The sequence below is a fragment of the Pezoporus occidentalis genome, unplaced genomic scaffold, assembly GCF_034315485.1.
Source record: "Pezoporus occidentalis ecotype Australia unplaced genomic scaffold, CSIRO_AGI_Poc_V1 ctg61, whole genome shotgun sequence".
NCBI lineage: Eukaryota > Metazoa > Chordata > Aves > Psittaciformes > Psittacidae > Pezoporus > Pezoporus occidentalis.
This window is the reverse complement of record NW_026915955.1, coordinates 1,656,952-1,943,513: the sequence shown is the minus strand read 5'-3', so window position 1 is coordinate 1,943,513 and position 286,562 is coordinate 1,656,952. Positions and strand designations below refer to the sequence as shown.

General features: G+C 39.6%; 2 protein-coding genes and 2 long non-coding RNA genes across 19 annotated transcripts; 2 read left to right on the top strand and 2 right to left on the bottom strand.

Moving 5' to 3' along the window:
- Nucleotides 1-9,367: 9,367 nt before the first annotated feature.
- Nucleotides 9,368-12,126, bottom strand: TCF21 (transcription factor 21). Its single transcript, XM_062639595.1, has 2 exons — nt 11,415-12,126; nt 9,368-9,896 (listed from the first exon to the last, which is right to left on the bottom strand). The coding sequence occupies exons 1-2, from the start codon at nt 11,862-11,864 to the stop codon at nt 9,807-9,809; spliced, it is 540 nt and encodes a 179-aa protein (XP_062495579.1). The 5' UTR covers nt 11,865-12,126; the 3' UTR covers nt 9,368-9,806.
- Nucleotides 12,127-37,607: 25,481 nt separating this feature from the next.
- Nucleotides 37,608-38,845, top strand: LOC134174562 (uncharacterized). The gene is made up of 2 exons (XR_009968692.1): nt 37,608-37,698; nt 38,415-38,845. It is a non-coding gene; the product is annotated as an uncharacterized LOC134174562 (long non-coding RNA).
- Nucleotides 38,846-59,073: 20,228 nt separating this feature from the next.
- Nucleotides 59,074-69,549, top strand: LOC134174575 (uncharacterized). Its single transcript, XR_009968698.1, has 3 exons — nt 59,074-59,430; nt 67,443-67,539; nt 69,422-69,549. It is a non-coding gene; the product is annotated as an uncharacterized LOC134174575 (long non-coding RNA).
- Nucleotides 69,550-134,240: 64,691 nt separating this feature from the next.
- Nucleotides 134,241-284,987, bottom strand: EYA4 (EYA transcriptional coactivator and phosphatase 4). 16 transcript variants are annotated; one of them, XM_062639580.1, is made up of 20 exons: nt 284,526-284,987; nt 266,592-266,694; nt 210,288-210,337; nt 185,745-185,869; nt 184,463-184,546; nt 179,417-179,509; nt 174,152-174,218; nt 172,090-172,232; nt 171,804-171,947; nt 170,753-170,832; nt 170,189-170,372; nt 162,740-162,876; nt 161,160-161,243; nt 151,959-152,048; nt 146,074-146,132; nt 145,811-145,971; nt 143,215-143,329; nt 142,239-142,360; nt 139,823-139,923; nt 134,241-138,173 (listed from the first exon to the last, which is right to left on the bottom strand). In XM_062639580.1, the coding sequence occupies exons 2-20, from the start codon at nt 266,622-266,624 to the stop codon at nt 138,093-138,095; spliced, it is 1,953 nt and encodes a 650-aa protein (XP_062495564.1). In that variant the 5' UTR covers nt 266,625-266,694; nt 284,526-284,987; the 3' UTR covers nt 134,241-138,092. The 16 variants fall into 16 exon arrangements, 14 of the variants coding, with proteins under 14 accessions (XP_062495564.1, XP_062495569.1, XP_062495563.1 ...); XM_062639585.1 differs by lacking the exon at nt 284,526-284,987 and adding an exon at nt 282,697-283,229 and having other exon boundaries at nt 171,804-171,926; XM_062639579.1 differs by lacking the exons at nt 139,823-139,923; nt 284,526-284,987 and adding exons at nt 139,963-140,063; nt 282,697-283,228.
- Nucleotides 284,988-286,562: the final 1,575 nt, after the last annotated feature.

The window sequence follows — 286,562 nt, the reverse complement described above, 5'->3', positions numbered from 1 at the left end:
GCGGGCCGCCCTGGGGAGCCCCTGCCCACACGGCTGTTGCCAGTGAGTCCGTGGTACGCGGCTGCTGGCCCACTGATAGTGCTTGGTCACAGCCACATTGCCTGAGGTAGCATCTTTGCCAGCAAACAGGCGGGAGATCAGATCCATTTGGCAGATTGGATGGTATGAGCGTTCATGGCACATAGCTTGCGTTGCTGGGACGGTACTTGCTCACAGACCTCTTCAGCTTCCTACACATACCTCGATCGCTGGCTTGGCTTTCCATGTGTGCTTGCTTACCAAACTAAGTGGTCAGTGCTGGGTCTGGCACAGCAGTCCTTAAGATTCACAGCAACAGCATGTTGCTGCTGTTGCTACTACAGCAGTATTCTGGTCACTGACTCTTATCTTAAAAATGCTTTAAAGATATTTTTCTTATTTATTTGAAGCAATCTTGTTTGGTACTGAAGGGATAGTCGACACCAGTAAACTGTGGGACCTTGGTGTGTGAGCAGACTACTGACCCCAAGTGAAACAGAGATAGGAAACATACAGAACGGTTTGCCCAGAGAAGCTGTACCTGCCGCATCCCTGGCAGTGTTCAAGGCCAGGCTGGATGGGGCTTGGAGCAACCTGGTCTAATGGCAGGTGTCCCTGCCCATGGCAGGGGGTTGGAACTTTTCTTTAAAGTCCCTTCCAAACCAAACCAGTCTGTGATTCTATGAGCAAGTGACTGTGTGTGGCACACTGAGGAGGGCTGAAATGGGGCAGTAGGACACAGTGGTTGTGTTTGGAATGGTACTGGTTCTCTGTGCAGGACAGTCCTCCAAATTTGGCACTGTCCCACCTATGCTGTCTGTAGGGAGCAGAGCCTGTGCTGAACTGCCTTTCCACTACTCTTGTATTTTCTCTTGGAAGATCCGTTTGTTGTGCTTCACTCGGGAAATAAAGTTGGGTTGACTTTAGGATTATGAAGACACATCAATTTTTAGTGAAAAGTATATATTTGTATATTTATATGTATGTAGTGCAGAGTATTCATTGTATTGAAAATTTTCTGAAATCAAGGTTCTGTAATTATGTACTTCTGTGCGTGAAGTGATAGCAGAATAGCTTTCATTAGAGGAAACAATATGAAATAGAAATATGGAAGTCTTCATAGTTGGGATGTTTTCCTCTCCCAGATTCAGTTTAATCCTTGAAATTACTAGGTTCACTTGTCAAAAATGTGTTTCAGATTTTCCAAATCGTCTCCAAGTGTACCAGTGACAGTGTTGCTTGTTAATGCCGCTTGTTAATGCTTTCCCGTTAGGAGGAGGGACCAGTGCGCGGCAGCGCTGCCACCCCGCGGCCTGTTACGGGAACGGATCCGCCACCTTCAGGTGGAGATAGTCAAAAGATGCGAGCCGCTAAAGACGGGGATTCTGAGTTTAGAGCAACTGTTAGCGCAGTTCTGTAACTTTGCACGGGATCTCCAGCATTTCTATGGAGTGCCTTAAGGCTGTTTTAATTCTTTATGGGCTTCAGCCTAAAAGCTCTGAGTCATTATAATTAACACTGTCATTGTGAGATAGATCGTTGCAGTGTCTTCTTCTCCCTGACAGTTCTTTCAAGGTTCTGTATAGCTGTGTCACTACAGATGCTGATTTGGTTTTGGTTTTGTTTTTTTTTTTTTGGGGGGGGGGGGGGGGGGGGGGTGGGTTTTTTGTTTTGCTTTTTTTTTTCTGAATAGCTGATTGCATAAGCAAGTTATGAAGAAAAGCTTTATAAACTCTGATTTTGCTTGAATTCTAAGCTTCTATTTTTTTTAGCACACTCATAAAGATCTGCATGAATTGAACACAAAATACCTTCTAGCGAATACACATCTATTTTCTGTCTCCACATGCTTGCCATTTCAGGATATAACTTTTTTCTAGCAGGTGTTCCACAGGAATGTGCAGTCATCACTGGACATTAAGAATCATGGTGGGCTTTTTTACTGATGTAGGGATGAACCCATACATACAGTTTCAAAGTTTTGGCTGCTTTTCAGCCTGAGCTTTTTCCTGTTTAGACTAGGACATGTACTGAAGATTGCATCTTTAAATATATATTTAGAAAACGTGCACATGCATGCAAGTCATTGTGATCACATTAACATGGAATGCAAATAAGGTGATTGAGCACCTGCCTCATTTGACATGTAAGAATATCAGCTGTGCCTCCAATTTTATTCTACACCCATATAGTTGCAAAACTGACTATCCTGTCCTTATGTTGTCCCCCTCCTGGTCTCCGTTCCTCCGTACAACCCTAATGTACCCCCATGGCTTCCTTCAGTAGTATGACCAAGATGCTAAGGATTTCCCATGTGCAGGAACTCTGTCTTCATCTTCCTCTTGCTATTCCTTGTTTTAACTTACCAGATGCTGTACTGACATCAAACAAGGAAGGCACAGAGACCATTTCTGACACTGCCACTTCCTTATTATGTGATTTCATTTTCCTGTGCCTCTGGTTCTCAATCCTTTGTTTAGGAAATGAAGAGGAGATGGAGATTTGGGAGGGCAGTTTCCTGTGCGGGACATTCTGCAGTATGGAATTGTGTGCTGCTTGGGACCATCAGTATCAGAATACTAGCAAAGTAAAAATAAGGATCACTGAACTTTAGGACACTGCACATATTTTTGTTCTGTAATTACATCAGTGAGAGTGAGCAAAGACGCAATTTCATTATGTTGTTATTCAGCTGTAACTGCAGATTTCTGTAAAAAGAAAAATAAAAATCATGCATGAAACTAAAGCAAATGCTTGGTTATCTGAATTTTTCTATTTTTACAGAATTAATTTTTTCAGTCAGATAACACCCAGTGTAAGGTAGGCTATGGGAAAGTGTAAGGGGGAGAGAAAAAAGCTGGATGGCCCCTTGAAGCAGACCATGGGGAAGGCTAGGAGAGAGTTTAATACAGCTGCATTTTAAATCCTGCAGGCTCTGTGCAGAAGACTATATTGAAGTATTTGTGTTTGGCAAGGAGGTACCCCAGAGCAACCTGTATCTCACACGTTCCATAGAAGTGACACCGGGGAATGGTCGTCAGCTGTGCACATATGATACTGCAGGCTAATTACAAGACATCTCCCAAGCTGGCAGCCAGCAGCAAATGAGCTTAAACCTTTGGCAGGAGATCAGTCAGGGAGGGAATCCTTTGCTGTAGGGCTTAGTTTATCAGCTGAAAGTGTAAACTCAACTGTGCCTTCTCACACTTCTCTGATGATGTGCAGCATGGTAACTCATGCTAGCACCGTTAAAACTGTTACCTCCCTGCCACAAATGGTACTTAAGCCAGCTCCATGATACTCAGACATTCTGTATAATTTTATATATTATTTTATATATTTTTGTATAAAAATTAAAATAGTTATCATATAGTAAATATGCCATATTTTATATAGTGTAGATATATTATGTAGTGCTTGTATGTATATACTGTGTAATGCATGTAGTAAGATATATTATTTAATATAATAAAAGCATATGAAGAAAATGGCAGCAAAGTACCCCAGAATAAAGTCAAATGATCAGGATGAGGCATTTTTTTAGTAAAATTTACAATAATTTAACACATGTCTGTAGTTTCGGCCCCTGCAACTGAATGGTATTTACAGACTATGTGTGCTGAGCTTTGTTGGCAGTAATTGAGAGCCACAGCCAGACCCTGGCCACAGCACTGGCTGTCGGAGCCAGAGAATGGTCCATAGATTGTTTTATCAACACTAGCAAGTACAGATATAGATAGAGATGTACAGCCTGAGAGGATCCTTCCCTACACCCTTCTCATTCCTATCTCTGTCCTGAATAAAAGAGCATAGATCCCTGATGATTTCACCATACCTAGGAAATGAGTTTGTAAGTTTGTAAACCAGAAGAGCCGGTGTCCTAAGCCCATACCAAGCTCATGCGTGAACCTTCAGCCGGTCACTTATCAGCTCTGTACCTCTTTTTCTTCCCATCAGAATGACAGCAACCTCCTATGGGAAAACATTTGGCCACGAGGTGATTGCAAATGTGCCAGGGTAACTGCCATTTTCTGTTTAATTTGTGCATTGACTTAGAGGTGCCAGCTGTATGAAGTCTTACATACATCAGAGCAAAACAACATGTTACTGCTGAGGAAGAACTGTTCCCATTCTGGTCAGCTCGGCCATCAAAAAGCATCACAGGATGCCGAAGCAAGAGGCCACGCTAACACTTGGTTTGCTTGTTGCATTCAGTGGTCTTTACCTCGTCCCTGACGGGGGAGGGACGTGCTGCTGCAGCAGTCTGGGAAGCCATCCAGCAGGACAGTTATCTGTGAGTGCATCCCTGGGAATGCTCGCTGCCTGTGCCTGCTCCTCCTCCCCTGCTGCTGCTGTGCAGGATTTCGCAGATGTTCCTCTCAGAGGAGGCAGCTGCAGCTCTCAACCTCCCAGTTTCCAACTCTGCCGTGGCCTGGCTCTACCAATCTCTGATGGAGCTGCTGATAGTTGCTTCCTTCCCCGGTGGGTCCCTTCACAAGCACTAAGCAGTAGTAGTCAGAGGAAGAGGAGTTATTCTATGCCTTTTCCCCCCTTGTCTCCAGGCTGTGTAGCTGCACCCTTCCCTTTTTTCCTTAGTGTGTGTGATCCCCGTTTCTTAAAGAGCATGTAAACAAGAGAGAAGACTTGTGTGTGTAGATAATCCATATTTACAATTGGATATGGTCTTCTAGTTTACACAGCAGCCTGAGATGTAAATAAGGGCTGGTTTTTTTTTTTTCTTACTTAAGGAAAACAGGCTCTAAGAATTTAAAGTGAAGAAAGGATTTGCATTGATTTTTATTCTCCTATTTTTGTTACGATCTTTTATTTTTTGCCTTACAAGAATGTTTTGATCTTTCCACTCCCCATGCAAGGATGGTGTAGCTGTGTGCACGCATGCGCACTGGCTTGAAAACACATCTCATCTGTTTACAAGTTTCAGTTAAGGGCAAAACCCTAAGGCAAGAAAATGCGTCATCTCAGAACTGTTGTGACCCTGGGGTATGTCCATGCCGTGTCTGGGAAATGCAATGACTGCATGCCTAGGCCTACTCAAAGTTGTTTTTATACAGCTAACTCAGATAGATACACCAGCATCTGAAGTGAACTGAAGAAAAATCAGTTACTTGAAGAACTTTGCTGAGTTTGGAATCTGCCAGCAGCAGTCCTACCAAATGTAACACTTTTTTTCCCCATCCACCCTGGAGCATAAGTTTTAGGTCAGACCTATGACAATTCAAACCAGCTTCTCTGCAGAGGGAACCATACAGATTTTCTGTCTCTTAATTTTTGACATGAGCTGGGAATTTTGATGTTGGAGGCACTTAAAGAATAAGCTATTAGCGTATGTTCTTGTGCACCTTGCAGCTCGGAAGCATGACCTTCCCTGTGGCCTCAGGGTTGCAGAAATTCACCAAGCCATAACACACCAGTAGCTTTACTGGTGCACTATTATTACTGGTTGTGCCACTTCCCATCCATAAAGCACGCTGGGCTAAGGAGCACGAAGCAGTGTGCAGCAAAATAGCGAGCACAAAGTTATATTTACCCTGTGGGCCTGCATTTGGCAGCACAGCCTTAATACGGGAATAGTCAGTGCAACATGGACCAGCAGTGAACATGGGACAATTTGAATTGCTGCCTGTTGGGAGAGCCTCTGTATGGAGGTTTTTCTAGGTGTGTACATACATGGAAATTACAAAATGCTCTTTTGTTTGCTGCCACAAATTTCAGTTTCATTGAAACTGAATTTCATTTCAAGGTCATTGAAATTTCTTTTGAAAAACTGTCCTTTTAGGGAGACCATGAGGGAAAATCTACAGTCAGATATCCAGACAGAAATTAGAAATATCATGCAGTTTTATTAGATTATACCCTCCATTTGTACAACTGATGTATCTGAGGGTTTTTTTCATTTTTCACACATCTTATTTCCTGCAATTAGCTAAGGTCTTTTGCTTTGTTTTTTTTTTGTTTGTTTTTTTTTTTTTTTTTGTGTTTTGTTTTTCTTTACTACATATAATAATGAACAGCAGTGACAATGGGGTGCCAGGAAAGATTACCTTTTGAAAAACATATGTGGTTCATTTTCCAGAGAAGCATGTTTTTCTGGGCAGACACGACTGTGGGGTTACCTGTACAAATGCTTCAAACAAACCTGTGCTTGTGATCTGGTAATTATATCCAGAATTCAAACCAGCTTCCCTGCAGAGGGAACCACACAGATTTTCTCTCTCTTAATTTTTGACATAAGCTGAGAATGTTGATATTGGAGGCACTTAAAGAATAAGCTATTAGTGTATGTTCTTGTGCACCTTGCAGCTTGGGAGCTTGACCTTCCCTGTGGCCTCACTGCCTCAGGCAGCACCCAGGACAGGAAGGCATTGTGCAGGTGTCTGCGAAGTGACATTTTTGCTCTGCTAATACTTCAGGTTGGCAGATTTCCATCCCAGTGAAAGGATAAGATAAGCCTAAAATCTTCTGTAAGGGATGGAAAAACGCTTGCTCCTAAACACCTTATGGACTGTGAAAACTTCTAAGCAATACAAGAGGAGCACCAAACCCAGGAGCCCAAACACTGAGTGTAGCTCTGCAAATAAAGTGTTTTTCCTGTCTAGCTGACCTGAAAAGTGGTTGAGAAGTAGCTGGGTGGAACTGGGTTTCCTTCCAGAAAAAGAAAAAAAAAATTAAAATCAGATGGGACTGAGCTATTTTTACAGAGTTCTTATCTTAAAAACACAGGTCCATAAGCTGGTTTTCTATGAACTTGTGAACTGGCACTGAAACAGCGTTTGAAGCTTCATCTACAGCTGGCACCCTGCTCTGTATGCTCTGGTGTCTGATAAGGGCTGAGTTCATGTTGAAACCTTCCCTTTAGTTGCAGAATTTAAAGATTTTTTTTATTACTATTTTCTCTACTCAGCTCACCAAAAAAAAAAAAAAAGGGTCGATTTAGTTATCTTTGAGACCTTTGTCAAGTTCAGTTGAAATCAGGCAATGAATTCAAACATTATTAGGAGGGAATGTATACAGACACTCATGCAGCTGCATCTACATTCACGTAGATACAGAAAGATAAGTCAGTTTTGTTTCCACATGAAGAAGGAATAGAGGTATATTTTGGTAAATACTGAAATGCATCACTTTGTACAGAAAGGCAAGAAAACAAACAACATATTTTCTTTAAAATAATTGATATTTAAACTGTTTTCCCTTAGCACATTTCCTTTCAAAATCATCATTTGCTTCAGGCAGACTAAACACACATTTTCTGTTTGCAAATATTTTTCTCTAAAATTGCACGTAGCAGCAGGAATGAATGATTTCACTCATTGTTCTCCTGAGATACGTGGCAGGGCTCTTGATTCATCTAAGAAACTTGGCCATTGAAGCCAACTGCCGATACCATCAGTGCTGCGCCCGTACACAAGGAGTCAGTGGACCAAGAGTTCCCAGCCACACAAACACCTCTGGAAAATACATTGGTTGTTTTCAAAATGGAGATAAAGCCGCTGATCGTTTTATCATCAGACTAAAGCCATTATATTTACCTTTCTGTGTACTGCTGGTTGCTTTTGTTTATTGCTTGTTGCTTTTTGCCTTTTTATTTGTTGCTGAGCCATTGCTCAGAAGCAAGGACTGAGGAAAGTGGAGGATGCTTGAGGAATAGTTTAGTCCCCAAGAAGCTTGCAAGCTAGACTGCTAGATAAAGTGAAGAGTGGCACAAGGAATAATGGTGTACAGCCTCCTCTTACAGTTCCGCTTACATGGCAGCTTTTGGCATGCGGTTGCAGCTGTATTCCTCACATTTCGTGGGGGACTATTGCATTTCTTCCTTCTCTTTCTCCATGCTGGGTTTCAGGTGGCAAATGAGCATTGACTGTGGCTAACTCAAAAGGGTGGGAAGGATGCTGAGTGCAGTTAGTAAGCATCACAAAGCAGGGTGGCAAAAGAAGCACCTGTGAGAATATTAGTTTAACTCTGAATTTTATGCATATCTCAGATTCCCATCAGCTTCTAGAAAGGAAACAGCACCTTGCTGTGAGTCTCAAGCAAGCATTAGTTAGTATGGATTTAAGTCGACATTTTTAGTGGTTAAATCCAACAGTCAATTTAATTTCAGTGGTTTAAATGATATTTGTGCATGTGATGAATCTTTCATTTGCACTTAGCTTAAGGTCAGAGGGCTCTATTTTAAGAGAACAGCGATTCCCACTGAATTTCCCAATGCCTGTGGTGAAAAGATCAGCCCTTTCAGCTGTGCTTACCGGAGTTGCTTATCTCTTCAGCCAGAGCCGTGGCTGTTCAGGGTTATGTTTTTGGCAGTAAAGTAGCCAAACTGCGTGTCTCACCTGGCACACCCCACTCACAGCAGTGGAGATGCCTGTGGCCAGCCCAGGCGAGGAGGTCCGCTTTTAGTTATGTGGGTGATATAAGGCTGCGAAACAGTGAAATTAAACGTCTCTCCCCCTCAAAACCGTTAGGACGATACAGCAGGCCCTTGCCCTTTCTGTAACGAGGGCCGAAGTGCTTGCACATCCCTCTCCTCACGCTGAACTGCTTTAATTAAGCCTAGCCCACGCGTGAACCCGGTTGGTGAATTCGGGTTGCCTGAAGAACGCTCTGCTTCACCCGGTTATCTCAGGGGGTAAAGCGGATGGGAGAATAAACATAACCGAGCCCTCGCCCGCCGGCTGGGTTCCCGGGGGGCGGCAGCTCCCGGGAGGGTCCGAGCCCCCTTCCAACTCCTGCTGCCCCCCGGCAGCGCGCTGCCCCTCTCCCGATTTCGGCCAAAAGAGACCCAGGTATCAAACGGAACCGAGGGACGGTATTGAGAGAGCAAGTGAAGCGGAAATTTAAAGCCCCTCTGCTAATAGTAACAGTATAAATAACCGAAGACGTCTTGTAAACAGTGCGGTCATAACCCTGAAACATTAAACAGCGCGGTGGGATCTGGCGCATCAGCTGCCGGCGGCCGCTGCCGGTGCAGGGGGAGCGCCCCGCTCTCCTGTTTATCTCGGCCTCATCTCCCACGGGCGCGCTGATCGATAGCTAGGAGGATGTTTAAGACTTCCCAGCGCCCAGGACAGACTGTACTTCATCCATAGATAGCTGCACCCGTCCCCGCGGAGCGGCGCGGAGTGGCGGGGGGCCTGTCGGGCTCCGGGGCTCTGCCGGGCTCCCGAGGCGAGGACGGGCTGCGGGCCCATCTACCCCAGGGATTTGCTCCAAATCTTTAGCCCCAGCGCAGCAGCCCGGCCGGGTCCCGGTGCGGAGAGGCGGGCTCCCTGCAGCGCGGTCCTTCCCCGCCGAGGACGAGAGTCAGAAACGAGCATTACACTGCTCTGTGTTCAGTGAAAAAGAAGGTTTATTCACAGAAATAGAGCAGAACCTGCTTGAAGAAAATATATCTATATATCTTTAGGGTGAATTACTCCATAGAGATGACTGTCAAAGTCAGTTTTTCTAGGCATCCACGTATCTCAGAGGTCTCAGACTAAAGATACACGAGTGGTAGGTTTTGTTTGAACTATGTCTTTAGTAGCGCTTGAACCAGCAAGGCTGTTGGTGCAGGACACGCGACTGTACACGCATTTAATAAAGTTAAATAGAGTCGGCATATCTCGGGTTGGAGTCTTTGTACATTCGGTCTCGTCTGCGCCGGGGAGCGGCGCTCCCCGTCGTCCTGCGCGGGACCCGGGACAGCGGCGGGGCCACGGCCTGTTCCCGCCCGCCCCGCCGCCCGTTCCGCGGCCGCGCCGGGTCTCTTCTGGCCCGGCCGCCGGGGCTCAGGATGCCGTCGGACCGCACAAGCGGTTTGTGTTCACCACTTCTTTCAGGTCACTCTCGGGTTTGCCAGCTACCATAAAAGGCCAAGTCTGTAGCCAGGAAAAGAGACGGGTGGGAAGGAGGTTACACGCGGAAAAATGCACATTGTAACGCCTGTGTCCAGCCCTGGAGCGCCCCGGGGAACCGAGCCCGGCATCCACCGCTTGGGCCCGCATCTGGCAGCGCTCTGCGGGGCTAGGGCCGGGGCACTCGCCGCCGGCTTCGGGGAGAACCCGTCCACCTTTCGCCGGCGGCTGCTGCCGTTTCGCCTCCCGGCCCCGGCGGGCTCCCCGCAGGCATCCTCGGAGCGGCGGAGCACGTCTGATCCGCGGCCGAAGGGCGGAAGGAGCCGCGGCGTCTGCGTCCGGCAGGTCCGCGTCCCCTCGGCTGCCGCGCCTTTCCCGGCACTTGGTGGTGACCGGTGTGGGGGGCTCTTCCCCGCGGGAGCCGCCATGCATCCCCCGGCAGCCCTCCCCGGCCTCCCGCCCCTCGGGGAGCTTGCTTTGGTGTGCCTCTGTGCAGGGGTGCCTGTGTGTGTGTTATATGTGAACTGGGTGTTGGTTTTGTTTTACTTTATTTTTTTCCCGGTGGTGGTGTGCTGAGGATTTTTTTTTTTTTAAATAGCTTTCAGGCCCTTATCAGATGACACAGCGGGTAATGTACTTTCCCCTAGAGTCCAGAGCTCAAAAGGCAGAGCTGGACCCCAGTGAAACATCCCCAGGTTCTCTCTGTGATCCCTTTATCTGGGAGGGTCCACATGTGTGGGCAATGTAAAGGCTTTATGTCTAAAAAGAACCGAGGCAGATCTTGCCCACTCCCGGTTTGCATAATTTACCTGTATTTTTAGAGCTGGAAACTGGATGTTTCTGGTGGCTGGGTATGGTGGGGAGACCCCGGGCTGTTCGGGAAAACTCTCTGTGGGTGGTGGGAGCAGCAGGAGGGACACTGCACAGCCCAGGGAGGTTTTGCAGAGTCCAGGCCAGACACCCCCTCTTGGTCTTTATTTCTCCTTCGCCAGTTTACATGGTAGGAGAAACATCCTGGACCCAGCAAATCTGAGCGGCTGAGTGCAGAGCCCCAAAAACTGAGTGTTTAAAAAGCTAGGGCTTGGGAGAACTGTTACGGGAGGAAATGCTAGGGTAGAAAGAAGGGATAAGAATAAATGTAGGTCCTTGGCTTGGGTGCTTCCTAAAACATGCCTTTCTCTAGCCAAATTCCTGCATCAGCCCACTTGCAGGTAGAAAGCTGTCATCAATCTGCTGAGGTTTTTCAGGCATTTCTGGGATAGTAAAGCTTGTCCCTGCCTTAGCTGTGGCCAGAGTGGCCCCTGCTTGCCTCTGGAGCGGATTGCTAGAGCAGCAGATGGGGCCGGAGCGGTTCAACTCTCAGGGCACAGGGTGTGAGGGCAGCTGTTAAGCCTGTCCCCTTGCACAGTACCCCTTGCCACCCCACTGGCACCAGACTTTCTGTGAGAAGGCCAGGGAAGGTTTCTCTCCGCACATGCCCCATCCCTCTTCCTAGGCACACACATGCATAAGAGTGCCCGTTCCCGGCAGGCTGTGACTTACCAGGTTGACTGGGTGGATGTAGCCATTTTCGTACTTGTCATTGGCCAGGATCTGCCTCAGGTGAGCAATGTAGCTGGAGGCCAACCTCAAGGTGTCCAGTTTGGAAAGCTTGGTGTCTGGGGGCACCCAGGGCAGAGTGGTCTTAAGCCTGGAAAAGGCTTTGCTAAGGACCCTCATCCTTGCCCTCTCTCTGGCGTTGGCAGCATTTCTCTGGACCTGCTTTCCCTCTTGGCTCACTCCATTTAAAGGGCTCTTCTTGGGGGGAGCTTTCTTCCTCTTTCCCGAGGCCCCTCTCCCTTTCTGAGGGGAGCCATTCTCGCCATTGGATCCCTCCTCGTTGCTCTCGGTGGACGCCCCGAACTCTTTGTTAGTATCCATTTTCAGGCCATTGCACTCCAGCATCTCCACCTCCTGCAGATCTTCCACATCACTGAGGGACCCAGTGGACATGGTCTGGAAGATGCCAAAGGACCAGTGGGATGGGGGGAAGGGGTGGGGGGAGGAAGAGCAGCTCCTCAAATCTACTTCAAGGCGGTGGAGGAGAGAAGGGGCGCCAGTATTTTCCTCCTCTTCCCGCCCCCCCCCCCCCTCCCCAGCACTAAGGCACGATACCGCCCCCCAGTCCCGCTTTGCCTGTGTTTGAGGGAGGGAGTGAGCGTGTGTGAGAGAGGGGGAGAGAGAGCGAGAAAGCCGAGGAATTTAGTGAGGACACTAGTAATTTATCTAGGGGATGAGAGGCGGATCCAGCCCAGGGGAGGGGCCCTGCCCGCCGAGCACACCACCTCCCCAATCACAGACCTTTGCACAGGACAGGGGATGAGGTATCCCAGCAAGCCTTTGCAGAGAGCTCAGAACTGGGATTCAAATCTTCACAACTAAAGCAAAGCAACTCACTGTGTTCCCCCGCTCTTTCTATCCTCCCCTTTCCTCCTCCTCCTCCTCCTCCTCCTCTTCTCCTTCCCCACCTCCCTTTCCAGCCCAGGGTTGCTCTCCCCCTCCCAGCCTCCTAGATGACCCAGGCAGCTGGTGGCATGATTCTTGATGAAAGCCAAAATGGGTCATGAGCAGAGAGAGCAGCAGATCCACCAGCCATGCCTTCCAGGGAGCTTTGTAATGTGTGCCGTCAAAACGCTGTCCTGTAACCTAATCTGGGGGAGATTTGTGGATGATTTGCAAATGCATCCTGTCCAGCTACTAGTGTATTCCAGGAAGAGAGCGCTCCACCAGCTGGCCAGCAGCGTGGACCTTGGCATCACAGCCCAAGGGCTGGAGGCAGGAGGATCTGGCTTCTTCCAGCCTTCCTGGGTGATGTTCGGCAAGTTCCGGACCCCTCTCACTCTTTGAGTCCTCCCAGCTGTAAGCATCCTGGATGTTGCCCATTCCGCAGGTGTGCCAGGTGGCCGAGATCCCGGCAGTCAGTGGAGCCCCACCGAGCCAAGAGAGAACACTGTGGCTGGAGAGGGTCTGTGTGGGAGTGACAGGGACAGCAAGGGATTATGCTGAAACGAAGGAAAAGGGGGCGTTTATTGGATATCAGAGATTGTGCAGAAAAATCCCCATTTCTCAGTGTGTTGTTGCAGAGCAGACGTCAGTGGTTCATTCTGCTGTACCTGTGGAGCGTTTTGTCTGCTGATTCATGCATGTTCCTTGACTCCAAGTCAGGGAGTTTGGGCTGAATCAAGAGGCAAGATAAGGACCTTTCTGTGGGAGTGGTGGGAATGAGGGCATTAGGCCGTACTGCGCAACCACTGGAGCCAAACGTTCCCAATCGTTTTACCACTAGTGCCAAGGAGTGGGTTGCTGTGTAGTCTGAATGAGTAGATGTATGCTGCAGTTACGATCTTTATGCAGATGTATATTCAGTCTCTGCAGAGCAGGCTTTTAAAAGCAGTTGAGCTTGGCTTGGCTCTTCTTCTCAGTGTAAAATCTTCTCCTAAGTCTCCATGTGGAGGCTAAAGAGGCCACTAAAGCATGACTTTGCTCCTGTAGCTCCTTCCTTCCTCACATTTTTCCTGAAACCTCACAAATCCCCGAGCATCCTGGGCTTTGAACACAGGGGACTAAAGAACTGGGCGTGATTTGCACATGAGGCCTTTCTGGATACAGTGACTGATCTGATTGCAGTATTGACCCCACTTATTCAGCTGCTTACCTGAGGATTCACATAGCTCTGGACAAAAATATACAGCTGAGGTGTACATTTTTGTCCATGGCAGGCCTTTGGAGTTAGTCCAAGGTCACTGGAGCCACAGGACAGTCTCTCACTGATCTGTGTGAGCATCATATCAGCTTTTCTGCATGCACTAAACAAAACCCAGTCAAGTAAACAAAAATCGTGGAGGGCAAAACTGGTGTGTCTGACAAGCGCTGTGAGCTGCCTGCAGAGTAAAGTTTCAGTAGAAGGCAGTGTCGTTTCTGATAGCTAGCAAGGAAGCTATCTCTTGATCCATCTTGGTTCTTTGACTCATGTAAGTCAGAAGAAAAAGGGCAGATCTAAACTTTAAGACACCTATTTAGCATTTGGCTGGAAGATAACACCTTCCTACTCACAATAGGATAAGTACATTAAGATATCGTATCTCTAAGCCTAGGCTCTTGGGAATTCATGAACTTCTAATGTCATGTTACGTTAAATGTGCCCTGTTTGTGTTTTCTCTGTGTAGAAAGTAAACAGATTGTCAGCATATCATCAGTCCTAATTAATGGGTTAGCTTTGTTTTGTTGTGGGTTTTTTTTTTGTTTCTTTTTGTCTTTATAACATCCTCATTGCAGATCCAAAATATTACTAATTACCAGCGCAGAGATTTATGAGCCTCCTTGTTTTCTAGGCCTGATTGCTGTTTGTGCAGGTGGAGATTTAAATGGCCGTATCCATTGCAGAGATTTATAGTCCAAGTGATTGATGTTAGAAATGAGCTACAGGACTCTTCCTTGAGGAAGGATGACAGAAAACCAAGTTGAAGTTGCTCATGTCTCTAGGCGTGAATGACCATGGAGCACAAAATCCCATCCAAATTTCAGCATCAGAAGCTCCCAGCAGAGCGAAACAACAGAATAGGTATATACTCACATCCTTTCTATTTCTTATTTTTACTTCACTTCAGTAATTTCTAAATTTAGGGTAAAAAGCAGAAGGAATGAAAATGCCCTTAGTATGGTGCTACATGTGCATTCTGAAAATCAAGGAATGTATACATGTGTGTTATGAGCCTTTGCTATTGCCACACATTTGTAGCACTTACTGACTTACATATATTTTCAGTCCTCAGAAACAGTAAAATTGATATAATACAGACGACGCAATTTGGTGGAGACACAGGACACATTTTGTATTCATTTTGTGGAGATTATTTTGTGTGTACAGTGTATACACATGTATACGCATACATGTAACATAATGTACTTTGAGTCCTTTATGCGTACAGACTATTAGACGTTCTTTTAACAACATAATTGTCCCTTTTTCCCTCTCCAAAGGGTCCAGCATGGGCAGACCTAAAAAGAATGCATCATTTCATCTCCAAGTATCTCTTGGTTCCTCATTTGTTTGTTATACAGGTTGAACCTCTCCTTTTCTGACCTTCCTGCTCCTTATGTCCCTAGTGGCAAGCCCAGGGCCTATACCCCTAATCTGGCTCCTGGTTTTAGTCCTTCTCCCCTCACCTCTGTTGCCTTACTGAGTCCTTCTGGCTCTCATTCTGAGTTGTAACCCTGGTTTGGGGTAGAGACCAACGAGGTGCGGACCAGCCCAGTGCTGTGGGAAGGGTAAAGCTAGGATGGCTGCAGTCACCATGGTGATGGCCACTTACTTCTCCAATTAAATGACTGGGACCACAGATCAGAGAATGGGTCAATAACCGGCTGGGAAAGACAGATGGAGCTAAAGTCCTTTTGGCCTTTCCAGTACATTCACTTCTTCATTCATGTTTTAAACAGGAAGTTGAAATAGTGGCATGGGGAACGTCAATACAAATCTGGATTTCCCTGTAGTTGTCTTAGTCATCTACATGGCTCTGGCTACATAGGAAAGTGCATCTCGCTTTTACTTCTAACTGAGACCCACTAAGCCATAAGGTTGTCTAGGACATCCCAGGCATGCTGGGGTCAGAGATTCAGGATCCCTGGTCTGAAGGGTGTCAGATGGGTGACATGTCACACATAAGCTTATGCTGGTCTGTGGCAGGCTACAGATTTTCCCCTGGAAAAAAAAAAGCCCCACTTTTTATGTCTCTGACCTTCTCTCCCCTGGGCTGGAATAACACAGTAGTTTGAGAAAAGCTTTGGAACTTCAGGCCAAGATTTCCGCAAGTGTCTCATGGCACCTCCTGTGTGGCATGGATTGCTTTTGTTTTGTTTTTAATGTTCTGTGTCATTTTTCAAGGTACCACTTTCACGGCAGCAGTTGTCACCCAAGAAAAACCTCAGTTCACTCATAGCTGAGGAAAACACAATTAGTAACTGGTTTTAAAACTCTTCACCCACGTATAATACAGGTGTTTTCCTGTGTTTGAAGAGTAACCAAGGAAGTCACCCACAGGCAGACAGCTGATCATGAGTCGTGTTCCGTCAGGTTCAAGAATAATCAGGAATAAAAGCATAGCCAGATTAGTGTTTTCAAATTGCAATTAAAAAAAAAATAAATCTGATTGTGCTGAGATTTCTCCTGTTCACTCTTTGTATCACCTGGAAGCTAAGTAAAATAGTGGAGGGACTTCAGAAGCATATTGTACAAACCTGAAATAAAATAATAACTAGTAATATACTACTATATACAAGTAATACTAATGATATAACAACTAATATAATAATCCGGTGATATTTTTGTGATACGATTCTGACTTGTATATTCTAGAGGATGAACAGTGCTGGGGAAATAGGTCGAAGTTTGTAAGAGTGGGATGGCTTTTCTGACGGGCCAGGGCACTGAAACCCTCCCACGGTTCCTTTCCATTGCTGTGTGTCTGTTTCTGGTCACAGTTATGGTTTGAAAAGTAAAAGACATTGTGATAAATAACAAAAAGCACAAAGAGAAAACATAATGCCGTTGCCAAGATAATAAAAAGACTGTTCTGGAGAACTGGCCTGAGAGGCCTATGTTCTCCAGAACAGGTATGTGATACCAGCATTATTACCCTTCCCCAAGAAATCCCAATGTCTTGCTTCAAAGCCCTGAGAAATCAGAGGTTTTTCAGAATCTGTTCTCTAGAATGTGGCAAAAAAAAACCCAGCAATATTTCCTTCTATTCTCATTTAGAAATATATGATGGTTTTGCTGATACCGAGGATGGAAAATATTCAGTATTGCTGATTACAAATTTGAAAATTTAAAAGGAAATAAACTGCAGTTTCAAAAAATTTATGTATAAAGTTATACTGCACCCATAATTCTATTTCATGTGACTTTTTAAACCCTGAAATATCACAAACCCCAAAACATAGAAACTCTGGAAATGGAGTTCCAAAAAAAAATTATTCGAAAACATATTTTATGAAAATAAAACTATTTAATCCCAGATTTTAATGTTTTAACCCTTTTATCACATTGATGACAAAATCTGTGACACATATAATTAGTGCTCTTGTCTATCTCAGGGAGCACCTATACGTGTAATAACTAGATGTCTTCTACCACCCTGAGTTATGCCATCTGATACCTTTTCCTTTGCATAGCTTCACAAAAATCAGGAGGGCTGTCCACAGAGTAAACCAGACTGTATGAATAAGAATGGCAAAAGCTGCCTCTGCAGAAACAAAGTCATGATTAAGTATCCTAACAGCTAAGAGAGATACCGACAAAGCGGTCAGTGTCCTAATCATGAAGGTTGCATCAAACCCTAGTGTGACTCACTTCTGCCTCCTATACCAGATCTCAGGTGAGGGTTTCTGGTACTGCTGCTGTGTTAAGCAATGTCTTGTGAAGGATATGTCAGCTACAAGCTGAGTACACCAGAAACATGAAGCACGTAAGCTGTAGAAGTTATCAAAGCAGAAACAAGAGAGCTCATCCTCAACATGAGCACTGAGCCCAAGCTTTCAGTTAACTTTTCAAAGAAATGTAAGGGGATCTTCTTTTCCTGGATGCTTGTAGGAAGTGAACCTAAGTGGCTGAGTCATGTTTGTTTTATAATGCACATTTATTCCTATACAAAAGGAGACTCAAAGACAGTGAGGAGAGATACCCTCCTCCTCTCTCATGCGGGCACTATTGCTATCCACTGCTTCCAGGATGCATCTCTGAACTATTGCTAAACAGTTGACACTGTAAACTGCAGACTCTTTTATGAAGTGGTCAAAAGAGAAATATGCAAAAAACCTAATATAGCTTATGCAAAATTATCACTGAAGGATTCAAGTGCAGACATAACTGTTTTATTTTGAATATCTCTTTCTGTGCTGTTCCTTTGTTGGCTAATCCTTTGCATTTTTGTGGCTTTAAGACATGATGAAATTTGTCGATAAGAAATAAGTTCTCTTTTGCCTTCCAATAATGAGCACATTAAATAAAGTTTTGGAAAAGAAAAGATTTTTTGCTTCAGAGGGAAATTTGGAAAAGAACACCACTTTGTAGGAGAGTGGCAGGAAGAATGTCAACCATTCTGGTGAGCTTTTATTGCTTCTATGGTTTATGGCATGATATGCGTGCATGTAGACACAGATTTTCTGAGATTCCTATTCACTTGAAGTGCTCACAGCTTCTGAAAGTGGGGTTCCCACAGCATCCATCACTCTTTGTGGGCTGCTTTATGCTATTAGAGATTGAACTGGCCTCAGTTTGTGCCATTGGACTCCCTGCACTGCCATTTGTCATGGGGCTTTTGCATTTTACCTGCTCTGATAGGTGGCCCCATTAAACCTTTAAATACACATGCCTAACTGCAGTGACATCAAAAGGAGGGGCTGTACATAGATAATATTTGGTCTGAAAATACTAGTGAAATACTGGTAAAATAAAAACTGGTAAAATAAAACAGCAAACTGGTAATATTCAGCCATATGTGAGTGCAGTTGTACATAGGGATTCACCTAACATGGTAGCTGGCTGAAGATAGTATATGTTGTGGATGAGTCTTAAATGGAAACTTTAGCTGGCAAGTCAATGGAGAAAGCCGATTACACATCCTACTCAGGCGACATAGAAAGACCACAGCCATTGTGTACTTCTTTTGACTCTGACAGGCCTTATACGTGCTTCCCAAACTGTGACTCTCGGAGCTTCTGGAACATCCCCAAAGTGGGGTCATGGCATTTTGCCACAGTGCAGTCCTCTGGTTTTATGGTGCGTATCATAGTTCAGACTACATATAGAAAATGGTGTTGTTTTAGAAAGTGGTATGGCAAAGGCATGTAATAAAAGTCTATTTAAGTAATTTGGAGAAAATAAACAGCTTTAAAAATGAACCAGGGGATGACATATAAAGACCATAAATGCAGGTTGAAGTACAGTCCCATGAGATTGAGAAAGGACCAAAGAACTGTATGTACAGAGGAGAGGGGAGAAAAAGCCCCAGGCACAGACTGTGAAGGCAGTCTTGTTCTCTTTCCCTCCCCTGCTCCTCTCTTTTCCTTTGTGTGTAGAGATCCAGGGTGATGCCTTACTACCTAGTATTTCGTTCTTAACTGGGGGTGTAGCTAACCCAGAAGGAAAGCTTGCTAAAGGAGGTAAACAGAGAGATGAGCCATTAGAACTTCTACCAGCCAGGACTAGCAGGCCTTTCATGCTTGTGCAGTTCAGTGAAGGGAAATAGAAAACAGCGCCTAATAGCTGTTCTGAGTCCATCCAAAGCAGAAAGGCCAAGTTTTTAAGAACTGCTGGCGAGATCTCTGTTGCAAGATACCAGCCCAATATAGCATCCTGTTTCTTAGAAAGAATGGTGTGGGACTCAGATATGTATCTGCTTGTTTTAAGATTAGATGGGATGATGGCTGAGCATGGTGTGAAGAGAAATATGTTACCTAGAACCTCCTGATTTAAAACAGTAAGGAAAAATTTTATGTCTAGCTGAAGGATTTTCATTTTGATGAGCCATGTTCTGTCCTGAAGAACAAGCAATTCCAGGGAAAGCCTGCGTGAACTACCTGATGCAGCACCCATAGCAATGCACTGAGTCATCTTTCTTTTTCTCCTCCCCATCCCTCGCTCACTGTAATCTTTCACCTGTCATTTGCAGTATGTTGCCAGAGCCCTTTTTAGGGTGCAAACCTTGGGTTGTTCCTATGTTTCTAAGTGTCAGTGGAATTAGTCCTTTAGCTAATGGCTCAAGAGATATGTTTAACACAGCCTTGCTTCTACAATTTATGGTGCAAATTAATGAAGTGCAAACCAGGTTAATTTAAAAGAATCATGCTTTTCTTTTCTTAAGCTAACTTAATACCTGGGGTATATGAGTTAATTTTCTGCTATGCTACACGTAGAAAATCTGCTCTGATTTTTTAGGTAACCAGAAAAGGGGGATCCTTTCTTCTTCAGTTCCTCAGTGATAAAAAAGGGATAAGAACTCTTCTCTGCACTACAGAAATGTTATGAGGGGCTTAGGCACTATGGTAATGGATACCAAGGGTAGCTAAGATAAATAACCTGATAGCTAGTTGCAAGAAAGTGATTGATGTTAGAATTCTACAAATATGTTGAAAGCCTAAAATACCTTTGTGATGTCTCCCCATTTCTTGAAATGCCAATTAACATTTTTCACTCAGATACCTGATGTTTACGTTGGCACATTTTTATGCTCGCATGTCTTCCAAAATGGATACTTGCCTGACTGATTTTAGATGAAAGCGCTCATCCCTCAACCTTGTAGTAATTCTGAAAGATAGAAAAGTTGCTTTTATAGGAAGAAAAAAAATGAGGTTTGATCCTGTTAGTGGTGAGTGACAAGCCTAAAGTTTAATAAACAGACCATGAGTACCATCATTGGTAACACTATAGCACAAGTAGCAAATCACCATTGACTAAATTACTCCAAAGTCCCCAAGCTCTCTGTGAAGAAAAATAAAGTGTTACTTTGGTTTCCTGTAATCCTTCCTCAGTAAAAACACAGGATTCCCTTAGGAGAGTTAAAATCCATTACTAGGCTTCTTTATGCCTTTTTGTAACTAATTGTCTCTTCCATGAAGGGTTTTACTTCCTTGAATCACAAGCTAATGCAGACTCTCAGGGTGCAATGGGGCTGCAGAAAACTCAGCTTTTAGATCCACCTCCTCTCAGTGTCCTCTTTTTGAGTTCCCACGCTCCACCTCACTGTTTTTTAAGACTCCATTGGTACTTACCTCTGTGGTAGTCATGTGCAGGATGGTGTGTTCTGAAGCATCTCTTCTTAGAGCTGTGGGAAGTAGCCAGGCAGGCTCAGCACCTGCAGCAGTGTATTTTGTACAACAAGCAGCATGAAGCTGGATTTGTTAAAGGAGGAATACAGCTTCATTCACTTCCCTGGTAGCGCTCAGCTCATCAGAGCAAGACTAGCTGTTTCTTCTCCCCTGAGGTCCTGCTTTTCCTGTCACCATATATATCCCGGCTGCTTTTGTTTCCCATCTTTGTATGCCACCCTTCCCCCTTTCAATCTGTTTGTCTCACAGGAGATTTATAATTTTTGAAGCATGTTACATTTGCTGCTGTTTCTCAACAATATAAATAGCCAATTCAACTCAAGCTGCTGAAATCCTCAAATAGTGTCTGCTTTCCACAGCTAAATGGTAAAAGCACACAGTTGTAAGTCCATAAACTACATCTGAGCTGAGTTTGGGTTCCTCAATGCAAAAAAATGAATGCAAATTTTTATTAATAGGTAAATGTATTTATGAGCACAATTGTAGAGGCAGAGCTAAAAAAGGAGGTCCTTTAATACTAAACTTTAACGTAAGTGGTACGTGGTGGTACAAGTGTTGAATATAGCAACTATATCAATAGCGAAGTAATTTCTTTATTGTTCCTTCCAATTCTGAACTATTTTTATTACAGGAAAGTTGTAAAATACGTATCTTGCTACTTGAATATTTTGTTTTATTTTTAAGAAATGTACGAGGAAAGCTAAACAGCTCCAGGATGTACAACCCTATACAAGGTGTTGGGAGGGGGGAGGGTGGCTCAGTGATGAATGACCAGTCGTTCAATTGTTTTCTTTCTTGCAGAAATCAGAGACAGAGTACAGTTTATCTTACCCTGACTTTTAGCAAGACAGATTGCCAGGCAAAACCCCCAGGTTGAAGTCATCCAACCACCAAGTAGAGTAAAGAGACCATTGCTGTTGCCTTTCCAGGACTCACCCCCAGCCCCAGTGCCTTTTAAAAGTCTCTGGTGTTTCTTTCTGAGATTGTAATATGAACTTTAGCTACTTTCACACTGGTTTTATGCTGAACACAAGCTGTAATGATCCATTCAGGCCCCGAATCCTCCACTTTTAGACAGGCTGAGAACAAATAGTTCATACATGTGCATCCCTTGCAAACAACAGCCACTGCTGCAGAATTGCCTCTCACGCTGTGTTTAATTCTCCCCTATACTTTCTTTCAGCTGCCACAGAACTTAGGTTCCTCTAAGTGGAAAAATTCAGGCCTGTGATACTATACTGACATCAACCAAACCTCTCCATCACCTCATAGGTGTGAATGGGGAGGAGAGCTCTTTGCCAAGAGATAAAAATCCCTAAGTAATGGCAAGCTAACTCCAAGGCAGGCTGCCATTCTTCCAGATTTTTCTTGCAGTTCCATTTCTTTTTTAGTTGCCTTTTATTTATCACCTCTGTTCCAGTCATCCGGAGCAACATTTCTGGCCATAGCATCCTGAATTTATTCCACCTGCATCTGAGAAGCAATGTAGATTATAAGAGGCCTTAGTCATACCCTGAAGGTGCTTATTCCACTGTGACAACTATGAATGGATCAGTAGCTTAAGTCAGCTCTGAAGAAACTGGGCCAAAGTGCCCATTATTGAACTGCTTGATAAAATTCAGAAGAGCACAAAAGGCAGGACAGACAGAAAGAAAGAGTTAAAGGGAAAGATGGATGCAGTTGCAGTATCTATTACTTGCAAGTGACTGTAATGTGTTTATACAACTCTCAGCCAGGCTAGCGGATAATTAAAGGAAAGAACTGACACTAGACACTACACCACCTTATACACTATAGCACAGGGAAAGTCACACAAGTGGGATCATAAGAAAACAGCAGCAGATTACCTCCTCCTCTTTTTGCCATGCTAAATCTCTTCTCTCTTGCAGTTAGAAGGATGCCTGACTAAACTGGGAGTTAAAATATACTGATAGGGTCCAAATTGATCTTACAGCATTACAGTCAAATATTTTATTAATTCAGACTGCAGGAGGAAAAACAACTTTACCAGGCTCCAGTTCAGCAGGGCGTACTCTCATCACTATAAATCCGTCCCATGAGCTCTTCATTACCTGCATATTGCTATAGCTATAGACTACACTTTCATCTCAGACTTGCCTTTCAGTGAGATCAAACACAGATTTGAGTCCCTGTCTAAGGAACAGATGACCACCTTCTGGGTGGGTAGAGAAGTCTTGGCAACAATGTGATTTCTCTGCATGTTTGTGATCAGGGGAGTGATTACCTGTTCTCTGGCCATGAGGGGTCAGAGAAGACCATCCTCCCTCTGGACTGCCCAGACCACTCGGCCAATTTGTCAAGAATCCCATAGGATAAATAGCTGCCTCCAGAGACCTTTATAGTGACAAATCCAAATAAATCAGAGCCACTTTTACTGAGCACTTCAGCAGGCAGCTCAGATTTAATGAATTGGCCTTCAGACCCCCAAAGAAGATTTTCTTTCCGAGGCCGAAGGGAACAAGTAAGTGCCAAAATTTGTTTCCAGAGTAAAACTCTATCAATGCAGCCTGTGATATTTCCTAATTTCAGTTTCCAATACCGCTAATAGTGTTTTAAAAAGCTCTGGAGATGCAGCAAAGAGCTTTTGGGATCAGCTGTATGATCAGTGTGTCCAGTGCAGAGAAAAGGAGGTTGCTATGGATAAGATGATTTTTCACATGAGTGATCTGGGGCAGACTTTGCATCCTTTACCAGTGCACTTCTGCACTTTTTGGCTGGAACTCCCCACCAACAGACAAAAAGGAAAAAATATTAAGAAAAATAAAAAATAAAGAAATCAACCTTAACATCCCTCCCCCAAAGTCACCACACTGATAAAACCTTGCAGGTTAGTCACTGTGGGTCATTCAAACAGTTATAAGGCTTAACATCTTGATCCCCTCTAAAAACTTCCATCTCCATTTCCTTCCCCCCTTTGGGATCCATCTAGATGCCTACTCAAATACCTGCTGGCGCCAGAGGAAATTCTCCTGTAATGGATACCCTGCGATGTAAAACCAATATTTTGTTTCCAGGGTCATCCCTTTCACACCCCCACAGATCCTCTTGCTTGACTAACCTGCCTCTTGGCCAAGCCAAAACACGAAAAATTGTGAATCTGAAGGGTGGGATTTCAGAGCACTTCAATAGGCTTGGTGATTGCTAACCCACACATTTCCTCAGCCTCCTCATCCCGTCGTGGTAGCCTCACCCAATAATTTATGTCAGGTTAACAGGCTGCTGGTCAGACATCTATGCTCACAGTTCAGCAAAGAGAGAAAGAGAGTAATTTAACCCAAACCAAAGTGTTCATGATGGCCAGATTGGTGACACCTTTCCAGATAGGCTAATACTTAATACAAAGACCTAATAAAGTTAAGAAGCATCTTTCGGTAGTAGGGTGTGAGTGCATCAGGATCCAGTCCTAGGCAAACCAGTTAATTAAAAAGCAGGTTTCAGTTTCATGTGCAAATATAAAATCTGAAACGTTTCATTTGTGATGGTTCCTCATCACTTGTTTAGGGAATCATGTTAGCAATAAGAAGTGGAGCAGTGCTTGGAATTTAGTCAGGAACTTCTTGGTTTGACATTTTATCCTTTTCTACTTTTGTTTTTTATTGTTTTATATTAATGTATTGCAATATAATGTACTTGCTAATGAGCTGTGTTAATGATCATATAGGATACATGCAAAGGAGTTCTTCAAAAAGGACTGAAAATAGGCACTCTGTTAGTGACATTTTACATGCTCATTTCCTCGTTTAGTTTTGCGATACATAATATAGGCAGTACCCTCAGGATGATAATTGAAGAAAACAGTAAAGATTATTTACTTATCTAAACCAGATAATCCTACCTTTTAGGTAAGTTTAATGAAACTAAGTGCAAGGATAAAATAACAAGGATTCATTTCAGGTCCCTATAACTGGATTGCAACTGAATTTTGTTTAAGAAACTTTGTCTTAATTTTTTCTCATGAAGGAAACAAATAGAATAGGTGACTTTTTCCTCCTTTCAATCTTTTAAATCGAAAGTAATATACTGAGAATATCAGGAAACAAATTTTTTTCTTTTTTTTTTTTTTGTCTACGACTGTAAAAAAGAACCCATAAAATACATTTTTACAAAATGGCTGCATGTGAGGCTTTGCTATAGATTGGGCAATTTATTGCACTAGAAATTTGTCATCCAAAATCCTGCAGAATATGCCAGAATGCTTGTTCACTTCTTAAAAAAGTCTCTTCCATACCAAGATAATATATTGCAGAAAGTGCAGAAGAACAAGAGTAAAAATGTGTTTTTTTAATGATTAAGGACTGATCTTGTTCCAGTTGAGTTAATGGCAAAACTCCATGGAATTGAGCTGAATATATGGGTATAGATAAGATGTTGTTTACTGTGCTCTTGCATTTTCTTAGAGCAAAATGTAAATGAAATATATTCCTTTCACAAATTAGATTATCCCAAGTCATCTGCAGGCTCCTCCTTAAAACAGAGCACAGGGATTTTCATGTTCTTCAGGAGCTGCAAGCCCTCATGGACCTAAGCCCCATGCAGCCTTAAGGACACTCTTGCCACTGTGTGAATTGGTGCTTTCACCAGAGAAGGAATTAACACTATTATGCAACAAGAGTTCAGGAGATTTTGCTTGTATGTATGTCTATAAATGAGGGTAACATTAATAAATTCTCCTAGCCAGGCCCTCTTTCAGATGCAGTTCCATTTGTTTTTTTAAACTATCTGTATCTTTGTGCAGAATCCTGCCCGGTTTTAGCACAGCCATGAACAGGAAGAGAGTCTGGTTTTCCTATATGTGCCATGTTTGAATTAGGAGATGAGCAGAGGGTGCACAAGCTGCATCATTTGTGCTGCAGCTCACCCCTCAACAACTAGGTAGGCACTGGCTGAAAAAGAGAAGTAAATAGCCTGGAATTAGGTTCTGCCAGCATCAGGCAGGTAATGCATGTGGTAGAGATGGATGGAGATTGTGCCAGTGGTAGAAAGTATTCCTTCCAAAGAAGAAAACAGGAGAAGAGAAAGCACCATGTCTCTGCAAGTTCTTGATTTTCCCAAAACACCTCTTTGGGAGGTAAAACTACCACTTGGCACATCTTAGAGTTGAGACTCAACTGGTCCCTTGTAAGATGAGAAGAATTTGCCAAGAGAGCTTTCATTTTTGTTAACAAAACCTTTGGAAGACAAACAAGCAATCTGACAAACTCCCCCTAATTTCTTCAGTGGCAAAAAACATTAATCAGCTTGTATAAGACCTTACTCACAGTGAGAGAGCTGCCTGAAAAAAATGTTACGTCTGAAAAAGGAGGTAGGTAGGGAACAGTGCTGCAGCTGATGTAGAGCAATGTTATTAGGAAGTGTGAAGGAGTGGAAGGGAGTTATTTACGATAAACTGACCAACTGATTCCTAAGTTGTTGGTTGTACAATTCATTAGCCCGTCAGGTAAAAAGTGCAAGGCAAAGTGAATCAACATAGTTGCCCCCTTCCCTGTCTGGCTCATCCTGGCGGGTGATAGAGCATAACGGTGTTGGTTTTGACATTATTAGGTTATCCTGAAAATAAATCACTTTTGAAAAGGTGAATAATTGGACAGAGCTTAGTGCTGACAGGCAAATGGTTGGAGGCAGGGTGGTGGTGGTGAAGGGGAGTGGGAAGGGGGGCTGTGGTGTTGGACACACAAGCCCATTCCAGGAGGCCACAAGCATGTGAGGAGCTGTAAGTTTCATTCTGGTTTGTGCTTTGGCAAATGAGAGCAGTTTTTGGTCTGATAAGTATCAATTTGACTTTATGGTTTCTAAAATTATTTTTGATCCAGCTGAGAAATGAGACATACCTTTCCGTGTAATCTGAACTGTGAGAGGTATACCCCTGCCCAATAAAATTAAAAAGTAGTAAATTTTGTCCCTATAAAAAGAAATCCTCACTTTTCCCAACATTTAGCTAATCTGTGGAGTTCTCTGCCATATGTGGTTATCAAGATAATATATTGTATCTGGACTCTTAGAAGAACTAGATGATTTTATGACCATCAGCAACATCTGTAACCATGCAAAAGAAGATCATGATAATGGTAATCCAACTTCATATTTTACAGCATAGAATAAACCCCCTTTGGGACACAGGAAAGACTGAATAATTGACTAGTTGTCTGATAGGTGATTTTAATCCTTCTTCTGGCACCTAAAAGAAAGGGCACCATTAGACACAGTGTACAAAACTATATGCTTGTGTTTACTCCCATCAAAGACTGTGGCAATACTTCAAGTGTTTGATGTGAACTCAAACTTCAAGTCTGAAGGTTTGGTGCCAATAGTAGGTGGTAATTAGTCATTTTTGCATTGAAAATGTAATGAGCTCAATCTACCCTTCCTGGAAAGTTTTATATTAGTGCTATTATTTTATATTAGTTCTGGCACTATGTTGGCATTTAAGGAATACAGATTCACATCCTAATTCCCAAACATTTGCAATGTGATCATGAGTAAATGATGTATAGCTTGTGTTACACATTAGTTTATCCTCTCAAAGTGAGTGTAAGAATAGGGTTTTTTTCATCCTGTGTCTTTCTGTCCCATCTATTCCATATTAGCTTGTCTAGATGAGAACTCTTATAGTAATTTTATACAGTATCTAACAGAAAGACACAGCTTACAACCTGAATTTCTTTGGGGTTTACTCATGCAAAACTCTCTGTTGTAATAAATTGATTTTATTTTGATCTCTACCAGACCTTTAGAGGTATGCCCATCCTGTTTGTAGCACCAATCTACTAAATGTCCTCACTGCTTAAGGAACACATTATGTTTGGGTTGAAATAGTGAAAAGGATCCTGAAAATGCAATTCCAGGTAGTGTAAAATTCCATTTCCTTCTTCCTTCTGGTCTTCTAGCAGTAATTAAGAGGCATTCAGAAAAATCCAAGGATTCCCCTCTCAACCATCCCCATAAATGTCGTGTTCTTCACTGCATGCTGGTGGTGTGAAGATGGGAACAGAAGAGGCAGAATAACAGGGATTGTTGGGGAGCTGGGTAAAACATCCATGCCTTCTCCTGACCTTTTTAACATTTGTGAGCAAGTCCTTCTCATTCAGAAAATGCATGATGGGAAATTTATGACAAGAAAACACCAATAAATGAAACAGGCCATGAGCCATCAGCTTTTAAGGCTCCACAAGAATCTAAGATGAGCCCTTCTCTAAGAGAATACTTATAACACAGTGCATCTTGCAACCCCAGACATGGCTCTTCCACATGCCAAACCCTGTGGTGGCAGACCCACTTAAAGAGATCCTCCCACCCTCTTTGCCTTCTCTTCTCCTTCCCATCCTCCACCCTGCAGTGCTGGAGTTCACGTACTGCTCTGCTGTGATGAGTCAACTATTTGGGTGGCTGTGCTCCCAACCAGATTTGTCATAGCTCCTGCTTTCAAAACAACAGAGAAAGATGTCTCTTTTCTTGCTTTTAAAAAAAAAAATCTGACTGTTGCCTAGGTCTGGTTTGGAGTTCAGCCATCAAACTGGAATGACAAAGGAGGTAACTCTATCAAGCAAAGAAGGAATCTCTTAACACTTCTCTGCTTTTAAAGAATTTGTGCTCTGGAAAAACACCCTCCTGTTAGATAAGGGACAACCCAGAAAAGCCACCATCCATGAGAAGGGGGTATTTCAGGCCATACTGCCCTTCTAATAGAGCTATTGAAATTCATTATCACTGCATGATACAATCACTTCTATATAATTATCAGGATTTGGGCTGTTTTCTTTTTCTGCCATATAGGCCAAAGTAAACCAGATCACTGATAAGACAGACCCCTGGGAAGATCTTCTGCCACACTTGATGCATGGATAGGGTTTTCTGTTCATCACTCAGATGATTTTGTCTTGCACCATCTGTTTATTTTCCCTCTTCTTTCGTTGCCTAAGTTTGAAAGCAGCCTGAAATAGAATAGGATTTATGCTGCGATTTGTAAACCCTGAACTTTTTATTTAGGAGACTCAAAGATTATAAGGCCGAGAAAGGCCTTTGGTATCCTCTTGTCTGACCTTTGCTACAACCCAGGCCATTAGCTTTCTCTGACTTAATTCTTGTTTGGTCTATCTAGTGGAAAAACATCCAGTCCTGAATTAGGAATTGCAAGTGGTGGGGAGAATTCATCACAACTCTCCACAAACTGTTCTTATGGTCAGTTACCCCATCTGTTTGTTAGAAAATTTCCATCGTACTTTAGTTTAGATTTGATAAGCTTCAATTCCCAGCCACTGGCTCTTGTCCTTGCTGCACCTTTGTAACCCCAGTTTTCCATCAGGGGTCAGGTCAGAGAAAGGGCCAGTAGTTATGCACATATATATCACTTTTAGAGATATTTCCAGTCAGCTTGCCTCCTGAGCAGAAATGTGTTCTGAACAGAGTTAAAGGTTTTCTGATTTATATCAGATTATAATTTCTTATCATTCCAAAAGCAAGTGTTTTTGTTAGCTCCATTTGAATTAAGGGCATATAATTTTCTATACCTGTGGAAACGTAACTCCCACTGGATGTTTCTAAGGATCACTGGGTAAATTTTTAAATGAGAAATGGCCTGATACCCTGAACTGCAGAAGACCCACATTTGCCATTGTTGTCAACTGTATTAAACCAAAATATTTTATTTGCAAAGAGAAATCAGTATGTATGAGAGGCCAAAGAGAATTTGTGTTATCATACTTTCTGGTGTTGCAAACTTATGAATTACAATTGATAAATGGATTTGAGGTCTGTTTCCAAAAGATACTGTCATGATATTACAAGATATTTCTCTGATGTGATGGCCAGTTTCTTGAGGATGCTCTGTTAAACAATGTCTAGACCCAGAGAAGCTCAAAAAAATGGCAAATAGTTTGGAATGACAAAGGGCAGCCTAGTATCCACAATTTGCTTTATCAATTGTTCTCCCTGGAGTTATTATATAACTTTTCCTTTTGCAGGAGAACATCCATTGGCACTGAAGCACATTTACTTCAGATGATGCTTTCTGATCTGATTACATGTAATATTTTTTATCTTCTGGTTGCATATAATATTTTCATTACTTAAATATTGTTATGCTCCCCGGCATCTGCCCCTCAGCTATGGATTTGGCTACTGCCAGCATCTTGTACACCAGTAACTTCTCCCCTGAGCCTTATCCAATTTGATAGTATTGACAAATTTGATAATATTTGACAAATATTCTGCCTTTTTTTTTCCTCTAATCTGACAAATCTGTGATTTATCTAGCTCTCCACTGCCTGAAGACTAAGCTGGCTAATTTCCTCTGTGGGAAGGCTCCTTTCCTTCCGTCCTCAGATAACATGGATGCAAGACCAGAGAGTTTTGAGCCTGCATTGTGCCGTTCTTGTAACAGAAACTGAATTGAGAAGTTTCCTGAGTAGTTCTTGAGACTTAATTCTTTAAGAGTCTTTGGATGGGAAGATCTTGACAAATCTGAAAAAAAGAATCGAAGATCGAAGACCAGGAGAAAGAACAAAGCATGTGTGCTTGATCCCTAAACTGTTTTCTGCTACAAGCACTGGTGCACCTTCCAGTGGGAGAGGTGGGTCTGTAAATTGAAGGCAGGTTTTCAAAAGATTGGGTGAGAAGCAATAGTGAGAGTATTTAAATGGTGAAACATAGCTATATAACTATTATGGCAATACTTTTTCTCCTGCTCTATTTTCCTAATAAAAACCCCAGTCTTGACAGGGACAGAGTGGGGACAAAAGGACTGTCAGGGATCAGTTGCCTTGCCCTGGTTGCTAGACCTCTGGGGAGCTAGTGTGCAAGGTAGATAGGATTCGCAACAGATGCAGAAGTAGGCATTCAGACCTCTTTCTCCCATGCATAGCTGTCCCCAGGAAGGAAGAGATGCTTAAAAACATAGAACTGAATTCTTGCTGCATTGCTCTCTTGTGTTGCTTAGTCCTGTTAAACACGCTCATGAGGCCAGGACAAACTGTGAGTTGGATCAGGAAAGTTTTCCCCAGTGGTTTATGCCACAAGCCAGTGAAGAATTGGCAAGGCATAAGAAAACACCCTGTGCTCTCCCACACAGAGCAAGGAGAGTAGCTGGCTTAAGAGGGAGCTGTGTTGGGTTGATGCCAACTGGGAGTTTTCCTTTGTGGATGATGAATTCTCGGTAGCTATTCAAGATCAGCCCAGATGTGGGGTGGTAAGGGGAGAACCTGGCCCATAGGTGGATCATGCTGACACTTCCATGAAGATAAACTGGCTACACAGGAGCCAATCCATCAGATAGACTAGTGAAAAGAATTAAATGAACAGTCAGCTGAAGACAGCAATAAAAAGTCTACTGTCACCTTTGGGGATCAAGTCCCACCACTGTAATCACTAGCACAGATTTTTCCTTTCAGTGCCACTTGACAACAGGTTGCTGCTGGGGCTGGAGGGCGTTTAAATAACAAGCAAATTTAAGTTTAGCTAATTTGCAATGAAACACTCTAGATGTTCTAACTAATGATGCTAGATTATTCATTGAGAAGTGTTCTGTTGCTACCCATGTAATGGGGATGCAAGGACAACTTCCATTTTGAAGTTACAATAGGATGATTTGGTTTTTTTTTGTCAGTCATGTTCATGCAGTAGGAATTAATACTACATGTGAATGAACAAAATAATTACTATGCTCTGCAGTTAGAAGTTCCAGTGTTTTTTGTTTATTTAATAATTTTCTGGACTCGCTCACAGACATTGGCTCCTGTTGTCCAAATATTTCATTTATATTCAACTTTTTGGCTGTCCTGAAATGTAACTGGTCATCTGGCCGAAACCAGAAGGCAGCCAATTAAATTCACAGGAAAACATTAATCTGAGCAGAAGAATTCACAGCACATGTGTGCAATCATTCCTCCTTTTACGTATGCTTTCTGTTCTTTGCCTGCTCCCCCAGCTCCCGCCCCCTGCTTCTTGTTTCACCAGTCGAAGAAGAATGTGCCAACTCTAACAGCACTGTCTGAGGGAACGGAAAATTAACACCAGCTTTGCTTTTGTGCATTCAGGACCCGGTCCAGGAAGGCCAGTAGAGTGACTGTGAATTTTACTCCTGCTTTTACCAGGCCTAGGATCTGGCCTGAGCGTTGTACTGCTAACACATAACAGTGCAGGGTGTGAGGATGGAGGAGGCAGGAGCCAGGGTGTGGGTGGCAATGAGTGAGCCATGGGCTGGAACAGAGGAATGGAATGAAGAGGGAGGGCTTGCAGGAACTGGAAGGAGGAGAGGGGATGGTGGGCATGCTGGGAACAGAGGTCTGGGACCACGAAGACGTACTCTCTCTTGGGCTAAGAGCTCAGGCTGGTTTCCTTAGTCCCCTGCTGTCAGTAAACATCTGTGAACAACCGCTGGAGATGTGTGTTTCTTGTCTCCTTCTCCCTTCCGTTTCATTCTGCAAAAAGTTTCCCGTCTCTGCTGTGAACTTCAGCCTCGAAGAAGGGTGCTGTGGCTGTAAGGAGGTCATGCTCTTCCAGCGAGCCAAGCTGGGGTCACCTCCTGGCATCTCAGGACAAAAAGGGAGGGGATGTTTTTCCAAGGAAGGGATTACATCAAAAAACAAACAGGCTTATGTCAAAAAGGCATTCAGGTGACAAAGTTAAGCACTTACCAGCTGGGTAATAATGGAAAGGATTGTACTTGCACTCTCACGCTGAATGATAGCTGTGCAGTGCAGAAGGAAGTAATCTCCAGGACTACTGCTTTAGGTGTAGCAGAAGGTGGCAAATGGGTGAAAAATAATGTGGAATATGAGGGTTAAAGTGCCTACTTAATGTTCATGGCAAGAATAATTCCACCCATTGCCTGTGCCACAGTGCTCCTAAATAATGCTGAGTCCTACATTTAAAAAATCAAGAACCTAGCAGTTAAATAGATAATTGTGTAGTCCCCCATTTTCTGGGATGCCACACATGGTTCTTAGGCTGGACTTCCATAAGTGAGCAGTGCACAGGTCTTAGCGTCTTGGCATGATCTGAATTTAAAAGGCATTATAAAAATGCTTCATGTACTGGGGAATCAGATCCTGGCTATTGTGAGGCTCATCTCTCTGGGCATTCAGTTTCTCATCTTTGACTGTGAATAGTTAAATAGTTGCTAACTTGTGGATGATAAGTTTCACAATATGGCTTTTGGTGTTTCTCAAAGTTAGAAGTGGTCTGTACATGCATTGAAAGCTGAGTGTAATAAAGTGCATAAAGTGCACACATATATATATGTGTGTGTGTGTATATATCCATATGTCATATATAGTATTCATGAACGCTGGTTGAGAGGTAATAGAAAAGCTATACTATCCCATCAGTAAGGGTCTATGTGAAATAAGGAATTCTGCCATAATAACACCATGATTAGTTCTGGCACTTCTTAACACCGTTATTGATGGACACAAAGAAATAAGGGGGAAATACATTACCTTCTCAACACCAGGGGGAGCCCATCTGGGATATCATCCACTTGCTGGCAAAGGGCGCATGCTGTGTGCTGAGCACAGTCCTTCAAGTATTTTTTTCCTCTCTGCACACACACACTGAGGTTATATCAATCACCACAGATCCACATCACTTACACGCATGTGTATATAACCAAAGTTGTATGATATAGTGTGCTTTATGCTTTTTGTTTTGATTTGGTTATTTAATTCATAATTCAGTTGAGATCTGATACAAATGCTAAGTAGTTTTTTGGCTTGATGTCATACAAAGTTTTAATACAATGCTTTTGCTTATGGCCTCCAGCCAGTGTGTATGCCTTGCACGTCATTTGTGGATGCTCTCAGAAAAGAATGTGCAGAATTGCATTTATTTTTTGGCATTATGAGTTGTATGAAAGCTACTTTAATGCTTATTCTAGGCCAGATATTCAAAAAAATGTAATACTACTTAAATTTTATAAACAAGAGTTTAAACAGGACTGGTTTATGTTATTATTACATTTTTCAATGAAGAGGCAACATAACTGACCATCAGCAGTCAAACTCCTCTTTTGCTTCCTAACAGATGTGTTAGGTACAGATACGTTGAAAGCTTTTCTTAGTGTTGAGCCCAGTTGTTTCTGACAGAAAGCACACAACAGGTTACAAACAGTATGCAGCTTAGCTAGAAGTTTTAGTGTTGGTTTCAAAGGATGCAGAAGGAAATACAAATGTGAGGGACCGTTCTTAGGGTAAAATCTACCTAGAGTGTAATAGGCATTTTGTAAGCATGTGTTCCCTTTTCTTTCTACAGATGTGAAATGCCTGTCAGTAAAAGCTTTCTGACTGGTCCTGTCTGCAGTGTCACATGAAAATAAGGTTTTAGCAACTGCTCTTTCTTCATACAAAACTGAATGTCCCAGCAGTTCAAAAGAGAGATGGCTGGAGGCGTAAATGCCTTGGCTGCCTGGAGTGTAAACAAAATTGATCCATGTTCAACACCTGACAACTAGTGTTTAGGATCTGAGATGTGGACCTCAGTCTGGACATACCTTTTCCATTTCAGAAGCTTTCCCCAGACTGCATGGCAGCTGCTGACTTGTTACCACAGTCCTAGTTCCTGTCACAATTGGTGGCACCACGAGTGCAATAATTTCTGAGAAATGCCATAGCAGATGCTAGAAACAGAGGGACTTTCAGGTTGAAAAGTGTAAATTTTTGATCATTCAGACCTCACAGTTTTGCCCTGGCAATTGCTTGTCTAGAAAGAAGGGAGAAAAAAAATTGCTCAGGATCTCTGGGTTAAAGCTGTGTGATGCCTCTCTTCACAACCCAAAGTGAGCAGCATCTTTAGGTTTTGACTTGCTCATCGCCTTTGGGTTTTGACTTGCTCAAAGGAGCATTGGCTGTAAAATGTAGCACAGAGGCTGCTCTAATTTGCAGCTGTCTGCAGGCTTCTTAGCAACCAGCAGTCAGGACTGCTAGCTTTCCCATATGTGTTTCTTCCTCCTTCCAATCCAGCCCTTGGCAGAAATTAAGGTTTAAAGGAAAGAAAGGGAATGTCTTGAGGTGATCCTATTCAGAGTCAGTTTGTCGTCTTGCAACACCCCCCCCGCCCGCCCAGCAGCATAGAGATCCCACAGCAGACAGAAAATCTAATAAAGTATCAATCTTAATCTGGTGACATCAGTATGATAAATAGCTGCAAAATGACAATAAATATTGAGAGACCAGAAATACAGTGGGTGATGCTGTGAAATGAGGAGTCCTTCAGACACAGAAAGTGATGAAAAGCACTGGAGCAGTGTGCACCATTTGGTCTGGAGAGGAACAGATCATGCACTAAAATATCTATTAAACATAAGCTCCACCAAAAGCTTTAAAATGTCATCTATTCAACGGATTTTAATTAGTTCTGTAAGAAGAGATATTGAGGTACAGCTTTCAATGATTATGGGGCTGAATAGCTGTGCTAACTCAAGGTTATTGATTTGGAAACAAATGCTGACTTCAGATTTTCCTGGGAACAGATGAAAATACCAGCTAGAATAATGTCATATATACATTAAGTCAGAGCACAACATGTTTAGCTATACCAGTTGAAAAAATGATTAGAATATTTTTGCATAGTGTGAAAATGACCAAGAATTAATTTTTACTTTAAAATATACCTGAATTCAGGAAATTTAGTTTGCATTACTTCAGGTGAAATATTTTTTATTATAATTGAATGTGAAAATTGCTAAAATAAATCTTATGGGAATGCTTGTTATTGTCTGATCACCTAAGTACTTTTAATCAAAGAGGTCAAATGAACAGCTAGACATTTGAGTGCTTCCTCTGGATTTCCAGGCTAGATATGCCTGACATTTTGTAGAACACTATCAACTTGATTTTTCAATGTTTGATGAGTTTAGAGTTTCCTGGCTTCTTGTCCTCCAGATTTCTTCTCTGAACAGCTATTGCTGCTGTCTACCTCCGCATTAGCTTCTTGGAGCAAACAGCTTAAAGTCTCTCTATTGAATGCAGTGCTAGCCACTTTGCAATCTATTTCAAGAAAAGGAGAGAATTCTGTCAAAAGAACACTGGGCTATCCTCATCACTGATGGTTTTTAGGGCCTTGTTGAACGAGTGTCTGGAATGAAACAGATTGAACGGAGTATGTACTTAGGGGAGTGTTGCAGAAGATCTCTGGAGAACCCTTTATTCTTGAAACACTTCCTCTATTATTCTAAAAGATAAATAAAGAATTAACTAAGTCAGATATTTATTTTTATTTTAAGTATCATAATGTCTAGACTTTGGTAGCACAGCTAAGTGTTTGGAGTGGTATCATGCTGCTACATTGCAATTTTTTCTTTTTTTTTTTTTAATGTCTGCTGAAGAAAATTTTTCACTTGATGTTCCTGTATAATGATGCTGTTGCCACGTTCATTAAATCCTCTGGCACTTTGCCAAAGGGTTAACCTTTGCTAATCAAACACAAAACAGCAGAGGTCTTGCTCTCACTCGGGCTTTACTACTCCTTACCGGCTGCTTGCAAAATGAGCAGCATGGCAGCGCAGCCAGAGAAGATCTGAAAGGCCCCCAGTTCTGGATACCAAAGCTGTGCTAAACCACAGCTTCAGAGGTCTTCATACACCATTGTAGCAATCAAGCATATAAACAGATTTGAAGACTATTTGCGTGAGTGTTCAAGTCATATCAAATCAGAGAAGGCCAGTGAGAGAGGATGCAGCGGCTGTTAGCAAAAGGGAGTTAACAAGTGATGAGGTCAGGAATGTGCTGATGTCTTTAAGCTGAATGAGGGGGATAAAGTGTGGGGAGTCACAGCTTTTTAGAGGTGAAGCCACTGTTGGGTTAATTAATTGGGGTGGGATGCCTGCACATTGAGGGGAGGAAAGGAGCTTCATTTGGTACATGTATATTTTTTGATCAGAAGTTACAAAGGACTTTGGAGCTAGGGGAAGGACAGAAGTGTTGGGTACAGCTCACTGTCAGGGAGCAAAAGAAACTTGTCAGATATTTTTGAAAATAGGCTGCCGCTCCTAGTGCTAGGAGTGCTTCACTGCAAGTAGCACAAAGGGCCTGGGTGAGACTCCTCACGGTCCCTACAATTTCTGACAAGGCTTTGTCTGCCATAGGTCGGATTTCACATGTAGGAACTGATTTTGATAGCATGAAATGCCACACAGCAGGCTTCCCACAGCATAGTATTTCCCCCTGTCCTGACAATGTCAGGGACTTGGTGAGATTTCTCTGCCGGACAAACCCTATGTGAATGTTCCTCCGTTCTTGGAGAATGTCTTTTCTCCCTGATCTTTTGCTTTACACCAACATCCAAGTAAGCTCTTCCCAGTTAATGGCAAAGGAGTTAATTTCACCATAAGCTATGTGCCCTGATATCAAGGAGCTGAGAAGGCTGGTTTGTTTGACCAAGAAGCAGTGGCCATTGATCTTACACTCTAGCAATTTTAAAAAGCTTGGTTGCTTGTTTTTCTTTCAGTGCCATACTCTTTCTCCTCCCTCCTCTTCCCTTTTTCCTTCATAAAACATTGTAAACTTTACACTGATAAACTTCATCCCAGAGCTTAATTTTCCTGCCAAGTTTGGGGAGGGGGAAAGAGAGTATTTTCAAAAAATATTTCTCTGACTGCCTAAGTACAGATTTCAAAATTAACCAGTCCACAGGATTGCTCAGCTTAACCATCCTAAATATATTACACCCTATCCACCTCCAGAAAGTATAATCTGATGTCTTGGGGAAAAGGATAATTTTGGGAGATAAGTAAAAAAGTCAGCAAATTGTAATTTTGGGGGGTTTTGTGTTCAGCTTTCATAATAATATCTGGAAAGCAAAAGACTTACAGAAGGCATGACTTTGACTTTTAACAATTTTATATTGTAATAGTATTGATTAAAACTACTGATGTCCAATCTTTTATAATTTCAGGTGCTTTAAGATGAAAATAGTATTCTGGGGAAGTTCCAGCGTGCTGGCATGGCCTCAGGTAAGCACCGCAAAGCACAAGTTTTATCCTTTCTTCTCTCAGAAATGCCTGTTGCTTTTCAAAGGAAGAAGAAAAGTAAAGGAAGAGAGATCGGTTGCTTTGGTTGTTGTTTTACCCCCTAGTTTAGTCCAAAATGTTAAGGTAAAGCAGCATCAAGGCTTATAGAAACTTAGCATCTGTATGCAACATTCATATTGTGCAAGACTGGAGACAGCAGGCATTCACTATGGATGGCCATGCCCATTCTAAGGATTTCCATCTCTCAGTTGCCCCTGTGAACAATTTTATAGCTACTTATCCTATTGGTGAAAGAACAAAGTGTGCTGAAGGTAAAGAAAAAGATCCCTTTTTCTTGTTTTAAAATACAAAGCAAGCACAAAATAAATCAAAGGGATAGTTGCATTTCACTGTTAATCAGTGCTCACATATTTCAGCTATTTATGAACATTTTCTAATATTCTAAATATAAGCCAGGATCTTTACAGACTGTGGAGATGAATCCTGGCACTGAGGCCTCAGATGCGATGCATCATGTTATCTGATTTACACCACCTGAAGGTCCCTGGGTTTGGATGAGGTTCAGATGTTTCACCTCAACCCTGTGTCTGGCCCTAAGAGCTACTTTGTACATTTATAAGCTTATCTAAGTGTGACTAATAACTTTTCCACATGCCCATCATTGAACATGTTCCTTCTCTCTTTCAAACCTCCTGAAGGTGGAGGAGGGGAAAATCCAGGAGAAGGTCTGCCTGCCTTTTTTTTGTCTAGCTGACAAGGGGCACAGTCAGGAAAATGTGGCTGGAGCTCCTCCGCCCAACTTCAAAATGGAAAATAAAGAAGGGTCTGGTCGCAGAAGCATAAGAAGATGAAAAACTTGTTTGGTTGCTTGCTTGCTTGAACTGAAGGACTGATGTTTTTGTCTCCATTTTTTCCTCCACTCCATCATGCAAAGAGTTATTCCAAAATCACTTGGCAGCTGCAAGAAAGCTATTTCCTAACCCTCAAAATAACTTTTGTTTTGAATAGTTCCCAACTCCTTAAAAATGCATCCACATGTATGTATGTTTTGCATGGGAAAGAAAACTTAGGGTAGAAAGAAATACTCATGGTTAATGACAATTAAAAGTCTGTTACAACCATTATTAAATTCAGACTCAGTTCTGTGTTTAGAGTTCTGGGCATTAATGAATATATATTTATGATATTAACTGTGCAAGCACTAAGGTAATGGGCCGTCCTAATCCCAAACTTCTGCCATCTAAACAGAAAGGGTGAGTCTGCTTAGACCCACAAGTTCAATAAAGGAAGGGAATATTTTAACTTGCTACAGTCTGAAAAGGCTTTTAAAACACTTTTGGCTGGCAGCCACATAAACAGAAATACCAAGGCTGACCTGCACAATACAAAATAAAATGATGGGAGTGCAGTTTGCCCAGCTTTGCTTGACAGCCTTGCTTCACTAGCTAGCTGAGGGTCAATGTATGTTGTTGAATACTTCTGGTACCTTTCATCTGCCTGTGGACTGCCTGAGCACAGCCCTGCTGGGAGATTTCATCCTAGCAGTGGCCAATAGTGAGCTCAGGAAGTTAATTACACTACATTTGTACCTGTTCCCTGCTACTTTCATGACAGTGGAGACAACTTGGTATTCATCTCTGAGAGCTCAGCAGGGGCAGTACAGCAGAAGAAAAGATAGCAGGAAAGCAGACTTTGGAAAATAAAAGACATGGATACTTGGTAAAAAACAGGCATTAGCAAATAAGGCTGGATTTTTTTTAATTTATTCTATATATAGCACTTTCTGTCTTTTCCAAAGAACAAAAATTGTGAATAACCCTACTAGCATTTCCATAGCACAAAATGTCTCCCCCTCTTCAGGGCAGTAAGGGGACAGATTCATTGCTAAAGAATGATGGCATGATAAAAACATCCGGAAATTGCATATTTCTCAACCAGTTATTGTCTACTTCTTCTTAACCTAACTCTTTCTACTTGAAGAGAGCCTGGGGATTTCCAGCCTTCCCTCCCTTTCAAACCGGAGCTGTGAAAAGCTGTTGTTGCTCTTCTTCAGCTGGCCTTGTTACTGTGTGAGTCCTACCACCCTCCTCCCCTCTGTGAATGCTGAAGGATTTGCAAAACTCCACACTGCTTGTCAAAAGAGAGGCTTCCACACATTTTAGGGTTCCCTTCAGAGACGCATCTAAAAAAATTAGTCCTATTGCTCTATTTCAGCAGATCTCAAGCCTACAGATTTATTATTTTTAATGAGCTGCTTCCAATTCACTGATAAATAAAATGTATCCCTGTTATGCAAATAATAATGACTCGCAAAAGCCACTTCAAATTAAAAGTGAGAGAAGGCAGAGTTAACTAAGAAAACAAAAAGCCAAGAAAAGAAGTAAGTGATAAGCAGGTATTTGACTGTGATGCGTCACTGGACAGGAAAAGTTGAACCATTTGACCTCTGGAAGTCTGTTCCAACTGAATTATCCCATGATCCTAAAAATATTCAGCCTTCTCATCCTGCAGGATTGTCTCCAAAATAAAATGCCCATTTAATATCTTCTTTTTACTGTAGTTCTCAGAAGCCAGCACCTCTGCTTGCTCCTTTCTTGTCATACTTTCCAGCACTGCAAGTACAGCAGTAAAACCATTCCTTTCTCTGCACATAACTTGGGCAAGGATTGGATACTTAAGGAAGATAACAGATTTGATGAAGAAATTCAGAAACACAAAACTGACAAATAAAATAAACAAGTTTATCGTGTTTCCTGCATGAAAGCATAAAAGGAAAGTTTCAAAGGAAACAACTTTAAAGCAACAGAACATGTAAGAACATGTGATTTAAAAGAGTTTACGAACTAAGATTTAAATATAGGCTTTTAAGTTGGCTGGATGATAGCTACTCAGTTCTTTAAAGGTTCTGGATTGTTTTGTTCAATGACAGAAATGATTTAACTTTATTAATAACTTTATTATGTTAGTTAAACAAACTGAAACATAACAAAATAGATAAAAAGAACGAAAAGAAAACCCCAACAACTTAAATCCATCAACACCCTGCAAAGAAGCCCCAGACTATCAAGCAGTTTGAGCTATTAAAACTAACATCAAAATAAATTAGGAATTAAGCAATGCAGCTATCAAATCAAGACTAGGCCAATTATCAGCCTCCCTTTTTTGAACTCTGTTCTGGTTATGAGGATTTTGCCTCCTGGAACCGCATCAAGCAGTGGTATTACACAACAGACACCAGGAGAGCACTCCTGATGAGCAGAATGGGGTATCTTTTCTTTCCCAAAAGCTGTCTTTCCATGGACTGTTAACACAAACCATAAACCAGGTCCTATTTCAGTCTTTCTTGTGAAGTATATCTTACAGATAGAGGACCAAGAATCCCAAGAGCATCATTCTGAGGCATGAGAAGGTAACAGCATGTTTTGAGTGAGGGGCAGGCTGAGCTACCCCTGCCTCTAGTGAATGCTTAAGATTGTTTCAAAACACAGACACAATTCAGTCACGGACATAGGTCCTTGCCAATTCCAGATATGTTGAAGGAGGTGGGATCTGCCCTTGCTGTCCCACAGCTGCTCATTACTATTCTTCTGTTAGATGGTATGATTCTTTCAGGTCTTCTGGTGACCCATTTTGTGTGGGTACTTCCCATGAAATGGACTAAGTTAGCAATGACGTATATGTGAAACTACCAGTTTATTTTGCCCATCCTAGGTAGTTCTGGGTGAGAAGAGGTCACTGGACAGTCTGCCACCTTCTGTGTAGGACTGAGCACTGCTAGCAGTGGGGTGATGGTGAAGAATTAGGACTGGGTTGGAACTGTCATCTCTGTAGGGAGCAGCTGAAGTTGTTCAGAGTCTGACAGAGGAGTGTCTGCAGTATTATCTGTTGTGATGGGGACTTTGACTGACCCTCATACAGACCTGCAGCAATTCCACAACAAAAATTTAAGTATTTAGAAAGACTGGGAGATTTCCCAGCTAGGGATGAATCAACAGCTGAAAAGAAATCCAGAAGACAAAACAAAAAGGAAGGAAAAATATGCAGTTCATGAACTCTAGCTTTCATAACAGCTGACATTCTCTTAGAATGTATCTTGGAGCTCTGTTCAAAAAAGACACAATGCTGGCAAGTTCCTTCTACTACATGAATGAAGAAAGACTGGGCAGCTGTTGGTACAGTTTCTTTAGTGACATCTTGAACTTCTTTTTCCCAGAAGGCCCATGGAGAGATTGAGTGACAGATGTGTTCCTCAGCTAAGGGGCTTCTTGGCCTTTCCCTGGTTTCTTACAAATAACCTCTCAGTGTGCTTAGTCAGATCTTCCTCCGACCTATGGACAAATCAGTTCCAATGGGACAGTGTGGGAGATATGCAAATTTATCTAATTGAGTTCAAATATGAGTTCCTCAGTTATCATAGAATCATAGAATAGTTAGGGTTGGAAAGAACCTTATGATCATCAGTTCCAACCCCCCTGCCCTGGGCAGGGACACCTCACACTAAACCATGCCACCCAAGGCTCTGTACAACCTGGCCTTGAACACTGCCAGGGATGGAGCATTCACAACTTCCCTGGGCAACCCATTCCAGTGCCTCACCACCCTAACAATAAAGAACTTCCCTTCTAATATCCAGTCTAAACTTCCCCTGTTTAAGTTTTAACCTATTCTGGGCAAATTTCTACTGAAACAAAACCTTAGAATATTTTATCTCTTTATATCATAGCATATATGCCTGTGATCTTCCCCTCCAAATAGCAAAAATGTAGGCACTGAACACCCACATTCCAGAGGAAGCCAAGATGGTTTTATCTAAGTGACAAGGTCCAGGGATGATAGTACATTGCCGGGTTATGTAAGGTCCAGTTCACATATCCAATTAAAAAGAGAGTTTTTGTCAACAACTGACCACTTAATGTTCATTTATCAGCAAAGATAAAAGTTAGTGAACCAGAGAGCTGACAATCATCGTTCCATTTAGAAGGCAGCATTGCATTGGGCAGCTGATCTTCTGGCATCTCTCTCAGTACAGAAACGCTACTTCAAAATTTCTAAGATGAAGTGCAGTTAAGTAAATTTATCTCGCCCTGGTGTATTACTGTTCTCACCATGTGTAATGTTCATTTCCTCTGCTGGAATCCTGATGCGCTGCAGCAGGTTACACAGCCCTGGCTTCTGTGAACCCATTGGCTTCACTTAGGATACACGTCTTCATTTTCAACAATGTTGTCATGTTTCTTCCTAATCCAGGCCACTGTGTCTGCTTATTAACTAATAGGAGGTATTTCCTCAGGACAGTTCTTGTCTTCATTAGTATGTTTGCTGGTTTATTTCAGACCTGCCAAAATAAAGAATGCATAATAAGTTTCAGAATAAAAGCCCTGGACTTTTTAAAACTTCATTTGTATAATGAAGTAATGCCTAGGTTCTTGACCTCTTATGTTCTCTTTTGGAGGCACAGTTTGAGCATGCCAAGAACTGAAACCAAAACAGTCATTAACTCATTAAGATTTAGTAACTTCAGACCATGAATGAGCTTAAAATATTACATGCCTTTTTGCCACTCTTCTGTCTTTCCCTCCAGGTGCCATGCTTCTTTTGTGAGCCCAGCAACTGAATAGGTCAGGCCAAAATTTAGCCCTTAGTGATCTCAATAAAGGGTCCAGTGCAAAGACTCTTGTGGATAACACAATAGACAGTACTCAATCTTTCGAACTCTAAAGCTGGTACAGTTATACCATGTAAGAAAAGAGTGCTGCTTAGATAAACTAAAAACTGTCAGCGGGAAAACTGATAGTAACTGGGACATAGGGGTTTTGAGGATAAAACTAAAATAAGCTGTGACAGCTCAGTCCTGTAGTCCTTTTTGAAAAGCCACTCATCTCATAGCCAGTGGAAATGTTACCTGATGAAGGCCCGCGCACTCCAGACATCAGCAGTGTTCTTCATATTTATAGTCCTGTAAATTATGGATATGCAGCCATTTATCTTTCCTGGACCAGATTCAAACCTGGAGTAAGCTCGCTAGGCTTGCAGCTGGGTAGACTTGGCCCTTTTTCCTCTTATGCAGATCTTGCTCCAGAAAAGCACTTAACTTTTAAGGATGAGGATAATCTGATTACTTTTTGCTGGAACCTGTGCATTTGACTTTAGGCATGTATTAGAATTAAAGTGCCCACAACAGGGATGTGATCATTCAGTTTACTCTTACTGATAAATAAAAATATTCCTAGTTACATCTGAAACTGGCAGCTTTGGATGCAACCATTTTCTTTCTGCTTCACACTGATACTAGCACACAAAAGCAGCTAGATGTCTCACTAGAACAAACTCTGAAAAACTTTTCCTTTCCCAACTAAGATCCCTCAACTCACAGCTTTAAGTTTCAGAACATAAAAAAAAAAACAAAAGGTCACAGAGCACAGAGAGAGCTTCTTGGATAGGGTCAAAAATAAGTGGTGCTGCTCCACTTCAGTGTAGATTGTTCTGAAAAAAAAATACATAGGGAAAATCACCTATTGTCATTTGGATTGTTTGACTGTTTCAGTCCATTTTGTAACACATGGAACACAAGCATGTAATACAAGGAAGTGAAAATCTCTGAAAAAAAGAGCAGTTACTATTTTATGTATGTCCAGCTGAATGCACTTATGGTTGTTCTTAGAATATCTTCACTGAAAGAGAACTTTTTTATCATATTCCATCTTTCTATTGACTGCAATCACTATTGCATCAGGTTTTAAACAATGGGTGCAATTATGTAACTTATTTCCAAGCCAGCTAGCTTGCTTTTATTGACCCTTAAGAAATAAATATATGTCATTAAACAACTGAACAACCTTGAGAAGTGGTTTCACCCCTGGGAAGTAACTCTGTAGGATGGGTAATGAATAAAAAGCTTATCAGAATCTTTGCAACATATTAGAAACATTCTCCAGAATACCTATAAAATTCATTACAGACTAATAACCTGCACTGAAGCCTGATAAGACAGAAGCTCAGGAAAGGGTTGAAAAAAACCACAATCTGTTACAGTAATGAAAATCAAGTGTTTGGAGTAGAATAGTACTAAGTACATAGATAGGGAGCATTTCTATTTGGAAAAAAACAGTAAAAGAAAAAAAATGGTTTTCTCACAAGCTACAGAAAAAAAAAATCTTAGCTCTTAATGCTGCAAATATCCGAGCTTCAGCACTGAGTTGTGCAGTCTGTAGGCTGTATCTATGTCGCTAAGTAAAAGAGGGTCAGGAATCCAGACTTGTGTCTGCCCTACTTAGGGCTCACTCACTCTGGAGTGGACTGACAGCATAACAGTCCTGTGGGTCCCCTATGGCCAAAAAATACAAATGTCCTTTTGTATATGCTTTTCAATTTCAGATGTCCTAAGTATTGTGATGGCCACCTAACTGGTGCTTCAGAGCAACGAGGGGAAGGCAGGCAGGGTATATCCTGAAGCATTTAGGCATGATCCCTGGAATGAAGAGTTGACACAACTGCACCAGGGCACAGCCCAGGAGAAAGCTTGCTGAAGCAGTCTAAAACAAAAATTAGAGATGATCAGGGGCCTGCCCTGACCTCATGTCCCTGCCATTGATTAGTTCATAGCATAGTCATTCTTTCAGAGACCTCTCATAGCTAAGTGGCCTGCAACCCTTTTTGCACACACTTTAACTGTGGATCCAAATGTTAGGCATAGGGTCAAGGCAGAAGGAGAGACCACATAACTAATAATCTTTCCCTTCCTTATGGGAACAGAGGTGGTTCATAGGTCTTGGGATGGCCCTCTTTAAAGGAATTCGCTAGCTCTCCATGGTGTCAGTGGAAGAAGGAAGATTTATTAGCATTGGTAATAGGAGTGTATGTCTGGAAGCAGACAGAAATGCCAGAAAGGAAACCTTATAATTGTAAAAAGTGTGAAAATATAGAAACTGCAAAAAGATCATTAAAAGCATAAAGCAGTATTTATAGTATTTATATATAACTGTACAGTATTATTATTAGTATTATTAGTAGTAGCATATATAGTATTATATATAACTGTATAGTATTATTATTATTTATATATAACTGTATAGTTTATAGTATTTATATATAACTGTAAAATAAACACTAAAATGCTTAATTAATAGGATTTAAGAGGGTAAATTGCAAAATGATGAGTAATCTTTCTACCCCACTTTTAAATTAGGAAGAAAATCCAGCTTGAAATCATTAGCAACTATTTGACTTTGTATTTTGCAGAGAGTTATTGGCTGTGATAACTAGATGCCATTGTCTTATATGCTTTGAAATCTCTGAGCCTCAAAGATACATTTGGCTTAAAAACAATTCTTTGCCACTGTAAGAATCATTTTGGTTAACATTACTGAAAGCTGTTCTTATTGCAAGCTATCTCTAGAACTGAGGTTTTGATATCAGTGCCAAACTTCACAATACAGATTGTGAAACCACAAGGTTGGCACCATTAAGAAGCGATGAAATTACACAAAACTGAGATCCAGGTGCAATTTTAAAGCCAAGTGTGGGTCATGGTTTTGGAAAACAGAAACTAAACAAACCCTCAACTGATCAAGGTTTTAAGTACACCCAGTTCCCACTGCTGTTTCCTATGTTTCTATCAGTGGTGCTGACTAGACACAGAAATGCAGTGACTTCCCTTTGACATCCATGTCCATCAGCAGTGTTGCCACTATCAGCCCAAATGATCACTTTTTATTTCTCAGTTTCCCACTTTCCTGGCAAAGAGTAACTCCTTTAGGCACTAATAAATTTATTAATTTATAGAGATATTTCTTTTACCCTAAGTAGAACCTTTTCCACAGAAAATGCCAATTTTAAGAAGCAGGCATCCACTCCTGAAATAGGAGGGATCATTACAAGCATATGCAGCAAATGAGAGTACCCTTCAAGCACATCAAGATATTTCAAGCTCTAGCTGCAGGTACACTGAGCCAAAATAAGCTAGAACTACCACAGAAGCCAGCAGTCCTGTGCTGCCCTGCTCCTGCTGCTGTTTGAAAAAAAACCCACAACCAAAACAAAACCAAAAAAAACCCCAAATTAAAAAGTTTTATTTTTGTTTATATTTCTGTTGCATCTTTGGTTCAAAAATTGAAGATGTTCTTGGTGCATGAAGAAGTAGAACAAGATTGTTTTATTTTCAGCTCATCAGCTGGTGTTGGCTCAAAATGTTAAAGTGAATATAAAACAAAGGCTTCAGTATAGGTTTTAGGCTGCTCTATTAGAAACCAAATCCATAATATGCCTGATTATAATGGGAATTAAAAACATTCACTTGTGCTGGTTGGGCTCTTTTTTTTACCCTTCCTTTCTTTTTCCTGTGACAAATACATTTACTTATTGAAAGAGCACACTCATACTGCCAGTTTTCACAGTTATGGTTAAGTCTTCACACAGCCTCCAGTGGACCTGTTTCTGAAGTAAACAGTGTTTTCCCCTGTGTGTTGCAAAGGTAAGTGGCTAATGTGTCAAAGCAATGATTTTAGGGATTGGATTAATTCTGACTTTCTTCTCCACAAACAGATATCTGTAATACAGTATAGGCACTGCCAGTAATTGCAGAGGTGCCTTTGATGAGATCTATGATGCAGTGCTCTTTTTTTTAAGGGAAAAGTAAGATGTGAGTAGGAGGAGCTCTGGACAACCAGCATTTGAACAGGTGATCAATTCTTGTGCAGTAAAGTTCTCTACTATGTCACATGCTATTTCATTTATCAGCTTGAGAAAAGCTATTTGGCTAAATTCATGCCTCATGCCTCTAACAGCTATGACATCAGGATAGATATTGGCTCATTGATTTTATATTCCTTAGGCTGCTCAGGATTTGGTTTGGAAATATGAATAGTATGAAATATGTTTTCTGATGTTGAAAGAAATAAAATGCAGAAATTTTGGTTCCTAACTGTCTGATTCTTGTTCTGGCATAAACAATACTAAGAAAAAGAGTACACACTGGTCAAGCCATGTGACTGATTTTCTTAAGTTGAAATAAGCTCCTTGTGTGAATCCCTATCTACTAACACAAATGGTAATAATCTTTTGACTAGAAGAGAGCCAAAATTTATTCCTGACAGTTTTAGATGACTATTGCTATAAATAGATGAAATGTGACCTTTTTCATGTGTTAATTATCAGGATATTGAAACTACAGTTTTTGAATCTGCTTAGTGTCCAGATGCCTGGAACAGTCTGAATCCCGCTAAAACTTCCTGGCCCTGCGCATGTAGATAGCAAAAGGCCAGGACCCAATCCCTGGGTTCAATTTGTGTAGCAGCTTATCCCACACGCAGCTGCATTGTCACCAGCAGTAAGGGTTGCAGAACCTTATCCAAATGAGATTTCTAGATATTTTATGGGTATTAATTAATTCCATCCTCCAGTTTCTTTCATTGTTTTCGGTTTTCAATAATTACTATTGGGCTTATTTCACTCCCAAAATCTGTGTTGTGGGAATTCTGTTTATATTTGAAGTCTTTTAAAAACCTGCCAGAACCTTAAACTTTAACTTCTCCCATGCCACAGCTGGGTACAGTGACTTTATAGTGATACAGCCTGTTTCTAGGCTGAGGGTGTAATGACAAAACACATTTTGCTAGAAGATAACCTCTCTTTCCCTGGTACCTTTGTTATTAATTCAAGAAGACACAGAGGTGCAAACCAGCTTCAAACACATTTTATTCTCAGTTACTGGAGCATGTGTGCAAACCTCAGGATTTGCACAGATGATCTGTGAGTATGACTTTATTGAGTATATCTGAGGTCCAAAACCACTGGGAGAATCAACCACACGCTTTTAGCACATTGCTGAAGATTACTGAGTACTTTTCAGGACACCTTTAAACCAAGTGCTGAAGATCCTCTAGCTGCCTACAAAAGAACTGTTACATGACCTAGAGCAGTACAACTACCTATTATCACACTAGGTGAGGTCCCTGGAGAGTATGTTTGCCAAGATGGCATGACCTATTTAATTGAGCTTTGAAAAATTTGTCTGTACAGCTTGCCATTCTGGAATTAGTACAGTCACCTCTAGAACATCTCTGTATTGTCTGCATGAGTGGGATAGCTCCTTAGCTTTGTTTTTTGATTAAACGTAAAGAAATTATAAACAGTAAAGAGACACTGAAATACCTTCATAAGTGAGAAAATCAGCAGTCTCAAGAGTAGAGTAGATGTAGAATCACCAAGTCCTGATATGTACATGCATCATAACCTGCAACCTACAGCCCCTGCAGCATGACTGCTTGGTCCAGCCTATCACAAGTATATGCTTAAGACTGAGAAAGGGCAAAGGCTGGATTGTGTACTGTTCTGGTACTTGTTGCAGGAGATGCAAGCTAATGATTTAATAGAATAACTCTGGCTATTCTTTTGTGGTCTCTAAAAAGGGTTTTCCTAGCCCCTGATCCTTGAAGAGCACAACCTTACCTGAGCCTAATGTCATGCATGTTCTGTCATGTGAGAATTACCAATTTATTGGTAAGCCCAGCACAAAAGGCAGACAAAAAGTATTACCCTTTTTGAGAAATCTATTCATATCTTTTCTAGTAAGTGAGGGTAATTGCAAGCATGAGATTGGCATCAGAAGTTTGACTGAGGTCCCAGACACATGTAAAGGTTTCTGGCAGTTCTTTCCAATAGGTCATGAACTATCATCTTCTTTTGTTACATAAATTTATTCATTTGGGTACAGCGCAGGCCTGTATACCTACCAATGCAAGTAATTTAAAATTAAGACTCCCAGTCTTTTCTGGCTCTATAGCATAAGTTCCAATGCAAAATGTACAGAACACCCACGTAACCCATGGCTTTTAGATCTCAAAGTAAATGTTTTCACATAATCATGGATTGCATCCAAGCAAATGTCTGTAAGATGACATTTCTGGAAGCTTTTGCATCTTTACATTATATTTAGTTTACACAATATACTGTACAACTGGAAAAAATGGCCATATGAGCCAGACCAACATTTGACCTCTTGTAGAGTGCCTTTGAGAACAGGCTATTTCTCTGCCCTCCTCTACGCTAACACCTTTTACATCAGACAATTTCCAAATCAGGAATTTCTTTGAAGTTTCTAGTCTTTCTTTCATAGTTTACTTTTCAAAACATCACAAGGCCAGTGGAATTCTTGTATTCATGTGCTGGGGCCCCCCATGCAAACGAGCCAGGATCTGAATTTCCCTCTCTTCTTGTCGTGGTTTACACTTCTTTATATCCACCTTATTTTCCTCTCTCCCTGAGGCAGTCCTGTTCCAGTCTGAGTCACTGAGGGTCCCCAGAGTTTCTGTGTGGGGTTGAAATTTGGACCTCCTGGCCCTACCATCATGCAGCCTTTGTCCCAGAGGCATCATCCACCTTGTTTCTCAGCAGAACTCAGCACAGCCAAAGTGCTGGAGCACCTTTGGTGTTAAGGGAGTGGGGCTACCTGTCTCTGTAAAGGCCCTCAAATCTACATGAAATTGATCCAAAACCATTTAGAGTAAGGGAACTAACACATTTGTACTGGAAATGTATCAAAAGGCAAAATCCAGCGCCTTCTATCATCTGGCTTTCTAATACTATGCATGCTGTTTCCAGGGCTTCTGTCAAAACAGGCAGTGAGCTGTTCTCTTTGTGGGAACTGCTGTGAGGAGGGCATGATGGGGAAATAATTTCCTTTTGAGTGCTTTGGAGTATCCTATGGAGCCTGATCCAAAACCCACTGCAGGCATTGAAAGTTGTGCCAGAGGGACTGTAATGCTCTTTGTATTAGGCTTCAGCCTATTCACACATCAGCAAATTATTATTATTTTTCTGTCACTAGTTTTACAGAAACTGCTGCAGTGCCATGCAGAAGCAGGGAGAAGAAATATCTCCATTTCCTGGGCATAGGTGAAAAATTTTTTCTTGTTTGTTTTAAGATGCTGTGAAGTCCAAATTTGCAAGAAGAGCCAGTTGTCTCTGCTCAGATATCTGATAACACAGCTAGTTTTTAACTTCTATTTTCCGTTTTTCCTATATTTCTCAAATACATTTTTTAGTGAGAAAAATCAGAGGGATGGGTCAGAGATCTCTGTCATTTTCAGCTTTTTATCTTTTTTTTGCTCTACAGTACACCCTAGCTTGCAGAAGACGATGTCTTTCTGATGGAAATTGTGACTTGTTTTGGTCAAAGGAAGAAAAGAAAGAAGTAGAAAAGCTGGATGAGACAACAGGTAGAAGATATGAGAAGCTGAGTGACAAGTAATGAAGTTAGCTTTCTAAGAAATAAATTGCCTGTGGTGCTCCTCAGAGGAGAACGGCAAGTGCTGAATATAAAATATGGGCTTTTTTACTTGGTTTATTTTGTTCGCGCCTGCAAATTGATACTTCTTGAAACGAATGTTCCCTTCCAGTTTCAGTCATTATTTTGTCCTCTGTCTGTTCATCACTACACTCGGCTACTCCTTACAGAGTGGCTCTTGGAACAAGGTCTCAGGAAGTGAGGTGTCAGTTGTCCACCTCCCCACCTGATCAGCTGATCCTGATGCATAATCCTGAGCATATGTTCAAGTATTTCATGCGTCAGAACAAGGGATGGCTTGGTGAAGATCTGCTTCTTGCACAGTGCAGAAACATAGTCTGGATGCTAACACCACCCAGGCCTAGACTGTTCTAATGCCACAGCATGGGCGTAGATATCTGTGACCCACTTGTGCACTTAAGTAGACTGGTACCGATGTAGTAAATAGTACTGCAATACACCTTTTTTTTTCTCCAGCAGCATAAACCAGAAGGGAAGTCTTGTGCTGCTTCTTTACACTCTTCAGCTGTGCAGACAGAGAAGCTCCAGGAGCAGCTGAGAGGAAGATTTGTGGATTTGTGCTGTGAAGTGGGTTCTTCAGTGTCCCATGAAAGACAAGGTCATTTATCAGCCTTCTCCTCAGGACCAGCACAATACAACTTTTCTCTACCTAATCGACAATTTCCATGGAACTTGAATGATTTTTATTTATTTCTTTGTTTATCTGTGAGGCTGCTGCTGCTTAGTCTATTTTTGCTAAAATTGATCAAAAGGTTGAACAGCTAAGGGCTTGTGCAGAGGAACGCTTGCATGCCTACACACGTACATGCAAAAGCAATATGTGGTGCTGTAAACCTTTTTGTCTTGAAAGACTGGCAAAAAATGGACTTTCTTTCCACAGCTAGAGATTTAACGTTGCTCACAGCAAGTAAGTTCACCTTAGCAAGGAAGCCAGAGTAAAACATTAATTATGCTATGTATCCCCAACACAATTAAAAAATTGTTAGAAACTTTTGAAAAAACAAAACCAGCAAGTCTTTAAAAGGGAACACCACTGAGATACAATGTTAGTGAAACCAGTTGTAGTCAAGACAGAGCTTTTAAGAAAATGGAGTACTTATAAACTGCCCTATAAACTGATAAGGCTGTATGATTTTATGCACCGTAATCGCTCTTTGCTACATCCCAGGACCAGCGAGAGGAACGTGAAGCTTCCCATCAAGCTATTTGTCAGTGTAAGAGAATGTTTAACAGGAAAATAAAATAGTTAACAACCTTTAAAATAGGCTTAAAAACTTTAAAGTAATGGGTGTCTTTAAAAAGTTCAGGAGTGGGTTCTTTATGGGAAACTCAGAATTTAAAAACATGTTTGGAGTAGAGTCAAAATATTATGAGCAGTGCTCTGCAGTAATGACACATATCAGCAGTATTTGTAACCAGAAGAACAATGTGATAAATTTTAATCGCAAGGGACCAGGCTTTGTGGGAAGTGCCTAATACACAGACATCCTTTATAGGTTTCCAGTTATGACCTATGTCTAAAAGACATTTTAATGATAACTAAGGAAAGTAGATGGATTGTCTTCCCAGAGTGTTGAAGGTCCTGTTTGCTGTCATCCGCAGCTTCTATAAAGACCAGAGATTTTCAAAGGTACTCTTCTGTCCTGCTATCAGCACGCAATACCGCAAGGATGGGACTATCTAAGATAAAACATGCCAGACACATGTACTCCTCAGGATTTCCTGTGGGAGTCTGACCAAGAGAAGGCAATATTAATAAATATAAATTCTGGAACATTATTATCACCAGAACTGTGTCGTGTAGTTTACCCTTGAATTCTTATAACCCCTCTAGTTTTCTCAGGCAGTTCAAGCATTTAACTGCAACTGGTCAGAATGTTAGACCTCCCCACTGGGACAATTGTTTTCAGTTACATGAAAGGCTCAAAGACTTTGATAGACATGCCAAAGCAAGGAGTTTAGCTTGCTGAATGCTTTAACTCTTTGAACTAATGTGGGATCTGGGAGTCCCCCTACTCTTGGACCTTGAAAATACTTAAAAAATAGATGTAATCTGGAAGCAGATTAGTGCCAAAAATATGTAATAGTCCTCCCTTTGAGGATGCTGTTGCCCTTTTTTTTTAATTTATTTTCACTTTCTTGGAAGTGGTAGAGGGAGTATAACAAACACGTTGTTTTTCTAGAGGATGATGAATTAGGCCAGCAAATGAAGTACCAGTAACCACAGCCTTCATTAAAAAGTGAATTCACTTACTTTTTTAGATCTTCAGAGCTATCTTTTTTTTTCTAAGGCCCTCATCAGGGGCTTTTCTTGGTTGCAAAGTGAAAATACCAATGCTTGGTGGTTGACTTACTGCTCCTAGAAGGAGAAAGAAACAAGAACTAAGGAAAAATCCTTAAAATAAGCTGATCCTGTGGGATTTTTTGGCCAAAGCCTGGTACACTATGCAGCGTAGCATATAATGTCATTGGGCTTACACGAATCTCCAGGACACCTTCTCTTCAAGGTGTATTTTTCAGAAATTGCTCTAAGTTGTTCACATTACACAGCAGTTTGGATACTCTCTGCTTTTACAGGCAGATGGTTGTTTCAGAAACTTAATCAAACATTAGGTCTGTAACAGTTTTCCTTATAGTGAGTTCGTATTAACATACAGGCAGTGGTGGTACTGCATGAGTGCTTCAGGATAGTTTCCACTGACTCCTGCTATCCCCACTTTCTTTCTAATGCAAGACAAATCACAAAAGGCAAATAACAAAAGGTAGTCCACTTCATGTCATGCTAACTCAGTGGAACAGTAGCTTCTAGACAGGAAACAGTTTAAGAGACAGCTGTGAGTGGGTAGATCACACTCTATATTGTATCATCACAGCTTTGTTGAGAATATCTTTCTTCATAATTTGCTAAGAGAGCTGATTAAATCTCTGCACAAATATAATTTGCAAAAGACTTTGTCCTACTCATTCCAAACAGAAAACTAGAGTCTGCTTTTCAGACAACATGATATTTTTGCTGTTCAAATCAGAACATGCTATACTCTGATGAAAAGAACAGCAGAAAGCAACTAAAAGCTTAGCTCTAAATATAACACACGTAAATGCTTTCAAAAAGGAGCTTTCATGATTTTTGCTTTCACAAAGATCCTATGAACTCTATAAAACATAAACAATACCTCATAATGAAACACTGTTATTTCAAAGTTGACATCACATCTGACTCAAAGCGTGACTTTTTGATTGGGATTAAATTCAGTTTATTTAAAGATTTTAGTATAACTCCTTAGTTATCTAGAACACAAGATAAACATAACAAACATAACATTTATCTTACAACTAAAAATGCTGATAATTTAGATAGCTAAGACATATATTTCTTTCTTAAATTCTTTTATTATACATTTGAGAGCATTTTGTATATAGAAAGGTCACCATTATACATGTTAAGATGGTCAGCACTCTCTTGTTTATATGGGGGTTTGTACAGTTCAGAGGGAAAAACGATGTAAAAAAAAAAATCACACCCAGATGCCTAAAAATCAGCAAGTCAGGACCTATACATGAAAAACACATCTTTGCACTGACTTGCTTTCAGAATAACTTGAGAATGTTCAACTTAGATTACTGAGAACATTGCTGAAGTCTCATGAAAATAAAGCCTGGCTTCAAGTACTCTGATGGTTAAAAATATGCAAATCTCCAAACAGCAGTTTTTAGTTAAAGCTCAGTCCAGCCGGTAGCTCTGGCTATCTTCTGCTTATATTTATACCTGGATTTACCCTGCATGTTAGGAAAACTGTTGTGGTGGGCAAAAATGACCTTTCATAACCCACATATTAAGCAAATGAATGAATCTTTACAGAATAAGAAGCAAAAGCTGATACCCTCAGGGCCAGGATTGTATTTCCCTGTGGGCAGGGACACCTCACACTAAACCATATCACCCAAGGCCTCATCCAACCTGGCCTTGAACACTGCCAGGGATGGAGCATTCACAACCTCCCTGGGCAACCCATTCCTCACCACCCTAACAGGAAAGAATTCCCTTCTTATATCCAACCTAAACTTCCCCTGTTTAAGTTTTAACCCGTTACCCCTATCACTATAGTTCCTAATGAAGAGTCCCTCTCCAGCATGTTTGTAGGCACCCTTCAGATACTGGAAGGCTGCTATGAGGTCTCCACGCAGCCTTCTCTTCTCCAGGCTGAACAGCCCCAACTTTCTCAGCCTGTCTTCATACGGGAGGTGCTCCAGTCCCCTGATCATCCTCGTGGCCCTCCTCTGGACTTGTTCCAACAGTTCCATGTCCTTTTTATGTTGAGGACACCAGAACTGCACACAATACTCCAAGTGAGGTCTCACAAGAGCAGAGTAGAGGGGCAGGATCACCTCCTTCTACCTGCTGGTCACACTTCTTTTGATGCAGCCCAGGATACGGTTGGCTTTCTGGGCTGCAAGCGCACACTGAAGCTGGCTCATGTTCATTTTCTCATCAACCAACACCCCCAAGTCCTTCTCTGCAGGGCTGCTCTGAATCTCTTCTCTGCCCAACCTGTAGCTGTGCCTGGGATTGCTCCAACCCAGGTGTAGGACCTTGCACTTGGCATGGTTAAACCTCATGAGGTTGGCATCAGCCCACCTCACAAGCGTGTCAAAGTCCCTCTGGATGGCATTCCTTCCCTCCAGCGTATCAACCGAACCACACAGCTTGGTGTCATGGGCAAACTTTCTGAGGGCTCACTCAATCCCACTGTCCATGTCAGTAACGAAGATGTTGAACAAGACCGGTCCCAACACCGATCCCTGAGGGACACCACTCGTTACTGGTCTCCAGCCAGACATTGAGCCATTGACCACAACTCTTTGTGTGCGGCCATCCAGCCAGTTCTTTATCCACTGAGTGGTCCATCCATCAAATTGATGTCTCTCCAATTTAGAGACAAGGATGTCGTGTGGGACAGTGTCAAATGCTTTACACGGGTCCAGGTAGATGACATCAACTGCTCTACCCCTGTCTATCAGTTCTGTAGCCCCATCATAGAAGCCCATCAGATTGGTCAGGCAGGATTTCCCCTTAGTGAAGCCATGCTGGCTGTCACCAAGCACCTTGTTGATTTTCATGTGCCTTAGCATGCTTTCCAGGAGAATCTGCTCCAAGATTATGCCAGGCACAGAGGTGAGACTGACTGGTCTGTAATTCCCCGGGTCATCCATTTTCCCCTTCTTGAAAATGGGGGTTATATTTCCCTTTTTCCAGTTGTCAGGAACTTCACCTGACTGCCATGATTTCTCAAATATGATGGCCAGCTGCTTCACAACTTCATTTGCCGGCTCCTTCAGGACTTGTGGGTGGATTTCATCAGGACCCATGGACTTGTGCGCGTTCAGATTTTTAAGATGGTCTCAAACCAGTTCCTCTCCTACAGTCATTCAGAACCTCAGCCTTCTCCAAATCCCATGTAACCAGTTCTCCCGAGAGCTTCCTGAGGGGGCCTACATTCTCCCTAGTCTGTTTTTTATTTGCTATGTACCTGTAGGATCCCTTCCTGTTATCTTTAATACCTCTAGCTAAGTTTAATTCTAACTGGGCCTTAGCTTTCCCAACCTGGTCCCTAGCTTCCCGGGCAACATCCCTGTACTCTTCCCATGCCACCTGTCCTTGCTTCCACTTATTATAAGCCTCTTTTTTCAATTGAATTTTCCTCAGCAGCTCCTTATCCATCCAAGGAGGTCTCCTGGCCCTCCTGCTGCACTTCCTTCTGGTTGGGATGCAACACTCCTGAGCTTGCAGCAGGTGATCCCTGAATATCAACCAACAGTCTTGGGCCCCTCTGCCCTCTAGGGCTGTATCCCATGGAACCTTCCGAAGCAGGTTCCTGAAGAGGCCAAAGTCTGCTCTCTTGCAGTCCAGGGCAGTGAGCTTGCTGCACGCTCTTCTCACTGTCCTGAGGATCTCAAATTCGAGCATCTCATGATCGCTGTATCCAAGGCTGCCCTGGAGAGTCACATTTCCAACGAGCCCTTCCCTGTTGGTGAGCACAAGGTCAAGCATGGCACCACTCCTTGTCAGCTCCTCTATTACTTGCAGAAGGAAGTTGTCTTCTACACAACCGAGGAACCTCCTGGATTGCTTGTGCCGGGCCGTACCGTCCTTCCAACAGATGTCAGGGTGGTTGAAGTCAGCCATGAGAACAAGGGCCTGCGAGCGTGAGGCTTTTCCTATCTGTCTATGGAGTGCTTTATCCGCAGGTTCTCCTTGATCAGGCGGTCTGTAACAGATCCCCATAGTAATGTCCCCCAAAGCTATTTTCCCTTTAACCCTGACAGAGTTCCATACTCTCCAGCCTATCCTTAACATAAAGGGCAACTCCCCCTCCCCGCCTGCCAGGCCTGTCTTTTCTAAAGAGCCTGTAACCTTCCATTCCAACACTCCAGTCATAGGAGCCATCCCACCATGTTTCTGTGATGCCTATTATATCATGCCCCCATAGACGTGCACACATCTCTAATTCCTCTTGTTTGTTCCCCATGCTATGGGCATTTGTATAGAGGCATCTGAGCTGAGCTCCAAATGAAGCTGGCTCACTGGCTGGAGCGGCTGGGATATCTCTACATTGCTCCAAGCATTTATTATAGGTTCTGGCAACTGACTGGGTGTGTTGCAATGGAATGATGCCCCCCTTCCCCAGCACATCTAGTTTAAAGCCTCCTTGACCAGTCTGGCAAGCCTCCTACCAAAACTGCTCTTTCCCTTCTTTGTCAGACCAGCTCCACCAGCCCCCACTAGACCTGGCCTACAAACCTGGGTCCTGTGTTCAAGACACCCAAACCCCTGACTATGACACCACCCTTTTAACCAGTTATTAACCTGGCTAATCCTCCTAGGTTTTTTTAGGTCCTCCCCTGTACCCTGGAGAATTGATGAAAAGACTGTCTGAGCTCCAGAGCCCCTACATCCTAGCATTGTCAAAATACAAACAGAGAGAGACAGCGTGACATAATACTAAACCCCAGAAAATTAATACTGCACCCAAGAATGAATCACTGTCAGGTGTGGAGTGACTTGGTGTTGAAAATTTCCAAGTTACATAACTACCCGAGACTTCCCTTAAGAGTCTGGGGTCAGTTTTAAAATACTCATATCCCATGGACAAAACCTCACATCTCACCTCATCTAATTACTCAATTGTTAGGTTAATCAAATAACAAGTATCTAATGCATTTGCTATAGTATCTCTTGCTGAATTACTAATAAAATCCTTACAATAAAGTGAAAATGATATGAGAAGTCAATGCTTTACAGCAATATGTGAAATGTTTACTTCCCTGCTAGTGTGAACAGACTACAGTACAATTAAAATACAGGGCTACTTCAAACAACCACTTACATGGTTCCTCCCAGGAAAGAGCCTATCTGGACCTAAATTTTCTAGAGAATTCTCAACACATAAGAAAAGCTCTGAAATCCATTGTCCAAGTATATTCTAATAACTGGTTATGATTATCTTCTACTTGTTAAATCTGTAACATAAGCAAAGAAAGGAAGAATTTTGTAAGTAAATAACACATTGAGACTAACAAACTGAATTCCTTATAACCTCAAGCAGCCAAATCTGTGATTAAGTTACCCTGTTTTTGAAGGCATCACCAGCTTGTGAGTAAGCATTGGCTAGCTTGGCACTCAGATCTTATGCTCATAGTTCAGATCTAAGGTTATTTACTATCTATCCAAAAACACTGTTGAAGTTTTTTTGTTTATTCTCTTCTTATAAGTACTAAAAAAATGAGAGAAAATTGTCTGTATTTCAGGGTATTTTTTAAAAACGGTAATTCAGATAAGACTACCCATAACAAACCATAGGTCTTTGCTTCTGTCCTCTTCTATACATAAACAAGTATAAAGCCAGACAATAAGGGGTTAAGTAGTAGTGATAAAGATGCAGCTGGGCAATGTTACACTAAAGAGACCAGCTGATGGGCATAAAAGAGGATTAGAAAAAGGAAAAGGAAACAGATGAAGCTGGATTGAGTGCTGGCAGGGAGAGTCTGGATTTTTGTTTAGGAGGATTCCTGTTTAGGCTTTTGTAGGGAGCTCAGCTAATAGAGTGAGTTTGGATTTGTTTGTTGGTTACTTCCTGTGCTATTTTTTAAATTGTTTTTAAATTTCAGAAATCTAGAAAACCTGAAGTTGTGAATGTGCATTGGCAAATATATACTGAAGTGTGCAACTATGAAGATAAATCTTAATAAGTAGGGTTTTCTAGGTCATAGGTGGGAGTGATAGTGGGCTAGTCTGATACTGAAGGATTGGAATAATATGAGGCTGATGTATCCTTCACCAGAAAAATGGTGGGGAAGTAAAATGGAAGATGTAAGACCACGGAGAACCTGGCAGGAATTTTAGCAGCATTCAGGTAACCATCTGTCTCTTCAGATGCCTGTCTGCTCCTGAAATTTTAGCGGGGATAACTTAGTGAGTAGCTCAATTAAAGAGTTCCTGGGTCACCTTCTTCTTTTCCATGGGAAGGAAGAAACTTGCTGGGAATACTGTGCCATGTATTTTTTTGTTAGTTTAGTTTTACTTTGGGTGGGGAGCAGAAATGGGGAGAAATCTAATGCTTGCATAAATACGTTGTCCGGGTTCTGCTAATCCCAAGTGTAGCTATACTCATTCTTCCAAGTATTAACTGATTTGATGAAACCCAGAGCTTTTGAAGCATATCAGTATGATATTGACCTAATTTCATTCAGGCCTTGCTAGCTGCTCACAAGAGAACCAGTCACAGCTTCTGTATATGCATTTCTTCTCAAGTGGGTTTTGCAGCTTAAACCAATCTTTACACTGTTGAAGTTATTTTTTAGATCAGAGTCTCTGTGCTAGGCTGAAAGTAACAGAATGCGCTACCTTGCCTGAGCAGCAGGCTTCTCTTAACCTGATTCTAGGTTTGTGGATCTAAATAGAGTTGGTGGCTGGAGGGAGCTAGACTTGTTCATCACCTAGAGGTAGTACAGTGGTGGTACTAGGGTATTGTGTTCTTGCCATCCTGCTATCCGTCAACTTTAAAGTAATGCTGTGTGGCTGCATTTTTTTAGACAGTCCTATATCAGAGTTACTAATATGAAAGATTTGCAGGTCATCCAGAATACTTAAAAACCCCAAACAAATAAAAAACTAACCCAAAACTCCAAAGGCCCAATCTCCAGAACCGGTGGAATTTTTTGCTCTTGCCCTATGTTTCTCATCACAGGGAGGCAGAATAATCCCTCTATACGTGTAGAGGTTAATCTTGCCTTCAGACCAGAATTCATAATGCCTTATCCCCCAGAGAGTCTCTAACTGTGCCTGCACAGGTAGACTACAAGTGTGAAAACCCCTCCTTGGCAATGGGGCCAACAGGGGTCACTGAGATGTCTGAACCCCAAGCCTCTCAGGGTGGCTGTGGGTGCTCTCTGACATGCTGTTTTTTAGGTAATGTCCAAGATGAAAGGAAAGAGGTAGCTTTAGCTGGATCAGGCCACTGTAAATGGCCAGGAACAGCTCTAACAGCTTGGCTGATTGGACTTGTGTCTGCATGAACAGTCCTTGCACTGATATACTAGCATAGATACTGCCACATAATTGCAGGCTCAGACTTTGGAGTCCTCATGAACTTTGTCTACGTAGTTCTGGTATTTCCTAACACTGCATAGGTGTAATCTAGGGCGAGCAAATTCGGTGTAAATGAGGCTGACTTGCTTTTAGCCTCTCCCTCACAGCAGAAGCAGTGTCTGCTATTGCATTATGCTTTTCAATTCTGGAGTTGTGGATGCTGTCTTTGGCAAGGCCACTGAGATTCAAGAGACTGAGACAGAGCAAACTTCTGCTGGCAGCTATCTGCTTGTGGCATGCTAACATGAAAAGCTACAGCTGACTGATGTCCTGGACTCGTGCATTGGCTTATTACACAGTTTGTGAGAGGTGAAAGTAATGAGCTTGTGCTTTAAATCCACGTGGAGTTTATATCCAAATTCCCCCTTACTCTGATAACTCAGTATTTATTACAGTCGTAATAGACCTCCTGTTCTGTGGCTTCTTCCTGAAAGACCATGAGACTACATAATGGTGCTGCAAGGGGAATATTCTCCTCTACCTTTTTTTACTCTTAGCCCTTTTCAGCTAACTCTTCGAGACTGCACTTACCATTTTCCCACAGGACAGCATTTAATTGCTCTTTGACTGACCTTCTGCCTTGTCCCAACAACTTTGCCCCTGAGGTCATTTCACCAATTCATTATTCTTGGTGAAGGAGAAAAAAGCCCTTCTTAATGTCTGAGCTTCTCTCCCTGTTATTGTAGAGCTGATTAAGGGAGAATGATTTAGAGTTATTTACCGCCACCTTTTAAATATCAGGTAGCAAAGTGTTCCCTGAAAAGAACCGTTTGAAAACCCCTCCACCACTCTGTGCTTAGAAATTCTATCTTTCATATCCAGAAATAGGTTAAATGTGATTTTTTTGGCAGAGACCTAAATATCGTGCTGGATTATTCAGCATTGTTGTCCTTCTCATGCCATCATTTGCTTTAGAAGCAAAAAGGCAGTAAAGCCCATTCAAATACATGTCCTTTACAGAAAAAAATAACACTGCTTTAGAAGGCAATGCATTTTTATTGGTTTAAAAAGCCTACTAGTTGATCATACAGATTATTGATGCTTATAGCAGTCTGCTGAAATTGGGTGATGCTGGTCCATGCCTTAAGAATGATTATTAAGGAAAAAAATAAGTAGGCCTCTGCATAGGAATAATCATTTCCACATAAGTGCTTCGTTTTCACAGTAAAGCTTCCTTTTCATACACTCCCGTTCTGTTCAGTAGCTTTGGGTTCATAAGATACTTTTAAAATAAGCATGGAACATGACCAGAGCAAACCACTTGCAATGTTAATGTGTTTTATGTGCAGTCTGTTTTGTCCAGTGCTGGTGTTCATTTGTCTGGTGGGATGGCATTGGCTTTTTTCTTTAAGGGAATTTTCTTTCTAACTTTGCCCCTTTGGGCAGCTTTCCTTTTATAAATACATCACTCATCAGAAGTTTCAAGGCAGTATTTGTAAAAGGTCTTCAAAATAATGATGAATGACTAAAATGAGCATTAAAAATATATAAATTTGATAACTATTCATCAAGATTACAAACTAGAAGTGTATTTCCTCCAGCTAATATGTGGAGCACTTTACGCTGGCATAGATAAATCATGAATCAGCCAAGGGGTTACTTAGGGCTTCCAATTTCTATTAGGTCAGCTTACTAAAGGCTGGCTTTCTGAAGAAATGCAGGTGTAGGGGCAATTTCTTTTTTAAATGATAATAATTAACTCTGCGGATGAACATAGTAGCAGGAAAAAACCCTATTTTTCCTTGTATCTCAGTGAAACAAGATCTGAACCTGTTCCTACGGTGTTCTCTCTTGTTGTGAGGAAAAAAAGAAGACCCAGAAAAAGTAAAGAAGGAAGATTTCTCTCAAGTGCAGGGCTGAGATCTGTAAGAAAAACCCTTCCTGTGAGCAAGTGAAGGGGGTGGAGATTTACGCTAAAATAAACAACTATGTAAGATCTAGTGTTGAATGTACAGACAAGGCTGTGGGCACTGGCTTTAAAACGTTTCATCCCAAGTATCCAGTGTCTCCCAGAAGGACGTGCAGTAGGAGGAAGTGTGAGGTTAAGAATTCGGGGAGATTGGACAGATAGTCAAAAGGCTTGGGTAGACAGTCTGAAATTCATTACGAGAGTGTATCCCGAGGGTCACCACAAACATCCTATAAACACCAGTGAACTTTTCTGCAGTCCAGGGCTGCAAGAGTGAATGTGGTGTGTCATGAGACGTCTCCTCCTCTGCACACACGTACCAAGGGGAAGAAAGAGGGAGATAATGATGGGTACTCTCTGAAGTGGTTAGAAACACAGCTTCCTAATCTACTTTTAAATGTCTCCAAACTGATTAGCAAATATGATCTGACTTCCCAAATGTCACAAACGTTCTTTAAATCATGCTTCCATTTAAGTCAGGGTCATGAATACCTCTCAAGTTGAATAATCAAAACTCCTCAAACTTCTGTCTCAGTAATCTAGCAGGAACATGCATTTGCGCACATGTACACTGATACCATTTCAGTGATTAGGAGTGAAAGAAAACACAAAAATACAAAAAAAAGAGGAAACTGGGGGTGAAACAAAGGTCATAGGTGGATGATACAAAATTCAAAGCAAGATTATTTTGTATTTTAGTAAATTCTTTGATTACTGTGTCCTATCCTTTTCAGAAGGGTTTGCCAAGTGACTCGGTGAAAAAGAAATTAGGTGCCTTAAAATCTCACAGTGAGGTAACCCAGCAGCATAAGCAGGTCATCCCAACGAAGTTTATGTGCAAATCCTGGCTTGAGCATATGTGATGTCTTTGATTCTGAACACCTGCCTCAGCTTCCTTTCAAAGAGTTTTGGATGTTTCAACTTCCTCCTACCCTTGTTTGTAATACTTTTAAGTTGCATAAGTGTGTTACAAGTTAAAAAAGCAGTTATGCCTCATGCTGAAATGGCATGGGAAATATCAATGGAAGAAATGTATTCTAAAAAATGAAATGACTGTTCTGTAGTCCATGTTGCCTATAAGCTTCAAATCACCTGAGCTTTAATCTTGAGGGCACTTGGCACAAAGTTATGCTGCTGAGTGCAGTGGGACATCTTTATCTCTGAATATAGTGTAAAATGTGCATGAGTGCTTGTAGGACTTGGGTCTAATATCAGAAAGCTCTTTTGCAGCCACAAACCTGAAAAAAATGTAATGGAAAATAAGTTCATATCACATTTGATTAGGTCTGAGTTGCATGCCACGAAGATTGCTCCTCTTGAGACTGTCTGCTGATTTGTTGTCATCTTGTACAGACTTTTCATCTGAAAGTTCAGTTTTGCAAGTACAAGATGTGGGAGCTAAGATGATATATTGAGGCATATAAGTAATCAGGAAAAAATGCAGTTCAGCCCATGTATTCTTTGGAAATATGTATAAATATTTACAAATTATAGAGTTAAATCCAACTCATTTTGTAAATGAAGGGATATTCTGCCTTTTTTTATGGGAAACATCAAAATCCAGGAAGCATGGGAGAATAAGACATGAAATCTTTTCCAAGGGGCATTCATAAACTCTCATAAAATCAAGCATCATGCAGACTTCAACCTTTCTCCTACTTTCATCGTGTGCACGCCTACGCATCCATGTGTTTGTGGCAGCAACTCTTGTACCAGAATGTTTTGGGTTATTTTTTCCCTTTTTTGCATTTACCAATTACTTTGTAAACAACTTGAAGAGATTGGTGAGGGACTGCTCTGTAGAAATGATAGCACATCTGCAGCACAGGCTGTTAAAGTCAACAATTAATTAATTGTTAAGGGCTCTGTTCATCCAAACGTTTGGCTCTGTATTTACTGCATGATTCATGGCTTGTGATCCCTGGTTTCCAGACAGCTCAAAGTCTGGTCCTCCATTTCAGTCCTTTCCCTGTTGCCCATTTTACCCTTCACTGCCTGCACCCCTCTGTAGAGAGGTGAAACCATATTCCTCATAGTGTAGTGGTGCTCCATGGCCAACAGCCCATCCATACAGTGTGCAGACCCACTGAGCATGTTCAGTAAACACTGGCAATATTCTGCTGAATCCTTGCCTGGTGTCAGCAATTCACCAATAGGACAATAAACAAACAAGACAGAGGGAAGCACATGCAACCATCTTTTGTGTAGCTGGGTTTCGGTAGGTTAGACTTTAAGACTTTGGTGTAAAACACTGGCTGTCAGTTGTAAAAAAAATAGATTATATCAACCTGTATGAAGTTGCACAGCACTGTGGTCAAGGGAGGCTGTGGCAGTCTGGGAGGCACTTCATGTCCCAGTTTGATTCTTAGCCTCCAGATAAGAAATGTCATAGTGATTTGCTCCAGTCACCTCCCAGGGAAAGATCTACTATCTTCCAGAGTATATGGGTTAAAGAGAGATCATTACATTTACAGTGAACCAAAATCATTAGGTCTTAAGTAAATTCTTAAGGGAAGCTCCCTTTTAAAGAAGGAGTGCCAAAAAAAAAAATAATTGCTGCAACAGTAGCTAGAGCTAAAACATTATTTACTCATTAATATTTTTGTTATTACCAACTTGAAAAGCTCCCTTGGTATATAGCAGTAGAATATTAAAAGTGTCTAGCAAAATAAGAAGTGCCTACACTGAATAATTAAAGTTGTCACTGAAGAAACAAAATGTAAAACCATAAACAAACCTTGAACAAACAAGAAATAATGAATCTGTGATGATAAAGAACCAAAACATCTGGTATCTCTGCCAGAAAGCTTCTACAGATGTGTTCTGATGTATGATAAGAAGAAATAACATTTTGAAGTCACAGGCCCTCAGTGAGGTTCCTGCCTTCCACTGTGGTTAAGTCACAGGGAGGTGCAGCCAGCTTTGCTCCTGTTGTTGGTCTTAACAGCCCTCCTGGTGAATTGCACAGATTTTTGAGGGCAAAAAAAGTGACAGAGAGAAAGCTGTGTTAGTTGTTGTTTCCTTGAGGCATTCCATTTCCAGATCCAGGCTGCTTCTAAAAGCAGCTGTAAAACAGAACCCAAACTTTGCCTGAGTAATCCAGTTCAGATGACACCAATGGGGAGAGACTAATTGGCTTGGTATATCTTTTTAATCTTGAATTTCTGTGTCTGGGGGGGGCAAAGATTCTAGTGAAAAGAGTATTTAATGTCATAGCGCATAGAAAAGTTCTTCTCCCTCTTTCTTCGAATACATTCTTTCCAGCTCAGCTTCTAATTTACACCTAGTTTCCAGATGACAAATGTCAGTAAGCTGCATATCCACAGGTAATGGCCAGCTGTCATTAGTCCAGGCATTCTACTGGAGGTTTCCATGAGTTAATAACAGTAACTTCATAAGGCGTTTTCTAAATTCAAAACCCAATTGCTTCAGAATCAGGTGACAGGTTCGTATATGAAGATTCATTGCAATGGTATTTAAAAACAAAACCAGAAAAAATGTAAGTCATCTTGTTTGATTCATAAGACATTAATAGGGCTGGAAGTGGATGCTCTACCTTTTCCCCCGTATCTGCACAGTTTTTCTTATGGCAGGACACACAAGAAGTCACTTTAAAATAAAAAAAAAAAATACCTGGCTGGCTGCTGCAAAGATCATTTATCAAGAGAAGAATTCTGTGGAGGGAAATTCTGACCTCTAAACCTGCAACAACAACAAAAGCCAGTGTTTTAAAGAGTTATTTTGAAGCCTAAATAAACCTTGACAGACTCCCCTTAAACTTCTTTTACAGCGATTAATTTTCAACTAGGGAAATATTGACTCTGAGAGAAAATGAAAATATTTCCATCTTCTTTCTCTCTAACACTGCATTATAAGATCATTTGACCTACTAGATAGAGTGGAAAATCAGTCTTAATGTTATTTGGTGGATCAGGTTTCACATCTCTCTCCCTCTGTTTTCCTTTGCTTCCCCTGTTTCAGCGTGTCATCTTCCTGGCTCTCTCCCCTTCAGTCTGGCTGGAGGATGCAGAGCCCTTGGTGCTTGGGCTGCCTGGAAGGGCAGGGTGGCTGCCTTTTCTGTGGGATAGTTGCAAGGATATAGGGGGCAGTCTCATGGAAGGCCATGAGACAAAAATCCACCTTGTCCAAGATATTAAACCATGGTTATGGTTGCTCAACTTCACACTGGTTGTATTCCATCTCTGTGGTAAGGAGTTGTCTATTTCAAGAACCACAGAATGTTAAGTCCCACTGAAAGTCTTCCTTATGAGGGAACCACACAATATTTCCTAGAGAGGCTACAGCCCTTTCTCCAAAATCATTTTCAGCCCGTGTGTGTATCCTATTTGTTTGACTTCATATACAAGGGGGACAGAGAATCTTCTAAAGCAAATATATATTTCATCCTTGCAGTTTCCAGCTGATTAGCCAATTCAAACAAGGTGAAGAGCAATTAAGAAAAAAGTAAAATCTAACTCAGATCTCTGTATCAAGAAAGATCTAGAGAAAACATCACTCAACCCCACAGAATATTCTCCAAACTCTCCTTGGAAGGATATGAAATGTAAGTTGTCTATAGTTCATTGCTTTGGTAAAAGTGGTTGTAAAACTACTGTTTGTCACTGCCCTGAGGATTTGCCTCACCGTGCTTCCTTCCTGCAGAAAATCTCTGAAGGAAAGAATTATTTGGTTTTGTATGAATCAGGAGAAAAATGGAAGTTAAGGATTTGTGTAAAGGCAGAAGGTACCAGTTATCAATAGATCCTAACTGAATAATATATTTAACCCTCCACAGCACATGTAATTGCCATCCAACTGAATTCATTTGTAGGTAAGTACATAGAAAAATAAATATTCTTCTCTTACAGAATCCTTCCAGAGGGTGAGGTTTTGAGTTCTTTTCATGGCTAGCAACCAAAGCAAGGCTTCCTGATGTTCTTTTCTTCCCGGATTCAGTTCATTACGGTAGGACAAGATTTATGGAATCTTTCCTTTGGAGGATTTTATTATTAGGCTTCAGAGGAACAGTCTGTTCTTAGGCACTTTCATCCAATGTAGATGTGTTGTAATTGCATGTTTCTGACTCTCTTAAAATATTTCCTATAATTTCCTATAGATTATAATGGCACATTTATTGTATTTCTGTTTTTCATGACTTATGACTTAGCTGAAGTGACATTCTTAGCAATTCGAAGAATAAAAGAAAGTTTGATGGGTTTTACTGTGCAGTTGCCACAGTAAGCATCAGGAATTTAAAATGGTAACTGCACCGGTGAAATGCAAACAGCCTAAGTGTGCATTACTGAGAACTTCTTAGCTTAAGTCCGTTCATTGCAGTGCTGGTGTGCCAACTTAAAGATCAAAGTCCAAAGTTGCCAAATCTGTTAAATAAAAGCTGGATGAAATGAAAGTTTACACTTTCCTGACATATAGAAATATACATTAAAAATGAACTCTGATGATTTGGCTGAACACTGTGTGAGAATACATATATGAAGAGTTAATGGACTTGATAAGACTGAGTAAATATTTGTTTAGGATTGCCAGCAGGCCCCAAGCCAAGTTCTTTTAGGCCTATTAGCCAGACTAAACCACTGTGCTCACTCCTTTCACTTTGTTTTCCCCAAAGGTTGTTTCAGAAGAAGATTCTCTTCTCTTTTGACTACTTGTAGGTTGCAGGGTAGCAACTTCTATCATTTCCCTTTAATGGCAGAGGTAGCCAGCCCTCAAAGAAAGCCATGCTGGCACTAGGATCTGAGCTAACCTTCGTAAGCATCAGTAGACACAATCCCTTCTGCTGCCAGCTGTCCCTCCACTGCATTTCAGTGTTTAAAACCTTCAACAAATATGACCTTCTAGTACCTTTCATGACCAGACACTGCAAGAGTCTTTCAGCTCTCATCTTGATTTACTTTAAAGCTTCCCTATTCACACTTACAAGACTAAATAGTTGTTTTTTTTTTCCTAGTGAGTTTTCCCTTTTTTTCTAGAAGGAGACAGAGCCTTCTACAGGAGAATAGGCTAGTGGCCACTGCTCTGTAATGGACCCCCTCAGTGTATCTCAGTTTTGCCGTGACATGGATTATCCAAGGGGAGAAATATTTTATCCAAAACCAATTACCACAGAGTCTTATATTTTCTTGGATAAGGTTTCCCCATAATGTACAAAATTGTCTGGCAATACTGTGCCTTAGTGGGAGTTTCAAGGTGAGACAGAGATGAATGAGGGTGGTCCTGCCAGATTGTACAGGGAATCTGAAAGGAAAAGGAGTTTCCTTTGAGATAAGAAAACCAGGGCATGCCTACTACAACTTTTCACTCTGCCTAGTTAGAGAGGGGAGCAAGGACTGGTCAAACCAGGAGAAACAATGAGGAAATACTCAGAGCCGGATACTGAGCTGGCAGAAACCAGCATAGGCCCTCTGGAGGAAACTAGTTGATTTACATCAGGCCTGGATGCAGAATTAGGATAGAATACTTAGAACTGAGATTTACTATTGAAAATTGACAGTTTTGTGGGGGCAGAAGAACAAGTCCTGCCAAATAATTCACAGAAAAAGATCGGGATAACTTGTGCTCTGAGCAGAGCCAAGCTACACACATGTTCTACAGTTTCAGATGCGCCAAATTCTGGAGCTCTACATCTCCCATTTGCAAATGTCAAAACACTGCAATGATGCTCTTTCTTAATTAGCTACTTACATGCTGAAAGCATTTGACAACTGATTTATCCTCAGAGTGGCTGATGGATTCATTATCTTTCTACCTCAAAACCTGATGTTTTTGTAAAAGAGTGAATTACCTGATAGGTCCACACAGCAAGAAAGATATTCTTGTTTTGCAACAGGATGCTGCTGCTTCTGGGCTGAATATACCAGACCATTTCCTTAGTGAAGATGTCACATTCATGCACAAGCCCAGCTATGTTCATGAATTGTTAATGCATCCGTAGCACCTGCTGTAAGCACCTGATGTGGAAAAGTAAGTATAGCCATCTCTCATGTATGAGTATTGCCCTTGTATGTTTATTGAAATAATCTTTGTTGCTCTTTTTAAAAATTAAGCACCTTTTATTGGGATAAGTAATAAGTATTTTTTCATTAGATTGTTAGAAAAGGAGCTCCTACAGCCAGAGAAAAGAGAAAAAACTTTCAAACACAGAAGCTCTTCTTCAGCTGTGCTGAAGATGTATACCTGAGACAGACACAGCAGTCTCCAATTTATGTACAGGAAGTTAATTCCCTGTCTTCTGAAAGTTAAAACTTGCTGCCCACTTTCCCTTTTTATGCCATATCTCTCTTCCAGTCAGTTCTGCTCCTGTCTTTGCTTCTTCTCCAGTACCTATACTTCGCAGCCAACTGGCCTTCCTTGTCCACCTTTGTTTCATATGCATAGAACACACAATGAAAAAAGTGCAATTTCCCCTCAAGGTACCTAAAAGCCATACTCCAATGTTTGCAGTCTACAGGATGATTACTATCTGAGAGTAGAGCATAGTTTCTGTTCCTGCCTCTTTCATAAGCAGGTTGGCTTTCAGACAGACATCTTGTTGCATCTTCAGATCTGCATCTGTAGAAGCAGTTGAAACTCAGAGGATGCTGTTCCTTTTGCCAGCCAGTTTGTCACAAATCCCTTGCAAGGACTTGTGCAATCTGTGTGCTGGGTTTTTTTTGGAAAACTGCTCTATGACTTACTGCATTATTGCTGCTATTGTCACTATTACAGGGATTATACAGTGCAACCAAGGGCTCCAAACAGAAATAAGGGTGTTTTGTCTTTTCTTTCAGTAGACGTTGCATAGATAAAAATGGAGATGAAAAATACTGTAATTCCTTCATCTACTGAATAACAAGAGGAATAGCATGAAGCAGTAACAAAGCAAATGCCATTTTCATAAATTATAATAATTGCCCTTCTTTTCTGATCACTTCTGTTGGGATATGTAAGCATTCTGGAATGAATGAGAGAGAGTGAAGAAGAATTTAATGAAGAAAACCTCAAGCTGTTAAAAGAGATACTGGGTATATAACAAGGGAGATGGGGAACAGTGCCGTCCAGTTTACCTGTCTATGGTGCTACTAAAGTTGCTTAGAGAGACTGTGTTGGCAAAAATAAGTTGAGAGGGGTGGGGGTGGGGGTGGTGGGGTATAAGGAAACAAATCTTTATTTTATCCTATTTTCTTGTAATTTAAAATGAAACCTAATAGTGACGGAAAGGTTGAGGCCCAGCCGAACTGTGACATGTTCTTTCAAGGGCACATCTCCAGTCTCAAGCTGAGGATGTTCTGTGTCACAGCAACAGGTCCTTCCAGGCAAGGCAACAAAAAGATTGAATAATAAGACAAAATGAGAGAAGAATGGGCAGCATTGAGATGTCTACTGACCATCCCCTCTGCTTAGGAGAGGAGGATGCATGAGAAGGGGAAAGACAAGGGAAGGCGAAGTAGAGAAGAGAACAATTGGTTTCTCCTCCTCCTCCTAGTAGGGGTAGTGTGGGGGGAAACAGAATAAGCATGCATAGAAAAGGAAGACTAAAAAGCCAGGGGGTGTCACACAGGAGGGTTAAAGTTAAACATGAGACAGTTGTAAAACCAAAAAAAAGAAAACCTGGGCCCTTGAAGTCAACAAGACTTAAGATGACCATTACTCTGGCAGTGCTGTACTGCCCAAGAGGGTGAGCCCACAGTTGTCAGTGTGTTCTTCTCCTACAAAGCAATTCCTCCAGCAAAGCCTTTATTTACTACTCTCTTAAACCATAAAGAACCTGAACTATGTCATTTCTACTTGCTATTTAACCACACTAAGTTCACAGAAAGCATTTTGTATGAGGGACATGACCTGGCTTGTTAGCTCCACATGTTGTAAGATACAGAAAAGGATCTTTCATACTTCAGAAGTCTTATTTCTCAATTGCCGGTCTTTTACTTTTTAACTTCTTTGCCGTTTTGAATGGATTTCAAAACAAATCAACAGACACATAGAGTCTTTGGTTATTTTTGGCCAGAGCTGGATAAATGAATAGTTCAGAAAGTTTCTGACATTGTGCCAAATGTCTATGTGCCTAAAGTTTAAGAGTCATGTTTTCCAGGAAACCTTGAAGTTTGCCGAGATTTATGCTTTTGATATTGTCATCCATTACTGTATTCAAAGGAGTTGTCTGCATAAAGGTTGATAGAGGGCAGTCAAACCTTTTGCACTGAACAAATTATATCATTAGGTGTCTGCCTGTGGGTCAACTTGTTCTCAAGCCCCAAAAACTAAACACAGCTGAGATCTAAATCCCCTGACAAATGAAGGCTGTGAGCAAGGATCATGAATAACATATGGCAAATGGAATTTTCAAACACTGCACTGCCATACAATATACACCTGATAAATGGTTGTCTACAGTGATGCTGTTGAAAAAGGCACTTGATGCAAGCCTCATGCATGGCAGAGAAATATTAATAGAATTTTACAAGACATTTCAAAACTGGCAAGGCATTTATCCAAATGCGTTGTCTAGTCCTCCCTTCCCTGAGTAAGGCCAGCATCCTTGTTTTCCTGTACATGGGAACAAAAAGAGGTAGTAATTAGACTTGTCATGCTAGAAGCCTGTGGGGTAAGAAGTGATAAAAAAAGTATAAAAGACAGAATTGTGGTAGGGACAAGAAAGGAAGGAGAATAAAAGAACAACAAAATATTACTCAAGATCAACATTTAGGTGTGCTTGGAACCAGAAAAAATTAAAGATTACATAGCATTGTCCTAGAAAAACAGCAAACAATTTCATCCAGTTAAATAAAATGTGAACACAAGAACCAATTTCCCTGGCCATCTAAAATGTAGCACACTCTGGGTCAAACCTGAAATGCACAGCACATAAAACAACCAGGTTTTGACAAAAAAAAAGAGTGGGCTGCAGCATCTAGCCCCATCCAGGCAGCATCACAACCTCAAAATCAAAATGTGCCGCAAGGAAAAGCACTCAGAAAGTGAAAAGGAAGTCTTTTGACCAGAGGCAGATTCATATCTCAGTTAAAATGAATTGTATGTTGTTTTTGTTGTTGGTTTTTTGTTGCTTTTTTTTTTTTGTTTTGTTTTGGTAGTGGTTTCTAGAGTTGTTAATAACCTTGATATCCTTTGGAAATTTATTCCTCTGACCAGTGAGAGCTTCTCCTCAGCAGAACCTGCTGAGCAATCTCCAGCCAAACTCTCTCTATATATGCATTTGTAACAACAACCAATAAAGCTAGCCAAATAGGTTCTTTTCAGAAAAGGTGTCAAGAAAAATTAGTATTTTTTCATTTAATTAAAGTAATTTTTTTAGTTAAGAAAAAAAAAACCTGTGGGATGATATTCCATTTTCAGAATTCTGTCTTCTCTGCACTTTGTTTGGAAACAGTTTCATTTTAAACATGAACTAAATATAATATTTAGAAAGTGACTAAATAATGCCAGGAAGCGAAAGCAACCTGTACACCTACTGATGTTATTTCTTTTTTAAATGCAAAAATTTTTCAACTTTTCATACAGTCATAAAAGCAGAAAATAGGAATTCCTTCCATATTTATTCCAAATTATCATTGTTTTCTGAATGTATCAATGCCCCCTGAAGAAGGTTTCTCACTTCTTTAATAGAACAGGAAAATAGTTGGATTTACTTCTAAGGTTCATCCCTATTTTTCATAACCCTGTAACTGTTGCATAAGCACAAAGAGAAAGTGACAGAAAGCAGAAGAGGTGGGGAAGGGTAAAGGAATAGCTTTTCCTTAAGCCAAAATCACCACCAAGAATTCAGGAAAAAGAACTGTATATCCATGGGTCACCTATGACAACTAGAACGGGCCACTTAACTAAGGTTAATGGCTTAGAACAGCAGTCATATAGCAAGAATCATCATCGCTGTGAGACCCAAGTTACAAGTCTGACTGTTAGGTGTCAAGTTCAACTCTCACAGATTGTCCAGCATGGTCTGAGAGCCAAATGTTCATCCGCACACAGAATAATGCACATGTCACTCAGGGTCTGTGCTTGCTCAGACAACACCTCCATTAAGGCTTCAGGAGAGAGATTTTCCTGCCTGGAGGTCATGTGGAGTCTATAGTCAGACTGGTGTGTAGTTCGGGGGACGGTGAAGCACAGCACCATTCACAAAAGGAGATGTGTTAAGAAGGTAACAGTTTAAGATTCACTAATCATGAACCTAAGTCTGATAATTATTGCTGCTGCTAACTTTTACAGTTTGAATTAGAGTGCATGGATGTGCAAGTCAGAATTGCTTGGGGAAATCCTACAGTCTACATTATGCAGGAAATCAGATCAGATGATTGTAACACTTCCTTCATGATAGAAAAATTCATGACACTGTTAGATGTTTTGTTAAATTAGAGTCCAAGTGATAGAATAAAATTAATAGATTTCTGTATGTCTCTGGGTGGTCCATCCATCATATGGGAACATTTTTGTTTCTTTGCTCTGATCTGCTTATACATGCAATATGTATGTGTGTGCATGGATAAAAACCTAGCTTTATTCTCAGGCTGATTGCTTTAAAGTTCCATAGAAGATTGAGGGAATACACTTTACTTACTCATTTTGTACCTGAAAGTAATTCTTAATCAAATTAGCCATTCTAGAGAGGAAAAAAAAAAGCAGCTCTTTGCATTTCAGCAGGGCAGCTCACATGAGCAAACCTTTACAAAACTGGTCTCTAAATGTTGCTTAGAGTTGCAAAGAAGCTTAAGTGCTGAACACTTTTTCTGTGCATGTTTCTTTTTAGCCTGTTCCTGGCTCTATACCATCACGTTTTCTTCGCAGGAAACATCTATGCTAAACATCACTGTCAATTCCAAGACAAGAGACACATTCAAAAGCACATGGAAGCTTTTCTGTTGCCATAAGTTGCCCGCAGAGGGTCCATTCATTCTGTTTGCTTGTTCCACTGTGTAATAGCTCAACTCAAGTATCAACAAGATAAGCTTTTAAAAGCGGAATATTCCCAGCTGTTGCGGTCAGGCAGCAGCAGCAGGTTCCTATCTGAGGACAGCAGAACAATCCAGTGCACTCGCAGTGATGGCAGTGTCGAGGGGAAGCATGTGTTCTCTGTACACAGTAGCGAAGGGTCCAATAGACAGCAATTAGCACCAGCAGAATGAAGATGAACGGTCATATACATAACCTTAATAAAAATGTCACAGAAGAGAAATCTCACACCATATGGATCCATGCTGAACTTTTCCCCCCCCCCCTTTTTTTTAAGGAAGAAGACAGCTTGATTTCTTTATCATCTGTTGCATTAATTTCTCTCCCTAGTTTTTTGCAGGTTTTTTGCTCCATAATAAACATGGGGCTGCTTTTTCATGTGATAACAAAGGAAAGCTACATTTTCATTTCTGTATTTTTATATACACACCCCATCTCAGATTTCTATCAAAAGTATCTTCCTCAGCCTCGGCAACCTAAGTAGATTACTTGGATGCCATTAGATTCCATTTCTGTTCACTTTTTAAAAGAGCTCCACTAGAATTTGCAGATGTTGTTTCTGTCAGATTAGTGTAACATGGAAGTGGGTATTGCATGTTCTCAGGTCTGGTATTTGTGTTTTGGACATGGCAGAGATTATAAATTTCATCATTATAAACATCATTGTTAAAAATAATAGTTTTTAAACTATTTTGGCAAAAAGGGTTTGAAGCAAGAAGCTGCTTTAATGTTATCTTGGTGATGTCATTTCTATTTTTCCACCTTGAGATAAAATCCAAAGATTAAGAGGAAAATGATGAAAGGATGCAGGAACATGAATAAAATCTTTCCCTGAAAGGGTGATATTACAGTTTTGTGCTATTTTTTCAAGTTATTTCTTCATCTTTCACTATTCAAAAGAGAACATTATCAATGCTTTACAAGCTCCATTTGACATCCAAAAACAATGTCTTGAGCCTTTTTGCCTTTTTTCTACTCTCAGTAATGAACGTCCTGACCTTAGAAGGTAGCTGTGAATTTTGTTGATTGCTTTAACAGAAGATAGGGCTGGAGAGGACCTCACAAGGCCTTCTACCGCTACACAGGTTTGGCTATTCAGAGTTGGAGATGTTTTTCCGAAGGCCTTCAGTGTAAAAGATTCCACTACCTCCATCCTTCTCCTGGCATAAAATCTGACTGTTGTCCTACTTCTGAAACTAGAAAGCTATTAAAATATTAAGGGACATTATCAGTCTCCCATTGTGCAAGTGAGGCTCATCTCTTTTTGTTATATGGACATGGTGAACAGATTAAGTCTATCCTCTTTGTGAGAGCTCCTTACATAATTGCAGACTGTTGTCATGTATCTCTCTGTCTTCTCTAGATTAAGCAAAATCCTTTCATGCTACCTCCACATGCTCTGCATTCATGGTGATGTCTGCTAGACTTCTGATGATTTTACTTGCTCAATTCTGGACTCTCTATTGACTGGATTTGTAGCCTTCTTGAAGTATGATGCCCATAACTGGACCACAGTACTCCAGCTGAGACTATAGTGCTGAGGTAGGATAGGAGATTATTTCACATGTCTTGCAGACTACATTTCTGCAAAAGATGCATCACACCTTTTTGCAATAAACAAGAACCAACTTGCTGTCTCCTGGCTCTATTAGTTCTCCAAGGAAAAGCTTGACATGCCAATGACAACCCATGACTTGAAAACACAGAGAGGACAGAGATGTGGAAAACACAACCATTTTACACAGTATTCTGTCCTTTCAAAACTTGAGTTATGTGAACTGTTTTACCAATGGGAGCATCCCTACTGAAGTCAGTGATCATGCTCATGTGTGCAAAATTTTGTTGCATAATTAATGATTGAAGGATTGGGGCCAACCTAGTTCAGAGAAAACACAATACAAAAACCCAAATGGGAGTCTGGAATTCTCCTGCTTCTTTGCCACCCTTTCCTGTTAATCTGATGTAGTATTTCTAAGGACAGGAACATGAGTGCACAGGGAGGCCCTGATCCAGTCCCTGGAAGATTTCTTGAAAGAATGCAAATCTAGAAAATCTTTATCTTGAGAATAAAACCATCATTATCTCAGAGAGCAAAGCAGAGCATGGAAATACCTGCAGAAACACAAGCATGGACAAATGCTAGTATGAAATCTCATCTTTCTCCTTGTATCCTTAGTTTAGCTTTAGTGATGACAGCAATCCACTTACAGCATGCACAAAGCCATGCCTATCTTCTTTTAACTCTGCTCACTTGTAGTCATACTGCCATATACCTCTCTAAACAGAGAGGAAACGGATACATGCTTAGAAAAATTGTCTTTGATAATTTTAAATAGAGTGAATAATGAATTGATTCAGGCTCAAAATCCATAGAAGTCTCTCCCTTCCTTCCCCAACCCCCTGCTACACACTCCCTCTGTGATCTGAACATTAGCTCTCAGGGACTATTGACTTAACATGATTCAGGGGTGGCTGGTTTGCATCAATATTTCTAAAATCCGTCTTATTATCTTGCATATGTCAGTTTGATAAGAAGGAAAAAGGATGAAGCTATTTATAATTCAGAATGACTGATACCAAAAGGTATTTAAAACCAAATCACAGTAAGTCAGTTTACTTTTAAATCAACTTAAACAAAAGACACAGTTTGAAAACAATTAGTAAATCTGGCAAAATTAACTTTGACCTTACAATCTTATAAATGCCAACATAGCTTTTCTTCCAGTGTCAGTATACATGTGTCTGTGTATGTAATTTCAGCAGTGCAGTATTTTCACAGCAAAAAAACATACTGAGATTTAACTCTCAGGGAAGAATTATGCTTCACTGCTCAGGAGCTCCCCTTAGGGAATGTGCTACTCATTGCTTAACGCTGGAAATCCATCCGTACAGACCAGTCAGATTAGTGTTTCATTATTCTCATTATTTCTATTAAGCAGACATCATCTCCCAGCCCAGGCTTTCAGTCATCCTTACCACTCAGCTCACAGAGGAGGATCTTTTTAGGTTTCTTCCTAATTTCACTTAGTCTTCCTCAAGAAAAGGCGAGGTGAAAAATATAAACTCTCTACCTTCCACCCAGCCCGGGAGAGGAGATTGTAATGCTTTGGTAAACACACAAAATATGTGCTGGTGAACATTTCAATCTGCTAATCAGGGGGCAATTCCCTTTTCCCCTGAATTTACCAGTCCATCCATTGGCATATCCTTGCCAGTTGATGTCTGGGCTTTTGTTTTCTTGTCCAGACCATCCACATCTGTCCCTGGTGACAGCAGTTTGCATGTCCTCCCTCTAGGAGACAGTCTTTTCTGCAGTCTGAGCAGACCCAGAAGCCTAGTCTGCATCTCATCTGAGACAGCTTTTATCAGCAGGTGGGACCAGAGCGTTTCTTGAGATCCCCTTCCTTTCTAAGTGATCTCATGGTATCCCCATGCCAGCCCCTGCCACTGAGCTGCCATTAGGCTGCAGGAGCTGAGGAAAGAGCGGTAAGGTCTCCTTTGAGCATCGTGGTCTTGGGATCTTCCTAGCCATCTTCCTCAACAGATTGACTTGGCAGTGTCCTGAGCAGGCACATGCTGATCTCTCTATTGGGATATCCCTTTCGATCCAATGTTTCAGTCCTTCAGTTCTCACCACTGGCTTAGCCTGATAGAGGCTGAATATGTAATGTTCATCTTTGGCTTGCTAGGTGAAGATCTATAAACATGGTCCATCGTACTTTTCTCTCATTCAGTTATTTTGTTGTTCAGCCGTCAAAGTGGAATAACTTGCTGGCATTTCAGGGTCTCAGTTATTTGGGGTCTGGACTACTAGGTGACACACATTTATGCTTTCTGCAGTTCTGTGCAGCTATTTGTATGTTATTTGGTCAGTTTTAAGTTCAAGGACTGAGTCCATTCCCTGACAGTTTGTTTCACAGTTGGGATGGCAAGGCCTGGGCAAGATCAGCCCTGTTCTTGCAGCCTCCCATCTGAATGCCAGTTTTTCACAGTAAGGAGACATAGGATGAGAAGCCAGAGGGGCACCAAAGTGAACTTCTCAGTGCAGGAGCTGGGGCCCAGATTTCTTGTCCAGCAGTGGCACATTCCAGCACACAGGGCTTGAAAAAACCCAGAAGCTATAGATGAAGTATCTAGGCTTGCTCTTCTTGCTGCTGTAGACAGCTGCTCCTGCTGAGCTTCTGCTACATATACACAACTTGCTCCATTTCGCCTTCTCATCATGACCCTTTCCTGCAAGCTCCCAGCAAGACTCAGTCAACCCTTTTTTTCACAGGCCTTTTCAATGTCCAAATGCTCAATGGAGCATCATAACCCCCCCATGGTGCTCTTTCAGACAGAACTAAAAGACATGGCATGTTCTCACAGTAATTTTTTGCTGAGGTGACACAGACTTAAATTCACTTTTTCTTATAAAGATGAATCCACCACCCACCTTCCTAGACTATTACACATATTCCCTCTTTCCACCCAGAAGGGTACCAGGCATCTGCCAGCTGAGCCATCTGCCATCTGTTCCCAGCCATCTTCTTCAGCCTGCTCGTAACATTTTGAAGTGTAATCCTTGATCATAATTCCTCCCTGGATGTACTGGTGAGATTACAGCAGGTGTCTGGACCTAGTTTGTACATTGCTGGCAAGAAAAAGTTAAACATCCCAACTCCATTGGTCTGAGAACTTGATTTTTGAATATGGCACGAAATTCGTATCATCCATAAGAACAAATTGACAACTTCAATTTGCAATTGCTTCAAAACCTGCCTTTTTATAAATGTTGCTTCAATCCTGCTGGCTGGATACTGATCTCATTAGGTAGAAAATGAACTTTCATATAAGTTTTATAAAAATCCAATGTACAGGCTGGTTTTGAAGTATATTAATCAATTTAAAGATTAAGCTATTAATTTTAAATGAATTATACTTTGCTTTCAGCCCAAAACTGCATTTATCCATGTAGTGACGGTCACTTACTAATGCTTTTGTTGAAAAGTACTATCCCTCTTGGCTCTATTTATTTTCAGAAGACAGCTCCAGAATTTGGGCTTTCATTAAAAAAAAATTAAAATGTCACCCTCTATGGCACTAAAAATGATTTTGAGAACCTGAACCAAAGTACGATGACTTGCTTTCGATAGCCTGGAGACAGTGTAAAGCTATAGCCGTGCTGTGTGAACCACTTCATTCATCTCTGCCTTCTCTTTGACTTGCTCATTTGTTATTTATTTACACGCTATAGGACAGACTCTCTTCTGTGCCAGAGCTCCACTCTGGCACAGAGTGCAGTTTGGAGATGGTTCATAAGGAAGTCATTACAGCTCTCCCCAGTTTCAGGAGTGCTTTGGCCTCTGCATGATTTCTCCTGGTTACCAGGCAGTCCTATGTTAGAACTCAAGTGAGGCTTTTAATGGTGCATTAGCTGCAATGTGACTTACGGATATGCCAAAACTGCCAAGTGCTTCTTTTCCTGGCACATACAATTATTACTAAAAGTGTCCTGATTTTGTGAAGATCCACACAGCTAAATTTTCTGAGCTTTCATGGCATTTGATATAGTATAATTTAGGCCATTTTTGTTAAAGATGCTTAATCCAAGTATAGATTCAAAATTACATGCAGCTATCTGTGATGGAAAATAATTTGCAACTCTGTTTGATGCTTGCTGCGACCAAGCTGGAGGCTTTCAGGAGTTTCTGTAATATAAATATCATTTGTGAAGAAATGGTATTGGAAGATTCTTCCCAAGAGAAGAGGTTAAAAGTTATGGCAGGATGGTTACCACTGCTGGAAACCGGTTTTGTCTCCCTCTTGCTTGGTAGTGAGCACCACTGCCCAGGCTTTTCCCCTGCAACTGTGGAATGTTAGAAGAGGCAGGAGGGCAGCCACTGCATCCTGAGCTCATCTTACCCACTTCAGGCACTCCAGAGAAGTGCCTGGTCAACACAGGCTCTTTCTCTAGTTGGAGGAGAAGCATACCTCCAGACTGGCTACTTGAGATCATCACCTACTTTAAAGGGAGCTGAAAACAACTTGTATCACAACACATGGGTTGCTGTGAAGTGTCTAAGGTTAAGCGGTCATCTTATTTTTCTCCACATCTAAATACACTGAATGCACTTAAGAAAGATAACGATGACTTTTTCCCTCTTTCTTTATTAATTAGCTTAAATGTTTATTTTGATTGCTTATTGCCCCACAAATACTAAATTACTGTAACACTCCAGTGACAGGACCTAAGGGACAGATAGCGAACTGAGACTCCAGGGGATGAAACGCAAGAGTTTCCACGCATCTTCATGGCCTGGTGTAAAATACCCAAGTCCTAATTTTTCTGCTTATTTTTTTATCACACCAGACACAGAGCAGCATTGCTGGGCAAGTTCCTGGTATTACTGGGCAGAGTGCATGAGGCAGCTGGTCTGTATGTGAACATTTTGGTGTAAAGAGGTCAAGAATACATAGTGAGAATGGATTCCTGAGAAAATTTTAGCTGCTGAAATCAATGTCTCTGTTCAGTACACTTAGTCTTATTTTTCAAAGCAATAGAATCCAGTCAGAATTTGAGTAGAAACAGAAAATGGTGCACACCTGATAGGCACAAAGGACCCCCCTTCCCTACCAAGTCTGAATTGCCTTCTAGAAAGTTAGGGGTGTTTGGAGAAGAGGTTGCCAACATTAAAAAACAAGCAGAAAGAAAGAATGAAACAACACATTTGCCTCCCAGCCCCAGTGCCTGCCTCAGAAATGGCTGGAGTATTTTGCTCCATTAAACAAAGACCAGCCTGAGGCATGGAATGTAGAAGTACAGTCAGTTAAAGTCTGACAGATTTATAAGCAGTCAGAGGCAGAGTTGATACTTCAGGAACTTTATCAGGAGATGCACAGCTTCACCTCTGATTACAGTAACACCCCTCTTAAGGCCAGCAAAGAGGTGTGCTGTCCCCACAGGGGACTGCATTTTCCAGGTGTGTCTCAGTGTAGGTATTTGCTTGCTGCTACGTGGTGACAAGGGACATGGTGTCAGTGTGCCAGCTCACAGCCATTGGGAATCAGTTGGGCCATTCCACATGGAGTGGGGCCAGACCATCTGGGGCCAGACTTCTCTCTTCCCTAGGCTTCCTCCCATAGAAGACTTGAGAAAAAGTTATTAGGAGCAGAAGTTGAGAAAGAAGCAACTGCACACACATGGTGTGGCTCAGAAGAACATCAGGTCCAAGAAGTTCTAAGCATCCTCACCACTTTAAGATTTCTGAATCATAAGTCCAATTAGAAAAGTGCATTTCATCCTGGGACGAAACTGGGAACCACGTCAGGGGCTATGTCCCTGTCCACACTACCTCAGGACTTCATATTAGGTCAGTAGTGCAGAACCTGTGCTCAGGTGCTTCTACCTTATTTTAGCCATCTCACCCATATGCTTATTTCTGTAGCCAAAGAAGAGCATCTTGGGCAATCAAACAAGCTCATCCTTCAGCCCAGCACAGGCAGTCCTGACCCACAGAGACCTGAAACAGATACCTTTCTTTTTATAGTAACACTTATCTTGGAAACTTCAGTACAGAGAACCAAATGCCGAAGTTTTTCTCAGGCTTACTCTCTCTGAAGGAGGCATATGTACCTAGCAGAGCTCCTACCTTAGAAGGTGTACCACTCTCCACTAGCATTGTACCATTGTTCATACCAGTCCCATCTGGCTGGGTGATCCTGCCAGGCTGACCATTAATATTTTGGAGAACTGGTTCCTTAGGTGGGAGAGAAACACATCTGTTGCCTGGGGTGGCTTTTAGATTGTAAATCATATAGTAAGCCCAAGCAAATGCGTTATAGAGCTTTAAATGAACTGTATCCCATAGGTGAAAGCCAACAGCAATATTAGAAATGGTGTTTATTTTATAGACTAGAAACTACATTTTAAATGGTAGTCTGGGTTTATATGACAGTTCTATTAAATATAAAATAGACCCATTACAAAGAAAGCCCTTTACATCTGCTTTTATCTGTGTTTAAATGGCATGCCCAACTCTGCAATTCCTCAAATGAGACATTTTTAGAACTTTATTTATGTTACAGCCATAACAAACTTGCAACCAGAAAACTATAATGGGCACAAACGGCTAATAAAAATGAGATTGTTGAAAAATACTTCTTAATAGCAATTTACAAAAGATCATGATAAAACAGAACCAAGGTTGCATTTCCCTGGAAGTTTGCCACTGTTGTAATCACAGCCATTTGGCAACAGGTACTCCCCCTCTTCCATCTTCTGTGACCACTTCCCTCTGAGTGTGCTGAAAGCCAAGTACCCGGAGGTTATTCCCCTGCCCTGCCATTAGTCAGTTGGTGCCTGCAGATCCAGAGACACCCGCAGGGAGTCCCATCCCCCCCCCCCCCCACTGCACCAGATGACCTGAAGGAGGAAGCATCTCAAGGGCTTTGTAACTTGCTCAGCCAGGAACAGGGCAGCAAGGCAGAATCTGTCTGTCCCAGTCGTGCAGGGGGTGCCCTGTTTCATACTTGAAACCTGCATCACTTCTCTGATGAGCTGATCTGTTTGCACAAGCCAGCAGGTCAAACTTTTTGTTTATACATTGAAAATATTTTGCCCCAAGCTCAGTAACGGCTCCCCAGGCAAAAGATTGAAGGTTGAACTCATTCCTTCTGCAGTACAAGCTCTGTGGGATTTTGACAATGTCCATGTGGCCATTTGTGTGATGTCAGGGGGAAACTTCCTACCACCTAAAGAAAAGAGTCTTTCTTCTAGATGTGCATTTGTCTGCCGAAAACCTACTCAATAGCCAAGGCTGAATGTACAAGGGCAAGGCTGAGTATTCAAGTAAAGGTCAAAGTTCTTGGTCTGATCTAATTGTAGGTAGTGATGAATACCTCTGAATATAAATTTATGTCTTAGCCAGTTCAGCACTGTATCTACCTAAGGAGGAAAAGTTCCTGCTGATGAGTTTTTACAACATGTTGAAAACACCCAAGCTTTAGAAAAAAATCAAAACTTTTTAATAAAGAATCAGCAGAAGCTGAAAATTTTGTGCAGTGCACTGGAAAAAAAGATGATGATACTGAGGGGAAAAAATTACATCAGTGTCACTTAAGACAAGCACTGGAAGTTGGGTGTCCTTGGTGCTACCTTACACTCCTAGAGTGAGTGCTAGCCCAAGATTTAAAACAATGTGGGAGCACAAAGGGGCTCACAGAAGCGCTAGAAACAGCACCCATGTGCCAGGAATCTCACCCAGCCCCCTTCCTCACAGTTTTCTGCAGTCTTACACTCTAACTCATCCATCATGCCTGTTCCTAGTTTACTTTGCAGTGAAGGCTATACATTATGTCCTTGCACATTCATTTTTTACCTCAAAGATTCAGCATTATAGCCAGAACTATCAGAGACTGATGTTACGTGTGAAACAGAGAACGCAGAAATAGAAAAAGAGCTTTGATAATACAGACACACATACAGATTCAGGTATAAAAGCAAATGATAGTTATTCAAGGCACTGTGAGGTTGTATCATTGCAAAAGCTCAAATTATTGCACCTTTGTGGCTGTCAGCATAGTTAGCCTTCAGGTAGGCCACCGTTGGCTTTTGCACTGAAAACGAAAAATTTGGCCAAAGAATAAACAAAAGAAAAAAAAATAATCTATTAAACTACAAACAAAATTATGGCAGCAAGTGGCAGGAACTGCAGAGGTAGCATCTGTTTGAGCTGGGCTAATCACGGCACACAGATCAGCCTGGCCCATGGATAGCATGTCTGTAAATGCAGTGTGTCTGTAAATGCAGACATACATTTCTTGTTTTCTTGGTTTTGTTCTGAGAGAACCAAGGGAAATAACACAAGTGTTTCTTCTGAAAAATTTTAGATAACATAAACATTAGTAAAGTTTCACCGCCTGTTAACTGACCCAGTAACATAGGACCCTAGTTTATTTGAACTGATCCTGAGGGAATTGGCAAAACAGAAAGAGTAAGCAAAATTTTGGTTGCTTTATTATCAGGGGTAGTCAATAAGAATACTTGTGTGAGCAATACAAGCAAGATCTGACCCAAAGAAAACAGAGTTGGCAAATTCATGTAAACCGGAAATTCAGTAGCAGCTATTGAGAAATCATAGTCATATTTTCAAGTTGTCTTGCTGAGGATTGCCTTTTACCACATCTCCCCTCCCCTTTCTCTCTCTCCCTTCTCCCAGACTTTTGTCCCAAGTACTTAATTGTGAGTAAAATATTTTTACTGGGAAGACATCAAAGGCATTGATTTTAGAAATTCTATTTTATATAATGCAAGACCCCTGAACTTTAGAGAAAGTTCATTTCATCAACTATCACTAATCATCTGTGAGTCTGGTGCTTTACCAACTTAAACATAGTATTATGAATAATGGATTTTCCTCACATAAGATGTGTAAGAATAATTACAAATCTGAATACAAGCAATGATAATACTTTGTGTGATTTTATTTTATGATTTGGCAACAAAGTGCAGAAGTAAACTGATACTTTTGCTTTAAAAATGGGTAGTCTGGAAAGCCCAAAAGTGTAAAAGAATTGCTCAGTGAGGCATAGTCTTTTTGCACATCTGTGCTAGTTGTTATTTCTTTGAATCTTCCTTCTCCACTGCTCTTCATTTTTGAAGTCTTGCTCAAATTATGACATTAGAAAGTGCCGAGTACCTGCTAGCCGAGAAGTAACACCTTGCACTCTTACCTCTCTGGAAGTGAGAATGTTGAAGCTTTAGGGAATGAACCTTTGCTGTGTTTTCAACATTTTCATGTTTAGGTGAAGCAGTGTGATTAGAGGATGGGAGGTTGACCCTGAGCTGGGATCCACTGCATCCTTGCTGCCTCCAGGGATGCAGATCAGCCACTTGCTGACAGGGAAAGGAGATGCATTTGGAAACCTTCATCCCTGTCAGAGAAGACCTTTCCTCCTTTTCCAGCAGAAGAAACAGTTAATATCACTTTTTGCAAATGCCATGCATACATACGAAGTATAATCTTTCACTGGTTGATAAAATTGCATTTAGGACAAGAGTAGCCAGGGCCAACACCTTTCAAAATAGATAGAATGGGGAAAAACAGAAGCAATGTAAAATTAATAGGGCCATACACTTTATTTAATGAAAGGGCAGTTATACAAGACTTCTGAAAAAGGAGCATCATTGATTTTAAATACAATTTTGATTTGATGCTGGAGTTATATTTTCTATATGTAATGAGTAATGTCTTTCTTGGATGGCAGAAGTAAGAAAAATCAGTAGTGCAAGAAGGAAAATGAGTCAGTCTGCAGAAGGGAGCATATTGCTCAGTTCTCCTCTGTGACAAGCTGGTTTGCAAATGGAAACTGAATGACAGCTGCTCCCAGAGAAGTGAAGCCATAATTCACCATAAAACCAAAGGAACATTCATGTATCTCCTGGAGATAGCCCATGCACAGCAGAAGTAAATGGCAAAATTAGGTACTTGCCATTCCATGTGATAAAGGCAAACCCGTTCCTGCAAGAACTGGCATTTTATTGGTCACCAGTTGCATTGATTCTGTCATATACAGTTGCTGATCCCTCTAATTGTATAAATCAGTGTTTTGTCATTAACATCAACCAGAATTCATCTCCCAAGAATGAGAATCTACAGAAAGAATATTGTACTCTACATTCATATCCCAAGGCAGAACTGTCTTGATATTGTTTTCCTAATCAGCTCCAGAGTGCATGCTTGGTTATCTTCTACAAATTCAGACATCTATATTATAAAATCACAGTTCAAAGTAAGATACAAGTGAGACATTCTCGATGAACATTTGTGGGTTTTGTTTTGTAATGCTTTTCCATTCTGAAAGTATGCATGTAGCATATGTATCAATATTTTCAATATTTTCCAGTTTGTGAACCCCTGAAAGTTTTCCCATGGAAATATGGATACCTGTACAGACAGCTTAAACTATTGCTATTTGGCTATAAGACTGGTTTTCATACCTACCTTTTGCAGATCCCACAGTAAAACATTCTTCACTGTGGATCTTGAAAAGGTTTGGCACCTCATGTTAAAACTCAGGTCTTACAGTGGTCATAAACAAACCTCAAAATATTTAGGTTGCATTTATTTAATCACCATGAGACTGAACATATACCAGAACTTTTTGTGCCTGAAGTTTTGAGGAAAGAATTGGTTGTCTCTTTTTAATTGGTTAACAAACATTAAGGAAAATTTTATCAGTCTTTTTTTTTTCTTTACTACAAGATACATTAAAAAATGCTTCTCTGTCACATGCAGATCATGGAAGGTTGCACAGATTGTTATCCTATCTTGTACTTCAGAATGGCTTCCAGTCATATTTATTTTTAGAAACTAGAATAAGATGAATATTATCATATGTATATGCCAATTTAGAAAAACTCTCCTCCCCTTAAGCTTAAGCTTTTCATAAAGATTTAGACATGTAGATCTTAGGTTAAGCATTAAGAGCATTAAGGATTAATCCAGGCTGTTCTCAGATCACTTTTCAAAAAAAAAAAAAAAAAGAACAGATTGGAGAGAATTTCATTCTAAACACTTAAAGAGGATGCCGGTTGTAACCAGTGCAAGTGATACAGAATGAAAAAGTCAGTAAGTAACAAGGTAGCTCTAAGTCCTTCCTTCTTCAGCAACTGCACTTACATTGAAAATGCATAAACATATATTGTGTTTATACAGTCAACTAACTTCTCTCCTTGGAGATCATGGCTTATTTAAGGTCAGGAAAAAGTATTAGGGAAAGGAAAAAAGAAAAGCAGCCTAGCAAGAGCAAACCTCTTGACCTGTTAGCATGTTTATGCAGCTGAAACTAGATTTCAGCTCTTATGATTCAAAGCACTGTTTCTTAACTTCTAGGTTGTACCAAATGGGTTCATTAGTCATCTTGAGGCATCATAATGTGATGAAATCACAAAAGCTGTCCTGCAAGGATGGCCCTACAGTACACGTGGCTGCGTGGTTGACTCCTAAAAACAACTTGCTTCAAAGATCTGGCTCTTTCACGGGCCCACAAATAAACTTTCTTACAGGTGTCTGGTAGCAGTCTTCCTTTTCTGGATGTACAGATGATATTTTTGTTTGCCTGGATATGATTTGAGGACCAACAGAGTGCTTGTTGGCTCTTGCTTCCACATGCTTTACCTCTGTCAAACCTCTCACAACCTTTTGTTTTTTACACAACCCAAGGCTGTCTCTGCAAGGTAACTGTGTCACTGACTGGGGCTCACATCTCCTTTGCACCACTCTAGTCTTTCACTAACGGTTAAAAAATAAAAGGAAAAAAGAAAAAGATTTTGTAACTATCTGGGGAAGCTAATAAAGATCTGAACTGTTACCTCTCCTCCCCAAAAATGCAAACTAAACCACCCATTGATCTGGGAGGAATACATTAGAAAGCCAAAACCAAGCGCAACAAATCATGAAAAACATCTGCAAGTGACTTCAGTTAGAACACATGATGGGAGTGTTTTCTGTGTCCCAATTAGCCCTAAGTTCAACTTTCACCAAAAGCAACGATTGCTTCTGAGTGAAGACCACCGCCTCTGCTTAAATGACTTGTAGCGTCAGCGGTTCAGGGCTCATGCATTAAGGTGTCATTCTCAGTGCATGCAAACAAACCCTGCTATCCTCTAGATCACCTAGGAATATTCTCTCAATAGCAACCGGCTGCTTTCTGTAAGAGTACTTTTAAATTTGCAGAAAGAAATGTTGAAGGTAAGATGGCTGCGCACAGAGAAAGATTATATTCCAATAATCACTTCAAAGAGAATGGGGGGGGAAGGCATGTTTCTAATTTCTATACAAAAACAAAGGAAGTAATTTCTTTCAAGGTTTTTTATTTGTTTTTCAAATTGTACAGTGCTCAACTTTTAAAATAATAATCATTCTTGACAGCCATTTAATAATTGTTAGTGATCTATAGCTTTATTATAAAGTACTCATCTAATGATGTATTTCCTTTACCCTAAGGGCCAAGTACAAAGCAGAGAAATTATCTCGGTGATACTTTTAATAACTTCCTGTGGGATTGCAAACTCTGGCTGAAGCTGTCTCTGCAAAAGAGTTAATCATGTAATTTCACAGATTAGACAACAGAGGGTTACTAATGAGAAACTTCAGTTCAGTGATAAACTCTTTTTTTTCCAAGAATATTTTGAGAGGCCTGTAACCTTTGGCTGACACCCAACGAGGCTATTAGTTTAACCATGGGATGCACTACCAAATGTACAAGAGTCAGCAGAACATTTCCTTCTGAAAATTGCTTGTAACCCTCTGTGAAGAAGCTTTCAAAAACCCAGAAGGGATAGATTGAAGGGAAAAATCAGGCAAAAAGGGGCTGACTTATTGGCTTCCGATAATTGACATAGCTTCAGCTTCCAGTTTCTTTTCAACAACGTCCGCTCACTATAGCAACCCCGGATCCCATTTAAATGTCATGCTGCCCTCTGTTCTATAAACATGTATCATCCATCACTAAATATTTAGATCTGAATTGTTGGAGCTGAGTTCTGTGCCAGGGGTAAGGGGATTAATTCCTTTCAAGGCCCTCACATGATGGATTTTTCACTGAAGTAAACATCCGAGAAGAGCTCACACTACGGCCATAAAATATATAAATAAAGTTTAAAGTTTAATTAAGTCAACATTATTTAAAGTGGTTGTCATATTTTATGGTGAACTCTTCATGTTTATTTTGTATGACTCCTCATAAATAGTCTCTCCCCTTCAGACAAAAGGCACGGCTGGGTTAAAGTTAAGGGTCCCATGTGTGGTACGGGAAGGAGATCTACTGGGCTTGGGGGATCCAAAATGTGCTGTATCGGACCTTCTGCTATCTTGTGTCTTCTTAATGAGCTGAGATGTTGTGCAGACGCAGGAAAAGCATGGTGGAGTTTACAACAGACGTGACAAGGGGAAGTCCTTCAAGTGGCTATCAGGGCTCAGTGGAGGGAGGGCCTCATCCTGCCCAGTCCAAGAGCTGCTGATCCTGGGTGGGTGGGCAGCAGGGAAGGAGATGAGGCTCAGAGGAGGCAGGTAGATCAAGAGAGGCGTTCCCCCTGCCTCCACCAGCAAGGGGATTGCTCTGAGTGCTGGGAGAGAGACGGCATTGCAATTGTGCTTCTCCCACCCTTCCTGGTCCCTGAACAAGTCTCTCAACCCAGCAAGGTGTTCTTTCAAGAGGAAAATTATATGATGTCGTTATGTGGCCTATCCCTTAGAACAGCAAGAGTAATTTTAAAAGTGAAACAAAATAAGTGGAGAAATTCATCAATGTGATTGCTAATAAGATGCTCTCCAGTAGGGAGGCCTTGTAATGCCCTGATAAGGACATGTGGGTAGCTAAGTGCCCAAGTGAGAAAGGGTGAATCAAATGACAGAATTCCAGGTCAGACCTGGGGAAAACTTGCATTCAACTTCTGCACTCCCTCAACTTCCATGGGCAGCTCCTGCTCACAGTCTCTGCCTCTGAGCTCCCCATCTGTACATCAGCAGTGGGTTACATCTTAGTTAAGGGACTTGTTATTAGGGCAAATACAAAACTGTTGTGTGATGCTCATATTCTCAAGGGACTTGTCCTGTGTAAGACTGAGGCCTCTTTTTTTCTCTCTTTCTCAGTATTTTCAGTATCTGTGAAAGTGGACTGGAAATGTTGCCAAGACAGTAGAGCTCAAAGACAAGACTAGTAGCAGAGGTATTAGCTGTGATAGGAGTTTGTCACTGATCTCCTACATGATGAGAACAAAACATTATGTATTTCTGTTTCTTACCATTAAAACTAGAGTAACAGCATTTTATAATGTTTAGCCTACTTCAGCTGTGCAGGAGAAGAGCATATTCCCCCTTTAGGTTCCAGTTGTTCCTCTCTGAACAGCTTTTTCTGCAAACACGTTCATGCGTTTTCCTGTCTGTATGTACACACATGCACACACTTTACTGATTCACAAATATCTGTGTTTAATCTATGAGCATAGACATGTTCATTCAAATTCAGAAGCACAGGTTGTGCAATCAGTTTGTGAGGGGAAATGCAAGGTATGCTTCTTTCAGACAAAGCACATGCAGAAACACAGACTAGACTTAACAGAATTTACCAGACAGTAAATTATCTTTCTAGCAAATGAAGTCACAAAGAGCTGTATGATGAAAGATCCCTCTGCTTTCATTCTGTATCAGTACTGATTATGTGACCCTAAAATCTTTAGCATTAGGTAACATGATTATGCTGAAAATAGTATAAAATTTAATGAGGTCTTAATCTACATGACAGGTTAAAAGCTATGAGAGTTTCTAAGGCTCTATGTGGTATAAATGGAGTGTAAGTTAATATTATTTGATAAGATAGGAAGAGGCCCAGCTCAAAGGAAAAGCATTTCCCTACAGGCTCTGGAGTTTGATTAGAAGCGGAGGCAAGGCAAGGCAAGGCAAAGGCAAGGCAAGGCAAAGGGAAAAAGAAAAAAAAGGAAAAAAGAGGGGAAGGAAAAGGGAAGTGGAAAGGGAAAGGGGGAAGAAAGAGGAAGGAAAAGGGGAAAGAAAGTAAGGGGAAGGGAAAGGGAAGTGGAAAAGGAAAGGGAAGTGGAAAGGGAAAGGGGAAAGAAAGAAAGAGGAAGGAAAAGGGGAAGAAAATAAGAGGGAGAGAAAGGGAAAAGGAAGTGGAAAGGGGAAGGGGAAAGGGGAATTGGAAGGTGAAAGGGGAAGTGGAAGGCAAAAGGGGAAGGGAGGGGAAGTGGAAGGCCAAAGGGGAAGGGAAGGGAAGGGAAGGGAAGGGAAGGGAAGGGAAGGGAAGGGAAGGGAAGGGAAGGGAAGGGAAGGGAAGGGAAGGGAAGGGAAGGGGAAGGAAAGGAAAGGAAAGGAAAGGAAAGGAAAGGAAAGGAAAGGAAAGGAAAGGAAAGGAAAGGAAAGGAAAGGAAAGGAAAGGAAAGGAAAGGAAAGGAAAGGAAAGGAAAGGAAAGGAAAGGAAAGGAAAGGAAAGGAAAGGAAAGGAAAGGAAAGGAAAGGAAAGGAAAGGAAAGGAAAGGAAAGGAAAGTTCAAAATAAAAAAAACGGGCAGCTCCATCACTCCAAAGCAAGACAGCAATTCTGAGAAAAATGAGGGGGGGAAATGTTTGATTTGAACTTCATTTACAAGCAGTAGAGATTTGTCAGAAAATGAGTTAAGGATTGACTGGTAAAGGGGTTAATGATAGTCAAAAGTCACCAGTGCTACTTTTAATGGCATGGAGTGAAATTCAGCCTGTGCAAACAACTAGCACTAAGCTTGTTCATCTTTTAAGCCCTGTCCCCACTGTTTGCCATCCAGCACAGCCTGCTCACAGGGCTGCCAGAACTGGGAAATGGGAAGCATGTTTGATTGCACCAGCATTTCTCATGTCAAAGAAGTATTGCTACATGCAATGATATTCATGTCTCATATCTACCTCTGCTGAACTTCCCTTAAGGGGGTTCCCACTTGCGGGGGCATGAAATCACCACCCTAGGGCTCACATGCTGGAAAAATCCCTACAGCAAGGACTGGCATGTAAGCATTGTTTTAGCCTCACTCCCTGACATGGGGATGGATTTATATCTCAGCATATTGGCTGCTTAGAGTCATAGAATCAATTAGGTTAGAAAAGACCTTTAACATCATCAAGTCCAACTGTTAACTTCTGACAAGTTGTGTTTTATTCTAACATGCTGCTTTCCATAGGCCAGCCAGGTAATTCATCCATAATATGCACTATTAGTGTTAAATTCTTCTCTTCTCAGCTTGTGCCTCCACCTAAATTGTCAGCTGCTTTAGAAAACAGGACAGCAGAAGCATGGTGTCTCTCCTGCTGTTGGACTTACATGTATGCACATAAAAGGTTTGTTGCTTAATTTGCATGCCTACGTACCTTGAAAGCTGAGTGCTTAATTAAGTATCAATTCTGCTTCTGGAATACTAGACGTGGAAGCAAATATATCAAAAGTTATTGATATAGGCAAAAATAAGCATTTTCATAGTAAAACCAAAACCAATGAGTATTTCACTATTATTTTTATGGGGGGTGAGTAGAATTTCCAGGAAAACAAATAATCTCATGATCATTTCTGATGGCTCAAAAGTTTTCACATTGGATAAGCCAATGCCTTTTTCAATAAAAGAACAAAGGTGACTGTTGAGAGGACAATTTCCTAGAAGGGCAAAGAGGTTCAAGTAGTTGCTGTTCCTGACAGTAACACAAAGCTACCAGATGCGGAAGTGATGATTAGGTAGTCTCTTTGCTGATTTAATATTGAATTTATAGAACTGTGTAAAATAGTCCCAATGAAAGGGACTGGTGATGACTTATCCTGGTTAAGGGATTCATACTGGACCAGGAGAGAAAGGAGTATGTATGGATAAACATAAATACGAACACCATCCTTCCTTTTGGCCTAAGTAAGTACTTGTATGTACTGTGGACATTAGCTTTCTCTTTTTCCTTCACCAGAAATGCAACCATTGTCAAGTACACTATATATATTTGTGCAGAAATGTTTAGTTTTGACAAATCAACACTCTTTGACAAGAAAATAAAACATAAAAGCATTTTCACTGTCAAATTCTTCAGCAGCACTATCAGGCAGTGCTCCCAGAATTGCCTTTAAACCGCCAAATCATTCCCACAAATATGAAAATGCAGTTCCAACTACTTTAATGGAATTTGCATTTGTATATCAAGGGACACGATTTAGCTCTTGGTCTAAAACACATTGAGCACTTTTTAAAGAGAAACTCATTTAGCAGTGATGTAAGTCTCTGCAGTTTCCCTGTTTTGTCTATGCTAGCTTCCAGTTTTAAAAAATGGCATGAATACATGAAATGTATTTATATTTGGATTTTATAGCAGTATGCAACTGTCTAGAAGCTGGTTGAGAACATCTCAGTTAATTAATATTTACCAAAACAGTTATCCCTAATTTGCAATCCCTTTATTCCAGTAAAAATTATTACAATTCTCTGCATTCCGATTTTTTTTCTGATTTCATTTCTTTCATGACATTGATTTCAGTAAAGCTACTGTGGCATACAAAGGATGCAGGGATGTAGTAAATCAGAATCTGTGGAAGAAATCCTAGTCCATGAAACTCAATGGGAGTTTTGTCATTGTTTTCAAGGGAGTAACTTTTTCACTGTAGCTCTACAAAATAATAACTTTTCTTTGTGTAGGTGTGAAACAAAGTTAGTCTCAGTTACAGTGATCAGATATGCACAATATGATTACAGCTTCATTTCTTCATATACAGAAACAACAGAGAACTTTTTATCTTGATTTTTGTTATAATTCTCATGGGCAAATATACTTTGGGCTACAAATACTTCTGGAGAAATCATTCAAAAAGGTATAAATAAGGTAGCTTAAGCATGAGCCTTATCCAAGGCACCCTGAAATCAAAGTCTGGTGTAGCTGACCTAGATATTTCTTCAAGAGGAGTGTGAAAATAAACAGTGACATGAAGTGTTTGGGTTTTACTTGTTTTTTTGGCAAACAACCTGGCCTTGATTCACCTCTCACTTAATAGTATAAGTGCTGTAAGTGATAAAGTCAGGTCTCATCATCTGGAAATAATAGAAGAATGAAAACAAAATACTGTGTAAATTGTGATGGGGTCTTGACCATGAGAATGCAAGCTTGCAGTTTATCGGTTGAAGTGTTTCTCATATGGACTGGCCTTCTTCAAGGTAGTGGCAGGACATCATCTGGTGTACTTTGAACCCAACCTTTTTGACTATCTGTGACCCAACTCACAAGCAGGAGATAAGAGCAAAGAAGACCTCATGGTATGATAAGAGCTCATTGATCAGGCCTACCAAACAGCCCACTGGCAATCCTGTCGTAGAAAAAGAGAGCAGAAGAGCATGGCGTGGTTCAGCAATACAATGAGACTTGAGGGAGGAAAAGGTTACTTGGCACAGATACACTAAGGACAAAGATAGGAAGAAAAACTAGGAAGAGAAGAAGTTTAAGCAGATGAGAAAAATTGTCACAAGTTAAAATGGTTATAAACATTTAGGCTTCAAGGCAGAAGATGGTTTCTGGGTCAGGTTTCCATGAAGTCAGAAGATAAAACCAGAAAAGTGTAAGGTGAAGTCTGATAAGTGTATGCTCTGACTTTAGGAGAGGGGACTTGTGAGAACGGGGAGTTACTCTGTGGCACAAGACTATCCTTTTAGTCTCAAATTCCTCTGCTCTAAATCAGGAGTAGTCCTGCTAAAGACCCTGTTTCACAAAGCTGGCAATAAGGAAAAGCATATCACCTTTTCCCCTATGAAAAATCACTTTAGTGTCTTTGCTCTGATACTCTCACAGCTTCTGAAAGCCTGTGTGCCACCAGAAGGGTGAGCAGTTCCTCAGGAAACAGGTATGTCCCACCCACATGCATGCTCCACTCTCTGTATCTGGGATGCCTCATATAGAAAGTGTTGACAGCTCCAGTAGGGATTTTACAAGAGTTTGCCATTCATATTCCGCAAGGACCGAAAGATCCACATGGGAATATTTAATATAAACAGTAACAGTTTCCCACATCTTTGTTTAGAGAATAGCCTGAGGATTTCTAAACTTTAGGATCATATTCATTCCAGAAGAATGGTTTCACTTATAGCCGTATAAATCTTTCTTTTATTTAAATGATGCTTTTTCTCTTGTATCTGAGTATTTAAATACAATATTCAGGTAATCAGACTGCCATGGGTAGTACAGGTAACTCTCAGTTCATCTAGTTTTACTTTACAGCGAAAGACCTGACCTGATCTTCAGGGATGTTAGCTATCTACTATTATGGTGTGAGACCTGCCAGACTTCCAGGAAACTTAGTGGAGTTTTTTATTTAAAACAAACTAGGAAAAGATTACCCTGAGATTCCAAGATTGGCCTTGCGAAGGAATCCAGGACTGAAAAATTAAGTCCAGCTTCCAGCTGCGCTGGGCTCCCAGTCGCAGTAATCAAGTTGTGGAGCTTAGTACTCTTGAAAGCCCAGTCTTGCCCTTAAGTGTCTAAGCAGGAGCTGTTAGATACTGAACTGTTTGGACTGTCTGCTCTGAGGCATCCAAAAGGCCATTTCTCTTAGCTTGCCTTTGGAATATTTTAAATGCCTTTTTGGCATTCTTAGCCCTTTTAAACATTCCTAACTTCCTTAATAAAGGCTACTGCTATATCACACTTGTCACTACTAGCCACAATCTGATACAGCACATGCAACCTCCCTTGGAATTACCGAATGTAGGGGAGGAAAAGATATCTTTTGCTAAGAGATAATGATACTGTATTTCTGGCTTCTAGTATTCATGCATCAGGTTCACAGATGACGATGAGACCGTAACACCTTTATTTCCCTCTGTTTTCCTGATGATTTCTGAGTTTAATGCTCACATATGTCAGCTCTTCTCTGCAGCCATGTGGCCTTGAGTGCACTAGAAATGAACAGTTACTGGATAGTGGAGTGCTGCATATTAGCTATTCACGAACCATTTCCCCACTCACACATATCTGTATTTCTGTTTTCATATCTATGTACTCTGAATAAGTTTAAGCAATGCTGATGCTCTCTCCTGGCACACTGGTTGAACACTTGTGTCCTGTTGTGTTCCAGGAAATAAAATAGGTGGATGAAAAATAGAGGTCACAAGCCATTGCAAAAAGCAGTGCCTATTCTTTCAGTTATAGTTAATCTATCCTCAGAAAATAACAGATACCTGGAGTTAACAGTGGGAAATTTTGCTAAAATTTGTAGCCCATGAATACTGAAGAGTGTATGAACACAGGGAAAATTTCAAACAAAATTGAAACATCATAATTTTAACAGCTGTATGTGCCCTGGCAGGTTTTCTTAGCACATCGCGTTCCTCTCATTCATTAATCATTGTTTCAGGAAATTAATAATGACATAGATTGTACTATAACCAATTCTTTGAAGTGGGAAGTGTGCATGGTATCATCCAGTTTACTGAAAGTCGGAATCAGGAGAAGAGCCACACACTCTTCTATTTGTACCTCATGAGACCATGACAAAAATAAAGGGGGATCACTTTTTTGGAGGACTGACAGAGAAGGCTCTTTTACATGCTTGTTGACTGCTACATCTTCTTTCTAGGAGTTAATAGAAATACACTACAATCAGACTCAAGGCTTTGATGTCAGGGAGGAAGCAAGCAGAGGTGTTAGGAGATAAAGAGCCTCTTCCACTTGTCAGGTAAACTACAGAAGCTTCCTTTTTATACGAATTATATGTTATGTTCCCTTTGGGTAGACACATAAAGGGAAAGCAGCTCAGTATGACCAGTGTCTTTCCTTACCAGTGCAGTCATTAAAGAAAACTAAATTTAAGTAGATTACCTCTACTTAACATTAAACAGTAGTTAATTTTTACAAACAAGATATTGTTTATTGTAAAAAGGATGTTTTACATGAAGAGGACCAGAAATTCTTTCTTGAGCTTTCATATAAAGGATACATTGATCTGATTTATCCATGTCCAGGAATTCATGAAAGACAGAATAACATGGCTTTGTGATATTTTGTAAGAACTAAAAAAGATCAACAAGCAATTTAAGTCTATCCAATTAGATGTTTAGACTCATTGCATAATGTCAGAGTTAGGGAAAAAGAGATAACTTCCAATTCATTAATATTCACTTTTTCAGTGAATAATCAAGTGTGTTATTTGTGCCCAAGGCAAAAAGCCAAAATATAAGAAAACATTCGCCAGAGTAGCTACTTTCTGAAGCTTTGTCAGTGTTGAAAATAACTGGTGTCAAACTTCCTATGTGAAGGGAATCAAAGCAAATATATTGTTTTATTTGTTTCATCATCTGAAATTGTGATTTAATTGTGCTTTGCAATGAGTAAAGTATCTGTGTACTGAAGAGTTATTTCTCTTGATCATGTGCTTGATAAAAGTTTTCATAACTGGGCTTAGTTAGTTTCTTTGATTTTATGTTTCCCTTCTGCAGCCACTGCTCTCTGGACTCTAAACAGCTTTTACTCCAAGCACACCAATATTTATGGTGTGCCCTAAAGGACAGTGCCCCTTAAAACATATTCATAAAAGTTATTACAGTCCTCAAGTACAATGAGATCAAAAGAAAAACAGTCTCGAAATGAGCTTTGAGATGAATGTTTTAGAGTCATTATCTGAGGTACACTGGCAGTCTCTAATGAGACATTTGTAATTTAATTGTGTCATGGAGAGACTATAAATTTCCCCCCAAGCCAACATCCAAGTTGTTTTTATAATGAAGATAAAGTAACACACATACCAAAAATCTTTTGAATACACTATAACTTCTTCTAAAAAGATAAAGAGGGCCTATATCCTATCTATGTCACTACACTTGGTTGCATAACAGAGCTTACAACAAGTAGGATAGAGGGCAAGAGTCAGTCTATAATAATTTAATACTGTATAATTCTTTACATTTCTGTTTTAATCACATGATATTTTAAAAGGGGGGACCAGTTCATATCAGTACTAGAGAAAAAGAAGAAATAGCAGGATTTCAAAAGGACATTCTACAGAATCTCTAAATGGCATTATATTGTGTTTGATGCTTCCTCCAGGGAAGAAAATGTTCTAATACTGCATGACTAAGCTGCTTCTGTGTCAGATTCCTATGACTTTGGATAGACAATTCTAAAGATTTTTACGCCTCAATCAATACCAAAATGCTGCGAATTCCAGGCTCCTAAACGGATTAGGACAAGCATGTATTTCAGATAGAGAAATAGATTGTGCAATACACTGGGTATGATAATAATATTTATCAGTATGATATTAATATTTATCATGTAATTATTTAATTTTCTTTTCCAGAAAGTACTTACACATTGCAGCAAAATACTACTGAAGCCCGAAATAAGAAATAATTAAATCATTATGCATAGAATCATAGAGTCACAGAATCGTTTTAGTTGGAAAAGACCTTTAAGATCATCATATCCAGCCATTAGCCTAGCACTGCCAAGTCCACCACTAAACCATGTCTAAGCAGCACATCTTTTAAATACCCCCAGGGATGGTGACTCAACCACTTCCCTGGGCATCCTGTTCCAATGCTTAACAACCGTTTTAGGGAAGAGATTTTCCATAATATTCAATCTAAACCTCCACTGATACAACATGAGATTATTTACTTTTGTCCTATCACTTGTTACCTGGGAGAAGAGACTGACCCCCACCTCAGTCCATCCTCCTTTCAAGCAGTTGTAGAGAGTGATAAGGTTCTCCCTGAGCCTTCTCTTCCCCAGACTAAACAACCCCCGTTCCCTCTGTCACTCCTCATAAGTCTTGTGCTCCAGAACCTTCACTAGTTTCACTGCCCTTCTCTGGACCTGCTCCAGCACCTCAATGTCTCTTCTTTAGTGAGGGACCCAGAACTGAACATGGTATTTGAGGTGCAGCCTCACCAGTGCCCAGTGCTGGGATACATCCATCCAGATCACTGCCCTGCCACTGCTGGCCAAGCTATTGCTGCTACCAGCTAGGATGCTGTTGGCCTTCTTGCCTGCCTTGGCACAAGTGGCTCATCTTCATCAGATTGTTGACCAGCACCCCTAAGTCCTTTTCCACTGGGCGTTTTTCCAGCCACTCTTCCCTAAGCCTGTAGCATAGCATGGAGCTGTTGTGACCCCACAGCAATATATGAAAACTGATCAGGAAAGATTGCAGCTATTTGACCATTTTGGTCTGATTCTTCCTTGCCTAATACCTTGTATTATTTTTAATACATGCCTTACAGGAATGTAAAGGCAATAAGAAACTGAGGAATGCAATCATGACCATTGTATTTCATACCCACTTTAAGTAAAAATAGAAGAATACACACTCTAGTCAGGGCAATGTATTAGGCTTCTCATTTCAGTAGCTAAATGAACTTTTATGGCCTTAATTTTACAGGGAGTTGGGCTAGACGCTGTAATTTCTTCTTCAGACCTCAAAAATCTAGGAACTATTGAGTAAAAGCCTTCATTGGGTTCAAGTCAATGGAGACTGAAGTTCTACTGCAGCTGGAAGGGATAGGAATTTGCAGGAAATACAGTACAGTATACACCAGAAAAGGAATGGGTTGTTTCAAATAAAAAGTTGTGTGACTTGTTGCTAATTCCAGAGAAAGAGGTTACAGCTTGCAGATGAGGCACGGGCTGTAAACTATTCAGGGTGACTTTCATTGCTCAGAAGGTATAATTAAAAGGATGAAGCAAACTGCCAAAATCTACAATAGAAATGAACAGTGTACACCAGGTCAAAAGGGTTCTGGATTCATTTCTGGAAGAAGAGACAGTGCACAGCTGTTAGCTGGAATTTTTAAGGGTGAAGATGATCAGTTACTATATGAATTGATTGGTATTTCCTGGCCATGTTCTGTTAGGATTTAAAGACTTCTCCTGGACCTTCATGTGTCATTGTTTCTATCTGGCAGCTGCATCCATCCAGTAGCAAATGCCTTCCATTGACTGGAAATGTATGCTGCAGATTAAAATTTCTCTAGTTATCATAAAAAATACCTTGGTGTGATAAAAAATACCTTGGTGTGAGGGAATTTTCTTGGTTTTGCTGTGATGCAATTCAGATCAGGCAAAAAGGAATGGGTAGCTAGCTCCACCATTGGGAGCCTTGTCTCCCCTTTAATCTTCATGACAGTGCCTAGATCTGGGAGTATGGATATAACTAACTGCACACACACATCCATGCAAATAGTATCACAGATTCATAGAATGGTTTGGGTTGGAAGGGACCTTAAAGATCATCCAGTTCCAACCCCCTGCCATGGGCAGGGACACCTTGTACTAGATCAGGTTTGTCAAAGCCCCATCCAATCTGGCCTTGAACATTGTCAGGGGTGGGGCTGCCGCAGCTTCTCTGGGCATATCCAAACACTTGCATATACTTTTTGAATCCGACTGACTCTACGGCTTCTGCAGTGTAACGTACCATGTAAAAAGAACAAGGGACAAGCAGACAGGACTGAGGATAATCTGATCTGATGACACTGCAACTGTCATTGAAACCCACCACAGCAGCTCAACCTGCCAAGCTTAAAAGCACGCTACCATCTGAAATGAGTAGAGGCAGGCATAGGTGAAACTGAAGAGCTTTAGAAAATCTAAGGCTCACAAACTTCTTGGATGCTGTAATCCTCCCAATTGTACACTACCATTTAGACACCTCATCATCTGTAAGAGGGGGATTACCACTTCAGAGACAATTGTGAAATCACTAGAACAACTGATGTGACTTTAAGGAGTGTATTTCCACACTGCTGGCGCAGAAGATATGCTCTAAAGGGGGAGGTATTAGGGTGAGAAAAGATTGCAACCATTTGGATTTATTGGAATAATTCTTGGAGCCCTTTGTAGTAGGCTGAAAAGCTGAGGGTTAAGGAGCCCTGCCTGCTCCCTAGCATGTCTTGAGCTCCCATTTATTTGGGGCTGCAAATGCTGCACCACTTCAGCAAGGCTCTCTTTGTGCAACATATGCAGCAGGCATGGAGGAGTTGGCCAGGCATGATTGTAATTACTCTTTACACCCCCTGTGACATGGAGCAGCCACCCACTTTCACAGGTCCAAACCAGGGAGGCTGAGTGTGAAGGCTGAAGGGTTTTTTGTATCCTGGACAAGTTACCTGGGATACTAACTGCATGAAATCTGCTTACACCAGAGCAGCAGCACAAAGAAAGTCCAAGGCTTTCTCTGCTCTCAGTAGCACTGTGGATCCAGTGCAAAGAGCTAATAGCTACTTCTGGCTTGGCTCCAAATCTACAGGGTCCTGGGAAAATAAAAGCAGTATATGGAGGCAGCTCCTGTGGCTAATCCTAGTGCCATGAAGCAACTCTATTTGATACCTCTTTACTCAGAGGAGTTAGTAAAATTTAGTTCATATTAGTATCCTACCTATATATGGAAAAGACCATGGATAACCAGTTTTGCTCCTAGGCTTTTTTTCAGCATAGTCTGAGTCACCCTCATTAGATGTAGGAGCTACAGAAATAGAAACTGAAATTCTCACTGAAATAGACCCAGAGAAGTCCTCATAGACTCAGTCTTCTCTCGACTACCCCCCAAGTTTTCCTGGGCACTGCATAAATACAGCAGGAGATTCTCCATACTTCAGAGGGGTTTTAATCTAAATATTAGCAGAGATTTAATAGCAGTTCAAAATTTTCCAGCTTCGCATACCACATGCGTTGCTAGTGGTGCAGCTCACTCTAGAACAACTTGTATTGCACAGGTAAAGGATCCTACGGGACTATGAGCCTCTGAATGCTCCTGGGGACTGATTTTTAATGGACTTCCTGCACTGTGTTTCTGACCCTATTTTTAACATCTGCCCACTAGCTCTTTGAATATACTGCTCCTGACTGAAAGAAGCTGTCTCAAAGGGGTAAACTGCACAAATTACAAATTGTGTTGTCAAGTGTCAGGTGGGTGGCTGACTTGTGACTGTTACCACTGATACACCTCTGCTGGCTTATGGTGAACATAGTTGGCTTGAATCAATCAGCCTTCCTATCCTTACCCTATTTTCCAGAATGACATACATAAACACCAAACAGTGCATAGGTATCCCTGATTTTCATCTGTCATTCCTCGTCTTTCATAGTTCAGGACTAACACCTCATGAAACAGATGAAATCTAGATTGCCCTGGAAATGTCTGGCAAACTTTCCACTAACATGAATGGAGTTGGGATCAGTGTTCCACCACTGGGATTTTGACAGCGATATTTGTTTCTATATTATTTATGTTCAATATTTCCTGTCCATAGCATACCTATGGAACATGGTAGTAGAAAATAATGCTTTGGCATGAATGTTTCAATAAGCTTTGACTCTTTTTTCAAGATACTGCTCCTTGTTTTGAGGAAGGTGTTCAATGGAAATTGCACAAGCCTTTCTTCTGCACTGAATTTGCTGAATCAAAGAACAAAGAACCAAAAAACCTGTAAAAGGAACACTAAAATCCTGAGAACAGATTGAATATTTCACTGGTCTTGCTCCCATTTCAGCTAAAGAACTTTGGCAAATCTTGTATCTTAAACACCTGGCCCATTGCCTTGGCTGAAGAGAGATGTTTTTCTGTGTCAGGCCTCCAGGTTTAAAAATATGTTTGTGTCAGCACCAGCTGGTTTCAGTGGTTCATTGATCATGCATAGGAAAAGATCCTACCAAGTCCTACAATACTTTAGAAAAAATTGCAGTGAAAGATTTGTCCAGATGTGGTTAATGCTCCTAAATGATCATAGGGAACATCAGAACTATTTTGTGGAGCTAGTATTATGTGATAGTAGAGCTACACTTACAAAGACTAAATCTATACTAAGTGCTCAATTCTGGTACTCCAATATGTAAGTTTGTAGTTCCTTCAAAGCAGGATTTTAGTGGGTTTATTTTTATTTTCCTACAGATCTTCCTTGGTTATTTTGTCCCATAGTACTAGTGTATGGACAGCACAAAGAAGTGAAATAATTCTGAAAAAGCTGCCCTGGGACCATAGTCCAACTGGACAAGGCATTGAGATTGGAAGATCCACAGGAATACTCTCAGCTACCTTTGCTTCTGAAAGGCTGATGCCACTACTTTTTCAAATTTATCTTTACTTATCCATTTTAGCTGTAATCAGGGCTTCTGTATTCCTACCTGGGATTTCCTGGCCTAGGAACCATGTACAGAAGAAAATGCTTCTCTTAGGAGATGTCTGATCTGCAGGTAGATTGTACACGTGCACTAAATCTGAGGCTCTCAAAGTATACCAGACTTTGTGCTTGAGTATTAATGAGATGTATAGCACAGGTGCAATTAAATCAATACTGCTGAGAGCTGTTGGAGCCACAGGGAAGTCTGGTGCAGCTGATCTGCTCTTGCACTGACAGAAAGGCTCAGGGCTCTGAAGCTGTTAGGTAGGAGGGAGTTACAAATCTGCTTCCCTTGGCCTGCCAGATGCCCAGGAATCCTGAACAAGTCTAAAATCCCCTACAGTTCTTCCTAGAGAACACTTCTGAGTGGCAAGACAATTTTCATAGTGACCTTGCTCAGAACCTCCTTGCTGGACTGATGTTTTTGGGGAGCTGTGGGGCTGCGCCTGGGCTCCTCACCTCCTCTAGTGTAAGTGGGACTCACAGATTTCTGTGGGACAAAGCCAGAAGCTCATAGCAGCTTTCCAGTCACTTTTCTGGGGTTGGGATTAGGCTGGTTGCCGTTGGCATGGGAGTTTGTCAAGAGCGCAGGAGGGCTGCAGGAAGAAGACAGTGGAGCTAATGTGCATTAGCTCTTTTTTTTCTGTTTCTTCCACATGATTGCTGGCAGATGTGACCCATGACAAATCCTTGAAATATGGCTGTGCTAACAGAGATGGGATAGATCCAAGGGTAAAAAGCCTGTGCTTGGGATATGCTGTCCTGTGACAGATTGCATGAGTTCAGATGTATCTCTCCCATCTCCATGTTTGCTATTGCTTACTTAGAGGAAAGCAGAACTGTCAAGGAGGACGGCTGGGTAGGGCTCACTTCTTTATTCCCAAAACCTATGGAGTGGGGAAACATATGCTAGTCCAAACACTGACGGTCTCCTAACAATATGGATCATTTGAGACTGAGGAGTGGAGCTGAAATGACAAAGAGAGTTTGTGCCAGAAGTGCATTTTTTGTAAATGCTGAAATCCTGACATTCCTGGCTAGCCCAGTATAAATATGGCCACCCAAGTGCTGTGGCATTATTTGAGTTCATCTGCTGGATAGCTGTTATGTGGTTTCTTTGGCAGCCCAGTGATTCCCTGAACTGACAGCAAACCATGGCCTTGCTCTCTGGCTGCTGCGTGGGGGCCAGTGTTACAAAAAAACCCAAACACTCTGTGACCATGCAAAAGCACATGGGCCTGTGCATCCCTGTTGGCATGCATCTTGCTAACGGCGTTTGAAAGCAAGTGTGTGCGCACACCCCACACCAGATCTGTCCTCTCTCCTCCTCACCTGCATAGCTCTAGTGAGGCTCAACCTGGGAACAGATTTCCCTGTCCTCCCTCTTAAAACACAAACAATTTCTCAGAACTGTAACTGGAGGAAGAGGCAGCACATTTCTATTAAGCTTGAGCTTGGCTGGGTGTGTTTATGCTTTGTTTCTGAGAACTGGTCTGGGAATATTAGTAGTGCGGGACAAAGTTCGGTTTGTACAATGCAAAGAGGGCTGTGGGGGAAGATGACCTGGAGGTCGGTACCGAGGCTCCTGCTTGGGATTTTTTTCTTTTAATATTTGTAGTTTGTTGTAATCTGGTCCCTCCTAAGGGAAATAATTTGCTCTGTTCAAGGCATTTCATAAGCTCCAAAGAGAATCTCTTGCTGTGCTGGAACAACAGAGACGAAGAACCACAATATCCCACAATAGCGGAGAAAACGTCATAACTTTCCATTCAGATACAAGGCATGACTTTTCAAGAAGGGAAAGAGGAAGACTCTTTCTAGCAAGCTAGGGAAAGGTGAACTATCAACACCCTTTGAACTGAAAATTAAAAATCAGCAGAAATGCAGTGGAGGCTGAATACAGGGCCCTACCCCTCCTTCAGATGCTCACGCAAGGTTTTTGTACCACTCAGGAGCTATTTAGTCTCTCCAGCCATAACACAGGAGTAAAATATCAGCCCACACTGTTTTTATGGTCAGTGGATTGCACTACTGTACTGTCAAACTCCAGTGTTTTCTGAAACCTAAAGCAGTGTCGAAACACTGGAGTGAAGGAAATAGGGAGTCCCATTGTCTCAATGAGCCGGCAAAATTTCAAAACTATCAGAATGATTTAGAAATGTAAACCCCATTTATATAGGGTCAAGTCAATTAAACTGAAAGTATCAGTGTGTCCTTGCGACTAAACCACTATGGGGATCCAAAAATTATAGTTGAACTCTAGTTTAGGTGTTAGCACTGCAGCACTCCTTTCAGAGGCTTCCACCTTTGCAAATAGGGTTTACACTTCAAATCCGCTTGGTCAGAACTTAAGTCTGTTACTCAGACAGCGTTTAACTGTGATGGGGATAGATAATGTTGCATGTTAAAGCTTCCACAGGCAAGAAGGGATGCTATTAGGCAGCCAGTGCAGCACTTGTGCTCATTCTCACAGCTGCCCTGGCTGAAGCAGGGCCAGCCTTTCTAACCTCTCATTACCTTGCTCAATCCAATCCGACAGTACTTTCTTTGTTTAACGCTGTCCAGCAGCCTTGAGATAATGGGGATGTTGCTTGAGAAAATGGGGCCAGCTCAGGGCTGGCCTCACAGCTCTCCAGAGCCAAACAAATCATTGCCCAGGGGTACTTCAAACACTCTGGATCCCCAAATGGCCCATAATGTCCAGTGCCATCAGGTCAGAACTCAACTGCAGGTTGCATTTAGAGCTCTGAGGTGCCTGTTTGTCACCTAGCCATTGGCAAAATCTGGCTTACTTCAATAATCTTGGGCTGTGCTGGCTGATGAAATTCCTGTCAGTGTCGAAAATGCTCCTCAGCTCAGAAGAAATTAAAATAATGTCAAAAATATCATACGTATGCATGTATCCATGCACATATGTAAAGCCATGTATAAACTTTCCCTTTGAGAGCTGTGTTGGGCATGGAAAGGTTTACAGGCCCTGCAATGGAGCAGTGCTGTCAGGCGAGAGGAAAAGAGGAAAGTGCAGCAGCTGCAAATCCTCATACAACATCTCACTTAAAATGTCATGTGTGCTACTTGGTTTAAATTGTCACCCCTCCAGCAACCACAAACAATGCAGAAACAGCAGATGTGTTTTCTATTTAGAATTAAACAGTTTATCTCAACCACTGTCATTGTTACAGAGGAAAAATAAATAAATATCCATGTTAATGTAAACTTCAAAAGGTACTTTCTGGCATGAATGGCTATTGTGAATCCAGATTTCACTGGGAAAACTAGGATTTGACCACAGATTTTTTTTTTTTTTTTTTTCATGATAGTGATGCTGGCAGCTCAGCATGTAGTAAAACTTAGACTGGTGAAAAAGATTTTTTGGCAAGATATAGCATCCAATAACTCATGTCATTTAGACTTAACGGTCCAGAAAATTTAAGTAAACATCATAAATGTCTTTTGTTATTAAACTTTTCATTCAAACATTTTGTTTAACTCTTTCTTAATGGAGACTGAAGATGACATTTTGGGCATATATTCTCCTGTGTAATAATCCTAGAGTCACCTCATTGTGATTTAAAGATTTGCCACAGTCTTAGCCTAGGCAAGCACTCAGCAATTCAAACAATAGTTGGTGTGAGCATGTTCTCCAGAGAAGTTAAGCTAATGACAAATTTGACCTTTAGAAATCAAGGTCAATTTATTGTATAACTCTTAGTTTTAACAGTCTATTGCTTTCTAATTTGTAGGGCAAGCAGGTTCCTAAGCAAGAGCAACCATCCAAATATATTGGATCCTATCTTATTTTTATGAGAAGACACTATTTGTAAAGTGTGTTGTTGAGTGATGTGGTTGGAATAGGCCTTAGGAAAATATAGCCTTTTTGTACAAAAAATGTACAGCTTCATTTAGTAATCAATGCCCTTTTGCATCGATGCTTACATATAATATATAAAACCAAGCAGAACTCTGTCTAGTTGTGAAGATATTTTGACTAAATGAAGCTTGATTTGTTTCCATAGCCCAAGAAAAGTTCCAAAGCTGAATATCACTGTGTTCCTCTTTGTGTGTGACATGGCCTTCACCAATACCTTTCTTGTGTTTGATTTCCAGCCAGTATTTTAAGATCTCACCAGCCAGCTTGTTTCCAGATTTTATATTTTTACAAAGAGTTTTTTGTCTTTACAGAAGCAAACACACAAATGTTCCTGTTACTCTTCCTGCCTGAAATGGGCAGAAAGGTACATGTGACCAGCAATAAGCTGTAAAGCCTTAACTGCCAGTAGTCACTTCATGGTCTTATAATACATTCAACTCAATGCTTGTTCCTTCACAGTCATCAGAGTCCTGCAACTCTGCAGTACTTCTTAATAGTTAACTAGATGTCTGCAAGCAATGCAGTCACCAGGACAGGCACACAATCAGTGTTAGCATTTTGAACGAGCTGAAGAAGACACTGTAACCCATCATCGTCTGGGTTCCCTGCAAGAAAAGGAGCATTTTGAGAACTGCATAGTTTCTCAGTGGTTAAGGCCAGAAGGAACCATTAATTCATCTAGTCTGGGGGTTGACCACAGGCACACGATTGAGATTCATCAGCATGAAATCTCAGCAGCTCTTGTCACACCACAGAGAGCTGATCTAATTCAGCTGTCCTGTCCTAGGACATGATCTGTCTCCAGTGTCTGGGGGGAAGGATTAGGAAGCCCTCCCTCTGAGCAAGATGGGACACTTGTTGAGTGTTGCAATGGGATTCCCTCCTCATCTCTAAGCAATTGCCTGTAAACATCAAATTAAATTGGAACACTTGATTAATATAGAACCAAAATCATAGAATAGTTAGGGTTAGAAGGGACCTTAGGAGATCATATAGTTCCAACTCCCCTGCCACAGGCAGGGACACCTTCCACTAGATAAGGTTGCTCAAAACCCCATCCAAGCTAGCGTTGAACGCTTCATCCACAACTTCCCTGGGAAACCTGTAGCAGTGTTTCACCACCCTCATAGTGAAAAATTTCTTCCTAATATCTAATTTGAATCTACCCTCTGTCAGCTTAAAGCCATTCCCTCATGTTTTGTCACTACATCCCCTTGTAAAAAGTCCCCCTCCAGATTTCTTGTAGGCTCTCTTTAGTTATTGGAAGAATGTTACAAGGTCTCCCCAGAGCCTTATCTTCTCCAGGATGAACAAACCCCAGCTCTCTCCACCTGTCTTCATGGGAGAAGCACTCTAGTCCTCTGATTATCTTCATGGCCCTTCTCTAGACTCACTTGAGCAGGTTCATGTTCCTCTTATGTTGGGGTTCCCAGAGCCGAGCACAGTACTCCAGGTGGGGACTTACAGGAGTGAAATAGAGGGGGTGAATCACCTCCCTTGACATTCTTCCTGGTCATGCTCCTTCTAATGCAGCCCAGGATATGGTTGGCTTTCTGGGTTGCAAGCGCACGCGGCCAGGTCATGCTGAGCTTCTCCTCAGCCAACATCCCCAAGTCCTTCTCCTCAGGGTTGCTCTCAATCCATTCTCTATCCAGCCTGTGTTTGGGATTGCCCCGACCCAGGTGCAGGACCTTTAACTTTGTTTTGTTGAACTTCAAGAGGTTGGCATTGGCCCACCTCTCAAGCATGTCAAGGTCCCTCTGGATGGCATCCCTTACTTTCAGCATATCATCCGAACCACATGATGAACTTAGTGTCATCAGCAACTTGCTGAGAGCACACTCAATCCCACTGTCAAGTAACAGTAGTCAACATAATTTCTGTGTGTGAGGTACAAGCGCTTTACATTCTCATCAGCCTCTGCTAGCTATCCTGTGGATAGGTAACATGTGAGAAGGTGAGAGCAGAGTTGTTTTCAATGCATCATAGTTCTGATCTCATCACTGGTACACGGTCGCTGCAGTAAATCCACAAAAATGAGTGAAATGGTTTGGAATTAAAGAATCAAGGCTTGGCTGAGCTTTGGGCAGCCTTCAGTAATTTTCTGTCAGCCTCTAACAATATGCACATCACAGTTTTTTTGGCTGTCTTGACTCCTCTTCTGGTTTATGTGATTTGAATATAGATCAGAAGGACTTTTCCAAACACGGTATTGCATCTGAGCTTCTTTTTGCAAAACAGCAATTCTGGATCAACATTCCTGAATAATCCCATGAGTGGACCATTTTAATGAGTAATAACAATATCTACATGTGGAATTACACAGAAATAGTTACACAGTTTAGTTTTCCGCCTGCATTTGTGCCAAGCTAATTTACAAGTGTAAATGATCCTTAAGAGGTTACATATTTACCCAGAACAGGAAATTCATTCCTTTATCGTAAGACTGAATTTGTACAATTGAAGGAACATGAAATACAAATGGAATGGACAGAAATCTATTACTGAATGGGAACTGAAGGGCTTAACTAAGTGCATCACTGAATAATTAAGGCCTTTAGTTCTTACTCTTGGCTTGAGTGTTCATACCCATAAGCATCTATAAATTCTCTAAACAACTGAATTGTATAGTCACATATATATCCTCTTCCTCTGCGTTATAGCTTGGAAATACTTTTTTTTTCTGATGTATATTAACATATATCAGAAAAGGAAGGGGAGTCTTTAGTTACTTACCAAAGTATGAGTGAAAGCAGACTGTGAAAATTACAACTAAAGAGGTAATTTCTTTATTTTTTTTAAATGCTTCTGCAAGATTTAAAATTGATTTGCAGTAACTTGGACATTTGAGTAGATTAATTTGAAGCCAGTATAATTTTCTTATTGCTTGCTTTTATTTTCAGAGAGCCTTATTTGAAATTATTTTAGGCCATCACTCTTCAGGGATCCTGAAGTCAGACCAAGAAACCTTCCAAAGAAACAAGAATTTCATAATAAAACAATGCTATCAGATAGGAAACATAAATGCTAATGCTATCTACTTGTCAGAGAGCATGGACAAGTTCTTACAGCATTACTCTGGCAAAACAGATTTACTTCGTTACTGCGGAAATCATACCATTGCTATTAGTCTCAACAGAAAAAAAACCAACAAAACAGTTTCTGTTTAATAAGGAAAAAAAAACCTTATAAGAGCAAGAGAATAAGTAACAGCAAATCACGATTTGGTTCTTTTCCTTTTTGTGAGCTGCCTAGAAAAACCAATTTATTTTGCTGAAGCTATTTTATTTTGTTAGCTTTTTTACGACATTTAGTTATACAATCATTTATGCCTCACACACAGTTTCTTCAAGGTATTTAAGCAGTGCTGGTAACATTAATTCTCACAGAGATCATGACAAAGTTTCAGTGTCTTGATTCAACAAATAACTCTTAGACTCCTGTTTCCACGTTAGACACAATCAAACATGCAGTGTACTTGATTATTCTCTGGTATCAAATAAAACATCTAATATCGCCTTTACATCTTTTTCTCTGTGAACATGGATGGTAGCAAATTTATTCAACAGAAAAAATAATGACCATAAAGTTAGCCAAACTCAGTCTCAAATTAATTCAGATTTATCTAAGTGTCTGCACAAACAAAATAATTGGTAGTAAGTCTGTAGCTCCAGGAAGTACTCCCTCTGCCTCAACACAGGGCATATGCCTCTATGCAGGGCAATCATATTTTGTTGAAATCATGCCAAATAGACAAAGGTATCTGTGATGCAAACTGTAGGATTAAGGCTATGTTATTAAATTTAATCCTTTATTAATTTTGTTTTTAATAAATTTGCCTATATTTAAAACACAGAAGTATTAGGATTCCCAAAATGCCATCTCCAAATCTTTTCTTTCCAACGACTGACTCTCAGGGCAAGAACTGCTTTCACCACTGTGATGTTATTTCTCAGGAATCACAAGGTGAAACGTTTGCTTTTCACCTGGGAAGAGAAGCTCTGCTTCACATCAACAATGAAATAACTGCTTAAGATTCTGGTTTCTTCTGAATCCTGACTCGTAGCTTCATGCCCAGTTTCAGTCCTCAGTACCCCCCCTTTTAGGGACTCCAAGCATCTCTCGCTGATGGGGCTGACAACAGCTGTCACGCTCCTCACTAGCTTCTCATACCCACAGAGTTTTGCTCAGGAAAAGAAATTTTTCTTCCATTGAAATGGCTGCCCAGCCAAACCAAAGAGAGTGGAACCCTGTGCACCTCTGAGCAGTGGGAGTAAGGCAGGATAGCGGGTGTTCAGAAGCGGCAGTCACGACTTAAGAGCATTCTGGGTATCTCCTCCCTACTGCCTCCCAAAAAACAGAACATAATTTGGTTCTGATTTCCTATCACAGACAATACTAAATAAATTAAGTCAGATATCTTCAGAACTCTTTTCCTCAGATGATGATGGGAAGCAAAAGGGCCATGCCCATCTTTGTCTAATGACTTGCCCTTATCACAGTAAAATTACTGGGTTTGCAATGGAGGAAAATGTTCTTTTTGGGAAAAGGGAATACAAAAGAACATGGGTAAAATGAAAGTAGTGAAGAGGAGAAGAGAAGGAAAGACTTTGAAGATTAACAGTGAAAAGATGTTCATTGTAAGAGGTGAACACAAGAGATGATGCTTATGATGATGTTACTTGCCATCCTAAAAATTATGTGTGGTTATCAAATTATCAAACTGGTCATCAAATGATGAAATTAATTAAACTCCAGTGTGGCACAGTGATACTGCTGAGATGGTTTTCTTTTGTGACTTTGGTAGCTCAGGGTCATTAAGAAACCCAATATAACATCTACATTTTCCTGAAAGTTCTTTCACTGAGGAGCAAACTCTATTTTGACTGCTTAGATTGAAAATAAAATAATTGTAATCAAGACTAAAATATCACATCTCTCAGAATGAAGGTAAGCTTTGCTTCAATTTCTTTCAAAATATGTATGGAAAGGGAAAAAAAGCTCTAGTTGTGAACAGTGAAAAAAAGGGATCTGCTTCAGATCTCATTCAAGAAAGGGAAGAGTTGCCTTCTCCATCTTGGTTTTCCAGTGGCTGCTGCAGGTGAGTGGGGCTGCTGTTACCAACCATCCGATCCAGGTATGGCCATGATCCGGGATGTATTTCTGATTGGCAAATTGTGCAACAGACCATGGGGTGCCCAGGTATCTATGAACCAAAGGCCAAGTCAAAGTATGGATCCTTGCAGTGACTTCTCTGGGACATTCTCCTAGTCTGAAAAATGGTCTCTGTTCCTGTTATGTTCTTATTAGAGCCAGTAAAATCTTGGAAGAGTAAAATAAGTGTTAATTCCCGTCTTGATTACCTCTTCAGCTTTAAGCTGGAGCACTCCAGCTGGGAGTGAAAGCCCTGTTCAGTGTCCTGTCATCAGAGCTTACTGGAACCTGTTCAGTTTTTGAAAAGCTCAGGGAAAAATACTGTTTCATTGCAAATTAGAGCCTTGAGGGGCACAAAAAAAATGATAAGATGAACTTCTGACTTTGACTGAACTTGGAATACTTACCTCCCACACTTCAATTAATTTCCATATGTTATTAATTTTAGTATTCCTTTATATACATGACACTGAACACTAAGGAGCATCATTAATTAAAAGCCAATGAAACCAATGACATTTCATATTCTGCATAAAGTTATCTGAGTAAGAATGACTTGTTGTTTCTCTGTGTGTATGAAATATAAATCATCTTTCCATCTGGGTGAAGCAGTCATGGTCTCAACAGTACAGTTCTCTTTGAATTGGCATGGAAAATGAAAAGGAAGGGGAGACGAGCCAGAGGAAGTAGTCCGGTGTTGTTTAGTCACAGCAGCAGCAGCCATCCCACAGGAAGTATCTCTGGCCAAAAGGATGAGGGGTGGTCTCCCTTCCATTGCTCTGACCCTTGCAGTGTTGCAGACCTGTCTGTAGGGTGTTAGAGCCAAGGAGTATGCTGCTCGAGAAAGCCTGGGACATTGGAGCAAAGTAGCGAATCACAAACCATGACCACATTTGCACTGGGCAGGAATCCTGCAGGCTGGGTGCTGTCTTTGAGGGGACTGACACAATGCAGATGGGCAGCAAGAAAACAGCTTTCAAAACCCTGATCGCAGCCAGCGCTGCAAACATCACTGCTCCTTTAGTTCACCACGATTTCTTCATTGCAGACTCCTTTCTGGTTCAATCAGATACCGTATGCTAATCAAGCAAAGAATTTCTGCTTATCACTTACTAATACGTCCAATGTTAGACACAACAGTTGGCCAGATACAGACGGATGCTTTGCCCCACACTTAGAAGAAGGAAGATTCTTCAGTAACGTAGCAGGGCTAAACTAAGTCTGTGTTTGGTTTTTAAAAGGAAAGCAAAATTATGCAGATGTAGAATTTTGGAAGGCCAGATGGATTTTATCTGGAAGTGTTTATAATCTTTAATATTTTGAAGCCAGATGTTGATGCACAGATATTGCTGGTTGCAGCCATAGGAAGCTGTGTTAGAAGGACACTCTCTAACCTTTGTTAAAAAATTACAATGTTTTGATTCAGTTAGCATCAACTATTAGTACAGAACTGGCCAACCACTGCTATAAGCCGTTAAAAAAATAGGAAACAGATGCTCAACAGAAAGAAAGCTATCAGCCAGGGCATTCCTGATCTTTTTATAAAATGTAAACTTAAATACTTTATGTGTCCTTTAATGAACTGCTATGGAACAACTATAGTAGTCAAAACATCTCACAAGATTACACAAATGCAATTTGTCATTTATTAATTTTTCCACAGAAGTGGTGTCCCTTTGAAAAAGAGCACAGAGGTGGCACATGCCAGGTGATAAATGTAAAGCGTTTCTGTGACAAGGACTCAACTCAGATCTGATACTTGTAAGACTGATGGCATTTTGATTGTGAGAAAGCAACAGCTTTTATCCTTCAAATAGACTGTGGCTGTGGGGGAAGTAACAGCCATATCTACATTATGTGGCGGCATCTATAAATGTTAACAAGTATATGATAATTGATCATATTTGCAGGAAGAACAACCACAGCAATGCTCAGAAACTGAGAACGGAGTAGAGATTTTGCTACTGAAGCCTGCTCTGTTGTTACATTGAAGGATTAACTCTGCTTTTGGGTTTTTTTTTCTCTGTCTTGCAAAGCTGAGCGATCTGGTCCTGCCCTGTTTTCCTAGCTGAGAACAGTGATGAGTGGCAGGCACATGAGAGTGCAGCACCTGCCACCCTCCTCAGAGCTGTGACTTCTGCCTCAGAGAAAAGAATGGAGCTGGACCAAGACCCTGGAGTAAGTAAATTTCCTGAGTTCCCCATGTCTTCCTTTCTTTCTGTAAAATGGGGACAATAATGTTTCCTATCTCCTCCTTCTTCCTCATTTTAATATAGACCAATAATGGCAAGCACTGCCAAATTGCTTTGAATTACAATGGAGCCAAACCAACAACCTTTCATTCAAACCACATTATACAGATTGACTTGCTACTTCAAGCAAATTTGACAGCTGGATCCTGCCCTCATGGGGAAAACAGTAAAACAAACAAACAAACAAAAAAGCAAGTTAAAAATGGAAAGATATATTGAAGGTAGGTCTAATGTGCTGTGGAAACCAAGGCAGAATGGTCCTTCCTTACTGCAGGGCTCTTCCGCAAAACACTTCTGGAGAAACACCCGCATTTATGCTTCTCCTGTCCACTCTGTACTCTGCCCGTACTCTTTCAAGTTGGGGAATACAAGCAGGTGATGGGACAGATGAGACAATTTGATCTACGTGGTCCTTCTGGGTTTTTTTCATTGTCTAAATGACCTGGGGGAAACGTAAACTCAGCAGTCAGAGGTATGACTGAACACAGTATAAAGTGATTTGAGATAGAACTCCCAGTAGAAGGGAGTTCAGAATAAGACTATTTGTTTTCCTTCTTGGCCACATAGGCTGGGCTCAGTTACCATAGTCCTTGGCCATCTGTACCTTAGGTAACAAGTTCCAAGGTAACTCAGGCTCTCCATCCTGCAGCGTAATCAGGGGATGAAATGACCACGAATGTGCCCTATACCTAACAGAGGGGATCTCAGAGCTGCACTCGTCTCATGAATCATTCCAGTTGATTCACATTTTAAAAATGCAGTTTCTCAAGCAGAGCAGCAGTAGTTTGTTAAAACATTGGACGCAATTGCTGCACAACCGAAATAACACTCCCCAAGCTCTCCTCCCCAGTTAGCACAGCCTCCAATGTTTATCATATGAAATCAGCACAACCACAAACTGGATTACTTTTTTTTTGTTTGTCTTTCCCCCAGATTAGATGCAGTTTGCACATGGGGCAAAGAGCGGGCTACCTCCTTTGAGTGCATTTTAGCAACCAAGTAGTTTAGGTCTTTTGTTCACAAACAAGCTGCTACTTCTCTCTGTCCCTGTTTTTGGAGGCAATCCCACATTTCAGCTCATGCTAACCAGAGCTATATTACATCTGGCACTGTCCCTGTGATTGCTCAGGCAGCTGGAACAAGTTAGATTGCATTGTTTCCTGTGACTTCCCCTTGTATATCAGTTGCCATTACTCCACCTCTGCTGGAGGACTTTTCCATCTATGTTCTCTCCTTCTGTTCTCTGCAAACTGCCAGAAATTTTCACCGTTTCTTCATTTCCACTGTGAAGTACATAGAAGGCCAAATATCCAAAAGCAGATGCTAAGGAAAATATAGTATAGCTTTTGGACCAAAGCAATACAGATTACAATAAATGCTTCTGTACTACTGCATTCAGGACTGTCCTTATTAAATACGGGCACTTCTCTTTCCTGAGGGAGGACAATGTGAGGTGTTTTTCAATCATTCTTGTTGTAGTTTACAAATCTGAACATTTCCAGACAGCAGCCTAAACCCCAGGTCCACTGCGTGTAAGGCAGCAGTGATGTTAGTAGAAACATCACCTACATTTGGCAGGTGATAACTTTGTCAGAGGAAGCTCCTAAGATCTCTTTCCTTATATGAGAGTGCTGATGCAAAGCTATATCCCTGTAAATCCAGCCTGGGTATGCCACCTTCTCTGCCCTTTCTGAGAGCTGGGAATTGAAGACAATTGTTTCCGTGGTGAGACACAGCCACTAGCTCATATTTCCCTTGTGCCACCATATGCAGCTTGCTCCTTCCCTGCTAGGTGTACCTAGCCAAAAGCTGGGCCCCGGCATCAGTGGGCTTTGCAGTAGGTGCTGCCATAGTTCAAGTTATCATTGCCCTGCGGCGCTTGTCTGAAAGCCACTTCATCACCCCAGTTCATACCTCTGGATTATGGCTGGAGCTACCATGATAGATGGTGCTTTTCCCTACAAACCTGTGAGCTGTGGACTAGAGGCTGTATTTTCTCATTGCAAACATTTATTGTCACAATAGAAAGAAGGCATTACATTTGATGTAACATAGGTAAGGTGAAAGATGCATACATTTTTTATAAAGTACAGATACACTTTACCCATTAATTTCTGGTCCAGATTTGGATTACTATTGTTTATTTCTTAAGTGCCAACAATGTGCTCAGAGCTGTGGAAGACTCGAAATGAAGACAATCCTGGCCCTCAAGAACTTGGATCTGAAATTCTCCAAAAGTCAGAAGAGGGTTTAGATCAGGTGTTCAGGCTCATCTCCATTATGAAGTGGTACTGAAAAAATCCAGATGGTTAATAAATAATAGCTGCATTTTCTTGTAAAAATGTAACATTTATTGTAAATGACTAATTTTTCTAATGAATACTTTGGAAGTGACGTCCATGTGGAGAAACTATAAACTGCAATAAATTGCTCAGGGGTTGCCTGATGTTTCTGGGGGCTGAAGAGAATAGAAACTTTTGGCCAAGACGATGAAAAACTTCCAGACAAGCCAGGGAGTGAGTGCCGACATGGTGTAATCTTAGGCATCCATTAAAGGATTCAGGCTACATTATCTGTGTAAGTGCTGGACAGACATGGACTGAGGCACCAGAGCCTATTACAACAAATAAATGTTAGGGCTGTGAGAACAGCAAAACTCATGTGTTGATATACATTGGGAACTGAGGATCTCTCTCTCTTTCCAGCCATTTGACCTGGGGGATAAAATAAGAGATGCACAAGAAGAGTGATCTACACTTTCCTGGTGAAGTACAGAGGAAGGAAGAGGTTAACTTTCTGGTGGGTATGGTTGGGCTTTAGCACTCAGTTCTTTGCCCAAAGCACATCAATCCTGTGTACTGCATTGCTCATGTATGAGATGATATTCGCAGACATAGAAAAGGAGCACACAATGTGTGTGTACAGCTTTTTCCTTCCCCTAAACTTGCACCTATGTTCCTTTGGGATTCTGGGCCTCAAACACCTTGCACTTGATGTGGAAAACACTCATGGTAGTTGACAGGAGGTGCACATTTATTAGATGTGTAATCTGCTTTAACAGGAAGCAAAGCCCTAGGTATTTGAGCCTCAAACAAGCTATTCCTCATTACTACTCCTGTGACAAATAAAACCAGCTGACACATGTGGCATGATCCAAAGCCCAGGGAAAGTTCCCATTGATTTCCATGCCTTCTAGACCAAAGCATTACCAGCTAGGGAATTACTTAAATTTAGAAGAATTATTATTAAAAAAAAAATAAAATAAAATCCATCACTGTTTTGTACATGTTGGGGAGAAAGCAAACACCTGTTCCTGGTAATTTTATTCCAAGTTTGTGCGAACATTTTGTTCAGCTTATTTTTCCTCCCATATCCCCTTCTCTCCCCATCTCCCCAAACTGGTCCTCTCTGACGTTGCATTAACATAACTAATCTCTGGGTGGAAAAATTACATTCCATTGTGGATGTCTCTAGCCTGGAGCAGGGTGAATGACACACCTGTGTATGAGACCTACTGCGTTGTTTAGCATGGATAATAAATGAGTGGATGTGATTTGTTCAAGGAATGTGTACAATTACAGGCAAATACTGTAAACCACTCAAAAGCTTTTCCACCGGGACAGATCCTCCTGTCTTTACTCAGACGAAATTCCCACCACTTTCCTGTCTAAACACAACCTTATTTGCAGTTCAGGTTTATTGTAGGCAGTCGGAAGGAAGAGGAGAAAGGGAGAGGTGCTGCTAGTGCTGTTGCGCTGAGAATCTCCTTTTAGGTGGAGCTAAAGTAGTGGAATGACCCCTGGTGTTCTGGCCGGGAATTACTGGCCTTAGGCTTAGTACCGAACTGCACTTCCACCGGCGTCCCGCAGACGGCCCTATATGTTGTAGCAGCGACAGGCACAGAGGCTGAACGCACAGGCAAATCAAATGTTCTTTCATAGAATCGGAGAATCGTTTAGGTTGGAAAAGTCCCTTAAGATCATCGAGCAGAACCATTAACCTAGCGCTGTCAAGTCCACCACTAAAACATGGCCCTAAGCTCCACATCTACACGTCTTTTAAATACCTCCGGGGATGGTGACTCCACCGCTTCCCTGGGCAGCCTGTTCCAGTGCCTGACAACACTTTCGGTAAAGAAATTTTTCATATCTTTACCTCCCAAGTTTTGGTTTCCTTGATTGGTAATGGTATTTTTAACAGCTAAATGTAAAGGTGCATGAATTTATGCTGATTTCTAGCACATGTTAGGGTCGTTTTGGAGGAGCAAATTACAGCATTGCCTCCTTTAAATGCCCTCCTTCAGAAAAGTGGTCCAGGTGTGTGGTTAAGAGGGTTTGAGCAGAAAGAGGCGCAGGTAATTTACTGATTCCTGTTTCCCTGCTGTTACTGGTGCCACCTACAGCCAGTTCCACCTGCTGAATTTGGGCTTGTTTCCCTGTATCATCTCTGTCTCACTGTGCTAACTTCTACATCAGACCGTGACGCCTCGGCAGCTGGGAGCGTGACCTCCCACCAGTGGCTGGTAGGCTGCCTGTAGCCAGCTCTCCAAAACTCCTCTACATCCAAAACGTGAACCAGCTTTGGGGCTCCAGGCACTCACCTCCCGCTGCTTTCCCTGCAGTATCTTCAGGAGGCGCTGGTACAGAGCCTCCATCCGCTTGGAGCTCAGCGTCGGGAGGTGGCAGTGTCTCCCCACCAACGGCTGCCCCGCAGCCTCAAACAGCAGCCAGAGCAGGAAGGTCTTGAGCGCAACCAAAGCCACAGCAAGCATTTGTCTTGCTCTCTCTCCTGAAGCATGCTCAGCTGTGCTTTTGTACAACCCGTGCGTGATAGTCTGGCACTGGAGGAGAAACTTGGTGGCTGGATGCTTGGGAGCAGCAGCAGCAGCCCTTAGGCTACCTGCCCACCCTGCCTGCGAGATAGAGGTGAGGGCTGGTTGCTTGAGCACAGGCACCCTCTGCTCCCTGCTCCTTACACTTACCAGCCAGCTGGGTCAGCGCTTAAGCAGGCACTAAAACAGGCTAAAATGACTGCTTCTGAGCTCTGTGTTCATGACACTGGTCTCCCTGAGGTATAGATCATTGGACCAATGCAGACAGGTTTCTAAATTCTGTTCAGCTGGTGAGCTGAAGACAGCAATTGCTGCTGCACGGGGTACAGAGAAATGAGAAGTTAGTTCAAGGCAGGTGGGCACACAAGCAGTACTTCCCGTGTTTTGCAGCAGGCAAAATACAACCAATTGTATGTACTGTATACAACCAGATAGATGCTTGAGCAGCAAAAGTTTCACATCCCCATCCAAACCTTCCCATAGCTAAGGTATTGAGAATCACAGTTTCTGCAATCACAGCAAAATCTACTTGAGATCAGCCTATATGAAAAAAAGAGGAAATGTGTACAAATAGTGTTCTGTAAATATTCCAGGGCTTCACTGTTCTAGGCACAAACCATCACACAGCTGTTCACCTGCAATGGTTTATCTGCTACCAGAGCGATAGCTACCAGAGTGCTGAGTGACAGGAAAAATACCTGATTTGTTTTTCTGGGAGGGCTCAATGTGAGGCAGAAAGGGAAGTTGCATTCTCCATCTCAACACCAGCCTATGGCTAGAGAAGAAAACTGCTTTCCAGTAGCAGAGCAGTTCAGGACCAGCTCATACCCTGAGTGCTGCTGCAATAACAGCTTTACAGATTTCAAGCCCTGATCCATACCAGCAGCCTCCAGCCCTGCTCCAGCTCCTGTCTGTACTTCTTCCTCCAGTTTCACCTCCAGAGCTATTTGTGCACCTGGATCTATTCAGCAGTGTGGAGGGGCCAATTTTCCCAACTTCTTTTTCTCTCCTGCCTTAGTCAGTCCCATGTCACATCTCTTTCCCTGCGCTGACCCAGTCCCAAAAACTCCCAAGATAGAGGTGGTGGGGTCCTTGAGACCCTCTAGTTTCTCTTTTATTTAACAAAACCAACACAAAAAAATGGTTTCTGTAAAGGTCTTTCTTTGCATCCTGGAATTATTTTCAAACGTAGGAAATTTATCTCTGGATTTGTCTTTTTTATCAGTCCCTTTTCTCCCTCCTGACTTTTCAAGACTCTTCCACAGATAGTTCACATCACCTATGAGAAAGACAACTGGCATTTTCTGACAAACATTAACAACATGTGTCTGCCTGACACTACTAGTTGTCATGGTTTAAACCCAGTCAGGTAACTCGTTCACTCACTCCCCCCCTTCTTTCCCTCCCCCTTCTCCCAGAGGGACAGAGAGGAGAATCAAAAAGAATGCAACTCCCAGGGGTTGAGATAAGAACAGTTTAGTAACTAAGGTATAACACAAATCACTACTGCTACCACCAATGATAATAATGATAAAGGAAATAACAAGGGAAGAGAATACAACACCTCGCCACCAGCCAACTGATAACTTGCCCCCCCCCCCAGTCCAACCAAGCACCGACCGATACCTCCTCTAACCCTGCAGTCTCCCAGCCCTTCCGGCTAACTCCCACTTACCTCCTGGACATGACGTGCTGTGGTATGGAATACCTCTTTGGTCAGTTTGGGTCAGGTGTCCTGTCTCTGCTTCCTCCTGGCTTCCCCTCCTCCCTGGCAGAGCATGAGGCTCACAAAGTCCTTGGCCAAACCAAAACATCCTTGTTATCAGCTCTGTTCCCGAGCTGAAAGTCAAAACACAGCACTGCACCAGCTACCAAGGAGGAGAAAAATGACTGCTACTGCTGAAGCCAGGACACTAGTCTGCCCAGAAAGTGAATGAGTACATCAGTCAGTGCTACCATTAATGTTTTTTTGGTGTCTGAGGTGATGAAGCATTTCACAAAATCCTCTGCCAGAGCATCGTGTTATTAAGATTCGTTCTACTTCCAAAATGAAAAGCTGTAATCTGCTTGCCATTTGTGTCAACCTGTTTCTGTCAGGCACTGAATAGCAGTGAGGCCAAAGGATCCAGGGACCCATAAAACATTTGTCCGAAATATGTATGGATGTCTTCCATTGAGGCAGCTGTTGAAAAGTTTGTTGTATCCTACAAATTCTGTCCTATGTTTCATAACGTTTATATTTCTGCTATTACCAGTAAGTTTCAGTCTGGTCCCAAAATAAAACGGGCAATGGAAAAACATGGCAACAGCTAGGAATGTTTTAAAGGAACCCTGTAAGGATTGCCATGGCAACACTGTAGTCCACATTTGTTTGCTGTTAATTCCACCAGTTTTACCAAAATACTGAGTAGCAGAAAAGACTTCAAGAAGTCTCTATAGCTAGAAATTTTAAGAGAGGTATTCAGTAGTACCCTATTTTTCAGGAAACATCTAGCCTCCCATCTCTCTTCAGCCCAACAGATGCACTCAGTCAATTGAATTGAGGTATGCTGAAAGATGTAATGGCACTGGCAAAGCCTTTTGGAGACCGTCAACTACTGTGAATAATGCTATGACTAAGTCTACTATTTAAATGGCTGAGGTCCAAGGAATTTTCGGGTATCAGATGCCTATGAGATTGGCCCACCAGCTCCATTTCACTTACTACTCCTAGAATGAATCAATACACAGAAAATTTGTGACCTCAAACAGGCATCTAAAAGAGAGCAGGGCCACAGCTTTCTTAAGGTTGCTGACAATTTGTTTTGCACAAAGCCTCTCTAGGAATAAGAGCATGGGAATACTGGTTCTTTTTTTTTTATGCCTGGGAGAATGCAGAAACGTTTTGCAGATAGCTGAATTACCCACTCTCAGTATGCTATGACCTCAGTAGAAAGGAAACTCATTCAGTGAAAATACTGTGCTTTTCTCCTAGCTTCTTTGAAAATCAAGTTCTGGCTCCAGAGATCTTATGGAATGTCTCCTGGGAACATCTCTGTGGCCAACTCGTTGCCTTGTTAAGCACAGGGTGATAAAGTTACAGAGATCCCAATCTGCCCATTTATCTCCGCCTGTTCTTACACACTGAGAGCTGGAAAAGCCCCACACACTGCAGTGCAAACTCTTTGGACCACATTCCTGTCATCTCCAAAGGCTCTTTCTGTTGCTTTTGTAGGCAACAATAGGTCTGGTCTGTTTTTCTGATAAATTATGCGATTTGTCTGAGACATAAATTTGGCTCACAGCAGAAGCATTTGCCTGGCTGAAAGGCATACTGTAACAACAAATGTACTTATTGGATTGTCTGCCATCACTGAAGTCATCGTCTTCCGGCCAAGGCCAAATGTTACAGTGCACGTGTCTCCCCTCATCTCTCAAGCAAGTCACAAGACTGCTTACACAACTCCGAGACAACTTCACTACAGATAGCATGCTATGGAGCTGACACTTCAGTAATGTTACAGGTGTGTGTTCTCAGTTTATTGGATGCCTGTCAGCTTCAGAGATAGCAATTTCAGGAAGTTTTCTCAAGTAACTCTCAGACACTCACTACCTCTCATTAAATGGGCCGTGCAGCATGATCTTCTCTTCAAATGGCCTCCAAAAAATTATTGCCACATCCTAGAGAGATGTCCAACTAGTCCCGTAGGTGGACTAATTCTGAGGCAAATGGAATTTTAATCCCTCAATGCCCAAACTTGCTCAACCATTGTGAAAAGGTTATTCCTTGGTGCCCCTCTAACTTAGATGTAAGGGCCATTGTCACACAGCTGGAATTCTGTTTAAATCCCTGGACGCACTGTTCTCTATTGAATGAAAGCAGCTAGTACACAGGCCAATAGACAGTAATGGTTAGCACTGTTTTTAAAACTGTAATTCTGGATTAATGCAAGTGCTTGACTAAAATTAAGTAGGAGAAAGATAATTTTTAATGCACGATAGTTACAAAACAGACTAGAAAGCACATCAGGGATTAGCAGCAAAATAAATTGTAAAATTTAAAAATACTGTATGAACAGAGATACTCCATCAGCAAGGGGCAAAAAAGAGTGAAATACCCAAATATTGTTTCAACTATCTCAGGCATCTTTGCTGAATTCACAGCTATGCACTACTGAGCATACAGATAATTGACCTCATAAAAGGTGGGAGTAGGAAGAAGGGGTCAGGAAAAATACAGTGCCATTGCCAAGTACTACTACCCTTTTCTGACATGCCCTGTCCATTTGATAGAAGTAGACTGTAATTATTGTTATTTTGCTTTCCCTATATTCCACAATTCTTCCTTCCCCATAATATCGTGCAGGCAATACCAAATAAAATCGGGAGAACAAATACAGAACAGAGAGATGTGTTTTCAAAACAGTTGTAACTGACCTGTAATTTTGACTGCCAAATACAGTTTTGAGGGAAAGAGCATGGTAAGTTTCAGAAAAGACTACAGTTTTAGATGATGAATAATAATATCATCAATCCCCTCATTGCTGGTAGTTGTACAAGTTGCTTTCTTAAACCAGTAGCTGCAGAAAGACTGGAATAAACTTGTTCAACATGGGGAGCAGCCTCTTCATCTGTCCTGAAAGTTTTTCCTTTTGCCTTGAAATAACCTGGTGCTGGTCCCTGTTAGAAACAGGCTAGATGTGATGGATAGCTGGTCTAATCAGATCTGATATGTCTTCGTAAAATGCATAGCATCTGCCTATGTTCTGAATAACTTTGAAAGACTAAAACGACTTCCACTTGTGAAAGCACCCAGAGAGCCTTGAAGCAGAAAATCCCCCAAGCTGGGACAAGCTTTGGACATCTGAGACACAGCATGCTGTAAGGAGCTGGCAAGGGATTGCAGCTCTCAGTATTGCTGGTCCTAAGTTTTAGCTATCAAAGCAGCCTTTTACTTATTGCTGGGCTTTGTCCCTCATTAGAGATGCTTTTTTCAATGGACAATTGATGTAATGATTTCTGTGGTTTTAGTAGCAGTAACAGAAATAGTCTTTTGCAGAGCAGGTCAATTTATCTGAAGAAATAGCTGCAAGTAGGCAAGTGGAGAACAGCCATTCCCACGGCTACAGGTTTGGGACTGCTGATGGTGAGCAGTCTTCTTTTCTTTGGTCAGCTTTACTACACTGAAGAAGCCAAACACACATGATTGAATGTGGCTTTTCCAAACCAGACATTAATGCTACTTAGCAGTAGGCTGCTGTGAAAGGAGAAAGAAAAGGTAAAAGAAAAAGAGAAAGGTAAGCTGTATCATGAGAAAATCTCTGCATTGGGAAGTAATCTACACACTGAAAACCAATGAGGAACTCGGGATTAAGTACAAAGGTGGGGAAACTGGAAAGAAGCATGTTAGCCAGGATCACATTACAGAGTCTGCGTGCTCTGTTATTCAGTTTGCTGTTTTTAACGAAGCAAATGTCAACACACTTGTTTTGTTCCTGACTGTTCTAATAAATCCCAACAGTGAGACAAGGGGTTTGGCTTCTTCTATTTGTTATGTTATCCTGAAATCCACAGTGATAAAAGCTCTGGAAGCATTGCCTCTCTATATAAAAAAGTGTCAGAAAGACCGATTGTCAATTTACTACTGTGAAAGTCAAGAAAGTTTAATGGCAAAAGACTTAAAGTTACAAGGCTCGGAGTACAATGTGATGATTTATCATGACAAAATGTTTCTCATAATGCATCTCAATATTGACATCAGCGGTTACCAGAGATAAAGAGGTTTCCCCTTTTTTAATTCAGAAATATGCCAAAACAATGTCATCCACTTCTCTACATACCTTATCCTCTTAAAGCCATTTAAAAGGAGACATATTGTTGCAGGGTCCAGTGGTTCTTTTCTGTACACAGAAAGGTGTTCTGTATATTGCAGCACCACAGAGATATGTGTTATCACATTTGGTGCTACAGTATCACCACAGGTACCACAATCGTAGAGTCTGCATAGTAGAGACAAGGTTTCTTTATTAACCCCAGAAGCCTGTGTGTGAAGTGTCTGTAGCTTTGTATATCTGAGTGCAGGAGTTGCTGTCTCTGAGATCTACAGGTGCAAATAAAGATACTCAAGCTCAGCACTGGAGTTACAAGGAAGACTGAAATTTGGCAAGGACAGCCAGCTGAAGGAAGCAAGGGAACACATGCTCTCCAGATGTTTTCTAGCATAAAACCACAGAGTAGAGTCTGATGGTGGTTCAGCAGGAGTGGGGACAAGAGATAGCTACCAGTTAAAGATATATATTCTACACACCTCTATGAAAGTAGTCGAATTACTAGATAGAAATTCAGTATCTCTTTCATTAATTCCTCTTAAAATCAGAATCCTTTTATTATAGACCTATGCCAGTCTCTGCACATAACGCAGAATATAAAAGTTCAAGGATAAACAAGTCACATGGGGCCTTGGCCAGAGAAGAATAGATACTGGATTTTGCAACAGGCAAGTGCAGAGAGTTGACCTTAGCCTGGGACTTGTGATTCATACCCTGCCATGCTGGGCCACCATAAATCACTTAGTGCCTCAGTTACCTATGTGTTAGAACAAAATAACAGTGCCCTTCCACTCAGCAGGGAAGAAGCAAACTGTGTCTCTCTGAAAGCTCTCTCCCTAGGTTTGCTCACCAGTAGAGCACCACATCTCTTGGTGGGGAGTCCCATGAAGGGCTTCAGCCTGTTGGACAAACTAAAGGATTTATTTTTTTTAGGGTAATTTAATAGGAAGGGAAAGGAAAGAAAAGAAAGGAAGATCTTTGTTTCTTAAAATCCAGCCGTTAAGATTCTACCTGCCTACTCTGACTGTTCTTTTCTCCAGGATTTGTGAGAATAACCATGCTGGGACCCAAAAGTAAGTAGATGTGCCAGCGAAGGCTAAACTTGCCCATGCCATTAACACCTCCGAGCAGACCTCTGTGAATAGGGTGATGGGTGATGGTGTATTTCAGACTGGGGGAACAAGTGACATGTAAGAGGTAGACAAGGTATTTCTTTTGCAGAACTACATCCAGAGCACAGCGTGTTCAGCCCAGGTGCGGTGAGGTAGGAGCTGGCTAGGGAAACTACATATAAAACATAGCCTGGCAAATATTACTTGCCAAAGGGACTCTGCTGTTATCCACTTTAATAGAAATGACTGAATCCTCCTAATTTTTTGCTGAGAGCTGCACACCTGACCACTGAATCTACAAACTAGATCAGGAGATTAAAAATCTTTCTTCTCATAAAACTAGAAGTTCCCATCACCTGCATCACTGCCCAGGATGGGCCAGGTTTCTATCCTTTAAAGGGAGGATTTCAAGCAGCGTGGAACTTTCACTTGAGGCAATACTGTTTAGCACCATGGACTCACGCAGCAAAATGGCTGGAAGTGCACATGGAGCTGGGAACAGCATGGCTGAATGCCAAAATATATGTTACAGTCCACTGGTGCGCACTGCCCCTGCTTCCATGGTAGCACTTGAGGATGGCCTTCAAAATGAAGAGGCATCAGCAGCTGTGACCTAGGAGCCCTGCGAGAGTCCAGGCTCTCTGCTTCCAGCTCTCTGCAGTAGGACCAGCAGCGTGAAAGGGACCAGCAGCACTTGTGTGTTGGAACCAGTAGCAAGAATGGGATTTGCGTGAGCAGCACAAGGGGGCTGTAGCAGTGGTACCCACCTGGTTTTCTTTGCTCCCTCCTCATTGCCATGTGCCTGGGGATCGACTCTTTCCCCAGGTGTGCCCCACTGCTGCGGCTGCCATCAGCAAGGGGGGAGGCTGCTGCAATACATTATTTATGGTGAATTTGGGCTTATTATTGCATGGCATTCCAGCACACAGGCTCCACAGCAACTTGTGGGGAGATTTCTGTGTGATGAATAGACTGAGAAAGGCCAGGCAAATGGTATTATTATAACACTACATAAATATGGATTTTTTTCATTTAACATTAATACACCTGATTCCCTTTAACATTGTAAACATGCCACTTTATTAGGTTTGGGAGAGATGATAAATTTAAAGTCATTTTCAGCAAACAAGTGGCAGTCTTTCTTCATTTTAAATGGAGGTGAAGGAAATAAACCTTTACCATGAAAACATATGGAGGAATAAAAGGGACAGGAGAAAGCTGTCACTCACTCTGAAGTTTCCTATAGGGAGGGGAAGAGCCACCCAGGTGACGATATCGGTGGAAAACAGTTAGAAAATGGGGAGAATATAGGATATAACCTCCTTGAAACTGTTGGCACAGTCTCTGTGTTTTGTAGCTAATAAATTTAGTTTTCAGGAGGAAATTCAAATAAGCTGCATTTACTAGTTTTTAAGAAAGAAAATGAACGCATTAATTATGTACAATGTTACCATCTGCTAAATAAGGCAATTTTGGCCAGGGCTTGGCAATTTCTTCCCGCACATGAAGTATGAAACCAGGTCTTTTCAACCATAAAATTACTGCCCTGTAAAAGGACAGATAAATGTCTAAGCAAGCGCCTCATTACTGTCAGAGGAATGATTTGTTGTTTCATTTTACTGTTGTGTTTTCCTGGTTATTAGAGTGAAGGTTGAGTCAGCCTTTCCATTATAAAGAAACTGCTTTTAAGGAACTGCAGTTTAACCAGAAGAAAACTCACTGCGAGCATTTGGGTAAAGTGAAAAAATAAAGACACTAGCAGTACTTGGGTACCCTTTAGGCTGAGTGGTTTTTGACTTCTTGAGCCCCCAAAGTTGTTTTTCCTCTGTGAATAGGTTCCTCCCAGCTAAGATCCTTGTTCCACTGAGAACCAATTTAGGCTAAGGAGGGTGTGAAAATGACTCAGAGATAACCACTAAAGCACTGGAGCTGCACTCCTTGTGATGCTGCCTGGGCCATTGCCTTCTTCCCACTGGGATAGTGGCAAGCAAGGTTGTGAGGGGTGAGTGGGGTGGGTGCCCACCTGGAGAAGGGACCTGGGCTCTTTCCCCTCAACTGGCCGCAGGGGCCAGCTGGCTACGCAGCCTCTGTTGTGGTCAGCAGGAGTTCAAGTGTTGAACATGGTCTTCATCAAAACTACCCAGTGTTTGTGATAAAACCTGCATTTTAGCTCCGAGTGAGTAACAGGAGAAGCTGGGGTTTGCTAATTACCTTACCTCCATCAGATGCCATGTGTCAGTGGCCTGTGGTGATCGTTGAGAATAGGATTGCATTTCATAAATCATTGTGCATATGCTGCTTGAGGAGAGCAGCCCCACACACTTGGCTCCATTCTTCTCCCTCCCCCATTTTTTTTCTCCTTGTTTTGTTTTGCTTTAAGTATGGGTGATCCTGAGGCACAGTTGTCATTAAGAGTTTCTGGTAAATACCCCTTTGCATGGGCTCCTATACTATAGTACTATGAGCTATATATCACATGGCTTGTACCATAAAACTGAATCAAACTTCAAGATTTCCATGAGAGAAAGATAGCATCTGAAGCTGATGCACTCTTGTAAAGATAGCATTATAGGCTGCTCATAGAACCAAACCTCCCCAGCATGGAACCTTGGAGCCTTGCTCTGGCGGAAGAGCTGCTCCTGGGCATGCTGGTGAGGGAGGTAGGGATAGCCTGTGAAGACCTTGCCCTCCCTGAATAAAGGGGATGGGATCAGGCACCGGTAGGGATAAGCTAAGCTACATTAGCAGCTCCCATATGGTGCAGCTAAAACAGGAACAAGAAAGCATTTAATTGTTTCTATTTTGTTTCCTGCTAACAGGAATTACTTGTGTATGGAGGGACTAAACTGGAATATTGAGCAGCACCACCAGTCAAGTCCAGAACCTTTCATATTCAAAGTGCAGCCTGAGGGTGACAGGTCAGGACTGCATGAAGAAGGTGGCAGTCATGCAGGGCCAGGAGAGATCCCTCCTCCAAGAAACAACAGCTTTTATCCTGAAGCAAGTTTCACAGAGCAATATGCACTTTCTTGTCAGCCCTCTTTATGGGTGAAAGATAATATTCGTACGTTGCTAAAACCACACTCAGAAGATATCCATTTCAGTCCTTATTCACTACTGTCCGTTCCCACCAATTAAACTGTTTATTCCAGGAGAAAAATAATATATGTGTATATACACACAGATAAATAAATTAAACCATCCTTTTAGCCCATTAGCTTGTTGTAATGGCAGTGGATTAAATCAACTGCAGCTGACTCTTACTCAGGTTTCACCATAACAGCTAACTATTTCCTAGAAAATGAATTTATTTGTCTGCATGTGGCAGACATCATGAGGCTGTAAGTTGCCATGCTTTCATGGGTTGCTAGGAGCAAACAGCCCAGCTGCCAAATGGCTGGGATGGCTCTTATGCACTTGGGTGGCACTTTTCAAATGGCCTGCTGGCTTCTTTGCTAAACGGGTCCTAACAACCGGAGGTGGTGCAGGGCATGAGGATCATTTTGGGCACAAGGATCATGTGCATGTGGGAATTTCAATGGGACCTGCCTGGTGGCTTTAAGCACACGAGTTGTTCCTCTGCAAGCTGGCTACTCAGGGGCTGGGAGTGGGGCTGGGGCTGGAGATGGAGATGGGATGTGGCAAGTGGGCAGGATGTGAAAAGGTAAGTCCCTGCCTGTCTCATCCAGACATGAGGAGTTAGACCTGCTGAGACCTCATCTGGCAGCTCTCCAGCATCAGGTTTAAGGTGTGCTGGGGCCTCTTCATGGGCTCTGGGTAACCTGGGCGGCAGAAAAAAACCCTGTGTCTCCCTTCTGTTCTTCTGCTTGTCGTTAGGTCTGTATGTCTCCTCCTGCTCAGACTTGTCTTGTCCTCTTCCACTGGGCTTCCACCATTCATGAAAACCATGCAGAATGAGAGATTTGATATTGCATGGGTTTTTTTGAGACACACCTTCCTTTCAACCCCGTTTGGGTGCAGGTACCCAGGAGCTGGAGGGTGGTGAGGGTGGTGGTGGTCAGGACTGCCCCATGCTGGACATGGCCCATCCCAGCCAGCTCCCACTGACCCACCACAGGACATGGCAGAGCCTTGAAGCCACGATGACAGCACCTCCGGGAAAGCGTGTGCAAGAAAGGCTGGAAATCACCCCATAAGCAGAGGAGGAGGGAACAAAGAGTGAGAAGGAGCAGAGAGTGCCAAGGCCAGATGATGATGACGATGATGAGCCCCATGGTGGAGCAGATATCCATCCACACTGCAGCTTGTGGAGGACCGCATGACACTCCCTGAAGGAACTGCAGCCTGTGGAAAGGAGACGACACTGGAGCCGGGGAGGAGCATGAGGAGGAAGGAGCAGTGGAGATGGACCACTGTGTACTCACTGACTATAGCCACCTTATTCACCCATCCTGCCTTACCTGTCCAGGGGACGTAGAGGAGTTGGCAGTGAAGGAGTGAAGCTGGGCAGAGGAACAGGGGGAGGAAAGGTGCTGGTTTAGTGTTTGCCTCTTTGTTTCCCACTACCAAATGCAGTGATTAGATATTTATTTTAATCAGCAATAAAGTAATTTTCTCCAGGTGGAGTCTCTTTTCCCCATGGCAATAACTGCTAAGCAGTCTGCTTGTCTTCATTGTCACCCACAAGCTTTCTCATTAATGTTCTTCCTACTTTCTCCATCCCACAGAGGGGAGGAGTGAGGTGGATGGGAGTTTGCTTGCCAGCCAAGGCTAACCCATTATACCCAAAAATCCTTTCAAAGAAGTCCTGCTGCTTAGTGCCATTTTGCTTGCTATTGGGGCTCAAATACTAGACATGATCTTACACTAACCCTGCAAACTGTACTCAATACCTCACTCTCAGCTCCACAAAGGGAGACACATCCATTCTGAGTGCTTGTTCCACAAATCCCTTCATTGCATTCAAAGGCTCAAGCCTTTCCTGCCAGTTTTCTGTATCTGCTGGCTGTGAACAGTGGCAGAGGAAGGTATTTCCAGCCCTACCTACCAAAGGGAGATGAGGATGGCTGGTAGGGCCGCTGCATAAGGCTGGTCCTGTGTGTGCATCTCATTTTCCTACAAGCCCATTATCCCGTTCAGGCATGGAGGCAGAGCTGTGGGGACTTGCTTGCCTCTGTGGCCTCTGTAGCTTAACATTGCTGGAGCCGTCTTTCTATTTCCAGCAAAAGCTGGAATGGGTACACTTGAAAGGCTACTTGGGATTCCAGCAAATTCACAGACAGTGAAGGGCTACAGCTATACTGAAGGAAGAAAAAGGTGTAAAACCAGAGAGAAACAAGAAAGCAAAGAGACCAGCCTGCAAAAACCCATGGACCAGCGTTGGTGGGACAGGTGAAGAGGGTACCTGTGTTGGGTAGGAGTTTAGAGCACGATGAAGTGTGCTGTGAAACAAGGAGAGATACACACACGCCACCCAGGCAAAATGCTCTTCCTGGTTGCTGGGCTTTTCGATTGTCTTCTCTGTCCTGCCTCACTCTGCAACCAACTGACCAGCTAACCACAGCTTCTCAGTTGCTAAACCCTTTCTGGGAACATTTCTTTTTCCAGAATCCTTCACGATGGGCATAGTGATTTTAGCACTGGGTAAGGAGGGATTTGGGATTTAGGTTTGTTTTTTAAGTTTCTTCTTCCCTTTCACTTTTTTTTTTAAATTTCAGAAACATCCCTCCTTACTATTGGACCAAACTAGGATCTTTTTGAGTCAGAAAGCTAGAAACCAAGAATCCTAACCAGGTAAGCTGAAAGCAAAGAACAGGGGCTTGATATGCCAGCTGAGGCCCATAGTCACCGGACTCCTGCAATGGCTCAGACTTTTTTTCTGGCTGATTCACTTTCTCTAAAGAGGACTAGAAATGTTCCATGCATTGCACTGCTTTGCATAGTCCCAAAACACATTCAGTTTCACAGTTTCTAATATTTTCCAAATAGCTCCAAAAATAGTTGTTTTCATGTAAAAAAAGTGTGTGCTTCCTGATGACGGGCAGAGTAAGCTGTGTAGTAGCCTAGGAAACGTGAACCACTTTCCATTTGCCGCTCCTCTGCAACACTTAATTCTCCCAGACACTGAAAGCACAGCAGAATCAAGTCTAATTAACCTCCACTCTCAGCCTGACTCCTTGATGTGATATAGTTCATTTAAATCTTGTCCTTCATGCTCCTCTGCTCTCCTGCTTCATCCTTACTGAAGTGCATATGTGGATTTCTAATAACCCATGTTTAGATGGATGATTGGTAACTAATTCATATGACAAATTAGAGAAATGATGCTTTGTGCAACAAAGGGTTTTCTTTGCTTGTCCACTTGAAAATCAATTTATGAAACTTTTTCTTTCTTTTCTTCCCAACCAGAAGAAAAATAATTCCTTCTTCATCTTTTATTAGTAGTTTCAAGTTAGAAAGTCTTGGAAAATCAAGCCTTGAAATTTGTAGGGAAACTAGCATGAAAAAACTATTGAGATGTTTTGACTTTCTCAGCATTCCTCCTACTTCCTGGGCTTTTGGAAACGGAAACAATTCCCCCAAATTTATAAACATTTGCTAAATGTTTCTGAATCCATTATTTGTTTGGAAAAAAGAAAATGGATCAAACAAGTCAACCCTAATTGTGCATCCCCTAGAGATAATAACACTTTGGCAAACAACAGAAGAGACACATAAATAATCCCATTTTGGATTTCTGCTTTGTTTTCCTTGGGGATTCTCTGCAGGCAATGGATAATGAGGAAGAGGTATTTTTGCACCCAAATGAGGTAGAGTTATTTCTCCATCCATAAATGCTTTCAGCAGCGTATTTTTTTTTCAGTTCAGTTCAGCACTGTGAACTGTCATGTACAGGACATACTGACATTTAGAGCATTGAGTTTCTCAGAAATTTCTCAGAGTTACCTTCCCAGGAATGAAGGTAATAATGCTGTGCTATAATCCAGACAAAAGCTTTTAAATACCCTCCCCCCCCCCAATATCTCATTTTTCATTCTGATATGAAAAGGGAAAAGTTCTGTGATCTCCTACAGTTTTAATGGGGAGTAAAACCATTTTCTGACTGCCTTTGACCCCCCTCTCCTGAAATGGCACTAAATGTTTCCTCTTCTTTAGAGCCACACGCAAACCCCTCTGGGAGACAGTGTTAAAACTACTTTTTATTATGGTCTGTCTGCTCAGTGGGCCTTCTTTATATTTTTGATGTATCTTCCTTTTTGTTCCTAAAATTGGAATAGAAGGCAGATGTACATACAGAACAGTTATATTTGTAACAGACATGCTTTCAACTAACTCTTCTGGAAAATTACGCTATTGACAAGCTGTCTCTTGTGGCTGAAGCACTGTGGTTACCAAGGCTTTGCCACTTGCTGTGTTCTCTAGACGATAAGGTCACATCTAAGAATGCTGATAGTCCTGTGGTCCCACTTTTGCCTTAAAGCCTTCACAATCAGACTCTGGGGGGAACTGCTTCCCTGAAACCAAGTCAGCACCTCACTAGGACGTGAAGCACTGCTCCCAAAGACACTTACAAAGTTTGGTGAGTCTGAGCTTCAAATGGAATGGCTGCTTGCCCTTCAGTAGCCCAGTCTATTTCCTCAAAAACTCATGCCAGTAAGAAGGATATTAGCATAACATTAGTAAGTGAATGGTAAGGGAATTTAAATTAATATACTAGATGTCTAGACTACTGAATAGGTTTGGTTTGTATTTCGGCCCAAGGACACGGAAACAAAGGTGTCAGTTGCCCCTCACCTGGCATCTGGAGGAAGGTTACCTACTGTTCTTGGTGAGGAAACCTTGTTGCAGAGCAGAGGGACATTCCCTCCAGTGGCTGCACCCGGCAAACAGTATGCGGGTGAGCCAATCTCTACCAAACCACATGGGCACAGGGCTGCTTCAGGCATGAACCACAAAGGCAGCGCAGACTTACTTAAAAAGAGTCCAAGGTCACACTCAGCTCCTTTAAGAGACATTGTGAACGGATGGTTTTGGCTACAAACCAAGCATCTTACAACATCATATAGTGCAGAAAATGACATTTCCAAGTGTATTTATTGAGAAATAGTAAAGTTGTACATAATTTTACAAGCTTTTTAATTTACATTTTCTTAAATTATGTAGGCCCTAATAAACTATAATCTGCTAATACAAGACAGAGACCCTTGGTTTCAATTATACCTCCAAAATGCTGCTATTGCTGGGATTTTGGCTCGTGTCAGTTCAGCTCCTCTTCAGAGATACTAAATACCATACTCATTTAGAGCATATGCCTGGTGTCAATCCTGTAAAGCAGAGACGATTTTTGAACCTAAACCCTATATCTGGATACAACCTCACAGCTAAAATCTAGTCTTTGTATCATGGGCCAAGTCCATATTCTCCATAAACTCTGCAGTTCTGTTTGGCTGCAGGACTTCATCTGCCCTGAGATGAAGTATACTTGTATACAGGATTTTGATTTGGCCTCATCTCCCTTGTCAGTGCTTGCACTGGAACATACTCCACAACTGCTTTAGATGCAAACACTACTTCTCACACTGGGTTCTAATGGACACAGATCTGGGAGCTAATTGCTGCCTGTATCTTTGTGCACAATCTCAACAGGCATCTAAAAATAAGCAAAACTTTTAGCTTTTCCTGCCCTTTTACTGTTATACTGAACTGCGCAGAGTGATATCAACTTAAGGTACTATTTTGTGACTGCTATCACACAGTATTTGTATTCTGCAAGCTGACTACTCAAATGCCTAATGAGTGGTCAAGTTCTGTAACTGACTGAGAACTGCTAGAGTATCAGCAAAAGGCATTATATTTTATACTTCATTTGCCCAAAATACTTGGAAACATGACATTGTGTTCAGACTTCATTGTTGAGAGACGCTGAAAGGACGTCAGTCTCTGACTAATATGCTGTTGAATTAAAATGCACTCAATGTCAAAATGACCAGCCTTCCATTTAATCCACTTAGGCCTATCTGGAACAGTCTGGCGTGACTATGTCTCTGCCTTGGTTATTTTCTCCTCTGTATTGTTCATGCAGGAAAATGTATCAATCAGAGCAATTTCTCTGTAAAAGGAAGGAGTGTACACCATTTGCTTAGCGGGAAATTACTTGTACTCTGAAATTTTCTTTTATAATTCTAGTATTGTGAAGAAGGCTTTTGAGCTAAATCCTTGAATTTTCTTTGGATGTAAGTTTTTGTCAATTATTTTTATAGTTAACTTCTGCTATCGTGGCAGAACTTTGTCATGCTCTGCAAAACTTCCCCCGCTTTTGCCTCCCTCTCCTCCCTAGGAGTCCAGTAGATTAACTGAGCCACAGAGATCTAAGCACAACTCCAACAAACGCACTGCAAACCTTTTATGAGAACTGACAGTGGTTGCTGGGCTATTTTTTGTTCTTACATATAATTAGGAAAAGAATACTGAAAGCTGAACAAGCTGAACAAATTAAATTTAGAGAAACAAAATTGCTTCATGCATTTAAATAACACTATGACTTGTCAAAAAGGAAAAAAAAAGAGAAAGATTCTCATGCAGTGTTACGATGCTGGAAGTTGAGAAGGGCTTTGTTTGAACTTTTTTCTTATTCCAGTAGCAACACTTTTTTCCCACTTGAAAAACTACAACATACTGGTACTACAGCTTTTTATGAAAAATGAACTTCCAGAACAAACTTGACTAGATGGGCACTGTAAATACAAAGAAGGTATGCCTCATGTTTACCTTTTAGATATGCAAATCCTTCACCCAAATAGTTAATAGGTAACGATTTCATACATGGCAAGTGTCATGTGATGGCTTTAAACTGCCCCATGATAATTAATTATAATCAGTTTGTTGTGTGGTGACTTGCATATCCAATTCCAGTACATCAAAGAAATCCCATTTTTATGAATTTATTTTTGCCTTGTACTTTTAGTGGCTCCAGGCTTTCACCTACCAACTAACTTTCATATAACCTACAAGTTTAATGAAGTTACTACCTGGTAACTAGACATATGGTGGCTTCACAGCACAGAGAGGGAAGATCTTCACCTCAGTGCTGACTACTGTGCTTGTGTAGGCATCCTGGAGTTTACATCTAACATCTTCTCTTGCACACACCTCTTCACACGGTCAGAGAAAAGGCAACCTCAGGTGTCTCCATGTACAAAAAGCAGTTTCCATTTTCTGCCATGAGAGACAAACAACTTGCTGTTGTTTCAGAGTGCTCAAGCTGCACACGGAGCCCCTGTGTGCAATATAGACCTTGCTCATTTTCCAAAGTTGGAAGGTAGCACATTCAAAAGTCGCAAGGTAATTATCATGGTATGGACTGTAATTTTTAATAGAAATTATGAAAATTTAGTTACTATATTTCCCAGTATTTCTTCATAAAAATCTCTACCTTACCATCTGCTCAGCTGCCTGACATGCTATTGTAATATCTGATTCAAAAAACATTTAGGGTTGTTCCTGTGTAATCCTGTCGTGCAATCAAAAATGGGTGAGGAAAATCCCATTGACCCCAAATGGAAGACACATAAATGTGAAACAGAATGGAAAAGTTACCGAAATGCTGCTGTATTTACCAAAGTGGACTGCGCTCCTGAAATGGCTGGTGTTATTATGCCAGCAATTTCAGCAACTTGTGTTGATCATGAATATGCTAAGTGTAGTATCATTTGTTCATCTGACTGCTGAGGGAATCTTTAGTAATTTTTTATTCCTCACAAACTTGTGTTTTATTCCCTATTTGGGCTTAACTCCACATTTTCACCTTCCAGTAATACGACCTGAAAACTCTGCTGGGTGTAAATTTGTTCTGTTTTGCACAGCTGGTGTACTCACTATATGGCTTTCAGTGGAATAACTTGTTCATGAATATGGCTCTTAGTTCTCTTGTCAGACTATCAAGAAATGATGTTGAAGGTGTTGAACAGGTTTTTTTAGCTTTCAAGGTAGCGGTCCCCAGTATCAACCTCCAAACACTCTTAACTTTCCTCAAACAATCAGTGGAATTATTCAGAATCCAAATAAAAACACAAACTTTGCTTTATTATTTTTACTTACTGCAACAAATACTTAAATGCCAAAGCATTTAAGTGCAGCCCTGCTCTTCGTTTTCTCTGAATTTCAAATTTGGTCATGTCAAAAATTATCACAAAGGTTGGGTTTTTTTTCGTTTATCTACATAGTTTTTAACCAAAATTACATTACAACACACAAACACAGTCTTCTCTTTAAGGCACAACACATCATTATGCACATTCTGTTTGCCAAACTTATAAAAGAGACAATATTATATAACCCTCTCCCTCCCCCGCCCCCCAAAAAGAAAGAAAAATTGCATCCACTTCCAAAATCAGCTGCTAATAAAGTCACAGTAAATTATTTTCATCAATAATTTACACAAATTACAGGTCTAGACGGATTGTCATTATACAGTCTGAGTGCATTCCAATTCAGATTTTCTGGGTTAGGTAGGCTAAAGTCTGGTTCAAACCTCAGTGCTGAGAATATATCCCATTTTGAGGAATGTTGTTGAACACCACCTTGTTGGCTGGAAGATGGGTGTTGGTGCTTTGCCAGTTCGAGTCCTTTGTTCACTCCTGTCAGGGCTCACTTGGTGTGTATCAGCAACCTCCACAGTTTCAATTCATTTAAAAACGTTGCATATATAAGACCATAGAGCTTCCTTATGTAGCACTAATTTTTAACTCCATTCAGCAATCTGAATTCTTCAATTTGGAATTTTTAATTCCAAATATTTCTTCCCTTAAGACAATTCATATGTGTAAAGCCAGAGGCATTGAATCACACATAAAAATTCAGTGTACTTGAAATATATATATATAAAAAAAAAGGATCGCCAACTTTAGAACACAGTTACAAATACTCTAGTTCCAGTGCTTGATGGAGAGCCAAGAGGTCCGAATGACTGGATATCCTCCAGAAAGGCATGTTGTGCTGTGTTTGTTAGAGGGGAGAAAAGGTCAGGAAGGATGAGCACTGTGACACAGGGTGATATGTGACACATGAGGCTAGTCAGATTACCACCACATATTTTACACCACTGCATTTCTGGATTGATTTTTGCTAGTAAAGTACTGACAAAAATCAGACCAAAATAGATCTGAGCTTTACAGTTCAACTGAAGTTAAAATAATTATATAGTCTTTCTTAACAGTTTTTTTGGAAAGAGCCTCTTGCTTAATAAGGACAATTTGCTTACTGTTAGCATGCAAACCCATACCAAGGAGCATTAATAGGAAAGCCCATTCTGCTCCATTTATTAGACTTTGCAAAATAGCAAACCATCATTTAAAGGTCCGTGATACTTTCATTAAAAGAGCTTCACGCACAACCCTTTGAAACAGAGTTGGATTACTTTTTACTCAGGGCAGGGGGAGGAGGAGGGGGGAAGGAATTTCTTTGGATAAAAGATTTCTGGGTCAGAAAAAGAAACCTTTCTGATTTAGAAAATGATAATTTGTGTTACAGAAAGCAACACTGTCTATGAGAGATGCATATATATGCACTATTCTCCTTCATCAAATCATCAGAATAGAAAAAAAAGCATTCTTTCATGTTGTGTTCAGATCTATTTGTAGTGTGCTATATTCATCCATCTCTTTGAATTCTGTATCTATCCATGCAATATAGCCAATATTAAGAAAAAAGCATGCTAAACTGGAAAGTACACAATCCAACCACCTTTGTTTAGCACAAACTATAAAAGACCCATCACCAGGACTGCACCTATAATAAGGAACCATTTGGAATAAGCATTTTGGTTTATTTTAATTTTGTTTCTATTCTAGCTACAACACTAAAAAAGGAACTTTATTTTGCTACTCCTAGCACAGCAATATTTACATCACTTGTCCTGCACAGACATTGTGAGACAAAATTTTCAGTGTCTACACACTTCCAGGGGTTAAACAGGGAAGCATGGTGCAAGTTACCCATTTGATCTGTTTCTGAATATTGAAAACTTATCTGGTGAAATTTTGACGTATATTATTATCATGAAAAAATTGAATATTTCTAAGGAAACAGTTCTTTTTTTTTGCAACACAGGTTTGGTGCACAATCTCTATATTGTGTTACTTTTGCAGATATGTCTTTCTTGGATCAAATTACATGTTCATCATATTTGGTCCAGCAAACTACAGATTTTCATCTATGTCAGCAAAAAAAATTGCACAGTCCTTCAGATGCTTTTCCACATTCTCCATAACTTTGTTCTTAAAACCTCTATGATTTCACCATTTAAAGAAAAAACACCACCCAATTATAATAAAATAGCCCTTTCTGTCTCTTCTGTTTATCTTTAATTTGCTTAAGTGTCAGACATTTTAGCTGCAATAATTTTTCATTTATTTTTACAATAATTTTGCTTTTTTTTTTCTTTCCAAACTGAAGTGAAGCAAATGCTGAATACAAATGGTTCATTAGATTACACTAAGTTTTGATCTCATCATGCTCTTGTTGCCCTGCATCTGTGGGCTGAAAATATTTGTCATTCTGCAATTGTGCAACACTGACAGAAATGCAAACAGAAAGGCTTGCATTAGTAGCTAGGTATCACACCAACATTTCAGAAGACAGGTTACCTTTTTTGCTGCCTGCTCTTCTTCTACACCATCCCCAATTACAACATATACTACTTTTCTGCCAAACCTTTGCATTATTCGTTCAAAGCAACTTTCTTTCCCTGGAAGATAAATGAGATAAGAGTTCAGAGTGAAGTTACCTGATTAGCTGCATGTTCCTCATCTCGTCCATCTCCAATCACAACATAAGTTATGTTAGTGCCAAATCTGGACACTATACGCTCAAAACAGCTCTCTTTGCCTGAAAAACAATGCACTACTTATTCAAGCTATCAAGTGAGTTATGGTGAAGCCTTACAAAGGATTAGTGCAGTGGTAAGACATTGTTACTACTGCTTTTTTGAAGTATCCAGCCTTGGGATTTAGAGCCAAAACTAGTAAGAAGCAGTGAATCTCTTTAGTGACATTAGGCTGTTCCAGGTAAAACTAAATCACTTTCTTAATGGTTACAGGAAAGCCACTAAGATAAAGGAATCAGCAGCACTGCAAAAAGTAATAGCTCAGTAAATGAAGAATAGAATTTAAATATTTCCCTATTATTGCAGTAGTATTTTTTCAAGGAAAGAGAAGTTTTAAGTCTAATTTATCTGCAACAGTGGGTGATGTAGCAATGGAGAAACTGTTCAAAGCACAACAGACAAGCAAAATAAAATTGAACAACACAGTCCTGGGAGAACTTCATAAACCATTTGACTCTTTTGAAGAAATGTGGAAGCAAGCAGGCTAAACCCATAACAACAAAAAACAGGACTGAAACGGACCAAGCAAAGTCATCTACCAACCTTTTAATTGTATACAGGCTCAGTTTTATAAACAAATGACTGTGCTATCGATCCTCAAACTGTCCTAATGGTTTCACTATTTCCACATGTGATCTCCATATTTAATTAACCTTTTTCCATTAGGAGGTTTCTCTTTGACATGCGACCTACACATGCGCTATTGCAAAGAAATCATCACCTGTTGTGAGACCTTCCATCAATGTAAAGAAACATTATTTCTTTCCCCTCTGCAAGAGCTTTTTACCTTGTTTGTTACTATGTCTATCCCCACCCCAGGTTTTTAATCTTTTCTTACAAGCTCATGATTTCTAGATCTCCCATTCTTACTGCTCTCCTCTTGCTTTTTAAAAGTTGGCCCACAAAAAAGGGCTTATGATTAGGAAAAGCATCGTGAGTATTAACTGTTGAGTGAGGACAAGATTTCAGTGTGTGCAAGCAAGAGCTGCAATTACAGTCCTGTGCTCAACACAGTGCAGAGATCACTGAGATGAAAGACAGAGAGAGATCTTGTACCCCAGAGTTTGCTGTGCTCCCGACAGGGGTGTAACAGCGGCCACACTGTTCCCAGAAGGAATTCCTGGTGCAGAATTACTTCGACAGCGCCTCCAGAGACTGTGCTTCACTTCACCACCCCCTTCTGCGCTGTTGGCACTATTTGTTAATGCTCGTTCCTTTGGTCCAAGTGCAATCTCAGTGACTGAATCCAACAAGTACAGGCTGTATGACAGATGACATTCATTCCAGAGGCTGCACAGTACCATGTGGCATTTGGGATACTTTGTGCCTTAAGTTTTCAAAGCATTTGAGACTTTCTGTCTAGAGGACAGCTATAGCTAAAGAATCGCTGAGTGATAGTTTTTCCTGACACCCGTTAGAATATGCAGTTTTTTCACTTATTAAAATAATTTAGGAAATATACTGTAATGTATATTGTAATGCTTTTGTCAATGAAGTGTCACAGTATATGTTATATAGGTACAGAAATTAAGCATTCCTGAAGTAATAACTGGTAAATCATGAAATCTGCCAAAATTATCCGTCATTGTAGGCTGAGTCACATTTCACAGGAATGGTAACTTTTCTTGGTTTACAAGAAAATTTTGGATGCAATTTCCAGTAGCCATAAATTTCCAAACTGTACCACACAAGACGTACACAGTTATCAACAGAATAGGGAAATGCCCTTGTGACATCCATCAACACAGCTTCTGTTGGCAGCAGTTGTCACGACCATCACTGATGTACTATGCTTCCAGAAAAACCTTGTGAAGCAGAGGCCTAGCTTACATAGAGCTCAAGGTCAGAGCAGAGGCCATTTTAAAGAAGTTCTGCTTATATTTGAATTCACAAAACACTTTTCTTCATTCTTTTCTGCACACTTTTTGTTTTCTGCACCATGTTTAGGAGTTTCTGAGGCTTTAAATCAATTTGGAGACCTTTATTCCTTCAGGTATTATTGAAAATAAGATGAATTTGGAATTCATCGACATAAACACATCCGAACATATGCAATTCCTAAATCCTATAATTAACACTGTAAGTGTCAGAGAAGTGTCTTGGAATTCATCCACTGCTGGCAAAAATATGTAGGTAATGCAGTGTAGTCAGAATGGGTGAAAGAATAATTTTCTTACCTATTTTGGTTGCACTGTAAATATTTTCAATAGGAAAAGCTCCTCCTAAACTGTATAGTAGAACTTTTGCAAGTGCTGGGATAAGCTGGGTTGTTGTTACCAACACATTTACACAGTTACTCCTAAAATGAGAAAACAGTTTAAGTTTAAATAGTGTAAAACTGTTACCCAAGTGCTGAGGAGGTAAACCAGTTGTGAAGAGCATATTCAGGAATCCTCAACATTTACTTTCACTCAGCACTATCACTTCCAGAAAATTTTGGCGAATCCTTTAAAAGAATATGCAGACCTGATTTATAGGAAATATTCCATAGTGGTTTACAAAACTAAAAAAAAAAAAAAACAAAACCAAACAACAGGCCCTAAAATAGAGACAATTAAGATCACTCAATACCTCTGAAAATAGGCACTCCAGTGCTTTGATAGCATAATTTTCATGCTAGCAATTAATTGGCAGTAGCTGCCAGTGAAATAAAAGGATTAGGAGAATGCAAAACCATAATTTGTTCATCCTGTCTAGAGAGGAAATACACAACCAATACACATTTCAGTACAATGACATCACTTGCTTCATGTTTCAAGAGTAGAGGAAGAGATAAGAATAATTATGTTAATAAGCTAGCATTGAATGCTGAAGATGAAAACCTGAATAGCCAAGTTATGCTAGCAGTTACACAACAGAAAACTGAGAGTCTTGCTACTGTACGCACTGACAGGCTGGAATGTGAGCATGACCATGGTGTGAATATGGAGCTCAGAGCAAATAGCTGTGAATTCATAGAATCATAGAAAGGTTTGGGTCATCTAATTCCAACACCCCTCCCTGCCATGCTCAGGGACACCTTCCACTAGATGAGGTTGCTCAAAGCCCCATCCAACCTGGCCTTGAACACTTACAGGGATGGGGCAGCCACAGCTTTTCAGGGCAACCTGTTCCAAAACTAGAAACTTTTTTACAGTAGACTCAAATACATACCTTGTGCTGATAATTGATAATGATTTAAGTGCATTTGTTAGCCAGGAGTCTGTCAGAGCTTCAATCTCTGCTCTTAATTGCAACCATGCATCTCTTTTAGCGGGCCCCAGGAGTCCTTTTATGTAAAAAAGGAAGAAAAGAAAAAAAATTTAAATTCTGTATTAGTTGGAATGTATAGATTTTAAGGTTGCTGTTTATATTTTGAACTCCATTAGAACTTGAAAACACCAAGAGAAAATCTCTTTTTCAAGGCTTAGTAAATTGCCCTCTTTTTATTTGCACTTTGCTGTATCAAGGATTGCAGACAATATTGCAGATACTAATAATCAGTTATCTGAATTGTTTCTTTGTCTATTCAGGCTATTTTACTACATTTTGAAGTATACCTTTCAGAAACATGTATTTTTAAAACCTATTCTTCACATACATCTTACTATCAGTGTCACAGTTTAAACCGCAGCCAGCAACTAAATACCGTGTAGCCACTTGCTCTCTGCATCCCCTGGTGTAATGTGAAGGAAAAGGAAAAAGGTAAAACTGAAAGGAAGATCTATGCCATTGGGAGCACAGGCAGAGACAAAAGAAGACATTAGAATCCACTTGCCTTTGCAGTATCTGCATATGTTTAAAACTGCCCTTCTTGTGACTGTGTATAGGTGAAACTCAGGTTAATACATCTGGAAATACATTTGTTTGCTGATGACTTGATCCTCATATCCTGTTGTAGTTACCAGTGATAGCTCCTTTGACAGCACTTACAGCCCTGAAATGGCTGCACATTTTATGTTCTCGTATCTCAGTCAGTCCTTAAAATCACCTTAAAATCTCTTGTTGGGTATGAACAATCAGATTTAAAAAAAAATACCCAACCTATAAATGCTGAGACATTAATTTTTTGGAACCAAGGTATTTTAGAATACCTTGAAGAGCAGGGAAGCAGGCTTCCTGAGCTTTCGTGTCCCTCTTCTCTTTCACACCCTATGTTGACAAGAAGTGGTGATGACTGCCTTAAAAAAATCTGAAATGAAGCAACCTAAAAATACCTAGTTAGGTCTAGCCTTCTGTTGCCTTCTAACAGCTATTTTGAGATACATAGATACATGTGTTATAAAAAAGATTATTAAAAAGCTAAGTAGAGGATGAATGAATAAACATACCCACTAAGGATGAAATATATTTCAGAAGTAGGATTTGTGGATGAGGATAAAAACCTTGAGACAATGAACCGTATTTGCACTCTGGCTTTGCAATGATTGTTTCTCTTAGTGTGTTTCCTTTTGCTATGCTCTTGGACTTGTGCTCTTACTAGTGTTAAAAGTTTTATGAAATCCAAAAACTTCAGAATCTTAGATGCATCAGGAGATACACTAAAACACTATGACATTTTCACTAATACTGTTTCCAGAGGTATTAATATATAAAAACTCTATTCATGATACCAAAGAAGGGCAAGGCAGGGCAAGAGAAAGCCAACCACTTGCTATCACTCTTTGGTCCTATTGCTCCTTCCTTCATCAAGTAAAGACTCTGAACTACTCAGAGTGAAAACGTATATTGCAGATTTACATAACTTAAGTAAGGACTAAGTCATTGCCCATTTTAGTTGTATGGTTTTGCCATTTCTGAGAGACTGCAGGAAGTGCTAAACCCCCACCAAATTGACTGCTTTTACTGAAGGTGAGCTTTACTTTGAGTTTTAAGTTCCTCTGAAAAAAAATTCAGATGAGTTGAAAAAGCCCACGTTACAGAATAGGAGAATGTTCACTTGGACTCTTTCCTGGCTGGGCTGGGCTCAGCTTATCCTCAACTGTAGCTTTAGCCTGAAGTTGCCTGAAGACTTGTAAGTATTCCCTGTTCTCAGAGTCTCTCCTTGAGGGATTCAGTTGACATACTGCCCTTCTTGGAAGAAGGATGGCTGTCCCTGCAAGTCACATTGGATTCTTCAGGACAGATTCTTTCAGTTCTGCTGTTTGATTTCCTACGCACCTGAGGTCATGGACATCAGTGAGTCCACAAATGCAGGAAAACTCTTGGCCCAAATGAGATTAGTATTTCTTGCTAACACAATTAACTGTGTAAGCTACAGAGTCAACAAAAGGTGCCAGTGGCATGGGAATGCCAGAATTTATTTCATCCACTGATAAAAACAGACAAGAAGGTACCCAGATGAGAATTTAGCAGAATATTGTGTTGTTACCAAGCAGATCATGAAATTATAGGATGTAAAAGGCCAGCCACAAGTAATTTGTACTGCAGAAGCGACACAGCCTCTTTCCTAGAATAACTGCATGTCTGAGGTAGAAAAAGTGGCTCAAGCACTCAGTAATGTGAATATATCCAAGCTGGGTCTGAAGGAGAAAAATGAGCTTTGTGAAAGCCATATGAAGGTCTGCTCAGTTTTCCCATCTCTGGTTCTCCTCCACAACAGCACAATGTTGGCTCTGCCATTAGTCAGTAGCTTTCAACAGCCCGAGGTCCAGTCGCATCACTTTCCATTCACTCTGTGGCTTCCAAGGCACATTCCCTCTGTGGGAGCTCGCTGCCATACAGTTTAACCTAATCAGCATTCTGAATTAGTTTTGACACTTAAACTCACCTCCTATGTTGTTCTTGTAAGTATTATACAACTCTTTTACTCTTCTGTAACGGAAAGCCAGCTTCCTCATCCAGTCAACCCCTCCTCTTACACCTGTTGGCAGACAAAGGTTTGCACTACTTGCAGCTGCATGGAAGCCATCAGTTGCAAAACTGTAGGTACTGCAAACACCCAAAATACAGTAAAAATAAATACAATGTATTCCTGTAAATGCTCAATTTATTTAATCTTTGAAGAAAAAAACAAAAACAAATGCTGCTTACCTTAGGTCTTGTCCATTATCATCAGAAGAAACATCATCTATATGAACTTGATCACACTCCTGTTGGAAAAAAATCCAAATTATAAACTATAAGAGAGTATGCTCACTATACGCTTCGTGCACATGTTGATGATCGGTGCAAGTCGCTAAGTACACCAGAAGATGGCAGCATATGTACACCTACAGCTTCCTATCACCGTCAATTTCTTAAAAACAATACAACCTTCAACTCCTACACTTTGTAAATTATTAGCTAAAATAGGCCTTTAGAAAGGCAATATGTAATTCTAGTGTGAGTTTTAGGTTAAAATTATTTTAATTGAAAAATACCAACAATTGCAAATCTCATTTATAGTTTCTCTGGCATACCAATACCACAAAGTTAGCTAAACCTTATTTCCACACTTCCTAAAAGCTAGCGATGATGAACCTCAACCAGCATACAACTTCTGTTAAGTCTCCAGGAGTTTGGATGCTTATCAGATTCTTTTAGTGATTTATCCAATTGCCTTGGGCTGGAAAATCACAGATAATCAAGCAGTCCTGGAGAACTTCATGATGATTTCCTGGTTTCAGAAGAGATGGAAGTACCTCTGGGGAACTGAGGTACATTGGAAAACCGAACTCCCCCCATTTTATAATTGGATAGCTAACAAATATCCTTTTCTGCAGTGTGGTTATGGCACAAAGATAGGAAAATGCGTGGGAAGCACAAATAAATAAGTCAAGCTACCACACAATGGTAAATATAAACAGGCATCATATGACTGTTTTTTGTAGCTGCTAGAATAAACATCTTAACCCAAAAATGCACCTGAAATTCAGTGTTCAGAGATTTTATTTTGCTGTATATAATTTTATTATTTAAAATAACTGTTTTTAACATAATCGTATTTATGAAAAAGTTCAAGGACACATTTAAAAATTACTACCCAGCAAATGTTTTCCAATAATTTAATCTCTTCACTAGGACAAAATGAGGCTGAGCTTTCAAAATGCCCAGTTCTGTGCCTCAAATAAAGAGTCATCTGAGTTGTCTACGTCAAACAAAGTTGCTGACAAGCAGCGCTTAACTCAGACTCTCTGTGACATGTTGGAGCCTGCAGTTCTGAGTTTCCAATCTTGGTCTCACACCAATGTTAAGTTGTCCAGATAAAGGACGAATCTGAACAAAGAAGTGATTTCCAAATGCATATGCCACAAGTTTTCAGAGTTTAAATTTTGGGAATTAACATTTCTTCTTTCTGTTTTGTTTGTTTTGCAATTGAATGAAAACGTAACAGACTTCTGCCCACATGAAATTGTTAAAAAAATTAATTAGCAATTTTTGTATAAAATTAATACATATAATTACAGTTTCAAAGACATAATTTCATTACATTGTACAAGTAATTAGAATTAAAAATTTTGTGCCAAGACTAAAATAATAAGTGGCCAAACTGCTCATCTGGCTTAATCTGTTAAGACAGGCATGAAAGATCTGTGTTTGAGGAACAGAAATGAAGCATACTTCTCCCTACTGGAGAAATAAAATTTGTTGGCTTGTCTGAGGAGATTATTTTGAGCTGTAGGAAATTTTTAAAAAGCTGCTTTTGGATGTGTATAGCAGATGAAAAGAGAAAGAAAAGGGCAAGTGGCAGCTGAAATAAAAGATTAATTTCTTTATCCTTATTTATTATTTGCACTTCAAGGAAAAAAAGATGCAACTATACTCCACCCAGTGTAGGGCAGGATCTCAAGAATCAGACAAAAAGGCCCACCAGGACAAATTCTAACTCTACATTTTGTGGTATCTGAGCAGTATCTGGCTTGCAGACCACCTTCACACATTTCCCTGGAAATGGTCAAAGCATACAATAACTTGAAAAGTTTAAAAATCAGTGCTGTGGATTTGAAGGTGTACTAATTAAATGGAGGGCACACAGAAGCCCTGATGGATAAAGGAGTGTCTGCTGCTGTTTGAGCTTTGTTAAGCCTTTCAGCTACATTGTTCCAGCATTGAAAATTCCACATAACTTTCTGCTGATAGTTTCATTATTAAGTTAAATATGAGTGGGTGGCAAAGGCTTAGCTGTTTACTTTTATTTATCTGACAGTTTGTGCATTGACTCTAGGAACAGGAGATGAGGGGAACACACAGTTTTCTGATTACTTTCCTCTTGTCCCTGCAAGAAGGTTAAGTTTAGAAGAGGATCAAACCTGATAGCAGCTTTCTCCTTTTCCCCCTTCCTCTCCTCTTGGATCTATGGCTCACCTCAACATATACTTGCAATACACATTTGCCAACCAACAACAAACTCGTGCTCTTCACTCTTTGTTTCACTTTGCTTTACTTTGTTTTCTTTTTTACTTATGTACTTCAACTAAAATGTTTACATTTTACAAAATCAGGAACTTTCAGGAAAAAAAGAAAAAGCAAATTGTTTGAGCAGATTTGAGATACTTCGCTACTTTTCTCCAAAGAAACAGGAAATTGGTGGCACAACACTACATTGGACTTTGCTTGTAAAAGATACCAAACAGTTGTGGGGAGGAAGGAAAGCAAGCAACCTCTCCGTCACTTTAAATGTTAAGGTAAAATACTTTTAACATCAGCTACACACTGGTTACATGCAGGTCACAGAGGCTCACTGTCAGTACAAGGTCAAAACTAAGAAAGATAAAATATATTTCCTGAGAGTTCAGGAATCTAGGTATAACAACTGTCTTTTGCTTGAAGCAATATTAATTTAAATTATATCTGAGTGCAGGCAATTCTTTGCAGCAATTTTTAGAGCCTGGAAATTGGAGAGTACAGAATCAACAAATCATCCATAAAAATTATCCTCCTGGAAAGGGCAGTAATTTCATTATCCAGTAAAAACACTGACTCACCACACTGAACACAAAAATGTTATTACTGAGGGTATATTCAGCACTATGCTTTCTCAGGCTATACACTTCTTTTAACGTATGTGTTTCAGTCTCTGTTAAAACTAGTTTACCTGACTCACAAATTCTGAGACTTATCCAAATCCTATTTTTTATTTCTCATTTTTATTTCTAATGAGAAAAAACAAAGGATGATAAAATCTTATTTGAAATAGGGTAGAATTATTATAAAAATAGACATGGGATTCAGTTTGTTTGAATACTCTTTTCATCATTGTCCCTGAAAATGGAGGGGTATAATGGAAGACTCATGTCCAAATTCCTGCTTGCAATTTGTAGAAATTAGGGTTTTTTTTTGCATGCACAGTATTCCCTACCAACATTTCTGAAAGCTGTCTTAAAATTAATACTCAGGGTGAAAAGCTTCATTTCATCCCTTACCTGATTAAGCAGAGAATTCATTAGTCTGGATATTATAACAGAACTGAGTCCCATCTCTAAGCACTGTTTAGGCACATGAACTTTCTAGAGCACCAGACTCCTATTTTCATGGCAAAATACCAACTGCCCTCCCAAGCAATACTTCTCAAGCTAACTAAAATTTATACACTGAGAATGAAATAGCTGGAGAACAGCCTAGCCTGAAATAAAAGTGCAGCTTGGCTGATTAGAACATGGGTTACTGGGTCAGCAGGGAACGTCTCAGCAGACTGGAATTTCTGCATCAGCAGTCATTGTAGTGAGACAGATTTGCATAGAGGAAGGAAAACTTTATTTTTATATGTGATAACTTCAATAACTTGGTTATTATTACTAGACCCTGGTATGCAGTGTTTCCAACCAAGAAAGAGAGGGGGAAAAGACTGCTTAGAGGATGTAGTGACTGGAGTCCATATTACAGGAATATAGCTTCATCAGTACCTTACACTTGTCATGTCCAGAGCCACAGGGTTTACTGTGGGATGAAGGTGAAAGCAAGACAGGAGGAATGGGACCTGATGGCTCAGCATTTAAAAAGTGAGATGATGAAAAGACATGTAATCTGTCTAGTGAATAAAAGTCTGTCTCACTTCCTCAGTAACAACTGAAGGTCTTGTGTCTTGATGGCCATGACCATCAGCAACTCAGCATTCATCTCCTGGGGAAGGATGGTCAGAGGAATGGACAGACAGGGAGAGGGAGAGAGGGAGAGAGATGAGAGAGACACCCAAGTTGGAATTGGGGAATACTCAGAATTGATTAGATCGTCATTGTGCAGATGCACTGTAATATTCAGTAATGGCCATGTGCTCTGCAAACGCAATTAAACAGACAGATTTATCCATTTGCATATTAGAAGATGCCTCTGTGTACTTCGGCACAGGATGCCATGCAATTATGTCCTGTTTTCTAAGATGACAGAAAATCGTTGGTCTTGCATATGCCAGAATGTGTGCATACAGCTCATTTCAGAACAAGAAGTTCAGAATTTTAGTAATCTTGTAAGAAAGTTGGTTAAGAAACAAAGATGAGTTCTGGGCTAGAAAATACCTAATTGCATATAGAAATTGGTTTTCATCAAATCCAATTGATTGGGTTATAAGATTCTCCAAGAGAGTCCTGAAGTAGTATTTTTTGATTTATTTGAAACTGAAAACTGTTTGGATACTGTTCAAGCTCTGGAATGAGCTGGAGTATGATTTTTTGGACAGGATATTAAAACCACCCTATGAAGAATATAAAAAATGTGATGATCCACCTATGACAGCTAAACCTGAGATCTACAAAGAAAATAAATACTGAGAGAAAGGAATGAAGCTTCAATGGCCATTAGCAAGGATAAAAATGTATGGAAAGAGGGCAAAGCTCCATTTTGCTGAACTCTTCCACATGAACTCAGCACAAGATTGAAGATCTCTGGGCATGTGCTACCAAATGGCTTAAACTTCATTGGGTGCCACGTGAAATCTGAATACACAAGGGCAAAGGTATGCTAAAAAGAAATTTAAACAATGCTTTGAAAAATTGATTTGGACTCTATCTCTGGTACAGGGCACCAGAAAGAGAACATTCACTGAACGCACTTGCATTGTCAAGTGATGACTCACTAGGGCTGCAATAAAACACTGACTGGTAGAGGCATGTCCAGGACTTTGCTTTCTTATGTTTTTGCTGCTGGAAGGAGGAAATGCAGCTCAGGTATAGGGTGAAGTAGATCCCAGTTTCTTAACTTAAAGAAAGCTAAGAATAAATGAGGTGTGCAAAGGATGACAAAGACAACTGCAGCCTGATAATTCTGCTTTTCTTATTGCCTACAGTTGATAAAGGAACAAAAGAAGTGCATACATTCCCAGTGAATGGAAAAATCTCACTTACCCTTATTTTTTCTATTCACTCACAAGAAACCTTTTTCTGGCATTTTAAACCAAACCTCAAAGTCTTCCAACTCCCATTAGTGGCAAAATATCCCGTCCCCAGAAGGAACTCTGGGATCCAGTAAAAAACAACTGATTTAGATCAGGGGATGGCCTGAAAACCCCAGATTCTCTGATGCTGCAGTCTTTGAGGCAAATGAAGAGTAGTTTACATTTGAGCAAGAAAAGGGGGGATGGGAGGGGGAAGGGCACCTGTGGCCAAAAGGCTACTCAGGTATGCGGAGAGAACAGACTCTCTTTCGGTCAAATAATGACACCCACTGAAGGCAAATTTAGAGAACTTCAAGAGAAAGAATGTGAGGCACGTATGTTCCTCTCCTGGAAATGACAGTACACAGCTCTAAATCAATGAAAATGGAAAAGATAGCCATAGGACAAAGAGAGGAAAAGGTAGTTTGCAGATTCCCTCTCTCACACAGTTTAATGGAAGGACTCTGGTGCAATAGAAGTCACTGCCACCTAGCTAACCTCTCTGATTAAAGTATGACAATCCCAAAATCTAGATAGGCAGAAGATGTCACATACAACAAACAGTAATGCCAGAAAAACTAGTATGTTAAAAACTCAGGAGTAACAGTGTTCATGCTCCTTTGATTCTTACCTCTAAATCATTAAAAAATAAATGTGTGTCAGCAAGATTAAAAATCATTTCTTCCATTCGCAGTCCAAGAGTCACTGCCATTGGTGGATCCTTAAAAAACAGAAAGCACAGTTAACTTCTTAAATACCTTCTATTAGAATTACTTTAAAAACTGCTCTATAGAAAGTGCTTTGAAAAATTAACACCGCAAGAAATTTCTTCAAAAATCCTTTCAGTATTAAGCTGTATTAATATAATGCTACAAGAAGAGACCACTGAACATGTGTGAGAACATTTAGGGTAGCTGGGGATGTTGAAACATCAAGTTTTTTGACAGTCAAGGCATTTGTAACTGGGCTAAACTGACATAGGCAAACCTGGTGGCCGTAAACCTGCATAAAGAAGTTTGTAAACGGGGAAGGAACTTCATACAAAAGACGTATGTAAGAAAACCAGCATTTATTATTGTAACAGTACACCGAAATTTTCACCCCTGAGCCTTTTATATAAATATGTAAATATCTTGTCTGTCAATTTCTGGGCAGACAAAAGCTGAATCATGGAGCAATAAACTAATTTTTCTGACCCAATCCACAGAGTCAGCAGCAGAGGCAGAAACAAAGTTACTTCATGTGACAGTCTGCAGCACAATTCCTTTGATCACTGGGCTTTTCTTCCCAATTTTTGGACACATGGAAGTCCTCACCAAGGTTATGCTAAATTGGACTAGGAAAGGTAGTAATCTACCGATTACTTTGTGAGCAATTATCCTAAACTGTGATATGAAGGTGTGATTTAAGAGGCCTTTTCAATTTCTGATGTCTCTGCTTTATAAAAATACAAATGGTACTCTGAACCTATGCCCATTTCCCCAAATTGAGTTTCACTCTGGATAAATCATCACTGTGTTGCCTATGTTTAGGCCTACATCACTTCATTCCCACACTTCCTGCCACTCTAGTATGTCTCTTCAAACCCTGCACTTAGTCCTTCTCTGTCTCAACATTGACCTTTCATGCAGGGCTCTTCTTTATGATTTTATTGCAAGTATCAATTCAAAAAAGTGCCTGTAAGTGTTTTTCTTAGTATTCTTCTGTGTACTTGCAATCTATGCCACAATTCTTTAGGTGGTCCCCAGGAATGAGAAAGGATACGTAAGTTTGTTTGCTACAGATCATCCTTTCATTTGTGGTGGAATACAGGATTCTTGTCCCTGGATGAAAGTAATTTAAACTGTTGCATTTGTTCATAGGTCAGCTTCCACATTATCAGATCACCTTGGCAAGACAGCACAAATCTATGGATCTGCAATAACAGTTTATATGAGACCATTTAGTGTACAGTAAATGTGAGAAAATTAATTTAAACTTGCAAAGCTTGCTGGGAAAGAGGTTAAGCCAATCTGTATTACCTCACATTTGTTCTAGAACAACGGAGCACATGGGCAGCTCCTGATGCTTAGCTAACATCTAGTGAAACTAGTATTACCATTACCTTAATCATCTGCCTGAGCTTGTGGAGCTCAGCTAACATTTTATGCTTAACATACTGCAATAGACTTTCAAAATAGGATCACAGCATGCTTTGGGTTTGAAGGTATCTTAAAGCTCATCCAGTTCCAACCCCCCTGCCATTGGCACGAACGCCTTCCACTAGCCCAAGCTGCTCAAAGCTCCATCCAACCTGGCCTTGAACACTGCCAGGGATGGGGCAGCCACAACTTCTCTGGGAAACTTGGTTTAGTGTCTCACCACCCTCACAGTAAAGATCTTCTTCCTAATATCTAATCTAAATATCTCCTCTTTCAGTTTACAGCCATTACCCCTTGCCCTTTGACTACAGGCCCTTGTAAAATGTCCCTCTCCACCTTTCTTGTAGGCCACCCCTAGGTACTAGATGTGATCCTCTTCTCATGAAAATGAAAAAAAAAATAAAAAATCTGTATTTCATCATTCAAACTCTGATTGACAATAGCAAGCTTTCCGAAATCCCTTCTTAAATACCCTGAAATTAAAACCCTAAAAGTTTACCAGCATCTGGCAACAAAATCACACAAAACCTCAAATGCTCATTTGTTAGTATTAGGATCAAAGGCTTCCCAATCAGGATCAGACTTCCCCTACTCCAGGGCTTTGCAATGACAGAATAAAAGATGGTTTCTACGCTTGAGCACTTAAATACTAATGGTAAAATCTGAGACACAGACATATTTTGACCCTTGCTCATAAAAAAGTCAGACTTGAAGGGAGAATAGTGTACAAGAAATGGTAATGATCCAAAGTTAGACCCACTATCTGGCAATGAAAGGAAATATTTTTATGTTGACCCTCGAACTGGTCTTGACTACCTTTCAGAAGTAAAAACCAAAGCAGTGCCTAATAACACAATTTCATCCCCTATCTTCTGCAGTCGTGTTCATGGGATCTGAAAGTCATGTGGCTGAAGGCAGCAGCAAGTGCAAAGGTCACTTTTCCAAGGGGATGATTAAGGAAGATATGTTAATAGATTTGCAAAAATCGTGTAAGAAATCAGAATACAAATCATCAAAATACTCTGGACTCATAAGATTCTTCATCAAGCCATAATGCTTTTATCAAAGTGTCATCACATACAAACATGTGTTTCTCTCTCGTTTCTCGTGGTTTTTTTTCTGTGCACAGTAAATCATTTTTTTTTCTTTCTAGACACAATATAATAAAGAGTATTTGCAATATGCTTCTTTACCTCAATCCTATGAACACAAAGGCATGTGAATAACTTTGTGCACAGGTGGTAACTCATTATTATTTATGTGAGTTAAGTTATTCACTGGAGTGTTTCCAGCACTGGCATCTCAGACTTTTGATTCTCAGCCTCTTTTGTCCCCTTCCTGGGTAGAAGCAGACTTAAATGCGGAAATTTGCTATAACATATTCCATTATAATCCAATTTATTTTTACAGAAACTACCAACTATGTATCACAATTTCCTGCCTTGCCTAGTATAGTTGGAAGACATAAATGTGACAAAAGTTTTATGATTTTCTTATTAGCAGTATTTTTGTAACCAACTATGCCTGACTTTATTACTGTTAAAATGAGATTTCCTATGCTCCTGTTTTGAAAAAGGCATGTGTAGGATATTGCTAGGTACTATATGTAAAATCAAATAGAACAAAGAGAATTCATTTCAGCTTAGTGTGGAATCAGTCTGTGATCTCACACAACAACTTTTGCTAAGAATAGTTATTGGAATTGGATTTTCAAAACATTTTCAATGTTTTGTCCATTTTCAATGGACAATTCTTCCTTTAATAAATTGGTCAAAACTTGCACTGCAACTGTTTAACAAGAATTAAACATCACGTTCCAGATTTTTCCATGTTAAGTTCATTCCTTCACATACAAAAATAGACATAGAAAGCAGATTTGTCAGGGTCTCGTGGTTTTATAATGTTTGCACAGTGTGGAGGAACACCCCAACCAGCGTTTTACCGTCTTTCAAGTTGAAGCAGAAGTTTCAGACTAACTGAAGTGGCACAAAGCACAGAGTGTTGAAAAGAAAGCAAGAAATATGTGCAGCTGATACAGATTTGAGCACAGCAAATTGAGAGACTGAATAAGAGGCAGACTGAACTTCTGCCAAAATGTATTTTGTGCTACTCTGCACAAGAATATACAAAAGAGAAAACAATAATAAAAAAATAAACCTGGAAGTGTTCCTCAGATAATCTGCAGAATAAAGAACAACGCTTTGGCCCTCAGAGGAATCATTTTAACCAGATATCATCAGTGTGCAACAACCAGCTACAGCACTTCTGTATACCAAAATACAAATTACTTTAGTTACTTCAGTATGAAGGCACTAAACTGGAGCCAGACTGTCTGTCTGTGGACTTCTGTACTAGACTGGTCCATCCACTGGAATGCCTCCTGGGAGACCAGATAAAAATACCCTAGGAGGACCAATATTTAAATGTTTTGTCCAGCAGGAAAGTGACTTGGAACAAAACCCCAAAAGTTCAATGTCCATTAGAGGAAGAAACCTATTTAATACTGTCTTGGAAGGTCAGGTTTCAACACAAGATGTTCAAAATAATTTAATTTCTTGGAAGAAAAAATGCAAACACACCAAACTGTTTTTTATAAAACCTCAGAAAACAAAAAATAGATTGCCAGGTAAATTCATTGTAACAGGAATTTGTACACCTGAAACCTTAAAAAGAAGCAAGAAAACAAACAAAATATATAAATAATATTGTAAGAATAAATATTCAATGTGTGGCTGTCCTGAACAGATTTACAACAAAACTGACCTCTGGAAAAGCGAAAGACGCTTACGTACCAATATTTTTAGCTTAAAAATACTTCCTTCCATTATAGGAATCTCAGATTTATATTCAGCTCTCACTCTTTTATAGGAACAAGTGTTTCCATATTCATGGGAACAATGGAGGAAGAGAATACATCTCTTCTTGATAACTATATCTAGCTGCTGTTGAAGGACAAAATTTCTATTCCACAGGGAGTTTCTGTTCCACTCTCTCTAGAAAGTGGTAGGAAAATGGACTCAGAGGTCTCAGACAATGAGGGACTGGATTGAGAGGACAACTGGAGGTCATGAGAGATAACTCCATTAATACAGGCAGACAAAAGCATTTTTATGAGTGAATTTGGGAATGTCATTATAGGTGATAATGGTGACAAAGTTTTTCTGTTTAATGACTGGACAAGCAGAGAGTTAGCAATAAAAAGCTACTAAGCCCTTTCCAGACAAGTGTACGAGGTTAATGTCCCTTCCCCAACAGCTTACTGTCATTAACAATGCTATCAAAATTTCCAACTGTGATCATCAGGTATGGATTTGTTTTGATTTTTGCACTTGGAAATCACATTCGCCCCCTTCAGAGGTTACAAGGGACTTTTTTATCCAGTTTCACCTTGAATCACAGCATTTATCTGGACATACTTGCCCTTTGGATCGACCTGGGAGAAATGAATGGAATATAAAATTGCTTGGAGGTAGACGAAACTCCAGCTTAATCAGCCTTAAATCAGCAAGGATAACAGGAATGCAATGGAACAAAGAATACACACTGTTCACAGGGAATAAGAATGTACCTCATAAACTCTTAACAGATGATGACATCTCCTAACACATGTCCTGTCACATCAACAAATCCTCACTTAAGAGCTCAGCATTGTAGAAAACCGTATCTGCCAACTGGTGCTCAGCTGCAAAAACCATCATCAGCCACACAAGTCATAAACTTAACAGCTCAAATGCCAATGATCATAATTTGCCACTGCAGTAAATAATTAAAAATAGAAACATACTGGTTTTATGATGTACAGCGCAGATGAGCAAATGAGCTGAACAACTCTGAGATGTGCTCTAAACTGCTGGGAGGCAGCATGGCTTCCTTGAAATCTAACACAGGTGTAGTGTAGTTTTTATTCTCTTTTTATGATAGTTCTGACCAGCCCAATAAAATAACCACTACACCAAAAGTCAGACAGAAACACCCACAGGTAGAAAACAGCAAGCCACAGAATATTCCTCTGGGTAAGTTTTATATTTTAAATATCAAAGTGATGCATTGACCAACCTCTGCCAAATCTCTTAACTTCAGTGGAGTTCAAAGCTATAGTCTTCTGCTGCCCAGGCAAGCAGCAATTTGCCCTGTGTTTTAAATGAGATGCTTACAGCTGCATCCAACAAGTTAAATCCTTCAACAAATCAACAGTTTTGTTTTTAACATGGTTATTGTAACAGCCCTATATGATTCTGAAATCAAATAATCATCACACCATGAAAAATGCTGGACAAGTATAAACCAAGGAGAGTGTCCATTCTCAACTTCAGAAACCCTCAGGCATAAGTCAGAAATCTGTTTTCTCTTGCAAATATATGAACTAAAATTTGCCTATTGCATACAGACCTTCCACTAATCTCTGCCAACAAATGCCCTCATTGCCTATGGGGATGTTGGTTTGTCTTTCTTGTTTCTCTTTTACTCCACTGTAGGAATCTTCTGAAAGAGAAACTGTTTGTCTTGTGGTATCAATGCAGCTCTCAAGTGTCCCCACACTCATACATTTGTGCTGCCACTTGGCCATAACAACGTGATGGCCACCTCCCCTCCCTGCATTCCCTCTGCAGCCTGAATTGCAGCAAAGCAGGGAGATTAAAAGGCTAATTTGTTTTCACCCAGTTACTGCAAGATACAGGGTGAAGTGCTAGTGGAAAAATGGAATTAATGTTTTCATGTCAAGCAGTAGATGGGGAAGAACTGAAGGTGAATATCCTTGCCTGTCTGTATATTCATATTAGCTCTAAATCCAGCATCACACTCCTTGAAAATACAAAGTGAGCACACTTAGCCAAAGAAGATGCATTCCCTTAAACCAATGTTCACATTAAAGACTCACTAATCTCATTTAGTCACTTTTCCTGCGACTTTTGTGTGTGTGTGTGTGTGTGTGTGTGTGTGTGTGTGATTTCTATTTTGGGAGTAACCTGATAATGTTATACAAAATGGGCTCACAAAATACATATGGAAGAACACAGTATGCACAGCTGAGCATCTGTGTGACATTATACACCCTTATTTTTATTTTTTAAAAGTGGAGAGCAAATCACTGCAATTATTTGGTATCATTATTTTCTTGTTTTTCATTGTGAAGTAACCATTTTGTGACACTTTTCCATGATAAACAATTCTCTTGACACTTTTGCAAGACCTATGTGCTCACAAGACTTCCACTGAGAACCTCACAATTCATGGACTATTTACTGTCATAGCAATCTAATTTTTGTAATAATCCAAATTCCAGTCTGGGTTAAGACCTTGTTTACAGATGGAAATCACATGCAGAAAAGATAAGGGCCACATCTGCTATAGAGGTCATACAACAGAGACTGACTGAGATCCATCTGTGATATCTTTTCCTTCCCCCACGTGTAACCTCTTAGGCACTTTAGCTTAGACACATCTCACCTTAAGTTTAGGCAACACTTCAGTGACATGCAAAAGTTAAAGTCCACCCATGATAAGCTCTCCTTGTGCTCCCTGCCTCCCTGCAGTCAGCGATATATGAGATTCACTGATAATTACTCATTACCTTCCTAACAAGTTCTCTATAGATATGGCAAAGGTAGTCACTGTAGGAAAGAAAAGTCTACTACTCTTATTTTACAGTGTCTGCAAATGAACACATTTCCTGACTTGTGTAGATGTCACCTATCAGTATAAAATAAATAAATAAATAAATAAAAAAGATGGATTATACTTAGGAATTCCTCTGCTTTTGCTCATAGTTGTTCATGTCATTTGTTTACTGATGCTGATCTCAGCGGTATAATTATATGAATTTCACTTGCCCTTAGACATACTCTTGGTTTATACAATCCAACTTTATCTGCTGTCAGTACTACTGGCTGTTAATATGCCATTACTGGATTCTGAATGGACAGTCAATTTTAGCAGCATGTGGTCTTAAGAACAGTGGCTGCTGGTTATTTTTCCCCAAAATATTTTTGCTTGTAAAAAAAAGGGGGAAAAAAGAGGAATTACATGTCTCTAAGACAGTTTTCAAAGTTATCCATAGACGTTTGTGAGCTACAAAATGTGCTCTGATTTCTAAAACTTTGTATTAAATTTGACTTTGAATTTAATTATTTATTATCTGAGATGGAGCATAAGATGTAAACATCCCAAGGGCACAATCAAAAAATGATTAATGAAATGGCTTCATCACTGAGGCAATTCAGCAAGTTCTGTGGCAGTCTATAGGCTACACTCACAGTGATATAAAAATTCCTGTTTGGCTAGGTTTCCCTTGTTTTAGTAACTATAAGATAGAAATGGTTTTGAAAAAGTCACAGTTTGAAAAAGTGTTTGGAAAACAGCAGAAGAGGAGTTTTTGACAGTGTACTGAAATATGCACTGTGGAGCTGCCAAACAAGCAAGGCTGTTTTTTACAAGATATGAATAACATCCCTTATCTTAGCATTCCAGAAATTTAGCTTTTTGTCTGGGGCCTTTGAGTTTTCCTATTAAGTTTCTCTTTTAATAAATAAAAAATAAAAACTTGGAGGACTGTCCCATCCATGTTTATAATTCACAGTTTCTGGCTTTGGACATTTCTAGCCTGCTAGCTGGGGAGGTGGGTGTGGAAAACATTTCTTTAATGTACTGTCTCTCATATCCTTTTCTCAAGCATCTGATTCTGCTGTGATAAATGGCAGAAAACATGCTAAATAAGCCCTTTATCTGACACAGTAAGGAAATGGTTATGTACTTAAATATCGTCTAATTAGTTTCACTTGAATGGTACAACACCTAGAAAACCACATATGTACATATCAACACTCCCCTTATCTATTTTTTTCCTTCCATATATTTGCCCTAGTTTTTCATTTTACCCAGGCCTTTAGCTCTAACCCTCCCAGCAGCCTGTTCCTGTTGCTATGCCCTGGTCTTCCCATCAGTCTCTTCTCCCCTTGCCTGAGCAGCCATTCCCTGGGCTCCCATCACCAGCCCCGTGGGGCTGGCTGCTGACTCAGCAGAGGACCTCAGTCCTGCTCCTGTAGGCTGCAATAGCTTCTCTCTGCCTCCCCCGCTCTTCCTTCAGCTCTCCTGCTCCCTGCTCTGTGACCTGACTCCTTGCGGGTCTCACCAAAGGGGAGACAATGTGTACAACTGTCTGCTTGGGAGAGGATTCACTCCCCAGCATTACTCACCCCCAAGCCAGCCAGGGGAACCAAAGATTCAACAAAAAAGCTGGGGTGTTAAAAGAGTAACATCTGCAGCTGGCACTGAAACAGGTCAGTCTCTTTTGTGCCCTGATTCCTCAATTTCCACATGAATTCATCTATTTTTCCATTTATTTCTTAATTCTTGCTCTACACATCCAGATACTGTCAGTTATTTCCATTTGCCATTGTATCTATTACCTCCCTGCAATCTCTTCCAATGTTCCTCAGGACCCTCATCCTTGTTCCTCTGTAAACTCTTCCCTATTTGCAGCATCTGCTTCATCCTTACCTCATATATCGTGCTGAGGGTCAGAGTCTCATTTCATCCTTGACTTTCACATTAACCCTCTGAAAACAGTTTACTGTACACTTTCCTTCTAACTTCACCCAAGCCATGATTAACACAGAAGGTGAAACACACATACATGTGCAGACTAGGTACTCTGATACAATGAATCAACACAGAATTCATGGCTGACATACCTTGCCATACTTCTGTGCATAGGATCCTGTTAGCAGCGAATGAAAGACTATGATTGTTTCATCCAAATCCCAAACAAATACACGCTGAAAACAGAAATGGGGATAATATTATTAAACAAATAACATCAAAGTCCCACCACCATCCCACCCAGGAGGCTAAAAACCAACCACTTAACCAAGCAAGTTGTCTCTGAAAATCAGCAAAAACAGTAACATGGTAAACATGGTAAAAAGTCAGAAGGAGGGTAACTTTTGAAGTTTTCAACCATTTCTTATTTGTCCTCTAAAAAGCTTTTCAAAAAAGTTGTATAAACATGGATTTCAGAAATGTGATGGGGGTCAAACATAATTGTTAACTTAAGGATAAACAGTACTCTCAGATACTTCTCCATGTCTTATTGATTCAAGGTCTTTATTTCTACTGTATAGCTAAAATAAAATCTTGGGTAAAAGTGTTATATGTCACATATAACGTCATACAGAATTTAAATAATATTGTAGGATAAAATGGATTATGCTAACTTAAAAAAATATAGGAAAGAAAACTCCTTATATTTATAAGGGGTTCATTTTCATTGGTAAACTATAAAATAAGACAGTAAAACTGAAATGTAAGAAGATTTTTTTCACCGGAAAAGTTAAATCCTTTGAAAAGCACAAAATGTTTCAGTTTCTGTACAAAAGTCATGGCATTTACATTCAGTGACTAGCATGGCAGCCCACCCTGCCACTCCAGAATCAGCTGCATGGTCAGCCAAGTCCCAGCAACAGTCTTGTCTTCTGCTGCACCCAGCACTGGTCAAAGGCAGAGCAGTGGGGCTGGCCAGGCAGCAGGGGACACCCGTGCAGCATGCTTCCCTAGTGCCAGACCTGGAGTGTTTCATACATACACAGGCACTCTTGTTTCCTCCTCCTGCTCCTGTCACTGTAAGGCAGCTCACTGCTAGCACAGGAGTAATATGACTGTAATTACTCTGTTGCTAAGAGGTCACCTGTGTTTGAAATCATCTGTATTAGGCGGATACATTTCTTCATGAAGGCACTGATCTTGCACATGCTTAATGACAGTTATAACTTTACTGATGTAAGGTGCCTCACTGAAATTTACTGACATTACTTGCAAGCACAAGGACAAACTTGTACCTAAGTATTTGAAAGGCTATGGCCAGATGTTCCTGCACATTTGTGCTGCATTCATAAACACATGTAATTAAGCTGAGCGATATACGAAGGATTTCCTTTTTTAAAAAAAATGAAAATGTGACAACTTTGCATACAGAAGTCTCAAAATTTTGTGGTTCTACTTCATGAGAAAATGAAAGACAAACAATCTTAGAGCTAAAAAGTGGAAGGCTGAATCACATTTGCTTTTCTGCATAAATTTGTCATACAGAACAGTAATGTCTCACTATACATGTATGTTAAACCAGCAACTAATATCTGTCATAGTCAGTTAGAGAGACTAAGTCCATGATGTTTTCTAAAATGCTTTAAGCTATTTCCACAGCTGTAGTTTTCAGAATTTACTTTTCATCAGAAGAAACCTCCACATTACCATTCATCAATTACTGTAGGCATACCTCCAAGTCACTGTCCGGAGGGGGTGATGGATTATTCTTCCGCCCTCTACCCCGAGACTTTGACCCAGAACTTCTACATGTTCTCTCATCAAGATCTTTGATTGGCGTGGAAGGGCTCTGCACTGTGTCAAACTCCCCTGTGAAGTCAACCATTCATGGCAAAATTAGTGCTGCGTTTTAAATACTAAACCTTTTTTCTCAAAGCCAGACATGTCTATATGCAAACTCAACCACAAGATGCACCAAAAAGAGTTGTATAAAATGAGTAATAATGCGGTTTGTCTTATGTAGATGGAATCTGCAGATGCCACATACACTTTTCTCTTTACCTAGGAAACACTGTAAACTGTAGCAGAATATGAGAAAGTTTAAAATGACACATATGCATGTGCAGATCTATATACAAATACACATAAGCCCATGCAAAATATTGATGTATCCAAAGTAGATATATTTTAGAAGTTACACTAATGACTTCTCAAAACATAAAATGCCTTTTGAAGTAGTTCATTTCCCATGTTTGGAGTTCAGCTATACTTTTTCCAAGACCTGTGTTACTTTTACCAGAACACCCTTTGGCACTATTCCACACACTAGAACAGCCCTTCAGCTTCCTGCTTCATCTCCTCCTCCCATTTCACCTGCTCTTAAGTAGAGCTCACTTTTTTTTTTTTTAGCCCTTACCTCTGCCCATAAATTGTCAGAGAAAAGTCATAATATTAAATGCATATTCCAGTTGCTACCAGAAAGAGGGTGAAGTCATACAAGTATGACTGATCATCTTTCTCTAAGCATTAGCTATTGTCTGCTGCCAGAGAAATGATGTGCTGAAAGGACCTTTGATCTGGAATGGCACAGCTGCTCTTAACACTTGGGCCAATCCCTGACTTACCTATTTAATCTACTTTGCCTTTGCTGGTAACAGTGTGCTTTAGAGGTGATCAGAACCAGTAGCTATGTAAGTCAGATAAAATGAAGAAGGTATCTCCTGAAGGATGACATGGAACTTGTCTTTACAAATTACTTTTATGCCACAACTCAGTAAATGGAAAATAACCTTTTATTCACAACACAGTACCTTCAGTGTTCCTTTAAAACTGCTAGACATAAATGCAGTTTGGCTAGGTTCCCAAATGCTACATGACATAAATCTTCCTTCATCACTGATCCTATTAATGATTTGATTTTTCTCCATTAAAGAAGGAAAGGCTACAGCTTGATCTGACATCTACTACAGAGTTTGATTCAAGGGAGTCCTTGTGCTGCATGTAATTGTGCACTTCTGGGCCACTTTGGTAATATTTGTTAAAAGTGTTCATGATGGCACATCTACAGAATAAATTAACACTTGGTACAAACACTTCCCAAGAATCATCTATAATGCATTTGATTTTGAACTGGAATCTGAATATTTTTTATTTTTACTAAAGAATGTCACTAAGCGTCCAGCAGATCAAAGAGGAGGTTTTTTCTGCTCTGTTCTGAACTTGCAAGACCACATCTGGAGAAATGTGTAGTTTTGGGTCTCCAAGTAGAAGGAAGATATTGACGAACTGGAGTTAGTTCAGGTGAGGGCAGGTAAGAGGCTGAGCATGCAGGAAGAAAGGCTGAGTGACTCTTCAGAAAGGTATGCAGAGAAAAGGACAGAAGATGCAACAGACAGAAATCACAGCAAGGGATATTCCTGTTAGACCCAAGATAAAAACTCCCTCACTGTAAGAGTGGTCAGGCCCTGGGACAGATGCCCAGAGATGCTGTGCATTCTCCATCCTTGGAGATACTCAAAACTCCACTGAACACAGCCCTGAGCAACATGATCTAAGTTGGCTTGTCCATGAGCAGGTTAGATCAAAAGACCCACAGAGGTCCCTTCCAGCATTGAATGTTTCTGTGATCCTCCCTGAGTCATTCACCTCGTTCTCCCTCAACAACACAATAAAAAACAATTCTGGTCTAGCAGGCTCTAAGAAGAGAAAATAGACTGCAGTCTCAGTTAAGATTCTGCGCGCAATGTAACACAATAGTTAAATTCTTAATCTATTCCATCATTTATTTATACCTCACAGTGATCCACATACAGAAGATTATTAAAATAAATACACCAGGAGATATATTTATATATCTTGACTGGAAAAATACTGCTGTATTTCTTGGAAGAATAAAATTTAAGACTGTAATGTCACATTCCTGAATGGGAGCTCTAGACATTGTGAGGAAAGAATTCAAGATTCAAGGAAAGGGGAGAATAAAAAGAAAGCTAGTTCCTGAGTGTACTGGTTAGGACATTTACCTGGAGAAGGACATAGCTAGACTGCACTGCTGTCTCCAGGGTACCCTTGTTTATTTGACTGAATGATTAATATGTATGAAGTATAAAGATGTATTTTCATGGCCCAGAATCCACATCCCTATATCTCTTGAGTGGAAGGCGATGAATCCTCCACGAAGCAGGAGGAAATCAAAACTGTCTTGCTCACTTCCTGGGAAAGTATTAGTTCTGCTATGGCCTGGAAGAAGATACTATGACTTTTTTCCCAAACCAGGTGATGGCTACTTCTATGTTGCGAACCCAATGTGCTTCTCTGCTCAAGCAGAACAGAGCCACACTTTCGGGCAGCAGCTAAGAAGAGTTTTTCAAACCCATAGTTTGAGAATTTATTCCAGATACCATTTTAGATAGGTCTGCTCTGAACTAGATAAGGATCATATGCATTCAATTGTAGTTTCTCTTCCAGTTGAAACTCTTATTGAAACCCTTATTGATGGGAAAATTAAGTCGCAATAATATCTAATGAAGAATGTTCCTCTCATATTTTCTCTTGTCCGTAAAGCAGAGAGAGAGCAGAGTTCTTGTTGACTAATCATTTCTATTCCCAGCACAGTGCTGAAGTCAGTAAGGACACTGCAGGCAGTGGAGCAATCAATAAGGTCACATTAACTTAGCTCCTTCCCCATAAGATGAACAGTAAAATATACTTCAGTAAATGAACTAATGTACAAAAAGATGATTCATAACTAGAGTCCTTGTGCAGTACAAGGCTACACTGGTTTCAAAAGAAGCTCTGAGTGTGCGAGAGTTCTGTATGAAAACGTAATTTCCTAAATTTTTCTGACAGAGTGGAAAAAATGTCCCAAACCAAAACCCCAGAAATGAAAAGGCAAAAATTAAATAAGATGAATGTTTACATTCTTACCACAAAGGTCTTCATATTTATAACATTTCAACATTTTACAACAAAATCAAAGCTCATTTCTACAGTAATGTATTAAAACATCTGTTCTCAATGACTGTGTTTACTCTAATCTACCAAAAATAAAATATATATAAAAAAAGCCCTATTCTCAATCTTCTCTGAAAGTATCCAAGTAGTGAATTTTCATTTAGCATTAGCCATTACCAGTTGCCTAGGGCTTCTGCTTGGGTCAGTGCTGTACATGATTGCATAATTATCTATTAATCAGTACTGTAACTAATCACCATACCTTGTAAGTTCTAGATATTTAAAGCCAACTTTATTTCATTACACTAATCTCTAAATCAGAATGAGCAGCTGTCTCTTACTTGAATGCAAGGTATGCACCTATTTTAGAACTGCAGAATTCAGTAGTGCATGTTTTTTTGAACAAGTGTAGGTTTAATTGCTTGATTTGCTTTTTACCAACAGCAGGCTAAAGGAGCAACTGCATTTTCTTAACCTCTGTTTGCTTTATAAATAAGGTCAATGCTGATAAAAGGAAAATGTATTAAAAATCCAACCATGTAACATTAAAGAATACGAGACATTCTAGTACCAGAGTACTGAAAACATTACCCTCATGAAGAGCTCTTTCTGCAGCTCATATTAGAAATTTTTATTGCACTGTTTGAAATTTTTTAGCTTTTCCAGTATTCAACACTTGCCTAATAAATATCCTTCATAGCCTCCTCCCACTGGAACTATCAGCAGCATCAGAGATCCAATAGAGCAAGAGGAAAATGTTAAAACCAGAACATGGAATAACCACTTTATCACAGATATTTGTACACTAGTTCAGGTCTAGCATGAAGCATTCCATGCCATGGAGACTCTACACCTAGCTCCAGCTAGAGGGCAAGGAGTTACACCACCACCACTACAAAGCTAGGTGGTCTTTCATATAAAGAAGGTTGTTTCTCACCTCTAGATTCATGTGAACATCCCCTCCTCCCTGTTAAAACGCAGTTGTACAGGAGAAAAGAGGTGTGGGCAAAGTCTGCATATAGAAGAATATCTCCTGGAGAAGCTGCAGAGTGTGACTTCATTGTGGGTACCAAATTAAGAGAGACCAAACTCTCCTGCATCCCAGTAACCAAATTGAAGCTAATAACCCATGAGTGATTCACCTTGCCTAACTCTGGACATACAAAAGTGAGGTGCCTAAATATGAAGCTTTTACTGAGGCCTCTTTCCTCCTGTAGAATTTTGTCTGCCCTAGGTTAAATGTAATCATGTACTCATCAAATGTACTCATCTCCTGAGACCTCATCTCAGGATTCATCTGACATTCAATTTGTGATGAACTGCCCTTGGAGATACCTATTTGTCTCACAAATACTCTTTGGTAATAAGTGCACTTTCAAAAATCTTAATATAAGACAGGCACAATACAAGCTGTGGCAAGGCTAAGAAGGTTGTGGGATGGATGAACTTCTGAGCCCCTTCATACACTCCTTATGCATTGACTTTTGTTACATAACCTTATCAGACAGAGCAGCCAGAAGACAGCTTAAACATTACAAGCATTTTTTTCCTGGCTTGTAATGAATTATTGCTTGCTATAAGTAAGAGGAAGGTAAAGTCTATTTCAATTTTCATCTCATTTTTTTTTACTTGGTCAAGAAATAAATTTGTAACTGATATTAACTCTTGAGCTTATGAGGCTTTATTAGGAAAACAAGAAACCCTGTATGTGTGGAAAATACTACAGGCTTTAATTAGTTATCTGAACAGCTAGCAGAGATGGCAAAAAAGTGCCTTGCTGTGTTTAATCTTAGATTTTAGTTGGAAAAAGTCTCAAGGGTAAAGCAATAAAGACCTGTTAGACAGCAAGGGAACACAGCAAGTGCTGAAACTCTGCAGTTATTATCTACTGTATCTGAAGTGATCTCCAAGACACTGCACCCCACGGTTGGAGATTTATTTTTACAGTGACACGGAAGGGTGTAGGCATGTCATATATTCACAAAGTGGGTGTTTCACTTAGCAGAGGGTCGCATGATCAGTGCAACACTTCACAGAAATAAGGAGTGTGTGGGCAGATTAGTAAGCTCAGAGGCACAACCTACTTAACAGGGAAAGAGTTCATGTGCTTAAGCAATCCACAAACAAGAAAAATCCTTTCTGTTTCACAGATGTGAAGCCTTCAGCAAATTTTCAACCTGTTCTAACTAAGCAAGATTCCTTTTCTTTGCCAATGCTATTCAGTACTAAGGGAGTTTTGTAATACATGATAAATTTATACAGCATTTCTAGGAAACACAGATACACAAGGGAGAGACAATATAATTTCCTGATTTTCTCAAATAAGAATATGGAGGAATAACAAAAGAGCAAGGAAAAGTACATAGGACATGCACAGTTATCAAAACATCACTTCTGAGTACTTCACCCTCTTTTAAAAATACTTTGCATACAATCTGTGTCTGTTGCAGATGTTCTGCAACTGTTGAAATTTCACTGGATTTCAAGTTACCTCTTGGCATTTTCTTCCTCAGTTTGCATTCTGAGACTACTGAATAATGTTTTACACTTCCATCAAGAAACAAGGGAATGTGTATCCCCTATAACCATTCCATACCATACCACAAACATGGACATGGGTGTACACACACATGCACAAACACACACACACTTTAAATATCAACCTGAGGAAAACAGTTGACGAAAAGATTTCAACTCACACAACTAAAATTCCAATGTTTTTAGTGACTATAAACAGCGTATATGAAAGACGAGGCCTTGCTTATACTTTTCTACACAGTATTACCCTTCCTTTGTACAAATTCGTTATTACAATACGTAAGTTTTTCTACTCCGCTTCTCAGTGAGATGGTACAGTTATCTGGATGATAATTAGGACTCACTGAAAATTGACTCATTGAAAATTGACTCATGTCATGAGTCAATTTTGTAATTAATGCACATATTCCCCCTCTATTCAGAGCCTAATCCAAAGCCCATTTTTTAAAGTTTTTTAGAAAAGCTCACAGTCTGTGGGAAAGGCAGACAAGTAACTATGCTGCACCAGCAGAGTCTGTGTCCCTGCAAGAGACTGCTCTAAAAGCACTGAGCCAGGCAGCTGGCAATTGATAACCTCTTCTATCGATGCTACGCACAGCCTTAGTAGGCTACTTAAGTTCTCACTATGGGACATAATACTGAGCTAGATCTTTAAGAACTTCCTCTATATTTGAAACAATATGGGAAAATAAGCGTGAAAAAAACAGGCTCTGTTCACCCAGTAAGGATACCACACTCATTTGACTGTTGCTGTGAATTTCTAAACTAGCCTAACAAGATCTTCATAGCTCTGCACGATACTATGCATAATTTAAAATGTATAATTCTACTTTCCCTTTCCTTTACTCCCATTCATATTAAACACAGAAAAACTGGTGAGATGTTCAGCAACTCAGAATTCCATCATGAAACAACAAAAAAAAATAAAATTAAGAAATCCACATTAACATTTATGTTTGCAGAACACAGAAAATGGAGCAGGTAAATGAACGTGAACTGGGTTATATCAATAATAAGAAAAAAAGAAATGCTGCCACTACCCAGCAGTGGAGCCTTCGGAACACTGTGTAACACGCTGTGCTGTAGTGGATGTCCACAAGGGGGCACAGTTGGGCAGGCAAATTTGAGTCTCCCGATGTCTCCTGACAACCTGGTTTCTTTCAACTTCAATTATTCCCTCTTTTTTTTTTAAGTGACTCACGGTAGTAACCGATTACTCTAGCTTTAGTTACCTAAATTAGTGAATTACCAAGCATGGCTAATATACATGTGAATAAAGCCCAGGTATTGTTGCTAGCACGACTGGGACATAATTAAATAAAAAAAAGTATCTTGTTTTAAATTCTTTACAGCAATACTTCAGAACATGCAGGTGGATACAGGAATGTATAATTACTTTCAGTAATAGAAGAGCTTGATGATTTTTTCTTTCAAAATTTGCTAAATGTTTGTTGCCATACAGTTGTTTTTGGTACTAACAGATCCTTACCAGACTGTTGTAACTTTCTTCAGGCCTACTCCTTCCACAACCATCTCAGTCTGCAAAAAGGTTTTTTTAACTAACAAACAAACTAGACAAGTTTCCTAACTAAACAAACAGACAACTTATTTTGGCTGGCATTCAAACAAGATGGACATGGAAATCTTGTCTTTTTAAAAGCACAGAATAAAATACAAAAATTGTTTTCACCTGAATGTAGATCTGTACCTGGTTGACTAGTCAGGCCAGAGAGAGAGTCCTGTAACTGGTAGGTTGATGATGATGAAGAAGTGCCATCAGCCGTGTTGTTTGAGGTCATATATGCACCATATGTTGATGCTGAGTAATACTGTGCATATTGATTTTGGCCAAAAGCTGTGTATGATGGATAATCCTGAAATAGCAAATGAAGCAGAGTTCTTAATTAGTTATAGTAAGGAGTGATTTTTTTCCATTAAGTATTTCTAAGTGTGCAATCATATGACTTTTGCAAGAGTTTTTGGGGGCTAGTTTAGATTTTGTTTTTTTTTTTAAACTTAAAGATATTGAAGATTTTTTAATTTAAGGATATTGACCAAAAGACTACAGGGAGGCTGCTGAGTATTTAAGTGGCAAAAGATGCAACTAGGCTTCCATTGTGATCACTCGTAGAAAACAGCACTGTACCACAGTGAGTCTAGTTCAACATAACAGAACAAAATTAAAATAACATGCTATCATATGAGTTATATAAATCCTGTTGTAATCAACAAACCACAATGGTAATATTCATACCTGTTGTGAACTACTGAAGTTTGTAGAATTTGAAACAGAATTGTTTGCATAAATAGTGGATGATGGTGTAAAACTAGAACCTAAAAAATACAATTAACTGTAAGAACTTGCTTGTGAATCAAAATAAAATTCTAACACAATATTCCATGTTAAGATAAAGGCAAATCAGAAGAACAAACAACTTGCATTTAAATGCTAAAATATTTTAATGAAACTGTAACAGAAATTAAATACTACTTCCACGCATACAGACATACATTCCTCTTCACATCATGCAGGGAAGGTATTGGCAGTGAGTCATTAAACCAATCAAGAAAGCATTTTTCAATTTATTGCAGTGTCTCATGTCTCCTTGAATATTGCCTTAATTTCTAAGGCCTAACACTTCAGTGTATGTCCATTTATGAAACAAAAAAACTTTTAAAAGAATATTGTAATGATCCATGTGTTTTTAATCAATCTGTAATGAGGCATGTCCTTGTTTCCAACATAAGTCAGATGAGTCATAATTCAATTTGTAATATTTAAAAGATCAACCACTGTATAAGAAGCTTAAAAATGATCCAAATAGGTTATCAATGATCAAAGGGTAATAAATGAATCAATAATTGAATAATAAATGAAATAATAAATCTGAATTAAGGAGAAATTCTAAAAAATTATGTTAATCCAAAGCGAAACAAGTATCAAATAAGAGCATGCTCAGAAACACGGAAACAAGGAAAAGTGACTTGTGTACGCTATTCAGTACAGCAAATGCTTCTAGTCCTGACATGGGATTTCACCCCCTAAAATAATGAAGATGCAAGTAGGGACTGCATTGCATGGTCAGATCTAAATTAACAGATGACCAAAATGAATACACATATGCTTATTAGTACTGGAAAAAAAATACTTGGCTTTAAATTTTAGAGGTAAAAGGAGCTGCCAACGATAAGCATACTTGCTGGAGCTCACAAAAATGAATGGAAAATATATTGTAACTATGAGGAAAGAGAGAGCCGTTTGCAGCAGCAGGATGGGATGAGCCCTGACAGTGGTGGCTACTCACCTGGCATCTGGTAAGAGTAGGGTGTTTGGCCTGGCTGTGGGGTGGAAAACCCTGGGCTGTAACTGAGGCACCCGCTCTGCAGTGGTGATTGGGTCTGCGAGAGCCCGCTTTCCGTCTTGATGCCTGGCAACATTACACCCAAATCTGTATAAGAAATTAATTTTCAACTGATTCTTTCAAATCTTTTGTTATGGTTGGGAAAATAAAATAAAAAAGAAAGCAAAAACCATTCATGTTGGCATTGCTCTTACTTCTATATAAAGTGAAGTAATAAGAGGTCAAATACCGTAAGTGGGTAAGCTGTACGGCTGTCCTGTCTGTGAGTACGCTGTATAGACCGCTGGCTGCTGCATTCCTGAATACTGGGTTTGTCCAGCATAGGCAGACATTGTTTGAGCTGCTGGTGTAGAAAGAATGTGTGGATAGGGCCTAAATATCAGGAAAAATAGCATTACTGTGGCAACAAATACTCTGTATGTTGATTCAAGCAATAAAGTAAAGAAAAAAGTTTAAAGATGTCCAAAGGCAGTTCATTATTCTGCCAACTGTTCCTCTTCTGGGATTTATTCCATCCCCCACTGAAATAATCTGAAAACCATTCCAGATCACATTCCCCAGGGCATGGTAAGCATTTTATGCTGTCCCATCACTACAACTTAATTCTCTAGCTGCTCAGCTCTAGGTAGACTGCGCCACTGCTGTGTACGGCTTTTTATGTATCTGACCCCTTTCAGCCAAGATCAGCACGCCTAAATCAGGAAAGCCCCCACGCTTTCATAATCCAGAAGAGGGAAACGTGGACTGGAAGAATAAAGGAAATACAGACGTGAACATTAAAGCTACTACATTGTGTCCTCTGTGTCCAGGTCTGTTTCAACAGACATCTAGCCTATGGCTTCAATAGAAGATGGATCGTGCCCATTGAGAGTGGTATGAAAAATATTGCTGGCAACACTCTGGTAACCAGATGGGCTTTAAAAGTTTGGAAAGTATGGTGTAGAGAAAGAAAGTGGAAATAAAAATGGTCTTTTCTTTATGAATACTGGGGTTTTATAGAGAGATTGAATAAAATAAAAAAAATTGCCCTGCAGAGTTGCAAAAACATACAGAGAAACATTTGTCTTGGATTGTTTTGTAAGTTAAATAAAGACTCTATGGACCAAGAGTTGAATAAACACATTCTGCAGAATTACGCTAAACTGAAACCTGGTTATTAAAAGCCATGACTGAATTTGATTCTAAATTTTTTTTATTGTTTTTTCGTTCTAATTAGCTCAGTACAGTTGGCAGCAGTTATTACCAGAAAAGGATTACTCATTAATTTAGATGCCAATAAATTAGAACAGTAGATTAAAAATTCTATTAAACTTTGTAATGTATTTGGACCAAAGTATCTCATAGTTTGCCAAAACCTGTTTTAAGAGGAATGAGGGCTGTTCTTAGCTCAGGCACCTACTTTCTGTATCAATAAATATTGGCTACCACGTTATGAATGCAAACTTGCTTAAAGAAACTTGAAAAAGCCCAATTTTTGGCAACATTTTTGATATTTTCTCTGTATCAAAATCACACAGGTAGCTGTATCACATACATAGAAACAAATAGATGGCACACTGAAATCAAGGACCCTTGTGCACAACACTGACTGTAGGACAAGCAAACTAATAAACTGCCAACTGCAGCAGCTTCATATAAGATCTTCAGTGCTTTTTCCTAACGGATTCATGTGATTGCCCAAGACTCTGGTTTCCTCAAAAAAGTGAAATAAATTTTCTAGTCCTAACAACACCCATTGGCTTAAAAATGAAAAAGAAAAAAAGAAAAAGAAAAAAAGATTAAAAACTAATCCAATTTATTTGCTTTTTGATTTGCTTATGATATTAGAGAAGGAGGAGGAAATCATGGTTCATGACTGTGGAATGTTTGGAAGCCTTTGGCAGCACTGGCACTGGGAGGGTCTGTGAGAGGGTCACCCCTCAGTATGCATCTTGCACATGCAATTGTGATTTCTACACATACACTGTCTTCTTCAAAATAAGTCTGTAATACATTGCCAAAGCTGTAAAGGTGCTGATGTCTGAAAACATAATACTCTGATTTTTTCCTTCTGTGTGTGCAGTTATCCAAGGGTATTTCTTATGCAGCAACACTGCATACAGCAGGGTCTCACTCTGTAGCCACGTGAGGGAAAAAACTTTGGAGAGGAGCTAGTACTGGAGTCAGTACTGAGGCTTAAGTATTTTCCTTTTTCCCTGTTTCTTCTGCTGAGGAGCACTTGTTTGCAACAAACCACAGAACTGCCTACAGCCAATTTCCTATAAAAGACTAGAAGAGGTGCAGACACTAACTTGGAGGGATATATCTGTGGAGAGTATTGGTGCGCTGATCTTGGGCTGTAGCCACTACTTGTTATTACTGCAAAACAGAAAACAAGAGTACAGCAGTTAGAAACATCATGAGACCAATACAGCCAGTCTGCATATCAATGCGGCAACATTAGCAGAGAAGCTTATTGAAATGGACAACTTTTCAATAGAGTAGATGTTACCTGAACTACAACATCTTAACACAAAAATTAAAACCCCACCAAACCATTCATTGCTGTACCGAACTCTTTAGCTGGGATGGGTGTGTTGTGCTTTTTCAGCTTGACTTGATATGTTTCTGAATATACTGCAGAGGCACACATTTCATGCATCATCTGCTATGCACACACCACAGGTCTTTCAAATTTGCAAGGTTTTATTAAAACTGGTAGTTAAAAAAGAATCTTGTGATTTAACATATGGTATTGCACAGGATTGAGATAACATATATATACTTTTAAAGTGTCACATTAACAAGTTGGATTTTAATACTGGATAGGAAAAATAAGTTTTATATGGATGTGGTTAATTTTAGTCAGCTTGGGTGATGGAAGATACCAGAAAATGAATGACTACTAGAAAACAAATAGCATTCATTATCAACAGGCAATTAGAACATGTCCACTAATAATAATTTTATTTCAAAAGTAACCATGAAACAGTACTGTTCAGTAGCCATCAAAATCATGTGTCTATACTATTCACAGCTGCATTCTTCCAAGAAAGCTAAGAGAACAATAGTCATCTCCCAGTAAAATTTCATTCAGAAGCGGTGCTCACGCTGGATTAGTTCCAAGTGTTTGGAAGTTTCCTTTAGCCATCTGTCTTGACTAAGACAGATGTACTCCAAATATATGTACTCTGAAGTGTTGAACCAATCCCTTCAGAGCAAATCCATACTGGGAAAACATAGAGAGTGTCGCTATTAGGCCATCTGCTGTTCATTCACTTTTCAAAAGATTAAAGTAGTACACAAAGAAGCACTGGAATTTCTTTAGTCTAATCAATCATACTTGTACTTCAAAGTGTACCCTCTTCCTGAGTTGTTCATAATGGTAGTAGAAATGAACTTTCAGAATTATATAAGTGACAAATAGGTTTAGGTCCCTAACTATTTTATGAAACATGATATATTTCTACCTCCAGGCCTAATTAACGTCTTTGAGATCTATTGCTTTGAACATATGCAGAACTTCATATTTTTAAAGCTAGTTTAAATGCATTTAAATCACGTAGGACTTAAAAGGAAAATACAGTAGAAGAAAAAACCACCTTTTTAAAATGTGTAGCTGAGCATGGCTTGAAAATAAATAAGAATTAGGTAATAATTTTTGGAACACGTGCCACCAGATTTAATGAAAGGGTTCCTGATTAAAAAGATGTGGAGAGTTTCTCTGTGCTGGAAATATCCTGAATTTATTTTGTGTGATTATTCTTTTTCTTTTTTTTTTTTTTTTTTTTTTTTGAGAATGCCTTTCTCAAAAGGCATTCTCAAATACGCCTACTCCCAGACTTAGACAAACCTATAGCTGTATCTAGCAACATAATCAGTCCATAGAACTCTAAAGGGTGCTCTTAGATATTTAAGGCTTGAAGAATAATTAGTCTTCCCTGTTGTATACCTATGACCTTTCTAAAGACAAGCAATAGCTAGCAGAGTGACCTTGGTGATTCTCAGGGCAAGGAATTTTTGTGATGCATTACTGGCTTATCGGTTCCTTTTTGCCCATACTGCTCCATTTTTTGCCTGATCATTTGCTGGATGACAGCCCACTTGATTAATCAGTTTGGTTAAAGCACATTTACCTTTCCACCACACCTGATGTAAACTACAAAAAATAAATTCTGTTCATTCAAATCACTTCTGTTATCAAAACCTAGTGTTTTTTTCAGCAAAAACTGCCCTGCTTGCTTTCTTATTCTTTCTGCATATACCTTATTTTATAAATTCAGACAAGAAAATAAAATAGTTGTCTGGTTTTGAATTTCCCTTTTTTCTTTCATTTTCCCTACAGTTGTAGGGAAGGGAGAGAAAAATATGTAAATGCTTCCAAAGTAAACTGTACTTTTCTAACTAAAACTTTTGTTCCTTTCACTTTCTCTGGTAGCTTGTCCCATCAATCTGTGTGCTAGATTTTAGGCTGTGAGATGTTAGACCTACTATAAGAGAACATGATGATTGAGCGGACCCTGTACCTCCTAGATCAGATTGTTAAATCTAAGAGTTATCAGACTTAAACAACTTTCACTGTCAGACAGCATCTATTTCAGAGGACCATTGGAGATGGAGGAAATGGTGGAGGCAGACAGTTTTTGTAACTGTGCCACTTTATATTGCCATTTATACGAATGGGGCTAAACACTGGTTTATGTTGCTTATATTGAAAGCAAAGTCAAAGCTGTTCCTTCTCCAAAAAACTCCAATATTTCTAATACTTCACTAACTGAATTTACCAGGGGAATGCTCTTCAGGGCAGGTTTAAGACCCTTGATTTCTTAAGTCTCATTATGGCACCGAGGGCATATTCTAGTCCCCACTAATGCTGATTCACAGAATGGACAAGAAGCTGACAGCCTGCTTTTGCCAGTTACTCTGTTAGCTCAACTGGTCCAAGGTGGCTGTGGAGAATTTAAGTGACCATAAACTGTTCTGAAGGCATATGTAGAGTTCAGTATATTAACACAGGCTGGAGGTTTGTATTTTTTGTTATGCATCTGGAAAATTCTTTGCAAAGAGGTTAGGTTAAAAGGATCGCATTTAAATAACAAAGTAAAATGTCTACACACAAGGGGATCACACATAGGTTACACAGCAGTGGTGTTTCCTAACTATGCCTTTATAGCCTTCAGAAATTGTTTTTCATATCCTTTTTGTGGGTACTAAATACTAAGTAAAAAGGATGATGAGAACTTCAAATGTCTCTCTGTGCTCCATTAAAATGATAAACAGTTCTCAAATTAATACACTATTGAAAGCAATATAAACACAAGAATGCATGCACTCACAGTACAGCAGCTGCAGCAAATTCACAGAGTATGAAAATGCTGAGCTCAAGGCTGTCCAGCTCTCCACATCCTGTATATACCCACCCCAACTGGGGGCTGCTGCAGGACCACAAAGATTCAAATCGAACATGCCAATATTAATTACCAACTGTCATTCTTTGAAGTAAAAGGAGGAGGAAGAAGGGTGTGCAATGTGACTCTCCACCTGGCTAACCTTTGTTAAGAGGCACAGTTTCTCCCAGAGGCAGCTCTGCAGGACAAAGGAACGGGAGCCCTGACTGTGAGCTACAACACGTGAGCTCCAAACCTGAAGAGGAGCTTTCCCAGTGAGCTGAGCAAGGCCACTGTGGCAACTGTCACTCTAAATGCAAGAGATCAATGTGCTTTAGTGCTTCATTTTTCAATCAAAATTGGGATTTATCACAAGTTACCTGTGAAGCCTAATCTCTCTCTCCTGCCCTACACCTCACACAGTCTGTTTGACCATCACTTTCTGTGTGTTAAAGCTGGTCACTAGGGACAGAGCTGGCTACTTAAACCCCACAGGGCATGTTCAACCTCCTGCTCAGCTCTAGGACATATCATGGGTTTTGACTGCCCTTGGAGCATGGAAATCAGTTTCAATGGGTAGGAGATATGAAGGAGAGAATTTTTATGTGGTAGACTCTCAAATGCATCTCAGCACCAGCAGAGAGATACAAAGACCAGTCACAAGTGGTGCTCCTCAGAGGTCCGTATTGGGACCAATCCTGTTCAGCATCTTTTTTGGTGATAGTGGGATTGGGGCGCCCTCAGCAAGTTTGTCAGCACTAAGCTGTGCGGTGTCGTCAACATGCTGGAGAGAAGGGATGCCATCCAGAGAGGCTTTGACATGCTTGAGAGGTGGGCCTGTATAGAGATCTCCTCAACACTAATTTTTGAGTCAGTGGAAGCTAATGGGTGAGTGGCACCTGGGGAAATTAAGCTGTTACTCGGCTACCTAAACCTGAACTGAAGGCTGCAATTTTTGGTACCCTTTCATGAAAATGTTTTAGCTCTGTTCTGTACATGGAACCTGACTCACATGTCTTCAATAGTGGTAGAAACTGATAAAATTTCACCAACAACAAAAAAAACATATATATGGTTGGACAATTTATAATCTGTAATTATTACTAATAAAATTTTAGGATAGAGTAACAACAGAGTACAAAAGAAAATAAAAGTTTTAGCCAAGACTATTAATTCTTTTCTGGAACTCGTTAGACTTAAAGCTGATGGGAGTCCTTTCAGTATAATAATGAGGAAAATGTTTTCAGTTCTTCTAACCAGAAATTGTATACTCTGGCTTTACATGTCACAAAAGACCTTTTCTTCAGGCACTAAATTTGTTATAAGTACTTCTATGAATAACCAACTTCAGAGTATATCTGCATTTATTGATGCCTAAAAAACAATTCCAGAAACATACCCTCGATTTTAATTGCACAGAAACATTGTAATTTCCAAAATATTTTAAATAGTACATGACTACCTAAGTCTACCACAGTAATAACAGTATCAGTGTGGAGTGGCAATTCCTCACTCCAGTGTCATTTCAGTCGGGCCATCACTGAACTAGTATTTTCAGATGCAAAATTTATTCTTGTCCTTCTCCTTGTTAATATTATTGTTAGCAGGACTCAGCTTAATGATTAGAATGCAGATTATTTGTACTTTTTCACAGGTCATCACCATTTAATAATTTATAGGAATCTAATTAAAAATTGCTGTTTATTTGATTTTTTTAAAGAATTAACTGAACCTTATGATTATTTAAAATAAGATAAAGACTTTATGGGAAGAAAGTAGCTCCTGGCAATCTGGTCGGTATTTAACTGCTCATAGCAATAAAAAGATTAGCACTGAAATAAGATTTTAAATTTTACAAATTAGAATGGCTATTACAGATACAATCAATTTTTTTGCTTCCTAAGACTGTACAGGACTAACACTGAGAAAAAATCTGAAGTACAAGAACATTGTTATTATGAGATTTTTGCATAATCATTTTATGCATCATTAAAGCTCCTTTAAGATCACAGCTCATGAAAATTATAATTTTCAATTACAAAAATGAAAAAAAAATTATTATGTATTAAAATGTTACTTTATTACAGTTTTTTAAAGGTTACTTCCATGCAGTGAAATGTTCATTAGTGAGAGTTATTAAATGCTATATTAATGTGCATCCAACAATACGTGATCTTATTATGGCTTTACCTGACCCAGTAAAAGTGTCAAGCGATCCATCTCCAGTTGTTGTTGTTGTTTCACTGCTGTTCATGGGTTCTGTTTTGACTGCAAGAAGAGACACTACATAGAAGAATAAGCAGACATGAGATTTTAGTTCTATATTTATACTGGAATCTTCATGCCAGTCTCACTAGCAGCAGTCCAGCTAGAACAAGCATGCAGTACAACAGCTTCAATCTTCACTCTACCACCATATTGAGACAATCTACACTTGCTCTGTCTGGAATGGTCATGCATTTACATAGCTTTTCATTTGTGCATTCATCTATCGGTTTTTGCAACTGGAATATCTTCTGGGGAGATTTCAACCTAAATCTAATTGATTCTAACAATTCCCTAAGAGTAGCAGAACGGAAGGAAACATTAGCTGTCAAGGGATGTAGCACATAACAAAAATAGTTCTGCCTGACAAGTGAAACATGCTCATATAGAAGCAAATTGCTTTAACAGTGCCAGCATTCTGCCTTCCCCCTTCCCCTTTTACGGAGTCTGTGGGGGGCTTTTTTAGGTAGGTCACCAGCAAGCAGTTTTCCATACATGAAAAGGGAAGTTTAAAAGAAAAAAAAAATACTCAAGTAGGGCACAAACAACTATGACAAGTCAGCTTCTAACTCAGAGGTTACCAAGCATTTGGGTCCACTCTGAACTCAAACTATTCCTTTCAGATGATTATACACTCTAACCATTCAAGTTAGCACTGAAAGCACCACGAAGGCAATCTGGTTTTTATAGTTTAATATGTTACCTGAACAGACCATCTGTCTGGCATGTACTTTTGCAATAGCGTTTGGGAACCACCCTTCTAACTGATGTAGTAAGAAACAGCGGTACAGAATACACCACAGCTTTTATGAGATGTTTGACTGGCAAATTACCATGATTGCTTTGTGAGTTAGGAGTATGTGTGAGGCTTTAGCACATACATATCAGCAACTTGCTTATAGATACCACAGGACAGGTCACTGCCCTGGGGCATACTGAAGAGGTAAAGAGGACCTGAGAGGGCCACCACCAAGGTTGTATGCCAGGTATCAAAATTCCAAGGACACAGCCTGGGATCTGTGGAGAAGCCTTTGCTGTGACAGCCAGGCTGGCAGAGCCCCCCATTAGGTCTAATATAAGCCAAGCAAAGGCATTTTCTGCCAGGTAGTTACATGATGCCTCTGTGGGACATCAGCTAAGCTGACTAAAGCTCTCATCTGTCAACATCACTGCATCCACGTTTGACTTCACTGGAAATAGTAAGGGAAGAGGGTGATTTTCATGTTCTGAGCTGGCAATGTATTTAAAAACTATGGCTCAGAATCAAGTCACCTAATTTAGCCATATAAATGGTGTGTACTAATCTTGTTTTACGTTCAGTCAAGAAAGAAAGGTACTTCTAGAAGGCAATCAAGTACAAGTACAGCCCAAGCTGCCCACAGTTCACCCTCCCTCTTGCAGTCTGTAGAAGAACAGGTAAGTGGATGAGCCAAATAAGGGATTTTACTGTCTAATGGGAGAAACGTCCAGAACACCTACACAACCATTCTGCTATTCTCCCATGTCACAGAGCTCACTAGGCATTGCACAGCTACCAATATAGCCACCTATTGTTGTAACTCAGGCCTTGCATGAGTTACCTCTCCTACAACATCACACCCAATTTCCAGCCACACCGCTTAAGCACATCAGTACGTCATGTGGGATGCTGCAGATGTCTGCAATTGCACAAGTGACCTATGCTGAATTCAAAGGGGTGCCTGCTTAGATTAAGTAGGGAATATATGAGAAATTGGGATGCATTTATCACTGTGACAGGGAGAGTGCCCTGAAGTGATAATCAAACCAAGTAACACCTCCTTACACAAGTTATACAATTGTATCTTTCCATTACTGTACGATGTTAAAAAAATCTGAATGTGTCTTTCAAATGTAAACTTTTTTCCATTACTGTTTCTCTTAATAAAACTGACACACCCATATATTCTCCCTGCAAGCAGCAGGATGTTAGTACAACATGAAATCATCAGGGAAGAATTTTAGCCACATTTTTCCAAGCTGTTGTGCACTCCTTGTCATTTTGTTATTACCTTCTCATTAAAAAAAAAAAAAAAGAAAGCTGTGACAAAACTTACATAAAATGAGCAGTCATTCATCAATGAAATTTACATAAACAAAAAGCTTAACGAAGTGAGTGCCCCCACTGAACCTCAGGCCCCTCAGCCGTGTGGAATATGTGTTGTTGCCTGAAGCATGAACAGTAATTAAATTGTTTTCTGATTCCTATATACAGATGTCTGCACATACTTCAGCAGGAGAATGAAAGAAAAAATCATACTAAGTTGGGAAGCTCTGTATTTTTCCGTCTGAAGATCTTTGGTAATATTTTCCTTTCTAAGATGCATGTCTCTTTTCTCCGTAGAGTGGAGATTTACCTACCTGAAAAAAATTTTAGTACCTTTATCTCTCTCTATTCAAGAAGAGATTCCACTATTGCCCACTCCAAGCTACAAACCTGTGTTCAGTACTGCATCCAGACACTGCAGTATGAGCCTAACTGTTATATTTAACAAAAACTTCAGTAATTAATTGAAATGTTTACTTTAGAGTTGTGTCTAGCTCTGGTTAATGCCAGCTGCACTGCACCTCCATTAGCACCAACAGTCACCATCTTTTTCTCTTCCTGTCAAACAGAAAAGGATCAAAACCATAGGAAACTCTCTCATGTACTCCCTCATGTACTTAACTTGAGGAAAGCCATCATACTGGCATTGTTCTTTGTTGAAAAATACACATACAAAGTATTTATCTGTTCTTGACTTTAAACAGTTCTACTTTATTACATTCAGATTTTATCACATTAATGAATTCATCAAGGTCTTTCCTCAGTGTAGCCAGAGATTTGGACTATTACCTTTCTTTCTTTATGCTGCATGTCATTAAACCAAAAGGAGAAAAATCACACACAGAATCATCCTTATGTTTCACAAACGCATGGTTCTGATACTACTATTGCAACTGCTCTAGACATAATGCAAATACTAAGAGTTTGCATCAGCATTTTTAAAGACTATACGTTTAATATTCTATTTTCTGAAGTGTGAATTAGTTTGTTTGGTTTTTTATATATTCTGAAACAGTAAAATTAAATGAAAAGCAGTCTCAAGCTGGAAATACATTCGAGTGTTGCTACCAGTGAAGACTGCACATGTCAACAGAGTAAAGCTACCATGACTGTCAGGGGCTGGGACATATGACTACAAGGACAGGCAGAAAAAGACTGTTCTGTCCTAGGAAGAAAAGGCTGAGGGAGAGTTAATTACTGCCTGCAGCTATCTAAAGGGACAGACCAAAGATGACAAAGAACAAAAGCACAGTCTTCTTAAAAGATGCCCTTTGAGATGTCAGAAGGCAACAGACACAAGCTACAGCAAGGGAAAAATCCAATGAGAGGAAAATTTTTCTCCATGTGAGCAGTCAGGCCTTGGGACAAGTGCTATGACACCTCCACCTTGGAGATATTCGACACTCAGCTAGAGACTCTCTTGAGTATCATAACCTAACAGCAAAACTGGCCCTGCTCAGAGCAGGGGTTGGCCCAGCTGACCTCCAGGAATTCCTTCCAAACGTCATTATTCTAAGATGAACTCAGAATACAGCTCCCACCCAGGCAACAGCTTCTACAATACATATTCTTTACTTAATGAAAGGACTTAACAGCTCAACTTGACTTCTACTTTACCAACCGTTTTTTTTACCTAAAGAACCTCTGTATGTTAAATACTGAAAATGAACGAAGACTTTTAGGGGCAAGAGATGCTACTACTATGCATGAAGCATGACAAGCAAATGGAATAGCTACTAGAGCACCAAGTGTTACTGAAAGCTAACATAAATCACTAAACCAAAGCTTGTCATAGGAATGATTTTCCTCTTTCTTTTAGAGAGCCTTAAGGGTTTTCCTAGGTACACACTCAACCAGAAGCACACCTATGGAAAATTAGATTTAATGCAAGTAATGCAAGGACTTTCTCATTAGATGTCCCTACAACTGATAATTAGTACTTAAATTACTACCTTCCACATTATGTGAACGTGCTGAACACTTAACTCTGGTAACAGACTAAGTTAGCTCAGTCCTTCCTTAAACTCTCATAACTGAGCAGAAGCATTCACAAGAAATTGATTACTCTAATGCAAACTACCTTTTGTGTTCAAGTCTGAACTTTTTTTGGGCGTAAATTCTCTCTGTATATGTGGCTTACAAGTGGCAAGCTAATTCGGAGGGAAAGTGTTTGAGATCTTTCTAACTTTAGTCTAACCTGCACAAGTTTAAGCACCTGTGTAACAGCCTGTAGAGGGTCATAATGATGAATGGTTCCATCTATAGCTAATCCTGTATGTACTGCAACAGTGACATGTATATAATGATTAATCATTATAACTGATAAAAATTAATAATACATGACCAGAACCTCACGAATGAAAACAACAGCTTGGAAAATTTGGCCAGATGTTTGTAAAGTGGCAAGTTACATATAGTAGCACACTAGACATAAGCAATAATTAATCATGAAAGAGGAGGAGTAGTAACAATAATGTCAACCTTCATTTGTGCTCAAGTAATCAACCAATGTTTTACCTAAAAATTAAAGAAAAAAACCTGGGCATTCTGTGGAAAACCCATTGGTCTGACTTCCAGCAATGCTGACTGCTGGCAGTTCCCAGCAATGTTGATCACCATGGGGCTCTTCCAGTTTCTCAGAGCATGTAGATAGTTAAGCTAATTTTAAGTGGGTTAAATTGTCCTTTGTCACCAAATGACTTTCAAAGTATGGTAAGATAACCATTTATTGCAACTTCCTACCAGTTTTCTGGCTGTGGGAAATGCCTCTGAGAAGGGGTGGAAAAAAAGGGGGGAGAAAAGAACGCTATGAAAATATTCAAACCACATAACAAACGAACAGAGCAAACCAAGAGAGATGTTACACAGCAGTCACGAAGGCACACCAGCACACGCATGCACTGTACCAGAGTCTCCCATACTTGTTGCAGAAGAGGGAGTACTGCAACTCAGCAACCAGTCTGCAGTATTTAACACAGTCATGTTGTCTCCTGAGAACAGGAATGGTATAACAGCAGTTCATTCTCCCAACGTCTGTTCAGTTGTATGTGAGTAGTCTTCAAGGCAAGTTAAGTTGGTTTTGCAATTTGAGCTAAGTCTTTTAACTGCATTGTATGGTTTTATGAGTATTATTTTAACTGGTTTATTTATGCAAGTATAATATAGAGGCATCTAGTTATTGGTGTTCGTTAATGATACGCCTGAAGTTTTCCCTTCCTTTTATGCCAGAATAAGGATTGTATTTAAAAATACAAAAACGTTGAACCTTAATGGTTCAGCCCTTCCCTCAGAGCTCTCTTATTCCCACACTCAAAGGCACTTTTTAGTGACATTGACTTTTCTTTTTTTTAATAGGAATAAGAAAAAAAAAAAAATATTAAAGCTTTACATTGTGGACAGAAAGAGCAAGCTAAAAACAGAATTTCTTGGTGCCAACTGTTAAAATAGACAGAAACATACGCAACCCAAAAAAAGAGGTCTGAAACTTTAGCTTGACTTGTATCCATGGTCTCTCTCTCATGGATACAAACAGGAACAGGACTCCATCTCAGAATCTGGTACCCAGTCTCCCACTGATTCAATTCACTTAAGGCAGAATCTGTTATCTGAAAGCACTGGAACATCTCTGTTGTAGCTGTGTGGTAGTGCTGTTCATACAGTAACAGATACAGCAGTAATGATCAGTTACTTTTGTGAAAACCTAAAAATCTCTTTACAATAAACTTTCATTATTTGCAAAGAAATGGAATTAGCATGTTCATCACATAAAAATATTACCTAAGCCTGATTTTGATGTACTTCTTTTGACAGAGATTGTAAATTAACCTAAATGTGTGTAGCTCAGGGTATAAGAGTAAATTATTACCCAGCACTGAAGTATTATGTAGAAAATTGTATGTTTCAAGTTACTAGCAGGTTTAACCAAACTTTTAATACTTTGTTTGAATCAACCATTTCAAGATTTTAATTGTTTCACTTTTGCACAGTTCTGCCTCTTGCTTCAACTGGTGTCAGACAAAAAAGTGCTGCTGGAATTAGTAGATTTACACTGGTATGGCTGCCAGTTTATCATAATTCCTGTTGTGCTTACACTGTCTTTACGTTCATCCTTGAATTTCTGCTTAAAAATGTGTTGTGACTGAAAACTAGCCCAAAACTTTCAATGTGCCAGTAGTGTTTTATACTTACCTCCTGTTCCATTTGTTGTAACTGATGTGCTACTGAGATTAGGTTTATCCAGTTTGGAACTACCCGGTGCATCACTGCTTCCAACAAGATTATGAGGACTGGCTAGATCTTGCATTTCCATAGACCTGTTAAAGAAGATGGGAACAGTATTTAAATGCATTGTGATTCTATCTGTAATCATCTGCTTTTTTTGACGACACTTTTTTTTACTTGGAGAATTTAATGCAGCCAGATTAACAAGTCAATACAAGTTCCTTAAAAGTCATCTTTGCCCTTTACCAAACCAAGAAAACTAGCTAATAATTTGATGTGAACAGCAACAACACCCATATATTTCACTTTCCTTTTAGATATTATGAAGTAAATGACAGAGGCTCATGAAACTGCTCAAAAAGCTTGTAAAAGATGTGCATGAGGGAGAGTGTATAAACAGACAGACACCTGGAGGGATAAATGGATAAATGCGTGCATGTAGGTATTTCTTAGAGAAAAACCGAGACATTTCTTGGATGAAAACAAAATTAAGTGAAATTAAGTAAAAAGCCAGTTATTGCACAAAATGTCAGAATAGGAATTTCTGTCTCCCGTTATCTGTATCTACCAGCAGTCACTGCATCCACACCAAAACATAGGAACAGATAATCTATGTGAATGACCAGTACTGAAAGATTTTTCACTCTTACAGAAGCATATATTCTCAATAGTTACTTGGTGTCTTTTTTCTTCTGAGATATTTCTAGGACACTAGAAAAATTTCAAGTGTATTTAGACTGCAATGGATTTCAGTGTCATAATTGTACTGGGAGACTGTGGAAAGCTTTCATTCAGTGACAACATACCTGCCTTTCTCAGACAATGCAGGCAAAGTAGACAAGGAGCATTTCTTGCTAGACCGGTAATTGCAATCCAATTTGCAGTGACTGCTTGACTATCCCTTGCTTCATTTATGAATTAATTACACAGATTTTTTCCCCAAAGAAATATTTCTGCTATGTATAAGCAAAGTTGCCAGCCCATCTGCAACAGGAGAACTTTTTACCATATGTATACTACAAAGGCCAACAGAAAGATTGTCTTACAGAGCTGTGAAAACGCAGTTACATTGTAGAAGACTGAAATGGCTAGGAAAGGGATGAGCAGTTGGGATAGTTAAATAAGAATAACTGCTCCTGTATATTTATATTCTGACCAGGAAAACCAGTGGCAAACTGTTAATGCAACAACCAGATCTTACATATGTATTGCAAGTTTCACATTTCACTTTGAAATTACTTATCTTCCATGCTGCACACATCCTCCTCTTGGGACAAAAAAAAAACAACAACCCAAAACATCCAACCCCTCTCCAAACCCCAGCATCTTTCAATCAAATACGGGTCTGTTGTCTAAATCTATTTCCTTCCTTCAAGATAAGGAAAAGAAATAAAACCCACATAATGAAAAGATCTCCCCCAAATTTCATTGATCTCCTGGATGCTTTAGCTTGCCTCTCATTACATTCACTTAACCCAAGACACAGATTCAGAGCTTTAATGTCTTGAATATGTCCCAGGAAATGTAGCACAATGCACTGGAAAATGCATCAAGGCCTTACCTAAAGGCACATGAATCAAAGAATCTCATTTACTCTGGTAAACACTCAAATCAAAGCTGAGATGCACTGATACTCCACTGTCAGGGCAGCCTCCCAGCAGCAGTCTAGATGAGCAGGGGAAAACTGCTATTTCAGGAAGCCATGCAATAGCAGGTAAGAATTTTATAGCCATATTCAAGGAAATGCAAAGGCATAAACTGAGATCTGAAATACTTTGACCTGGATTTCTTTACCTAATTGTTCACACGTTTCTATAAATTTGTCAACAGTGCACTGTATTTATTGTCTACTGGAAATGTGATCAGTGTTAAATGAAATAAAATACAATCAAGCGGTTTACAAGTCCATCAGTTTTTGTTTAGTAGTTCCAGTACAAGGATAACAGCTAAAGGTTAAAAAAAGCCTGTGAGTTTCCGTTTTGCATGTGTTTAAGGGAGCAGGAGAATGCTACACAAAATAAACAGTGTTTCATTGCATATACAGTGTAATACTCCCCACGTGTTCACTTAGCAGTTTCAATGTCATGATTTCCTGTTCAATATGATTTCCCCACAAATACCTAATGGGCAGTTCTAGCTTAAAAAGTTCACAAGTGTTTTTTTTTTTGTTGTTTAGCATGAAAATTACAATAATTTCTTTTCAGACAGGCATATATCATGGCCACAGATGCAAATGCTTCAGCATTTCATAAGCAAAATTGTCGATTTACCTAGCTAGTGTATTTAAGAAGTATCCATCTTCAGCACTTCTCACACTCAAATGAGTCAGATTTCTTTACTTGGATCAGATTTTGTTCATCAGAAAATTAAATCCACTGAGACTCATTTGCTTGGCAAAGAATATAAGCAGTCAAACTTTGTAAAAGGAATAGTTTTTGATCCATACCAGCAGTAAGACTTTTGTGCAGAAAAGTATTTTATTTGCCTTACATTTGTTTTCTAAAGCATATGGTATCCCAGTCCACAGACACAGCAAATTAATGAACTAATACCATTTTGAAAGTAGTGCATTTACAAATTTACATTTTCTCTTAATGAGAAAAAGACATCTTGCACTTATTGAAAGTCTAGTAAGGATAAAATGATATCCAAACCAACAAAAAGTTTCACAAGACCATGTGCATACATTATACTTATCCTGGGTGCTCTATACTGTGTGAACAAGCAAGGGGATTGTTTTAATATATTCCTATGTGATTTATTTATTGAAGTGCACATGTGACCTTCTGTGTAACAGATGTCATTCAATTCACATTTCTGGATGTATTTGATTTACCTTTAGCCTAAAAATTCCCGGGAAGATGTAACAGCCCTGCTAAAATCTTAACAGTTTCAGTGAATGGAGGATTCAGGAAAAATGGTTAATAAAATGGATGAAATAATTCCAACATCTTGAATTCATTTTGTCAAACTAAATGTTTATCAGAGTCCTGCTTTCATCGAGTTAATCAGAAGCAGGTTTGGGTTCAGTATGTGTTTTCCTGCTCTAAAAAAAGTCAAAAAGAGTGATCTCTGAAGGACCAATTAATACTTCTAAATTTATGCAGCTATTTATTGAAGACTGTTTTCTGGTAAATGCAGTGCATTTCAATTTAAACAGAATAAAGCTTGCTGTTAAAGCTGCTTAAAAACCTACATCGTACAACTTTATTTTCCATTTTTTGCCCCTCTGCCAGGCACGCAACTGTTTGAGATTTAGTTTTCCCCCTCTTGCACTGTGTTAAGCTACTTTTTACAGTAACTGATTAAAATGCTAAGTTGTAGCAAATGATAAATTTCGAGAGGAAATGGATTACTTGGTAAGATGTTTTCATTTTGTCTTGACTCTTTGTTTGAATAACATTAGAAGGATTTCAATCTCCTAAGCAAAATCCTGAAATCTGGCAAAATGTTTTGCCTTTTATTCTGCTTTGGCTATGCTTTATGTCCTTGAAAACTGGATCATTTTAGAGGCTTACTGGAAAAATCTCTAAAATGTCCCATTTCACAGAACGGTCTCCCAGCTCCCTGTGGTCTTTAACTCCAACCTTGATGTGAACAATCCTACCAAACTGAAGAGCATTTGTATCAAAAAGATGGCTGCACAAGAATCCTGGACCTTCTACTTTAGAGCACATTTTGTTTCCTGAGCTGAAGTGACATCTTTTCAAGGGTTAACCTATGTTCAGAAATTGGCTAAGGAACAGCATCCAAAGAGAGAAATTCCCACCACTCCATCTTTACATAGGCAGCCAAAGAGATCTGGTGATACACCCCAGACCACCAAAGTGCACAGCCCAGCATCATAACCCAACCTTGCACAGGAAGGTTTAAGTATGGCTAATTATGATTGCCCAATTTGACAAGTGTATCACTGTATTTCTGTATAGCTTTTGCTTGCATTATATTAAAAGTTAAAAGGTCAAACCTTGCTTCTAGGGTTGTGTTTTTACGATTCCTTTTTTTTTTTTTTATTACAATCACATTTGTGCTCTGTTTTTCTGAGTCAGAATTAAAATCTATTTCCAGAAAACTTGAGCTGTTATAACTTTGTTATTCCATTTGCATTTCCAATTAAACTACTATAAACATGGACTAAGGGCTGGGTCCTTACAAAACTCAAAAACTCCATTGATTATTCATGAATTCTACAGGTAGATAATATTTAGATAATTTTCTTCTTTAAAGAGATCGTATTTTAAAATATAAACTTTTTTACCACATAATCTACTTTTATTGTATTTCACTTTTTTACTAGACTGAAAGTATGAAACCATTTATCAAAGATTTATAAAAGAATAAATATTCTAATGTGAAAATAAGTATTTCAGATCCTAGTCTAACCAGAACATTTTACAAATACTGATTCCTCACTGTGCAGAATTGGCAGCAAATCCAAAATGAAACAGAATTGAAAGAGGGACTGCTAAAGGCTATTTAAAATTGTATAATTTTATTCAGTTTACAAATTAATCAATTTAAATGTTTTTAAAGGATTTTTCTTTTAAAAATTATTTGATAGGAAATTCTCCACATAATTTTCTTTAGCAGAATCTTTACTAAACTTCATTGTGGAAAAAATGCACATTCTCTCTGGTTACTTTTCCCCCTGCTTTTCTTATATCCCTCCTGTTGTAACAGTTCCTACATATCCCAAAGTTTTACACTGAAACCTGAAACCTTGTCCCAAGTAAGATGTGAGCTACCTTGGAGCTTCTGAAATTAAACATGGAATTTCCCTTTATTTAAAATTAACTCTCAGAGCAATATGAAAGCTCAAAACAGAGGTGCTCAGACTCTGCTAAATCTGTTTCCTACTGCTGTCAGCTCAGCTCTCCGGTCAGCTACAGTTTTGAAGACAAGTGGGGTGGGTTTTTTTTCATTTCCCACAGAAATTGTTTTAGCCCGGTCATTCAACCATGTTCTGAACATGGGTAGTGAACCCACCTCTCCTTCATACATGGTCTGAACTGGCTCATACAAGCCTTCCACTCTGACCAAAAATCAGAATGGATGCACACACAGAGATTTCTTCAGTCAAATCAAATCTACATGAAATTTGCAACAGAGTTTAAATCAATAACAAGAGATACATTTACAGAGTTTTTTTCTAGGTTATTTTTAGAAATCTGTATTTTAGACATTACATTCATAGTTAGGCAAAGGATTTTTCATGTTTACTTGCACCTACGCAAATGGTAAATAATGCAATTAAGAACAAGTTGCACCAACCCTTTAACAGTTCTCAAAGACTCCAGTGGGTAGTAAGATAGACGGGAGAGAGGTATTCTGAATGATGGACAGATTTCCAGAGAATATACACATGCGTATAAATATATGTACGCTAACACACAGATACATGCAAACTTTTAATGACTTTTTGGTGCTAAATATCCACACACACACATATAATAAACACAGGAATACACAAAAGCCTTTTCCAACTTCCACAAACACGCAACATAATACACAGCCTAAGAACACTCCTCAAACGAGTAACAATTTGAATCATTACAGTAACCAAAAAATGCAGGTTAATAATGTTTTCTTTCCCATGTGCTTTTACGCTGCCTTTGTGATTTTTTTTTTTTTGCTGCTGTAAAAGGTAATGAAGAAACACCAAAACAATGATACAATTTTTTTCCATTGAGATGACTGCCCCTCTTATTCTCCCAGGCTCATCAACCCCTCCTTTTTCTCATGTTTAATAGATGGCCAAAATAGCAGATCTTTCGCTATTCTAGGCACAAGCTCACAAAAGCACGCCTCTCCACCATGTGAGTTCTGGGAGCTTGCCAGAGAGTTAAAAACAAATAATACTGCTGGACACTAGCAAGACCTCCTTTCCACTCTCCTTGAGGCTTCATTTTTTAACTTGTAAAGTGATCTGATACAGTGCTAAGAAGCAGTAAAAACTGCCACGTTATAGGGACAAAACCACAAAATGCTCTTCCGAGTTTTATTTTATTCCTTCAACAATCCAGAAAACAAGTGCTAAACATTTTGCAACCATTTGGGGATGGAAGATAGAGTCTAGACGTGTATTTTCTATTTCTCGTGGTTTTGAAAGTAGGGTGTCAACTTTCATATTAAAGAAGTAAGAGAAAAGCAAAACTAATGTCACATTGATATTCCAAGAAAAATACTTCTCCTCTGTCAACCTACAACCAATGTCAGATAGAGGATATCAAAGAGAAAGAACCTTAATGAAACAAAGAATTAAAATACTAGAGTTTTTCTATGTCAAAAGATATCACATAGGTAATAATAAAAATATCATGAGGTTCAGCTTTGTAGAACTCTAAGTGTACAGTAAGGACTATACCAGGCTTCTTATGAACATGGATGATTCATGACAAGCTTGAATATCATCATGCAGCTTTCCAGAATATGACTTTAAGCTCACAGGGAAATAACCTTTAGCCAGGGACTGCAATAACTGCACTGTGGAGAAGGTCCTTCTAATAAAAAGTAACAATAATTTGAGGAAAACCCCAAAATGCCTGATATTGTTTAATAGCCATTTTGATCTCAACAATACTGCTTATCTTAGAGAGGATGGGACTCCTTACATGATTCTTTGGGACATAAAGTGGCACTGGCTGTGATTGTATCTCATTTTTTCTTTCATGACTATTGTCTTTCTCTTGGCTATTCAAACTAATTCTAGGAACAAAAAATCTTTATTCAGACAGTATTATTTTAAAGGAGCTGTCTGACAGGCAGTCAGTGTCAGTGCTTGGGATGCACTTGGTGGAGAGGGATCAGGTGAGAACGTGGGCAAGCAGGTTTGGTGACAAAGGCCAGCACTGGAGTGTGCTTCCTTGTGATGTTCACAGCTAGAGAAAAAGGACATTTGTTTCAACAGCACTGCAGCTCCTTCCCCAGTGCCACTCACTGTTTCCCAGGCAAACTTTTGCTACCACCCTCCCTTTCTGACCCTGTGCCACCTTCAGATTCTCTGTACTTCCTGACACCAAGTTGCCAGGTAATTTTTGTCTTCATTAAATCTATGCCTCCCTCTTTTCTAACTGCAGGAGCAAATGGCAAAGGCCACAGCTTTTGTTATTCTAGCACATGGCCACTGGTATAGTAACAAGTGGATATTAGTTTATTTAAAGGGTTATATAGATTGCTTCTTCATGGGTCTAGTGAAAAAATCTGGCTAAATACTGTGAAAAATAATTGCTTACAAATTCAAGTTTATTTTTGCTGGAAAAGAAAAACTGACATTTTCTTTTCCTGCCTAAGGAATAAAATGAAGGTGAAAAGGTTAGGTTTGCTCTGGTGATGACTAAACACAGCAATGAATTCAGAGAGCTTGGATTGTCATGCTGTATAATTGCTGAAAACTATTATTTGCTTAAAAGTCAGTAACTGTATGGTTTCTCTGGTTTCTGATTGACTGAGACATTTTATTTCAGTTTAATGTCATTCAATGTGGTTTCCAGAAAACCACAGAAAACTGTCTATTCTACTGCAGTTCAGTTGGCCACAAATCCACATTACATTAGTTTCTCACTGCTTTCTGACTTTTATTGGGAATGAATGCCATTGGGAACAAATGTTGTTTCCCTGACACAATTAAAAGACAAGGAAAATTAACTTGGATTTCCATACTTGCGGATAAAGCATAGAATAATTTCTAGAAGCCATTTCTGGATTCTCCTTTTAGACATGTAGTAAGTATTAAAATGAACAGATAAAAATCAAGACCAAAAAAGGGTGGGGAACACATTAAATTATTTATCTCAGCATAAACTTCCAGCTCACCCTCTTGTTGCTCAGGAGATTTCTTCAGTTACAAGACACAGGTCTACACTAGCAAAACAGGCAGGCTGTCACTGAAAAGGTAGATAATGGGAAGCCTTTTTTCCATATGGCTCCCTTCCACCTCACTTCCCCACTCCGCAGTTTGGGATTGGTTTGATTTGATAAAGACAAAGGATAGTTTTATATAGGAAACTATTATATTCTGATGTAACAAACTGATGCACACACAAAAAAGCAAAGCTATGCAGAGCAATACCTTCTGGCCAGCTGGATCCCAGGCTTTGAGATCTCTTTTCTGGGCTATCTGAATTGTGACAGCCACAGGTTTGATGTGATACGGTTTTAGCTCTGGGTGTAGGCTCCAGACACTGGAGGAAGTATCTGGAAAGAGGTAATGTGGTGTCTGAACAGGTATTTCCCGTCTCCTCAAAGAAAAAAAGAAGCTGGTTGGAGAAAACCACTCCAGGAGCCAGATGGAGAATATCTAATCTAAGAAGTGCCAAGGATCAGGGATTGATGGAATAGCAGCTATAACAGAAGGGAGCTCAGTTCTCTTAGCCCAGGTACAGGCTGGTCCATCCTGAAACTGGGCTGTACTGGAGCATGCCTGACAGGCACCAGCTGGCACACACCAAACCCATGCCTAGCACAGTGGCAATGATCCCATGCCACACCTTGGGTACTGGCATATTCCCCACGCTGCCACAAGCTCAGGCATGCAGCCCACAGGCTGCACTGCATGGTTCCTAGTCCTGCTGTGAACAGGAAACATATAAAGGTACAGAGGAGATTAAAGTCATGTTTAACCTGCTACTTAAAAAAAGGTGACTAAAGTAGTTTTTGAGTCATTATGTGATCATTTAAATAAATCAAAAGCAATAATGACACTGTCATTCCACAATGAGCTGTCAACTACCCAATTCACATGAACTGCAGAATACCAGTTTACAGATAAGATCTAAATGCAAGTCCTTGGATCACAGGGCCACATCTTCAAAGAGTAGTCCACCCAACAGCTCCCATTTCCACTTCTGATCACTTCCAGATGTGACCGGCACTTGCAAATTCTGTGGTTCTTACAACATGATGAGCTGTGTCACAAACAAATAACAAACATTTCTGTGGGGATGGCTGACATGCAAACAACAAGCCTGTGGCCTTCCCTCCCATGCCACAACTTCTGCAGAACTGCTCTGAGTTCCATCTGAAAAATCTGATAGGAATTTCAGAGTCCTAGCACGTGGCTCTTTTCCATCAGGGACTGACCAAGGGAAAAGAAGCTCTTTCAGGTGTGCTGTAATTTCTCTAACCACCAGTACAGGGGCCTTGTAAAATCTTCATCCAGCTCCAGAAAGAATGAATTATGATGACACATCAGGCAGAACACAGGAGCTGCCAAAACCTTGTAGTTTTCATGTTCTATTCAAGCTTCACATGTTAATGCAAACATTCTTAATATTGCTCGCACCCCGCGCATGTCGGACAAGATGGTGGTGGCTGTGGCCTTCCCTCAGCTGCAGCAGGGCCCGGGCGGGAGGGGAGGTGGAGGCCGAGGCAGAGGAGTTCGGGTGCCCCGCGCACTGCTCCAACCTGGCGTGGCGATAGACCGAGCAGCGCCGCCATGGCCTCTACTGCGATATCACCCTGGCGTTCGGCGACGGGCAGCCCAGCCCAGCCCGGCCCGCGAGTACCGGGCGCACAGCTCCATGCTGGTCGCCGCCACCGAGTACTTCAACCCGCTGCTCTCGGGTGGCTTCGCAGAGTTGCGCTCGGGCAGCGTGGAGATGTGGAAGGGGAGCTCGGAGGGCGGCCCTGACCCCAACACTGTGGAGGCTGTCATGGGGTTCATGTACACCGGCACCATCCGCGTCAGCCCCAGGAACGTGCACGAGGTGCTGGAGATGACGGACAGGTTCCTCCTGACCTGGCTGAAGGAGTTCTTTGGGGAGTTCCTGAAGAAGCTGAACCTCTCCAACTGCGTGGTGGTTCACAGCCTCTCGCACATGTAATCCTTGAACCAGCTGGCCCTCAAAGCGCAGGACATGATCAGGAGGAGCTTCTACAGAGTTATCCAGGACGAGGAGTTCTACACGCTGCCGTTCCACCTGGTCAGGGACTGGCTCTCGAACTCGGAGATCACGGTGGACTCTGAAGAAGTCCTCTTTGAGACTGTGCTGAGGTGGGTGCAGAAAGCCCCGAGGAGAGATTTTTTTTTTTTTTTTTTTATATACCACTCAGTGGATAAAGAACTGGCTGGATGGCCGCACACAAAGAGTTGTGGTCAACGGCTCAATGTCCGGCTGGAGACCAGTAACGAGTGGTGTCCCTCAGGGATCGGTGTTGGGACCGGTCTTGTTCAACATCTTTGCCACTGACATGGACAGTGGGATTGAGTGCGCCCTCAGCAAGTCTGCCGATGACACCAAGCTGTGTGGTTCGGTTGATACCCTGGAGGGAAGGAATGCCATCCAGAGGGACCTTGACACGCTTTGTGAGGTGGGCTGATGCCAACCTCATGAAGTTTAACCATGTCAAGTGCAAGGTCCTGCACCTGGGTTGGGGCAATCTCAGGCACAGCTACAGGTTGGGAAGAAAAGAGATTCAGAGCAGCCCTGTGGAGAAAGACTTGGGGGTGTTGGTCGATGAGAAAATGAACATGAGCCAGCAGTGTGAGCTCGCAGCCCAGAAAGCCAACCGTATCCTGGGCTGCATCAAAAGCAGCGTGACCAGCAGGTAGAAGGAGGTGATCCTGCCCCTCTACTCTGCTCTTGTGAGACCTCACTTGGAGTATTGTGTGCAGTTCTGGGGTCCTCAACATAAAAAGGACATGGAACTGTTGGAACAAGTCCAGAGAAGGGCCACAAGGATGATCAGGGGGCTGGAGCACCTCCCATATGAAGACAGGCTGAGGAAGTTGGGGCTGTTCAGCCTGGAGAAGAGAAGGCTGCTTGGAGACCTCGTAGCAGCCTTCCAGTATCTGAAGGGGGCCTATAGGGATGCTGGGGAGGGACTCTTTGTTAGGGACTGTAGTGACAGGACAAGGGATAACGGGTTAAAACTTAAACAGGGGAAGTTTAGATTGGATATAAGGAGGAAATTCTTTCCTGTTAGGGTGGTGAGGCACTGGAATGGGTTGCCCAAGGAAATTGTGAATGCTCCATCCCTGGTGGTTCTTCAAGGCCAGGTTGGACGGAGCCTTGGGTGACAATGGTTTAGCGTGAGGTGTTCCTGCCCATGGCAAGGGGGCTGGAACTTGATGATCTTAAGGTCCTTTCCAACCCTAACTATTCTATGATTACCTGGGGGTTTTGTTTGTTCATTTGCTTGTTTGTTTTTAACTATAAAATACAGAGAGTTACTGGCAAGCAATCTTAACATGGGAAGGATTAACCCATCTCACTTTTAACAGTGAAATTCCCACTAAAAGTTAAACCTGATCTGAACCTGGGCTCCCAAGACAAATATTCTGCAATTTACCTCACACTGAGCACACTATGTTTGGCTCCAAAACAGTTTGTATCAAAAGTAATCATTTCTGTTCCCTAATAACAGTCACAACAATGAGCTAGGTTTCAGATATAAAATAAATATATGCAATTTTCTCACTTCCCGATGCTTTAACTAATTCAGCATCTGATCATTCTTATTAAGTCCAGGATACTTTATTACCTGTACACCTGAAAGAACTGGGAGAGTATTGCATTCACTTTTAGTAATTAATTACATTCAAAACAATTTCTGCTATCCTGAGCAAGAGAGAGAATCATGCCTGATAAATGTACTCATGCTGTCTGCCCTTTACAATTGATACCAAATCACTACATTTTGTTTTGCTTTACTGTTTGATTTCCCCAAGTTATTTTATAATTTGAGACTTAAAGCATACACACAGTTTTTATGTAGGTATTTAATTTGGGGTGAAGTAGGTGATTTTTCTAAGAGTCAATAAATATGTGCTGCTGAGGACTCTGGGGCACAGTCTCTCTTGAATTATCCCCTTGAGCCACAGGAAGCAGGTACCAGCTGCAAATCTGTAACACTTCCAACTCAGCCAGCATGCTGATATCCCAGCTAGGCAGGGGGATACCTGCCTGTCCAGGCTCAGCCACAGGAGTAGGGCACGGGCAGAGCCACAACACCATTCCCTCACTGTCCCTGTACAAGGCAGAAGTGGAAAACAGCCTGCCTGGTGGAAACTGCCCTTTATAGCTCCCTCTTCTAAAAGCCTGCCTTACACCAAATGGTTTGACCTCACTGTGACTTTTGACATACTGCCTAGCCTTTAAAAATCATTAAATATCCACTTCTGCCCAAGTCCTGAGGAAAATGCAGGGCAGAAGGAAACCAACCCCACAGTGCTGTTGTTTTTTAAGTTCACACACATCTGCACTGTGGACATAAGATAACTTTTAGCACAGGTTCCCAGTGGTCAAGAACCTGGTTTGAGGAACAGGGCACTAGGGTAGGAGATATTAATAATACCATGTTTTGTTATTTTTTTTTTTAATAATTCAATTATTTTTGTTTCTCAGCAAATTTTGAAATATTACTGTTATGAAACATGTGCTAAGGGGGATGAATACGCTTCTCAGGTGCTATTTTGAGAAAGTCATGAAAAGCACTGCATCTTTGAGAGCATAGGGTTTTGAGGTCTTTTTCTATTTAATTTAATCTACATAATTAGAAGGAAAAGAAGACATAAGCCTGAAATAACATAGGAATAAAACATGACCTTATGTCTAGTCACCTGCCAGTTACTTCTACACTAAAAAGCAAATAAAATCCCCAAACCCCTTAAAAATTAAAGTGATAGAGATTCAGTTGTAAATTGAAATAGTACTAAAATTAAATAGACCAAACAAGACGTTCTCACTCTCTGCCCTCTTCTGCGCTTGCACCACACAAGAAATAATTCTGCTAAAAAGCTGATCCCTGGAATTGTTTTATTTATTTGGGCACTACATATGCCTTTCTCCATAGATGTGCCAAACATACCTTCCCATAGACTTGCTACTTCAGTCCTGGGCCTCTCTTAAAAGGCAGACAAGAATCCCCTATGAATTAGACTGAGACCATGATAATCATTTTCACATTTACCCAAATCCAGATTTGAACTTAGGTTTTCAAAGGTGGATGGCTAGTGGAAGGCACGTATATTTCATGCTTCAAGGGCAGGTAAAGTTACCTCTGCTTTACAAACTACATAAAGTAATTCCCAAAGAAATTTTACAATAATATGGGCTCATATCACAGCAAATTATACCACTTGGCAGCTAAACTGGAGAACTAAGTCCGTGAATTGCCAACAGAACTCAAGGCACACATTTGGATATATGGAAAGCTTTGTGATTTCTAACAGAAAAGAGCCTGCACAGGCATCTGATGGGACCTATAAAGAGGCTTATCAGCTAGAAAGGAGTGTGTAAATTCTGAGGATCAGATGAAAGTTTTTGCCTTTTTTTTTTTTCAATAAAAACATTCAAAAGGAGCAGATAGAACAGACAGACCATCTGCAATGTAACCACATAAAAGACCCCTGGGCAAATCCAAACCCATTAGCAGAAGTGCTTGACAAATCTGCCAAAGAGCCAGATGCTGCTTAGGGTGGAGGCTCTTTTCTCTACTTGTCATCTGGATCCTCTGACTTGCGCTCCCAGAGGAGGACAACGACTGGTGCTCAGACCAAGCCATGTGTGGAGAGAGCTGAGGCACAGAATAACTCCCTGATAAAGCTACCTTAACATAGAGACCATGTCTGATACAAAAAGTAGAACAGTTTTAACATGCATGTGTGTGATGTGTGGCAGATGCAGATGTTAGAAAGCAAACAGCAAACTTGCAATTAGTTTATTTGCATGTGGTCTCTTTTTATATGTTTTTTTTTTTTGTTCATTCTATTCTTGTTTCCTACATTTTCTTTTTAGGGACCAATAAGTAGGATGGCAGAGGTGATTTTTGGCATGTTAAATACTAGCACAGCATATTAACTGCATGGTGTTAGTTAAATGCTTATCAAGTACATAGACTGATGATATTTAAAACATGTCTGAAGAAGTTGCAAAATACGTAGCCAAGAAATTTCATTTAAAAATATTTAAAAATTAACTGTACCAGTCTCAGAACAGGGGATTTGGATATAAAGGGACAGTTTTTTTTAATGTCTGCATTCTTGTAGGAATCTATTCAAGTGCATTTGAAGTGCAAAGTAGGTGGAACCAAGTACTTTTACTATTCCAACTCACCAATGGTAAAATATATTTGGAGTATCCAAGAGGTCAAAGAAGCTGGAAGAGAGTGTGAATTAGCTCTCCTATGTACTGCTGTAATGTGATATGACAGAGGAAAAGATAGACCAATGAGGAAAGAAAGAAACAGAGCTCCTTCTCATTGTAATTACATGTGCTGCACTTGAAGAACCAACACTGCCATTTCATGGATCAAAATCCAGTTCAGAATTAGGATAACACTCTAAGAAACTACTGGATTAAGTAAAAATACTTGCAGGTATAATCTTAGGTTATATCCTTTTACTCAAAACCAGTATTTACCCAAGACATTATTGAAGGTTAAAAAATATTAAATTCTGATTGCTACATTTATTAGTACAGAAATACATGCACTCCTTCTCTCTTTGAAATTCAGGAAGACTAGGTGCATACTAAAAAGTACCATGACTTAGCAGATCAACAGAAGTAGTCAAAATGTGGGAGGAAGTGTGTATAAGGAGGAAGAACAGAGCAGGAAAGGGAAGTATAATGAATGCTTGTCTTTTAAAGGTCAGTCACCTGGACTTTGCCTACCCACTTTGCAATATACTCACTTCACACAGAAATTCATTTCAGGCAGCCCAGTAACTGCCAGACTGATATCTTGGAACTGCTGGCAATCCAAGAGCACTTTCTAATGAATGCTGGCTGGTCTATAATGCAGCATGAAGAACAGACATAAAAGTGAACTTACATGCAACTGGTTATAGCTCAGGCTTAATGTGCTCACACCAAGTTCTGACAGAAGCAGACTGTCACAGGCAGGTGGGGAGGACATTGCCCACTCACCCGCACTGGTATCTGATCCATCCAAAATAGATGAGTAACAACCAAGTGCATGCTAAGCCCTGGGACAGCTCCAGTCCTGATCCCTCCATACACCTGCAGCTCCAACTCGAGAAAGTGGATGGGGGAGAGTGACAACAGAATTGCAAATGGACTCAAAATTGCATTTAACTGCTGCTGTCAACATGTATGTTACATTCTGCCATCTGTTTATTAACTAGTAAAGACAGTAGAACATATATTGTCATCATTTCTGCCTGGTGCAAAAACAGCTGTAGTTGCCCAAGTTATGCTATGCAACAGCACCCATGTATAAAAGGAATAATAAAGGGGGTCAGAGATATGGATGGAAGAACTGCATCACGCACTGCTGTACCTGTGCTCCTAACCAGTTGCTCTGAAATACTGACTATTGGATTAGATTGATTATTTCAATGCGCTTTCAAGAATCTTTAATTATAATAGTCATGTTAAATTGCCTGTGTCCACTTTTGCTTACAGGTTGCCATTTCTTGTGGAAAGCTATTACTGTGAACAACTTGGTTTTAGTGTGCTCCTTATACATGAAATTTTGGAAACTTTTGTTCTCTTCAGTTCTTCACTAGCCTCTTTTCTGGTTTTAGTAATTTGTGGTTCTCTTGGTACTGAACCACCATTAATACTTATTGATGCAGCTCCAGAGTTTTATTTTTGCAAGCTTTTCCCAGACCTTATAAAGTGCACTAACATGCATTTAGATTGAAAGGCACTCCTCATCCCATTGCCTATGATGTGAGGGTGTTTTCATGGCTGGGGCCTGCTGAATAATTTGCACCCTTAAGCAGGCCCCAAAATCACTTTGGAAATTCACAGGCTCAAAAAGGCACTTTGGAATTCACAATTATGTCAAAACTATTAATTATAAAAATATATGGGGTGGTTCCAGTCCTCCTCACAATTAGCCATAAACATTCACATAAGAAAACTTCCTTTCTCTGAAGAAAGACATGTGGAAGGCATGGACAGAGACAGGTACATAGCAATATCCTGGCAGATGCCACCTTTGTTCGTGTAATAGTAGTGGGTAAGCTAGTAATTACTCAAGACAATGGGAAATTTTCACAGAGCTCAGTCTAGGATAGCAAAAGGGACTAGATTTATGTGTGCTGGTTACAGGATACCCTGGTTTAATCCATACTCACACATAATACTTGTACCAAGTGGAAAGGTTTTCATAACAGCTTAATGTTTTGGACGTTTACTTAAGATATTTAAGACATAAGGCTATATACAGTGAATAAGTATGTAAAATATCAACTACTTTTTAATGCCTGTATCTTTGATTTGTTGAGTGAAAACTAGGAAAAAATAAGCAGTCATTAAATATTTTAAGAGTAGAGGTGGTTTAAGCCATTATTCAATATGATTTTAATCATTTTCAAAATACACCTAAGCAAACAGGAATGCCAGCCTGTTTCTAATGGGATGCAAATAAAATAAATCCTTTAAATTTAAATTGATAGACTCCAGCAGGCACTTGCATATTATTTTGTATTATCTACTCTTTCTCATAAATAGGCCATATTCCCACCAACAGACATTAAACTGAGAACTGTTAGAGTAGCATGCTTTTCTCTTTCTCAGAGATCTTTATCTCATTTGCAGAAGCATTTGATTTTCTTCTATTTTTGAAATAGGCTTTAAATCATTAGCGGTGGTTGCTTCTTGCATCCCAATAGCACAAATCTATCCTAGAAAGGTCTTATCTTTCACAGTATGTGATGTTGGACAAAAAGACTATGTACAGACACTTAAGGGTAAATCCAAAACACCCAAATTACTTCTACAAATACTTCTGTTAAAATCTTGCTTATCTAATTTTTTGTTTTGTTTAGTTTGGTTTTTCTTTTTAATAAGGTGATATAAACTTCCAAAAAGTGTTCAAAACTTCCTGGGTTTTGCTGCTTTCACTTATTTCAAAGTCCGACCCAACACTGATTCAGGTTAATGCAAATCTTAACACTGACATGATTTGGCTTCGGAACATACAGAGGAATTATTAATAATATAACAGAAAATATGTTACTCATGATGTTAACAAAAAACCCAGGAATCTGTAACAGACCTTAAGCATAAAAAATACATTAATTATATTGTTAAAGCCACAGGGATCTGTTAATATAAACCATTCAAATACTTCCCTATGATGTCATCAGTTACCATGTGTTTGTACTCTAAATAGGTTATTGTAATTTCTGTAAACATATCATATATATTTTTAGAACTCTTTGGGGGCTTGATCCAGAGCCAACAAAAACCAATGGGCAGACAGTGACCAGCTTCAATAGCCTTTGGTAATCAGAAGACTGAGTTTCTAAAGTTAACAAATGAGAACACCAGCATAGAGCAGGCAGAGAGATACCACACAGCCAGCTCTAAAAATAGGAACGACTTATGCTGCCTGAAAAGTACATGCCTGAAAATAAAACGTGGATAGCAAGGCAACATACTCTTTGTAGCAACTGTCGTGCAATTGTCATGGATGCTGTATGTCATTCAGTTAGATGTATCTGCACAGTCATTTTACTATGTTATTCTGATTTGACTCCAACTGCCTACGAGTCATGCAGTCTAAGTAAGTGCACCAAATCCTTAATAAGTAGCAGATTTGTATAAAACATTCTCTCTCAGGCTAAGCCCGTGTGTCCCAGAATGCAGCCTTTATGAGAAATCTTACTCCACAATGTAGTTATTTTAATATTGGAAAATTGTGATTCCTTTTTTGCCAACCACTGTCCTGACTGAAAAGTCTGGGCATGATCCTGCCAAACATTTTCTCTTAGGTGAAGTGTTTTTAACTATAGTGGCCTCAGTGACATGAATGTTATACTATACAAACATATACTATCCCTCATGTTAACTGGATTTTATCTTGAAGTTTCCAAAATTACTGGTGGCAATCTTTCAATTTCAACTTTATTTACTCAGTCTTTTCATAGCAAAGTTGAAATACTAGCAGTTAGTCACAAAGTGTTTTTTCCTGGCTAGAGAAAAATATTTTTGCATATATTCCCTTCTGGAAATGAACAGTGTTGCAGAAAAGCGGAATCTGTAAAATCAAACTAAATGCTTCCATTCCACTCCAGATTCTCACACTGTGTAAGTAGCTGGTCTTCATGTAATAAATCAGCAGTGCAACAGGTGATTTCTGGTGGAGTCTGCATGGTTGCTTCGGAGAAGAGGTACACAGTACGCTGGCTTCACAATCAACAGAAGCATCACATAAACGGCATCTCAGAAGTGCCTACTTTACACATCTACTTCAGCATGAGATTAATCTCACCTTCAGAGTCTACATCAGAGTCCTCTCAATATCTCATTTCGTTAAATGAAGCCCATTTATCCACAGATTCTTTAGTGTGAGAAACATTGGAGCTACACTACTCCTGACTCAGAAAATCATTTAAATTATTCTCTAGTCAAGATAAACTACGTATGGCTCACGGACAACAAACCCTTGCCTTCTAAAAAATCTTTTTAAATGGGGATGAGAAACAAATGAGGGAGTGTAATGTGACAAAACAACACATGAAAGCTTGGTAGTCTGAGCTTCTCCATTTTTACTCCACAACTAATACTATGTTTTGTTTTTCTCTTATAAATGCTGTAGCCTTAATGACAATTTCTGTAGGTATTGCTTGTTTTTCTTGCTTGGCAGCTCAATTGTAAAGCTCCTCTTCACCATGTAACAACTACTTGTTTCTCTCTTGAACTGCAAATGAATGTGAAGGTAGTGCTGGTCTCACTCTCTTAGTATGGTATGCAGAACTGGTATGCAGAGGGTCAACTGTGTTCAAACTATCATGGGAAAGGCATGACAGCTTCATCACAGAATCTGTCAGATGCCAGTAAAGCTTGGGTTTGGGTGGAGAAGTTACAATGTTAGATCTGGTAAATATAGATAATTACATGATACTAAAATAAAGCCAATACATGACTGAAAGAATCAACCATTATTATCATCACCCTGAGATAAGACTGCAAAGGGTTTGTTGAGGGAATCAGTCAGTGAAAAAGAAATCTCAGGGGTATTTTACAAAGTCCAAACTGCTAAGAATGAGATAGTTTTGATGATCTGCTGTCTAGCATAAGATGCAGAAGATACATGTTATTTTCCTTTCCATTTTTGTTAAACATACAGATGGCCATGGATCTCTGTTCAGTAGCGAACTCGTAGTATTAGAGTAGCTCAGATACAGTAAGTATAGTGAACACTGCACTCACAACAGTGTCCCCAAATTGAAGAGAAAACAAACCATGGTCAAGTAACTGAATATGAAAACCGTGGTAGCTCTCACTGACATTTAATACCATTTACTTACTTGTGAATATGTTAATAACAGTAATTGTCTCTGGATATGTACACGCACTCTACAACCTGAATGAGATAAAACCATTGAAATGAGACCAGTGAGAGAATGTGAAAGTCTATTTCTCATTCAGAAGTTTTAAGAAATACTTTTAAGATGAAGAAACAGAAATAGCAATTTATCTTTTAAATCTTACTATCCGGTGCACTTCTAAGCAGTGTGGGTGTGGAAGAAGAGGACAGCAATCATCTGATGAACAGCTGTAATCTAAACTAAAAGCCTCATTGAAACCCATATTAAACTGAAATATTGGAGACTTTTTTAAACACATTAAAAAGTCCCTCTGTGCTCTTTCGGACAGCCTGTTTATCTGGCAACTGTGTCTGTACATATGATTCAGTACTTACCAGTGATCATCACCAGTGAGTATGTAGTTTAGTAATACACAGGAACTTTTGTCTAGCTGGTACTAATGCAATAGCTATAATGGCTCTGAATACACTCTTCTTACAGCATCTAATAAAGCATTAAAAGAGAGGATTTGCTGAAGAGTGGCTTGTTTTCTCTTTCTTTTGTTTTTAGAAATAACAAAGAAAAAAGTATATAAAGGAAAAGACAAGACAGGAAGAATGGATACAGCTTGAGATAGTAGATCCACAGCTTTACAGCAAAAATTATTCAACCAGAATAGAGGGCTTACTCCGTAGGACCTGCTTTTAACTTACCAATACAAAGGTCCATTGCCTTTCTGTGAATACAAAAGTGATGTCTGTTTGGCACCACTATATATTTTCACAAGTTAGTCAGCTAATTTTCATCCCAAGCTTACAAAAAATATTTGTCAGAAATTTCAAGTTTTCCCTTTTTTCCCCATAGATATCATCTTCATAATATAAAGATTATGGTTTAAAGAGTGAAAGTATATGAAATGTATGGCCATTTTCCAGGAGAAAAAAAGAAACTCTGTCTCAGCTGTCAGGAAAATCTTCTCATTCTTCTGCAGACTCTTCTATCCTGAGGGTAAATACGCCCCCTCTGCAGTCAGTGGACTTTGAAGAAGCAGCAGAAGACCATGCAAAATTTCAATTTGCAGGGACTTCCTCTCATTTCCCTCATTTCTCTCCTCCCTGTTTCATTTTATGGCCCAGAAATCCCGTATTTATTGTCAGATCTCAATTCCTGATGTGACTCTGGTCTTACAGCAGAGCCTCTGGCAGGCCTGGTGGGAAAGGGAAGGAGGATTTGGGGGTAGCAGGCATGTACTTATGGAGCAGCCTGTTGTTGTAAAGAAAGATCTTGCCCTGGGATACATGGCTGAAGTGAACGTGCTGTAGCTGTGTGTAAGCAGAAGTCTGGAACTTGGTATTTATCATTTTACTAGAATTCAGAATCACATATAATTCTAGTGTTTAACTCTTTTCCACATTAAGGGGGGGGGGGGGGGGAGAGAGAGGAGTGAGGCTATAAGTGTAGTTTGCAAATTTTCAGGTAACAAAAATTGGAATTAAAATGGCTTATTTAATTATCCATATAAAAAGGGAGCTCATTAATAACTGCAAACAAGGTAAATCTACTAGATTTCAGCAATTCTTGTACAACATTAAATTTCATGCTGGAGCCATTCAGCATGCTTGGAATTTCACAGAATCATAGAATCATAGAATAGTTAGAGTTGGAAAGGACCTTAAGATCATCTAGTTCCAACCCCCCTACCATGGGCAGGGACACCTCACACTAAACCATCTCACCCAAGGCTTCATCCAACCTGGCCTTGAACACTACCATGGATGGAGCACTCACAACCTCACTGGGCAATCCATTCCAGTGCCTCACCACCCTAACAGGAAAGAATTTCCTCCTTACATCCAATCTAAACTTTCCCTGTTTAAATTTTAACCCGTTATCCCTTGTCCTGTCACTACAGTCCCTAATGAAGAGTCCCTCCCCAGCATCCCTATAGGCCCTCATTTGTACCATTTGAACCATTTGTACCATTTGAACATATATCCATCATACAATAAAATTAATAGCAATGTATGTTTATAGGCTCTGCACACAGGAATTTATCTTCCTAAACTCACTAGTGAATTTGATGTAGGGCCAGCATGCTGGACCACCACCAATGCATGTTGCCTGTCTCATCCAGACCTGTAGTAAGACAGCTGGCAAGTCCCAACTGTTTACTGCCTCTGCCTCACACACCATCAGGTCCAGGAAGGTGTAAGCATTTTGCATGACTGGAGGGCTATCCAGACTTGAGGGTGAATTTGATTTTTATTACAAAATTATGAAGAAAAAAATGCCCTAATATTGACACAGGCACAAAACCACCAAGATTCAGTATAATACCACCATTTAGGGATAATAACTAAACACCTGGGAATAAAAGCACAACCAGTTCAAAGGGGTTTGGTAAATAACTCCCAAGAATGTTTGACAGAATTTGTAAGACAAAATCAATTCTGAATCAAAATTTGTGACAGAGATACTGAAAAGTTATGCATATTTCCTTTTGTGTTAACAATTCACCTATCCACCATGACTTCAATTAACTACGGCTCCCTCTCTGTGCAGTTTACCTGTCTGTTGATATAACCATTTTCTATAAATAAGAGCTGGCAAGGTTGATTTTTACTGCATGCATAGCTGGATACTTCCGGAACACATTTTTTGATATACTGCATAGACCAGTAAATACCCTTAAAAAGAAATTTACTAGTCACATCTGCAGTTTGAATGTTTCTTTCTAAAAGACAAACCAAGGCCAAGCAAGACAAAGAATCTGCTGATACACACATGTCACTCCAAGAATTCTCCTGACAAAGTTCCCACACCCAATTTAATTACTTCCCTACTGTAAAAACACTTTCCATCTGCATTTATTGTAATAGTTTCAAATCCAAAACCAACAGACTATAAAGCTAGCTAAATAAATGAATGATATTGGCCTTAGGTCCCAAGCCAGGAGCTATTCTGTAAGGCTGTGTGTCTCCAGCATTCATTTTTGTGCTGATGTTTCATTTTATGTGCAATGTTTTCACTTAAGCCTTGTTTAGAGAAGAATTACCTTGCTCCAGGCTCTCAAATTTTGCGTGCCGCGCGGTGCCCTCTAGCGCCGCTCCAGACAACACTCTGACAGGGATTACTCCGCAAGACGGAAGTCAAATCACAGATTCGGATCTGACTAAAAACAATCCCATTGCAGGCTGTATGCACGGTACTGCACCGACTCAGTTCAGGAACATTAATTCCAACTGTATCTGATATAGCCTCAGACTGTGGCTGTGATGCTCAAAATGAAAAGCATCTTTGCTTGAAAACACACCCTAAAAAAAAATAAACTACCAGATTTAGCATCCAGGTTGATTTATCTGTAATCTGGGTTCCCTTTAGCACTCAGGAGGAAAAAAGTAACCTATTCCTCAGAGTTGGTATGAAGAATTTAACTACAGCTCATAATATCCACAAACTGACTATGAAAGAACTTGTAAAAGGATTTTCCTAACTAATTGTGATTGGGATTTCAGTGTGTTTCCTTAACACTTATAACTGGTAGAAGCCCATATGTCAGGATTCTGAATTTGAGAACATTCTATGAAACTCTATTTTCTCTTTTTCCCTTGTGGAGCTACTCTGAGAGGGCTTAGTTCAGTTATAACTATTATATATGATGTCTGATAATATCCCCTGCTTAAAAGGATAATGGAAAGGAGATGTTCAAAATAGTGTTTCTCACTTTGATATGTAAACATTTAGTGCTGGACTTGGTGGTCCTGGGATAACAGTTGGACTTTATGACCTTAAAGGTCTTTTCCAACCTAGTTGATTCTATGATTCTACGATATGCAGAAATAATGACAGTACATTGTATTCCGGGTCCTCAGGTTTGTTGCAATATCATACTCTGATGAAATTAATCAAACTATGGACCCCATAATTTTTAAAGACCTGAGATAAACCAGTCTTATTTGCACAAGCAAGACATTTAAATCCATGCACATGCACAAGTGTTTTGCTAAATTAACATTCTCCATGTCATCAAAGTATTTGGAAAGAGCTTGCCCCTTACAAAAAATTTTAATCCAAAGCAGCAGCACAGCAGATACATTTTTTTCATTTAGAAGTTATTAAACAAGGACTGACAGGCAAAATATGACTCCACTGAAGTCCAGGGCAAAACTGCTATTGACTTCACTGGCAGTGCATCTGGACATCAAATTTTGTACTCCCTTATATACATGTAGTTCTTAGAGAACTAAACAAAAGGCTGTGATAACAATTGACATAAGCTAACCAAAGAAATTCAGATGGTTCACAGCACAGCTCAAGCCATAGATACTATATTGGCCTTGGACATTGCAGGTGACACCCAGAGGGTCGTACTGCAACAGAGGCACAAATACATGGTGAAGGATGGGATTGGGAGGCAAACCTTGTATTACTTTGCATTTCTGAGCTTTAATCACAATGTTAGTGTGATGTCAGATTTGTTTTGGGGCTCTCCACTCACAGTTAAAGCATCTGAGTTTCAGTGAAACTGAAATAGGTCTTCTAAACAAAAGCAAGATGAAGACAGACAAAAAGCACTGCAAACCACTGGAAACTGAAGAAAGTAATATGTTGTAGCTCAACATCTTACTAATTAACAGCCAGATGTATCCTTAATGGCAAATCTAAACTAATTACTACTTCACCTGCTCAACTTTATCCATACACATATATATATGTGGAAAACAGGGAAGGTAAATCCATTTCCTTTTACCCATGTACATGAAATTAAGAAAGACTATGTTTGTAAAGTTTCTTTTTAATGTATGGCCTTGTCCCAAGTTCCGAACATAGAGGCATGTTTTTATAGGTGAAAACTAAGAAGTTTTGATAAAGTTGGATTTGCCCCCATAAAGACTGAATTGCTGACACTGAAAATAAACTACATTATCCATAAACTTCAAGACTCAGGTATGCAGAAAAGGGATAAAAAAAGAAAGCGAGATTTGATTACACAGATTTCCCTACACTATTTAATAGTTTGTGCTTTTTTTTTTAAATGAGAATGACAATTCAGTGCTATGGCACCATCCAAACTTCGAAAACCTAGATGATAGCCCTCACCTTTAACTGAGAAAAAGGGGGGGAAAAACCCTTTCCAGAGTGAAATCAATTAAAATTGATCCATCTATCCATCCTTCATAAAACATGTCTCTCATGCTCTTGCTGCTATGGAGCTGCAGCAGAGTTCTGCCTCGCGACCTGCCACCACGCTGCAGTGAGTCAGTGTTTGCCCTCTTGTACCATACCTGGGTTTCTGTGGCTCTGAAGCATCTGACTCTGTACACGGTTTCTTTACCTGCAAAAGCAAATGAGTGCCAGTTACTTTCACATGAAACACAACTTCCTTGCTCACAGTTCACGCACTTACAGCGCTTAAAGTGGATCCAGCTCTGTTCACCATGATCTCTATAAAATACTTCCCACATTTTAGAGCAGCAGTATGCAGTACTAAACAGTGTGTTTCATTATTATCCCGTGAACAGCTGCCAACTACACTTCCCCAGGCTCCATTAGTATGTAAAATGTTCGGCTAAAATAGCTTGGGAGTAGTCTAACTGGGAACAAAGAAACCAAAGAATCAGGTTCCCCACTTCGAAACGAGAAAGCCATACTGTTCTCAGCTCAGTGAAGAAATGTTTTCCCAATTGATAAAGCTTCTGTTTCCTGCTAAAGCTCACAATAATAAACACCAGATTCTGGGTCAAAGCGCAACATTAGCTAAATAAGTCATATGTTAATTTTCATTTTGTGAATCTGCTAACTGTACGTTAACTGTATTTTCCTATTGCATCAATGAACACATACACCCATTTTCACCCATAATTCCAATATATCATTTCATAAAAGGTATTTCAACTCCCAATTTAATCTTTACAATACATTGCTGTAGGCTAATTAAAGCTGAAAAAAAATCCAACACTTTCAAATAAAAAGAGAAAAATGTCCTCTTGCAGACTAGGTATCTCCTTGGGATCTTCAAGGTATCCCGCAAAAATTTAACTGTACCTTTTGGAAATATATATTTCTTGTACTTTCAGCAGAGAAAAAAACACTTTCCTCAATTGCGTGCTAATGCAGAATCCAGGGCTGTGTGGGAGATTTCAAAACTCATTGTTTAAAGCTACCTAGAAACATCCTGGTCACTCAGACTCCCTTGATGTGACTGACACAATATAAAGAACATTCCCATATTCTTTTAAAGTGTCCAATGACAATTTTTGTTAATACTTTTCATCATGACTTCTATGTCATTTTGCTACTTTAAAAGCATTTCAAACAAAAAAATTGCAACTGTAACTCACTTCTATTGAAGTCATCTGCAAAGCACTCACCAACTCCAACAGAAAAAGAATTAGGCTAATGCTAAGTATTTTCCCTAAATACTTCAGCTGAATGCCACGCAGCACGACTCATAGATGTCTGAGTACAAGCATGGTTCAACAGATGGTCATTTTTGTTGTTCACTTGCAATCTAGACACTGAAAAAAACACAGAACCATAGAATGGTTTGGGCTGGAAGGGACACTAAAGATCATCTAGTTCCAACCTCCCTGTAACAGACAGGGATGAGTGTGCAAGATCACCCTTTGTAAATTATATATACATATATATATATACGCAAGGTCCTACACCTGGGTCGGAGCAATCCCAGGCACAGCTACAGGTTGGGCAGAGAAGAGATTCAGAGCAGGCCTGAGGAGAAGGACTTGGGGGTGTTGGTTGATGAGAAAATGAATATGAGACGGCTTCAGTGTGCGCTTGCAGCCCAGAAAGCCAACCGTATCCTGGGCTACATCAAAAGGAGCGTGACCAGCAGGTCAAAGGAGGTGATCCTGCCCCTCTACTCTGCTCTTGTGAGACCTCACTCGGAGTATTGTGTGCAGTTCTGGTGTCCTCAACATAAAAAGGACATGGAACTGTTGGAACAAGTCCAGAGAAGGGCCACGAGGATGATCAGGGGACTGGAGCACCTCCCGTATGAAGACAGGCTGAGGAAGTTGGGGCTGTTCAGCCTGGAGAAGAGAAGGCTGCGTGGAGACCTCATAGCAGCCTTCCAGTATCTGAAGGGGGCCTACAAACATGCTGGAGAGGGACTCTTCATTAGAGACTGTAGTGATAGGACAAGGGGTAATGGGTCAAAACTTAAACAGGGGAAGTTTAGATTGGATATAAGAAGGAAATTCTTTCCTGTTAGGGTGGTGAGGCACTGGAACGGGTTGCCCAGTGAGGTTGTGAATGCTCCATCCCTGGCAGTGTTCAAGACCAGGCTGGACGAGGCCTTGGGTGATATGATTTAGCGTAAGGTGTCCCTGCCCACAGCAGGGGGATTGGAACTAGATGATCTTAAGGTCCTTTCCAACGCTAACAATTCTATGATTCTATGATTCTATATAATATATATATAAATTACACTTAAACCTTTGACCAAGACTTTCAACAGTTAAACAGACTTCTATAAATATCTCCCTCAGACATTCTGTTTCATCACCACTAGTTCTGCTCTTCTTGGATTGTTTCTTCACTGTTCTTACTGTGCTACTCAATGGACTTGGTAGCTGAAATATGCTACAGAGGTGTGAAGGTGCAGCAACTCAGCATGAGAGTGAAGGCTCACAAACTCCAAAACTCACAGGCACTATTTCATAAATATTTATATGCAAGTTTCACTGCTATAGCTTTATGTTCATTACATTGTTACTAAAGTAATATTAGATCTGAAATACAGTAAAATACTTGAGATTCAAGCACATCATCAAATATCAAGAAAAATTCCCACAGTGTCTGTTAATATGCAAACAAGAGAAATACTCATTCAAAGTAGTGTACAGAGTGTCAACATCACAGGCAACTGCTGAAAAAACAAATTCAAAATCATTCAAAAAGACTGGAAATATTCCTTGAGAAGAAGTGTGTACTTTCACAGAAGCAGATTGTCTCAGCAGAGTTACAGGAGGACTTGGCCAGAAAAAGAATCTTTTAGTTTTACACATGAAATATAATTGAAAATAATTTAAAATATAATGTATTTAGAAGTATCAGCTATAATTATAAAAAATAAAGACATTACATATAATTAAATCACATAATTAAAATTATTTAAAATATAAATATATCTAATTTATTTAAATCCTAGGAAAGCTCCTTTTTCTTGGTCCCTTTAGCATAGACTCACTTCCAGACTATTTTTGTTATCTCTTTACCATTAAATTTACTGGCATTTATACATTTCTTTCCAATTCCTTTGCCATTTGTGTGTTTGCCACCAACAGATAGATTGCCTGTCGCATTTAAACTGGTTAGGAAAGATAGGAAAGTTCAGGTTAGGAACTTTCAGGTTAGGAAAGTTCAACCACTGTCTTCGACCAGTTGCTGGAGAGTCTGACAGTGACCCAGCACATCCCAACACCCTGATTTTGCAAAGTGATGGCAGGCCCAGTGGTTGAGTTGCCACAAAAGCCCAAAGATAATTCAAACATATACTAATGCTATCTCAGTACTTTTAACACACACAATATATAAGAGCCTTGTTTTTTATGGGTAAAGATGAGTTCGCCCAGTTAAGCAATAGCTGAGTACTTAGAGATGAGCTGTCCTATCCCTACTGCCACTGCTACTGCATCTTGCCTTTATCAACTTTACAAAGTAATGGCTGAAAGATTAAGCTCTACCTGTGTAAAAAAAGACAAATTTTGGTATAACTTAAAAGGGAGTAGCAGAAAAGCCATTGTACCAAAAAAGACTCACCTCCTCTGAGATGCTACAGACTTGAGGAAAAAAAAAAAAAAGTACTATATTCAAGAATACTGCAATGAAAACAAGGTTTGGTTGTTTTGTTTGTTTTGTTTTTTTTTTTTTAATAGGAATATTTCAGGTTTTCAGCTTGATATCTAGATGATCATTCTCTGAGGAAATGTACAGCATAAGCACATGGTACAGACTTGTCTTTTCCTCTGAGACTAAATGTAAACTTCACCGTATATCTTCAGTGTCCCTCTTTGAGAGAAAAGATTTAATAAATAAAAAACTTATTTCTTAAAGGAAGAACAGGCATGTGATTTTTTCTGTCAAGTCACCATATGGAATGAACACCACTGGTCTTTAAGGCTACTCAAGTAGTAATACACATTTTGTTGTTCCTAAAATTACACTACCCTTGAAGGTGAACAGAAAATCACTGAGAAAACTTTCCATCAAAGACTAAATATTGTTTCCTTTGTCTTAAGATGTGCTGTTTTCCTTAATCTGCCTTGCTGACTGTTTTCAAAATAATTAACTTTCACTAACACCACATTTACTTACATTCTCATGTTAGATGCTATAAAAAGAAACTTTTTCTTTACTCCTGCTCCTACCTAGTCAACATTTTAAACATATGCCTTAATCTTTGCCTTGGTTCATCAGATTTCAAATATGAACACAGTTATAAGTGTCACACTATGAGGGTATTGTGAAAATGATGCACTTATTAAGCACTGAAGAACTTTGATTCAGGTATACTAGAAATATTTACATGACAAATGATTTTATATTAAGTATGGACTTTGGATGCTTCATGTTTAACAGCTACAGACTGAGGAACATAAAAGGAAAAATCTAACCGCGCATTCGCTGAAAACAGAAGACAACCCCTCGAAAGCCTAGTATGTCATAGAATAAAATCTGCACCATAATGTGTAAGAGACTGGGTTTCCACAGGCCATATTAGTTCTGGCATTTCCTTGCTTCTGATGTTTTCATTTGCAACATTAACATCCTTTTAACATAATTTTATTGGATGTTATTACACTACATGCTAAACCATGAGCTGGTCCTGCTCTATGAGGTGTTACTGTACACATGCTCATGGTATTAAACTCATAATGCAACACAGGTGAGAAATCCCTTCTAACACTTAAACTAAGAACAGCTGAGAAATCTTGCAACATCAGCAGTAAATTTTTCTGGCAATGAATTTTCTGAGCTCCCTCATCTACTGCATCAAATATGGCCTTGGGCATCCCTCCCAGATTGGTAGGCATGCAACAGGGTTGTGTACAGCCTGCAATGCTTTGGGCTTGGAGGAAGTAGTTCTGCATGGTGGAGCTATGGAAGCTCTAACACTAATGCGAAAGAAGAGGAAGAAGAACCTTTTGCAGACACAAAGACATCTCAAAGCACGTCTATGTGCTTCCTCAGCCTGTGCTAATACCACTTCTGATTGATATGTAGAACCTGGATGCAAATGACAGCAAATTACCCTAGTGAAAGCTCATCAGCTTCTACTCACTGCCCAGAGAAGAGACTATGTCTGTGCAGTGGCCCCAGGAGAGGACGGGGCATTCAGTGGAACAGTTTGATGGAAATATATGAGAAGAATATGGCTCAGGATGTCTGTGACACTGCTATGAGAATGAGTAGTAAAGAAAACTTCTCCTTCAAACATCTTTTAGATGCTGACCTTGACACTGTTTACATATAGTTTTATAACCATCTTGACAACAAAAACCTTAGCATCGAGACTGTCTGCATAATGCTTAGTATAATAAAGACTTTCTTTGCTACCATGACACTTTTCATGGCTACCATAAAACAAATAATGACGTTATCTTGATCTACAACCACAGGGCAAGGGATAGTTTAAAGATACAGTGCCAGGATTTAGTAAAAAAATTGTAGCCATTCTGAAAATACATATACTTTTAAACTGATTTTTAAAAAAATACACAAAAATGATTGAGAATTAAGCAGGTTTTTGATTGCTAAATTCAAATGATACTATAGCTATATATGGCCCATCAAGGCAAAATCTCAGGGAAGATTCTGCAAAATCAAACAAATGCTGAAGACACCTAGAGAAAGATCTGAAAAGAATTCTAAATAATCCCAAAATCTGAATTCTTCCCAGTGAATCATTATTATGCTACACTTCCATAGGTCTCGTAAGGGTTTCAGTTACTTAAACCTAATAATAATAATAAACTATATAATTATGGAAGTTTATATATAATTATTTATCAACAGTTTGTATGAAAATGTAATATGAAATGAAATTAAGCATGAAAATGTAATACTATATAGTTACTCACCATCAAGTTTTAAGGAGGTTTCTGACTTAGATAAAATCCAAACACTGATGCTACCATTTAGTGAAGACCTTGAAGCACTAGAAAATTGAATTTTTTTCCCTGATTTTTCACAATGCAGAGACTGTACATAGCTGTATTTTAACTGAATCACATCCTGAAGTAGATTTATCATATCTTGGCAGATCTGAATATATGAGTTCTAACCACAGTGGAAGAATGAAGAAAAACATGCTATAGAAATCAATTTAATTTCAAATTCACTATTAAAGTTGTTTTGCTTTTAGTTTGTTTTTTTTTGTTGTTTTTTTTTTAAATATATGAACTCGTCTTCAGTGAAAATAAGTTTCCCAGTCATCACCTGAACTAGGTTTAACTATTCAATAGTCTTCCATTTTCTTATTAATGAAATTGTTATGCTGTCAAATTGACAACTCTTACCAAAACAGATCAAGTTTTGAATATATTAAACTTTTTTAAATGAAATTAAAATGCAAACTATGAGTTTTGAGTATGGAAGCAGATTGCTGAAGTTGACATTTATATTTTATGTAGCACAATAGATGAAACTTCATATTTAAAGACATAAGATACGTTTCCATGCCTTTAGAAATGTAAGAAATAACAACACTGCAGATACTATGTCCGGGCTTCAACTGCACAGCACAGCACAGGTATAAGGGGAAGGAATGGGAATAGGGGAAGCCATTCCTATTCCATTATTTTGTTCTGTTTTCCATGCACATCTTTCCTAAGATAGACATATTCATGATGAAATGTATCATTCCTACCCTTCTGTCTCCTGCACCTCTCCCCAGACTAATTCAGGAGTATCTCTGGGCTGCAACACTATGTGGCATACATCTAACCTTCAATGAAAAATAATCCAGCAGGGTTACATCCAGTATGAAATACCTGCAGTTTAGGCATCTAAATCTACCTAGGCTTGTCACCCCAGGCTTCCTTTACATCTAACAGAAAGTTGCAGATGTATTTCACCAGGCCTGGAGTAGTCATCTACTTCAGACAGAGAGGAATTAGGCCAAAATTAACTGTGGATAATGGCTGCTACTCTCTGCTAACTGCTGAAGAGGACAGGTACAGGGGAAAACATTGAGGAAATGGAACTGGTGCTGCCAGAGAGTGAGGGACTGCCCACTGCCACCACACAGCCTGTGTGTCTCATTACATTTTCCATGAAATTCCCTTTGTCTGCACCACTGACTACAGCATGCGGAGAGATGGTTGCTGCTAAAATTTCACGCTTTAGAGCCTCAGCTCCTTTGAACCAGTCTTTGACTATTCATTTTCAGAAGTTGCTGTCACTTATAAAGCACATACCAGTATGCTAAATGCTTTCACTTTTTGAGATGACACTCTTCATCACTCCCACAACGTCTTAGATTGTCTGCATAAACCTTTGCAGAGAATAGTGTGGATGAAACTTTGACAGAAACCAGCCTCCAGATAAGCCAAGAGGCTGCAAAGCAGTCCAGTGTTTCCCTAGATCTTATTTCACTAGGCTGGAATGATGAGCAGTGACACTCTAGAGCTCTTGCCGGTGTGCACGGTACACAGGCAGTAAAGTAACCAGGGGTTTAATCAATCCAGATAAATGCCTTTTTGACACTTACAGGGAGACCGTAATGATTGTTTCTTTCAGGAATACTGCACAGTCTTATCATTGACAAAAGCCTCTGTGCTACTTAAATCAGAAAAAAATATCCAATATAAAACTGTGTTTCTATTGAAAAGTTTTACAGAAGGAGGTGGCATTAAGGTGTATTTATGACACAAACTGATAACATCTGAGACAACTTTAACTCCTCTGTTTTCTCATTTGTATGCTATCTTTCAGGACAAAACTTAACTTGGTGCTTTCTTGATAGTGGAAGGGTTTCCTACATGTTTATTTTTGCAGCGTGATTCATGGGGTCACTCAGTTCAGGGCTCTAAGCTTCTTTCAAGTCTTTTATACCTGCAAACATTTTTAAAACACATTTTAAATTGTCTTTGGCAAAAGCGTACTTTTAAAAATATCGGAAGGTGTGACATTCAGGTCATATTTTAAGCAACTGGAACCTATAAGGTACTATACACTACATTTTGAAATGCATTTTTACATGCACTGTGGGAAAAACTGGCATTCTTATTTTCTTTTTGTTTTTTTGTGTACGATAAAAGAAGGAAATATGCTTCCCTTTAACTGGTGGGGCAGGCAGGGCAAATGCCACACCACAATAGGACTTTTTGTTTCAGCCTGGGTTACCTAATAGCTCAGAGCTCACAGAACACTTTCCCCTGCCCTAGTGGGAGGATGGGCCATCAGCCTGGCTCCCTTCCCAGAAAGAAAGAAAAAAAAGGAGTCAGCTCCCCATTCAGCAGTTGCAAAGGCAGCGAAACTCCACCAGCCTGGAGCTCATTTATTGCCCAAGTCAGATTCAGGAGGAAATACTAAAGCACAAGCACTGGAAATCTCTCTTTCTTATTTCTCTCCCTCCCTCTCTCTCTCTAAAACCCTTTCCTCCACACACACCCCTTCCCTCCCCTCCCAAAGACAGCTCTTGGCCTTTTTTTCTGCCTTTTCAAGTCAGCAGTATGTCTCAGTGCATCTGAATCTGCAAGCATATGCTTTGTGCCTCCCTGGTATCTCCAAACTGGAAATCACTTAGGAGATATTGTTCTTAATCTAGACATGGAAAAAATGTTTAGTGTTTTTACTCCAGTTATGGTCCCATGATCTCCTCCAGATTTGTTGCAATCATACGACTGTTACTAGTTTTAAGTGTTTGCTTTTAAAATCTCAGCATTCCCAGATACCACTGCTCTCTTTTCAGGAGAAAATCAGAGGGATGTAGGGAAAGAGCCACACTGTGCAACAGCTTCTAGCATTAATCTTGTGATTCCCCACCTCCTCAGAAAAATCCTAAACAAATTAGGTGTTATCTAAACTGCTTTGTAGTTATCATTTAATATTCAAAGGAATAGCAAGTCATCTCCCATTCCATGCATAGAATTCAGTGCCCCCTGAGAAAACCTGAACTGATTTTCTTTCCTCCCGCTTTTCAAAACTAACCAGGGCCAACAAATGCAAGGGGAAAAAAAAGTAAACTTTGAAGCTGAAATTTAAAGCAATGAAAGTCAGGAAGTTCAAAAGTTAATGTTCCTATGGCTGTGTTAACTTGGCCATGTTGCAAATACATCATGCAAATACTTCAAGCTATTTTGTTAAAGGCATATAGTACTGTGCCATAAAGCATAATAAAACATGCTGTTTTCTTTTCATGTGGAAACCATCTTGTACAAGCAACAGTACAGTGTATTTCTATTGCTAGCACTGATTTCTCTACCACAAGTCAAGTACCTCTGCCACAAGACGCCCCTCTGTTCTGAATATGCTGATGCCTTACTTAGCTCACCCAAGAGCTAAGTATCTACAGGATCTAAGTACCTACAGATCTCCCCAGTAACGAAGGGCAACTTCTCTCCTGACGCATTTGCCTTACCAGAAAAATTATCCCCTTTAAGATCAAAAAGACTTGTCACAGCTTTTCCAGCCCTCACTTAGAGAAAATACAAACAAATCACCTTGTTGGTCATCTCCTCCTTTCTGTTCTGCTCTCCTAGTTTCTACCTAGGAGTATACTGATAACCAAGAGCAGTAAACAACACGATCACCCATCCATCAAGTCCTCAACATCACCACAGATGATGAAACTATCTATTAAGAAGGATTCATGCCACTTCTGTGTCTTTTGGATCCTTCATCTCTCAGGGAAGACAACTGTATTCAGTGTATAGTGCCGTATGCAAGAGTACCATAAAGATGATAAAATATAACTGATTTATTCACAGATCAAAAAAGATCATCTAACTTCTCTGTTAAAGCAATTCAGTTCTACATCCTGATCTAAATTCAGACTGTATGTAGACTAAAATGCCAACTTCAATTAAATGATCTTGCAAGTGTCCACAGATTAGTTTTGCTGTGATCAGGCTTCAGGAAAGGGGAGGCTTGACTGTAGCTACAGGCAAGGATCAGTCTAGACTGTGGGCTGTTTCAGTGGCGGTTGAAGTCCGGAATGTTTGACAAAAAGAAAAAGGAAAATTACTGCTCTAAATGTTGCTTTTTATTTTTATTTTTGTCAGAGGGGACATCAGTCATTCATTGCCCTCCTTCACAGTCCTGAAAGGCAAGAGCACCTCCGTGCTGAGCACATGTACTGAGGTCTGGGAATGCAAATAGGCAATTTGTGACTAACTCAATAACTGCAGAATATGATCCACTCCTGCCTAGGATTGCATGGGCTTCCATCAGTGTCATCAACATGCTTCAACAGCAGTGAGGGTAAACAGCAATAGCTATCTGAAGTTATGTTGTAGCCAGTTCTTTACCAAAAGACACTCCCTGAGCTAAAGTTGTCAAGCTTCAAGAAGCCTACAAAGATCTGAGGTTAAGTCTAAATAAGAACATGGTGGTTTAGACCCACTATCTTCAATTAAACAATTCAGAATGAAATAAGTATGTGAATATGTCTTTGTAGGGCGGGAGGCTCAATTAAATGCCAAAAAGCAACAGGTGGACAGAGCAAAAGACAGGTTGAAGGGAGGATGAACAAGGTAATATGAGAAGGTAACATGAACACGATTTCAACTCAGCACCTGCCTACCCATTATCAGCTCACAGAGTCCTAGTAATGCAGGCATTATGGAAGATGGGAGTTAGATGGAGGCCATATTAAAACAGTATTAAATTAAGACAAATAAACAAACAAAAAACACAAAAAACAAAGCAAACCAAACCAACAACAACAAAAAAAACAATACACAAACCACCAACAAAATAACCTGTTCTGCTATTCCATGGTAGTTTTTCTCCTTGTAGCAGATTGAAGATATTCAGCCATAAACATCTGAGTTTCAACAGATAATATCTATGAATCTGAACATGAACAAATAACTTGGTCTATGAAAATAGCCCAAGATGAAGTCATCCGCTAATTGTACAGTACTTTTTTTTTTTTTTGTACAATGCACTGAGGCTGTTCCAATAAAACCACCTACTTAAGAAGCATACAAATGCCTATGTTACAAATTAAAACCAAGAGTGTGCACAAAACTGAGGAAAAAAGTGGAAGTAGAAGGTCATAAGCAGTTGCACATTACATTCCACCTTGAAAATTGCGAAGTAAGTCACCTTACATCCACAGCGAACAGCTGTTCTTTTTCTTCAGTTTCATACATTTCTGTTCTTCTTCATTACTGAAGCTAATTTGTTTAGCATTGCAGCAATAATTTCTAGCAGTTATTGCAACATTAATGAACTACATCAGACAACCAAAAACTCTGGCAACCTACTTCTGTTAGAGTAAGGATGCAAAAAATTCTTTGTAGCTCAAACTACTTGCTGGTCAAAATAAAATAATCAGTTCTTTATGCCCCAGATGTTGTCTAACTCGTGAAAAAACAATTTGTTAGAGGAAAGATAAAATGACACACAATGTTGCAGTATAAAATCTCACAAATAGATATAATTTAAAGACCTCTTCATATGCTTTTGTGATGTCATGTAACCAAATTTAGTTTGTTTCTAGTTAACTTAGTTTTCAGTGTCTCTAGAACAGTTCAATAAAATTGAAGAAAATGCTGTTAAGAAATCAGTTTTTTGTTTTGGTTTGGTTGGTTTTTTTTCAGAGTAGAAAAAAAATGAATTTATCTGAGGTAATCCACAGGTAAAATACTTTCTAATAAATACATGGGGAAGTATAATACACATAATGTACACATTGCGACTATACAGTAGTAAGCAGCACAGAAGCAAAATCCTATTTAGTGAGACTAGTTTGTATATGTAGGATTTACATTTAATTATTGAAATATTAATGAACAGGTAAAGTTCAGAAGCATTTACAACACAGCATTCAATAAAAATGCTTTTAATATCATAGTGTGAAAATGTCATTGACAGAAATTTATCATAAAAGAATGAATCATTTTTTCTATACACAGGGATACATGTTTGTTTGGACACTAATAACAAAGCCAGCCACAATTAGAAAACACATTAAAAATATTTTCCTTTTTTTTTTTAGATTTGTTTTATGCTGTAATTCTTAACATTAGCCAGAGTAGCTGCATTTACAGTATAATGTATGTAAATAAATTTCAAACCATCGTCCAGCAATATTTTTTCATTATTAGTCAATGGGGACAGTATCAGAGGCAGTATAGCTCTTACATGCCACAAGGAAGTACCTCTTGACAGATCATATTTCTGCTCACATGTAAGTCCATTTTTCCTCTTTTTTGAGGTTTGAAAATTTGACTGGTCTATCCCAGTATACTACTTTAGCATATCCAAGTAATTTTTCAGAGTTTTTATTAATACTACTGTATTAAAATATATAATTTTAAAATATTTAAAAGCATATTTTACTTTTTACAATTTCTATAAGCAAAGCAGCAGAACTGGCTTTCCAGAGGCAATTAATTGATGAGTTGGGTTTGTTGTTTTTTTCAAATTCATACCATTTTGTTTATATTTGCAGTCCTCCAGTAAATTCTTCAGCCAACAGGCAATTACTTGGAATAAGGAGTTCTTCCAATTTATTTTGGATGGTTTTATACACACATCTCAAGCATCAAATAAAAAAACTCTTTGGTTGAGGAAAATGTATCAAGATTCTCTAAACTTTTAAAGCATTCAAAACAAAACAAAAGAAGACAGCTTCATAGTGAAGGATGAGTTTCATCTACCAAGGTAAACGGTCAGAAATAACAATAAAGAATATTGCAACACATTTGCAGTGCTTTCTCCCACAAGAGTCTGCGCATTTGCCCCCATTTCATAAAAACAAACAAGTGTCCTTTGTCTTCTTTTTAACATGCCAAGTCTCCTGCATCTTTTGACCCTCCCTCCCTTCTGTCCTGTCTCCCCAACCTGATCCTGGAATGTTTCAGCCATGAGGTTAAGAAAGATTCCCCCATTTATCACAACCTGCCAAGCACAACAGGGTCACAGTCCCAGCCCCAGTCCTACTGCTTAACTAATCCAGCCCCAACACAGGCATGAAACTTCAAAGATTTTTTGCCACAGGCAAAAATTAGTCCTTATTTGCTTTAAAATCCAAGTATCAATCAAGTTAAACTGTGCTTCAGTGGAGCTAACATTTTGAACGTTTAGAGCAACATGTACATTTGGTTCTTAGCTGCAACTCTAATTGAATGCAGAGCTCACCTGGAATAGCAGTACAAATACTTTAAGTACAGCAAAAATCTCCAGTGAGATAATTCATTTTATTCAGGAGACAACCCTTGATAAAAAGAACAGTTCAAACATGCATGGAAATGGACAAGAATATGTTTTTGTGCATGTGTGCATATAAAGATATATAATACATACAGAATCTCTGTTTGTATCAAATCACCTCAGGTAATTTTACACTCTGAAGGTTTTACTACCAGTTATACCAGATGATCAGCCACAGTTATATATTTGTAAAGCTCAGTTAATGACCTTTAAATATTCCTGAAATTAGTTTTGAAGAACAGTTAAAGATTTGTTATGAGAATACACAGACAACTTTGCTTCAACATTTAGGAAGCAAATTTTCAATTATCTCTAGCTAAAATAACATGCAGATTCTTCTCTTCTGGGATACCCCCTACCACTTTTTGTTGAATCCTATGCAAAAAATAAAATTATTATGTTTTTTTAAACCAATTCAGGTTCTTCAATATGTATTTTTAACTGCACTGTTTTGGGGCTACAATGGGATTACATTTAAAATTAGCTTTAAATAAAATCTTGATTTTCCTACAAATCTTTGTTTATAATTGAATACTGTTTAATCACTTAATAATTCAGGATAATTAAACATTTCATAGAGTAGAGAAATAAACCACATAGACGTTATGTTTCCTGTTAAGCTATTACAGAAAAGTGCCTCTTTTTTTTTTTTTTTTCCAGCAGAATATCTTAGAAGAATTCATAAAATGAAACTAGAAAGTAAGCAGCATGTTAACTACAGCATTAAATTCTACAAACCGCTCCAATACCTTTTATACATAAATGTCATAGAGTCATGCTCATTTTATTTAAAAATACTGAAATAATACTTCATGTTAAAATTTTAATCCCTTATTTACTAAATAAATTTTACAATTCAAAGTTTAAAACTGACTAAAGTGCTACTTATTTCTGATAATCTCCCCAAGTAAACATAACTTAAATAACATTTAAGTATAGCTACTTGCAAAGAAAACAACAGAAAACAAAAGATTAAAAAGATAGGTAAGCATGAAGTGAGACAGTACATAATGATTTTTCATTTGCTTCCTTTATTTCACAGACATTTTTATTTACTCAGACATTTTATCAAAATACTACTAGAAAATAACCTTGGCTTCTAATTTCTGTAACAGATTAATTAGCTTCCCTGTATTCACATTCTAACATGCTTCCATGACCACAAAAACATGCAGGTATTTCCCCAAAGACAAATTCAAGTTCTTTCACCTGATATTACCCACTTTCATACATGGTTGATGCTACTTACATTTTCTTTACCATTTAGCAACCTATACTAAGCACTCGAATAAATCTAAAATTATCCTGGAAAAATGCTTTGGCAAGAATTATATTTTTAATACAGGAATTAAAATTCAGGAATTCGGGAAATCAATTTAATGTAAGTCTAGGATTAAAATTTAATTCTTGCTTTAGATACCATTTTTGAAATTACATTTGGTTTACTTTAGAAGAAATTACAATGGCACAAAATGTAGAGAGACAGTTAAAAGCTGTTTAGCTGAAATGTATTTTAGAAAATAGTGAACAATCCAAGAAAAGAAACATGTAACTGAATCCTGCTGCTTGCTGCTCACCAGACCCCAGACACAAAATCAAAGAACTTACTGGCTGTAATAATTTATCATACCTTTCTTCCAAACAGGTTCCCTACACATTATAGTTCCCTATAGCAGTAAATGGCTGTTTACAGCTGGACCAAACTGGGTTGCTCTTTCTTCCATGGGACTTTGCTTGCTGTGCTAGGATAATAAAACAGCACTCCCAGAGTCAACCCCTTCCAAGTTTCCCTGAATGAAACGGACATTTAAGAAGCAGTAATCATTATGCCAGCTCCCATCGTGGCCCTCTGAATGCAGCACGGCAGCAGCAATGCTACGCTTGCCTGCTATGCGGACCCCAAGGTAAAGAAAACATTTCAATACATTTCAGCAGCACACACGCACCAACTCCCTGAAGAAGTAAGGTTTTAATCAGAATTTATTCTCGAAGAATGGTCTGTGCAATTGAAAATTGCATTAAAATGTTTGAAACAAATTCACAATGAAGTAAGACTCAAATACAAACTCATGTTGCCAACTCACAGATAACATTACGGAGAAAGTTAAAGTGAACTTTAAAGAGGCGGGACTGATGCTTAAATGAAATTACAGGTTAGCGTTGTTCCAAACTTATGTCTAACCAAGTTAGAAATGGATTAAATGAACTCCAATGAAGTATTAATAAGTCAAATTCACTTTATTTCTATCCACAATTTTTTACTTTAGGGCTAATTAATTTGAACTCAGTTTATGTTTAGACACCTGTCTCAGCATACGGGCCTTAAGTGTCTCTTACAAAAATGTTATTAAATAACACAACAGCAAACTGCTCACAGATTTGACAAAATGTGATGCTCACAGACTATTACAGAATGACGCATTCTATTTCTTACAGTTCTTAACAAGCAACCTCCTGTGGTAAGAAAAAGCTGCTCCTGAAAGAACTTGATGCATCCAATCCTGTGACCTACCTAAACTCCAGTGCTCTAGAGCCACTATGAACAAATAAGTTGTTCCAAAACCAAGTTTGAAACTGCTACTACAGGAGTGAAAACCAAATCTCCTTTTCAGAGCAGAATCTGACTGTGGAATTAATACCCACTTATATTTCCTGTTTTATCACTAAACAACATTTACATCACTATTGCAAATTAAAATCCATCAGAATCTTACCTTAGTTGTCTCTGAAGAACAGAATTCCCCAAGTATGTAAAGCCAGTTTCCAGGATCTCTTACGTTTCACACTAATTAACTTCCAATGTACAGCAGCTCAGGTGTGCAGACAGATTTTCAGGACCAAAATACTTTTGTACCGGTCAGCTAGGAGTTTTTAAACTCAGAAATACTGAAGACACTTTGGTTTTCCTTGAACTGTCACACAGAGCCTAGCACAGTCTGGTTACTTGTGTTAACTAAGAGGAGATCTGGGTAGTAAACAAGCTTGGCTCTGTCCAATGGCTTTCCACACCCTTCTGTTTATAGTAAGATGACTTGCATTCAGAGGTCACCCCATCAACAGCTCCTGTCTTTCAGTGGGTATCTAATGTGCTGCATTTATCCCAAGGCTGTTTTAATGAAACCACCTTCCTGGTCCCTGCTCGCCTGCTGTCGCTGTGACACATCTGCTCCTTATTGTGCAAAGTCCTATTAAGTGTTAAAATATACAGCAAAGACGTACCTGGGCATATATTCTGCAAGGAATACAGATACTTGTAAGTGCTAACCTTGTCTGTGTATATTGACTAAATAAAGTCTTTTTAAAGATCAAAGAAAGAATTTTTCCAGCAGCATTCATCTTGTGAATAAAAGAAATTCAGGTGGAAGACGGATGCCATTGTTTGAGCTGGACTTAAAAACTTTTTAAAAATACTCCCCAAAAGGACAATGCATATGTCTATATTTACTTGAATATGTTAACATGCTGAAAACAAGAGATGAGGAGTCTCCTTGAGCTCTGCTGCAAAATGACACAGAGCCAAGAAAAATGAGGGTCAAGTGCCAGGACCCCAGTGCAAACACCAAGACAATTCAGGGCTTAAAGAATCCATGGAATTGGCAGCTCTTACAAAACCCAGTAAATACACAGCAGACTCCGAGCACTCATTTTTTATGCATCCAGTGTGCTACTGGTTACAAGACGTTTGCAATTCAACTGGCAATTATTATTTTCTTCATACAGCATTGCAAACCAGAAGAACAGACCCCAACCTTACTTTTGTGACTGGCAATTACTCATCACAACAGACATACCCGAATTACGTTATCTTGTAATGAAGACAAGAACGTGGTGTTTAGCTTTTTAATTTGTAAATCCAAAGCCTAACAAAAATCAGAATTGAGAACTGCTTCCCAATTTCTGATACTTTTTCCTCACTTCTTAGCCACCGAGTAGCACTAGGAAGTTCAGACTTGTTTCACGTGGAGAGGTGAAACTGAAGATGGCACTCTCTCCCCATGCAAACAATAACTTGACTGCTGCTCAGAAATGCTCTTTAAGTGAAAGTTACACCTGCAGCACATTTTCAGCACCAGTTTTTGTCACCACTACAGCATCAAAATGACAGATAGCAGCTTGGCACTGTTAAAGCTAATAAAACATGATTGATGAACTGGGCTAGAAAGCCATGTCAGTTCAGATTAGGATATTTGTGCCATCATTTGACGGGTCCCACACTTTATTATTAGAATGGGCTCTCAGGACTGTAAGAGCCACTAACAAATACAAGCATCCAGATTCCCTGATGCCTTTTTTTCTACTTAAACCTATTATGAAGTACAAAAGGGTTGGGTTTTTTTGTATGAAGTCTCACTTAATTTTTATAAAATACTTGTGCTTAGAAATACTATATACTTCCTTAAATAGCTGTTTGTAAGCTGCTGTTATGTCATGCACTGAAATCCAAGTAATCCTCATTTTACTGCATTATGTGGTACAATAAAGGCCCACCTCTTTGACAATGAAAACCCACTAAAGCATATATAAAGTACTGGGGAGAGAGCATAATCAGCTTTCAGGTGTTGGTTTTGACATTAGCATTAGGTATAACCTCTTTCTTAACTGCTGAAACAACTAACATGTCAGATGTGGAAGGTTGCTAATGCAAGACTGCTTGTAAGCAATTGGTATTTCACTACCAAAAAGAAAAAGTAAACAAAGGAAAAATCTATTGCAGAAAATGCTGCCAAGGGAAGACTGAAACCCATGGGACATACAGTGAACTTTAAGGCTCAAATCTTTTAGCACTGCACAGTGTACTGCAGACAATCTTCACATTAACAGATAAGGAACAAAATTTGTCTCTTCTTCTGCCAGTTATCAGGCAGAAGAAAACCAGCCTAGTTCTAGACTCCACAAGCAGTTAAGGAACATGCCATCACCCCCTTTGTACACCTCCATACACAGGAGCTCCTTGTTCAGCAGCTCAACCAGAGCAAATTGTTTGCCACCCCCTGCCACCACTTTACCTCTGCCCTCCTATCTTCTGCCACAGACTAACATGTCTCTGTTCCCAAAAATTCAAGGACCAAAGAAATGACCATCAGCCTTCCTCCTTTTCCCAGTAAAACAAGATGGTTTAATAGTTTCTCAGGCCTGGATACCTGGAGGCAAAGTACAGTCCTATACACTTTTAAAGGTCTTTATCGCATAGTGGAGATAAAAAGAATTCCATGCTATAATTCTGTGCACACAGCAGTAGTGTCAAGAGATGATCACAGAAAATTATTACATGTACTGTACCAGCTCCTTTTTCAGGCTGACAGGGGAAACCACTGCCACAGCATCCCTATGACTGATGAAGTGCTCAGTCTGCAAACAGATTACCAAGGAGGAGATGTTTTCTATGGATGCATGAATCAGAAGTTTCTTCCAGCCCTGTATTTACACTATCATCCTAAGGACACAAATGTGTCAGAAATGAAAATAGCAGACATTCATGACAAAAATCGTAGCCATTTGAGAAAATATGAAAGCATGAAATGCTTCCAGATGTGCTTGGTTTAGGCCCACAGCATTGAAAATAAATTAATTCAGATATTATTTTTCATGTTCTACATTTTTTTATATGCTGTTGTTCACTGTTTGCCTGCAATACTGAGAAACACTAAACCAAAAAGAAAAGCTTGGCAGCATGCCTTCATGTTTTAAGTAGCACCACAAACTAACAAACTATGCAGGACATAAGCTACAGCTACCTTTATATCTACCGCACTGCGGACTAATAAAGATAGAAGTGGAGGTATGGAAGATTTCTCCGCCTTTCTTTTCCTTTGCCTCTAGGCAGAAAAATTGGAAAAAGGGAAAATGCTGTATTTATATAAGCAGTAATCTCTTTTTAAGATACTAATGGGAACACAAGCTTCCCTTCAATACATTTTCACAGTTGCTGTTTTTGTTACTGTTCCTTCAGATTTCACCATATGATGTGAAGTACTTCTCAAGATACCTTAGAGGAAAAGCACACTGTAGCAGCACATCTTGTTGCCATTGAGCAACCTTGTCTAATACATTTGGAGAGCCAACATAACCACTCCACATTTTGAGTCTGTTTTTCAAGCAATACAGTTATAAAAATGGGTAAAGAACAAGAAAAGAATGTAAGAGGTAGAGACACTATCTGAGAAAAGGCTGCCTGTGAGATTTTGGGTTGGTCAACAGTTTCATAACTGCAGATCAAATTCAATGCCAAATAGATGTTTTAGTGGACTCTGATCTTGCATTCAAAGAGGGTTTGGAGGTGCTTTGATCCGAGAGGACTGTGACTCTCCCCCCTGGGGCCTCACATTACCCTGGCTGGCTGACTGGCTCTGGCAGGTCACGGCAGGCCCTGGGGGTGTCAACCTTTATCCATGTAATGGATAATGGAATAATGGTGCTGCAACCAAACCAGCTTTTGTCAAAAAGCTCACTCAACTGCTTTTACCTTTTTTTTGTTAGTTTGTGTTTTTAGTTACAAAACTGCTAGGAGGAATAAATGCTCAGATCTGAACTGCTGTGCTTTTTCAGTAAATTTAAATTGAATTTAAATTTACTGAAATTGAATTTAAATTTACAACCCCTTCTAAGATGGCTTTGTTGTCTCGTAACATTTGTTTTGTTTGTTTTTTCTGAGATGAATCTAATCCATTAGACTTTATTGGAAGACAAACTATCCTTCAATTTCACTTCATGAGTGCATCCTATGTGCTCCATGGCTTGTCTGTAGACTCAATGGAGTGAGGCAAATAAAATCATTACTATTATAATACTTCCATCAATATGTGATACTCTATTTATTAGACTCTTCAGCCATCACTAATGCTGTGTTATGTTCTGCCTGGACACTCACCAGCCTGCAGCTCCTTTGAGCAAAGTCTGTGGTTTCATTGCAGTCCCCATCACCTTCTCTCTCCTTATTCCCTCAGCCTTGCAGACAGCAGCTTCTCAGATACAGAGAACAGCAACAAAACAGCAGAGGACAGCTGAGCTTCAGGATGTTCACTTTTTTCATTACTGAAACTGCTACCAAAACTAAAAACCGTGTGATTAAATCTCAAATAAAAGAAACAAATTTGAAAACCAGATAGAAGCTGGCTAAATACTGTTAAAAAAAAAAAAAAAAGACATCTGAGTATATCAGATTTTCAAACAATGAAAACTGGAAAAGCTTATAAACATAAATAAGAACTGCACTTTGTAAATATAAATTAGTAACAGCTACACACACATACTCACACATCACATTCCTGAAAGAGCTTTAAAACATCAATTGCTTTTTTTTTATGTTTTGAGGTCTTCTTAATCTCATTTGTGTTTTCTCAGCAGTCATATTTTCCAATTTATTTCTGTAGTCTTACATGTAACTTTGTAAAATGCAAGTATACATCTTCATGCCTTTAAGCTGAAATACTAAACCTTTCACTCAAAACGTTAATGCCATAAACACACTAAAATTGTCATAACTGACAACACAGTATTTTCTGCCTTAACATCTCCATCTTGATTTCTTCCACTGGTTTCAATGAATTTTTTTCCAATAAGTACTTATTTACATCTTATTTCCCCTACCATGTTAAGTGTCTCTGATATCAATTCTGATTTAAAACAAATAAATAAAATTATGAACTTTTCAAAATGCACACCAAGTTCAACGTACAAACTTTGTGAAAAGAGTTTTCATATAATTACTTCTAAAGGGAAGTTGTCAAGCAGCACCATATCCTTCAAAGGCATCCAAGGTAAAAATAATTTATAACAGTATTCATTCAAGTCCCTGCTAATTACTATGAGCTTTTGTTACCACATTTTCTAGGGCTCCAATCAAGATGAGTAATGTGTCAGTGATCAGTGCTAGACACAAATATGATCTCAACACTGAAAGCTTAAAATCTAGTTTTAGTTATGGCTCCAGAGAATCTACTCTAGTATAATCTTCCAAGTTTATGACCAAATAAAAAGTTTATTTAAGTAAGTACAGGAGAGAATTACTGTTATGTGGAAGTTGGGAAGGAATTTAAATTTTTGAAGCAGACCTTGCAAAATGCAAGGGAAAGAAGAGGTCAGACTATTGGGAGTTTTTGACTTGAACTTCTGATTAGCAGACAGCATTTTCAATCATTTCAGCCATTATGTGTTCAAAAACACTCAGTAAGAGCATTTGAGCATGTGACTGCTCTTAGCCAAGCCTCCTATTCCAGGTAACATCCAGTTTGAGTGAACAAAATGCTGTCCATTTATATTTCTGGGGTTTTTTTTTTCAGACGGGTGCAATACTCCTCACTGCTTGCACTGAGCACTGCTTTCTGCATTTGTTCTGCTTCTGCAACTCTCTTCCTCTTCCCACCTCCACCAGTACACATGTAGCTATTTCACTGTACATACTCAGAAACGATGCTCTGAGGAACAGCATGATAGATTTTTCATATGAAACAAGGAATCTATCCTTGCTTTAACTTAAGTGTTTATTTTGGAAGCTGACTAGCACCTCTGTAATTACCAGGGACCTCCTCACCAGAAAGCTAGAGCAGTATCAGGCCCAAGACAACCAAAGCAGGAATTCTTAAGCTGCAGTATGCAAACCACTTCAAGGCAGCACTTTTGTGCTGGGGCAGGCAAAAGCAGGATCAGCAGCAACAGATCCTGACCTTTCTGGGCACAGCGTTAGGACTCACATTGTGTATTTGTGCCTGGAGCAAAACTTAGTATGGTAGACGTGCTTTTTGCATGAGGGAAAAAGATGGTGTTTAGGTTCTGACTTGAGAGACACGGGAATTAAGGAATGGCTGACTTACCCTCTAAAAGATCATCCATATGTGAGAGTTTGTTTTGTTTTGTTTTTTTTTTTTCTGGAAAATAATCTCTTTTAGGATATCACTTTAAGGAATTAACACAATCAGCAGTTTAAGTGAGGTGACCCCTTTATTAAGACTGATACATAAGTATGTAAGAAAAATTCCATTGTGCTTTTTTAAAAAATATAAACTTTCAATGCAACATGATGAATTTTACACATGCATTAAAAATACACTGGTACAAACAAGAAATTACAAAATAAAACAGAAATAACAAAATTTCTAAGTTTGTAATTGCCTGTACAATAATACCCTCAAACAAAACCAAAGAAAATCTCTAGTTGTGAGTGAATGAAGTGTACCTTTCATAAATTTAGAGAAGCCAGCCACTTCATAAAGAAACGGTTTTCACTGTATGAACCTTGAAAAGGAGCCATAAGTAAAAATTAACAGCACACGGGAGTTACATATGTTATTATGGTGAAAATTCTTGGGCTTCTCTGTGCCTACTTATGGAGATTGCAGGGAGATACCAGGCTTACCAGGGTCAGTTAGCTTGGCCTTTACTGGAAACAGCTATTCTCAGACCATTCTGAGACACTGTACTATCAACGTCCTTCAACCTTTTCCATAAAAGATAAATTAAAAATAATAAAAATATTTTTTGTACAAGGTTTTAATAGCTCTTTCTGTACAATTACTTTAATGCAATGTGTCACCAATGTGTTAATAAAGAATCCATATGCTGAAAGTATTGCTGAGCCACACTAACTATTGATCTCTTGATCTCTTCATCTAAAGAGACTAACAGCTAGCTAACAAAACTCCTCAGGTATCACACAGCCAGACACGGTAACTGTTAGACAAGTCAGCATTCCACATTTTTACAGCATGCATCTGTTGCTGAAATAATTCCTTAGAAACAGAATTCTATCAATCTTTTACCATAATTAATTAACAAATTTCATAGGTATTTTCTGATTTGGGTAAGATCTCTGTGTTTTTTTCCATAAGGCTTCCAAAATGTTTGTATCAAGCATGGTGCTGATAAATTTGTTCCTTTGAATGTGGATTTTCTTCTACTCATCAAAGGAGGACTTGCACAAAAGTTTCCATTTTTTTCCTTTGTTTGTGCTGGCAGCTTTACCAATGGGAATTACAGAGAATTTCACAGCCTGGCAAAGGGAGGAAGTGACATATCTGTATCTCTAAATTATCTAGCTTTCAGCAGTTTGCTCCTTTTCTGCTCTGCTACACTATAGGCTTTTATTCCTTTTTCCTCCAGCGACAGCTTACTGCTTAACTAAAATGCAGCCCTTCCTCGTTGTAATTCTATTAAATTCACCTTTTTCTTTAAGCTATTGCATCCCGAAGCCTATGTTATGTTTGTAGTTCTCTGCAACACAGAAAAACATAAGGGTATGTTCTGTTCTCTAGAGGTGTGGGGAATGCACCACAATAATCAAGAGTAGAATGTGGGTTTTAGCTCCCACAGATAGCTTTGCCAAAATATGCCTTAAACTGATTACTTAGTAAACTCTAAAAGCTTTCAAAAACTGTAAAACACCTTAAAAATCTACATTTCTTCATATGCAAGAAGCCTTCAGTGTTTTTCTAACATGCAGATTTACAATTGGAAATACAATGGTATTAAAGTCCACTTGTGACAACACTCTCCTTTACGGCAGTCTAAAACTATGTCGTAGTTTTACAACATAGGTGCTGTATTTTTTTACCTACTATTACTATGGGCAAAGAATTAATTTTCTATGTATAAAGTTTTAATTCACTGCATCTGGTTTTCTTGTCATCACACTTGCAATTCCGCTACAGTCAATGAGGATTCACTCTTGTGAGAGCAAAATTTGGATCAGGATTTAGATTTCAACACCGCCTTACTCAAAAATATAGTGTTTCAGAGTTTTTACTGCAACTTCAAAGGTGGATCATTTTACAACTGACTAGTGCTGCAGAGAAAACATCCTTCATCATCATAACCAATTTCTCAGCACCAGCATAAGCATTTGGGAGACTTAACTTGGTTTACATTGTGATCTCTGTTTCTAGACAGAAGTACAGAGCTGCAGATGAGTTATTTTTACATACTATTTATATTTACATATGTAGATAAGGACTAAAATAGCACAAATCATAGTATTTTGTAACATGATTCAGAAGCTTTAATAGAATCAGGTTTTTGTCACTGTCATGAGAAATTGATTAAACAGCGATTCAAAACTGGTAATAAAAAAAAGCAATAATTTGAACGGCCTATAGTGAGGTGGGTTTTTTGCTTGCATACCTACAAATTTATTTTCCTAAAACAGACCTCTAAAAATTTACATTATGGCCTAAATACGGAACATTGTATTCTGCTTCTCCAACTGGGCTGTTGATCATTTCCAATAATCAAACAGTACCTTGTCAAAACTGAGAATAAAATGTAGAAGCTTCAATGTTTTTTCTGTGGAAAAAGAAGTTAACTGAAATACACACAAAATGAAAGAATCCAAACTAATAACTTTTGCAGGTAAACAAAATTTCTGCCTGAACTGGGAACCAAGCACCAAACCCTAATAGAATACAGACAAAAAGCCATTAATGGTATTTCCTTGTAGTATGCCAAAGCAATTTTCTTCTCTCTTGGACAGGAACAACTGTATTTTGATAATTGTTAGGATACAAGAAAGTGTTTTGGAGAAACACATTTACACAAGGTATTTCTTTCCAAATATTAGTTTCTATGCCAATAGAAGTATTCAACACAACCTTTTAAAAGCATATGCATGTGCTTATTTCTTCACATGTGATATGTTTCACGGCTTTAAGAAGTGTTTAATTCACAGTGTGGAGTTAGGTGCATGTGTAAATCACCACACGGATGGAACCTCAATCAAAAAAGCGTTGTTATGTTTCTGCCAGGGATTTCAGATCTATTGTCTTTTCCAGATTTCTAATACTTCACTGCTTTCTAGGAAAAAGACATCACACTGTAATATGTGCAATTAGAAATGAGACTTACTTCTTACACATATTTCTAGATATGTACCAACACCTTCAGATAGTATAAAAAAAAAAATAAGTGGAAGAAAACATTGCGTCAGAGATTTGAAACAATTCAAGCACACATATGTTAATTCAAAATAAATCTGCTATAAGTATCTTCAGTTTTAGCAAGAGTTCAAGGGAATCTTAGAAAATACTAAGGAGTATTTTAAATACCTTGAGGTGCACAACAGAAGGATGAAATATGCAAGTTGGTAACTAAAATATCTAGCTAAAATAAAACACAACTGTTTCACCACAAGAAAAACTGTATCTCATATTCAGAGTGCACAGCATTACTGACTGGCAAAGCCATGCATGCAGGGTTTATGCTGATTTGCCCCAAAATCATCATATATGGACAGAGGCAGGTCCCAGCCCTAGACAGAGTACCATGCTACTACATCTAACTCGAGTTCTGCTTTCTGCCTCTGCTGTGAGCGCACTATCTTTGTATTAAAATTACTGAGGGATAAAAAGAAGTTTCAAACAACCTCCCAAGGGTATTTTTAAGAATTAAGTAAGTGCCTGGCTGTGCCTATCCAGAAGGGCAGCGCAGAAACAGAGTCATGAGTGAAGTCCTTCTGAGAAGAGTGTCTTTCTGAGAGGGAAGCAGGGACAACTGGCAGTAGAAGAGGGAATCTGGTTTGGTTTGGTTTGTTGTTTTCCCAGCGAGTGTTGCACTGCTAGGTTGGCTGAGAGCTCAGTTTAGAAGATATCAGCCATGGCATCTCTGCCTCCAGTCTCTATTACGAATTAGATTACCAGATTAGATATTTGGGTTATACAGGATACAATGACATATTTATGGAAGTGGACATTACTGATGGTTTTCAGGTAGATTCAACAGTCACTCCACTGTCCAGTGAAGTTACGGAACAATCTGCCAGGATAAGGAGCTCAGTTATGCCTGTATACTATATGGATTTGTTAGTATGTAAATTACAAATATTTCTATCTGACCAAAGCAAAACTACTTAATATTTGTGGATAGTTTTATTTTTCATTAAATAAATTCAGTGATACAGTCATCCATGTCCTCTAGGGGCAATGAATTCTAAATCTTTATTATGTGTTGGTAGAAAAGTATTCTTTTTATTAGTTTGAAATATATTTCAATTTCTCTTAATACTCCCTAAATTGCAGTACTTGACTTACAGTCTCTATCCCAGTCATTACTGCATATGCATTACTACACTCGCCTGTCAACTGTATTTGTCGCAGTCCATAAAGGAGGGTTGGGGTTTTGAATGTCTTTATTAATTTCCATTTCTCCTACCTGAAGTTCTTCCAAATCCATGGCAGGTTAAGCAAAGATAAATTAACATAGAGCATGAATTTTCCTTCCTCCCTTCTTCCTTGTGGCAACACAGGTATATTGAGGGAGACTCAAAATTGACCACTGGGTAACCTTACTGTAAATTTTGTGTGAGATCATTTATGCTCTCTTCTAGAGTACCAATGCTCCTACCTATGTAAACAGCATAAGAGAAGGAGAGGGCAAGGCAGAGGGGTCTACTCACATTTTAGGGAACTACAGTACAACTCTACACCATTTCTTCTGACTAATCCACTTCCAGTTCACTCCCAAGACTTTCAACATGAGACCTGATTCGCTGCTGCAGAGGCCACATCTCTTCATAGACTGACTTCCAATTCAGGTTCCTCTTTGGTTCCTCAATGGGAATTACGAGTAGGTTAGATGAACTTGAATTTTGAGTCACTACGTATCTATGTAAAGTTAGATGCTCAATGCACTTGTGTGGACTCTCCTTTTATCATATTTAAACTGACCGTTTCATAGTGTAACCAAAGATTTTGCTTTAATGAAAAAGAAAGTTAACACTGGGAACCTTGAGGCTGATACTTTAGTTTTTTAGTTAAATGAAATCTAAACTTCTGGTTTCTGTAATAAGATTTACCACATATACAAAAAGGGAGTGATGACCAGAGATTACTAAATCAGTTTTGTAAGCTCAGAGGGACATATTGTCTCAAAATTGGTTATTAGGAAAGGAATACAAATAGGACCTGGAGGTGCACCAAGTTTAAGAATAAACTAAGCAGCTCAAAGAGGAATTGGGGGGGGGGCGAGAGTGGGGAGGGAGAAAACAGGCAGTGTGGTGGAGACAGGGACAAGTAGCTTGAAAAGCTATAATCTTGAGAAAATGTAAGAAATCAAATATAAAAAAGAGCTGATGGTGTGTTTCAGAGGAACATGTGTGAATGAATAATTAACCTTGAGCACCTGGAAAACATTAACTAATGCCTTCCATTTGACACTATGTGGAAAGATCATATAGCTTCGTGCTGCATGAAGCAAACTCTGTCTTGCTTTTTCTGAATCTTTATCACCTGAACCTCAGCAGCACAGATAAAGATGAAATCAGGCCCCTTGATGGTGAAATGGAAAACGGAATTTTTCATTACATTTCTATTTTTATGGCAAAATATTACACGAATACTTAGATTTCAGAGTTCAATGGATCAGCTGAGTTCTTCAGCAAAATTAGGTTTTAACAAAAGCCATTTTCTGAAGGTCAGAGAGCAAATTCAGATGACTAATTCAACTTAAATGGATTTAAAAATGAGAAGAATACATATAAACAGGAACTCTGCTAACAGTAAAAAAGCAGAAAATGAATATCACAAAAATGTTATAGTCTGCAATTTTTAAATTTTAAAATTACCTGGGATTTTTGGGCATAAAATCTTCCTTCTTTTTTTTTTTATTTTTCAGTCACTATAACAGAATTTTTTGTCGTGACTGCTAGGTTACATACAAGGATATACAATTAGTTTCATCTATATGAAAAAATTAGCACCGAAGATTGTGACTACTAACCTTGAGCATAAATGCGGATAATCATTATGACATACAACTAGCTACCCAGAAACATCTTTCACCTTTTGTCTTGATGTTTAAGTTGTATAAGGTTCTAAGGTTACCAGGTTATGAAGAGCTGGTTCATGAGCTGATTCATGTGATTCCGTGCCCCTCCAGCTTTAAGAATATGGTCTGAAAGCCTACGAGGGTAACACTGAAAATTCTGCTGAGGAGGAAAGCAGGCCTGATATCAGTCATGCAAACTATTCGAAGGTGTGGTGAATATGGCTATCCTTTTGTAAGACTGTCTTGCTAAAGAAACAGTCAGTTTCTCAGAAGTGCTATTATAGTATCTGGAAAGATACAAGAAATAATTAAAGGTACCACCAAAACATTGCAAAATACTTGTGTCCACCATATATAAAAACAGTCAGAGAAGCTACATTTTAAAGAACTGGTATTTTCTTTTATTTAAATAATCTGTATTCACTTTTAAGCATTTTTAGATTGCAATTATATGATTCTATAGTAACACCAAAGTTTTCTACAGTTAGAGTGAATAGGGTTTTTTTTAAATAGTGCTATTGAGTCATTATTAAATATATAAACAAAAGCTTCTGTTTTAATCTGTCAATTCAACCTCATTTTTTCAGAGGTTAGCAATTAATTTCATTTGTAACACATGAAAATCTTCCTGTATACCTTTCAACATGCTTATGATCCAGATGACTTTGGAAATCTTTCCCAATGTGATGACTTGTTCACTTAGTAACTGTGATTAATAATTCTCTTGTATAATAAATCCTTTGGACTTGTGTGACAATATTTTTCTTATGTATTCAAACTATTTAAGGCTGGTTTATTTCAATAAAAGAAATTAAATGTTGTTTTTCTGAATTGGGGTGGAATTCTGATTTTCATCCAAACTGCAGGTTGATCCAAATAATGAGCTCAAATTTGAATTTCTATGAAGTAACAAATGTGGTATCCTTATTCTTAATGAAATATAAACTGAGATTCAGAAGTTGACTAAGCCCATAAAACTACCTGGTTTTCAGGTGTCATGCAAGGCTTCATGGTTATGCTGTCAATGACAAGGCTTCTAAACAAAATAAAATTTAAAAATCCCCCAAAAAAGCAAGATAAGACAGGTCTTTTCTGACAGGTGGTTAAAATCATGGTTAAAATTGCTGTTTAAAACACTTTGACTGAGACCAGGCAACTCTGGGAAGTAGAATGACTTGAGTTAAATCTAAGAAATCTTAAACAAGAGCAAGAAGACCATTATTTTGAAGGGCTGATCTTTCACCACGAAAGTCAACAGAAGATCTCTCTGGCCAGACTCAGAATGCTCTGAAGAGCCTAGAGCATGTTCCTCCTTGTTAGCTTCATTTTTAATCTCTTGATTCTTGGGATAGTGGAACTGGCCTTATGACTGAAATGAGTGAATCTAGAACCACAAAATAGGCAAATTTATATCCACACTCATTCAGAAACTGTAGATTACATCTTTATATGTATTATCTGTGAATTTGAATTATTAAATGTATGTGAACTTCTAAGGGTGTTGCTGACACACTGAACAGTCAGAAGAAAGGCTAAACAGGCAATGCAACTGAAAGGAGCACACATTAATAAGTTAGTTATCCAGTCCTATAGTAACTTACACCTTCTTCTGGCTCTTTGGTATGCAAATTGAAGTGACCGAAACCAATTTACATTCACATGTATACATCAGAAAGTGGGTGGATATCTAGATTGGCTGAACTTACAAATTAGAATTTCTTGGCAAGTTAAATATCTCACCTAAAATCTCCTTATCCATTTATACATTAGGAAATGTGGACAAACCAATTATGGAACAGGCACAGACCCAGTGAGATCAAAAGCAGATCAGTATGCAAGGCTGACAAGCCTAATGTAAACATGGTTTCAAATGACATATTTTAAACTCAGTGGGAGCCAAGTGGGACTTTGGAACATGGAAAAAAGTATATGGGGACAAGTCCAAATGCACACACAAACTGTAGGGAGCAGACACTTCTGAGGAGTTAAGGAAAGGCTAAGTTAATGGCATGGGGATTGTTTTGACTTCGAGCCAAAACAATTAACGGGCCACACAATATTATGACTGTCCTGCCCAAGACGACCAGAATGTTCTACAGACCTGTGCTCTTCCAAGAAGATAATGTCCAACTGGACAAGGTTTAATTTTGTGACTTAATAATGATATTAAACATTTGTCCAGATCTCAGTATGTGCTTGAAGAAAGAATGGGATGGATTGTTAAATACATAAAAACTAGCCAGTATTACCCTCAAATCTGTCATCTATTGAATGCATCTGAGAGAAGCTGGACACAAAATTAAGATGTTTAAAATAAATCCACAGATCACTGAAATCTTGAAATAATTCTCCTCAAAAGCTAGAAATGCATTGGATCAGCAGACAACTTTTCAAACACATACACACCCCGGTGCGGGTGCACACCCACCCCCAAAACCAGATTTCCTAATATCAGCCAGGCCACCATGCCAGAAGTGGGTTTTCTCTTTTCTGACTGGAGAGCATTACTTTTATGTGCAGCTGTTGAGCAAAATATTCTCCATAGCCCTTGGATAATAAATCCTTTGAACACATCTAAAAGTGTGTGCGTGTGTGTGTGTGTGTGTGTGTGTGTGCAATGCCTGAAATAGTGACTCTTCTTTGAATGTTTCCAGCCTGTGTCATAATACTCGTTCCAAAGCCTACAGCAGTTACTTGGAAGACTCCTCTAAGCGTCAGTGCGCTTTGGATCAGCTCCTGAAGAACAAAGCCAACTTGATGTTTAATTGCAATGCAGAGATGTATATAGGAACCCAACAAATGCAGAATAATAAACCTGGATGATAATACAGAGTGGAGTATCCTGCATTTTAAAATAACACAGTGACTGGCTGGTACCAGGGAGATTACAGGACTGAGCTCAGCAGCTCAAAACAAAGTGAAATGTGCCCCTTTAGTAAGGCACGAGGCACTCCATTTGGAGGCACATGCAGATCCCTCATCAGCACACCTTGGGCTAGCAGAGTGGGTCACACTGCAGTCGCAGAACACCCCTGCAGTCTGCTTTTGAGGTCACACTACTGCACTAAGCTCAATGACTTTCTCAGACATGATCCAAGATAACATAGATTTTTCTACAGTCAACAAATCTTTGCTTAAAAACATCAGTAGACCTGTTCAAGATTAAAAAAAATAAAATACATCAAGCATAATACCCCACCTTCAGCAGATGCTGAAAACGTGTAAGAACAGGGAAACCACACACATTTCCTCAAACATTCTCCAACCCCTTCCACCTATAAATGTTAACTTTTCTAACTGATATTAAAAAGAAATCAAAAAAAGAAAGAAAAAAAAAATATTTTTATCATTAAATGCCTTTTGACCATTTCACACATTGTTTCCTATCTTCTAAGTAGAACTTTACTCATGTGAGAACCTACCCTCTCCTTCCTAGTCTGTCAAATACCCTCAAAAGCAATTTCATGCAGAACATTGCAGCATGCTTTATGATCAGCTAGATCGCCATCTCCTCAGAGAATTCTAAAACAACAGTGAGGCATGTGAACCCTTTGTTGTCTTGCTTACCCCTGCATAAAAGAGGCTAAGACCCTCCATACTGGAGGAAAAGCTCATTTTGAATTATTTATACCAAAGCAGATACTGTATGTCACATATACTGAAAAAATTGGTGAGATTATGACAGCAAATTTGAATCTTCTCATTTTAGTAAAAAAAAATAGAAAAGAAATGCATCAGGAATTTAGCATTCCTCAAGCTTTTGTGATTTTTCCTCCACTGTTTTTAGGATTTACTTTAAATGAGCCAAAAATCCCTTTTAGTCTGAGATATATTTCTATTTTTGATTAACATCTTACAAAAAATTACTGAGTCATATTGCATACTGTACTTAATAGAATTATCCCATATGATTCTTATAACTACTTCTATCATATAGCATAGGCTTTAAAGAACAGTCCAGACATCACTGTATTATGCAAACAACAATATCCCCTAAGAATCTATGGAAAGTTGATAAGAATTTATTGAAAGTATGAAAACTGCCCTTTCCAAAATCCTTGGCACCTGAGAATATTATGGGGCACAGAGAAGAAAGTATCTGGGAAGCCAACAATTCTCATTACAAAGATTTTTCAACTGTCTTATAACTGTAAATGACAGTAAATCATTTCTAAATATTTCTGCTCTTACTACTGTTTCTTACAAGTTGAATGATGCCATTATAATGTCCAATTACTGTAACTATATGTATGTTTGGGAGAGATGAAGAAACAAAGCAACTTCCGATCACATAACTACCAGCATAGAGAGGTGGAATACAAACCCCTTTAACTTTTTTTAGGAAAGCCACATAGTTCTCATGTAAATGTGCAGTTTTGCATGAAGGAAAGGTTGCATAAAGATGATACTAGAATTCCCTACCTTGGGAAGACAACTACTGTATGCTACCAAAGATGACAGTTGCTAGCAGTACAGCATTTTGGCTTGACAAGAGACACAGCTTTGATGGGACACCAGAGCTTAAATCTGGGCTGCGCTGAAATAAATAAATGTCAAATTCCTATGAATTTTACCAGAGGTAAGATCTTGCTTTAAAGATATTTTAGTTTTCCATGCCTTTTATTTCTACCTCCAGTGCCAGTGGCTTCCCTTCAGCACCTAAGGGCCACAAGTACTGCCAAAAACCTTCACTAGTGCATCAAGCTGGAAGAAGAGGCTATTCTTCTGAAGAGGACCTGGAGTACAGCCCGTGATGGCTGCAGAAGAAGGAATTCCCTCAGCTTAGGGAGGGAAGTCTGTTCACATACTTCTCTCATCTAAAGAGACCCAAACATGGGCTGTGCTCTCAGCCCAACAGGCTAATGGTAGCCTACAAAAACTGCATTCATTTGGGAACCCCTGTATGTGGCAGGTTGTTACTGACACTCCTCAGCATCAACAGCTCTTGTTCTAACTTTGGTCTTATTCTTTCTGAAGCAAAATGATTTTTCAACAAGTTACAATGAACGGAAAACAAATATTCACAGAATACGAGAACTAAACCAAATGGCAGCTCCTTCAAAATAAATGCAGATGGCAGGTAACATGGATGGCCCAAGACCCCAAAGAAATAATCACTCTGTGAGCAGCAAATAACCATCTCCAGCCTGGTGGAACCAGTTTGCATTTGGCAAGTGAGAGTGGAGTGGTGTTCGGTTTGTTAATGGAGACAAAGCCAAAAGGGATCACTCTTCATGTCCTATAATCATAACAGGATTCATGGAGCGTTTGTGGCTGGTACCCATGGGGTTTACTTCTCCTATGCCTGCCATGCTTCCCAGGCAAACTTCTGTTATGGCTAAGCAGTAAAGATCCTTATAAACAGCATTTGTAATACAAACACTAATGTAATCCACATGAAGATGGACATTACAGCAGAACACGGGAGAAGCTGCACAGGCGTGAGCACATGTGTGCATATAAACATAGGTGTGACAGCACAGAATTGTCACATTTTGGGTGAAGCCTCAATAAATTATACCTACATTTATTACCTCTAAGTATACTTACAATAATTAATTGCTACAGATGAAAACAGAACCAGAATTTATTTCTGGAATTTTGGAGGTGATTGATCATGTAATGACTGAATCTAACACAATATTGAAACATCGATAGTTACTCACCTGCAGAAACAGGGCTAATATTCTGCCTTAAAGTTTAGAACAAAAACCAAACTCAACAAAATAGAGACCATGATATCACAAAAAAAAAGCAACGCAGCTTCATGAAAAGCACTGCTCTTCTAAAGTAGGTCCTGCCTTAGAAACAGAGCAGACACAGCTTCCATTTATTATTTATGGTGCCTTGTGCCCATGTCAGCTCCTGATTAATAATTAAAATTAATCTCATTAGAGCAGATTTCATTACAGGATAATTTAATTAAATGATGAATTGGCTCCCAGATGTCACCATTTGCGCCATCTTTAAAAGATGATGATGATGACACAGATTTACAAGATTTTAGTCTTAACCTGAAAAGCTGTATTAACAGATTTATAGCAATTTTTCATGAGCAAGACACACAACCTGAAATATAATTCAGATAAAGCAAGACAGGCACTTTCAAAGTATAAACAGAGGTATAGCTCTGTTGCTGTATGTCATGAGGAAGGATGAGAAGGTCAGCTTCAAATTTGTTAAAAAGAACTCTAACTTCAGTATTTGTGAGGATCCTACACACTGGATATTTTAAGCAACTTCTTCCTTGTAGCACCAAGCAGCTAAGACAGCTAAAAAAAAAAAAAAAAAAAAGTGAAATATCAGATAGGTTTACAGAAAATTTCTTTAATTTTGCATATTCAGGGTCTCAAGACTTGAAAGAACCAGGAGACAGACGAATAAAAAGAAAAAATGTCACTGGGAGCAGGAGAAGATGAACCTGGCTGTACCATACTTCCAACTACCCTTTTCATAATGCCATGTAAGTTCTGTCTTGCTACTTAACTACGAAAAAAACAACCAAAAAAAAAAAAAAAAAAAAACAAAAAAACCACCAAAAAAAAACGAAAGCAAACCAACAGTGGAATATCAGCTGCCAGTGAATCAGCACTATTAGAACAGGCCAGAAAGTAAGAGTTAATGAGGGTGTTTCATGAGCCATAGAGCAAACAGAACAAAGAGCAGAAAGGATGCCAAGCAGCAACATAAAATACTGTAACAAAAAGGTTCAAAATAGAGAAGAGGCATTTTCTCTGATATTTCTCCAGTGTCCTATATCTCACAGTGACAGGCTATGTTCCACAAAACCACACAGACCTTTTTCAAATATGCAGCATAAGATAAAAATGAAAGAAGCATGAAGCTGAATTACAAGGCTGCACCATGTCAGTATGTGCATTTGTGGGCTAATGGTGCTATTGTTAGGCAGCTACATTTGCCTAAGGCATGACCAGCAGCCTGCTCTCAATCTGTTGCATATTGCCGCCTTCCAAAAACAGTGTACAAAAAGCACCACATGCATTGAAGTTCATGATCACTAAATGATCTTTGTATGTATCAGACAGAAGATGGCATAACCAAAGTGCCCACTTCAAGCAGAATTCTGTTCACCCCCCAAGATTGCTCCAAATACAGGTGTAAGTTATCCTTCAGAATGGAAACACTTTAGTACTGATACTTTTGATTAAAATAATACAAAACCACCCAGAATACTTTGAATGTTGAAGGTGCACCTCCGTTAGGTATCCCTGACCCATTCAAACTATCCAAACTCTGCCACAGCAATACCATTAATAATGCCACCAGGGGAAGAAACATCGTTGCTCCTGTTTCTGTTCAGTAACAAGCAAAGCAGCACCCACTTATAGGTGATAAATCTGGTGGCTGTTTTCATCACCAGATAATCTTATTGAATAGCTAGCAGTGTTATCAAAACCGTAACCAACCAGGTACCAAGGGCTAAATATAGAAGAGAAGATTTAGGTATTTAGAACCAAGTAAGAATCCTGAGCCCTAATTTACTCTTTGGGCTCCACATACCATACATGGAGGGAGCAAAGTAGTGCCAAAAAAGTCAGTATGCTGTAATCCTTCTACCTGGTGGGAAATGCTGTCTCAGAGGAATTAAAACACCCCTACAGACAGACACATATACAGACATATCCCCCAAATGTCTTAAATCCTTGTGTTCCATGAAGTCATACAAGACACTCCTGTTAGACCCTCAATGCTGAGGACAATATGCAAAAGTGAGATAAGCATCTGAAGTGCGAATGGCGCAGTACATGACAACATCTACAATTTCACCCGTCAAAACCCCGCTTATTAGTTGTAATTCGTCTTGACATTGCATCTCTGCTGCACAAAGCCAGAAATACCTAATACTGAAAAACTGAAAACTCTTATTCCTTGCTTTATCTCTGTGGGACATCACGGAATGATACTTCTTTGGTATTCTTGCAGTTACCACAGATTCTTCTTAAATCCTTATACAAACTGTTGAAAATAAGCAACTGTTCCACTTAAAAAAAAAAAAAAGTAAATTTCAACATTACTGTGCAGTTTAAGAAACTACTTTTTATATGTATGTATATAACACTAAATAATATGTTCTTATTAATAGAATATCTGTATGAATTTTTAAAGCATTCATATAGCTTTTTTTTTAAAGACTACAGAAATAAATATCTTTGTTCAATAAATCTTTTCTAACCTTCTCTTACTACCTGCAAAATTAATATGCCAGTCCTTCAACACCATATGACTAGGCTTCCAGCAACAAACTACAACCTGAAATGTGAAAAACAAAGTTACTGTTAATTTTTGGCAGTCCCATGGTTCCACTGCACATCAAAACATCTTCTTTTCCTAGAGCTACATTTTAATTATTGTGATTTAATTATTGGTTTCATAATTATTTAATTATTGGTTTCACTTAATCACTTAAGTTATTAAATAACATCATTAAAAATAGATATTTTGCAATGAGTTTAGACAGCTATGATTTAGGTATGTGTATACATATATACACTTTAAGGGATGATTCAACAGTATTTCTATGTATGTGTTTATCACAAAACTCTGATTTTGCAGCAGTCTGGTTATATGCATTTACAGGAAGAAGCTAATCATCTTTTCCCTAACGTCTTACCTGCCTCTGGTCCCTCCTCTCCACTAGACAGGGGAGAGGGGAGGGAAAGAGGAGTATGCATTTCCTCCAATAGCTGTTTTGCTCTGCTTCCAAATCTATGCAGATTATCATAGCCCTAGAGCTAACTGGTTTATATCCATAAATATGTGGGATGTGGGCTATAGGTGTAAAAATGCACAATATCATGCTCTAATTCAAAATTTTAATATAATACAGAAGCAACATTCTTTCATTGATTTTCTGTCTTGATCTGTGATTTTTGGGGAAACTACAGGCCCCAAATAATATACTAAAAAGTAACATTTTTTTAATGCTATTAGGGAAAATTTTTAAAAAAGAACCCAAGCCTCACACTTCAAATCCTTCCTCAAGAGAGTTATGGTCTTTGTAACACATCATCTTTTGAGCAGTATAATATGTACCTCCTTATCAAAATTAGCATTTCTGAGCTGAAGAAACTACCCACAAAAAAATGGAGAAAAAGTCAAGTAAATTCTTATTTTCTGGAATGCCATGGTTCTAATTACATCCTCATAAAATTGTACAGATTACCTCAATTCATCATCATCCAAGATGTTAATATATATTTATTAGTTTTACATTTAATCTTATAAGCCGAACATAGCTCAGCATCCATTGTATGCAAAGTGAGACGAATTTTGGTGTAAAAAAATTTCCCTCAAAATACATTTTTTCTTGCACACATTGAATAATAAAGCCAGCATTTTCATCAACAGTATTTCTGTTACTTATTTAGTGGCGTTCCATGAAGGATCTAAAAACCTAGTTATACAAGAAGAGTTAGAAGTACATTAGGGTGATGCTGATAACTCAAAGACTTAAAAAAATAAGGATGAATATTCTTATTTTAGAATCTTTTTGTAAAATATGTGCTGCCAAAAATATGTGCTTTTTAAGCACAAACTTAAAGAGGAGTAAGCATGGAAATTTCATTCAAGAACCACTACAGTACTTTGGGAATTTTTTCTCTTAAGAGGAATGTTTTTCAGTCAGGATCTTTCTAACAAACCCTTGATAGTTTTACAGGAGTTAGGTGAATAGATAAGGCTTTTTCCCATTTTTTTACTGAGCTGGGAACTTAGACAATTCTTCTCCATTACCACAGTCTGATTCTAAAGCTACTTTAATTCTTAATGCCTTAATCACTTGTGCTTATTAAATTATTTAAAACATGCTCTGAACAACAAAGAAAAAAAGGATCTTCCTTTGCAGTTAATGAAGCAAAGGAAAGTTCTGGTTTCACAGAACCTGTAGGGTTGAATGGGCAGCTGAGGAAAGATGCCCTTGAAAGTATTGTTTTATGCCTTTTGCCTTATTTTTCTACTTACATAAGAGGGAAATAAAGAAATAAAATTGGTGCAATAGTAGTGGCAGAGTTACCATCATATTATAAATTACTTCCCAACAGGAAGTAATTATTTTCCTTGGTTCTGTCAACTCATAATGGCCCATGATCATCTTCATATTCAGTATTCTTGCTCCTCAAAGTTGTAAGTTACAAAACTAAGTTTACTGCTCCAGTGTCATCACAGCATCACACGCCGTAACAGTTGCACAGGGAATCTGCATCTACCCTCTCTGCAGTTACTTCCTCAGGAAAGCTGTAAAATAGGTAGGCGTGTGGAAATATCATGAAAAGGGACGAATCCAAAACAAGGGATAAATTTAAATATGAAAAGAAAGGATCAATGGCCACACAGGGCTGGTACATGTGCATGGCAGACAGACGGGTGATTGTGTCAAACCTGTGAACAATTGCGTTTTCCACAGGGCTCGAAAGCACAGTCTGAACTCATACATTAACAGCTGCTAATGAGGATATGCTCCATCTTACCTGTCAAAAATGTATCTTAATGAGACTAAGCACAGAGATGGTATTGTTCAATCAGCAAGTACTGTCAGCCTTCACAGAAAACATCCTGGATTATCGCACACAGAACACTGGCATCTGGGTGTTGGGTTTTGGTCACTCTCCCTTTTACATTATCCCCTTCTGCTCCCAGGCTGTGTTTTTCTAAGAGAATCACTTTAGTGAGGTTTATGAAGTATTAAGCATTCTTCAAGAAAAAAAGAAAAACAAGCCTACAATATTAAGAGCATCCGTCCAAGCAATGAAATAGCTAAAAAGGCCATTAACAATTCAAATGAAAGACAGTTTAGAAGAAATTGTGTCACTATGAAATGAGCATAACTACAAGAGACCACAGAACATCTTTAAAAGAAAAACCAAACCAAAAAATTAAATGGCTTTACCAAATGACTTTACCAAAACAGGAAGTCAACTTCTTTCCACTCGTCCAAAGATCCTTTTTGATATATGTATTTTGTAATCTTTTAGTACATTGCCAAGTTTGAAGAATATTTTGTGTTTTGAATATAGAGACAAAGCTTCTTGATGCCTGTGCTTTTTTTCTATTAAATACTCAACAGAGACCTCAGAGGAAACACTGGAACCTACCAGAATTCTCAGAAGTGACAAATAACATGCAAACTGCAGTTTATGTTATTTGAATAACCTCCCAAAACTAGACACCAAACAAATCTTGAAATGTTTTTTGAATTTTATGCATATACAACTACTTAAGTGTGCTAACTATAGTGATTTTGTGATTTGTGGCCTTTTTTTCCTTAGTAGAAAGGCAACAACACTAAATCAGCAATACATTATTACTACACATTATAGAAATTATCAAGGGTGAAATCAAATTTATTGCAGCTGTAACATTTCCAAAAGAGAACAGGAATCTGGATCTGTGCCAAAGAACACACTTCAGGCAGTCAACCACATGATCTTCAAAATAACTAAATTAATTTTGTTGTAAAAATAAAAACTAAACCCCACTAAATATCAAAATCAAAGGGTACAAAAGTGTTTTCCAGATTGATTTCTTTAACAGCTGCCATGGCATCTAGATGTCTAGGATGAAAAGCAAATACACTTTCTAGCAATTACAACCTGTATTTATTCAAAACAAAGGGATTTAAGTGATGAAAACCATAAATAAAAAGCCTGATTCAGCTCACAGATGAATGCATCTTATCAAAGACTGAAACCATCTAGAGCAGTAGGAGACTTCCACAAAGTAGGAATAGCAGAAAAAAAACAACCATAGTTTGTCTTCTAATATCCACCCCCAGAATGTCCCAGTTGGAAATTACAGCCCACATGCCAGTTACTCTAATGGGCCTCAATTCAGAAAAGCATACTTATTCAGGAAAGTATTTAATTAAGCACATGCTTACATGTGTTTCTGAATCAGATCTATGGTACCATAGGAAATGGGTGCAACAGATACAAAATGCATGAGTAAAAGTAACTAAGAATTTAGCTCCATAGCATAAGCTTTCATTTATGTACTTCTGTAGTTTTAAGATACGATGCACTGCTTAAAACATAGCACAGCTAGCATACTCAACTGTAAAATGCAGTGTGGCTCAAAGGAGACCTGGGCATAACGATATTCAGGACCCATTCAGTATCTCACTTGCCTAGTTCGCTGCAGAAAGCACTGTAAAGTGCAGCGTACCGGTTTGGGTTTTTTTTTTCATTATTTTATTTTCCAGCAGATGGGCAGCTTCGTGCATATTGATGCAATGGGCATAAATGTCAGGTGGCCAAAGAGCTGTTTGTCACAGTTCTGAGCTACTGACACATACCTAGATAGATTCAGCAAAAACAGGGAGCAAGGAAGGAAAGATCTCTGCATGTGTTAATCATGCATAGGAAAGATTACTTCAAGAAGGTCATTCCTTCGGTTTCACTAGCAGCACCTCAGAGCAAAAACTGTATTTCCCCATCCATTCAATGCTGCTCTCTGACAAACCTGGAGCTGAAAAAGGTGGCCACCAGCAAGTAAGGTTGCCCAGCGGCTGCTTAGAGCAAAAGCAGGAAGCTGAGTGGGCACACGTGGGCTAGATGGATTAAGGGCCACTAGCAAGTTCCAAAAAATACCAAGTTTCAATATGCTGTCATAGCTGCATGTGATTGTCAGCCAACAGGAAAACCCTGTGGTCTGCACTTAAACCTAGTTTAAGAACAGTAACTTTGTGTACGCATGGGAATACTAGACACCTCTTCTTTAGTCTCATGTAACTGTTTTGCTAAAAAAGGTTAGTTCACTTCATCTAGTTCACGCTGATCTTCTGTCTTAAAAATGATAGTATCGCTTCTATCACTCAAAAATTATAAAAACACTAAGCTGGATAAAAGTATATAGTAGCAGAGCCATTCAGAACACTGAGAATCACAAAGTTTAAAAGTATTACTCTGCCCATAAGAGCTTTGATCAAACAGATAAAGGCTAGATTTGGGATCTCCCTCACTGCAAGACAACAATAATTTTAATATAGGACCTTCTGTAGTTATATTAATTAAAAGTACTCTACAGAATTAGCTGGGTTAGATTTTCGTTTTTCTTCATAATTCTCTAAAATTCTCTCAATCAATTTCTCTCAGTAACTGAGTGGGAATTTACAGATTTTTGCTGGGCACACACACACCATTACAACTCAAACAAGCTTAAACAAATCTCCCCAAAATTGCCAGATTTTCTCTCATGCTCCGACTGAATTCGCTCAAATGACAGACATTTCCAATATCAACTACAAAACACTGGTTGATGAAGTGCACATACACCTATTACTCCCACTGCATAATACAGCATAGGGTCTGTAGGGTTTGGTCTGGTTACCATGTATTTTGTTACTTTGTTTACTCTTGTTCTGGAAGCCAAGTAGCTTCTTCTGAATTAGACTGGCTTATCAAAATTCATTATTTAAAATCTTAACATATTTCAGTATTTAAACAGCTGGAGACGTAACAGGTGTTAAAACTAATCCATTAAAAAAAAAATCTTCAAACTATTTCCACTAACTTTTACACATTAAAATATTTACACTGATACCAAGAATGTGAAATTTCTTCACGATAATAGGAAGCTTTAATCCTCAAACCAGTCCTTCCGCTACATACAAGCAAACGACGTTAATGTACCTGTAAATGAAGCAGATAACCCCAAGAAAGGGCAGGATCTGCTGTAAAACTGTGGTGGTACTAAGTTTAATCTATTATTTCTTTCCTTTAAAAAGCATCTGCAAATTACTTAAGTCCCAGGGAAGCAGTAACTCACAACCCAAAAAGTAATACTGGTCTTAGGCACTTAGTCTGCTATTCAGTATAGACTGTAATAATGTTTTAATAAAGATGACCAGAACTATTCAGAAGTCTAGTGTTGTACAAATGGGCAGGTCTTTAACTGATGGTATGAGAATGTATAAAATGTTTCTTTCTAAAACAATAATTTCAAATTTTATATATTGTAAAATAGGACAGTTTTAAATTCTAGAACTTTAATGATTTAAAATGTACAATACCATAATAGACAATGTAAAATAGTTCATAATATGGCTAATTACATAGAATCATAGAATAGCTAGGGTTGGAAAGGACCTTAAGATCATCAAGTTCCAACCCCCCGCCATGGGCAGGGACACCTCATGCTAAACCATGTCACCCAAGGCTCCGTCCAACCTGGCCTTGAAGAACCACCAGGGATGGAGCATTCACAACTTCCTTGGGCAACCCATTCTAGTGCCTCACCACCCTAACAGGAAAGAATTTCCTCCTTATATCCAATCTAAACTTCCCCTGTTTAAGTTTTAACCCGTTACCCCTTGTTCTATGGCAGCTACTGCTGTCACAACTAGAAGACCTCTGCTGGCATAATAACAGTTATGCTCCCCACTTAATACACATTTCCTGCTAAATATGTTTGGTTTGCTCATATTCAAAACATGTAAAGACTCAGACATTTATCCGTAATTATAAAAAGAGATGACTGCACATATGAATAAAATGTAAGTCTTTACAGTATCTAAATGTTGTCAAAATTCAAGGACTTGATTCTTTGTAGGGGCATAAGACGAATGTCATGATCTACTGGAATTATATGATAAATCTCTTGCTAGTTAGACAGATGTTGGATGTTTTTCAAAATGTACAGACTGGAGACAGGATCCGGGATATGCAGGCATACAATGAGAGTACTAATGAACCTTAGACTGCTATTCATCATAAACTAGATTCTGGAAAAGTTTTTGCCTTCTCCCAGAAGATTTACTCAAATGTATTTTAAGCAAAGTGAGCATGTACTGTATGAAGAAAAATAAGAAGGAAAACCACATCCCCACTAGCCTAAATGCATCACTAAAGAAATACTACATACCAAAGAAATTCACTACATATGTGAGTGTATTCTATTCTCTTAAGGTAGATGGGGATAGAAGGATGGTTGTCTGGAGCAGACATAGCATTCCTCTTAGTTTTTATTATATCACCTACAACAGAACCCTATTTCTTTGCACTGAAAATGCACATCTCCTTTATTACAGGTCACTAGTGTGGGTACTCGGCAGAGCAAACACAACAGTTCTCTCTTGTGTTCTAGCACATCTTGCCATTAAAATAATGTGTGATTAATAGCTTCCTTCAAGCAACTAAGAGAAGTACAAGCACAAAAAGCTGAAGGACGGCTGCAAGCCCATACAGCAACTTCCCATTTACGTACCCTTGCAGTGGAAAGCAGTGCCAAATGCTACATGCTATACAATACCTTTATTACATTTTTAGTATTTGCATTTTATTAATACAGAAGAGTCCTCTCAGTTACAGAAATGAGAGTGTGATTTATCCCATTATTTTCTTTCACCTACAAGACAGCTACAGTTTCTCTTTTTCTAAGACGAATATTTTCTCTGTTTTCCCCCTTTAATATGACATCATTAATCTTATGACTTACAGGGCGTCTATAACCTCATAGTATATTTGAGATGATGTCAAATGGGAAGCCCTGGGAATGAAGCCAAGTTCCAGTAACTCATGGATGTCAAACTCACGAGCATACCTTAGGTTGGCCTTGGGTAACTCACTCGTTGGGTTTCTCGAATTTAAATGCAGGCATATTCTTCTAAGAAAGCAGAGAAGTTACACATACAAATTTGTCAAGTGACATTCCTAATACTTATAAATAAAATGACAGATTAGTCTCTTCCTCCATCTGGACTGACCTTACTGCAGACGAAGAAATGGCAGACAATGGCAAAAACGTGGGTTTGGACTTTACATGATAGTAATCTCTTTATTGAAGCCAAATGCAAGTGCCTCATCTCTGTAGCAGTAATCATAACAGAGACGAGATTACTGCAAATATCTTCATCACCATCATAAAAATCTTACTGTTATGGACAGATTTGCATGCAAACTTTTGCTGCCTGCTTTGTACTGTGGCATCTGCTAAAGACTATTTTCTAAAGTCAAATTTCAAGGGAAACTACTGACACTCCCCTGAGAGAAGAGCCTCATAAACTACAAGGATAGTAAAAAAAAACCAAAACGTTCCCTGCACAGTCTAATGTCTGTGCCCCAACAAGCTTCAAGACTTTCATAAAAGTTTGATTGTCCAAGATAAATGTTTATTAATATTAAGCTTAAAAGCTGCCACTGAGCAGCAGCAGAATAGCAGGGACTGATTCTACCATTCTCTCCCAGCAACCAGTAGTAAACGATGGGTAAGCACTGGGAGCAAACCAGGTTAGCTCCAAACATCAGAGGATGTTCCATGAGCCTCCCCTAGATGACATTTATTTCCTTTTTTAAGTAGTTAATCAGTCATGAAACTTTGATCTTTTGATACAAGGGAAGCATTGGAAAGTGCAAAACATCAAAAGAAAACACAGTGGATTAGCAAAACCAACAGCCAAAGAGCCACATCTGTGTTATTCACACCAGCAGGCAGCCATGCTGCATTTCACTTTTCTACATTGCTCTATACACTGTTGCTGTACATACTTCCCTCACAGTCATCATCTGGCTATTCTTTTACCAATGGGTGCTATTTTCTATCTTTTGCTCTCTTTCAGAATTAAAAATTTGCCTGAATATCACACATAACCTCAACTGAAAATTTTCTCAGGGAAAATGTAAATCTCTCAGAAGAACTGAGCTAGGTATTACAGATAGTATGAGTATTATACGTTAATATAATGCTAAAACATTATATTAACATTATACACCTTTCAGCTATGAAACTTAGCCATGTTCTATGTCTCAATGTAATTAATGAAGAAACAACATTGTGTCTCAACAGTACAGTGTATAGAATATTTTTCATACACAAATGGGGGTATGAACAATACACACCTCCTGTATGTTGAGAAAAATATTCCGCATTAAACTGTCAATACTAGTGTCATTCTTCTGCACTTTCTGATCTATCCACTGCAATCCTGCTCTTTGGAGGAATTAACATGTTCCATTGCTACTTGTCCTGGGTTCAGCAGTAGCAGTCATTTTTCTCAGTAGCTCGTGCAGTGCTGTGGTTTTGACTTTCAGCCTGGGAACAGCACTGATAACACCGATGTTTTTAGTTGCTGCTCAATAATGTTTAGTCTGACCAAGGACCTTCTGAGCCTCATGCTCTGCCAGGGAGGAGGGGAAGCCAGGAGGAAGCAGAGACAGGACACCTGACCCAAACTGACCAAAGAGGTATTCCATACCACAACATGTCATGCCCACTATATAAACTGGGGACAGTTACCCAGAAGGGTTAGATAACTGCTTGGGTCGGGCTGGCTATTGGTCGGCGGGTGGTGAGAGATTGTATTCTCTTCCCTTGTTACTTCCCTTATCATTATTATTATTGGCGGCAGCAGTAGTGGTTTGTGTTATACCTTAGTTACTGGACTGTTCTTATCTCAACCCGTGGGAGCTACATTCTTTCGATTCTCCTCCTCATCCCTCTGGGAACTGGGGGGAGGAAGGGGGGGAGTGAGAGAGCAACTATGTGGTTCTAAGTTACTGATTGGACTTAAATCATGACACTACTAGAGCCGTGCTGCTAAAAAAGGTGAGAAAAAGTTACAGCAATTGAAAGTTGTCATAGTATTTCAATAAAATAAACAACTTTGTTGATGCTTTCCATTTTAGCTAAGAGTTACAGGGCAGCCTAGCCTAGAAATAATTCTAAAATTACCATGTGTAAGCAGTGACAGCTCCAGTTAAACCCTTTCAGTCCAAGAGGACAGGTAACTAGTGTTGCACAGAAACAGAAAGGAAACTGTGCAAACCACACACAGTCAAAACTCACAAACTAATTCTCTTCACTTGAACAACAGCTTAAATTACTACTCATGAATCAAAATAAACTTCACTGTATTTTCTTCCTCTCACTAGCCAAGGAATGGCTGAACCGGTAGAAGACAAAGACAGTCTGCTGGAAAGATACTGGCTACAAATAATGGCAATAAAGTTTCAGACTCCAAAAAGGGAAATGTTCCTTTCCATAGCATAATTAAGGGGGGGGGGGGGGGGGGGGCGGGGGGGTGTTTCCAGTGGGGATTCTCATCTTTTTCTGAAACTATGCTAGCAGCAAGTATAATTTCAGAGCACTGTGAGGCACTCAGCTGAAAATTTCAGAGGTTTCAAAATACTACATTGTTCCTGGTTAGACACTGCATCCCATATTCACTAAAGGCCTCAAGAGTCTGGAAGCCAGAGGAGGACAGCTAGTAGATCAGCTCCCGCTCTTACGACATCCCAGATGGATTTCTGTAACTGATGATTTTAAGGAAACCACACTCCAGCCTTTTTATAACCACCTGTCATCCTCCTTCTTCAATGCATGTCATGTTAGGTGAACCCAGAGAGCAAATAAACCACTGCCCCTGGAATGATTACATTTGCTAGCTTCGCACTCCTACAGGTAGACTAGATGAATTTCACAGCATGATTTGCAGATACACAGTCAGGTCATATCTGTAGCACTGAGTATTAATGCAAGATCAATTATAAATTCAAGTGTATTTACATGTAAAATTTTACAGTGGCCTTTTTGATGCACAGTGGGCTCTTCAAAAACATGAGAAATTCATTCTTCCATGAAGGAATATGTGGTACAAGCTTGCTGACCATTATAGTCTGCTTTTTATCATTATGTATTTTAGCATGTAGGCCACACCAAGATTTCCTTGTCAGACAAAATATACGATTTCCCATACACCACAGAAAAAAAAAGTAGCAATTAGTACAATTTAAACATACCTCTTTTTCTCCTGTCTTTTTTAACTGCTCACATAAGCTCTTTGAACAGTAGCTCTGCTTGACATCCTATTGACAGGGTTTCAACAACTGGTGAATTTTACAGCTGCATAACACAGAAATAATTATGCTGGGATCAAGCTCTATATACATATTCAATTTTTGTAGACATAAAAGAGAAATGTCAATATATTAACTGTAACTGTATAGCTACAGAATGTGCAAAACTCCAATATTACAAGTAATTCTATATCTTCTTTTATCAATATATAGGTATTTTAATAAAAATATAGAGCATGTCTGTAGACTTTCCAATTGCAGACAAATAAGTCACTTCTTCAAACCTGATTATATTTGGTATGACGTCCTGTTAGGCAATTATTCAGTCTTACTTATCAGAGCTCAATACCAGGATTTTAATAGAACTCTTTATAATCTTAATGTCCAAAACAGAAGACATCCAACAGCACCAGAAAATCGGCTGATGTATACCATTATTAGTGTAACATATCTGCTCCAGTAGGAATATTCTAAAATGAGGTTTAAATTACATGAACTTAGAGATTTTCAGTAAATAGTTCAGGATAAAGTTCTCAAAATGTCAGTTAATTCTACCCTGTTTAAATTACAATTAGATATTATTTCTAACTGGAAAACTCATGTCAATGTTGCTGTTTGCTTTTACCAAAATTAAGCACTACTGAACTCTAGTACTAGCAAGAAAGAACTGAAGAGTTTATGAACAATCAATGATGCACTACATAGCTGCCCTCGGTCGTACAAAGACTGCTTCCTCTACAAATTTAATTTTGCAGTTATCTCCACATGAAATTTAGCATCTTGCAAGAAAAATGTAAAAATTTCCTTCAGTTTATTAAACACTGGATCCCTTGACTTAAGTCATTCATGAAACACAGACTGGTATAAACTCCTTGGAAGCCTGTAATTTTCACTTGTGATGCCCTGAAGAGTATGGTTTAAATTCTCATTGCTACATTTATTAATAAACACGTAAATACATTCCATTTGAAATAATAAACTGATGATATGAGACCCCTTACACCTTCAAAGCTAGGGGAAAAAGGACAAAATTAGTTTAATTTTTATGAATCTTCTAGATCTGGGTGCCACGTTACAGGGGCTACAGGTTAGTCCTTACTTTTATAATGAAGTACTAAAAACCCATGAAAACTCATTATCAAAGCTGCTTAACTTGGGCAATGAATTTGAGAACATGATAGACAAGGAGTTAGATAACAGGATAAAGAGCAGGATGTCTGGATTGCCGTAATTCATCAAAGCTGTAGCACCACTGCAAGAACCATGACAACTACATGGAAGAGAATATACAGAGAAAGAAACAAATACAGCTTTTAAGATTATTGAACATAAACTGAACATGTGAATGTGCTAGTGACTGGCACTTGAGCTTGGTTTCAGTACTTCATCACTTGAAAAGTAGATAACAGATACATAATGGAAGATGATAACCAGTCGCTCAATGCACAAGAAACAAATGTATATAAAGGGAAGCTGTGGTTGGATTCAAGCTCTTGAACACTTAAAAACTTATAGGATCTGACTGACAATGCAAAGCATTTGCTCTTGCTATCTGTTGTGCTTCCCTGAGAACAGACATGTGCCCAACACAATAAAGGCTGAGTGAATGTGGTTCCAGAAAAAAGCACCCTGGAACAGCCCATGGTGTCCAAGAGGTAAGCAAGTGAAGTTCAGGTAGTCATAATGGTTTGGGGTCCATCAAGGTCAATACCTGCCATGCTGTTTAAATAAATGCAATTAATAATAGTCATTGATGTAAAACACAGGAGAACAAGTTAATCAACTCTGTTAAGTACAGAACACATTGCTCTCTCTGACGGTAAAACCCACTGAAAGGACAGAAATACTCCACAGATTTAATTGCAGAATTATCTTCATTTCATTGTTCCAAAAATTGTCATACTATAAAATTTACTTCATATCTGAAAGAAAAGAAGCTGAAAAGGAGGAAAGGACATGGCAGTGTATTACAGTCAAGCAAACTGCTGAACTGCTGGGAAGCCATGTACTGCACTCAAGGAACAGTCTACAGGACGAATTTTAACAAGAGAGTAAGAATCTTTCAGTGGGTGGGAAAAAAAGAGCAAGCACAGGTTTTTCTAACTGCTCAAAAGCCACTAGGAGGATCACCATTTAGTGAACAAGTTCCTTCTCACACTTAATCCTATTTGGGCTGATAAATGCACAAATCCAATTTACTCAGAGTCAGTAAACATAATTCCTAAAACTGTTTTAAGCACACATTACTCATTGCTTATTTCTGAACTACAATCATAGTTTGACTTTTTTAAAGAAGGAAACCTGTGCTAACTTTTTAACAGCATTGCTAATTGAAATAAGAAAACCATTTCTTTTCATTTCAGAAATAAGCGTGATTTGCCTTAGCTCCTTCCCATGTATGCTTTGACTGAATCACATAATCAAAAGTTTCACATGGCCCAGAACCAAATTTATTTAATTTAATACCAAACATGGTTTTACAGAATCAGGACTAACCAAAGATTTGAACTATAAAAATTATATAGTATTATATTGGTAATACACATATAATACCATAACACGTTTGGCCTTGTTACAGTGCTATTTTTATTCCTGTTAAGCAGTCTAAAAAATACTATTGTAATGTAGTTATTTATTGTAAAGATTTGCTTTTTCCAGTGCATACCAGTGGCAATTCATGTTACAAAGAATATCTGACCACAAGATTGTATATATTTCTGTATACGCCTTTTTCTTTCACTACAGGAAAGCACATTAAACTTTTCAGATTAGAATTTGTATCAGTCTTAAACACAGAAAGAAATGTCTTCCCTGCCTATCACCCAGATACAGGTCTATTGTCTACTGGTGTCAACAAATGAACACACTTGTGTCAGCCAGTAAGTACGACCGCATTTGAGACTCAGGCTTACCCAAAAGCATCTGTGCAAACCATTAGACTTCCACTGACCCCTTTTCCCCTTTTTTATCCTCTTTTTTTTTTCCTTTTTTTCTTTAGGCAATGCACCTGGAAAACGAGAAAACCTCTTGACTCCACTGAAACACAAGAATTTTACTAGAGGTGGCCTAGGTTTTCCAGGATAAGTAAATTTTCTGTAAAAACTCTTCAGTTTCGTACAGCTTCTTAAACTCTTCAGGAAGGACTATACATCTTTTCACAGTATTTCTCAGCACTGTAGTTAGCTGACAAATGACAAACTCAGCTTATCAGTAGCTCTGTTCAACAACATTCTGGTTTTATTTTGCCTTAAATATCATGAAACTAATGTCAGGATGCAGCTAACATATATAGACAAAGAGAGAGATACGGTAAACTAGGTCTGTTGCCACATTTAAGAAAAGGCTTGTTCAGTCAGCTCTGGTCTTCAGTTATATTATGGCAAAAATATTCCCATTATGTAGCCATAACATTTCAACACTTCTAACATTTCCTCCTTTAAGTTCCTAGAGATTTAACATAACATAAAAGAGGACAAGGATGTGACTGTGGTTTAATGGCTCTACATGTGCTCAATGTGTTTAAGACATACTTTATAAAATATAAAATTAAATTCTTCACCATTTTATTCTTTAAAAATTTCACACTTCACCCTGTCATTCTTGTCTTTTCTAATAGAAGTTGACTTGCATGTCAACCACTCACATACTGAGGTAGAGCTCAGAGAAAAGTTACTACAGGGAGAAGAAAGAAACCATGGCTGTTACATGATGCTGAAAAAATACTAGCTATAGCCACAAATCATTCAGAAGTATTTGCTAATAAAATATTTCTAAAATGATTGCTTTTATTTTGTACTGTATTTCCAAGCTTTTTCCATAAAAGTATTTAAGCATGTGCCTAACTTAAAGCACATGAGAAATACCATTGACTGTAGTGGTCTTAATCACATCCCTTAATTCCCACATGTTCTTTAGCACACTACTGCATCTGGACTTCTTACAATAATCTAATGAGAATAAACCAAATACATGTTCAGGGTAATCCATATTTTTTGTATGAGAATTTACACGTGAGTTTAACAGACATATAGTAATTAGTTTAATAGACATGCAAGCACTAGGCGTTTAGCCTTACAAAATGAAAAGGCTAGAGAAGATTGATTCACTGTCATACTATCAAATATTTTCTGTGTATTATGAAACTACAGCCTCTTTTTACTGAAGAAGAAAGTATTTCTGGACATGTTAAAATCACCTGCATACTCTCAAAATCAGAAGCCTAAGCTGATATGCAATCACTGTGCTAAGGAAATTATAACATACTGATTTTTGCATTCATAGATAAGACCAACGTGGACATCCTTGGAAATGTCATGAGTAATTCCAAATTAAAATGCAATATTAAAATCAATTAAACATATAGCATTTATAAATTTGGCATGTTAAATGCTTGAACAAGTATCATATCTTACAAGCAAAATACATCTGCAGAGCTTGAAATATGCCTGTCAGATTCTGATGATGCACCATTTATAGGGAGAGGCAATACTTCTAATTAGACTGGCTCATTTGTTCCAAATATTATGTATACACGCATATATACAAGTATTTTCTTATGTGAATAAGCCTTTGTTGAAACTTCAGAGAAGGTCTACTTGTTGGGCCAGTTTTAAGGCCTTAAAAGAAGTTTTTGTACCTGAAAGTTTTTTCTAGTGATATTATCTGTTACAATAAAATAGAATTTGCCTCTGATATCCTTATAGTATCAGAGCTATAACATCATTATTAATACAGAATTCCATGCTCCAGGAATCTTGAGTCCTCTGTGTAGAAGACAGTATCTACTTTGAGGGAAGTTCATGTAGCTTATGGAAGTAACAATTTTCCCAGCTAGTTTCATCCCTAAAATTCCAGTACGGGGCGTCTTTTAACCAACATCACCTATTTGACAAGATGAATCCCCTGTAATATTCCAAATCCTACCTATACCAAGTCTGGTATAACAGAGGTAAGAACCACAACATTCTATGCTGTGATACAGAACAGTCTTTTAAAGAATGACATTGAAAACTCAGTAAAAGAGTTTAAACCACTTTTCATTCAATTGAAATGAGCTTCAGTCAAAGTTTTCAGCATGCAAACAGGCTGCCCACCCAGAGGGGAGAAGACTAAATACTGCAGGTGCAGGGTTTGTGGAACAGAGAAGTAGCTACAGCTGAAAACTGACCTGCAAGGGATCACACCTGACACCTTCATACGTTAAAACAAAACAAAAATGGGGAAACAACACTGTCCAAAAAGGTTGCCAGGGATTGACCAGTTGCAAGTGGGGCATAAATGCAAGTAACAGATATGATAGCCTGTACAATGTGATGAAAAACAAATACTTTACCCAGGGCACAATGGGGATGATTGTCCAAATGTCACAAAAATGAAAACCTGTCCATTCAGGTTTAGTCTCACATCTGCTAGCATCCTGTCCCACAGCATTGTAATCTATTGTTTAATTCTAAGTTAAAATAAAGTACTCTAAATATGCTTGCTGCCCTAAAAGGGCCAGGGGATGAAATTACACCGGTTTCTAATAAAGCCGTTTGAAACCCTAAACTAGCAAGTTAGTGGCCAAGTTATTTTACTTCTACTAATACAGATTGAAAAGCAAAGAATGGCTACAAGACGAAAAAATAGTGTAAAACTGCAGTTCTCAAAATCCTGTATGTGTTTATTATATCAAGGCACAATAGAAGACCACTAAGGTGCAAAACATTTATCATTTTATTTACCATCTCCAAGACCAGTCTTAAAAAAATTTTGTCTTCTGACTGCTAGATTCTTCATAAATACAAGATCTACCCCACTTCAAAATTCAACAGAAAAATCTTTAACATGCATCTTCTGAAAAAAGTGTTTCTAGTTGGAATTTAGTATAAATCAGCACATTTATTTTGAAGGGTAGCAATAATAGTAACATAAAATCTAACATATTTTATCTTTTTTTTTTTTTTCTAATTTAGTGTATATAAAGTCTATGGAAACTACAGTTACTAAAATTACATTTTTACCCAGCCACATCTGTTCACGTAAAACCAATTTACATGGCTTTAAGTATTCTTTTGCTTGACCAGCAGTAGCCTGCACATGGTGACAGACATCACACTAGAACATAAAAAAAAGGACCATTTGGTTATTTTCTTCTGTCTGTGAGATACGTGTCTTACTGTTTTCTTGTTTTTTTTTTTTCAGAATACTATCAAATGAACCTTTTTATCAATGAACAAAAAATCTCCTTCCTATGCATAGATGTACAAGCATATTCTGCATCTGAATTGGACAGAAAAAGAGAGTTGTGAGCTCTTCAGGACACACACCCCCCCCAAGAAGTACAGTACCATGATATATCCCAGACCAGCCTGTTCCACACTAGCTGCAGGAACCCACTGGATCTCAGCTGCACCTGATGGATCCCAGCATTCCTCTGTGTCTCGTAGTAACTTGCATCATTTTCCTGCTGATCTTCAAAATACAGCTATTTACCTATGTGATTGATGTGTAAAGACAGGAAAACCAAAGTAAAACAAACTCTGCTCTAATTCTGACTCTTTTTATCACTGTATGATCTAGATTAATCCCCACCTCTGCCACATGGGACTGGAAGCGAGAAGCAAAGGAAAGGGAGCACAACAGATTTCTCAGTATGGAGGCTGTACAGTACAATAAACAGGCAAGGACACCAGCTTCTGGTGCATAAGTATTTAAAAATGTAGCCGGGCAAGGAATTTGCTAGAAGAAAAAAATTGGAAAAATAAATGAATTATTGACATAATGCAATAAATGGTAAATACATTACATCTAATAAATCCTGCAGCTCAGAAAACACAGCAATTGCTCATTTCAGTCAAATGTAATTCTTTAGAGGCTTGGAGAACAGCCTCTAAACAGGGCACACTTAGATTTCTGAAGCAGCATGTGGTCACTGCTCTGAGACAAAAGTGGAAGAGTTTATTTCTTATATGGCAACAGGGATGCTGTGGAATTGTTCACAGCTGTGATCATATGAGTTTCACCTGACTCTGATATAGTTCAAAAAGACAAATCATAGAACCAATCATTTCTTCTGAGTGTATTTTAAGAGGAGACAGGGTAAACAACAAAAACTTGAGTTAGAACAATTATAGCGATCTCAGGTTTATGGAGAATGTCAGAATAAATGCTACACTACAGACCATCAGACTTCAGGAGGAAGACCTACTTGCCAAAATTAGCCCCATTTCTTTTCCTTAAAATAAAACTTCAAAATTAACCCTGTTCACTGTCCCAAGTAACTGTGCCTGGACTCCTTTACCACGGATTAAAGCCTCTTAAAAGACCCAGGGAAATTAATTCAATGAAGGAATCTCTCTACTCAAAAATCTCAACTGTCCATCAAACATACCATTCAACAGCAAGCACCTTCTAACCCCTCTCAGTTGCAGAAACAGGCAGTCTTTCAAGTAACCAAGGACTAGAATATTCGGGGCAAGGTGCCAGCACAAGTCTGACCACAGGTCTCGCATTCATGGTTATTCACACAGTCTAATACGCTCACAGCAGCAGCTAGATCCTTAGGCTCCTTGAATTTCCATGATCTAAATCTTATGCACCCAGCTCCCAGCCAAGAATCTTGAAGGCAGAATGAAGTACCTAGGCTCTTTGAACATGTCAAGACCCAGAAATCCTGCATGATGAGCAGAAACTGCCTAGAGTTAACCAGCATATAACACATTACCCGGTACAGAACACCAGGGCAGTATGAAGGGCTGTAGGATATAAACTTGATGTTTTTCTAGAGGTTAAACCACCAAAGCTTTGGCTAGAGAATGCCACCTTCTACCTGGGATCTCTAGCCTACAGTCCTGCCCTGCAGCTTTTAAAGAACTAAACAAGGAACACTATTTTCTTTTGATTTTTTTAATTATTTTTTTTTTTTAATTTGCTGCTGAAGTGAAGAAATAAAGGTTCAGTATCTGCTTTAGGCAGATGGGCCTCACACCACAATTCCTTTTCCCAGAACAGTGCTCAAAACCTTAGTGAGATCTTAGTCTGGGTGCCCACCTGTACAAAAGGAGTGACGAAACAGGACTCTTCCCACTCATTACATTGAAGTTCTGCCACGATTCAGCAAAGATTTAGAATAATCTCTTGTCTTGAATCACAGTTTTCTGTGACACCAATAATAGTGTAAGGACAGCAAATCCTACCTCAATATGCAACATGGCACAGATACCACTTCGGACTGTTTATTATATTATATATAATAAATATATATATATACATATATATTTATACATATATTAGTATAAAGCTATACAGTAACTATGAAGAATACTACAAAAATTAGACTACGATGAAGTAGCAAAATGGCTACTAAGGTATGCATTTATCAGGCATCCAGTGGTGCAAAAACATCTTAACTACTATGAAAACACATTTTTGCACTAGGCTAAACTGGCTCGTCTACTTCCTATTAATAACCTACCATGTACGCTGCCCAGAGTAATTATTTCACAGACTATGAGAGAACTCCTGCTTAATCTTTTATGACCTTTATAAAACTTTATTAAATTATGAAGCCATGTAGCTTTTACACTGTTAAGACTTTCCAATTCTGTGCCATTTTAAATGAGCAATAAAACTCTAGTCCAAGATAAAGTCTCAGATAGGAGCTATCCAGTCAGGAGCAAAGTACTCCTTATTAAAGATTACTGACATTTTAAAAATACACACAACTCAGTTCCTTGCACTTGTGTTACCTATAAAAGTCTCTGCTATTAAAAAAAGACATTAAACCTAGTTTAATACATGGATAACCTTTTTCAGCATGTCAGAAATAGAAATATGAAATCCCTTTGTTGATCTTCAGTACACTGAGCACAAGCTGAGACTCCTGGGGATCATGGTACTTGCAAAACCTACCAGTACTGTGACCACTAGAAATTAAGATGTTAAAACCAAAGCAAATAGGATGGCAAGCCCAGCCAACTATAAATTTGATCAGAGCATGCTGCCTCCTTAGAACTGCAGCCTGGTGGTAAAGAAGTCTGGAGACTGTACCCTTAAAGAAAAGTAAAAATTAGAAAGGAAAAAGGAGATGAAATATTCACCCATTTTTCGCAGCTATTTCATCAATGACAAGAGGAATGACCCTCTGACATGGGACAGGGAGATACAGTGCCAACTCTCACAATCCCTTTGAGACTGCAGGAGAGTCCTGAGACAATTCATGTATGTCATCTGCCACAGCCTGACCATTTGAAACTTCTTGTTTGTGTTTTGATAACTCTTACTTTGGCAAAACTGACAGACCATTATGGATACACATTTTGATACAATTATTTGAACAAGGTATATGACTGTGCAAGTTTTCTTCCAGTACTATTTTTCCAGTGTACCTTAATCACATGCATCAACCCTCCAACAATTCTATTTCTGCAAAATCCTATACAACTATGAGCTTTTACCTTGCAAGAGGTAAAAAAGATTAAACCCACTCATTTTGTGTATGAGCTAAGAAAATGTTTCAATCTAGAAGCTCAGAAGGTTTCCCCAGATCTCACCATAATTCTCAAATCCGAAGTAAAATCCCTTTGAACACAACTTGAACAGAATTCAGTTTATTCCATTCGATTTAGCAGCATTTGTACTTACTGACTGTTCACTTAGATCCTGAGAGTCTTCCATGGAGGTTATTCACCTGTTTTTTTCCCCAACAAGCAGAAATTATCTTCCCTTCAATTTATAGCTCAGTAGTCTAAATTAAAAAAGAAGAGAAAAAATTAATGTGTTAGTCTGTGGGCCTCACTTCTAAGGCAAATCTGCAATAAACACAGTAACTGAGGCAGTGGTTTTACTATAATCTACAGCAAAGGTCCCATTGGCTTCTATGAAGCCTAATTTCATATAAAATGTTTCAACACCTCCCGTATTATTCTGGGAAGGTATCTAAAATATACCAGTAGACGCAGGAATACTTAGAATCATAGAATCATAGAATAGTTAGGGTTGGAAAGGATCTTAAGATCATCAAGTTCCAACCCCCCTGCCATGGGCAGGGACACCTCACACTAAACCATGTCACCCAAGGCCTCGTCCAACCTGATCTTCTTCAACTCCTGCAAGGAAAAATAGTTATAAAAATAAAACTATGAAAAAGCTAAAATGTTTAACGCAGGCAGTTGTTTAAGTAGACACCAAAGATAACCCTTGGGAGAACATATTAGAAAGACAATTATAAAAGGTCGAACAAAACTGCTTAATACACATTTAATGATAACCTCTTAGTCATTAAACGTCTAGCAGAAAAAGCTTATTATGCAATTATCAGCATGAAGTCCCCTCTCTAAAGTCCATTAAATTCCTTTAGGATTAAATAAAATGCACAAAGTGGTTTATAACAAGCAGCTCCCTACAAAGTGCTAAATGACAGACATTACCCTAACTACCTGCTATGTCTATGCCTTCTCTCATAGGATGAATCACTCTCATCAAATATTGAGATCTTCAGTGGAAAAATTCTAAGAGCTCTGTATACAAATGATTACAGTGACCTTAACTATATATAGAGCCACACAATTATATTACAATTGCCATTCTCAGAAAAGATCCACTCTGGATTTACACATATTTGCATCATTTAGAACAAAGCATGTGCCAGGCATACTTCACATATGTAATAATCATAATATTATTAATCAAAGCTTGTGTTACATTTAAAAGATAACAAAATATATAACAGTATCTAAACACATAAATTAAGGAACCCAAACAACCATGAGGTGTTTATCAATATTGCCATGGATCTGTTTATCAACAAGAAGCCCAAGAAACCATTACCTGTCAGTATATCCAACAACATGGACATATTACGGATCTTTGTTTTCAGTTCTGACCTGCAAACACTTTCACTTTACGCTACCTCCACCCTGCATAAATGTTACCATTACTTATCTGAGGTTCAACAATGTGTAATTCTGCTGGCACTCACAGAACATTTGAAAAGAACCATAGCTACAACCTATTGCACCCTATGTTGCCCTGTGTCTATCTCCTTAGTTTGAAGTGCCTTTAGCTGACATGCCTCTGTTTGCTCAAGAAAATATAAATCCCCATTTTCCCTTGTGTTTTGCATCATGTGTTTCCTATAACATACACACATGCACGTTCGCAGCTCCAGCCTTTCTTTCCAGTCTCACCTGGATTTTTCCTGCCACCAGATTACACCCTCCTGTTTTCCTTTCCTCTTCTCTAAGTTGCAAAAGTATTTTCATTCCCATTGTGCTAATTTTTGCCATGATGTTACATAAGGAAAATACTAGGTGTAAGCAAATCATGTTGCACATATTTCACCTTACCAGAAAGCTGAAAATAATTCCTGTTTTTCAAAACAGCTTTAGTGTCCTCTCAGTTCCAAGACACTGACATCTTCACCCATGATGCATTTACCAAAACAGTAACCACCTCCCACGGCTTTTCAGTCAGCGTGGGGTCCACGCCCTTGTATTTGTAAAAATCTCCTGCAGTCTTCATCCAATGGAGAGAAAAGGGAAATTGAAAGGCTTATCTAAAACACCCACTATAGGTAAATTTCAGAGAGGAGCCTACCAAGAACAATGGGTATTGTGATAAAACACAGCTCTACATGGCATTTCCTGAGGCAGCCCCTGCCAAAGGAGGCAATTCCAAATATAAAGGCAATTTTTTACAAATATTCCTAAAATATTCCATGAATAACTTAAACACAAAATCTGCTCTAATTTAATTATGAGTTTGAAGTATGTGCATGTTATTGCATTAGTAAGACTGCCTGCAGAAAGAAACAGTCAAGCACTTGGTAGTAAAATACAAAATTCGGAATGAATTGTTTGACTAGTTTTTAAGTTTACTGACTGGAAGTCAGTACCTGGTTTGTATTCAAACATTAAATGCCCTAATTCTGACTGTCAGTGACAGAAAGTGACAGATCCCTCACTTTCTGTGTAAAACTCAACTACTACTTCACTATGGAGCCACAACAGACGGAACCATATTCACATTTCTTTCCATATTTATCAGGATCTTAACTAAAGCATACTGAAATCAACAGATGGATGTCACCTTTTTCATTAAAAAAATAAAATGTATCAATATTTGAAATACATCCTGACCATGCAGGTCCAACAGGAGTTTTATAAAGAACTGCATATGATTCATGCACAGTATTGCGGTCCAAAATTCAGGTGTATGCATCCACTGGAATGCATCATTAGATATACCATTTGTATTAGTCCCCTTTTGAAAAAGACTGACCTTCACAAATTTTTAAACTTACTTAACTGAATTTTAGGACAAAGACAAGGTCTGCAGAAGTACCCAGTGTGTTAAAGACATCTTTTGCATGAACATGCTAAATTAGAAGTTTCTAGGGTATGGTTGTTCAACTTCACACTACCTCAAAATTCTAATACTCTTAATGGAAATTTAACTTTTTAAAATAAAATTCAGAATTAATATTTTATCAGTATTCTACCTATCAACAGCTAAATCCTGCTACATTTTGAGCCCAGTAAAAGCTTCTGATTATAATCAACTGCTAACACAACAATTTTTATAATGGCAGTTATGCCAATTGCACTTAGACCAAATCCTTTAGGGTTTAGTTTTACAAATTTGTAAAAGAGGAGAAAAAGTATTAGAGAAGTCAGTGATTTAAATAAGACCAACATTACTCCCTAATAAAGATATAAAATTAAAGGATAATTGTAACCTCGTGCTGTTTTATGAGGCATTAATCCGGTTACCAATTCAACTTTGTAGTTTATCCCATCAAGAGAACCAGATTAAAAACAGAGGGAGGGAGGGCACTCTTATCCCCATTATATTGCAAGTGTTTCTAACTGGGTTTAAATATTTTTAAAACTGTTGTTAAAAGTCTTAAACTCACAGACAAGCCCGAATGAAGAAAAGTACCTGTTTCTGCTCTTGATCCAGTCCTTGCAGATGTGGCTTTAAAACTGATGAAGTGTTTTATGTTCCCAGATAAAAATTTTACCTTTCTAAGAAATGTCTTAATTAGGAGAATTCCTGACTTTCCTCATCAACAAATGCATTTAAATCTGATTTTTTATTTATTTATTTTTATCTGGGGGAATAAAACACTTCATCAAATTTAAACTGCAACTTCCAGGGCTCAACCATGAGGAGAAACATGTGTTTCCTCCCAGAGATACACCTATAAGAAAAAAAAAAAAAAAAAAAAAAAGAAACTACTTGATGATTCCTGCATACTGCTTTGTAAACAAAAATGCAGGACAGCAAGGATGTGACCTTCTTCCTCTTCTCAGTGATTTCTCCAGAAAATTAGGATTAGGACAGACTGAGGCAGTTCCGCTTTCTATGGGATGCCTAGTAAGATCCTGTGCTGCAACTTTCACAAGCTCAGGACAGAATGTGAAGCTTGGGGATCCACATGTGAAAAACAGCCCTAAAGCACTGTTTCCCAAAGGGTATTTCAGAGGCTGCTTCAGGCCCCCCAGTCAGCCAGATGAAGAGATGGAGTTCCAGGAAGAATCCATCATCCAGAAGAGGAGTTCGGCCATCAGATTAAAATTTTCCTCCCTTTCACTCTAACCCAAAATCTTAGGAAGAAACTCCTCTCTTGATCCACAAGGAATTGGTCTTCTTAGGTGAAATATGGGGGGGGGGGGATCCTCTGTTTCTACCACAATTTTTTTCATGTTAATCCCCTTGAGCACACAGTCAGTTTCTTTTTATTCTGTTTCATCTGAAGAACATCTGTTTCTACTGAGGTTATATCAGAGTCATTCTCTGGCATACACTACAAGAGGCAGAAAATCCCTCCCAAATCTTCCACCCTAAATTTACAATATTGCTTTTAACAATTTGAAATGTGTCAGTAAGTAGCTTAGAGAACAAACTGAAAGAATGCTGCTGTGGTTAACATAATTAACTCATAGCCACAAAGAAGATTTCATTTCTATCACAGCCATAGGTTGAGAGTCAAAATGTAAAGTGAGAAGTTGTCACATACAGAGCAAATTCCCATTTTCTAGTGCTCTACTTCAGAAACGTGTGATAGTAGTAGTACTTAGTGCTTATAACTGCAACTGAATGAATGCAGGAGGTGTAGCAGTAAAGTGACAACAAATGGGGACCAATTCCAGGGTCTAAACTCACCCAGCCTCAGGCAAGCTTCTGTCTGGGTTTGCATCGGTTCCTAAAGAACCATGCATCTGAGGAGAGTGAAGCACATGTGAGGCACTGTGAAAGGTTATGCAAAGCTGGTAATGAGAATATTAATTGCTAATGAATCAGTGCATATGAACAGCAATCTCAGTAACTGATACAATTTTATGCTAGCTGCTTCTCACGAAATTAATTTCTTTGAAAGAACAGGAGAGGGTACAGGCAGTAAGAAACAGGCACCACCTAACAATCATTTCTTACTTAGGAAAACATTCTTCTAGTTGTCTGCACATGTATCATGTGCAGTCTCATGTGAAAAAGATAAAACATAACCTAAATTAAAAGGAAACCAAACTCTGATTTATTAGAATTTCAGTTTAGCCTGTATCTACAGTCCAAAATCATATTTCGGGCAGCAGAAACATACTGCTTTCTCAGGCCGTAATAGTATCACTTTCGAAAAAGAAGAAAGATCCATGCCCCAGATGGGGAATAAGACTGATATGCTTTATAGCCTACCTTTCTTCAAAACTCAAGTGAAACTATTAGTAGGCAAGTCAATAAGAAATATATTCTAATTTAACACTTCTAAAATAAGCAGAATTGTAATCATAGGGCTTTCTAGAAACTGGAGATCACTGTCATGCTTTGACAGAAAAAGATGTCAGCTTTCTTATGTTGTGAGGCAAAATGAAAACTCAGTTCTCAACCTAACCTCAGAAAATCTAGTACTTGATATATTTCTGACTAATTTTAGAAATAATTTATATTTGTATGTATAGTTATATTAACTAATCTTTAGCTTCATTGTCTTTTGTGTTTTCTCTTATACAAGCACTGTATCTTCTTGAAGGGAGCGCCAACCCTAATAAAAAAATTCTTCACTAGTGGAAAAAACAGTAAGATTATTATATCTACCTAACTTGAAGGGACAACAAATTACAACTTTTAAACACCATATACATAGCAACCACTTAAAAAAGCAAGCAACACCATTCTGAGAGTATGACCTTGTCAGGGACATGTACTGTTTTCCTCATAAAAACTGGTAGGTGGAGAGACATATACAGGATTTCTACCTTTTTTCAGCTCTCAAATTTTTCTTTTCACATTCCTTTTAACCATAAGGATTCCTGCAGGAAATAGAAGTGGCTTGGGAATCTCTCATGCATGTTTAGGCTTAGCTGAGGTGTCTGCCTACTGGTATCAAGACAAGTGAAATGCTCCTCTTGGAAAACTCAGTACTGGATGGTAATGATACGCGGATTTCCCGGTATCAGTAGAAATAAATCTTGCTCCACCGATAAGAGAATTAAAAGGAATATGGAATGCCTGTCTTTCCCTTCCTCCTCTTCCAATACTTTCTTTTAATCTCAGGCCCACATCTTCAGTTGGTTAGACATGGATGGCCCTCTTCAGATCAGCTGGGTCTCAACCCAATTTTAGCTTGTTGAGGATGAGCATTTTACCCTTATTAGAGGAGTTTTAGAGCTTTCTGGAACCTTCTGTAGCACATCCAGGTCCCACTTCTCCACCTATTGGAATGACCTCCAGGTTGCCGAGCTCCATCCTCCCTTACCGGAAGGAGCCGCTGACCTGCTGTCAAGGATGGGAGGGGCGGGGGCGCAGGCCGCCCCCCTCCCTACACAGCTCCTTTCAGCTCCAAGCACATCCAGCGGCCCCTGGTGGAAGGAAACCACGTTCGCTGAGGTTTGTGCTGTGCAGAGCACCTGCCTACATCAATTTGCCTTTGCAGACCGTTTGCTTAGACAAGATACATTATTCCTTATTTTGAATTAGCAGAATTACGCTAGGAGTTCACACAACTCACGCAACTTCTGTAAGCTTCTGAGCAAAGAGATTTCCTGCTGACTGCAACCCAGCACACTCCTGCTACTCATTTACAGGGAAGGAATACAGGGGGAATTTCCACAATACACTGGAAAGCAAACAGATCTAGCTGCTTCCTCTATAAACAAGAGCCCTCACTCTCGCAGCAAATACATGAGTGATAGCGCACTGGCTAGATGGAACGGGCTGCACTGAGCACCCTTCAGAACCCGGTCAGCATTCGCAGCACAGCATCCAGCATGCATGTGCACAAGAATATGCATATGTGTAAACTGGATGAACACTGCATGTTCCAGTGTATATAGAAACAACACATCTGAAATGAGTAAGTTTCAAGGTGCAATGTCAGACACAAAACAAGTGTTCCATTATTATCATACAATAAAACAAGTAGGAAAACAGAAATACTTCTTGGAAAATAGTCAACAACTGCAAGCACTGTGTCTCATTTACTGTAGGTAAAATAATACTTCAGTGTAGCACTCATCTTGGAAAAATGAGTACCAATTTTACAGGTACCAAAATATGGTTAAAATCAACTCCCCTACTCTTCTTAGCACTCCCATCTAATACCTGTGCAACAAATAAGGATTAGTTTTAAGAATTTCAGAGTACAGAATTGTAAACTCAACAATTCCTTCCTTCTCCTAACATTGCATAATATGCCATGAAATTACCGAGATTGAAACCAGAGCTGTGAATTTACTGATGCTTGCTGGCTTCACAACCGTGAGAGACCTCTTCACTCACACTTAGATAAGGCATGCAGCTACACAGAGCTCTTCTGACTCATTCCGGATTAATCAATTACAGATTATTCCAGCCAGAAATAAATAAAACAAATGCTGAGCCTGTTTCTGGCTTGCATGTGTAAACAAATCTAAACTAGAATCCCACCGTGCTCCCCTAAAAATGTAGGAAAATTGATTTGCAAAAAAATTAAACACAGTGTTTTCAAATTCATGACTGATGAAACCCACGCAACCCTTACCAAAAAAGGGAGATGGTTCTGGGTTGGGGGGTAGGGAGAAGTAATGTAAAGATGCCACAGATAGAAGCATGCACTTTTAGAACGTGAAGAAAAACTTTAGGTTTATTTTCCTAACAGGCCATTTCAATCTTTTGAACAACTAGATTTTTCAAGGTGGGAGGATTCTGGGTTTTATTCCATAGCATATTTTGGTTAATTTCAGAGATATTTTCTTTCTGTTGTTTTGTTGGTTTTTTTGTTTGTTTGTTTGTAGGGATTTGGGGAGGGTTTTGTTTGTTGGATTTTGGTTTTTTTCTTTTGGTAGAAAATAGCTGAAAACAAACCAAATAAAACATTTCAGTTTTTTATAAACAAGCCATTTAAAACAGAAAGACTACACTTTGCTAGTCAGAATACTTAAAGAAACAGTGTCAACTTGAAAATATTATTTATTATTTCTTCTCCCCCAAAGACATGTCAAATTTACCTTCAACACATTTAAAAAAAAAATCACCTTGTGATACAGAAATAGCATAAGGTAACAATAAAGGTTATTTATAAAAGAGAAACCCTACTTATCATTTTAGAATTCAGGAGAACCTAAAAATAAGCACATCCTCCAGCTGAAAGCAAACAGCAGTTTTACAAGGATGGATAAATTAACCAAATGAATCCAAACCCACTTTAAAATGAAAGCCGTGACAACACAGAATGTATACATCCTGTTTGTTTTTAAAAGCCATGCCAGTTTGAAGAGTGTATTCAGCACTATGAGTATGCAATGATAGTTAATGATGAAGTTCAAATACTAAGATTCCTAGAAACACCCTGATGAAGAAGGAAGCTTGCAGCTTGCCCTTCCTTTTCAGCTGTCAGTGTCATTGCCCACCCCTGCCTGTCAGCTGCCATTACTGTTACTGCAAGTATTTCTCATACAGCTCTTCAGTGGAACATTCTTAAGCGCCAGAAATAAATATAAAAGTAAAGCCACTGCAAATAAACACGGGTACTTTGGTTCTGGTTTGGTAGGAGAAATGCAACCTTGTTCTTAATTGAAGTTGACAGTAACTCCCAAATGTTGCATTTGAGAAAGTTTTCCATTCTAAAGGAATTACTGAACAACAGGAAACAAAAAATGTGTATGCAAAACTGTCCCAGAATAAAGAACTCCTGCTGGTGCCAGTGTGCAGCTCCAGCAGTTTCTGATGGAACAGAAGGGCAATTCCTACTCATAAAGCCTAACAGTGCTGCACCACGGATGTCAAGTTAAACTGAAACTGTCAGAACACAACAAATCAAAAATAGCAAAATTACTGTGTGCCCCCTTTGTCCAGCCCAAAGTAAGCACTAAAACCTGTATTAAAAGTGCTCTGTAGTCCACATTTTTTTATGATGTTGATCCTCACAAGAGGTGCCTGCACTCATTTCAGTTCCTGGCCCATCAACAGTCCCTACATGCAGCCGAAGCTGCCAACATTAAGTGCCGTGACGTCCATGGAACAGATCGCCATCCCACAGGCGAGTCTCTTCAATCAAGAGGCAGCATAAAGCATGCCACACAAGGCATGCCAATCATGAAAAACAGGTATTCCCAGATTTTAATTATAACAACTTTTGCTGTGACAATGGATCCTTTACCATATTTCCATACCCCGATTTAGATATTTATTAGCTGTGCTTGAACAATGCTACTTTCTCCTTTGGTAAATTAAAATCTGCTCATCCCCTGGAATTCCAATTGTTTAATTACTCCTCTGGTCTTATATCTGAAACTCCTCCAATTTTTGAAGTTTCCTTTCTAAAGCTAAAAGAAGGCACAGCTTTCGAGTAGTAGCTGCATTCATGCTATCTCTACAGGTAATATAACCGCTCTTACTCTGCCTAGTATTTTGTTTAAATTACTACTCCTTTTTTTTTGGCTATGATACCATCCTGATCATTTGCTGTGGCATCCAGTTGTTTGGGTTGTTTTTTTTTCAAATAAACCGCTGGCTTGCAACGAAGCACATACTTTTTGGTTGCTCTCAGCTTGCTTAACAAGACAGACTACTCAGCAATCTGCTCTTCATTGTTTAACTCTTCCCTCAGCCTTTGTAGTAGCAGTACTACAGGCATTACAGTCTGACAGAATTACAAGAAAGTTTGTAAGAAGAAAGATCTCTTTCATCAGGTCAGCCATTGATCTACTCAAAGGTATTACTTCTTGTAGAACTTACCAATCTTTGTGTCACAGGTAAAATAATTAACACGTTTTTATTCGATAACTAGGCCCTGAAAACCTCTTTATAATATTGTCCTCTTTAAAGACTCATTAACAAGGTTTTTTGAAATCTATGCTTTAGTTTGCCATTTAATCCATTTCATTTGTGCCAAGTTGATATTGTATCCTTCAAGTTTATTAATCAAAACCAAAACTTTATTACATCACTACTCTTATCTCTAGAAATCAAACTTGTACTTACATCAAAAGTACTATCTCTAGAACAGCATGCTCAAGTGTTCATAAACCTGTGATGTGCTATAGCATGCATATTTCAGTGTTCTATAGGAACAACATAAAAAGGCATTTAGAACACAACAGCATGTAAGTTAATACTTTGCAACAGTGGAGACTAATAAAAAAATAGTCGCCATAAATTAAGCTGTCTACAACGACAGCTGAGTAGTGGCCAATTTTGAGAATGTATTCCACTTCTTTCCCTAGGAACAGTGCTAGGAGAATGCTCTGCCCATCCCCTATGAGCCCAGCTTTTGGACAGTGATCCACAGATCTGGAGAAGATCTGTGGTCTGGTATCATACCTAACTCCTGCCTCCCTTTGAGAACATCAAAGCTGTCCCTTCCAAAGATATCATAACTTTCCCTACTGTTTTAAGCTGCACATATACCTGCAAATTACTGCAATCCACTTTAGTTTTCATTGAAAAAATAGATCAACAAAACCTTTTGGTTAAAGATCGAGGGGTCATTTTTGTAGACAATGTTTTCATTCTTAAAAATTCCACTTATCCCACAGACTTGACCCTGCACTTAAGTTAACAGAGGTAGCAGATTAGGTAACGGAGACTGTGGTTCTGCAGCTATTTCTGCAGCGCTGGTGCCAGGCTGGGCAGCGCGGGTGCTGCCACTCATTCCGACCTTTGCCTCCTTGCCAGCACAGCTGTTCATGAACCACAACAAGGAACAGATCCAACTTGAACGAGTGGCCAGCAGAGGAAGGGTAAGGGGCTGCTTAAGAAGCACTGCCATCAAATATGAAACCATAGCTTCTTGTTCTTCCATCCTCTGCCGCAGAAAACAGATGGGCGTAGGAACATCAGACATGGTTGGTCACAGACAGATTACTGCTATTACTGCTTCTATGAATGAATGCCCCTAGCAAACGATGCAAAAACAGAGCAAAATGATGGACCTCTTCCTACAGACCTTGCAATCAAGCTGCTGCAAGTTTAGTTCTGATTTGACAGGGTCTCTTGGGCTGCAGTTCCAATCCTGGACTTTCTTCAATGCAGATCTAAGCAAGACCTCAAACTGTTGAGTAGTTTCACAACTATCAAGGAGCAATTCCTTCCGTTTCATTCATCCTAAGCCAAAAATATGACTATTCAGCCCTTGGAGAAATCAGGCTATCATTTAATTACAAAATTGGAAAACAAGCTGAATCAATCATAGCTAATTAGCTACCAGAAATGGCTAGGAAACATATCATCGGCTCATTTTAGCTGAAAGACCTCTTACTGCAGGTGATTCCCAGCCATACTACTGAACAGTGAACTCAGCATTCTGATGGTGCTTTGAACACAAAAAATTGCTTGCCTATAGGGCAATCAATTGAACGAACATCACACCAACTCCCTCTATCACACCAGATTAGAATAAACACAAAAATAGGTGGCTGAGTGGAAAAGTACTTTATCTTTCCACTTGGAAAACCTACCACAGTTCCAAATCTTGCCTTGGGGTAACCTGGAAATTTTATTTTGGAGACCCTTTCCCAGAATAGAATTATTCCATTTGTAAAACCTCCATACCATTTGGCCCTATTAGTTTGCAGCTCCCTAGTTCTCTGTGTTAAGACCACCAGGAACACTAGGTTACGTCTGAGTTGCATTGCTAGAACTTGGCAAAGGAAATGTATATAATCTGCCTGAGCCATGCCTGGTTTTGTGAAACCACGTCTAAGTTGGGATACTCAGGAGAGCTGGAAGAAAGACCTACATATAGCGTGATATCAGGATGCATAAACTGGAGCATACAGAGGCTGGTTTAGCTGCTCTCACTTGGGAGTAAGGTGAACTTCATTTTCTGTGATTCACTGGGAATATACTACAGTAAATAAAAAAGGGGGATTTAACATGGTAAAAGACTTCACACCTTTCATTGAATAGGCTTGGCATTCACAAAATGTCCCTGAGCAAAGGCAACCTGTTTATTTCTGTGAGCAACAAAGTTGCCTTAAAAGAATTAAAATAATACTGTCAATTAACAATATTTCTAAGTAACTGCACCATTTGCATAGACACAATTACTGTAAAAGGCATTTCTGTGGTCATTTGTAAAATGCTGTAAAAAAAAAAGAAAGATATATTCTAATACAGGAGTATGAATATGTCTTAAAATGGAAGAAAACATAAATATATTATTTGGACATTTATACTTAAGCCTCTTTTGTTTTTTCTAAGTATTCCTAAGTATTGCAGGATCACTTCTCTGTGCATGTGATCTCACACATATAAAGTATACTACAACATCCTCCCCCCAAAAAACAAGCTGCACTAAGAATAGAGGACTAGATACTCATCTGGCATAATGTGAGACCACTCCAGTAATTTCAACATTCCTAGTCCAATCTGCAACAGCTAAGGATCTGGCACAAAACATCGACTAAAATTTCCAATTACCTCATGCACCAGCATTGATTTCAATAGTTATATACACAGAGCCATAGAGGAGAATTATTTGAAAAGTTGCAAACTCAGCTCTGTATTTCTGTTACTTTTGTGGTCTAAATCAGACCCTTCACGGTATTTTAATGCAGGGTTTTGTGGTTTAATTATATATGTGTCAAGAGCATAACAGTTACTTGCTGTATCCACCCAATTAAAAAAAAGGCAGCAATAATTTTACACTGCTGACAATGTCAACTTATACGGTCATGTCACAAAAGCAATATATATATTAATGTTGCAAAAAAATCTAGTGCATATTAACTTCAATTAGACTTCTGCATGTGAATATTTTGCAGGTTGCCTTGGGAGGTCTTTTTGCAATCTGCCGCTCCCAATCAGCCAAACTGTATAGTCCAGCCACAAGAGGAGGTGACCAAGGCGTAAAGACACAATATCCAGCCAGCTCAGACAGGCTGAGTTCTTCAGAGACAGCACTTAAATTACATCTCATTAAACAGCCCTACACAGTCCTGCAACATCACTCACTACAATGTACTTCCATGGACAGCTGCTTAATGAAAAATGGCCATAATTTTATTTATTTCTCTAGTTCTAGGAAAAGGATGCAGACCTCCAAAGAAATTCAGGTACAGAAAACCTCTAAAATCCTTCTGTTCAAATCCATGGTAATTGAAGTCTAACTCAAAGTTTAGTGCCTAGTAACTGAGTCTAATAGCTTAAGACCAAATACTAGTCTCACTGGTATGTAGACCTCTGAAAGTTCTGAAGATAATCACTCCTCATTATAATCTTCCCTTATCATGAAGAAAATTTAAACAAATTGAAAATAAAATGCTTAACTTTAGTATTCCTCAGCCATTAGCTTCTGACATTCTGCTCAAAAGTCTGACAACTAGCCTGTATACAATCTTGTGAGTGAGACTGCCCAGTGATGCATTTTGATATAGGATAATCAATCATCAAAGTAATTTTACTGCTTAACATTAAAGCAAAAGGCGGGCCAGCTATTCAAAGCGTTTCTCATGCTTAGAGACAAAAAGAAGAAACTGCTTTAAAAATAGTTTTCACCAAGGTCTGTATTACAGGCATCCCAAAAGCAACTGGCATCATTAAAGCCTCCAGTGTGGACTAAAAATGTAAGTTTTACTGCTTTTTCAAAAAAATTTTATTCTTTCCTTGACGGATAAGCATTCCTCGTATCTGAGCTTTCACACTACAAAGTGCATCCAATTTCCTTTAAGCACTTCAGATTTAATGACAGATTTAATAGCATTGCAACACAGAAATGTGGACTTGGACAAAAAATTACTGCATAAAAATCTGATTTCTGTAAAGCAACATCTAAAAGGTCAACTAATATATCTGAGTAAAGCAGAAAATTTTTAATGTATATTGTGAAGACTGGGGCTTTACCTATCGGTAAAACATCTACTGACTTTAAGATACCATAAAGATAATTTATTTTTAATAACCATTTTTATTTAATTTTTAAAAGAGTAGCAGTTTATGCCTTCAAGTATAACCATACCCTGAAATCTCAGGGGTGATTAAAGGGCCATGGCAAAGCTGAAAGGTTTCAAATATCAAACTATACTATTATGTCACGGCCAGCAAGATCAATTAGCGCTTTTCAATGACAGAAAAGGTTAAGTTGGATACACATTTACACAATATTTAAATCCAAATTAGAAAAATAGCACATATTAAGTTTAGTTGTAAACCTCTCAATCGGTGACGAAATCTCAAAACTCTTCTTCTACTTGCATAACATAAATACTGTTTTTCTAACAAAAAATGGCAAAAAGATTATAGATACATTAGGTAGCAGAAATAACATTGGATTCTTATGTACAAAGTAAAAATCAAAGACATCGGAGTGTTTCTGCTACAAGACTCGGTTTAGTGCTGAACTTTCAAGAAGTTTTAAAAATACTTGATCAGCTTGACAGATGCCGCTGTGTTTGCGTTCTCCTTGCAAACCCTGACAACACTAAAAATGAATGACAATGAGCAAATAAACCTATTCTCATGTTCAACTAAAAAACAAATAGGAAACTGCCACACAACAAAAAAACCCACAAATTAAAAATACTAATCCGTAAATTTACTAATCTTAAATGTGGGAAAAAAGCAAGTATACAACTTCTGCAATTAAAAAACATAGACAAATGCACACCAGGAAGCAAGGGAGCTTACTGACTTACTTATTAAGAACATTAAGTTCTTAGTACCTGAAGAATACTTGTTAAAAATACAGGTATTTTAGAAGTTAATTTGACACCTGTTAATGCAAGCGGTGCTGCAGTAAACATAACTTGAACAGAGTACCAAGTTATGATATCAAATAAAGTCAGTATAAAATCATAATAAAAGTGTGGGAGATGAAGAAAACCTAAGGAAAAAAACCCACACTGTGTTGAAATCAGTGGTTTAGATTGTAATTGCATTATTTTGAGTAAAAGCAAAGCAAGATTAGTCTTGTTCAATGATATATTTCAAAATGTCTTCTCTATTTATTTCTTCAAGGGGTGATTTGAAATATTTACTACCAGACAGTACCTAATTTTAGGTTTTAAGTGCTTTAACAGCTCAATGAAATATGATCAGCAGCTGCAATATAGAAGTATGCTGAATAAACTCTCCTTATAAAAAGGGAGACCTGTTTTACCCTGAGTTCATAAAATCTCTACTTTCAAGAAAGAAAAAGATAATACAGAAAAAAATGGTAGCTGCGTCCTAGAGCATTTGACAGAAATTCCAGGAATTTCTTTCTTCTTTCTGTATTGGCTTTCATATTTAAAAGAGGAAAAAGCAGTTTAAATTTCAACACCGGAGGATTGCACTGAATGTCATGCAATACCACCAGGTCATGCAGGAAATAGACAGGTACCTCTTCCACACCAAATGTCAGTGTTTAACAACACTGATTAACTCTAGGACTGAAAGGTAAAAGTTGCATAAAGTTTAACGAGAAGCTCTCAAAGCTTGCATCAGAGTCTAAAAATATGCAACAGGACACTATCTATAGCTGTATTTCTAGTTGCCTTATTTGAAACATTTTAACTGGGAAAAGCAATTAACTGTTTTCTACTTACTAAATTCCTTGTTTTAAATTTATTTATCCCATTGGCATTATCCATAGAGCAGAACAGATTTCTATTGCAAAGTGTTTTGAAGCCATTAATAAGTACAAATACAACAAGAGTAATCTTCAACTAAATTTATTAGTATAACCACATATACATATCAAATTCTAAATGCACATGAATTACCTGGAAAAAAGATACATAAAAGATTAACCACCACACTCCTCTTTCGTTTTTATTATATTTGATTGAAGAACATTTGGCAACATAAATACCAGAATTTTCAAAAGAAAGCACGAAGAGCTGTTTCAGACGTAGCCCAGCTAATGTTAGATGTCAAATGTACAGAAAGAATCACAGGGAGGTTAAGAGAAATGTCAATTTGTATTTCCACTTTATTCACAGTATGACACGTCGGGCGTATGCAAACATTTGTTATTCGGCAGCATTTTCAGAAGTACTAGTACGAAAAGTCAAACCCACTGTAACTTTGCAAAACTTCTCTTTTGAGTGTTAAGGAAATAAAACAATGCTATAAGCTGAGCTTTGATTCAAAGTACACTCTTCAAATAACAAACAAGTAATGAGGTCAGACAACAAAAAGAATAATATTTACCATACAGAAAAGATGCTTGCTTTGTATACTTCACTCCAAACCTAAACTGCTGATTAGTTTATCCCAGACATACTTTCTAGTCTCAGCAAGTGAAACACGCAAAACAAAACTCAGAATATTGAAAATACTGGTTTCTTACTGTTCTAGCATGGCTTCGTGCTTAAACCCGAATCGGCCAAGGCGCTCCCTTGTCTGCTACAGCTTGCCTCCCACGATTTGTGCAAATACCAGCTATGTACTTCACATCCCCACTCGCGAGATGAAGGTGCACCTCCGTGTGCGCGCTTTAAATCCCGCCCGCAGGATAACGGGAAGGCAGCGCAGTACCTACTTGGCTCTGAGCAACAGCTTCATAAACGTAAATGAAACTTTAGATGCCAAGTAATGACTGGCAGCAGCCCTGCCACGGGGTCCCGCTCTCGCTTCTCGGCGGGGTCGCTCACCGCTGGCGAGTGCCGGGCGGCGGCCCCGGGGCAGCCCCCGCCGCCCGGGCACGGTGTGGAGCCCCTGCGGCCCAGGGAGAACCGCCGCCGGAGCCCGTGAAACCCAGCCGGCGGTTTTCCGCCAGTATCTGATTTGGGAAGTGTCTGTAATGACAGCCGGGGAAGCAAATTAATGGCCAGCAGCCCACTGTGTTTGAACACGGAGAATCCTGTTACCTCCTCACGGATCAAGTACACACACACACACACACGCGCGCGCACACACACACACACACACGGAGGCTTCCCCACGTGGAAATGCTTTTAAACCAAAACACAGGACCCTCTATCGCCAGCGGGACCCCCGCGCCGGGGCTTTCCTGCGCCTCCGTCCTCCTGCGCAGCGGGGACCGGGACCCCAGATGGGACGACCCGAAAACGTGCCTTTTTGTCTTTTAACCGCAAGAAAAAAACAAGTCGGGGCGGGGGAGGGGACGGGCAGGAGGGAGCCCTTAGGGAGAGGAAACGCCGAAGAACAAAAACAACGGGCAGCTCCCCCGGACAGTGAGAACAGTGGCTGCCGAAGCCCCGTGGGGTTGCCGGCCGGGAGGCAGCCTGCCCCATCCCGTCCAGCGGCACTCCGAACACCGCACGCACGAGGCGCCCCAAGGCAGGATGGAGGCAGCAGCGGCAGACTCCCGGGTCAGAGAGGGGCCCAAGTGCGAGCGGCGGAACCGATCTCCCCTGCCACCGATGCCTGCGGGTCTGCGACGAGCTGCCTGACTCCTCGCTCTGCCCAAACCCTAACCTCGCTGGCAGAAGAGAGTTCAGGAAGGGGCTTGCTACCATCCCTGCTTGTTTTCAGGCCAGAGGGGCTCCCCGCTGCCAGAAAACTTGTTTCCTCCCAACCTCCGGTTGAGCCGGCCCCGGCTCTGGCCGTAACAGGGGCGGGAGGTGGCAGGGCGGCTTGGGGAGCCCTCCCACCCCTAGCCTCCCTCCCGCCTCGCCCAGGCTGGCCGGCACCCCCGGCTGCTCGCGGGGCGCAGCCCAGGGCCCCCATTTCCGCCGTTATCGGGGAGGCGCAAGCGGGGAACAATGCGATGGCAGCCGGCACGGCTTACGCCCGCCTCGGGGTTCACCTCAGTAGCCACGGTAACAGCCGGCCGAAGGGGAGTGACGGCAACACGGCTGGGACTGTCACCTGGAGAGAGGCAGAAAGTCACCCCGTCCGCACCGGAGACCGGTGGGATTTCTGCAACTAAACTTGTGCGGGGCCGGAGGTGAAAGCCTGGCTCTGGTTTGCGATGGACGGCTCCGCTGTTCCTTCCCATCACGTTTGTTTTGCAGCAACTTTGTGTTTTCTGGTCATCGGACCAACAGGAAAACAACGCTAAATAAACCCTAAACACAAGCACATGCACACACACCCCCACCCCCCCCATCTCCACGGACGCATACACTCGCGACAGGGAGCCGGTTTCCTCCACCCCTGAGCAGAAGGGGTGGGAGGGAGGCTCGAGAACGGGGAAGCCGGGGAGAGACTCACCTTCTCGCTGCCGGGATATGCCGCTACCTTTAATTTAAGGGCCGCTCCTTATTTATTTATTCTCGCTCCTTCTCCGAGCCGACGTTCCCCTCTTGCACTGCCCCTCTGGCAAAAACAGGACATCCCCTCTACAAGTCGTGTTCCCCCGTCTTTTCTCCACACACAAATAAAGTGCAACTCGGAGCAAAACGGGAGGAGAGGCGCGGGGGGTGTGTGTAGGGTGTTAGATGGAGGAGGAGGCTGGTAGGGGAAAAGCCAAACACTCGCAGTTGAGCGAGTGCAACTAGTTGCCTCTCACGCGCAGGCACGTAGAAAGTTCCCCTGGCAAGGGACGGGGCTTTGCTAAGAAAAGGTAACCTCCTCCCTCTCAAAAAAAGTCGTCCCGGGAGCGGGGAGGTAAGGGGCGAGGACGACAGGAGCCAGCGCAGCCTCCGGACACCCCGCTTTGCACTTGCGCCGGGTCTGCGCCGGCCCCTGCTCGGCGCAGGAGACCGGCTATTCCTCTGCCGCCCCGCTCAGCACGCCTGCGCTTCCGCCGCCGCGGCGCACCGCGGAGGGGCGGCTGGCCCGGCCATCAAGCACACCCAAAGCACCCCTGCCCACCGGCCGGCCCGCTTCACCCGACCCGGACAGTTCACCTTCGCTACTCCCTGGCAGCCATAGTGTTGGGAGCAAAGAAGGAGATAGCCCTAAGAGGCGTAGGTCTAACCCTAGTCCACTCGAGTGGAGGCACTAAAGTCCACACCGCACTTTCTCCTTTTGTTTCTCTTATAATAAACCAACATTGTAAAGTAATGCTGATTTTTTGGGGAAGATTGCGAGTATACAATCGAGCATGACTAAGCACTACAGGACAGGACCTGTTGCTGCACCCTTTTATATAGGATGCATTTGTCTCCTCCTCAAGCTGGTCAGTGTGGATGCACACAAAGTCCTTACCTGCTTTCAAACTGAACGCTCTTCTGCTGGAAATTCACCAGCTGCATTTGGTCTTATCTGCTACCTAGTGTGGGGAAGTGGAAGAAATTCCCTAACTGCTTAGTCACATTTCATACTCTTACCCTTCACGTTGGATTATTTCTTAAGTATTATTTCACTGAGTGGATTGGGTGGCTCTTGGTGAAGCAGCTGCATCACCCTCTTTCTCTCAAGGTAACTTCACTCTCCAAAGGGTGCAAGTCAACAGAGGAAGCAAAAGGAAGACCCTGGAGAAAGACAGAAGAGGCAGGTCTTGGTTTTCAGAAGTACAGAATGTCAGAAGCTTTTGAGGTAGGCAAGTCACATGAAATGAGGAGAAAAAAAAAAAAGGTATGGATTTGTGAAGATTCTTTCCTACCTGCCTTCTGTTTGCTTACTTTGTATCCAGTGATACTATTTAAAGCATAACTTTACTCAAGCTGTCTGCCTTCAAATTTACATTCAACGAATTGTACTAAGATGGTCATCTTTCTCCTAAATAATTTCAGACTTAAGATGACTAAATCTTCATGAAAACAAGTCTATAAAAACCCTGTATTTGCTGTCTTGGGAGAGTCGCCACTCAGAAAGAGAACAGACTTGGAAAAGTCTTTTGACCTACAAAAATACAGCTAGAAAAACATTTAAACTAAAAAAGCCCCCAAAAGCCAGCCTTCAAACTGACATAGTGTAGGACAAGCCAGAAATATGAAGTGAACTTTGAAACTGAGAGTTTACAGAGTAAACTGGCAGGAGTTAAAACTGAGATTTGCAGGAATAATTGCGATTGACAACCCCACCGCAGAGTAAGAATTGTGACTAACACCAGTACCCATCTTGCTAACAGGCTCCTTCTGTAGGGAAACGTGCTAACAACTCCTTCCTTTCTAGAGGACTTTTGTGAGCAGGAGAGGTCTAATGTGCGGTACTCAAACAGGATAACGAAGGTTTTCTGAAGTCTGGTTTCCTTCCACTTTACTTCAGTGAAGCAAATTCCTGTCCCCTCATAACATGGGTTGTTTTAATGGACATACCACTTTAAAGCAAGCTTTTAGTTATCTGCTGCACCCACTCTTAAAA

Bases quoted from the DNA above. Each gene is read 5' to 3' on its own strand.
- TCF21 (XM_062639595.1), bottom strand. From the start codon at position 11,864: ATGTCCACTGGGTCCCTCAGTGATGTGGAAGATCTGCAGGAGGTGGAG. The intron at 9,897-11,414 runs GTAAGTCACAGC...TCCTGGCTACAG, and splicing joins ACATCCACCCAGTCAACCTG to ACTTGGCCTTTTATGGTAGC.
- EYA4 (XM_062639580.1), bottom strand. From the start codon at position 266,624: ATGGAAGACTCTCAGGATCTAAGTGAACAGTCA. The intron at 184,547-185,744 runs GTAAGTATAAAA...TCCTGTTCTCAG, and splicing joins TACAACAAATGGAACAGGAG to GAGACAACATGACTGTGTTA. The intron at 161,244-162,739 runs GTATGCCTACAG...TTCTGTTTTCAG, and splicing joins CTCCGGACAGTGACTTGGAG to CGTGTATTTGTTTGGGATTT.